The 288,358-nt window shown below is 40.6% G+C and overlaps 2 protein-coding genes across 3 annotated transcripts; one reads left to right on the forward strand and one right to left on the reverse strand.

The window, feature by feature from the left end:
- Positions 1 to 4,435: 4,435 nt before the first annotated feature.
- Positions 4,436 to 213,506, forward strand: CREB5 (cAMP responsive element binding protein 5; the record flags this gene model as incomplete). Of its 2 annotated transcripts, XM_082277867.1 has the most annotated exons (10): positions 4,436 to 4,501; positions 7,689 to 7,782; positions 16,312 to 16,433; positions 44,988 to 45,160; positions 145,200 to 145,326; positions 147,440 to 147,550; positions 205,136 to 205,459; positions 210,593 to 210,820; positions 211,802 to 211,910; positions 213,053 to 213,506. In XM_082277867.1, 10 exons carry the CDS (start codon positions 4,448 to 4,450, stop codon positions 213,214 to 213,216), a joined length of 1,506 nt encoding a protein of 501 aa, XP_082133993.1. In that variant the 3' UTR covers positions 213,217 to 213,506. The 2 variants fall into 2 exon arrangements, with proteins under 2 accessions (XP_082133993.1, XP_082133992.1); XM_082277866.1 differs by lacking the exons at positions 4,436 to 4,501; positions 7,689 to 7,782; positions 16,312 to 16,433; positions 44,988 to 45,160 and adding an exon at positions 116,617 to 116,663.
- Positions 213,507 to 269,688: 56,182 nt separating this feature from the next.
- On the reverse strand, positions 269,689 to 271,938 carry TRIL (TLR4 interactor with leucine rich repeats; the record flags this gene model as incomplete). The annotated part of the gene is made up of 1 exon (XM_082280929.1): positions 269,689 to 271,938. The coding sequence occupies exon 1, from the start codon at positions 271,879 to 271,881 to the stop codon at positions 269,689 to 269,691; it is 2,193 nt and encodes a 730-aa protein (XP_082137055.1). The 5' UTR covers positions 271,882 to 271,938.
- Between the last annotated feature and the right edge of the window lie 16,420 nt (positions 271,939 to 288,358).

A 288,358-nucleotide genomic window follows, 5' to 3' on the forward strand; every position in this document is an offset into this window, starting at 1 on the left:
GCTTATAAGAGTGTAATTACTCATTTGTGCAAATGGCGGGATGGGTGCACTGACCTGTATTAGACACATTGTAGTATACACCTCCCCGTCGGTTCTTTTCCTCTGTTAATCAGAGGCCTGAAAACCCTGCAACATTTAGACAGCTTGAGGTTGAAGGCTGAAATGTCACTTTTAAAAGAGGGTTAAAAAGGTCACACAGCTGCAAATAATAATAGCCCAATGAAAATCAGATTCTTACTGCAGCCCACTTCAAGAATAACATTGAAACAGGAAACAAGCCTGCTTGATGTTTTTACCAGTGTGGCAGTAAGATTACTGCTGAGTTTAAAAAGAGGGAGAGAGAGACAGAAAGGAGCATGATTTCTTGGTGTTATATGTAAGAACTGTTTTTCTGGTTCAGAAAAGATGATCCTGGGCTCTGCAAAATCTCCTTGAGGAGCCTGAGGACATGGGGTACTTCCCTCTGGATGCTGCTGAGAGGAGATGTAGTTTGTTGCTGTGTTCTGAGGGTGGTTTTGTTTCTTCTGTTTGCTTTTATTTCTTTGTTGTGTTCTTGCATTCCTCACTGTGGGCTTCAGTTTTATTAATTATAATAAAAACTTTTTAGAAGTATCTTATACAAAAATCAAGGAGGAGAAGAAAATCATGGCTTGCTGCAGAACTTACTTGTTTCTCTTCCACATGACGTGCCTTGGAGAAGTCTTTCTCTTGTATTTTTATTTATTTCTTTTTATAATTAGAATACCTTAACTTCTCCTGAGCAGAGTGATATTTCAGGAGAATGGCAGGCTACAACAGCATAGCAGATTTCCTCACTTAGATATTCTGCCAATAAGGCTCTTTACATGGTCACAATAGGCCAATAAATGCTGACAGATGTTGTTAACATGTCTATTAAAATTCAGCCCCCTTTTCTGCTGGATTATACATGCATGGCTATTGTTAATAATATCAGAACTAATGCTGACGTATCAATAATAATGTTCGCTTTTATTTATAATCCTTGATTGTTTCTTCAAAAAGGTCACAAAGTTGCAATTAATTCAGCTATTGATAACAGAAGCAAAAAATTCAGACTGGAGTAATTTTTTAGCTTTACAATCATAATAGATTTGTCTGATATTCTTCATGTGCATTAATTGCAGCACTTATAGGTAGTACTACAAGAGTTGCACGAGTGTAACTTGGATTTTTAAGATCCCAAAGGCTAATAAGCTCCCTAATTTAGATGGAAAGGCTGCTGTGATTTATTTTTATTAGGTGAAGTCAAAATGTTGCCATTGGTTGTGTTATTTCCTTCCTTCACCTGCACACAGTGTGGAAAAAGAAGACGTGGATTGTGTGGCCCAGCAACACACGAGACATGTGAAGGGAAGTGTGTGCCAGAGGCTGTGTGCAGCTGTCTGAGCTGAAGGATGGGAGATGCGTGCCCCCATCCTAAGAAGGATGCTGTGCAAGCTGTGCTATACACAACCAGAACACCTCTGTGCTGAGAGCCCCCATCCTGCTGCAAACCTGGGGTGAGGCCCTGTGTTGCTGGTGCATCTGCAGCTCTTGCAGAGTTCAGTGGGATTGAGGCATGCTGAGGTTCACACTCACAGCCCAGACTTTCAGCTGCTTGTTTCTGGTCAACATTCAAGAATAAAGCATATGGAATTACTGCCATATGATAACCAAGCACCAGACACTCTCAAAAAGTGTAGGCAGCAGGCAACTTCTTTCACTCATTTACTGTTGCAAGAGAGTCAATAGCACCATAGCCTCAACTGCAGCAATTGCATCACATATAAACACCAATTCTGCATGGTGCAATTTGTCTTGAGGGCACCTTACTACCTGGTGACACGTTATATGGGTCAAGTTCTGCTAGACAGCACCTTGGAGTGCAGGTGATATAGCCATTCTGGATTATTACTTGTTTTATGTTTAGTGTCTGCAAAGAATGATTCTCATGGAAACAAGCAATTGCTTGTACATTTGTGGAAAACAATTTGATGGTGAATCTGACTCCTTTTCCAGGTACTGAAAGTAAACACCAAATCCATGTTTTCTTAGAGCTGATTTCCTGGAGCTGATCCCCAAGCTCAAGATTCTAGTCCTCATCTAGTATGTTATTTTGGTACTTAGTCCATGCTTATCCACCTAGATAACCCTAAGAATCATTTAATCGTTATCAGAGCATGCGCTGTTGGATTCAGGGACTAAAGGTCAAGCTCAGGGTGGGGAGGGAAGACTTAGACTTGCAATACTCAATAAGAAATCAAACCCCAAATAATTCCTGGTATTGTTTTGAAATTCACTTGGACACTTGGGACCAGAATTGTAACTATCTTGTTTTCTTTAACTGAGTCTCATCTGTTGTTTTGCTATTGAAAATGCTGTTGTCACTGTCCCCTGAGGAGGGGAAAAAGGGGTAACAGAAACCTTTGGCAGTGCTTCAGTTGCAATTGAGATATTAAATAAAGCCTTTCATTATCCATGCATAGCTTCTTTTTTTTTCTTTCCTTGAAAAGGAAAAAGTTATCTGTAGGAAAGACAACATCCCTGGGGTCACATCCCATAAATAGAGGTGGATTTAAAAATCTAACTTAGCTGGAGGTTTTGATTTTGTTTTTTGCGGGGGTTTGTTTTTCTAGTCAGTTATCTCTCTGCTGCTTGTTTCTTTCAGACAGGCTAGTGTAATTCAGAGTATTTTTATGGCTTCATTTCTGAAGAGCTTGTCTATGCACAGTCTGGAACTGAAATAACTGAAATTAGAAGTAATTTAACACCTTTAGTTATTTTAGTATGCGAATATACTCTTTCATTTCTGATTATGAGTATCCTATTTCAGTTTAACATAGCTGTAAGTTAAATCAAAACAGGATGTGAATAATCTTAAAGGAGTAAATTAGGTACAATTTTAGTTATTTCAGTTCTAGCCTTGTGTGGATACATAGGTTATGCCTGAGTTAGGGTTTTTCTTGACACCTGATTTTATTTGGTGCCATTAATCACTTGTCTCAGGCCAGATATTGGTAGAGATGCCCTCGTCAGGAAGACCAGTTGATGTTTATTATCACCTTTTGGGAGTAGTGCCCTTCTGGAGGTTGAAGGGGAAATAAAAGTAGAATCACTTCTGAATTCTGCTTCTAGGAGTCAGTGGAGTCAGATAGAGTGGAGATTTTTATGTCACAATTAGGAAAATATACTGTCAGGCTAATGTTGTCCACCAGAATGAATTTTAATTAAAAAGAAAATGTTATCATCCAGTGAAAATAATTGCTGCAAGTACGGGTCTGGCTGATGTACAGGTTAATGGTGTATTATACTACCAACTGTAAGCATGGTAAAGACGCTCCTGATGATAGGAAGCAATGAACTGTAGTTTGAAAAGAATTCAGTGGGTTTGAGCAACTTTACCACCTGTCCTTCGGCAGATTTTCATAGTTTTAAAATCAAATTCTGCTCCTCCACCAAGATATTTCTCTTTGGTTCATGAAAAAATTACACAAATACAACACAGGTATTTTTCTAAGAGGGGCTGTGGTGAGGTTGAGTTTTAAGGGATTTCAGGGAATCTCTAAACATAAGTCATCTGCTTTAAGACGGGTCAGCCACTAAATTCTAGCTGGTAAAAACAGTTGTACCAACAGGCTGAAAACATTTCCAAAATAAATGAATTATTTATTTTACTCCCTAGAATTCTACTTTTTTTTTTTTTTTTCCTGTTCAGGGACACTGCCCTAATATTGACTCAAATTCAGCTGCATAACTGCATTCTGAGGGGGCATGTTTCACCCTTTGCTTTTATTCAAGACTCCGGAGCTTTCCCCCAGGGTTTAGTTCAAGGTTACAGGACTGGAACTGCTATGGGGAAGTGCAGTTTTAGACAAAACTTCACTTCTCAAGCTCCTGAGGCTCCTTTTAAAGGATGGGGCTGCACAGTTACCTTGCGTGTATAGAGAGCATGTATGTAATGTATTTAAGTTATTAATATCAGACAGTATGGATGCAGAACTTCAAAAAGTGGGCTCTTTCTCAGAAGTAACCTAGATGTCTGGTTTTAATGTTGTTCAGCAGGAACTAAAGGAGGAAAGGTGAAAACCTTTAATTCAAGATATTTCTGAGAAGACACGGTCTTATCTAATAACAACACTGAACATATGCTATTTTCTGAGGCAGATTTATGCTGTGAAAGCTGAACTTTTTTTCTTTCTTAAAAGTAAATTGGTGCTCAGGAAGGAGCAGTAAGAACTTAGACTGTGGGGACCCTGCTGAATATTAGCAAAATTAGTACTCTGAGTATGACAGCTTTGTTCTGATCTGTTTGCGGAGTTTGAAATAAAAGCACAAACTACGATTTCTGTATGTTGCATGCACGTGTGAAGTTTAGAACGTATATATTCATAGGTTCCCTTTCTTTCCCCCTCCCCCTTTTAACATGTAGATTTATGAGGAATCAAAGATGAACTTGGAGCAGGAGAGGCCTTTTGTCTGCAGTGCCCCAGGCTGCTCACAGGTGAGTGGAGTCAGCGGTGATATTAATTGAGTCCTCAGCACTAGCTCTGGCTTGTATAATGCCTCCTGATATATTAACACATGTCTAATAATAATATGTGTGTCAGGGGTTTTTTGTTGTTTTTTTTTTAAGACCTGCTCCCTCTCAGTTCTCTCCTTTCCCACAAGACATTATTATAAAATATTTCAAGAAAATACAGCATCCAGTCAGAAGTGAGTTGGTACAAATGCTTCTCAAGCTGCTTCTGTGCCTTCTCTCATCCCAAAGCCTAATGTTTCAAGCCATGTATTGCAGATTTCTTTAGGGACTAACAAAAGACAACACACTAGGCAGGACACATTTATCTGTCTTCTGCTGAGATGTGTGGTGGAATATGTTATGTTGCTATTGGATGCGGTAACCCTCCTGTTTTGGTTTTTTTTTTCTGTTTTAAATACTTAAATACAATGATATCTTATTAGCTGATATTTATTTATTTATTTATTTTTTATCTTTAAGACATCTTCCTACTAAATATTTTCCATGGAAAATGCAGCCTGTAGATAAATTTTGCCCCAGGATGTACATTTCGGATTCCTGTCCTTTTGACTGGTGCTCTGCCATATGTTTCTATGGGCAAAACCTGAACAGTAATATTAGATGTTTAATGGGCTTAAAAAACCCTGAAGTGACAAGGATTTTACCTGCTGAGATTTGAACTGGGTTTTGTGTGGTTTTTTTCAGTGATTTTGCAGTGGTGAGGGAAGTTCCCCTACATGCATTGATGAGGGAAGTTCCATGTGTGGCACTTCTGACCCTAATTTGTTTTAGTGACAAAAGTTTGTGAGTAAAATCTTCAGGCAAGGGCGTCTTTTGGGCTTTTGCCACAGGCTTCCGGTATGCATCTGTGTCAAGTTATTTAGCTTACCCATTTCCCAGTCCTCCTCTCTTAATTAGTGAATCTTTCCCTGTTTCAGCTGTATGTTGGGAGTTTTCAGCTGGCTAATATATTTACAACTCTTTAGGTTCTTCTGGCAGAAGGATGGGTGACTGTTAATGAAGTGTAAGTGTTGATTTTGCCAAGAGCTGAAATAAGGAGAGGGAGAAGCCTTTGGTCCAATTTACAACTGGCTGAGTGGCTTTGCTGTTTCACTAAGTGGGAGTTTTTCTATGGGAAGCAGAGTGCATCTTTTGGATTCCCCCTCAGGCTGAGAATATGTCCCTTTAGATCTCCACATGCAGAGTTAAACTTTCACCAGTCTGTCACAGAGGTAGAATGGAAGTATTTGAGTTTAATTGTCACGATATATTTACCTTTTTGATGAAACTAAATTCCTCTGAAATCAGTGGACTTGAGTGTTTTCATGTCAACTCCTAATTAATTTCCTCAGTGAAGGAGAAGCTGATCCAAACAAGCTTTTTTAGGTGTTCAGAGAGCAAGTTTGGTTGCATGCTGTTACAATTTGGAAAGATGAACAATGTAAGTGTGACTTCCATCTTAAAAAACTTTTAACCTCCCATTTCCCAACATGACCTCTGTTTGTTATAAATGAGGACTTGACATAAGTCAAGCCATAATGCAGAGCTGCTATCCAGCTAAGCTGGCTGGGGACAGGCTTCTCTCTTGGCCCGTGCAGATGTGTGCTGAGGGCTGACGGAGTCAACCTTCTGCACGAGGAAGAAAGTAGACTTAGAAAAAAAGACAGAGAAGTCTGGGCTGGAGGAACAGTTTCTCCTCTGTTGCCCCATGCCTTGTTTAAGCTGGCTGATTTAATCCCAAAGATAGAGCATGGCATCCATGAAGGAAAATCCATTTCCAAGAGAAATAAATGTGGGGGTTTTTTTTTCCCTCTCACGATTTCATTGAGCAAAGTCTTTCTCAGATATTCCCTTTGTTCTTAACATAAATTCCTAGTGCTGCATTTCTTCCAGATGAGTAAGCAGAGAACCAGGATTTCACAGTGAGGAAATGGTCTTTGGGATTTCTTTATTTTTCAGGGTGTTTTTTTTTTTTTCCCCAGAGAAGTCAATTTCATTATTTATGCTGTATTGTCTATGGGCTTAGAGAGATTCTCAGAAGGTGTAACATATGGCAGTTATTTATACTGTAGCCACAAGCAAAGTCACTTAGCCAAGAGTATACTGTGTTGAAAGCATTAGGTCCCTTTAACACTGTTGTTGCCATTTATTTCATCTCTTATGTACCTGTTGCTTTAAAAAGCTGCTTTAATTTTTTTTTTTTTCTCAAGCCTTGGTGATACAACTTTTGGCTTTTGCTAGTCCTGAAATAACCCAGTGGAAACCATTTCAGTAGCAAAGGTCTGTGTATGCACATTCTGGTGAGGGAAACTTCACAGAACCAGTCTGCTCTTTGAGCCCAAATGTGCAAGTGCTTGAACATTTATTCGAGCTTGTCTCTTCTTTGTTTTGTTCAAAAGAAGCTGTTTCTTGTAGAAGTTTGCTATCAGACTCTAAAACAAACGTGGCACACTGATTAGTTTCTTAAAAAAACATCTCTCCTCCTTCTCTGCTTGACAAATGGAAAGAATTTGATTTAGTATCATAAAGGGTCGTTACTAGTTGCTATAAAACTGTGCACCGTTGCATTGCCACTTCAAATTAAGTCACAGTATCAGATATTTCCAAAATTAAAGACGTGTTTTGCCTGAATACTTTTGGGTAGAGAAAAGCTGGCTTATTTAATTATTTTTATAGCTGTTCATCAGATATATGTTGCAGAAAGACACAAAAGCAGAAAAACCCAGTAAAGTGATTTAAGATTTGCCTCATTACTTAGCATTTGCCGTGGGCTAAGAGCACACAGAAGAGCAGTTATCGCAGATCCTCAGGCACGTGGTGACTTGTGAGGCTGTGGTAGCTGGAGTGGGTGTCTGAGACCCTTAGAATCTAAAACTTGGACTGTAACTTTTTTCAAGCAATTGCACAACACCTTAAGGTTTGTCAGCCCAGAGTGCACGGCAGCATATCTGTTTCTAAATCGAGTACAGCTATTTGTTACTCATACTCACTTGTATTTTCAAATATTCTGTTTCCTGTGCCATTTGGACACATTTCTAGCTGGATAAATTTCTTTCTCTCTCTCATTTTTGAAATTCTGTCCAATGCCAAAAGTTTATTAGAGAATTAAATTCTTCTTTTTTTCTTTTTTTTCTCTCTTCCTCTCTCTCTTTCTGTGTTTGCCTGACAGCGTTTTCCAACAGAGGATCATCTGATGATTCACAGGCACAAACATGAAATGACTTTGAAGTTTCCTTCAATAAAAACAGATAATATGTTATCAGGTAAGAAGACATGAATTCAAGAGTTAAGATAACTATTCAGATGATGTTGAAAGCATGACTCCTATTGGAAAGCCACTGGCAAAATGCCTCCCAGATTGGTTTTTGAAAGCCCCAGCTCCAATTAAATAAATAGCAGAGATGGAATAAGCTAGAAAGCATATCTTTGAACAAGAAGACAATTGCCATTCTTCTGCCTTCATACAAGTTTGCCATGAGAGGGAAAGAAATCACCGAACCTCAGCCACGCTGACAGCTCTATCATTGATTCCCAGTGAAATATAGGCACTTAAGTGCATGTCACTTGGGAGCCCAGCAGTGACAGTGTTAATGAAGTGTGTTTGTGCTGTTGCTGTAAGACTTGCTATTGAAGCTGGACAGACTTGCTTCAGCAGCTGGAAGAGGCCACATTGTATGAGCCACCGGTATGGTGACTCCAGAACTGCCCACTGTAAATAGCCATAACCAGAAAGGTAAACCAGTGGGTAATACCCAGTACCCTTTGCCCATCTCTCTCTGCACTTCCCCCTTCATAAGTAGGGGTTATTTGGTATTAGGTGCAATTGTACCCTTTAGTTTCTTGAGTAGTATTTTTCTTATGCACGCTTTTTTTGTACTCTTTTCTGTGTAACCACATATCAATGGCTTGCTGGCCTTCAGACAGTGCTAAGTAAGATCAAGCTAGCCCTTCATTTTACTTCTTTCCTCTCCTATTCCCTTTCCTGTTGTTTATTCTTTGGGCTACAGTAATGGACTATTTAGAATAGCATCTCTAGAATTTTTCAGGTTTCAAAGTAATGGTAGAAAAGCCCCCCTATAATGCATATGTGTGTGTGGATGTTCAGCAGTGTTTGATATTTGTCTTTTACAATGGCCTTCTTCAAGGTAAATCGTGCCATTTGAGATGAAAATGGGTCATTAAAGGGACTCCAGCAGACTAACTCTTTTATGGTTAAACTGTTTCCATCTTTATGAAAATCATAATTAAGTAAGAATGGCTTACACATCTTTGATTTAGGCCTTTTTTTAGCTTGTTTGGTTTTTGTTGGGACTTTAGTAGCCAATGAGAAATTAGACAGACTTTTTCCCAAATAGAATTTATTTTGCTTTTACATTTTAAAATGCCATAGTGGACTAAGTTTAGAAGGAAACAGTACACAGTTTTGAAGAGTAGGTCTTTAAAGTGCCTGAATGCCAGCTATGCCCACAGAAGCCCATGTTTGCAAGCACAAATGGGAAAAAGCTGCTTTTGCATTTGGCTGTGTCCTTTGGTGAAGACATCTGTGCTGTGGACACATTCACCCTGTGCAAGTGCTGGCTTTTGTTAAAACTTTCTGTTTGGCAAGATTTTTGTTGGAGTGCAGTTTCTAAGGAATCTGTTCTGTCATCAGGAGTCCCCTGAGCAGAGTAGCTCCATTTATGTTTGTTAACTTCTAAGATTTAGCTGTCCTGCTCCTTGCAACGGGTTGCTTTCCCAAGCAAAAAGAATGATTTTTCATTCAGCTCTACCACTGGTACTGGGCCCCCTAAACCTGCAGTTAGCCAACTGTACATACTAATGCAGAATTTTCTGGCCAGAAAGACTCCGAGATTGCTTCTAAGGGATGTATTCTTTGAGGTTTGTGTATGAAGATCTTCCATAGTAGTGAAAGAGTAAAAAGCTGCACGTGTTCTTGAAGACTGTGGTCAGTGTGCCTGACTGTAATGGCCTGGCAACTTGGTTCTGTTGTGTATTGATTCCTCTTTTTGTGTTTGTTTGCTGGATTTATTTGGCATTTTGCAGTCCTTACTCTGGAAGCATCATAGATCATCTACTCTCTGCAGGAGACATTGAAAAATAGTTGTTTCATTACCCACCAAAACCCTGGGGAAATCTAAATACCTTAAAGTTTAAGATGTTTTATTCTTAGATTTCATAATGAAAAATTAATGATATATGGGGAAAAGAGATAGACTTTTCTCTTAAACATTTGTCTTCATGTCTTCCTTGTTTTTTGCATTTTTGCTTATTTCACTTTTTTAAAAAAATTGTTCCTGTCATCAGTAGGTTCAAAAAATTGCAGCAGCAATTGCCCTGTAATAAGCCAGGTGCAGTGCTAGCTGTTTTTTTCCCTCTTTCTCCTAAGCTGCCTAGAAGTCAGACTTTCTAATTTTTTTTCCAGTTGTTGTATACTATCTTTTAATTTGTTGTGTATGATCCATTTATTATTAGCAATTAGTCATGAAAAATAACACACTGTATGCTTTCAGGCAGACATTAGAAATATCTACTCTGTTTACAGAAGTAGCTTAATCCCCAGTCTGGGTACACTGTAATATCAGTAATATTTAACATACATTAAACACGTTTTCTGTAAACTGTTCCTGGAACCAGGCCCTGAAACTGTTAGTCTTGTACAAGACATCTTGGAAACGAAGCAAAATATGGCTTGGGAGGAAGGAACTTGCTTTTAGTGTGAAATCTGTGTTGGGGTCTGAAATGTCAGCTTCTAAGAGAGAAGTAAATTTATGCTATATGTGAAGTTATATGTTGTTATGTAGGTGGGGTCAGTGTCTAATAAGCAATGGCTCATGACCTGATTGCAACTCGTGGTGCTGTGCTGGTTTATCAATCAACTCCTCTCCAGGAGTTTCCATGTTATCAGCTAGCTCCACTATGGTTTCTACCATTTTTTTCGTTCTGGCTTAAGAGGAACAAGTTATATTAAATCGGGTGAACCAATCTCTTGAACCAATTTGGAAACTCCAGATACCTACGTACACTAAACAGCTTTCTGTTCTCTGACTGTATAAACGGAAGGAAAATCCACTAGAGGCATTGTATTAAAATGCAAGTGATACTTTTGTTGCGCAACTTTACAATACAATTTTGTCTTTTAAAATGAATGTTATTTGTTCCTCTTAGTTGTAGGTTTGTTAAGTATGGATAAAGAGTCATTGATGTTTTCCATTTCCATCTTTCCAGCCAAAAAAGAGCTATTTGAGATAACACAGAATATTTTATGTAAGTTTTGCATGCTAGTCATTGTTGCAGGCAACTTTGTAGTTAAATTGACTGAAATAGACGTCAATCCTTTGCTGTTGTGCTATGTGAACAGTGCTTGCATTGCTTTGAAACTCTGTAGTTGGTTGTGTGACAAAGCTTTTGCATTTAAACACCAAAATATTAATGTCTGTGGAATAGATTGTTTCCTCTGGAGAAATACTAAAAGCCCTGTGGAACTGAACTATGGGAGCTGAGGATTATCTACATAGAAACCTTTTTTCCTTCCTCATTCTGTTTACTTAAACCAAATTCTCTAGTTTTGGTGATAAAGCCCACTGTGGAGGTAGAGACAGTTTTTTGTAGACAAAAAAAGTGCCTGTAATAAAGGTAGTGGAAATGTATTCCTTTTTCCAGGTAATGCCTGTATCAGTGAGGTAATTTACATCACCCATGGTTGCCTTAATTTTTTCTTCCTTGTAGTTTACACAGAGTGGTTTATCTAGGCATGAATTTTGAGGAGTGCAAAATGATTTGATATAAGGACTAATACTGTGGTTTGTTTTCTTGCTTGCTTCTGTGTCCTTCACTTTATCAAAAATGAAATGAAACATCTTCTAACATTTACTGGTCAGGTTCAGAGTGACCAAAAGACTTAAAAAATTAGTTGTACCCAATATGTGTATCACCTCAGGAAAGTCCAACCAGTGCTTTAAACACTACATATTTAAGCAGTAAAGTTCTTGGTAGCCCTCATCTGGGTGGGAGCAGTTTCACCCCGTATGTCTGGGTGCACTTCTTCCTCTCCTCTTTCTCCACCTGTTTGATGTGTTACGATGTTGAGCTCCTCAGTGCACTTGGGTAGAAACCTGTGAAATCAATGAAGAAACCCTTCTGAATTTCTCAGGACATTCCTCTGTCTTTGTGGCTGCTTGATGGGCAGCCCTTCAAACTTCTGTGCTAGCTCCTTTATTCTGACTATGTTATCATTGTATGAAAGTACAACATGGCTAACTGTATAACTTCAACGGAGCCCACAGCTGAACAAGCCAAATGTCTATTATTGTTGCACATCAGACTAAACAAAAATTTTTTTGAAAGAGAAATGAAGAATCAAGTTACACACTTTGGAGCTGTGCTGTTAGGTATCTTTTACCAAATCAGAATTTGAATTTTTTTTTTTTTTTCTCAAAATGCAAGCTTGTTTCACATAAGTGTCCTTTGGTTCTCCAGGGCTTTTTTTAAACTGGTCACAAGCTTTAAAGTTTTCTCTTTTGTTTTGAGGGATGAAACTCAGGAATTCAAGGTAGTTTAACAAAATACATTCTGGATGAATCAAGTAAGTTTCTGTATAGCAAGCTAATGTTGTGTTTCCTTAGCTGTTTTGAAAACAATATATTGAAACTGAGTGTCCTTTCTGAGACTATTATTTCAATCCCCACACCTCCAAACAAACAAATAACCACAAAGAAACCCCCATGCATTTCCAAACATAGTGAGTACATAATGGAATCTTTTGACTTTGCTGAAGACTTCAAGTTCTCCATTGCTTTACAGAGCATATTTTTTTTAATGAATCTGAAAAATCAGGGATCACTTCAGACACTGAGGACAGAATTTCAAAAGTCAGCAACCAAAACACACACAGTATATGAGATTCTGGTCAGAATATGATCGCTGAGTGCATCTGAAATATTTTCCTGTAAGATACAGAAGGTTAACTTGGGATCTGCACAGGTGAGATCATTTGGACTTGCTCTGGGGCTTACATATTGTCTATTTACATATTTGAGGCTTATTTAAACTTAATGTTTCTTGCAGCCTATCTGTTGATGACTGTGTCTTCAGAGAGGCTGATTATTCCCCTGAGTGATAGGCTGAACAATATTTTTATTGCCTAGTCTGAAGCTTGACAAAATCTGTGTTCAAGCTGGTGATAAAGTTGAGATAGAAATAACTTCCTAAGTAATTATCAGATGACAGGTTTACCTATGAAGTGATAGTTGGCTACAGGTAGATGCCTCAAAGGACAGTAAACTAGTTCTTGAGGATGGAACTAGCTGAGGATGGAAAGATTTTTACATGTTGAGCAATGGGACTGGGTTGGGATAGCTGATCAGTATAACAGGCAGGTATCTAGGGTTAACCTAGATAAACCTGTATCCCAAGCTGCCAATTCAAAATAACAGCTTGTGACATTAAAGTCCTGGGTTATGTGAGTAGCAGTGTGCCTGCAGAACAGCTTCCTACGTAACGTGTGTCCTCAGCAGGAATGCTGAGAGTGGTGCTAGCTCTGTCTGAGTTCTGGTCCAGATGGGTCTGGCTCATCCAGTTGCTCAAGTGCAACAAATCAGAGCCCTGTTCTCAATGAGTCTGCAATAGTTGTGGGCGCTGGTGATAGCAACAAAAGCTTTGTTTGTACCAACAGGGAACAGTGAGGTCAGGCACAAGCTGTTGGAACTATTAATGCATTTTTAAGTGCTGAGAATTAGGAATATTTTATTAATTCTGGGAGACCTGATTTTGTAGCTTATATTAGGGTCTCTTTGTGATACTGTTCCCAATTAAAACACAAAAGCTTGCCTAATCTAGGTAAAAGAATTCCTGTGGTGTTGAGAGTAATTTCTCCTACTAATTTGCCCTCATCCTAAAGGAGAACTGGTTTCCAGAGGCAAAAGACTTGGTTGCTCAGGAGCAAAGCAAGCTCACTAGACTTGGTAGCCTTGAAATCCTGAAACCAATGAGCGCAGTGTATGTGCAGAGTAACTACTTTACCACACAGGGTCTCAACATTTTAAAGTCTGGCTCTTCTGGACTTCTGGTTTCTTTGAATGTAGAAGGCTGAAGTATTAGAGCTAGAAAGGCAGGTCTTGTTTTACATCTGACTGAGCTGACTTCCGGCAGGTCTGTGGATGGAGTTTAGGCTGGCTGGTTGGTGGTGTTCCTTCCTCAGTTGGAAGAAACAAGGGGCTGTCTATTTTAACAAAATCTTGGTGTGAATTCCTGCCAGTCCCCTTTCTGGAACATAGGAACTACAGTAGCCATATGGGGAGCCTGAGGTAATAAATAAAGATCACCATCTCAAGATGTAGGGGGTGTAAACAGTGTCATTATCAGTTTTGATCTTTTGAGATATTAAAATAGTTACTTGGAAAGTTCAACTGTTGGCAACACCACTGGTTATCTTGTGGTGCAGAAGATAGACTTTCAGCATGAGCAGAGAAAAGCTATTGAAGACCTTGTGCAATTGAAGTTTCATTCTTGCTCTGGCTTGCTTTTCTTCACTGTTAAAATGGATTTACTTCAGTGAGAAAACTTTTTTTTTCTTTTTCTTTTTTTGGTCAGTTCTGGGCTCAAGCAACTCTGAAGAAACCCAGGATTTTTCATTCTAGTGCAAGTGGTGGCATGAATTTCTTAGTGAAACCATAGTTTCTCGTCTTGGCCATGAAATTGATACCTTGCTTATGGATATGGATATACCCCTTTTAACAATAAAACATTTCCTGTATTTACCTCACATTCAGATGCTAATGTGCCTTTTGTGTCCAGAAAGGCTTAGCAGCAATTGTCTTTGATTTTCTACAAAGCAGTGATGTTGTTCACTAAAGTAGCACTTAATCCTTTTTGGAAATTAGATCTATTTCTCCTGCATTTTAGTGCACTTCATTTCCAGTACGAACTCCAGTCCAAGGGCCAAAGACAACCCTGGTGTAAATCTACTGAGTTTACTGAGGTTACCCTAGAGATTTTTTTGGCACTGCTTATGTAGGATATGGACCTGTAAAGCGCTGAGTATCCTCAGTTCCCATCAATGCCAGCACCTTGTCAGCTCATCTCCTTTTGTTGAGTTCCTGCAGGATTCTTGGAAAGTTACATTTCTAACTCTGGTAATACTGTAGTTAGCTGTGAAAACTAATAGATAAATAAGTGTGCATTCCCAAATGCTTGAGGTTTGTTTCCATTAAGCTCATAAGTAGGATGCTCAAGCCAAAAGAAATGAAAAAGAATTTTAACATTAAGGACTTGCATTTTATGTTCCTTCAAGATGTTCTATCAGAAATATAAATGAAAATGAGTGTGTTTGCCCTTGGATTACCTGAGAAGGTCAAACCTGGAGGATCATGCTTGATATAGGTTGAAATTGGCTTCACCTTGCTTTATAATGGAGGAGGCTGATCCTCTTCCTTAGTTTCCAAGTGAAAACTGCGTTTTCTTTTGATTGCCTTGCTTTTGTACTGCTTATTTAAGGGTTGATGCGTATTTCTCTCCTGATCATGTAAAGTGCATTGTGTCAGGTAACTCTTTGCTGTAAGGGGTAATCTTAGAACTTGACCCAACTTAGCTAGGTGCAAGAAACCAGTTTTTTCTTCCAGAACTCGCTGAAGTGGGAAGCTTTTTTCTGAGGTCAGAATTGACCCAATATGGGCAATGGGGTTTAGTATGACAGAGTTTTCATTCTTTAAAAAATGAAATACAAACAATAGGTAGTTGTGAAGGACTATGCTGAAGATTATTTTTTAACAAGGTGAGTCCAGTCTTTCTGTAAAATCAGGAACAAAGCATCTTGAGCTGGAACAGAGCCTTGGGAAGAAGGAGCCAAGGTGGAATAGTTAAGAACTAGCCTCGGAATGAATGGAGGTGCCTCAGAGCTGTGCTTTGGGGAGTCTTTGGTTCCCAAATTTGGGCTTGATTTTTCATTTCCTGAAGAAAGACCAGCCAAGGTCATCACTGAAACTACAGTCTACATGGCAATTCAGCTTGTCTGTCTTGCAGGTTTTTGAAAAGGTATAAGAAAACCGTGTAATTGCTTCAGTCCCTCCTGCCTGTGGCATTAAAGTGAATCGTGTCCTTGTATTAATTCTGAGAGGGCAGAAAAGTCCTAGAGATAAAGGCATTAAATTTTTTTTTACTCTAAATTCCATGGTTTTGCATGTATTGCCAACACTTTCAGGTATAAAATGCAAAAGGATGCTTCTTCGTGGCCAAAATTTAACCTTTTATAGCTTTTCTAAATGTCATTTAAGTCTTCCTTCAAAAATTGTCTCGGAACCAGAGCTTCTTGCTGTGGCTACCTTTTCTGCTTAATATGTGTATGTTTGAGGTGGTTTTTGAGCATCTGAAGGTGTTAACTAGTGTGTATCCACAGCAGTTAACATGGGTGCTGTGGTGTAAATGTGCCTTATGATATGTACTGTGCATTGTTCTGCACGCACCTGTTTTTGGAGGTTTATAGACAGTTTGAATGACCGTTCGTACACGTTAAGGATATGCACTTGTGTTACGTGCCCTGGGAAAACCCATGCTGTTGTCTTTCTGCCTGAATGATGACTGCTGCCTGGTTTTGGACATTGATGGCAAGCACGGGCTGCCCGCAGTGTTTAGTGTCAAAATTTAGCACTGTGTGGGTTTTTTAATGATGGTGTGGTAGGTAGGGGTGGGAAGGCAAAGAGAAGTTTAGTCAGAACCTCTCTTTTCTTTGAAGACTATTTAATTGACTCCCTCTCCTTTTAATATTAAGCACCTATGATCATTTCTTGTCATATTCTCAGATCAAACTCCTACACCAACACGCTTTCTGAAGAACTGTGAGGAAGTCGGCCTCTTCAACGACATCGACTGCTCCCTAGAGCACGAGTTTAGGAAGGCACAAGAAGAAGAGAACAACAAAAGGGTGAGTGTGAGCACACCATGCCCTTCCTCCCCTTTGGATTCCTTGAAATGTTAAAGGAAGTGTCCTTTAATCTGTGAGAAAGCAGATTGAGCTCTACTACCTGGTAGTAACCTTTTGGTTAGAAACTAGGTGTCACTATAAATTGTGACATGCTTTTTAAAACTATTGAAGCAGTTGACAGAAATAAAAATCTCAAACCAACAAAAAACCAGTATTAAATAATAAAAAAAAAAAGTGTAACTGTGTTTGCCAGGGTTTGATTCCAAGTCTCTGCTTTTAAGTAAACTATAACACAAACCACACACCTCTTGAGGGAGAGGCTTGGGAAAATTATATCATCTTTGAAGTGAGGATTGCAAACTGGCTCAAATACATTGCAGGGAAATTTGTCTTATGAAGGGGCATTTACTTAAGAGCAAAACTTTTTATTTTTTTAATTCTTCACAACACAGTGGGCCCTTGGATTTATTTGTAATCAATACCAGATTTATTGTGTTTCTGTATTTCTCATAAAGCATTCAAGTTGAGCTGGGAAGCTTTGACTTGAAATGCCTAGTAGATAGCATATCCCATTTTCAATTAGTATTATTTTCATTTATTCTGAAGTTGTTCTGTCAGTATTCTGAAGTTTAGGTTGAATTATATAGGCCACCTTGTATGTAAGTGTACTCCTGTACCCAAAGATAGTTAAGAGTGTTTTCAGAGATTCTAAAGTGCTGTTAAAATTTTCAAAGAATTGTAAAAGAGCATAATGCACCAGAGAGGCCAGCAAGAAAAGAGGTAAAGCTGCTTGCTGAGGTGCAGAACAGGAGAGGTGTCTTGTAAAAATAAGAGGAGAAGGGAGTCTAGGAGTAGCTTGGTTTTGGCTTATAAGGAAGGGTGTCTAGATGTGGTTTATTTGTGGCTCATAAGGAAAGAGCCTGGGACAGGTAGAGGAGCAGAGAGGCTGTGTCATGGTATACTGAGCAAGGAGTAAGAGTGTCCAAATGTGAGAGAGTTCAAGTTTTGGTCAGGTACTGGGAAAATAGGACAGACTGACCTTCATAGCTTTGTGTGTTGGACAAATGTTAGGAAACAGCCTTGTATTGAGATAAATGCGTCTGATTTTAGACTTCTTAAAAACTTTGTGGTTTAGGTGCTGCAGAGGGGAGTCTTAGCTAGAATCAGGCAGAACATTTTTGTATGCTCCTACTTCTTTGTGCATTAGAGGATTCCTAAGTTTTTCTCTGTGCCTGGTGGTGTTTATTTTGCAGGAGTAGGAGATGAGGAGAAATCTACTGAGGTGGACCTGAGTGCGGTTAGCTACAGATTGCAGCGCTTGATGTTCCAGAAAGATTTCAGCTTGCAAGGGATAGTTGTAAAATCTGATTAAAACCTAGACAAGGGCATCAAGTTACCTGATAATTCCAGCTGTTTAGCAGTCTCTGGGAGTCTTATTCTGCCCTCCTACCAACCCCTGCAGCTGCCATTGGTGATCTCCAGGGAGCAAATAAGTGATCATGGGGGTGGGAAATTAAAAGGAAAAAAAAAAAAAAACACGGGGATGAAAAAGGAAAGAAAAAGGAATTAATAAAAAGAGCATAAGTCCCACTAGCTGGCTAACCTGTAACATTTGCTCTGTGTTTCCAATTAGTCTGCTGAATGTCCATTCTTACATTACTGACTGACTGTCAGATAGGAATCTGAAGCGGGCCCCAGTAGAGCCTTACACAAATGCAAGAGACAAAGGCCAAGACAGAAGGAGACTCCTTGGGTTGCAGCTATCCCTAAGGAAATGCTTCTAACAGCCTGTCCCTGGAATATGAGTGTGATGTAGTGTTGGCCTAATGGACCCACCAACACAGGGAGACTAAGGTTAACTGCATAGAAATCTTACTCACTGCTCAGAAAAGTCTTCCAAAAATATTTTTGGTCATATTAATTTCTCTGGACTCTGAAAGAAACAGTTTTGTTTATTTTAGTATATCACTGTGGCTTAGCACACAGCTTGACACTAAATCTTGTAACAGAAAAACACTTTCATTTCTCATTGGCTTTTTTTGCTCCTTGAGAGTTATAATTTGAAAATTCAGAGGATAAAGTTCAAGTAGCTGCATTTTTTTCTTTCTTCATTTTTATTTTTTTAGTCTTCTGGGTGGGAGCCCATGGATAATCCATGAGAATTTGTTGTGGTGCAGACTGGTGACTTTCCAAATTAGCTGTGAAGCTCTGAGTGCATGGGTGGCAGAACATCATATGTACCTTTTTTTGTAAAGGTACTATAGAGTAGAAAGCACTTACATTAATATCCTAACTTCTTATCCAGGAATAAATCATTTGACATCCTTCTGACATAGTTGCTCATGTGTAAAGTGGAAGTAGTGTCTCTTTATGCCTCCCATACTTGATATGCCTTATGATTATAAGCTCATCTGTCAAGGACCCCCTCTGAAAATGTATGTGGATCAGCCTTTGCTCGGGGACTGAGGGGACTCAAGGAACAATAATGATTATGATGTCCTCCAGGACCTGAATTGAGAAAAGTAAAGCTATAAATGGAAGTGACTTTGTCACATGGCTTTGGCTCCCCTGCTGTTTAAACCATCCAGTATTATTTGGAAGTCTCTCCTTGAGAAAGGCCTGCTCCCTAAATGCAAGGGGTGCTATAGATCAGCAATAAGCATATGGATAAGCATATGAGAAAGAGGCTTTTTCCATCCTCTTGTCCCTGGCACAAGTGTCCTGCCACCCAAATTCACCACCAAAATTAGCACAGGTAAAAGCATACCTATACTATATTTCTACTTGCAAAATTGTAAATGTTAAAGTTCTTGGGAGCTTGAGGCAAACAGCAACAGACAGCTTGGACCCAGACAAAACTTGCAACCCGACTCAACAAGGCAGGTCGTGCTGGCGGATCACATGACCATCTTAGCCCACTAGCTGCATATTTTAGGCTTATACTGCTTGGAACATTAGGTATCCAAAGCATTTGTAGTGGGTTGTAATTGCAAACATGTAATTGCTGCTACTGGATAGGCCCAGTTGTCACATCTTGTTTTGGGCATTGAGTTGGGGCTGAGACGATAATGTCAAAAATGGGAAGAGTCAGGGTCTGTTTCTGAATAACTTAGTGGACCCAATCAATTAAATGCATCTCACCTGACCTCCCTGTGTGAAATGAGAAAAAGTGGAAATATGCTGAGTGTAGCAAGTAGAGTATTGCATCAAATAGTATTTACGAATAGTGAGCTAAATATTTTCAGCATGAGGGCATGTTTAAAGTCACATTCTGCTTACGCTAGAATTTGGATGCATCACTTCCTGAGACTTATCCTGAAACTTTGAAATCTTCTAACCATTGTTCAGTGCTGCATGATAATATGTAAGTTATGAAAATGAGGCAGGGAAATGGCTGTTCTCAGTTACAGCTTGGTTTTAGTGTGGTTGTTCAGTGTTGGTTCAGGAAGCTCATGGCTAGCAAGTCCTCTATGTGGCCTAATATTCCTATTCTAAATATACTATCCCAAGGCAGGCACCTCACTGCTAGAAAAGCATCAGCAAATTGAAGTAGTCCAGTGAAGAAAAAGAACAAAACCAAGAACAGAGCCTTTGGTGGTTAAATAATTTCAGTCTGCAGAAGGATTAAAAAGCCTGAGTATCCAGTTTAGTTATTTGAAACAAGGGATGGTGCTACAGTCCGATGTGTGTTTGAAAGACATGTATTTGGTTTGTACCTTTTAGGTTCTCCTTCTACCTTGTATATATTTCTGTGTATCAGCATAAGAAAGTAGATAAAATGCACTTGTCTAGCTTATACCACCTCACTATTTCATGCTGAATTCAGTGACTCTCTGACCTCCAGAAGAAATTTCTTGCAAATGTTTTCTGAATGTCATAGTTTGGTATTGTAGCCTATGGGTATAGGGAAGATGATATAATTCAAAGCAAGATGGAAATGATAGAATCTGTCTCTTGAGTAGTATAGTTTGGTGAAAAAATTAACTTAATTTCCACACCTTGCTTAAATTTCATGCAATGTATATCTAGCCCATAGGTTTTCCCCTCTTCTGAAAAGTAATATAGAAAAATCATGAGGGATTTTGCCTGTACTTAATAGTTGACATTACAGCAGCTGAAAGGAGCAGTGCAGTAAATGGGGCCCTTAGCCAGGAAAGGGTGATATTGTACCCTTATATGAGAAGAAAAAAATATTTATATGTTGATAAAACACATTGTGTAAGTGTTTGGGTTTTAGAGGCCTGTATTGTAATACTAATAGTCTATGTGGTAATGTTGGCAGTGCACTCTCTTGGTGAAAGAGAAGAACAGGGATTAAGGGTTCATTCTAGTGGTTGGCTTGGCTGATGGGTGACAAATTAGCCCCAGTTTTCCCTTGTGAGTACTCTGAAACCCCAGTAGGGTCCTGGAGAAGAGCAGTGTGCTGGTAGATGTTTCAGAGGCAAGTGCTCTGAAAGGGCTGAATTTCACTTGTGAAGTAATACAAACCAACAAACTCATAAGCCTGTTCCTGGAGCACTTTTGACTCATTGTCAGACAGTCTGTACAACAGAAGAAAGGAAAGACTTATGTTTAAATGCTTACTATTTTGATTTTTTTAAAAAATTATGCAATCATAAATGCACATATGTCCATTCTCCCTGCATTTACCTAAACATCCATAAGACCATCCATATTTTTTAAGTCAAAGGGCCCTCTGACTTCCTATTTTCCTACTGAGATTAAGTATCTTATATACTCAGTATGTCATAGTAGACACAAAGTAAGACTAGGAATTGTTTATGTTAATGCAGTGCTTAAGGGCCAGGGTACCATTGTTGTAGGTATTGTAATAATTTCAAGCTGTTACTTTATCAATCAGTTAAGCTATTGTCAAGGTGATAGCTCAAAACTCTAAAACTCAAAGTCCACAATATCACCCCACATTTAAAGGTTTCAGTATAATAGTTCCTATACTCTAAATATAACATCTATGTCTGTGAAGACGTAAGCATCCTCACACCACAGCATTCTTTCTGGGTGATGGATTGAAGTACTGGAAAGATACACTGTAACTCTGTATCAGAGTTTTTCTGAGGGTTATTCTGGGTTTTCATTTACATTAATTGCATCAGATTATTGATCTGCTTTTTGGGTTCATTTTTTGGCTTGCAACAGCCCATTTTTCTTAATTAATTTAACTCTTGCAGTATTCCTATGGAGAAGGTAAATGCTCTGTCTGTTATTTTCTAAGGGAAAAACAGATTCCAGAGGACACTGATTTCCAAAGCTCCTTTGTAGTGTGACACCAAGATCTCGAAGCAATCACACACGTGGAGTGAGAATTGCAGGGTATCTGGGTCGTCTCCACCATTCTGGCAAGAGAGCGGCTTTTTGCCTGTTTTGGTTCCTAAACCTCTTTAACAGCGTGGCCCCAAAAGATTGATAGACACCTTCAAAGACGTTTTGGTGCCTTGCTCTCACTGAAACAAAGCAGGACTAAATCAGAGAGCTACCATAAAGGATCTGGCCTCAAGTGACATGCTGAAAATTGCACAGGAAGTCTGTGGCAGAGCCTCGGATTGATTCCATGTCTCCTTGGTCTCAGAATAGGGCATCCCACAGACCATGTGTGTTAAAGATTTATCAGCTGTTGTTCAGTGTTGCTAAAGACAGGAAGAATGCTCTCCTCCCCTCTCCAGATGGGTAGGCTTGCTGAATTTTAACTTCTTAACCTTCGTAGATTTCATGGTAGACATATGGTGGTTCTTTGTATTTTGTATGATGGCAGCTCCACAGTTGGTGCTTCAGTCCCCGGCTTTATGAGTCCTGTTTTGAGCATGTATCTATCATCTCCAGGCACTCAGTTGCCACATTGAACTGTGTTACAAAAGGGACATTTTCTGCATAATGGCGCAGGAAATCTGTCAAGACAAAACTGTTCATAACATGACCTTGCAGAAATACTCACAAGAATAGGTTTTAATTTAGGCTTGTTGCTGATGGTACAGCATCTTATCTTCTCCTGGCAGGCAGGTCTATCTTATCTTGAATGGACTTTTGAATAGTTTTATGGGTTTAGATCCTCATACTCAAAGAGAAGACCTCAATGTTTTTCCAGCAATAAGTGCATATATCATGCAGAAAGGCAATTCTTGAGGGCATACGTTTTTGATTCAGCTAAACTTCTGTAACCATCATCCTTCCATGTTCTTCTGAATTCCAGCTGATGAATCATCCTGCAGAGCTCAATCAGGACAGTCCACTTTCTTTCTTCTTATTATTATGTCTGTCCCAAAGAAGCTGAGTCATCCTCTTGTAATGTTTGGAGGTTTGTTATGTTTTGTGTGTTTTGGCTACCCCCGGAAAAGGAGGCCCATCTGATTTCATTCTAACATTTCTTTCACAGCAACACAGTGAAGTTGTGCCTTTTGCCTTGGTCTTCCTTGGAATGTTTTTAATGGCACAGCTTCCTTGTTACCAGTTCAGATTTCAGCAGCATGGACTGGATGGCACATGAAAAAGGGATAAACCTTTCCTGTAGTGGCATTTTTATAAGTCTATCTGTTAGGCAAAGCCCCTAAATCTTGTCAGTCTCTTTAGAGCATACACTCTGCTATTAAACACAAGCTCTTTGCTCCCCAGAGTGGGCTGCAGCCTCTGTGGTTGGGTGGGTAATAAGATACTGCTGATACACTTCAGAGCAAGGTGCACTTTTTCCTTTATTTATGAAGATAGACATGCTGGTCGAGGGCTTAATCACAGCTGATAAATCATTTTAAGAAAGCCTATTAGAACCATATGCTGATCCTTCGTATTAACATGGTGTGTCTGTTTCGAGTCTAATAAGGCAGGGTCTCTTTTCCCTCTCCCTTCCCCCTGCCTGGTGTGCAAATTATTTACCTGTTTAAGTGATATTGCTTGCTTGGGGGCATTTCTCTCTACAAGAGATACTGTTAATAAAGCAAGGCAAACAGAGGAAAGAAGGATTCTTGCTCTCCAGACAGCGAAGCTGCGTGTTTTTGGTCTCCTTTGTTGAGAGGGGATTGCAGAGCAATTGTCCGAAAGCTGGGGCAAGGAAACCTACTGGTCAAAGACTGGGACACTGTGGCATGGCCTTCACGGCAGCATAAGGTTGTCATTTTGGCCCAGGTGGTTACAATCCTGGAGCCCAAGAACCGTGAGGGTTGGGTGTGCTGACATTTTGGTTACCTCACCTTTCCCTCACTCGGAGAGGGCTGCTGCAGGAACAGGTTCCACAGCCATCTAATGAGATCCACATTGGTGAAGTTATCCCAAGCCAAGTCCTATTTATCATTAATTGGTGGGTTTTCTTGCAGATCTTTCCTATTATTTGCTGATTATACCCCTACACATTTTATTATCTTGCCAAAATTCAAATGCTAATAATTTCTTGATTTATAGTTTGTTTATAACACTGTCTGCTGCCTAAATGGACGTAGTTAGAAGATTTCAAAACAGCAACAGCTCTTTTGCTGACTGGGTTTCTTTCACATTTTGCACATGGCAGTCAGCTATTTATAAACCTCCGTAGGGACTCCTAAACCATTACAGTTGGGTTCCTCCCACAACTTCAGCCTCTTTTCTCCCTTGCTCCCCCAAGGCAAGTCTTGTTTTTTTGGCATAAAGACAATGATGGTGATTGTTAGGTGGAGAAAATGTCCACAAGCTATGAACTGTGGGTAAGGATTTTTAATTTGTACGTCAAGCAGGATAAATTGGAAGTTGGAGACATCCAGGAGAGTAAGGGTATCTTCACCATAAAGTGGGAGATCCGGATCTGAGTTTCTGGTGTTCTTTAGGCTTACAAAATACGAAACTGAAAAACTGAAAACTCACTTTACAGTGTGCATGTTGTAGCACGTCCCATTTCCAGTACTGCACAAATTTAACTTTTAAATCTGATCTACTTCAGAGTAAAGAAAGGAATAGTGGAGAGAAGAAATAAGCTAGAACAACTGGTCACATGTGATGGCAGTTAATGAACACCAGAGTGGGAGGTATAGCCTCATACATCTCTGGGGCAGTTTTGTTGACTTTAACAGAATTTAAATTTTTAACCTATTACAACTAGGCAAAGATCTGAAGGGAGAAAAGCCTTTACTCAGAGACCAGAAAAAAACAACTGTGGTCATGAAGTGATGTGAAGTACCTGGGTAGTTGTTGATATCCTGCTAATATGTAAAAACAGGGCCTTTTAATAATCATACTAGGGAGGTAAAAAATGTACCTACTAACTGTTTCCTTATTCTGGTTTCTCTCTCACATGCTTCTCTACAAAAGTTGCCGAGTCCACTATTATCAAATAAATATTGGCTTTTTTTCTTCCCTGAAATGTGAGTAAACTGTGTGTGGCGGGGTCTGGTCCCTGGGAAGGGAACAGACATCGGGTTGCCATGTGAATGTACATGTCAAAGTGCAGCTCTGCCAGCCAGTCTGGGGCTGGGTGGGGAGAGACACGGGGAGAATGAACTCAGTGTTACAAACTGTCTCTTTTGAATTTCTACAACCTATTAGTCACAGCAAGCTGCCCTTATTGATTTTGGTAAGAGAGGTCACTTTTAATCCTCTAAAGTGGAGAGAGCTACATGCACCCTCCATAGCATGACATTAAAATTGACACAGCTCTGCATCAGTTCTATGAAAAAGCCCTAAACCTAGATGGATTATTGCCTTGCTTTTCAATGGATACAAGCTGCTAACCAGAGCATGCTAACCTAGATTAGGTGTAAAAGCTTTAAAATGTTTCATAAGGATAGCACAACCAAAGGAAGCTAGAAAATATGAGAACATGCTAAAAGAGCTGCCCCTGCAGAATTAGGCCATTAGTCTTCAGATACTTATTTTCTCCTTTTAAAAACATTTAAAAGTCAACACAAAGGAGTGGATATTATCATATAAAAGAACAAACAAAAGCTGACCTTACTCTATGATTATGAAGAAAGCTTTATTCTGGCTGATACCCCTTGCTAGTTTTGTTTATGTTCTTTAGAGAACTAAATCTTTGAATACAATTAGGACTGTCCGACTTGAATCTTAAGTGTGCCTCAAAATAAACAGCAGAGGTGAACTCTCAGCAGTTTTTTTTTCATCTTTGTTATCCTTGCTCTGACCCTTTCTTCCTGCCTAATGATCCTTCATGGCATACTATTATTAAGAGAAATCTTCTTGATGGAAAAATATGCTTAATGTGGATAGGAAAATCATTATGAGCCCGGAAAAGTATTTTTTTTTCTTTCTTTGGAATTCCAGAAAATGACTAGTTCCCCTTTTGGTTTTATGTCTTTTTTTGTTTGGAAATTTATTCTCTGAGGGTTTTGCTGATTTTTTTTTTTCCTGTGAGTCTCAGTAAATATTTACAATGTAGTGTTTAGGGAAATTTATTGCCTTGTCATGCAAGCTTTGTATTCTCCCTTTTCGTTAGTTGTAAGCTTGCACCAGTATTTCTTATTGAAGGTTAGAAATTCCCTTTCTAAATAAAAGACATCTGCAAAAGAAACAGTGGCAAAAAACCATTAAGGTACAGTGTTGATGTCTAATCTGTGGAGTCTGTAAGTGTAACATGTGATGATGGAAGTGCCACAGCACCTTTCAGTGAATCTTAAAAGTCCTCTCTTGGTGGTTTGTTGAGTAGGTCTCTGAGCTCATTCTCAACAGAAAGTACGTGTGTGCTCGTGAGGCCAGGGTGGCTTCCCCTCCTACAGTAAGAGATACTTACTCTTCCTCCCCTTCCTCCCTCACCTGAGATGTGTGTGTGGGGCGGAGGTATTTTCTCCCTCTTTGTGGGCTTAGCAAGGCCTATGGAAATTCAAGCAGGCACAGAAAGGGAGCTGGCTTTTGGCTTCGTCACTGACACTGAGACATGACACCTAGAAGAAAAGGTGAAAGATGCCCAATCTGCAGATTGTCTGGGCTTCTATCTGGCAGCTTATTTTTGTCCTAGCCCTACCTTTTATTCTCCTATCAAGGAAGAAATAAAAATAAGATACCTTCCCAGTCTTTACTCCTTTTTGTTGGAAGAGTCCTCCCTGATGTCCTAGAAGGGAGGGAAAGAAGGAAGACAAGAAAGTAGGAGTTGCTAAAGGGGGCAAGAAATGAAAGGAAGAAAAGTACCTTTTTTACTTATATAAAGGCTGTATTCCTACCCCAGATCAGACTTAGTGGGGAAAATGGAAAGGAAAACTAACACAGAAGAAGAGGGAAAATAATATTACTCAGATGTGAACAAAGCTGAGGGAACCTATCATGAGGCTGTTCAAGTGAGAGAGAAAGAGTGAAAAATCAGCACTCCCATGAAGCAGACATTAAAAAGACAGTTCTTTGTTTTCTGAGAAGTGGAATATCAAAATATTCCTGTGATGTACTTCTCAGCAGAACTGGGGGAGCAGAGATCGAAGAGTGTGAAAAGTGAAATTTACTTTTCTCCCCACCATGCCCATCCTGTTCCTCCCACCCCCAAACCCAAGGAAACAGAATTAGTTTCTCTGCTTAATGTTGAAATGAGATGTCAGGGGATGTGGCTGTACAAGAGAAGAGGAGGCATGAAGGTGCTCAGTTGATATTGGGTATTACAATAGTTTACCCATGAAAAAGTGGAAAGGAAAGTCAGTCTGGACACTCATGGCTCTGCTTTCTTTATAGTCTTTTCTAAAATATTCTTTCTCATGTCACACTCCTGTCTTACCTCTGAGATCTCTGTGTGTGTCCCTTGGGAAGTATACATCTGTGTAAGGTTTGTTCCTCTAATGACAAAGTTACCATAGTTCTTTCCCATTTACGCTATTTTTCTCCAGTACAGTAAACTCATGCAATTGTAAATGCCAACATATATGTTTCAGGAAAACCAGGAAAACTATTACGAGTGTTACACCTCTGCACATAAGTTCTTATTTTGTGGATTATTGTGTGGCTGGAATCTTTTTCAGGTGCGCCTCTTATATCCAAATTTCTTTTCTTTGCTTCATCTATCTCAGCCAGTTAAATGTGTATATAACTGATTTTCTGAAATGGGGCCAAAGTCCACGTACTTCAATAGCTCTTAAACATATGGTTAACTTCAAGCATGTGTGCAGGAGTTTGCTGAAGAGAGATAGTTTGCTGAATCAGGACTTCCCAACACCAAGGTTTTAAATTGCAAACAATCCTCTATTTTAATGTATTTTAACTACTGCCTCCCATGGACTAACAGAAGGTAACTATTGTTAGTTGAGTCCTGCAGAAGAAGAAAGTTGTACTTGGATAAACAGAAATTTAGGGGTAAACCAAATCTTTCTGACACCCTTCTGTGAGAACTATTTTTTTACTTCTTCCTAATAAATAATTATGTAACATGAAAGGGAATAATGATCATAATTTCAAATTATGATTAAAAACTTATCTTTCTGGGGGAGGTAGAAAAGGTCCGCTACTTAAAAAAAAAAAAAAAAAGACTTTTGTTACAGATTTTTCTTTTCTTTTTTTTTTTTTTTTGGTAGATTTCTGTGTTTTCTAACTAAATGCAGTAATGAGATGCTAATATATGTATGCCATAATTGACCAAATAAATATCAGGCAGCTATGCAGTGTTCTGGATACATAATTTTATGTGATTTGTGGAGAAAATACTTTAAAGAACAATAAAGGTATGTGTATATGTAAAAAATCCAAACAAACTACAAAAGCCCAAACCAAATAAAAACAAACAACCCGAAACCCATCCCAACCCAAACTAACCAAATCCCACTCCCCCAAAAAACTCCCAAAGAAAAAGGAAAAAATGCAACAAGAAGTACTGTTGCCTTTCTCATTCACATCCCTCCATGGGCAGGGATAAATGAGATAGGGCTTCCTGCCCTGTGTTGTTTTGGTTTTCTCCATCCTGGATCACAGGTAGGGTGGAGTGGAAAGCAGATTCCACAAAGCAAATGCATCTGTTGGAAGGTGCAGGCAAGGGGAAAGAGTCACTGAGGGAAGTGTTCCTTTCAGAATTGTTCTTAATATGCTGCTAGTGATGGAGTGCTCAAATTGCCTTCTCGTTGACAGTTGGGTAAGAAAAAAAAGCATATTTTGCTATTGCAATTGATACACTTAATACATTGTTTTAAAACAAAGTGCTCTTCCCTTGTTTTTATGTAAGCTGCTAAGACTTAAAAGAAATTGGTCTTTCTTCTGTTCTTCCTACTCTTTAATATTCGTTTCCTCACATTCCATCTTCAAACCAGCTAATCTGTATCCCTTTCTTGAATAGCATTTTCTTGACAACAGAGCAGTGAAAAAAGCCGAGACTGCAGGACTTCTAACAATGCCAGAGGGCCCCAGGAATAGGAATGCCCTGAAAAAAATGTGCTACCATCCAGCTGCCCTTCATATTGTTGTCTCCCTATCCAATTTACTAGAGAATTTCCCACTGGCTCTTGGCTCATTCCCAAATGAGAATGTAATCTTTTAAAGATTACACTGCATAATGGAGGGACAAGGAGCTCTTTATTAACTGGGATGGGGAGTCACTTGCTATTAGGCAAGAGAAGGGGATGGGATGTAGTAGTGTTTTGTGAGCTCTGTTTTCTGCCCCTTCTTGTCTTGTCAGCAACAGGACGGCAGGTTGGGAGTGGGAAACCACTGCAGCTGCAATGTAGAAAAAGAAATAATTGAATGTGGCTTATGATTATGGCAATTACTTTTATAACATGAGGGATTATGCCATAACTATTATATTGCCAACAAGATTAAATTACTAACCTAATACCACAGCATGTTTTCCAGGAAAATAAAAAAATAATTCTGCTTGTTCCAGAGTTGATGCATTCAAAGGTTATTAATACAGTGTGAAAGAGCTGAGCAACCAAGGAACCTGCAGTGCTGTCTGTACAGACATTGTCTGGATTGGATCCCTGTCACTTCCATGAGCTCTGCCAGCTAGACACCCTCACCCTTTCTGGGACGTAAAGCAATGTGGTACTCTGGTAATTTAAAATGCTCCTTCTCCTGTCAAGCAGATAAGCTTCTGCCAGTAATTATTAGTAAAGAAATAATCAGAAGCTACACCTGCAATGGAGAAATTCTTGAAACTTCATGAAGAGACCAGTTTTGCTGGTCTAAACCAGTCTAACCACTAAACTAAATGGAAAGCTTAAGCTTCAACATACTTTCATACTGTGCTCTTCTTTTACTACGTCTTTAGAAAATATTGCTAATACGATAGATTTCTGTATGTAAAATAAGGTAATTTTAGATCACCTCTAGTGTGAGGTCATTTTTGCTGAAGTTTCTGGAATATGCAGTGTGATTTTTAATGGTCTTTTAAAAATATTTTTTTCTTCTACATGCATAACAAGGTCATAGATGAGACTTTGTCATATAGCTGGTACAGATATAGCCTCGTATAGACTGTTCATGATAGGAGTATAAGCTAAGTTAATTATGCAGGAAGAGCAGTTTCCTTTTGTTCATCAGCTGGAAAATGAGTAGAAAATTTAATTTTGGAGACTTCAGAGATACATCATGTGTTGATCATTATGAGCAAATTAACTGTCTTCATGGAAAAGCCAGTTCTGACTCCAAAGAGCAACGCAGGTGAACAATATAATTCTGTAAATATTTTTATGAATTTTTATATGGTGTGTGCTGAATATACCTCCAGCAGTTGATTTCATTTTTCTTGTACGTACATTTAAGTCTTTTCACACCACTGTGCTTTATGAAAATACCTGCTATTGCACCAAGTTATTGGATACCTTTTGGAAAACTGGACATGCATTTGTAAATCAACCTCTTCTTTTTCTGGTGAAGAACTGGAGTTATGGATGTCAAATTGAGGTCCAACAGGATCACGTTATTGTACTCTTTTGGTAGGATTAGAAACCTCTGAATAGCAGCCTATACCTGATTTTATTCTTTTTTTTCCTCTTCCTTCCTTCTGAATATGTGAACAGAAAAAGAAGCAAATATGATTTCATGGTGGATATTTTTGTTTTGTTGCAGATATGACCAGTGCAACATACAAACTGTTTTTCTCAATGACACAAACTCTTGGATTTTTGATCTTCCTATTCATTTGAGCTTTTAAGAGTCACCTTAGGTAAAAGATGTTCTCAGTTACCTTCTAGGACTGACAGCTCTGGGCACTACTAAGGAGGTATTATGGAAAGTTGGTTTCATCATTTCCTTGTAGTGTCTAACCAGATAAACAAGGTTGTACCTCTGTTTGATAACTGCAAAACATCTTTTAGTCAGGTAAGGGTTTATTTCTATTCCCTTGGCTTGTATCATTTTAAGACCATTGTGTTCCCAGTGAGACATCCTGTATTTGTTTCCTCTGAGGGCTTTATATTTTTGTCCCTGGTGCATTAGTTCCTAGCTGGTAGAAACAGTTGCACAAGCAATCAACCTGTTTTCTTAAATCTCCTATGCCCAGGGCATCTTAATAAGTCTTTGGCTGCTGCTCGCTTTTAGAAAGAAGGTCAGCGTGGGTTTATTGCACATCTGCCAGTAGTTTGCAAAATACTAGATCCTCCTAGTGACCTGTGTGCCCACCAGGCAAGTGTTACCTTTCACAGACTGCAAGGAGGGAATCATAACCCATGGAAAGGGGCCCACCAGATGCCTGAGGGCCATACCTCAAGCTGTCACAGGAGTTTCACCAGTTCTTGCTGTTCATTTGCTCTCCTGACCTCTTTGCATCGTGTGCTTAAGCACCTTCTTAAAAGCCAGCCTGTGGCTCAGGGCATTAACTGCAGGCGGCAGTGCAACATGATCTGCTGGAAATTGTAAAGTCAGTCCTACAGATTTGTGTGGACTTCTGTGTGCCCCCTCACTGTTAATAGGTAATAAAACATTAACATTTCAGTGTGACGGGGGACTTTTTGGCGTGACCCTGTGTTTAACCACCATCAAGACACAGGTGTAAAATTTTTTAAGTTACATGAGATGTACTGGAACACCACCTAGAGATACTGGTGTGTTCAGAAGGTCTTGCAGTAGTGTTGGATGGTTTTCTACATTTTGTTGGTATTACAGCATAAACTAGTTGGAATATAATTTTTTTCTTTTTTTTTTTCTACAAATATTCCAGTGGAATTATTTTTAGTGCCAAAGGGAAATTTCTGTAAGACCTTGTCGTAAGGCATGTTTTTGCATTTTTCTTGTTTTCCTGCCAATCTGTAACTTCCCTGCCTTTATAGCACTTTGAAAACTTTCTTCATATTTATGTCAGTTTCTGTGTCAGCTGATGTTGAAATCGGTTTCAAAACCACAGCCAGAACTTTTATTTACCCAAATATTTAGCTTTCAGTTTAACCTGACCCTACACTGAGTACATCTGAGTTAAAGTAGCCCAACAAATCAGCTACTTTCTACCTCCTCTGACATGCAACTGGCTGTGTGGATACTCTTAGCTTGCCCTAAATATTGTGAAGGAAGGGAAAGAAGCATGTAAAGGTCAATACTGTGGTTTACTTGAAGGACGGTAGTTTATTATGAATTGCTGTGACTCAATTGTTTTTGATACTCTATTTATCCTATCTCAGCTAAAAGATGCTAGGGAAACTTCTGATCTTTCCAGCAGTTAGAAGAGGCAGGTCTCACTAGCTTTTGTTTTCATGAAGGAACATGGGCTATAAACTGCTTGCATGGAGCTTGCTATTTGCTATATGTCTGCAGAAGACCAGTGTTTTGATCCCATGTTCAAGTAATACTGTAGTGCACATAACTTCTAAATTATGAGCCTTATTTTTACTTTAAATCTTTTCAGCTGGCTGATTTTTTTTTTTTTTTTTTTTTTTGCTTTAAAACAACAGGTATTTTTCCAATACATGAGTATAACATAGAAAGTATTCAGTTCCTTTCAATGATTTTGTTGCTGGATGTAGAGACACGGCACTAGCATCTAGCAAGCAAATACATTCCTGTGGTGTTTTCAAAAGCATATGAGAAACCATATGTTTTCATATGAAAACAGCTGTTACCATGCATATGCTTTCTGAGATAGAGTAACACTTATTAAAAGGGCAAAGCAGGACCACAGCTTGTCTTCTAAGTTGAATAAAGCTGGCAATAACTGTCTCTTTCAATGTGCAGTGGCACTGAATGCAGATATTGCCATGTGGAGTTGTAACTGGAAGGAGGGAGAGAGATTAGCGTCTACAGTCTGCAGCTTGGAAGAGACAATATAAATCTGTGTCCTGCTTTGAGCTGTGAATGCCTCTGTAGGAGTTATAGTAACAGACAAATTAGCATAATGTAATTGGCTGGCAAGGTCAGCCCCTCTCCAGGAGCATTAGCAATGTTTACTGTAAGAAGAGACAGACCAAGTATTGTAGGGTAGTACATTGTCTGTCCTTTTTGAAGGAAGAATAATCATTTTGGACTCCCTGCATCACAGACTTTACCATATCTTATTAAAATTCAGACTATCATATTTCTGCCTTAAAGCAAATAATCTAATAGAACAACAAGGTATATTCTCCTATCACACAAATCTTTATTCTTTTTTTTTTTTTTTTTGCTTTGAACCTCATTGAGTTTACTTTTTATTTCTTTCTTTCTCTGTTGAATAGCTTTTTCTCTGGATGCTAAACTTCCATATGCATCCCTGCCAATACCTAATAAATCTTGTTGAAAGAATTAAAATTTCAGGTCTTATTACATCGGACACAATTAGTAAATCCAGATAAACGTATCAGCTTTCTTGTTTGGCTCTTTGAAAACGTGAAACTCTGAGCAAAATTCTGGGCCAGCTCTAGAAATCCAGACTCACTGAATTCAGGTTTGCAAACATTTTCAGAGCTGTAGGTGAGAAATGTGAGATGATGTGTTTTGAAGGAGACCTTCCATTGAGTCACAAACAGCTCTGGCTTTTCAGCCTTTGTTCTCGAATATGAAAATTTGTAGCAAGCATTTGAAATGAGTTCAAGCATTCAGTTATGAAATGTTTGGGAAATGGCTTTTAGAATGTCATACAGGGGTCACATTGCCTTTTCTTATATAATCCACAGGAATGGTGAAGATTGTGATATTTAGCAGCTATCTTCAGCTTAAGTCTTTAAAATACTGTCTGTGTCAGGGAGTTATCACTGTAATTTTCCTAGACAACTGGCAAAAAGGCTAAAACATACACAGAATCACCTTCTGAGCACTATCTTACTGGAAAACCTATTTCCTTTTGCTTAGACAGTGTGATCCAATGGATTTCCAGAGCACAGTCCATTCCATTGTCTTCTAGTGATGAAGAAAAAGCAAACAGCAGTTCCTGGACTCCTCAGTAGCTATTTTTTTGAGTCTTGTATATTAAAACTGTAAGTTAGATGAGTTGAAAATGAGCACTGTTCAAGGGTTGAAGGGTAATACTGCTCTTCTTTAATGCTGACACCCAGGAGCTAGCTGTTCTTGAGAACAGGATCGGGGTGCTACTTGTTCAGTCTGGGTCCTGACCCTCTGCTCTGTCCTTCAACTCAACATTGCTTAGGTTATAAACATCCCACTGACAGCCACTTTGTAGGCAAAAGCTGCTGTGTGGAGGACAGTGCTCAGAATTAGCAGTTCTCCATGTGCAGCTAGGTTGTTGCTCAAGGATGCCTGCCCGCCCTGTTTCATTCAGTGCCTAGCTGAAACTCCTGCCTGAAGTATGTTTTGCCTCCTTGAGTGAAGTTATCTATTTGGCTGGGTCACACCATTATACAGGAGGATCAATTATTTATTACTTAGTAAAAGGAGCATTGTGGCTCCTCAGATGGAGAGAGAACTTTGCCAAGGCATTTCAGAAGCATGTGGTACTCTAAAGGAATGGTATGTAATTTCCCCAGGATGGCTCCACACCACATTTAATTAGTGTGACTGGAAGCGTGTACATCTGGATGATTGTCTGGTAGCATTATCAAATATAGTGCAGCTTGTTTGTTTTTCTCTCCATTTCCTCCAGTCAGAAAAGAAGCCGAGCCAAACATATCCCGCTTTTACAACTGAGAATTCACCCCCTTCACCACCACCACTACCATATAACCTCAGTAAGATTTTTAGCCTGACTCTTCTGAAATGGCTTGCAATTTTTAGTACCCATATTTGGACGTACAGCCAGGAATCCTTTAATTGGATACAATTTTCTGCAGATGCTGAGCTTCCCTCTTCTGAAGAACAGATCCTGCAACGCTATCTGGACTTTCTGGACTTGAGTATGCAGTCATTGTTCTCTCTTACTGATACACATCTTTCTCTCCTGTTTCCAGCTACCAAAGAATTGTTCTTTGGTCTTGCAATTCTTCTAATGGTACTCATCATGTAACTATTTTCTGCATTGGTTAAAGTGTCTTGATTATGATTTCTTGTCATTTTTGTGAGTTTGAAATGCATGCTACTCTAAAGTCCTGTGGAGTTCTTTTACAGAAAACCCCTCTTCTGCTCTGTCACTGCTGTGTTACATTGCCTTCGTAAGCAAACTCTGTTGTCTCTCTGAAAGCTATTCCCCTCTTGTCACTTCTAAGCACTGTGTAGTTGTTGAAGGTCTTTGTCCTGTTTTACACGTAAGGCAGAAGAATGTGAAGTAATTTGATCAAAGTCATGCAGTAAATGTGTAGAAGAGTGAGGAAAAGGATGGCTGTGCAGTTTGCTGTGTACCTGACCTGTAAAACACCTTTGCAGTCCAAGGAGTTATGTTTCTGATCTTTTCTGCTGTCCCTGTCCTGGGAAGTTGTATGTCCAAGCTCCATACCAGCTTGCTTACTTGTTCTTTTTCCCCTTAACAATAGCTCTTCTTCCAGAGATCTCCATCTGTGTTTAAGACCAAGTCACATGCCTTTATCAGTGGATGGTCAACTCTGTTTCTTGCAAAAGAACCACTATTGATTTATCTTTCTTCTAAGCTTGTTTATCCTCCCAGACTTAATTTTTTTTTTCCTGCCTGTCTGCCACTTGCTGAAGCTAAGGCAGAGGTGGACAAGGGCAGCTTCTCCTCAACCAGACTGCTTACCAGCTTTGAGGATTGAGAGGACACGTTCTTGTAATGTCTCTTTGTCTGTAGCCCTTGCTGTACTCAGTAGAAGTGAACTTCCTTTAGCTAGAAGCGTATTTAAGTTTTTTACCTTCTGTGTAGACAGCCTGTTGGCCTTTCTAAAGCTTAACTTTTTAAACTCTTATGGCTACAAAGATTATTAATTTTTGCCTGAATGCTTCCAAATTACACGCCTAATTCTATTTAAGTTCTTTCAGTCTAAGATCTAAACTAGCTCTCCTCTCCCGAAGCATCAACCTAAAATTGGTTGAAGCAATTGTGGATCCTGAAAAACTGCATGATTGCCTTTGTGATATACTCCCCAGGAGACCTGGTGAATTAACTTGATATCTTGGTGTTTCTTTTATGATTTTCACCAATCAAAATGATTTTCCTACCAGCTCACTGGAAAACCCACTTCACTGGTTAAACCTATGATCTCTCGTATGTCGCAAATGGTTTGTCTGGGTGCTTTTTGAGACCACCATTAGCCTTCACTCCTGGACCCTTCCTAGCCTTTTGTTTGAGTGCCCATGTAGTCTGCCTGGCCCAACACAGCTGGCACAGTGGGTTGGGGGTAAAAGAATATTTAGGAGATGCATTTTATTACCAGGGTAGCAGCATTTCCACTTGACTTCTTAGCAGAAAAGTTAAGCCTGCTGGTTTTCTGCCTGAAACTGCCTGAATGGAAAATTGCTGGCCGTTTTGTTGCTACCATCCTTGCTCTCTTTACCAACTGCTCTGTCTAAAAAATGTTCTGGTCATTGAATGAAGTCAACAGCTAGTGCTGTAACTCATGCATGATGCCAATAACTTATGCCAGTGAAATCAATGATGAGAATTTCAAAGAAGCTTTAAATAAAATATAACAAATTTAAATGCCGAAGCGCTGTCTCTGTGTATTTGCTATTAACAGATTATAAATGGTTTGCATAGAGTTGAAAAGCCTAGTGCCTTCAGTTAGCCATATCAAAGGCTTGTTTAAAGCAATTCCTGGAGGATTGCCGCCCTCCCCCCTCCCAGCTTTCTGTTTCATGATGGATAAAAACAAAACTCCTTACAATAAAGAAAGGAAAACCAGGTTTTCAGCTACCCTCTGACTGGCCTCCAGATCTGGCAGCTGCTTTTGGACGTCTAATTGCTTGTCCTGCAAAAGTTGACATGCACCTACTTTGAGAAGGTTCTTTGAGTACCCACTTAGTATGTGCACTCTGATTTACAGAAATGAAATTATAGTGCTAGAAAAACTCAAGTAGAGCTTATAATTTTGTTTCTTTGAATTTTTTACCTATTTTTTAAAACTTTTCTGGTCTTCTGAATTCGTAGATAAGTACTAGATGCAGGGAAACAGTGCAAAATAATGGACAAGGAACTGGACTGGGAGAAAAGAGCCATTGCATTGAGTCCTGATATTTGGCTGAACAAATCACTTTCTCTCTTTCTTCTTTCCACTTTCCTTGTTTTGTCTCTGGACTCTGAAGCTTGTGGGCAAGTGTTGTCCATCAATGTGTCTATACAGGTTTTAGCACAATAAAGCCTTGATTACAACTAAGGCCTTTAGGAATTACACCTAGTAAGTATCCTGGCAAATTTCTTTTCTTCTTTTCATGTTTCTTACCAGCCCTTCTCCATTTGAAATGCATGGCGAGCTCCCTTGTTTACAGCAATCTAATGGGACCATAATTCTGTCCCCAAGATAACATTGCAGATATAAGCCAGTTTTGCCTTAGACAAAGTTCTATGGAGAATGTATTTTCTTATAAACATGCTTTTTATAAAAGGGTTTGTTGTTTTGTGTTTATTGGTGTTCCATCTGCTCTAGAGAATACATTTGAGAAAAACTAGCTCCAGCATGGCATATAATGTTTCATTAAGCAGGCATAACCTTGTTTATTTGCTTTTTAAAATTGTATTTAGAAAAGGAAATCAGTTTGCACCATTGACATGCTGCCAGGTTCCTGTTTATAAATGTCACAATAGGCAACTTAGAAGAAATGAAATAGTCAGTTTATGGCTTTTGCATGAAGAATGAGAGAACTGGGTAGAGCCAGGGAGCCAGTTGTACTCCCCCTGTTTTTTAGCCTCCCAATTAGCAGGACTTAATGTGGTGTTAGCACTCAGGGTTAGCAGTGCAAAACACCCTGAGTGACCCAAACTGGGCTTTGCACACTTAGTGTTACTGATGTTTAGTTGAACAGAAGAAGCTCTTTGTTCTATGTTGCTTTAGTGGCTATCTTGGACAAGTAATTGTGCATGAAACAAGCAACCCTGAGGAAAAATGGGAAATATCTGTAGGAAACTTCAAGACATAAGCATGCAATCTGATGTCATCTTTTCCCATAGAGAAGCTATTTCCTTTCAAACTCTGGTGAGACCAATCTCCCAAAGTTTCCTTCTTTAAAATATGTTCCTTTATATCACTTTTTTCCTTAGCTCTAGTAAGTGGTTTATCATGGGTACCTCTGCATATATATATACAGCATGTATTGCTTACTCTCTGTGTAAAGAAGGCTTTGGGTGTTACAAGCATAGTCTGGACAGACATGCTGTAAAGGGCATGAGAAGGGTAGTGGGGGAAGAGGGGAGGGAATTGTGGAAGACAAGGGTCATCTTTCAGTATTCATTTCTACTGATAATTAGAGGGCACCACTGAATGACTGTAATTAGATCATGTCAAAAAAATTAAGATAAAAGACCAAAAATTCTAAATATCCTGCATTTTGTTCATAGTATCAGAGGAGTCAGAGCATTTGCTTAAACCAGTAGCCAAAGTGGAGGGCAGGCAGGGAGGCTTCTCCTGCCAGTGGAAGAAGTTCATGGGCATTTGCCCGTGAAGGTGCGAGGAAGGGACCGGGGGAGGTGGCAGTGCTCCCTGGGTGCCCGAGGGGCAGAGGCCCGGCGGGGGCAGCCAGAGGTTGGCCTGCAGCACGAGCAGCATTGCAGAGATTTTGTGCAGGGCTGTCATCCTTCAGGCAGCGGCCTTAAGAGGATTAGTAGTGCTTAAATTGGCCCTTTGGACTTTGTGTTATAGTGGTGACTGCTAGAGCCTTGAGATGGCTTATACCTGGCTTAGCACTTCATATGTCTGTCCTGTGTCTTGTGCCATGCTGCTTAGCAGCGCCATGTAGTTTGCTGGAGATTAGCAGATGAGGTTTGCATCACTCAGTGTATCTCAGAAAGTCTTTCTGATAACATTGGAACAACTATTGAAAGAAAACAGGACAAAAAATTATTTATGAGGGTTTTTTTTTTTTTTTTTGGTTTGTACCTCTTGAGGAGCAGCCAGCAAGTCTACGTTTAAGAATAATCCCTCCTAAATTAAAACAACAAGGAAATTTCCCTGCATGTTCCAACACAGATATTTAGGATAAAAGTTTTCAAAGCTCCTGCCAGCCCCAGTACACAAGTCTGATCCATTAATTAACAGTAATTGTCTAAGGCTCCAAAAACTGAAGACATTTTGAAAAAAAGACAAGGATTACTGAAGTTCATAGATACCTTTAGAAATGTTATCTTTTTTGTCAATAAATTCTAGTCACGGTGCTCCAAAGCCGTATTTGGGTGGCAGTTAAACTCTGGTCTGTGAACTGCTGGTGGTCGCAAAGCTGTTGTAAGTCATCTGCATCTGGTCTGTGGAACCATCTTGCCTTAATTACACAATTTATGATAAGAGCACAGAGTGCTCTGTGTGAAATTCAGAGGGTTGACAGAGGTCTGTGATCCAAAAAATTGGAAGCCAGTGGCTGAGACTGATAAGTACAGATTCAAAGCTTTATGATTTCAGTGAGAGCAATGTTTCCCTTCTTTCCCCATCTGCCTATCATTACTTGTCATTCTTGAGTAAGGAGTTTAATTTTTCTTTACATTTTTACCCCTTTGGAGATCAGGTTGATAACATTTGACTGAGCAGTCGTGCCTGGGGTTCAAGAAGTCAGATATACCCATACTGCTCCTGGCCTTTCAGTCTCCAGTGTGGTGTGGATAGCTAGCTGGGTCCAGTTTGGGGGGAGACTTTGGATGGGGGGCTTGGGGGCAGGGAAGGGTCTTTCTCCATTCTGGGATATATCATGCCTGCTGTTTCTTGTAATGTGCCATTTTTATCAGGTAGCTGTTAAGTGAGCATTTGCCTTTCTTTGAAATATTTTGAGGAATAGATCCTTTGGCATCGGTTCTGTATTTTTGTGTCAGCCTCATTCAGTGACTTCATACCTCTTGCTAAGTAGGGGAGTTAAATGGATTTTAGCGGTCTGCAATAAGATCTTCATAGTGCTTTGTCCTTACGCTTAATGTTACTACACAGCATTTTCCAGAAGTTCCTTTTTGTGTCCTCTTTTTTTCTGCTTTAATGCTTTTCCTCATTCAAGCTCTACAGATGTTACAGTTTAAAAAGAAGAGGAAAAGGTATTGCATTTCATTCTCCACCAAGTTTACACTCACCCATCTCTTGCATAATGGAACTTTGTCCTTTTTTTTAAAAAATTTAAATCTTGATAATAGACTTTCTTTTTCCTGTAAGCCTTCAATTACATTAGTAACATAATTCATTTTTTATCTCCGTTTTCTTCCCTAATTCCTCATCTGTGTTTACTGGCCTTGAGTGGGCAGCAAGCTTAGTTCTGTGCTTATGGCAGTTTAGATTTTGCATGCCAGTTACAGATGAAACTGTTGTGATGGGCTGGTGTGAGGGTGTTTTCCTTCCACATTGATCTGAACAATGACAAAAAAAAATGAATTGGTGCTGTTTCTGGGGAGACGTGCTAAATTTTGTTTTGGGACTATCTTTTTCTTCTGTCAGAAGAGAATTCATAGAGCCTCAGTAATTTTGATGGAGATGATATATGATTAAAATAATTTTGAAGCCTGCCATTATTTGCCACATTTAATGTATAAGTTTCTTTACAATGATGTCTTCCAAGTTTTTAAGCTGGCAGGTTCTTTGGTTGTGTAAGCAGTATATGCAGTGTGTCACTGGAGGCTTCCACTCATGTTTTTTATATATTGTGAAGTTAGGATCTCAGTAATCAGTCAAGATATTACTGTACACTTCTTAAAAGCATATATGAAACTGCCATTTAAATGTGTTTTGTCTTAGAATATTTGTCCTTGTTAAAATATATTGATATATATTATGTTAATATATGTTAATATATGTTATTATATATCGAATAGACATTCTGTATAAATTCTAAAGTACTATTGTATATTTGATTTCTCTCTATAATTTTTTTAAGTTGATGCTTTTTTCTTGAACTATGTGAAAATATTTTAAGTTGCTATGCAGCAAAATATAGATGCATGATTTTTTGCATTAAAAAAAGATGTGCAAAACCTGTTTTTTAGTGTTTAAATTACCTACATTTTTATTTCATTTTTTTTAATGGAAAATACCTTCTGACTTGGGAATTTATGTTATAGTTTGCAGAATACCTTTATGTACAATTGGTTGTAGGTTACAGCTCTATTGATCTGAAAGCTTACATGGAACAATCCTGAATGGTCTGCAGTTTGTGTAAAACTGGTGTTTGCAATTTTTAGTAAGCCTCACAGTTAAAAAATAATAGTAGGAAAATAAAAACAGACTTTGGTCCAGAAACTAGATCTTATAGTTTAAAAGCACAAAGAAACTCTTTGAAATTCAGAACGTTACCGTAGATCATAAAGGATGGATCAGTTGTCTCCATCCTTTGAGTTCAGTAGATGGTGGTTAACTTCAGGTGGTGCTGTGTGAAATGCATGGGTGTTACTCTGGAAGAACCAGGGTTCAGGGGAAACGGTGACTGCCTGGGCGTATTTTGCCTGTGTCTGTGTAGCTGTCATTTCTCTGCTGAGCTTGCCAACAGGGTGTGTGTTCTTGTGGAGTGATGTGTAATCCTCTCCACCAGAACATGGAAGCATGACTACAAGAGGTTTTTAGCCTTTAGAAAAAATAAGTGTGTTGCCTATCCAAACTTAAATGGTTGCACGTGGGAGAAAAATGCTCAAATGTTTTCTTCTAAGTCTGAAGCTAAAATGGGTCATGAAGTATAACTGGGGAGAAGTTAAGACGATGATGATCTGTATGCTTTCCTCCTGCAGCCAGAAAGGTTGAGAATGAGCATGTTGATTTAAAAGCAGTTTGAGGATATGATTTGTTGCTTTTTGGTTTATTTGTTTGAATGTTAATACTGTTGGAGAGTACTGCATGAGCAAATGGGCAAGGCAAGCATTTCTATAAAAGCTCTTCAGTGTTATAATCCTAGTTTCTGCTTCAGTGGGAGTGACTGGAAACTTTAGTGAGGATGAAATTTAGTCCTAAAGGACATAAATTCCTCTTCATATATTGGATTTTAATTAAGATTCACTAAATAAATCTTAAGGCATGTCTTTTGTGTCTCTGCAGCTCCTGACATATGGGTGGCCTGTTCCCTGTGCGAACACTTAGGTTCAGTTTAATAAAATAGATAATAATGATGAGCTCATATGCCCTCTTCTAATGCTGAAGCACAGTTGAGAAGATGCCTGAGAACACTCTGAGTGTGTGTGGCTGTCATACTCTCAGAGTATGGATGGATCTTGGGAATATTAAAAGCAGAGGCAGAGCTCAGTCATTGCTGTGTCATTGCTCCCGTAGACTTCTCTGAGCTGGAATGCTGGGAGCTCTACACCTAGTATCAAATAATCTTTACCATCTGCTTAAGAGATGGAGAATAACGAAAAGGGGAGTCAAAGGAGATGTTATTCACGGATGGTAGAAGAGCATGAAGAGCTCCTTAAAAGTAGAGCTAGAAGCAACCTAACCAAACAACAATTCAACTAGAAAGTGGAGGTCTCAGTTTCAACCAATATTGCTGAATTTTTCCTCTTTCTATAAGGGCCCAAAGTCAAGTCTGCAAGGAGCTTGTTAATATTCTATTCAGATCCATTCAGAATCAGATGCAGAGCTCAACACATCAAAACCATTTTGGGAGTTCTGAAGACTGCCTGCATCACACGTGCAACGAGCCTAGTCTTGCTGTGCTGGTGATACAGAGTCATTCTGCATGTCATGATGCATACGGCGAGATCAGATAGGCTTAGTGTCAGATCTACTGTGCATTACCTTCCTGCTGTCTTTCAAAGCATACTTATTGTCCTTAAAGTATGAACTTGCTTGAACTTCTCTGTAGATTCACAAGCATCTCAGTGATGTAAATTATTCTGAGATTGCCTAATCCTTTTCTTATGAATGTCAGAGTCATGCTGAGTTTGACATTTTGTTGGGAAACCTTAGGCTTTCACTTGGCGACGTAGTATACGCTTGCCCAACAACAGTGCTTGCATTACTGAGAAGAATGGACATCTGAAAGCATTGACAGGTTTTCACTCTGCTTTTACTTTCCATGCATCACATAGCCTACTTTTTGAAAAGATGCAGTTTATTGGAAATTGTTAAAACTTTGAAACAGTGCTGGAAGTTAATGCATGTAAGGTAACAATTACACTTTCTTATGGGCAAACAAAATTTTCCATATCCATCATAATTCATCTGTTTGTACCTTAGAGAGCTCTGTAATTATAGGAGAAAATGGAAAGAGAAGGAAAAGAGAAAGGAAATACTTAATCTAGCAGCACAGGAATCTGATATAAAATCTTTAAGTTCTGCCCTGCCATGGTACAACAAAGTCCAGTAAAACTCTGGGCAAGTGCCAGGGTACCACTTGTCTAAGGCTTGTGATGGATTTCCATCCTGTCCATTCCCCAGCCTTGCAGACTCATAGCACCATACATACTTCCTTTAGAGATCACTTTAGGAAGTGATAGTGTTAAAATATTTGCTGCACATGGATCGGTATTAGATCTGTTTTTGCAAAATCTGGCCATGATCAAAAAAGTCATTGCAGGCTTGAATCCTGAGCTAGATTTGGCTGTATATATATTTTTTTTTTAACTGAACAGGTTTTCCATCAGAAACCAGTAATCTGTTGAAGAAGTGACATTTTAATAGGAAAGTGGTAGATGAGGGAGAACTTCTTTGGAGAGGTTTTCATATATCTAAGGTTATTGCCATGCTACTGTGCTATGAAATATTACAGTTGAGGTCCTTGGTCTGGCTTCCTCTTGTAATTCATGCTCCTTAAGTGAATACTTAAGTGAATAAGGAGCTTCTAGACCAGATTCATAATGGGTAAATTATTTACTGGAAGAGGAACTCAAAGGTGGGTCCTCTTCATTCCAGGTGAGGTGGTCTAACCATGCAGCTGTAGGCAGCACCTCTGCCTCTTTATGTGTTAATAAAGACCAGAACAACTCCTGTAAAAGAAACAGAGATCCCAGTGTCCACACTGTCCTGGGAAATCACATGAAATATATAAAATTGGGAGATGAGGGGATAATAGCTAATGCCTTCAATTGGGGTCCCCTAATTATTTGCTCTCCTTTTCCATGAAAGGTTATTATTTGTTTGGCTTATAATACAATCTTTCTTTTAGATCTGGGATTCAGTGTCTTGTCTGCTTCTTCTGTTTTCCACATTTGATCAGAGCTCTGAGTTTCCTTTCTCACCAGCTTTATCTGCAAATACTTTGTGGTGGTTGTGTGTGCTTCCTAGACAAATTGACTCATAAATTGGAATTTTGAATGAAATATAACTTTTCTTTTAAATCCTGAGTATTGCAGTGGTTAGGAAGGTGCTTTGTGTGAGTCTTAGTGGCTGTGTACATACAAGGGTTATTTTTCTCGTTTTCCTCAGCCTAGCATAAGGTGACAATGGAAAGTTTCTTTTCCTCTTGCTGCTAACAATTCACACATTGATGCCTGATAGGAAAAATAATGCTCTCAAGGTTACCATATTTTTCATATGCATGCACTGTGGCTTATCTCTGGCTTGAGAGTTTTGTTTGTTTTTAAACGCAGGCCAAGTCAAATCCTGCGGTTTAGCAGCAGTGTGTTTTGTGTACAGGCCTAACAGGAGAGCAGTCCTATTCCATGATTTCTTCCTTAGCGGTATCCCAGTCTCTTGGGTTGTTTGCTCAGTGGATATGAGTTGTCTGTGAACTTCTTTTTTTTTGTTTTTAAGAAATTTTTAAGATCTCTGAGTTACCTGAAGCAAAGGTTATATATGGGCAAATACAGTGTTATTCTAAGCCTCTGGGATATTATTGCTCTACCAAATCTATGGAGGCTAATAGAAATGGCTGTTTCATGATGTGCTGTGTACTGTTTGTTACTTTGGGACTGTAAAACTTGATTTGCTTGTCATTCCAAACAGACACAGTACACAGTAAACAGCTCATGCAGTAAATCCAGGTGTCCTGCACTCATATCGTATTAATGAAGGAGAAATATGTGCTAAATATCCCCATTATAAATCACAAGACACAATCACAGAAGAATGATTAGTCAACTTGTGGGTATTTTTCCATTTATATTGCCCTGTGAAAGTAAATATTTATTTTTCATTTCTTTATTGTTGGTTATAACAAGATCTATTGGCTTGGGATTTACCAGGAGCCAGTAACTTTTCATGTTGTTGATACTTTCAGATTTCTAATAGTATTCCTGTAGAACAGAAAACCAAGATAAGACATTTATTTCTTGTACTTTTCTTCCACCATCTCCCATTTCCCTTCTTTTTGCAGAATATCTCCATGCATAACACGGTTGGAGGAGCAATGGCAGGACCTGGATCCCACCAGCTGACAAACACAAGGATGCCAAACCATGACACCAGCGTTGTGATTCAACAAGCCATGCCATCTCCACAGTCCAGTTCTGTCATTACACAAGCACCTTCCACAAATCGGCAGATTGGGTGAGTCCATTTCCATTTTCTCATTTCTCTGGTTCTGTCTCCTGCAGCTGCCCGGTTGACCAGATGTTGTCCTCATGGTTCTTAAGGTCCAGCTACATGCAGGACCAGATGTTGTTCTCGTGGTTTTTGAGGTTACAGAGTTTGCACTTGACCCTGCCAACATAAGCAAGGATGCCTGCAGCACACGTTGCAGACTATGGGGAATGGCCAGGTTACTCCAAATATGGCACCCCGCTTCAAAAAGGATGGAATGCTCTACTTACTGGGAAATCCTGCTTTCTCCATCCACTTTTTTGTTTTTATCTTATGATCATACTTCATGGTTTTTTTTATAACTGCTCTGGGAAGAAAGACAAAGTGTTTGTGGAGCTGATCCTTTAACTTCCTTCAGTGGGAATTCTGGGTGTTCTATGGGATTGAGCTATTTCCTATGTCCTCTGGTTAATTGAGGAATGCTGGAAGACAAAAGGGCCATCGAGATAAATAGAGTTTGTCACAGTGTGAACAGTTGGTCAGTTTGTGATGATAGATCCATATTTATTACCATAAATTGACAGTATGGATGCTTATTGTATTGGCTTGAATGCCAATTGAGTGCTAATGTTTGGAGAACTGTGTGAACAAAACCATCCATGTTCAGCATACCTGGTTACTACCAGCAAGTATGAGATCCTCATAAGTCACAAGAACATGTTTTTAATTGTACAGTAACTGCCTTGATGGCTTGGGGGTACAGTTTTTCAACACACAGCTCTGAGAATTTTGCATGAAAATGTATGGATAAAAAGATATGTATTAGTGGACTAAGAAAGAAGCAGCAGTCTAGATTTGTTGTCTGTCATTGTAATTTGGGCACATCCATTATTTGATAAGTGTGAAAGCAGTCTCTGTCCCCAGTCATTGTCTAAATAATTGATGATCAACTTACAGTCTTTTCAAAATAAAACCAAAAGGTGAAATCGTGGCATTGACAATTGAAAATCCAGTTATTCTTGAGTTTTCTTTCAAGATTCTTGGTGTAGACCACAGGCTCTGTATCTCCTGTGGTAGCTGGGATGGCCCATGGCACTGAGCTCTGTGTTATCCAGCCATGCACAGAACACAGATTCCATCTGCTGCCCTAGTTTTGTGCTCCTGGCCAAGCTCCTCTATTTTCCTTTTTACTACTATTTCAGGATTTGGTTCTTAATATATAAATCTGGTAAGATGGGTCAGGTAAACGCATTTGATGGATGTGCCCTTTGTATATGTTACATGTTGACAAAACACAGTGTTCACTGAGATTTCACATGCAAATGCCTGTGAATCCAGCAAAGTTGTTGTCTTCTATGTGTCCCATTCTGCTCAAAGACAGGGGGCTGGGAGAGAGGGAGGGAGGAAGAAACAGTTTCTTTTTCAGTTTTAGAAAGAAAAACATTAACTAATGCCATTATTTGCGTTAAGGATGATTAAGCTCCTGTTCAAATTGTGACTTAATAGGTCTAGTGGTAATTATGATCCTAATTAAAAGCATAAAAAAACCCCAAACAACTTTTAATACTCAGTGGTGAGGTGTTTTATGTAAGACTGTACTTGGCTTCCAAACAATTGTTTCTATATAATGAGAAAAAAACTGCATGTGGTTTTGCAAGACCCTGTCAGTCAGGTTTTAGGTTTGTGTTGGTTCGGGGCCATGGTGATTAGAATCTCCAAAGTTGGAGAGGTTGAGGATAAAAAGGCCTTTTCCTAGTCAGCGGTGTGTCTCATTTGGGAAATTTTGTCATGACATATCTTAATTCTTCCCTGTGACTGAATCACACAAATGTTTCCTAAGTCTGAGTCTAAAGCTGCTTTATTGGGAGGCATTTGTCAGCATTTTAGTCTCTGTGCGAGTTGGTGTGTGAATGAGACTTAGGGTGTTACCTCCAGCATACTCTGTTCCCCATTCTTCCCTCTTCCTAGGAGGTTTTGTTTCTTGTTCATGGTGTGTCCTAGGAGATAATTGCCGTATTTTCAACTTCCTCTACTTGCCAAAGTATCGAGCATCTTTGTTTGTCTTCTTTTCCTTCAGTCTGTGGTGTCTGTTTTACTTACTCAAAGAACACATCTTGTCATTTCCATTTATCTTCATCTTATCCTTCTAAATATGCTAAGAATTATATTCACGACTCATACTTGAGGAATACAGCCTGGACAATGGTCTTAGTATTAAATAACTGAAAAAAAATCCAGATGAATTCAGAAAATATTTGAGTTCCTCAAAGTTTGGTGGTTTTGATTTGGCCTTGCAAAGTTGAGATTGTTCAGCTATTTAACTAGCCCAAATTCTGAGGTGCTCAAATAGTAGGTTTTGGTTGAGTTCCCCTTTTTAAAAAAATCATCTGAAGCTGCCTCAAAGGGTAGATGAGTCCTTACCATGAAGAATTGTGCCAGGGAAAACGCCTTTTAATGAGCAGTAAAACCAGCAGAAAGAAACTGGGCAAAACTCTCACTGAGTTCTGTAAGAGTAGGATCAAGCCCTGAAGGTTATATAGAACCATCTTGTAGCAATATTCTGATTTTTATCACAACCACAAATATTTTAGTGTCAGACTATGGCCAAGCCACCTGCAAATGTTTATGATGGCCTTGCTCCAATGAAAACAGGGAACAGCAATGAAAGTCTTCATTTAGCCCCTGTTTGTAGGCTGTGCTCTAGTAACAGAGAATGGGACCCACCTGTGCCCGCACACAGCTCGTTTCATGGTGAGGAGTGGGCGAGTTTGTAGCTGCTGACATTCCCAAGGGGTGTAATTTTTCCCTACTTTTGTTTCTCCTTTTTCTTTTCCCTCTCCCTCTAACCTTTTTCCCTTCCTCCCTCCCTCTCTCCCTCCATGCCTCTCTTTTTCCCTATCCCCTACTCTGGGGGCTTACATATAAAATGAGATATTGACACAAGGCATGGGAAAACATGAGAGAATGTGCATTGTTGGGCAAGCCTTACTGGCACAGTGTATATCCACACATTGTTTCAGGTATTAAGCTTCAACTACTACTGAACAGGCACCCAGCCAGATTAATCAGATAAAGAGAAGAGCATGAAGGTTATTAACTTAAAAAATAAGACAGGGTGCAGTCCCACTTTCCTCCCACTGTGTTCCTTTTGTTGAGAACAAACAGCAACATTACCATTCCAGCAAGCTGGCAGGTTGGTGTAAAGGTCCCAGATAGTATTTATGTGGTGAGGCAGTCTCTAACCTCCTTGCCATCCCTCCTCCCTCCCTGCCAAGCCTTCAGCATGTGGGAGGAATGCTGGAACTAGTAACTACTTGTGCTGATGAAAAATCAGTTGAGGAACATTTAGCAGTGAAGGGTGTCTTTGGTTGATTAATAGCACATCATTTCAAGATAAGATACACGGAGGAAAAGCAGTATGGCATATGGAGGAAGGCAAGAAAAAATGATATAAGACATACATTTGTCAAAGGTATAGAAAAGCTGATAAGCTGAATCGGCTCAAGATATGGGACTCTGAACTAGGCTGTACGATAGCAGTGATTGTCTTCTTTTTAAAATAACTCCATTTTTTTTCTGTGACTGAGTATACAGTAGTGTGTGAGAAAATTCTGGTCAGACAAATTGGTGACAACACAGCGTGCTGCTTGCTCTATCTGGACACATCTTGTGCTAGGAAAGATGTGTTTTTCAGACTATCAAATACAGTTGGTAGCTGCAACCTAGTAGCTCAGTGTTCACAGAGAAGGTAACCTGCTTTCAAGCTAGTTTTTCAAGCTATTAGTGGATATAACTAGTAATTATTCCAGTTTGAAACTCACTGGTACGGCTCTGCAGCTGATAAAGAACATGGGTGGATGGAGGATTGTCACAGATGCAGCAAGCTGTTAACATTGTACTAAATGGAGAGTGAGAGTGCATCCAGTTTCAGCGAACTCAGGCTCCAAAGTGGACATAGAGCACTAACCATGTGATGTAGATTATCTGTTTTTAAAGTGTTGTAGAGCATTTTAATTGAGATAAGATGGTCTTCTGGCACAGCACCAAAAGGGAGAAATTGCAACCACATTTGGTGAAATGCAAGCAGGTAGGAGAAAGCAACAAAAGGGGTTTGGAAGATGCCTCTGGTGCCTTGATGTACTGAAGAATTATGGTACCAGTGAGAGAACAGATTTTCAGTCCCCACATGCAGCATTCATTTTAACATCTATACATCGCCTTACTGTTCCTCTCTCTTTCCTCTCATGATGCCACATGTGTCTCTCTGGTTCCAGTTTATCATCTTTTCAGGGGTTTGAATGCTTTTCAAACAGAGGGGCATGGGAAATGGAGGAGTCAGAAAAACTGACTACTCCATGCATGTAGTGGGACTAACAGAGGTTTGGCGGCCTTGGCTGTTGGGAAAATGAAAGAAAACTTCTCGGTCTTAATTGGAGGGCCTCAGATGGCAGAAGGACAGATCTGTCCTGTGTCCTGGCAAACATGGGAGTTTCACCATAGCACAAGCTATCTGAGACTGCAACTGCTGTTGAGTTCTCAGAGTATCCTGCTATCATCCTTTATATCTTAAGGAAACAGAGAAGACTCCTGTAAGAGGCAATCACAGGCAGAAACACTTCCCTAATGCGGCTAGTTCTGGAAGGCACTTGGAATAGGTGGGTGACTGAGAAGGGTCTTTGTACATCCACGAGAAAGTCTCTCTTTAAGCTCTTAGTAAGGTGGTGGAGTGTGTGGCATCAAAGAGGCCATGGAATGATGTGCTTTTATTAAATTCAAAGACTAGTTCCCTTTCCAGGAAGTCTGTGATGAAAGCCTCTGTTCCAACTCATGTATTTGAACTGAAGTACCACAGTATGTTGTGAGATGAGAAGAAACGTGCAGTGAGAGATGAAGTATCTAATGACCAGTCAGTCCCTTGACGAAGTCCATTCCATAGCCTTGGTTGTGTAGGATGTAAGAACATCAGTTAGATCACTGGAAAGGGGAGGAAAAGGAAGACGTGGGAAGAGAAAGCATCTGACAGTGTCATTTTATTTTTTCTTGTCTTTGTACTAAAGGTTTGGCTTTAATTCCTGTTTAATGGTCCTGCTTGTTTTTCTTCTGTTTATGCTAAGACATGTTTTTTGTAGTCCCTTCTACCACACTGACCTTGGCCAACCTTGACATGGAATCCCATCAAGCTACACGTGAGCAGCAGCCACAAGTCTCTGGGAAGCTCAGGTGAAGTACTTGGGAAATTATTACAAGTGCACCATTCCCAGAAACAAGTTGTCTCATAGCTTAGCTTAATAGAGAGGGTGATGTGGGAGGAAATGAGCTGGACTCTCTCAAGCTGTTCATCTCTTTTAGCAAGCTGCTGCCCAGATCCACACACTGACCTGCAGGCCAAACTGTGCTGCTCTGTCTGTGATGTTTAGAAGCTCTGTCTGCTCTCCAACCTCTGTCGTTGTTTGCATTGCATGTTCAGGACTTGCTGACTCAATTTTTCCCCATAATGCTGAGTCAGGAAGAAAAAAAGCAAACAGCACCAGCCTGTGTGTCAGGCGCAGCACAAACAGGTGGTTGTTCACAACATCTCTCTTCTGTCCTCAAGAACATACTCCTCTGCCTTACCAAAAACGCTTTCTTGCTGTAAGGTCAGGTCTAGGAAGGGGCTGGAAAGTTCTGACATATATCAAGGTGACTTTTGAGGGACTGAAAGGAGGATCATTAGCCAGGTAATAAACAGCCTGTCAACCTGAAATGAAGAGAGTTTAGTGTGTTTCTTACCTGACTTGATGTCAACTATTGTCCTGAAAGTTATGCACTTGTTATACGTGTTGGTTAAATTTATTAATGAACATAATATTTCACACCTCATACTTTCTACTTGACAGAAGTCCTAAGTTTTTTAGAAATGTTGTTTCTACAACACCAAAACCAAAAAGTGTAAGGGATATTGTGTGACTGGCTGTCCACTGACTCTTACTAGGATTGTTGTCTTGTGTTATGAGAAGAAACAAGCCCTCTCTCTCCTGATGGTGGGTTGAGATAGGCAGTGAAACCATGCTTGAGCCAATTCTCATGCAAGTGATTTCTAAGAAATGAATCATGATGGTTTTGTCCTGAAAAGCTTGTCCCATGCAAGAACTATAGGAAAACAAGGTCAGAATAGTGTACTACACCCATAATTGTATCTGAACAGAAATACTGAGCTTTCATAGGCATTGGTTGGCTCTCACATCAGAGAAAGTCAAAATAGGACTTATATATGATATACAGAACTTGGAGAATCTATCATTGATTCCTTAATTTTAATGGTTGGTATCTCTTACATACCTCCTGTATATATATAATACACACCATATAAATCTTCTTTAAAGGTGTCATCAAAATTTATGGGCAGAGCTTCTGATTTATATGACTCTTTGAACTAAAACAGATGTAAAATCATTTTCGGATGGAAGAGGATCTCAGAATTGCAGTGGGTTTGATATGACGGATCAAGCTTCCCTTAGAACAGAAAAAGATCATTAGGGCTCTGCATAGCCGAATCACATAGCTCTGCTCTTCATCGCAGGTTTGTGCTTAACATGCCCCAATGCATGATTCCAGTATGTGTTTTATCCAAGTGTCAGCCTGTTTGACAGGTAACTAAGCCTCAGTAAAACACTACCTCAAACAATACAGACTTTGTTTGGTGTAAGGCTTTTCTAAAAATTTCATTTAAGAGAATAATTTGCAGGTTCCAGAGAAGTAGCAAGATTTGGGATGCTGTCTTACACCATGTCAGTTCAGAAAATGGCTTAAAGCTTTGTTGGGGGTAGCACAATGGCTGTAATGAGTAAAAAGTGAAGACCTTCATATGAGAAGAACTCTGATAAAAGATTAGTTGCCCACTGAGAAATTATGTTTGTATCTGTTTCAATAAGATAATCGGCGCTGATGTGCTGAACAGGGAACACGTCGATTTTACATGGTTTGCATTGCTAGTGTCTTTTTTGAACACTTTCAAAGGAATATAGAAGCATACTATAAGTTAGTAAAGTGTTAATGCTTTGGGTTGTTCTTTTTCTTTTTCTTTTTCTTTTTCTTTTTCTTTTTCTTTTTCTTTTTCTTTTTCTTTTTCTTTTTCTTTTTCTTTTTCTTTTTCTTTTTCTTTTTTTTTAAGCTGGTACCTGGCTGCAAACCAATTACAATCGTTCAGAGGAAAGCGCCTGAGGGAAAACACAGGAATTACAGACTTTGTGTAAAGTGTATGGATCTTATTTTACCGCCTGTAAAAGTAGGCCTGCTTATTAATTGATGAGTTGAGTTTTCAAAATCATTGGTACAGTATAGTCCCATTTAGGCCATATATATGGTTCTATTTATACTTATGGACAGGCCAAATACGCATTTGAAAAAGAAAAACAACCAAACCAAAAAAAAACCCCAAACCACCAACCATTTGAATCAAAAGCATGGACAAATCTAAGATGACAACATCACCAAAAATAATTCTTTACAAAAATGAAATTATGCTTGATTTAGAAGGAAAAAAATAATTTAAATAAATCTGTCGTTTTGGAGACCTTCTAACAAAGTTCCATGTAGTAAACCATAAATTTGAATTCTCTTAGCAACATTTAGTAAAAAATTGCTGAGTTGAACAAGGAACTGATGGCTAGACAGAACCTGCAGGTAGATTGGGAGTGCAGAAAAACTGTTCCTTGGAAGAAGGAACAAATTAGAGAGTGTGTTTTAGAAACATTTGCTGCTATGAGCATCTGTGTTCTGCCAACAGAGACGTTTATTCTGAGCTCACATAAATGAAGTGGAATTTTGCCAGTAAAAGAAGGGGTTGTGTTACTCTAGTTGTAGGATCCAGGTCCTAATTGGTTTATGAAATGAAGGGGGCAATCTTTGAGCTATTACCAGTTTCCTCTGCTGCAAGTGAAGTGAATCGCAGCTGTTCTGATAGGGTCCATAAAACTTGGTGAGGTAATAAAATGTTTGCAGTGAACAATTCTCAAAATGAGTGAAATCCAAATCCCTAGCTTATTTGACAGTATTAAGAGAATTGATTGTACTTCCTGGGGAATTCTGAATATTATGTTACTTTTATCTAGTTCTTTAACTATAAGATCCAGGCTCATTGGTGCTGTAAATGTAAGGGCTCAAAGTAACATTCTTCTTTTTTAACCCTACAGATAGAAATGCAGTATGTACATACATACATATGTGATACAAGAAAAAGCTGTGCTTGTTGTTAATTTTCTAATGTTTCTTGCTCGTACTTTTTACTTCTTTATACTTTTCTGTCCCCCCATCTCTTGCTCTGTTTTGGTGAGATTTAAAAAAAGAAAAAAGAAAGCATGGTTAGCATCAAATTATCCTATACAGAAATACTTGTAGTGCTCCTTCCTAGTCACATTATTTCTTTAACGGAAACAATAACTTTTGATCTTTTAAGTTTTCTTCAAGCAACTTAAAATTTTCTAAACCTGGTTAGAAGTCAGATATGTTAATTCTAACTTCTTAGCAGAGCAGTTGTTCTGAACCATTTGTTCAGTTCATAGTGGTTTTGACCTAAAGATCTTTGATGTGGATTCAAGTCCAAACTGACATTTTTGCTATCGTTGTATACACTGAGGAATTCACAGTTTTCCTTGAAAGCCATTCAGTGTTTTTATAGAGTTCTGTTGTTCTTCTCAGCATTCTCAGAATTAAGTATTTTTATGTGGGGCTTGGATGTCTTTAAACTTCTTTTGTTTTTCCTCTTTTTTCTCCCCATTATAGAAATGTCTGTGATTTCCCAGACAAAGACAGGATGATTGGACCTTTGATAGTAAAATGATCTAAAAAGAATACAAATAGAGAACATAATGAGAAATTTCTTGGAGTAATGAATTGGGTTTCCAGGTTGATTAAGTCTCAGCTGGCTGGGCTTGCTGCTCACACTGCTGTGAGTATCCCCTTTCACACCTGAAGCTGGACACTTAGCACAACATCAAAGCTCCCCCCTTTGTATCAGTCCTTGTGTAACACATGTTGCTCATCATATCTCAGACAGGCTGTTGCCTTAGGTGTCTGGAGAGTGACCAGCCAGCACTTCAGCCACAAGGTGCTGCTTGATGGGCCTCTGATCCTTTAAGCACTTTGGAAGGAAGTGCTGGCAACAGTGGAATATCTGGCTTCCTTTTCTGACAGGTGGTTGCTCATGCCATATGTCCCTGGCTTGTAACATTCAGTAGGGTTGTCCCAGGTATGCCATAGGAAGATGTGCAAGAGATGCACAGATCTGAATGGTGATGGTCTCCTGGAGCTTTTGGGCGGAGCTGCATGCAGAAAGCTTTTCTGACATACTCAGGGCTAAAGCTTGTATTGTCAGCAAGTGGTTTTGAGCTGTTATTAGCAACTGTCCTGGGAGAGATGAACTGCTGACTTAATGTGCCTGAAGGAATCTCTCTTTGGGCATGCTGGACTTCATTAATTCATCATTGTTGTTGTGAGTTGTCGATGTAGCTTTTTTGGGCAGCAGATGTAAATTAACATAATGAAAGTGGGCAAAAGGCAGCAGTAGTTTTAAAATACTCAAACAAGAAGGTCTGTTAAGCTCAACAGTCTGTTGTGGACGACTGAGTCTGGTTGAAATACAACTACAACATTTGAAGATGTGAACTGTAGCTGATAACCAAAGGAGACCAAATTTGAACTGATTTCATATTATTTTACTCAATTTGTGCTTGTTTCAAGTGTTTTGTCTGTGATTATATGGCACAGGTTATACCAAATCCAGACTGACGATATATAATCTGTAGATGCCAACTGGAGCCTATCAATACATACACCAAATGGAAGAGTTGTGTGGAAAACTTAACCTCTTTACAATTAATTTCCTTCTTATTCTGTTTTAGTCTCTTCTTTCTCTGCAGTCTGTTCCAGGCTCACAGAGGAAAGCGACGTAGAGTGTTGTTGAATTTTTCTGATCTGTAAGGAATTAAAATAGGAAGCAGAATAATATTTCTACTGTGAAGTAGCAAAGGAAGTTGAAAGAAAACAGTCAGTGAGTTTCCGTTGTGCCATACTAAATGGATGTGGAGAAAGATATGGATTCTGGGCTCCATGACAGGAAAGAAAATCCATACTTTCTTCCAAATTTTCCTCTGGCCTCTATATTGTTCTATTGTTCCAATAAGAAATCTGTGACTCAGAGGATTTATTCAAAATCTATATAAAACATAATAGGCAAAGTTCATTCCAGAAGCCATCAAGTGAAACTGTATTTCTCTGTGGGGAAAGCTGGGGTCCCTTCCAGTCTGGTCTTTTTCTGTACACAGCCTGGTAGCATGGAACTTTTTTGTTGCACATTAATGCAACATCAAGGCTTGTGGGACCCTAAGTCCTATAAAGCAAATGCTAGAAACAATACTGGACACAAGCAGAACCCATAAATGCAGAGAGAAGCAAAAACCCGTATGTGAAAGAAAAGAGGGGTTGAGAAGAAAAGAGAACAAAAGCACAATCCGCAATCAAAAGGTGTCAGGTCTGCATTATCAAATATTGCTTTTAGCAACCGTTTAAAATTCAGTGAGCCTATCCCATATTTCAAACCTCAAGGGAAAAAAAATCAGTTTTTGTTTTGGAAGAAGCATCCTTGGAAATGTTCAATTTTCCTTATGACCAACTTGGGAAGCTGTAAGCTGTGTCCTTGAAGACAGTGTAAATGACTCCAAGCCAAAAAAACCGATTCTATGTTGACAATAAAACCCCACTACTGAGGTATACATTTCCTTCTTACTCCTCCTGCTTGCCCATTAGACGAACAGGAAAGTAGAGACGCCCCTGCCATGTTTACAGGCCTTGCCTTGTTATTTGTATGATGGACAGAGAGCTAAGAGCTGCATTGCCAACACTTCTTATTGGAAAAACCTGGAAATAATTAAGGGACCTCATTTGTTATTGCTTGTACATTCACTGGTGGAAATTACTTGGGAGAACAGTTCTACTGGTACAGAACAGTGCTCAGTAACAGAACTGTAGAAAAATGACAAAGACAAAAACAGCTTTGGGGAATGGGATGTAAAATATTATCCTAAAAAAATTTGCTACATTGGTTTTGAAAGGTTTTTTGTATGTGCGTGTGTGTTTTCTAGTAGAGAAAATAGAATGTAATTTGCCTGAACTAGAGGATGACTTGTAATGTTTTTACTTGTTACTGATTTATTTACTTGAATGAAACTTATGAACTACAGTGGAAGTTTCAGTTGAGTAACATTCAATATTGTGTTATGTTATTTTATTACTGGGTCTGCTGAGTGTTCCTTTATTTGGTGTCTTCTTCCAAGAGCTATGAGCACTGTGAATCTTTTTCATGTTACTTTTTCAAAATCAAGGCTGTGCATTGCAAAACCAAGAAAACCAGCTACCCAGGCAAAGGGACTTTTAATATTTCAGCACACTGATCCTTTTCTACCTACATTTCTCCTGAGCTGTCTGCTTAATTCCAGATCTGCTCCCACAGGCCGATACAGGTCTTTGTTTACAAGTCAGGCCACAGGATATGAGGCAAGTGTACCTATTTTACAGTGCCTTTCTTCTTGTTGTTGGGATATGATGTGCTTTTCTGGGTGGGAAGTGGCAGTGCTGTTGTTTCACTCGAGCAAGGCATATGGCAGAACACAGTGCAACAGAGAGCAGTGTCGATGAGTGAATGAGGAGTCATTAAGGCAAAGCAGTCTATTGTCAAAAGAAAAAAATCAACAATTCCAAATCAGCTTAAGACCATTATCTGAAGATTTCAGGCTTTGTTGGAATTTCTGTTTGCAGTTGCTTCTCTTCTATGAAGTGTGTGTTGGATGCATTCTTTGTTGTGACATTTGCTGTGACAGTGTGAGGCATACATATGTTTGCATGCTCATGCAGTTTTCCAGGAGATGTGATCGCTTAGAGTTGCACCTACATGCTCTTGTTCCCTCCGCTCCTCTTGTTTTGCAGAGTTGCAAGGGGACACAATCTTTTACTGTAAGTTGTGACACTTCTACTCCCAGTTCAGTGGTGGCTCCAGGGTTCAAACTTGCAGCCTAATAATGAACCAGGCTGAAGGGCTGTTACTGTCAAGTATAAAGCCATGTACTGTAACTGAGGGTAATCAGTTTGGATCGCGTTTGCAGATTCTTTGTATTAGCTTTATCAGGTCGGGCCATCAGAGAGCAGATAGACAGGTAAGACCAAAAGACCTCTGAACCCAATTAAAGTTGTACCACAAAGAAATCAAATTCATGTGGTTTACATTTCAGAAAGTTACATTTGGTGGGCTGTACTTACTTTTATTCTGTAACCTAATGCAGACCATGTGAACATTTGAAACGCTTTTAACAGTTAACCAGCTCAAATAACACAGAACCAGAGCAGCAATAAAGAATGAATTAAGAATGATTGCAACTAAAGCCAAATTTTTTTCCCTCATAAAGAAATATAAATGGCTGATATATTTAAAAACTACCATATATATAGTAATTTTGTCTTCAGATTTTAGCATGACAATAGCTATTGTCTTATCTTTTAAAATAAATGTTTGGTTTAAAAAGCAATCCTAAACCCACAGACTTTTTTTTATTTGCAGAGTTTTGGGATGAGTTTGGATGTGGTGTGGAACCACTGATAGTCCCATTGATGCACACAGTTTGGGAATTGGTCATACAGCTCTGAGATAATCTCGAGGAGCTGACATTTAAAATACTTGGCACAATAAGAGCATGAGCACGAGAGGATTAAAAAACCAGGTATTTTATTTGCTGTCCACTTTCTTAAAAACCCATAGATGTCTGTGCAGCTTTTCATTTGCAAATACTTCTTGCTTGCTGACTTTAGAAAGGCCTTATATGTGGAGCAAATAGAGGTTCAGCTGGTGCAGACTATGTGTTCAGTTTTCCTATTTGCTAAACAAAGAGTCTGAATGAAAGTCCTGAAGCCTCCAGGAGACTAAGCTAGAGGTGGACAGTGCTAAATGTGCCTGTGTCCTGCATCTAACTTCAGGAAAGTGATGTGGTTTACATACAAATGGAAGAAAAGTGACTGGCTTTCCTAGCAGCAGAATCATTCAGTGGCATCAGTTTCCTCATTTTTGCTCTGTAACAATGAGTTTTCTGGACTTCAAGAGATCTTCTTGGTGTTTGGGAAAGAGATCAGGCCTACACTTCTTGCCTATGTGTTACATTCTGTCCTCAAGAAAGAAGTTCCTACAGCCCCAGCTCTTTCCTAGGGTCTCCAAGACACTGAAGTGCAAATCTCGTGCCATTCTGCTTTCTGGCACAGAGCCACCTGGCTATCAGCAACCAAGCTCAGCTTCCTGGCTCTGGAGCATGATTGCTATCCAGGGTGGATATAGTTCCTTTCCTTCAGCAGCTGTCCTGATGTGCCTGTGTACAACAGCTTTCCTCACTGCTCCTTGTGTGGAGCAGGCTGCTCTCCTGTCTATGCCCCCCCTCTTCCCATAAGCTTTTGGGGCTGATCCGGCAGAGAGGACATTCAGGTATGGGGCTCTCAATTTGGCCGGATTGAAAGCTAAGGTTATGTATCATCCAGACTCTTGTGGCTGCTGTTCTTCCCATGGGCCACAGAAGTTGTCCTTCTCTCCCTGAGCTGAGCACCTTGAAGATCTGTTGTCTTGCTTACTTTTCAGAAGCAGACAAGTAGAGAGGAAAGACCTGTGTGGATTTTTTATCTTCCTTTTTTTTCCCCCTTTTTCTTTAAAATCTTAGTTAAATAGGTAGCAAACTACTTGTTTTCTGTGAAGAAATCTTCCTTGTATCACCATTTCCAAGCAGTGGGTGATGTATTGCTCGTGGAATGCAAGCTGTTTCAAGGTGTATGTGTAGGAAACCGGGGCTGCCATTGCCAATTCACAGAAGTGCTGGGACGGGAAGAAAATCTGCACCTCCACCAATGCACAGAGACTATCCTACTATGCATGGACCAGAATGGGTGGAGTGGGAGGGAGCACACTCAGTTTTGTTATGTACTGGGTTTGGCAGGGTAAACCAAGATGCTTGCATGGAACTAGTAAAAGAGGGATATGTTCTGGGAAGGTTAAATGGCTGCTGCTTCTACTGCTGCCCTGTCACTCAAAAATGAAAATAACCCAGAAGACTTTGTGAAGATCTTTACAGAACAGAAACTGTAAATGGGGAAAACATTTGAGTTTCGATTATAATAACAACAGAAGATTCATCAAAGAATAGATCCCGTCAAGTGGATGTTGGACAGAAAGCAGTGGCAGAAGTTATTAAAGTGCTAGTCTGGACCTAGCGAAGTTCACTTTGGTTTCTTGTTCACCGCTGATTTCTTTTGGCAAATTTCTTGGTCTCTCTCAGATTCAGTTCACCAACTATAAAATATGAAAAGGAATACTCTCTGACTTTACAGGAATGTTAAAATGAATTTAGGTATTACAGGAGCAGAAGGTAAATAGGTTCCTCTGATAGGTCTTGAACATTTGATGTAATTAAACATCAGGAATTTTACTCAGTGTATAGTTCTTTGCCACAGAAATAGAGAAGAATTAGGGTATTATGTAATCATGTCTAAAATAATGTGCTATTAATTTCCTGGAAGCTAAAATAAACTGCTGAAGATTCTTTAAACAGAGTGAGAAAAATGAGAATGCTTATACTAGACTTTCTCCAGGCATCATATTAATCTAGTCCCCACCTATGGCAGAGGGGTTGGACAAGATAATCTTTAAAGAACCCTTTCAGTGCAAATTATTCTATGATTCTGTGTTTTGCAGAAAATAAATTGAAATGGAAGTTAATTATCAGACATATTTATTAAAAGCAACAAGTGCTAATACACACAAAAAGTATAACTAAAAGTAATTTCCTTTAACTTTTCAAAATCAAGATAAGGCAAAACTAATAAACATTAAGATCTGCTTCAAAGGTGTTCAACATATTGAAGTGTAGGAAGGCTTTTGTTTTCTTTCTCTTTCTTCTTTTTCAATTAAAATTTGAACTTTTTCATTAATTCAGTGAAAAAAACATCCTCTTAAATCTGACATTCAAAAATCCTGTAAGGACTGATTTTTCTTCTGAAAAAGTATTGTGCTTTGGTTATTTTTCCTTTTCTCATTCCAATTAATTAATTCTATTATAGTAGCCCTCAAAGACTCTAAACCAGACTCCATTATTTGCAAAATACTCAAAACAGAGTGTTATTTCAAGAGAAGTACAAGCCTGAAATCCTCTCTCTTGTCTTCCATCTCTCTATTACAGGCTTTCTTCTATCTCTTTAGAAGGTATCCATTCATTCATCATCCTTTGTGTGTGTGTTTTCCATGTTTTCCCTAGACTGGGCTATGCAAACAGTCTTAGTGGCAGAGAGACTCTGAGGAAGCTTTCCATCCTATTTTCTTTCCATTAATGAAAGTTATGAAGCACTGCCAATGTGAATACTGCCTGTAAACAAGAAGTGCGTGAATTCAATGCACTTCCCTAACCCCTCTCTTCCATGGGGCGAGTTGGACACGCAACAGATAAAAGTGACGCTATGACAACAAACGTCGGAGGCATATCCATGCAGACTCTTTAAATGAGACAAAGCATTTTAAAAAAGAGGAGAATTAAGGTTTCCCATACATGCAAAAGAACTCCTTCTGCTTCCTCCCAATGGGAAGAGCCTGCTGAATTCCAGGGGTTTCTGCATTGCCTTCAATGGACAGGGTAACTGGAAAGGTGATTAGAGACCATAGAAAAGCATGGCATGTGCTCTCATGCCAGCAAATGTGAGCTTCTCATTTGGGTATGAGAGCAGCAAGCTAAAAGAGTAGGAGAGGAAATCCAGTATGCTGTACCCTGAAAATATACAGCTTCTGTGAGCTGGGACACACCAAACACAAACACTGGACTATCCACCAGCCCTTCAAAGTAAAAAGCTTTCTAAAATGACTTCCACCTGGTGCGCTCCTAGGCTCTTAGAACAGATTTTTCCAAGAACGACCAAGTATTTTGTTTTTTTTCTAGCAAGATATTAGCAGCAGATGAAGAATAACACCTTCCAAACAATGCAGCCTACGGCCTAGCCAGAAAAATCATTATTTCCAAAAAGTCCTATTGACAGAATGCTGCAGCAACCTTTCAAAGCTGCTCCCACATCCGATGACAACAACAATAAAGCACTGTGCTATTTTTCTTACCTCATAAAGTTGTCATCTCAGCACAGCTAAACATCTTAGTTGCCACCCAGCCTGTAAACATCCTTATGTGAGGAAGGTTATCAAATAGGTCATGGAGAAGCAGCTCTCACATTATCTAGAGTATTATCTAGAGCCCTCAGGTTTCCTGGAGCCCTTTCTGTCTGGTTTAAGACATGGTAATGTTACAAAGACACAGCTATTTCTAAATCAGCTAGTCTCTGATTTACTAGCTTCTACTAATGGATAAAGACTAAGTGCTCAATCTAATCTGACCTTTCAGGCGTGCTGGCTGTCAGAGTGCGTTTGCAGTCACCTCTTCTATTTTAACAGTGTCCCTCTACTAAAGTGCAGCAATCTCAGAAGGAGAATACATTCCCTTTGGGTTACCAGCTTTAATTCTGTGCCCTTCACAACTTCTACTGTTAAATGTGGTAGATTCGGCGGCTGCTTCTGGGAATAGGAGCAAGCACTCCACTGTCCTAATCCTCTTCTAGCAAGCCCCCTTTCAAAATGTCCAGCAATGGATAGGTAGCATTCTATGCAGCATTTACACCAGTTTTATAACCTTCTTTAGTATCTATTTGCCATGCCAGCCTCTAGACTGCTGGCTGCCAGGCGCTCCCTCCCCTGCTTTCGTCAGTGTTACTAAAACAAGGAGACTGCACTGTCCTCTTCTGCAGATTCACTTTTAGAGGTTCTGTAATCAAGTTTTCTGACATTAAAATTGAGATTACATGAAATATGGATGCCTTGAAGTATTAAAAAATAAAGTGGGCAGGAACACTATCTTTAAAGATCAGCTTTAGCCATTTAGAAGCAATGTATTCCCAGATTCTGGGTCCCCTTAAAGCCTTCTCTCGGTACACAGCCAAGTGCCTGCACCTCATCAGCAAACAATGGAAAAGATTCAAGTAGCAGGATCCTGCCCAGTTCACATTCATTTAACCCTTTGTTGCCACTATATTCTTTTCGCCAGCCTTCCTCTTTATGTCTAAAACAGATGCTGAGATTGTTGGTACCAGAGAGTTAATCTTATTAATAGTTTCTGTGTTTATTGTCAGAGGGACTTGGTTACACTCTCTTCTCCAGGTCAGTAGGTCAGAGGATTCAAGTTCCCCACTGAGGCTTGGAGCAAATCTCGGTGCTGACTGTGCACCTTAGACTGGAAGAGGGGGAATATGCTGCACTGGTACAGACTTTGAATTTCCAATAAGACATTAAAGCAAGGCCTGTCCTATCTTTTTCAAATACATTCCAGGTAGAAATTACTGAACCACTTCTGCAGCAGGGAATCTGATTGCACTTCACTCCCTTTACATGATGGGAAGATGTGAGTTTGTCTACCCCACACCAAGAACCAGATCTGGCTAATTTACTTCATTGCCACCCAGCAGGGAAGTGTCTCTTTATATCCCTTAGGAAAGATGGTGGGGAGGCAGAGTTTTAAGTGCCTGGGAGCAGAGCCTGTGCGCATGAGGTACAGGGGTCTGACACACTCACTTCAGACCAGCAGTAAGTAACAGATATGTATTGGAAAGAGGAAAAAACTATGAGTCCAGACTCTTTCATGATATGGACTGATGACTGAGTTAAGAAAGGTGAAAGGAAAGGAAGGGAAAAAAGCTGAGGAAGATGTTTTCTTTGGGCTTTCCTTGGAACTGTCCCTTTGTCTTCACTAAATGGGAACTTCAGGAGTTATCTCTGCCTTTCACCCACCACTCCTCTGTGCTGGGAGAAAGCAGCAAAGGGGGTAAGAATGGAAAAGTGCTTGTGCTCAAGCATTTCCAAATGTTTCACAGCCATAAGCATTTACTGGTTCTCACCCTCCACCCTATCACCACTCCCTCCATATAAAATCAGAGACTGAGCTCCAGCATCCAGGAAAGAAGGAAGCCTTCTTCTCCTTTTTAAAAACTTGCATGTCGCTATGCAAAGCTTATAATGCACTAGCACTCAGCTAGGACAACTTGCCAAAAGGCAATGTCAGAAAGCTGCTGAAAGAAATGTCACTCAAAGATATCCCAGAGAGTCAGGTCATTTGGTGTGGAAAGCAGGCAATAGTTCTTTCTGGGCTCACGGATATAGGGAACTTCAGCTTGACTGAAATGAAGGATTAGCAGAATTATTCTCCCACCATACCCCCTGCCTTTTATACAAACCCAGCAGTTACTTTCCACTCCATTCTGTGTGTAAAACAAGGCTGAAATATGATATTTAAATTATTCCCAAGGATGCATTTGCTGAAAAGGAAGGCATGAGCCAGATCCTCCCATGTGCTTGTTCTCTGTCAGAGTCTTGAATTTTGGATCATTATAAGGAGGGAGAGAACACACTAATTCCTAACATTGCTAGTGTTTTAATGAGCACTGCTATCAAACATTTAGGTTCTCACTCTCTCTTAATATTTGGATAAGTAAAATTGCCAATAGTGCAACAAAACCAACCTAAGTCAGCCCACAGAAAAAAAAAAACCCACCAGAAAACAATAGGATTGAATGTAGTCCATTGTCTATTTCTGTACACAACAGAAATAGTAAACCAGCATGAGTGTGTGAGAGGAGCTTGTGCTTAGACGGAGCTGTGGCACAGGGGATGAGGAGCTTATAAATACAGGCTGCCATACTGCAGTTCCCCTTCACTCCTGGCAGCTTGAGTGGCTGGGTGTGTTGCCTGGTCATTTAAACACTCTGGGTCCGAACCCAGCTTCACTGCAGATATTCTGTCTGCTTTACAGGGACGCTGTGAAGGGATGTTTGTTGATATATCCAAGAATCAAACAGACTTTAGAAACTTTCACCCATGCCATTATTTTCAGGAAGAAAAATAGCTGCTGCAAACTGCATTACAAAACATGCATTTTCTTCTTTACAATTAAGCCTGTTGCTGTTGCTTGATTTACCAATAAAGAGAGCAATATTGGAATAGCTAGTACATTTTCATATGCAAGATCTCAAAAAAAAAAAAGAAAGAGAATATAGGGGCTCTAGAAAGACACCAGAGCTATGTGCCCAAAGTAGGGTACTCCTGGTCACGGCATTGCCCACGAGTGATTTCCTCACACATCTTGCAATTTGGGGTTCGGTTCATTTAATGAAGCACCAGCTTCTACATTTCTGCAACTCTAGGAGATGTTTATCGCCCATTTTCAAGACACTTCAAATTCTTACAGCTGGAGATAAATCTTGAAAACATGAGCCAACAAGTCTATAAGAAGAGCAAAAAAAAATGTTTACTTCTTTTTAATCTTTTTGGCTCTAATCAAGAGTAAGGCACAGACATTAATAAAATTGATAATAAAGTAGGTGTTCCTTTTGCTTGACATCTGGTTTTTCATCCTGTGGCGGTATGTTGAGACATGCTTTCAAGTCATGTTTTTAAGGTTTTCTCTGTGTCCATGAGGGCTAGTAATGCAAGTTTTCTTTCTAAATGGAGCATCAAAGCCTTCCAGAGCCAGTATTTGAAGAAAAAAATACAGTGATGCTCTCAGTAATAATACTAACATTCGAACTGAAGTGATAATAATGGAAGGCCAGAAAGGGTCTCTTATAGTCTTGGCAGAACTCAATTACCTATTTTCTCAACATCTGTCTTGGTACTGTGGTTACTTTCCAGCTCTACATGTGTAGTTTTTCACATCTTTTTCTCAAGTGGAAGAACCAAGTGAACTATTATATATGAATGATAGAGAAAAATATATTGAGCTGTTTGACCTAACTCTGAGATTTCATGATGTCACTCTACAGGTTTGGTGTGGACCTTCCAGTGAAGTTTCTGGGTTCACTTTCCTGATGGTAGCAGCCACCTCCACTACATGAGCTGTGCCCAGGAAAAGGGCTGCTGCCTGCATGTCTCTTTTCACCAGAAATTACTTATACATTAAGAAAATAATGGCGATTTTTGCTTGTGTTACAAATGTGTGTATGTATTTGCTTTGCATTTTATAGTGGTAAGATGCAATTGTGGGGAGAGGGAAGTGTAGATGACGTTAGCTACTGTCAAAGCCTTTGGCTCATTCCTGGCATCCTGGCTAATGCCTTGATGGTTGTGAGAGGTAGATAGCATTGGAATGGTGTGCTTGCTTTTTTGTTCTTGCTGCTGCCTATCCCAATTAAGAAGCTTTCCACCCACAGGAGATGGCTGACTAGAAGGGATGGGGACCCTGCTTTAACATCTGCTCTTTTAAATAAAAAGGAAAAAAAAAAAAAAAGCTGGTAAATAGTCCTTGCCCCGCTGCAGGGATGGCTGGATCACAGCTGCAGCTGAGCACAGCCTGGCCCTCTGGGCAGGGAGGGATGGGTCTGGCTGACACGCTGGCACTGGCAGACTGCTGAGGGACCCATGTCCAACCTCCTTGGCTGGAGGGGAGTTGACTGGGAGAATCATTAGGCCTTTGGGGAGCGAGGGAGAGAGGAATAACTTGCTAGCTAACACATGGTAAAAGGCTTCCACCTCTCAGCTTTGGAAGTCTTAAAGAACAAAGTCCCATATTCGTGGCATTCACATAGTAATGCACTAATAAATTAAAAAAAAAAAAAAAAAAAAAAATTAGCCAGGACAGAAGTTAAAACTTCCTTTAAAATGAATGTATATGTCAAAACTCATATGGAGAGTTTGGAGAATAACTAATGTAGATCTAATAAATGCCTCACTGTTTTGATGTGATTTAGAAGTCACCTTCTTCAACTGGTACTTAATCCCAGTGAAGCTACTGGCAAAATTTTAATTGGTTTCAGCGTAGCTAAAACTTCTCTGTTACATACTACATCCTTTTTGGGGAGCAATCCACCATCAAATCTACCAAGACTGTTTGTTTTTATGAGAACCAAGCACTGGCATCTACATTTAAAAGGAAGTGACCTTGGAAGATGATTTTGTGCTGAAAAAATTAATTTTTTCTTTCTCATGTTGGTTTAGTGGAAAAACCACAATATTTCTTTTTCAAACCTGTCTCTTTCTGGTCTATTCTACAGATATTGCTCTGTGAAACACAAAATAGCATGGGATACAGGATTTTCTGGGCTATGTCACTGGTCAAGAGAATTGTTTATCAGTTCTGACACAGGGGCATAGATATTTTCTTATATTTCTTCATCTTGTCCTAGACAGATTTCCCCAAACCACCTCTGCTTTTCTTCTCCATTCATGTTTGTCTTTTCTCTCTATCTGAAATCAGGATGTGGATTTCTTTCAAGTGCCTTTAATATTCTTTTTTTCTTTTGTTTTGTTCTTGTTGCTTGTTAAATGGTTGATAAGTCTGAAAGTTAGAAGAGGTAAAATATGGGAATTAAGCCATGTTATCTCAAGCAGAATGAAACTCAATTTATTGGTTTAAATTTTGGAAAATGGAAGATGAAGTCTAGAAAATTTATTAAATAGAGACTCTGATAAATGCTGATAGATTTGGGAAAAAAAAACCCAACACATTTTAAAGAACCATATTTCTGCTAAAGAACTGCTTTTTAACTGTGGTTGAGTTTGCCACAGCTGACTTCTTCCTCTCAAATCATATTTCAGATGTACTTACTCTTTCCCTTCCATGAAGCCTGAGCCAAGGAGTGACACATGTGGTGCCTGCTGTAGTATCAGGTCCTATGTCTGAAGATTGAGACAAAGCCAGTATAGCACTTCATTCTCCCATGTTCACCACCACTGCTCATTTAACATCTTTTCTCTAACCATGGCCGTGACCACTATTTCGCCTTGAAATCCCTAAATGGACACATTGGTTTTGTTTTGTGTCTGGCTTGTCAAAATCTTGGTGAAAAAATTTTGTCGTGGGCTGAAATATGTTAGGATAAACAGGAACAAAAATAAATTGGTGTAAGATTTCAGTCAAAAACTATTTTGAGGCTATTGCAAATTTGTTTCACAGGGCTTTTTTCTCTTCAGGCATTCCCAGAGCTAGGTGCATGTCCAAATCTGGTGCAGCTGAAAATGGCTGTTTTCAGCTTCAGGACATCCAGCCAGGACACTGTAAATACTTAGGGATGTGAAAACTTCACACATTCTGCTGATTTTGCAGCACTACTTACCTGCTTGCAGTGAAGCCCAAGCTAAAATAACTTACTGACTCAAAGCTGTATGGTACTGTTTTGCAAGAACTTACACTGTACAAACTTACTTGTCAGTAGTCTCACCACCTTAGGTCATTCAAAACACTGAACTGGAGGATATTCTTGAGGTGTTTGACAGTGTTTTAAAGAAGTTTTTTAATTTCACTGAAAATTAATTGACTATATTCCTAAATAAGTTCTGAAAATGAGTTTACTTATGTTTACTGAGCCATAGCACTAATCCTGCATTTACCTAATTTGATGTTCGTGTAGTCACATCTACTTCCACATGAACAAACTTAATGCAGTTGAAATCACTGTGACTACAGAAATGAATTTAAATCAGTCAGACGCTTACCTGCTGTGCTTAAGCAGTGTGTCCTGCAGTAAAGATAAAGAAAGAAAAATCTTCTGCCTCCTTTGCAAGGGATGTCCCCTTGACATGTCAGTGGGACTGGTACCAAAGTGCCCACGATGACAGCCAGCTGCTGCAGAGCATGCTGTCTTGTGCTGGCAGTGCTCTCCTCCCTCTGTACTGCACTTGCTTTTGTGATAGCTCAGGCAGGCTATCAATGTGCAGCATACCTTATCTCGCTCTATCAGTGCCAGCTCCATGGTGCTCTCTGACCTTTTCAAGTCCTGATGTGTGTGAGCTGATAGCAGCTTAGGACTAGCTTGTGCCAAGATTTTTTTTTTGTTCTGTGATGATGGATGAAACATGATGTAGCTCAGCCTTGTGCTGTGCTCTTCTGATCTGCACAGTGAATGACACTGAACTTGTCAGAGTTCTAAGAGTGTTGAATTGACTTGTAAATAATGGGAACAGTTATTAATAGCCATTAAATACCTTCTTTTCCACAGTTCTGTCCCCTTTGTTTATTTTCTTTTTTTCTCTGCTCAAAGGCAGAAACTGGTAAACAAGTAAAACTGCAGGTTTCTGCATCATCACTTTAGTAAATTTAAAATCCAATACTTGAATTTAACTATCTGTAAGGGCTTGGTTGCCATATTTCAGTTTATGGTGTCAACTGAATGTCTTTTAAACCTAATCTGTCTTAAAATGAGACTTTTCTCTGCTTGCCTTGCCTCTGTCAGGAGCCCAACTGTGGAGCATCAGCAGTGGTTTGGTCTTCCACACCAGCTACTTCTGTTGTGCTGTACCCGACCATACCCATCAGCCCCAAGCCACATTCACTGTGTGCCCCAGCCTGCTCTTAGGGAGTTCAAGCTCTTGGGGTGGAACAGGGGTGCCAGGGTGGGTGTCAGTGAGTGGTGGTCACAGGCAGAGGGAGCAGACTGTTGGGAGCACGCTGCTGCCAGTAGTAGAAGAGCTCCGTCATACAGTAGGAATCTCTGCCCTGGGTGACGGACAACGCTGATTAGAAAAGGGCTAAATGTCAACATTGTTCCGAACTGGTAATTGGCAATTTTCCAAAAGCATTTTAGACACGAGACTTTGGAGATTTTCTCCTCCCAAGCTGCTGTCCCTTCTACTCCTCCTCCTCCTCCTCCTCCTTCCCCCTCTAACCACTGTAACTCATTCTGTCAAGAACTGAGTGCTGTCCCTTCAGATCTTCAGATAAATCCTTTACAGCAACAATTTAAAATGCTGCCATAGTGTCTCTTTCTGTCTGTCTTTCCTTCTTGCCTTCCTCCTTACTAATTTATTTTGTGGTGAGGGGAAGGTGGCCCTGTGAGCAAGGTGGGGGTGGTGCAGAGCAGAAGGGTGACAGCCATGTTTTGACACGTGGCTTTCCATTTTTGCAGGGGTCATTAGCACTCTGCTTAGTGACCAGAAGTTGATTACAAACACCGTGCAGCAGTGATGCTTTGCCAAAACACTTGGAGAGGAGATCTGCTCTTATGCTCCCCTTGTCCAATTTGTTTTTAACATATATTATTACCAAAAAGATTTAAAGAAAAATTTATTGCTTGCAAAGAGGGACCCAAATCCCCAGGGCAGAATAAATAAAATAAAAACATGAGAAGTGCATTTATAGTCCTCCTGAAAACAAGAGTGCAGTCTTAAAAAGGTTTCCTTAAAATGAAAAATGAATGACTGAGTCGCCAACTGCTACTAATCTAAAAGTTAGTGCTTTTGATAGTGATGACTGTGCTGCTAACTCTTCGTTAGCAAGGGTATTTAGTTGTAGAATAAGAGTGCTTTATAGAACATTTGCTCCCCTGTGGTTTAGAAATTAGCCTGTATATGGAATAAGTGAGCAAAGATGGAATGTATTTTCCATTGCCCTAGTTATTCCTATGCATGTGTGTGTGTGTGTGTTGATGTGCTTTTGCATGTGTGTGTCTGTGCACTAATAGTTTTGTGGTGATGATGGAGATGATCAAGATGATACAGAATGGAAATACTGTGTGATTTTCTGGAGTCAGCCTTTTCCCTTTAGATGGGAAAGGCAGTGATTTCTGGAAAGTAGGTTTGCCAGCAGGCTGCACTTAAGATCGTTAGATGGTATTTACTGCAGAAATGCACATTACTGTGATGTGTTTGAATCTGGAAATAATTTTTCTCACAAGGGAGAAAACACCTTGTCATAAAATATAGTGTATTTTACTTGTTTATTCAGTGTTATGTTTTTCTAATAAATTGTGGACTTAGCCTTGTTTTCATTTATGTTAGTGGAAGATTTTCACCTGCATTCAATCTAGTAATATCGACTGTATCTAGCTCTGATGTTCAGTGTGAGATTTGCTTTCCAAAGCTTGTACTGGCATTTCTGAGGGTCAGAAGCTGCAGCTGTTCCTCGAGCCATCAACAGCAATGTGAGCCCCAGCAGAAAACCTGTAAAACCTTTTTCTCCTACACATAGTTCATGTGTTTTCAGCCCCTATCATACTTTGGCTGAGCACCCTATCCTTCACCCTCCAGTGGTCTCTGGGCAGAAGGAGCAGAGACATTGAGGAAGATGTACACTGGTATTTTCCTCCAAGTGTGGCAGAAAAACAGCGTGTGCTGCTGGGGTAAGAGCCAGGGAACTACATGGGCAGAACTTTCAGTTCCACTGCCAGATCTGTTTTTTAAGAGCAGCTGGTAATGGGGAAAAGAGTCGCTCAAACTGACTCGGGTCTTGCTCGTACTCTAGAAAATGAGTCTATTTTCTTCTGTCTACGGTCTACTGAAGGCAGTACTGTTCTCTGCTCTTTCCTGGAAATGACCTAGGAGAAATCCCATTTTTCTGTATTGTTTGTTGAGCTGCCCTCTCTGCAGGTGAAGTCAAGCCTTTCCCTGAGCCACTGTACACTTAACATCATCACCTTTTTGTCAATTGGTTACAGTGTTGAACTGATAAATGGCTTGTGCCATGGAGCAATGTCTTAATGCAATTAATAACAATCCTTTAAGCAGAATTTATATTTCTTTAAATTGAAAGTGCTGATAGCAATAAGGAAACCTTCCCCTTAGGACCCATGGTGGTGAAAAACCTTGGAGGCAAGAGGAGGAGGTCTCTTGGAGAGACTGTACATACAGTATCACGTCGGCAGCCTGAGCTGATTCCAGTTACTCCATCTCAGGGCAGCACTGGACGTTGTTGGCAGAGTGACAGCCAGGCCTTATTCATTGAAACCCTTCCTGGCGCTGTGGCCACAAGAACACCCCAAGTATTTTAAGTTAGCTACGTAGGTCCTATTCTTAACTTTCCATCTCATCAGATACTTTTCTTATTAGAACTTGAGAGCTTTCCCTCTAAGGTAATGATGATGTACATTAAACATCCGTGATCAAGTCCTAGCTTGTGTGTTTCTAATGTGTTATGACTGTGATCTGTGCAATAGCTGTGCTCCAGCCTTGTTGGGCCATGTGACATAATGGCGTTCTTAATTTCCTCCTTCCAGTACGATTGTCTGTTCGCATGTAGGAAATTACTTTGTTTTTCGTGTTAATTGGTAGCATGACCTGTTTCAGCAATTCACTATCTCAAAGGTATGTCTGAGATCTCCAAATGACTCACTGACATAAACGCAGATGAGCTAAAGCCACTTGTGTTACAGAAGGGCCGAAAGCCAAAGCAGAGTATCTTGATATCCGAGATAGCCTTTTAGCCTGCAGGACCGTGAGCCCGTGGCCCACTTTGTTAATGACTGCATTGAAGTCTAGTGGCAAATGGTAGGTTGTAAGAGGCAGCCTGCAGAAGTAGTCGTGTTAAATTCATGGCCTCTAGCTCACTTGATCAATTGCAAGCTGGTAGACATTTATTTAAAATTTATACCACATGAATGTCTGAGGTAATAGGTGAATACTGTAAAGGGTTTATTTAAAAGAATATTTGACCAGTAGGGTCTTTGGAGATCAAATATTTCATTTTCAAGGGTGTCCTGCATATTTGTAGAGGAGGAGGGGGAAGTAAAGAGGGATTTGGATAATGCGAAATACCACAGAAAGCAAGATTTTCCAAGGAAAACACCAGGAAGCTTGGTATGAGCATTTAATGTATGCTGAAGTTTTTAAAAGGAAACATTAATGGTGAAACATGCCCTCAAAGGACAAGCCAGCAATAAATTTTGTGTCACAAAATTACCTGTCAGTGAGATTATGTTTAAATAACGTAGAATTGTTCCTGCTTCTTGAGGGGTTGGGAGAAACTTCACGGGAGACTGTTCAAAGTATTCAGAATTATGTGCACAAATCCCATTAACAATAATGGGATTTGTGTGTTCAACCCTGCTCAAATGGCATTGAAAAATGTGGCTGTTGGTTGTTCTTCCCCAAAGCACAGACATAGCAAGGGAGCAATGAAATCCAAAATATTTTCTCTCAAGATTTCTCTTTTTTTTATTACCTTCCAGACGCAGAGTATCTGAGTAGCAGCCCGTGTGTACTTCATTATGATTAAAGCTTACAGGCAATTCTCCTTTTTCTTGGGTCAGGGGTGGGGTGGGAAATAACAGCAACAGCAAAAAATCCCACCAAACAGATTTGACATGTCAGCATTCCCATTATCTGTGTCGATGGGGAGCATTATTACATAAAAGATCAGCAGGACCATGAGCATTTTGAATGAGTGGACTCCAGTAAAAGGGGTTTAGTGTGGCTTTTTTTCTCTAATGTCCTTATTTAAAAAAATCAGTCTTTGTTTTGATGTATTGTAGATGAGACCGAGTTCTTATAAATTATAGTATAAGGCAGAGAATGCTCCAAAGGTGGAAGGCAGAGGAAGAAAGGGGAAAATATACTATTAAGTCAACTATGACTGAACATGTTGCCATGGGATTTGATCTTATCCTATTTACAAGAGAAAACTTATGACTCATGGGTTCTAAATGATCGAGTCATTACTCATTTATGGAGTAAAAAAAATGGATACCTTTTATGGGATTTTTATAAATAATGATTACTTCCCCATATTTTTGAATACTGAGCAAAGACATGCTGCAGTCATAAATCTCTCTGCATGCATGGCTTCTGTGCAGAGTTTTTGAGAAGTATTTAGTGTTAAGGGATTGTTTCTGTTTTCAAGCTTTATTCTCCATGGGGTTCTGCTCACTGCCAGTGCTGAGTTGTAATCCTTATTTCACAAAATCACAAAGGGAAAGCAGGATAGGTTTTGCCAAAATCCAGACAGATACCTAAACACCCTGTAGTGCAGTTCAGGATGGACATGTAAAAGATATCTTTTTTGAAACTATTTTCTTTCCACCTAAGCCTGGAAGGGCTCTGCAGTATTCCAGCTGTGCTGGTTGCCAGTGGTCTGTTGTGATGGTCACGATGCTGCTTACCATGTACTTTTGCCTAGTCAAGATTTTTCAGCTGTTCCTGAGGAGCTTAAAAGACTTTAGCCTGGCCCTGCACCCTTTCTGGACACTGTTGACTTGTGGCTTATTGCCCTGTGGCTCTCTGTTCCAGCTTCAGTGCTGTTTTCTTCTGCTGGTCTTTGTTAGGTACAGTTAATGCCTTCTTTTATCTCTACCACTGCCCTCACTCACAGGGTTGTTCAAGGGTAACCATTATGATCTGGTTTTGAACTCCGTCGTTTTGCCCCAGGAGGGATCCATGCTGTTATCATTTTGCGTGTGAATTGTTGGCCTCTTGTGCTGCTAACCTTACTATATAGGTTTGGGGAAGTAAACATAACCATTAATAGGAAAGAGATCTCTGCATATTAGATTACAATCTGATTTGGTGTGAGAGAAGTCTGTTTAAGAGCTTGTGCAATATAGACAGTCACAGAAAAACCCATCTTCTTTTGAAATTTTGATGTATGATAGCTGGGTAGATACATTAGGAAAACGGATTTTTCAAGAGGAGCAATTGTAGTTTTAAATTTTATTGTTTGATGCACAGCCTTTGCAGTAATGTTTCTCCTTGGGTGGGCAGTAATTTTATGAGGGCCACAACTGGCTTCTGACTGAGTTCAACTCTGGAGTGTTCCGGATCCTAGAGATCAAGCCCAGTTATAAATTTTGCATTTGAAGTTATGCATATTTTCCTGAGGGAGACTATGTGAAGAGGAGAGGATGTGGGAGCAGTGAATGCTACATTCAAATCTTGGATTACAGTCTACCTATAATATCTTTCCAGTTGTGTATGTGTATCCATTTTTTTCATATCCATGAAAGTATCTCTCTCTGAAAATCAGACAGACTTCTACAGAGAATTCATAGATGTGGATTCTTGAAGCAGCTGGCCATGGTATTGAGATAAGCTTCCAAGGTTTTACTTTATTCTCTGGAGAAAATAAACAATTGGAAGAGAAGCATAAAATGAGTATGCTCGTGCAACAAAGACATCCCATGGATGTAGAGATTGGAAAACCTTTGTTCACATTAATTCCTACCACCTGTCTAGTAGTGTATCTTTCTTGTTAATTCTGTTTCTGTGCTAAACTCTGTGTTTGCGGGAGATTATGGCTATTAATGTACTGTTTGGTAAAATCTAGTATTTGACTTACTGTGATTCTAGCTGGCCTATGACTTCCTAAGTGTTACAATACATTCACACATTTTAGTGGTTGCTCCAACTCCTACAACCAGTCAAAGAGTTGCCCTTGACATGGTAACACTGTCCCAGAAAAAATGAGAATTAGAATTTATGTTTTCTCCTGTTTTCTATATATATACTGGTACAATTGAATTGCAATCTGTAGGGAATCCTTTGAAGAAAATGGAAATTCCTACTTATAGGAAACAATGTACAAAAGACAATACATTTATAGAGAAAAAGAGAGAGGGTACTTGAAGCCTCTCTGGAATAGCAAAAGCTTTTCAGTTCTGGTAATCTTTTATTTGCATTACCCAGTGCTCAGAGACCCTTTTTGTAAGTTATAAGAAGCATTAAAACTTCACACATGCTTTAACTTGAGGATGTGGAGGGAATTCTGGATGGCCCTGTTGTTCCTGTGAGCAAAGCCAGTAAACTATTATCCAAATCCTTTTCTGCTTTGGTGTCAGCCAAAGACATCAGCCAAAATGGTGGACTTATCTGGCGTGTATTGCGTGTCAGTTATGAACAAAATCTTGGTTCCAGCTACCAGAGTCATATCTCAGAGCTGCTCTCAACAAGTTAGATCAGGAAAGCTGTTGGGTTTTTAAAAAAACATTCTGCTCTGTGCAAGTGAACTAATGTCAGTTGTGTTCTGGACGGCTGTTGGACGTCACAGCTGTAACAACAAAAAGTAAGATTTTCTTTTTAACATCATACTTCAAAAGTTAAATTAAAAATCCTCTTGCAAAAATAACTCTGTAATAAATAGAGTATGCATCAATAAATGTACCAAGGAAGGGGCAATCTGCACCTGATATAATAAAAATATTTCTCATGAAACTTCTGTTCAAAGAAGTGGAGCATTTAGTTGTGATGGGTGACTTCTCTACAGAATTTTAGAATTCACTTATGGGATGGAATTTCTGTTGTATTAATGTCCCATTTACACCATTTTGGCTTCATAAAAGGTACTTAAATATATATGAATATCTGGTCTATAGAACATTTTGTGCTCCAAGAAGAATCCTTTATTAAATTTTACAGGTTGCCACAGTTTTCAGGTCCTTTTCTGTGGAACTTAGACATTTTAATAATTGTTAGTGTAAATATGGTAGGCATGTATGACTTTAATTTGAAGCAAAGAATTCAACACTTAAGCTCAGGCTAAATTTGTGCTTAGAACAGCACAGAAAGATGCTGAATTATCCTGAAAACAGTTGGCAGCATTCAAACTATATAAAACCTAAATCATCCTCTGGCCTGTTGGACAGAGGTGATTCTTCTGGCAAACTTTTTTTGGCTTGCAAATACTTAGCATGTGGCAAAATCACTGCCTGATTGAGAACTGTACTTGAGAGGAAGGTGTCTGACCTTGCACCAAGTTGGTGTTTTAAGCTGGTTTTTATTTTCTCTCTCTCTTTTGGTCACCCATTGTGGTTTTCTAAATGCTTGTATATAGCTCTTCAACTACAGACAATAAAATTATAATAAAATTCCAGTATTTGAAAATCACCCTAGATTTATCCTACAGGTCATATATGTGAACAACTGGCAGTGTTGCATGAAGCTTCCAAGAACCTTATTTATTGAGAAATTAGATTTTTTCCTATAAGTGAATACACCCATATTATTTTTAGGATAATAGTATATTAACTACTGTGACACAGTCTGCTGTGAACTAACTTCAGATGTTCATGTTCTGTGATCTGAAAAATGCCTGTGTGGAGATTGATTTTGAAAGTACACATGATTCTGCAAACTGAACCCAATGATCTAGCATACTTTAATCAGGAGCCATTTCACCACCCTTTTGTGGTGTACCATAGTGTCTCCTGTTACAGAAATAAATATCATATCATGATAAACAGAGATTGGTTTTTCATTTGTTATAGAAAGAAGATGTGCCTTGATAACAGAAATGACTTGCCAAGTGCCACAAGATTTAGTTTCCCTACATTAAACCAAAAACCTGAAGAGCTATGGCCTCTTAATACTGGTACAAGTGGCAAAATGGAAGTGCCTGATTTCTGCTCCTTTTACTGGAATGATGCCCCAGAAAAGGTGTAAAAAGGCGTGAGGTTCTGCAAGCATAAACCAGGTTATACACACGCTGCTAATCTCTTCATGTGATTGAAATCCTGCTTACACACATTGGTACCCACTTTGAACAGGGCTCATTTAAGGAGAGGGAAGTCTTTCACAGCCTAACACCAAGAAATAAAAGGTGATGAGGAGCTGTAGGTTGGTGTCACAATTGGAGAGAATGCCCCTGCTGTCTCCCATGGCTCCTGCCTCATACATGCACCTCTATGGCTGTTATATCACAGCTCCTGACACTGCATCACTTCTGTTCATCACTTTCTCTTCAGCTCTAAATAAATTTAAAGAGCTTTTGATTTATTAGCTATTATTCTTATTTATCATTATTGTTATATTTTTGTATTATTGTTGCATTTTCATCATAGAAGAGCAAGATATTGCACAGAGGTGCTGGTTTTTCCCCTTTCACTTAAGGATTTCTCTGTCCTTTTTCCCTCTCCTTCATGTTCCCAGATTATTACACTGAGAAAACTTGTCTCTTCTGTCTACTAGTGATAGCCTTTAGATCAGGGTATTGTTTACTTCATAGCCTAGAAATGGCTCTTACTCCTTGATCTGACTCACTGTTTTACAATACAGTCACTTACAGATCAGTTTGGTTTCATATTCTCAAAGAAACAGATTCTGTGGGGATCATTTGTTTTGGATCAAGAGATGGTACCAAACTAAAGTACACTGCTGGAAAGAATATCCTTTCAACTTGGCATTTAATATACGGACCCTCTGACAATTGTTCAATTGTTTCATGACATTCAAATATCTGTTTCACCCTTCTGAAAACTTTTTGGGGTGAGTTTAAGGAAAAAAATGGAGAAATGTCCTGTGAGGCATTGTTTACTGCTTTTTTTTCCAAGATACATAGGTAATTTCTTTGTGGATGGAAGATTTTGCTCCTATCTGCTCTATGAATTTTCTTTTTCTATGAGTGGTGTGGGGGGAAAGAATCTGAATCAAACCCCACATTGTCATACAATTGTCCTGTGGTGTTTGAAGTAACTGTTTAGCAGTTTTGAAGATGGTTTCCTTCATGTTTTTTAGCTCAAATGTGGAAGGGTTGGGAGCACTCTGGTACGCTCTGTGCTCACTCAGTCATACCTGATGGAGTGGTTAATTAATGGTTCTTTATTTATTACCTGACATATCTTGTTTTTTGGAAGAATGCTAAATACTGCAGAGAGTTTATATTGGTGTATCATCATTACTACCTGACATATTCCTCTTAATATTAGTTTGGTTTTTAAATTTTTTTTTGTCTTTTGCAATTTTAAAGAAATGATTAATGAAAAGATATTAGCCTGCATGGCAAAGTAACAATATACTGTCTGTAAGAAAGGAGAAAGTCCCTGGATCTACATACTGCAGACCTCTAACATTCAGCCAAGCCCCATCCAGATGCTGATACGTGACTGAATGTTTCTGTCTGCTGAATCCCAGACAAGCAATGAAAAGATCATGCTGTGCAGTAGATCCACAAGGGAGAAAACACATGTACACATCTAATTAAAAAAAGAAATCCACCCCAACCCTGAGTACAGCCCTGTGATGTCCTCTCTATTTTAGCTGAGGGTGTCCTAATATTGAGGGGTGTGAGGAATGCTCTAACAGTATTTAGTAGTACTGTTCTTCTGTAAGGTACCTGCTTGCTTCAGATGAAGTCGTTGCTATCCTAGGCTGTGTTACTTACGAGTAAAATGTAAGGATAGCTTCTTGTATCCCTGCAGTGTTCTAACGATTATTCTTACAAGTTAATGTTAGATTCAGAATGTTGTCCTCAGTATGTTAAGAGGGTAACAGCAAAATAATCTAATTTGATCTCTTCTTGTGGAAACCAGTGCTTCAGCCTTAACCTGTGAACTCTTTTTAATACCAGGGACACACTCAAGGATAAACAGCCTGAACTTGCTGTAACTGCTAAATAATTTTTTTACAGGAATGGCAGAAGGCAACAGTTTGCCTTTTCTTTTTTGAAGAAAGAAAGGGAAGGAAAATAAGGAAACAAAACCAGCCATGCCTTTTCCTCATGAAAAGAAGTGCAAAACACAGTCTGATAAAGATGACTTTCTAAAGCAATTTTTTTCCTTATAAGAGAAAGGGAATAAAACATCTACAACAAGTTTGCTTTACAGATTTTCCTTTAAGTATGTGAAGTAGAGAACATACGGATTTGCATTCTTTTGGAATCCCTCTGGCTCTTGCAGAGACTATTCCCTTCTATTTGACTTGGTATTAAGCACCTGAATGTCTGGATTGAGGACCATGCTGGGGTTTGCCACATGCTGACAAGCAGTCAGCGAGGTGAGTGTGAAGCACTTGGGCATCACGCAACATGTATTCCACAGATAACCTAGAAGGAATTTTCACTGAGTTAGGGTTGTCCTCAGGCCATCCCAACAGCTTACTCCCTATGCTCTTTTCAGCTAATTATAAGACATAATGCTATCTCCAGGCTTTTTGGATTTTTGTGTACCCCACAAGAGAATCCGATTAATGCCTATTATGGCATTGACTCTGTGAGAAGTCATTTAAACGAGGCTATCAATCTGCTGTCCAGCTGTTACAGATCCAAGTGGAGTTTGAATTGACAGCAGAGCCTCAGAAGAGCTGTTTTATCTCTTTACCGTTTTTGGATGCATCACTTTAAAAGTGCATGGCAATAGATAGGGTTCCCAAATCTGTATTTTGGGACTTGACTTCCAAAGGAGGTGAACACCTGCATTTTTCATTGAGTTGTGCTGAAATTGCAGGCGATGCCCCTGCAGATCAGGCTCACTGGAATTCTTGAAACAGAATTTCAGATGTGTGCCCTGTGGGCAACTACATCCAGGGATCCTTCTTGATCACCATTGCTTCTAACACATACCAGCAGGGCTACCACAACCACCTCTTTCCCTCCACATGAGTGAAAATGGGAACTGAGATCCCTCAACAAGCAATTCAGCTTCCTCTTCAGATGACTAAAGCTTCCTTGATGCAATGGTTGCCACTCATAGAGGAGAGTGACCACCTTCCTTCCGGCCCACATTTCATCAAGCCCTCCTGTTGCATACTATGCTAATTTTTGAGTTACAGGGAAAATCACAGAGGTTTAATGGAGGTCAAGGCAATAAGCCAGCAACTTCAGTAAATTTAACTCTAAACAAGGGCAGCAGAAAGGAGATGCACTAGGATGTGGGAAGTAACCAAGCAAAGGAAAGCCCTTTAAAGTTTGAAAGAAGTTAATGCATTTACAATGTTGCCTGTATTTTGGGCTCTAGGCAGCAGGAGATGGGAGTGGAGGAAAGGGAAGGGAGGAAATTCATGAATTCTTTAAAGATTTTGTTCTTTCCTAGAATGTGGTATTTTTCAAAGGCCAAAGTTCAGTTACCACCCATGTGCTATCACTTCAAGCATATAATATTTGTCTTTGTCTTGCACAGGGATCCATTTGATAAAATTTGTGATCCTTTTCTATCAGTGATGCACTTCTAGAGTACTGCTAAAAGCTTTGGGACTTGCTTAGGAAAAAAGACCTTTAATGTCTTTAAACTGTGGACAGCTTTTGAGGTGGTGGTGGTGGTGGTGGTAACATCCTGTTACTTTGGCTGTGATCTAAAGCCTGTTGAAGTGAATGGGAGTCCACTTACTTCAACAAGCTTTAGATCCATATCCCTCCCTGTAAGCAGAGCTAAGTCTAAACCATTTAATATTTGGAAGAAGACAGCAACACAGATTACATTTCCTGGCTCTGGAGTTTCCTTTGTGTTGTCCTCAGGTCAAAACTTGTCTTCAAATTCTCTCTCTGCAATGTTTATTCTCACAAAAGGAGATAAAGGTCTTTGTTCCTCTAGAAGTCCCTAGATGACTAGATTGAACAAACAGAGCAGCAGTGTTCTCACTGTTTTCCATCACCTACTAAAGAGCAGAACCTTCTCCCTCCCCCAGCATTTCCATTTCCTCTACTTCCTGTCTTTGCAGATTGGGTAACAACTGCTGAATATTTCCTGAAGTTGACTAATGACAGGACGTTGGTGTCTGCAGCTGAGCAGTCTGGTTAGTGCTGGGTTGAATTCTTGACTGAAAGGAGGTGCTACAGCTGTGTTTATGGAGTCGTCGTGTCACCCCTCTGCCTCAGTATGCTTCTGTCTTTTTAATACCTTTAGGGTATGGTATCAGCCTAATCTAAGCACCCTGTGGGAAACAGACTTCAAATTACTTTAAATTTTATTGCACTATTATTATTCCCTTGACAAAAAGATTATTATAGGCCAAACTGAGATACAGTGTTTACATGGGTTTTTTCCACATTTTGCTCAACAAAGTCCATTAATGATTGGGGAAATCCATTAGCTGGAATGAATGGTTGTATCTGGTTTGTGCAGGTTTTGGTAGCAGGGCTGGCTACAGTGGTGGCTTCTGTGAGAAGTTACTAGAAGCCTCCCCTGTATCAGAGCCAATGCCAGCTGGCTCCAAGATGGACAGCCAAGTCTGAGACCACCAGTGATGGTGATAGTGCCTCTGGAATGACAGCTATAAGATGGAAAAAAAAGTTATTGTTCAGAAATTATTACATCCAGAGAAGGTAGGAGTCAGAATGTATGAAAGGAACAACTCTGCAGACACCAAGGTCAGTGCAGTAGGAAGGTGAGGAGATGTTCCAGGTGCTGGAGCTGAGATTCCTCTGCATGGTGAAGACCCTAGTGAGACAGGCTATCCCCTGGCAGCCCATGGAGGTCCATGGTGGGAGTAGAGATTCACCTGCAGCCCATGGAGGAGACCCATGTGGAGCAGGTGGATGCCGGAAGAAGGCTGTGACCCTGTGAGAAGGCCATGCTGGAGATGGCTTCTGGCAGGAGGTGTGGACCCATTGAGAAGGGAGCCCACACTGTGCAGGTTTGCTAGCAAGACTTGTGACCCCATGGGGGACCCACACAGGACAGTCTGTTCCTGAGGACAGCACCCCATGGATGGGATCCTACACTGGAGCAGTTTGTGAAGATCTGCAGCCTGTGGGAAGGACTCATGTTGGAGAAGTCCATGGAAGAAGGTTTCCCATGGGAGGGACTCCACACTGGAGCACAGAAAGAGTGTGAGGAATCTTTCCGATGAGGAAGAAGAGGCAGCAGAGACAATGTGTGATGAACTGACCACAGCCCCCATTCCCCAACCCCCTGTGCTGCTAAAGGAGGGGAGATAGAGAAATCAGGAGTAAAGTTGAGCCCAGGAAGAAGAGAGTGGTAAGGAGGAAGTGTTTTAAGATTTGATTTTATTTCTCATTATCCTAGTCTGATTTTATTGGCAATAAATCAAATTATTTTTACCTCGAGCCTGTTTTGCCCGTGATGACAACTGATGAACAATCTCTCCCTGTCCTTATTTTGACCCATGAGCCTTTTGTTATATTTTCTCTCCCCTGTCCAGCTGAGGAGGTGAGGGATGGAGTGGCTTTGGTGGGCACTTGGCATTCAGCCAGGGCCAATGCAGCACAATGGCCTTTAAAATTAAGAGGAAGAGAAGATAAAATCTTCCACAGGTGGAAATCACATTGGATTTGGTTTACACAAAGTTTGGTTACACGCTCCCGAAACTGAGAATGTTTAGAAATGGGTTTCTTAGGTCTCCCAGCTATCCTTTATACTGAGAGTACAACTACTGAGAGGGAAAGGAATTTTACTTTATAGCTTAGGCTTTTCCTCTGAAATGGCTAGACTGTCTCTCTTTTTGTCTGGGGGATTTCTTTCTCATTATGTCATTAAAACTTCACTTGCTCCATTTCTTTTGTGCTGACTGAAATGCATAGATCTGTGTTTCTGTATGTATCAAATTATATGATCTTCTATGAGAAAAAAATCAAATATCCATGTGTCCCTTGGCCTGATTAGTAATGGCATTGATGTGAGCAGAGAGTGTCCAGTGGCAAAGAAAAACAGATTATTTCCTTAGCTGACATGCAGTGGCTGTTGATTCCAGTGTGATACCATAAATACCAGTGTGATACTAAAGTGATACCATATATGCTTGCTTTGGAACTGGAAGCACCTCTTCAAAGACAGAGATCAGCAACCAAAACAATGGGCAACACAAAAATTTAAGCTCCTAAACAAGGAAGGTGGAAAGATGGGATAGAAATGGGTTGTGCAGTGACAGGAGGGTTAGGATAAACAAGGAATTACAAGGAATCTCTCCTCTGTGGCAGCACTGTTCATGTATCTTTGATCTCGAATCAGATTGTTCCTTTGTATGTGAATCTAATGGATGGAATTCACACCCTGATATCTGCTGGCAAATATAGCTGTGAAAAAATCTTAAAATAAGTGGGCTCAACTCCTGGCATATTACAAGAAACTATTTCTTTAACAGATATGCTTACTTTGGTGACACTGGCTTATTCTTGACTTAAATAGGATTTCAGCCTTGTTTAGTAAATGAGAGTAGAAGACATAGTTGGGTTTTTAAATATGTTGAGAAAGATTAAAGTAATCTAAATTTAGGATACACATAGAAGACTTGTGACTACTTCTGGGGCATGTTTTTATTTGCTATAACCATTTGTCCTTTTTCACATTCAATAATATCTTTTCTTTTCTATAAATGTTTGTCTGTTGGCTATAACAAATGTAGGAAAAATGTGTGGTTCAGTAAAAAGCCCACACACCATCAAGTCCACAACCCTTTTCTTCCTTTTCTCCATCTTCTCCATCACTGTTATTAGCTTTTTCCTCTGCTATGTTCTGATTCTCCAGTGTAGAGACTTTCAAATGAAAGTTAACAGATGCTCTTCCACACAATCTGACTGCTCCTGAGGGGAGCTTGTTCCCAGCAGACGTTTTACAACATCTGTTTGAAGCTAAGTTCACGTTCCTTCTGTTCCATCTCAAACTGGAAGCCCTGACGAGAAGAGATGAGAAGGTACAAGTACACAGGCAGGGCTTTGATCCGTGATGCCACACACTGACTGACATTTCCACTTACATTGAAACATGCTGCTCTCAGATACGTGGTAATAAACAGGACTGTTCAGCTGGCTAACAGAGATGGTGTTGAGACAGCAGGGAAAAAATTTCACCTTTGTTAGCAGAAGAGTTTTTTTACATCTAAACCTTGGAAATACATTACATCGTTTATACAGTCTGGTAATTCTTAAATTTTTAAAATTTTTTTTTGTTTTATTCACCTACAGCATGAAACTTTGTGAATTTATTTATAAGCTAGCACACTTTCTCTGCTGGGTTTACTGGAGTTTGTAGGCAGAACTTCAGGAATTTTTTTTCCCTATACCAAATTTTATCACTTCAAATTTATGCTGCTGTAGTGTGTAAATACAATTTTTTTCTCCATTAGAGCAATGCAAACTTCTTTGTTCATACTAAACTTGTCTCATTCCAACTATTTTTTTTTTCTGTTCTTAATTAAAAAGAGTTGCCTTTGATATTATAGCATTCAATGATGTCTCTTTAAGAATATAGGGAAACAAAGATACACATTTTTCAGAGGGGGAAGGATATTGCAAAATTGTTTTCACAATTCTTCAACGCATCTAAAAATATAACACTGCTGAAACAAAGAAATTATTTCATTTCAGTGCCATAATGCAAACAGTTCTGAAGTCAACTGAAAAGTTTTCTTTTGAAACTGGAACAGAGTTTTCTAGGGCTCTTTCTTTTCTAACATGTTATCTTTTGAATGCTGGCCTGTGAGAATAAAGAACTTTTATGCAGCATTTAAAAAACTTTGATAAGATATAACTTATTTTCCTGTTTTGAAAACGGCATGTTTTGTTATTTCAATCTATAGCCTGAATGCCATTGAAAAATGGTGAAAATCTTAATTTATTCTGGGCATTTTACATAAAGGTTCTGGAGCAACCTAAAAGCTTATATATTTTGAAAATAAATAGTAATTTTACCAAAAATTGTCCCTGCCCAGTGATCTCTCATTCTGTTCTGGCTCCTGGAGTTTTCATGAACTGTTTAATTCCTAGTCCTCTGAGACAGGAATTTAGGAATGAATTGGGTCATCTTTCAAAATAGTTGTATTGACTGAGTAATAATTTTAATAATATTTAATTCATCCTTCATGTATTGCTATGGTCTGTTCCAGTCCTTCTTCTAATAAGTCATCTTCCTGACTTCCCTACTTCGTTGTGTTGTATCAGTGGCTGCTGGAAACGCAGATGGCCAATGATGCAGCAACCCTGCCATGCCCATGAGTGTCACAGTTCTTTCCAGACCCAGTATTTGAACTGCTTTTAAATTGTCTCCGCAAAGTTCTGAGCATATCTTCAAGAGTTCCCAGTTGCTTATATAGTATATTGCATGTGTCACATAACAGAGATGGACTGAGTGTCTGCTTGAAGATCATCACTTGGTCTCACTATGGTGGACTCTGAGAGACAAAGGAAATCCAGGGAATTCTCTTACTTTGTTCTTCTGCAAACTAATTAGCTTGGACCAGTGGTATGTCCCAAGATCAGTAGTGCCAAGTCAGTAAGCCAGGTGGGGAAAGTTGCTCCAAGATGTGAGAACCCAGTACAAGAATTTCTAATATTTTAAGCTATTTGGATTTGATTGAAGCAGGTTTTTGAAAGTACTGAGAACCTTAGCTGAAGTATCTGGTGGGATTGAGGCCCAAGTGAATTTCCTGATCTTCTTCCAGCGTGTTTGTGAATTACCATGTCATGGCAGAGAGAAAGTGTGGTACTATCTTGAGATTCAACCTCCAAATCCACAGCTCCTTCCCTTCCTAGATCGTTGACTCCAAGAAAGATTGAAGGTTTAGACAGTCTGTTCACGTCACTTCAGATTCATGCTGGTAGATCTAGCAGCAGTGACATGGATGAATGACTTCAATAAAATACAGTGGAATAGCATCTTCAACTAACCTGTTTGTACCATATGTCACGCTCCCAAATGCTGCTTGAGTAGAACCCACAACCTTGGGGCCTTCTACTTGTAATTAGTAACATTTGCTTTGAGTTGCTTGCCATTTTTGGTGGTGGTGGTGGTGATAGTGTGGTGTGGTGTGGGGGTGGAACATGGAATATTTGAAAACAGTAACTCTTACTCTGTTCATTGACATAAACCGGCTGTCAATTCCTTATGGGACCCAGGCTGATAAAAAGCAGGGAAAAACTATTTTATTTGCAATGTAAGGAATTTTAGCCTGTGGAGATTTTTTAGTTCAACAGCAGTAAAGGTGGGGACAGCAACCAGTGAGGCAGTTAAAAGTTACATTCTCTCCCACCCTCTCTTTTTTCCCAGTCCCTTGAGTCATAATTAAAACTCCAGAAAGTGAGAAGCTGTTACTAATGCTAACATACAGTTTGGCACAACAGAATCATGCATTTACTGACTTGTGGTTTTTATTTAATTTCATTTTTTATAGGTCAGGCTGAAATTTTACTTTACCGTTTGGTTTAAAAAGGGCTTTTTTCTGAATCTGAAACTTTTAATTTGATTTGAGAGTTTCCCAGGTATAACAATTATGGAAACAAACGCCTTGTTCAGCAGCCTGACAAATAATTATCTCTTAATGGAACAATTAGGCACTTTAATCAGATGTGACTTTAGTGCTCTCAAGTTGGAAGTGCTGGAGATGGTCTCTTGTGCTTTTTACTTCTTAGGATTTCTTCCAAGAAATTGGCTGGACACAGAGATGAATTAGTTACTCTTTGAACCTTGTTCAGATTTGAAAGAGCAGTTTCATAACAATGATATGCATAGACTATCTTTCCCAGGACTGAAATAGTATACAGGGTTACTTAGAAGACCCCTACTCAGACAAGACTTTATGAATTTGGTGGGTAAAGTCTGAGAAAAAATTTAGGATTTTGTAATGCTGCTTTCACCATTTCCTTGATGCTCCAAAAGGTTTTGTGACTCATTTATAAGAAAGGCTCTCTGTCAACACAGGATTCCTTTGAATACCTGTTGGAGAGGTTTATTTACAAGCCTTTATGACTATTCATGTCTGAAGTTAACTACTGACAGGTCTCAGAAAGCCATGCCTCAGTAGAAGGTGATTATTTTTCTAAGACCTGCTGAGGTGGCAGCGTGTAGCTCAAACCTGAGACTCATATATGAGCTTATACTTCCCGTGTGCAAATATCACTGAGGCAATTTAAACTGGTCAGTGAGATTCTTGGAAAATCTCACAGGGAAGGAGAAAGAATTATTGGCACCTGTTGGATCACCATTGCCATTTCTTAAAATACATAGCCCCTTCTAAGGTCATCTGTTGAACTACTGACCACCCCTGACCTTGCAGTCTGGTGTGAATTCACCCCAAGGTAATATGAACTACTAGATTAAAAAAAACCTCTCCCTCTTTCTGCAGATACATTTCAGTTCTTAATAGCAATTTGTGTTTGCTTTTTTCCCTTTCTTGTCTATGGGACAAGATACCTTTGGTCTTAGAAAGCCTGGAAAGCCTTGGACTGCAGATCTCCTGATGGCATACTGTTCACAATAGATCCCAATTTTTCTTGTGTACTGAGACCACAAAGTTTAGATCAGCCTTTCCCTGTTTCCTGATTTGGCATTGCTGTGCAGGATATGGCAAACTGTGGGGCACAAGTTTTCATGGATTTACTGCAACACTGCAGACATGCAGGTACAAAACCCAACAGTATCTCTTGAAATGCCGCTATAATCCCTGAAGAGTACTCCAGCTGCCATCCTCATTCTCACATTATTTCTTGATGCTGCCATCCCTCCATTATGACATGAGAAATGTGAATTGTGGGGACAGTTTGCCTTTTGTTCAAAGGATAGTGGACACAAGGATTAGGTCTTCTCCATAGATTGGCAGTAACCAGTCTATTAGATCAAGCTGCTTGCAGAGAACAAGATGTTGCAAACTGTGAAATCAGAGTACTTCCCCTCTAATTGTTTAGATAGCATATCAAAGTGTATCTGTTGCCATATTTAATACGGCAGAATTGAAATTCTGCGTTCAGTTATGAGATTGAAGCCTAAATATAAGTGGTTTTTACTTACTAAGATAGGAAAAGAGAATAGAATTTCTTGATAGACTTACCTGTGCTGCTGCTGCTTGGAGTACTATTCCGTAGTGCTTATTTTCTACAAATAGCCATTAATCCATTTTTAATAAGAGTGAATCTCAGACCAGGATACCAATTTCCAGATGCATATTTGCTATCCTGGGGAGTGTTTATTTTCAGTTTGAAACAAAGTGAACTTTACTATCATAGAATATTTTAAATTAAACCAAAAAATCTCAAATTATGTATTGACACAGTGCACTTGTTTCTAAAACCTCAGAAGAAGCCAAATAAGTATCCATACTGAGTAAAGAGATTATTTGCTTTTTAAGTATTTTTAGCTTCTGGTACTGCTCCTAGTTTGACCTCTGGCTTCTTGATTATTGAATCCTGAGGGTAGGGTCAAAGAGCCAGATGTTCTCTCTCTTGGTTTAGGTCAGGAGTTGGGAATACTTCTTTCATGTCTTCATGGTTTGTGACCTGTAGACACCACCATAATATAAGTAATAATAAACACACTGATGTGTGCCTGGTGGAACTCCTCTGAAGCCAGGGGGGTCATGTTAGTATAAGGTAAAAATTAGGCTGATTATTTGCCTTAGAGACATCCTACACTTTATGTATCTGTAAAAAATATTAACAATTCCTCTCTGGGTAGCATTTACAGCTATGGTGCAGCTGTATGAAGTTTTTCTGAAGGTTTTCATCTTTGTCTGTGTCAACAGTGCTTAAATACATGTTGTCGTGGAGGATTATTAGTGCATCCCTAATATTGCTGATCACCTTCATATTCCGTAATGGAGCAGCGTTATAAGTGGCAGTCTGTAGTGCCCTTCACAGTAGTGTAGCCCAAGCTCCCAGGACTGTTTGTCTACGTGCCATGACAGGAGATGGCACTTGGGTTGACATTCCAACACCTTTCTTGCCCACACAGCGAAGCTCCAGCATTGCCAGCTGACACTTTCTTTTCACACTGGAATTCAGTAGTTAAAATTCAGTCTGTTTGCATGTCTCAACTTCTATTTTTAAGCACCACTAATCCTCAGCTAAGGGCCAGCCTTCATCTGGCCTTACAAGGGTGTGCAGTGGCGAGGGAGGTGGCGAGGAGGAACTTTCCCAGACCTTGTGAGGTTGTCCTTGAGAGCCAGGCACAACTGCTACCTTAAAAGCACGGACAGACAAGATGCTCTTGCCTTGTCTGCCCATTGAACACAGAAATGGCAGCACCTGGAGGAGCTGTGCCACACCACATCCCATTATGTCCCAAAGAAAAAATGTTCCCTCTCTGAAGGACACTCCGCATATGGCATATAGTGCTCTCTTCTATTGTGAGTGTTGTCTGCAGAATGCAGCTGGGCTTTGAAGTGGTTGGATATGTATTTTTTTTAAACTGTGAAGGCCCTTATTTTGTGTGCTTTCCCTCAGGTCCACAGAACTGTAGAGTGGTTTGAGTTGGAAGGGACCTTAAAGATCATTGCATTCCAATCCCCCTGCCATGGGCCAGGGACATCTTCTGCTAGACCAGGTTGCTCAAAGCCTCATCCAATCTGGCCTTGAACACTTCCAGGGATGGGGAACACAAGCAGAGCTTCTCTGGGCAACATGTTCCAGTGCCTCATCACCCTTACAGTAAAGAATTTCTTCCCAATAGCTAATCTAAACCTACTTTCAGTTTAAGCAACCACCACTTGTCTTATCAAAGTTAACAGCTGTCAGTTCACTCAAGGGAAGTTAGGTCTGTAGTCTGTGCAGATCTATCCTTGCATTTGTTGCATGTTTTCCTAAACAACAGGAAAGTAGAGATAATAGAGTGGAAGTCATGTTGCGAACTGAGCAAGGAGCCTGTGTGCTGCTAAAATGGGTAAGGAAACTCTTCTGTCTGTCGGGGAGATACTGTTTCTGCTGGAAAACTCTGTGGGGAAGGAGTAGGGCACCAAAAGGGCATCACTTAAACAAACAAATAATTGTTTGCTTGAGAGAACCCTACTCTTGCTTTTTTCTATGTGGTTTTGGAATCCATCTCCTCCAGCAGCCCAGTGAGGATGATGTAGAAGGTGACTTTCCTGCCACAGACTTCGACTACCCAGCTGCTGTTGCATCCAAATAGACCGTGGAGACTGGAGAGCAGATTTTATAGTCTTTTGAAATAGCTGGCTTATTGAAGCAAGGAAGGATCAAGCCTGTTCTCTTTTGTCTTCTGGGAATGTTGAAGACCCTACAGATAGGGAATAATGTTACGCTTTCCAAAGAAAAGAGGGTTAATACATGCTATTGCTTCCTGGCAAAGGCTCTTGTTTTTTAAGTGGCCAGCAGGAATTTAACTGCTAAAGCTTGAAGAAGATATGGTTTCAGCGTGCCTTTGCAATCAAAGTAGCTGAGAATGATGCCGTCTCCTGGAACTTTTATTCGTGTTCTGTTTACTTGATATCCTTTTTGTCAGATGTTGAAATTAGTTTCCTGCAAGGTCTTGAGTAGCCCATCTAAGTCTGGAGCAGTTTTTTTTTAGCAGGGCAAGGCCTTGGCTCATCATTTGGAAGAAAGATGGCAATTTGGAGGACATAAAGATCTCATCAGTAGTGATATCAAAGGGTGTCAGCCAAGCCATTGTTTGCAGGAGGCATAGAGAGAACCTCGATGCCTCTAGGTTGAAAAGCATCTATCCATTAACATTAACCTTTTGTGACAAAGTAAAACACATTCAATTAACTTTCTCCTTCAAGTCAGAGTTTGCAGTTAAAGGTTTGTTCATCCAGGTACAAGATGGACCTTTCCATTTTGTGCCTGGATCCCTGATATTAAGGGCCAGCTGGGGAGGTCTGTCACAATACAAACTCATCTGCTGTGTGTTAAATTCAAAGCCTAAGAAAGAGGGGCCATACATCCTGTGCAAATTAAGTAAGTTTAATTTCCAATAGGTAGGCTTTCTGCTTGTGGCAAGCAAGTATCTTGCAACTCACCAATTTTCCATTACTCACTTGCACTGATGTTTAGCAGGATGCTAAAGGTTGTGGAATTTGTTGTGCACTTTTATTGGTACTGTTCTGCTTTATTTACTAGCTTCAGTTATGATATTTCCTTGCCATATTTCCATGGTAAACTAGTATGAAATTGTCCAAGTCTGGACCTGAATGAAACTCATTGGTATCTGCCTCAAATCTGATTCAGTGGTGAGTAGCACACAGTGTTCTGAAAGCACCAACTATTGAAACTTCATCTTTTAATTTTTAACAGTAGAAATAAGAAAAGGAAATAATTGACACTCTGTGTATGATGAAGCTATTAATAATACTTTTCTGTTTATTATTTTACTTTTTTATTAGGGAAATAAAATATACTATACATTTTGTTTTGCCTGAAATTATATAGGCAGTAAAAGTTTGTGAACGAAGAAACACATTTTGCACTAATACCACAGCAGTTCTATTTCATTTTATGATTTTTTTTATTTCATTTCTGAGAGTACTTCTACTGAATTCAGGGAACAGTAGGAAACCCACCCACTGGCTAATTTAACCTTTAAAATCTATCTGTCTTCAAGTGAAAAAACCCCCACAGCCTGATGACTATTTTATATATCTAGTTTCTGTTTCCAAGATTGTTTATTCATATCCTGCTGCACTTTTGATTTTGGTTTTTTGGTTTGTTGTTTTTCTTGTGTTTTGTTTGGTTGGTTTATTTTTGGTTTGGTTTGGTTTGTTGTTGATATTTTTTGGATGGGTTTTTCCTCCATTCATTCCATAATGTATTTCTGCTATTAATCTAAACTAGGAAAAAAGAGCCAAATTATGTGCTTAGAAATTCAATCAAAAATGTACAAAAAAGGTGAACTATATCTATAGATGCAGAATGTATTAAAAAAAAGAAGGAAAAAAGGCCAGCTTTTTTCCTGGTCAAATAAAACAAGACAAAACCAGACTGCAGGTGGGATTCTATGAAGCAAAGCATTCTAAAAGGAAGACATGCAAAAATTTAACCCTATGTTTGTATGGATAGTCTCAATATAGTTTATATAGTGAGTCTTTATGGACATGCCTGCTTATCTAGGTAAGACAACTTTATATAGCTTATTTGCCCTATTACCAGTTGTCTTTTAAAGTCCCATGTGGAATATTTTTGATCATCTGTTATGATCCTGTTTGATGCTTATCTGAAAGCATTTCTTCTCATTTAAAAATCTAACTGGAATGTGTCTGCAATCTTTTATTTTACTTCACAATTATTTTACTGAAATGTTTGGGTTACTTTTTCAGAGCAGAGTTTTCTTTTAGCTATTTTCTTCATACAGTCACTGTATATTCTGCTAACAGCTATGGAGTTATAGAGTGAACTTTGAATACAGAAGAGAATAAGGATTTGCGTTTTACTTTAATAGACATCTTTACACATCCCTTTTCTATTACTGTGCTTTAGTCCGTGATTCCAGCTCATTTAATTTATCATAAGAAAAAAAATGTTTCCTTGTTCTGCTCCTCTTACAGACACATGCATTCAAAAGACTTTGAGCCATCATGTTCCTTCCCATTATTTATGACCCGCAGAAAACATGCTTATTTAGAAAGTTATGTGACTTAGCCAACAAATGCTGTTCAGTGTCCAAAAAAATAAGCTGTGGAAACAAAAGAACTTTTATTTAAGAAAGAACTTATTCGATGGGATATTGTACTGAATTCCTGGAAAATTCTTCTTTTTGGGTTAAATTAAAAGTTTGAAAAAGTTTGTGACTTCATGTAGAATAAGTGTATGTGAAAATGCACAAGTAAGCTGCATATGCAGTCACCGCAATCCTGCCTACTGGGCTCCATCTGTGCTTGAAATGAAATGAGGAATCAGTGAGCCTGTGTGTAGCACTGCATGTGCAGCAGGTGGGGGTTTGACCCAGTGATGTTAATACAAGTTGGGCTGTGTATCTTACAGGAATAGGAGGTTTATACTTCTGATAAAGATGCATTTTAGGGTGAATTATGGCATGGTTCCTGCTGAGGTTTTACTTTTTGCTGACTTTTGCACTCCAGGACAGCCTGGAGTTTGTAGCTTGTGCTGCTGCTTTTTCCTACCACACGGGTAAAAGCTGATGTTTTGTTGTTGGTTGAGCATCTGGCCTGGATCATGAGGCTGAAAAGAATGGTATTATCTAATTTTTCCCAGCTCTCTGCCCTCGGTTTGGGTCAAGCTAAGCTTAGTTGAATAGCAAAGGAGCCTTGCAGGAGAGCAATCTGAAGGCTGCTGTGGAAAGCAAAGAAAGACACTGTGCTATTCAAACACCATAGAGCAATGGGTGGTTTCATGTGTAAATTTTTGCTGTCCACTCCATCTGATGTGCAGAACTTCTCTTTTTCCCCACACTTCCTTTTCAGTCCTTTCAATTCTTTAGTATTTATCAAGTGAGCCTTATGTGACTACTCCATGGTGCAGCAGATGGTAGGCCCACCAGCATTAACAGTTCAAAATCTGTGGTTAATGGGAGTACTCTACCTAACTTACCTACACAGAGGCTCTGTGAAGAGAAAAAATTATTTGAACTGGTACTTAAGATTGAGAATAAAGTGCTAAGCATAAGTCTTACAAAAAATGATGGAGGATGAGCATAATTGCTTCTCTAAGTGGTATGGACTTCAAATGTAATTGTGCATAGTCCTGCCAAAAAGCTCCTAATGCCAGTACAAGGATTTGACTTGTAGTCAATTGACATTCAGCCAGTTTTGACTCAGAGGGTAGAGTGCTACTGACTGAATTGTTAACAGTCCTAAGAGGCCACTGAGCCAAAAATGTAATCTTGCACAGCAATGCAGTACCTAACAAAACATGATTAAATCATAATTTCATATGCTATGATCTCCTTGAGGCTGATACCTGTTAAGAGTTAGGTGGCCATCAGATCTGGGCTAATGAGCTAGACTTTCTGGCTATGTGATGTGATGACTGCAAGGTTTGCTTTTCCACTATTCGCAGCTGTTGTCCAGCTATGACTGTTACCTGTGAGCTGGGAACATCCATTCTGCAGTTTGTGTAACTTTAAATGTGCTGGCTGAGCTCCTGTCATCCCTGCAGGCTGTGCCACATGGAGGGTGAGGGAGTTGTCCATATTGACCTCTTTACTGTGGACCTCAGGCCTGTGCTGCTTACAGAGCCTGACCTATACAGCATCAAACTGACTCCACATATTCTGTGAGTTACAGTCAGCACAGTAGAGACTTAATCCAAGACTGTGGTGAGAACTACTTGGATCAATCCCAAACCCAAAGAATACAAGTTTGGCATCAGTGTAGCTTTTTACCTTAAGATACTTAGTTTTAAACCCAAGTTCTTTGTCACAACTGAGGTATTCCCTTACTGTCATTTTATGACATGGCTTTTCAGACAGCAGTGCAGGTGAAGTTCATGTTTGTGTTTTCTGTACCGACACATATTCAATATCTCTTTCTTTATAATGATTCCCTGTCATTGCCATGAAATCTGTTTGGCAGCCCAGGCATTTTTCCATAGAATAAATGACTTGTATGATCAGTGAAACACCAATCCTTAAATAACAGTTCACCAAATTATTATGTGGAGCCTCAGTTCATACCTCCTACTATTTGACCCTCTGCATCTGGAGGCATTGTTCAGACTGTGTGTCTGTCTCAAGTTACCCTGATGGTGGGATAGTTTGTTGTTGTTTGAGGCTCTGAGTTTTTCCTTGAATAATTAATTTTGCAAAATTCTAGCTGATCAGTTTCTTGTGTAATATAGTGGAACCTATCAGCCGACTTAAACTGTCTGGTTAGATATACGGTATAGCTGTTAGTGCAGTCACATCCTCATTCACTGAAAAATTCTGAGAGATGTTTTCAGTGCTTTATTATGTTTGTAAATCTCTTTATGCACAATGAACACTGATTGAGCAGAACGATCAACTGCTAGTTATAATTTCCAGGCCGTTTACTGAGCAGCTATAATAGCCCAGCTTATGACTGTCTCAAGCTTTTCAGTCAGCTGCTGCTGACATTGTTCACTCTGCACCTATCACCTTTTAACGAATAGGCGCAAAATAATATATGTGCACAAAACCATGTCTTATGCCGCTTGAGCACTGCTGGTAGTTACTGCTAGTGAAATAATAGAATGTGATGCCAATCTTCTGACTTGCCTCCATCCATCCATCCATCCATCCATCCATCTATCCATCCATCCAGTTGTCCAACTGCATGCTTCCCTTTACTGAACTATACTGATTATCTCATGTTCGAGGAGTCCAAAAGTAAGCCCCATTTCAGACTTCGCCAGAGCATTTTATGGCCATTGATAACAGTGGCTGATAATTTATATACTTTTGGAAACACTTTCAAATGTGCCCCCTTGAAATGCCTGGTCCTGATCACTTTTTGCTCTGCACCTAGCCCATTGTGTGTCTTTAATGTAACTTTTAGTTTTCACTCCTCTGTATCTTCTTTCTGAAAGATCACTCAGATCTCACAGCTGTGCTGGAGGGCTCTGGCATGCACCAAAAAGAGCACATCTGCACTGGTTCACACAGAAATGGAGAAGACAGTATCAGATAGACAGCTAGATGAGGTCTAGCCCACTGGCCCACAGGCAGCTCATAGTGCTCCCATGGGGACTTAGGCGGGGTTTCTCAGGCTCCAAGCTGATTAAAACAAGAGGTAATGTGAAGGCCATATCAAGTCTCGATTCTGGGGCTGGGGAAGAAGCTGACAGCTGTCTTGCAACTGGAGGTAAAAGGGGCACAGATAGCAGCCACAAGTATGGGAAAATCAACTGTAGGGACTGATAGTCAAGAGCAAATTAAATTCTGGTATGCATGTGTTTTTCTTCAGGGCATACATATATTCACAAAAGAGTCGTTACTTTTCTGTGTAGACTTTGAGGGTCAAAATTATGCACCAAGTTCTGTGTTTACTGTCTCTTAAAGCAGAGCAGTTCTGGTTAACAAATTTTAAATGTAAACATTGCTAATTTACTAAACACCATGAGTGTGTAGTGTTGTAGAAAACACATGATGTAGACAGCCCCTATCCTAAAGACCCCATAACATATGCTGTGTGTGACACAAAACCAACAGAACTCACTGGGAATAATTAGCATACATTCTTAGCATGTGGTGGTGTTTATGTATCTTATAGCTGTGATGAGCATTGTCACAGGAGATGCTTTTGAAAAAAGTAATCTGCATAGTTTGTCCTCGGGCATCATGTGAAATGATATCACTTCTTTCTGAGTCACAGGGGTAAAAAGAGGTAATGTGTTAGGAAGGCAAAACCAGGTACTGGTTTGAGGAGCTACAGAGATGCTTGTAGGGAAAGCGGCATATCGGTGCTGTTGGCATATCATAAAACTAGAGATAATTACCACTGTAGAAACTCAGGCATATTGTTAAAATAAATATGTTTGGGTCTTTTTGCCTTATAAACATACAAGTTGTAGGAAACTCAAATCTGAAAATTTACTGAGTATGGCATGGAGGGTTTGTAATTGCGTTTCTTCCCTACAGCTTTTCTCCTGAAGTATCATTGCTACATTGCAAAGTGTCTGAGAACATTTACCAAAGCTCTGGTCAGATTTTTAAAGCAGGTACCAAGGCCCATTGAAAATGTATCAATGAGATTTTATGCTCAGTTTAGCTCATATTATGTCCTGTAAGGTGAGAAACTTTTTGAGAATTTATAATGCTGAATCTGAGAAATGTATGAAGTTCAGAGGACTTGCAGAAAGGATTTTGATTCTATAATGCCTGGGGTGTGAGGGTATCAAATCTTATTGTCAAACTTGTGATTCTGTCTAGACATCTCATGAGTGACTTCAGTCAATTGCTCTTACACAGAAAGTTAAACATCTCTAAATTTGATCTCTTAGATTTTTTTGTTTCTGAAAAAGCTGCTGCCTAACTTACATTCTTATGACTCCTCCAAAAATTACAATTAATTAAGTGTAGTGATAAATAGACAAAGACTTACCCATTTTCCCAAAGCATTCTTTCCTAACTGACTTGCCACTGTCCTTTAAATTTTCTGCCGTGAAGACTGTTTTTACAGGTAAATTCAAGATCGTGTGGCTTCAGTGAGATTATTGTACAGTTTGCAGTTAAGGGTGGGCTGAAGTCACTTCTGCTGTAGTCCTCACCCACACAGTCTGGGCTTAGCTGCCAGAATATTGAGCAAGGCACTGCATACCATGTCATCTCCTTAACTATTTTACCTGGTCCTTTAGCTGACTAAATCATGAAAAAGAGGAAGAATATTGACTGCCACCTCTTTCCACTAACCTCTTGCTCCCTGGCTATTTATTCTTTATAATATGAAGTGTCTCAAGCAGCTGAAAATGACCACCACAGCTTGAATGTCTTTTGAGGCAGGCAGATAAATAGCTGCTCTGAGAGGTTGCAGGGACTCAGAAAGGTCTATAAAACACTTCTTTTTCCATTCTGTAGTTCACTGAAATCATAGTGAACTCTAGAATCATTCCACCAGTAATTAAGCAAGCTTTATGTCAGCCCTTTTAAAAATAAGTGCATTTAAAAAAAAACCCACCATAATCAAACCATCAGATGTAAAGATTACTTGCTAGTGTAATGGATGGCAGATATTAAAAGAAAAAAAATTATTTTGGCTGATTTGAGTGCAAATTTCTACTCTACTTTTCATGTACTTGTACTATATACTTTGGGTATCTACATACTTTTTAAAATGCAGCTTAGCTTTGCATGGTTACTGTAAGATCTCTTTGACATTGAAATATGAACAATTTTTTGCTGCAAGCCCTGTGATAGTATCACTATTAACATCACAAATGCTCCAAAGTAGCATGCATGACAGGTAATAGTGTATCCAAGTAATAGCTAATAGAAATTTTAGAAGAACTTATTCCAGAGAGCCTAGTTTCCTGAGCTGGATCTGAGCTGTGGTATCAGCCAGGCTGTCTCAGGAGGGTGGTGTAACCATGTGGTTTATTTCTAATAAAAAAGTATATTTTGCTCAGGAATAAAATCAAGCCAAAAATTTCAGTGGGGAATATCTGACTTCTCATTCAATACCCAACAGTTTTGCAGTGTCAGTTTCCTGTGGGTTGGGGAAATAAATCAGGATGTTCTTGCGGAAAGCAAACTTTTTATTTGAAAATGGGAAAGTACAAAAGTTCTAGTTTTTCAAAGGTTCTTTCCTCTCCCCAAATTTAGTAAAATGTTTTTAACCATCCCTTACCCATGCAGTTATAAATATTGGCATGGGTTCTTTAGAGATCAGGGACAGACTCCATGGTGTCTAGTGGACAGTGAGGATGAAATGCTTATTTTTCTAGCTTAATATCTTTTTCTGATAACTCAGTATCTTTCCTGATAAAATGCTCAGTAAGCACAACAAATGGTTTTGCCTAGTCTATGCATGTATGAGGCTGATTGATGTGGCTGGGATTTCTTTCAGGAGCAGATGTGAGGAATGGGAAACACTGCTGATGAGAAATGTTGCCTGAAGGGATGGGATGTACATATTATGAGGATAAAAGGAGTGGCTAAGATGCTTCCTTAAAAGGGAAATTTACCCTAAAGTGATTTCTACAAGCTGTCATCCTGAGTCATACCTTATTTAGGAAATAGAACTTTAGGAGCAAGGAATGTGTGAAGTATACACCTTGGACTTTACGGAGTATTAAAGAAGCTGAAACAGAGCTGAGAGATTGAATGTTGCTTTGAAGAGCCTGGGAGTTGTCGCTGGTGGAGCTTTTGTAGAGGCTGAAATAAATCTTTCTTCTGTGAAAATGTGGTGCTACAAATGTGTTACTACAAACGTGGTGTTACAAATGTTAGTTATTTAGTTAGCCAGACTCTGAGTATAAGGAAGACCTTTCTCTCTTCCAAGTTGCACATTGACATGGCATATGTTTGGGAGTAAGTTATTGCAGTCACGTCATGCTCTGGGTGTAACTTCACTGCAGAGTGCAGTGGGAAAGGGTGGTACCTATTTCTTGAAAAACCAGCCAGTGCAAGAATATTAGAGTTGAAAAAAAAAAAGGTGGTGTTTTTTTTTTTTTCTTTAACAGAGACATCATATATTGAAGTATGGAAACATAGTCATGGATTTGTCAATATACAGTTGGTCCTGTACATCTGTCTTAGGCTTTTCATCCATGTGCAAGCAATTTAGGCTTGTGCCCCATTCGCATTTTGGAGAAGGAGCAGGCAGTGTTGTTCCTGTGCACGGACTCCATCAGTGCTTGCACAAGTGACTGATCTCACAACCACAGGAGCACCAGGGGCATGCCTGCCTGCCTGGCTGCTTTGGTGTCTCTAAAACCACTTCCACAGATTTAGTCTGACTTTCTACAAGGCAGTTCAAAAAGTGCATGTTCTGGTGCTCTTTCGGCTTATTTTGAGGATTTCTTTCCCCCCATCACTGGAAGGCTAAAGATATTCTGCAGGACAAATTGCATACATTTTGAGAGGGAGGAAATTAGTTCAAGGGTGCATAAACAACAGAATATTACTGCAGCGAGTTTGGGTTTATAAAAATAGCAAGAATTTGCCTTGCACCCTTCTGATTATTTTGTTATATTAAAAACCAACTAATCGATTTATTTTTCTGGTCACAGAAAACTGACTGGACTTTATTCTTTTCTCTAACATGGCAGCACAGGTCATATATTTCTGTTTTTATTTTGGAATTGCTACCCATTTTTTGTTAAGAGCTTTCAAAAACGTGTTATAAGATAAGCCATTTATATTAAAATCCCAGCAAGAATCCCACATGCCGATACATGCATATAAAATACAGTGAAAAAAAGGAAAGTTATAAGCAAATGATAGTTGTCCCTGAAACAACAGGCAAACCAGCCAGCTGTGAAGGAAACTAACATGATGTACTAAAGCAGAAACACAATATAATGGGGAAATGCGGTTCTTTGTTCAGATCCGTTTCCTATTAACACTTATAATGTTATGCTTGTGCATGCCATCCCCTGAGGACCACTTGGTCAGCCTTAAATGAATAACAGTGGAATATGTAAAAACTGCTAGATGCATAAAACTTCTGTGCACCCCTAGTCTGTTGTGTGTATGTGTTCCTTTTAAAGGAAACCTGAGCTATTTATTGCATGGAAGTTTGAGTTAAAATGCTGTTGTGTTGCCAGGGGCCAACCACTAGCAGTAATTTTAAAGGGTGAGAGCAGAGGAGATTAGGGCAATTTGAGCATGACACTTAAGGTCTCTCTGGCTATTAGTGAAGGAGAAAATGTTTTAGCATTGAAGCAGGGGAAGTGGACTTTGTAATGCCACTCAGCAGGGCTGAGAGCGGTAAGAGAGGCTTTGTGAGGAGCTGTAAGTCTGATGCCCTATCGAAGTCATTTGTTTCTTTGCTCTGTAGGCTACTGAAGCAGATGCTAGTCAGGTGTGTGATGGAGGTTTGTGGGGAGGGCTGCTGTGAAACACTCCTTCCTGCTGATTTGAAGCTGTAGAGGAAGATTTAAAATAATGGTCCATATGTCTGATCTTACATCCGCTTCCTAATTTGGGGATAAATGTTGAAGTCAAAGGAGTAAACATTTCTCATTTACAAAAATGCATTCTTTTGAGGGAGAGTGGGCATGCACACAAAAAGAAGACAATGTGGAAAAATGTAGGAATACTTGTTTTATTCACTGCTTTAGTTGTAGAACTTCCCCCTGGTATTAAGAGCTCACCATTTCAGGTATTTAAGCATCTAGCATCCATTAGAAGTTTAACACTGTATACAGTCTCACTGAAAATAATTCTGAAAGAAGCTGAATGTAACTACCTAAATTACCATTGACACAGGAGCTGACATTTATATTATGAAAAATAAGTGAGTTTGTTGATCCATACATGTTTTGCCAACCTGAGACGATGTTCCTCTGGACGTGGGCTATCTCCTAAGGCTGTTTTTAAGGACTGTCCCACTCAGAGCTTCACCAATTCTGCTTGATCCAGACCTGTGGTCTTCCCTGAAGAGATCTCTGATCAGCACAAGAGGATATGATACCCATGGTTTGAATGTAAACTGTTATTAAAAGGAGAGTATTTTTCTGTGTTAGCTGTCCGACTTACTCAGAAGAATCATTGCTGGACTTTCTTCTAGGGAAAAAATGAATTTATAATATATTCAAATAATAGAATAACATTTTTCTATTTAGTCCTATTCTAATGAGGAGAAAAATGTTGTTAAAAATAGAACAACCCCTTTTAAGTGTAGCAAATTTGGGATCTCAGAGTCTACAAGGGCAAAAGAAGTGCATTTTGTGTCTCAGCTTGTTAACTACCTTGTTTATATCACTCCCAAAAGCACAGCTTCAATATGTCTGTAATTACGCAGAATTACTCCCCTAAAACTCTCTTACCACAAGACATTCTCTCAGTGTCTCCCTGTGCAATACTTCTGAACAGTCATCATGTCCATTTCTCCACCCTGAGGTCTGACTAGTTGAGACTGATGAAGTCTGGACAGAAGACTTTGAGGGATTTCTAATGGTATAATGAGGAGGTGGCTGTTGAGCTTCAGAATATGTAATTTTAAGGCTTTGGTGTTTGTTTTGAATCCTAAAGGGCACCTTAGGATTCCTAAAAGATCAGTGAACACAGCCTCCCAAATCTGTGCTAATGCTCTTGTTGGTTGTGTTTGGGTTTTTTTTGGTTGGGTTTTTTTTTTTTTTTTTTATATTGTCAGCATAGTGAAGAACCTGTTAGGTAGAGGAGATAAATATAATGGAAGAGCAAACAGTGGGAAAAGAGAGGATGTGTGTGATAACATATTCTTCCTGGATGTCATAGACCATGTGCAAATAATGAGTGCACTGAAAGGAAGGCAGAACCTGGTTAAGTACTGTGTCAGGAGAGCCTGTGATCTCAGGCTATTAAATACTACAGCGCTCCTTCAGAGCATCATAATTCACAAAGAAGGTGACAGTGTGGTACCCGTGAGCTGCTGCCTAGCATCGGGCTGGAAGGGAGGGGCGAGATCAGAGCGGGCTTTGGGATGAAGGAAGGTTATCTCATTTTCATAAGGAAGATTGCTCGAATACCTGCTTTGACCTCTTGTGTTAGAGCATGAATTTCAATGAAGGGATAAATGGTGACATCTCACCCCTTTGCCAGTTTTTGAGGATTGAGCTGTGTTATATTAAATCGTGCTTGGAAATCTCTGGTTAATACATTTAGAGAAACAGCTCTCAGGAACATCTACCTCCCTTCCTTCCTCCTTAAAACAGTAATGAATCCAAATTGCTAATAAAATATAGGAGCTCAAAGATGTTGTACACAGACCATGTTTCTGGTCTGAGTGTTTTTTTAATGTCAGTTTTCCCACAGCTGTTAAAATGTTACAATCATTAAGGTATCAAAACTGTCTAGCCAAGAAGAGAGACTTTTCTTTCTTTACGCTCTTGAGTTGTTTGAATATTTTGTTTAGAAGAGCTCCGTTCTTTGTTTCATTCTGTGGAGAAAGTAAACTTGTAATCTGTCTACTGTAAATCTTAGTTAAGAGCCATTCATTGAAGAATATACTATGCTTTCTCCTGTGAGGCTATTTCTCTAACAAATAAGACTGCATGCCTACAAACTAACAAAGGAGATTAGCAGATACATGTTGTCCTATACGCATTTTGAAACTGTTTTCCTAAATTTTAGAAAATACTTATTTTAAGGTTATGTTTATAAAAAAAAGAAAAAAAAATACTGACATTCAGGATTTATTTCTGCTTTGCCATGGGTTGCCAAGCAAAACCAGGAAGGCTGTGCTGTAGTTGGGAATTAGAAAAGGACTTGTTGAAGGGATCAGGAATATTCTGAAGTGTATGTATTTATTGCAGGAAATTAGGTCCTTTTCGCATGAGCACGGGGAGCAATCAAAGGACCAAGGATGTCTTCCCTTCTGCAGCCCCAGACCCCTGTACTCAACATCCCAACCCAAGAGCATGTTTTTTCTCAGGGCCACATGCCAGTACTGCTCAGGCTGTGTTAAACCTTTCTTCTTATTACATTTACATGCTGCCTCTTCATCTCTCTCTAACATGACAGCAATCAAACCACACGGCTTTCCCTACAAAATAACTTGGCAAAAACTTTTTCCCCAGATCATCCTTATTACTGAGTAGCTTTTTACTCTTTTTGTCTTTGTTCAAAAGAGAACAAAAAAAGCATCAACAGAGAAAGGAAGGATAGTTTCAAGGTAGTTTAACCTGGACTTTAGCAATGCGTTTTCCAGGACTATGTTCATCCTTAGCTTTTTTAATGCAGGGTGCAAGAGGCCCCGTCAGCAGAAAGGGTTATCAGCTAACACCGGCACTGTAATTTACGCTCCAGGGGGGAGATCCAAACTGCCCTGAACTCAGCAGCTAAACAGGTACCAGCTGATGAGAAAACCTCCAGGAAAAGTTGGTGTGTTTCTTGAGGTCATACATAAACATTGGGAAATGTCTTCCTTTTCCTCTTTCCCCCTACTTTTCCCTTTTTCTTCTTTAAATAAAAAAGGATCTGACACTTCCACAAGCATTAATAAGGTTTTCATAGTTTGCAGCATTGTTTATTGATGTAAATGTGAAACTCAGATCTTCTCTGTGACTTCTTGAGGAAAGAATGGTGGGAAACTCTGTTTACATCTATGTAAAAAAGGAGCCAAGTGAGCAAGATCACAAAACTAATTTTGCTAAGAAATCTTAAGAATGGGTAATTTTTGCAGTCATCCCCCTAAAACTGTGGCACTGTTTTTTAAGCCTATTTAATGTCATGTGTTTTAGGCTTTTTGTTGGTGGGGTGGAATTATTGTTTTAAAGTTAATATAAATAGGAAGAAGTCTGTAATCCCCAAGCTATAAATCTTTTGCTTTCATAAAAATTATGGAATTATTGAGCTATATGGCTGGAGGGAACTTCAAGTGTTCATCCAGTGCTCTGCCCAAAGTAGGATTAAGTAACATCTACATCATTTCTGACAGAAATATCTTTAATGTGTTTTTGACAACCTCCAGAAATGCAGAGCACACATCCTATTGCTGTGCTTAACTCTGTTCACTTTGAGACAAGTTTTTCTTTCAGGCCCATCCCAAGCCCTCCCTGATGCAAAAGCAAAAGATCCTTTTATTTTTGATTCTACCTAATATAGAAATGGAGAGAGATATTATTTCTTCTTTCTGTCTCCAGCAGCCTGCTGTGTATTTAAAAATGTATTATGTCCACCTTCTGCCTTGTCTTCAATAGAACAACCAGGTTGCTCAGTCCATCCTTCATCATCTTCTAGACTTCAAAGTATTTCTCCAGCTGTCCAAAGGCTTCTCCTCTCCCTGATCCCCCTGTAGCTAGGAACAGTACCTAAAAGTGGATGTGGTACTTTCAATTGAACATACTGAAGCAAAGGAAAGGATTCATACACCCATATTCAAAAATTTGGGTAGGAAATAAAAAATTCACTTGCTGTTGGTGAAGACCAAAATGTCCTGCAACACTTAGAGATTGTTCCCATCTGAAACACGTTTGCCACTGAAAAAGCTAGAAATAAATTCTTTCAGCTTATCCAAACTAAGGGAACTCTGCAGAGGGGATTGCTCAGCAGCAGCGACTTCTTTGTTTTTAATTGCAGAATCCATAGCATCACTAGTAAATCATGACAGTGTGACAAATGACCTGTCTCAGCTGAGGATCCTGCCTGAAATCCCATTTGGTTAATGGTGTTGCACCTACCAAGGTTTCCGCTGGAGTGGTTGGTTCAGAGCTGACTCCAGGGGAAGTGTGCCACCTACTGAATCACCAGCTCTGCTTCCTGAAGCACCCTGGGATTTCCTTGGAGGGCTCCCAAATGCATTTGGCCAAGACCAACCCTGTTTAGCTTATGAGAGCAGACCAGATCACAGCCTGAGGCTGTTATGGCTGCTGGCCATATTACTCATTGGGGATGTTTAGTCATGTATCTCTATGAAGGGAGACCATATTGCATTAAATGTCTCAAGTTAGTTCTGCATATATTGTTTGTAAATTGCTTTGTGAGCCTTTCTGAGTGGAAAGAGCTGCATATGTATAAAATATTAAGACTTAATGGAGTGTATATAACATGTATGTATACTTTGAGGTAATTTTTATAATAACCATTCACATATAGCTGTGACATTGAAAATGTAATAAAACAGAGCAGGAAGGCAGCCTCTCTTAAGTTCTGCTGTTTCAGTTCTGAATTACTCTGATTTAACTGTTGAAAGTCTGGCTTTGATACTTAAATGTTGCTAAATTTCATCAACATGGTTGTTTAATAGAAGTGAGTACTAGGGTAAACACTGTACAGCTAACATTAATTGGAATGCAATTCCACTTGACTGCAGTAAGTCCTTATTGATATTTTATTATTCATAAATTCACAAATGGTAGATGTCTTTGCATTAACACACCTCATTTTCTCATTCTAGGCAACATGCCCCCCCTCTGGTAGGTAGCTTACAGCAGTACTGTACAAGTCTCCCAATATTAGGAAGAGTTATAATCTTAAGAGAGTGGATGCTGCTACATTGTAGGAGGTATTTGCTCCCTCTCTCTAACTTTTGCAGGGGATAAGAGTCAGGCAAAACAGACACTGGTAGCTGAGTATCCTCACTATAGGGTGGACTATTACAGTCGGTTTGGTTTCAAAAGTACAGATAAACCCCAAGCAACTACAAACTAGCATACTTTAAACCTCTGTCCAAATTACTAAACTTGACATTAATTTTTTTTGTGTTCTTTGAAAGGTACTAGTATAGGTACTAGCCCTAATACATGTCTTGTTTTCTACGAAGAGTCTCTGATCCTGGCATTAATACCTCTTATGACTTCCCTGTCTGCAGTCTTTGCCTCATTGTACCCCTGCTCTGAGTGTATACAGCAGGAATTGAAAATAAAAAAGTATTAAAGAACTGCTGGCACCTTGTGGTAAATGTTTGAAAAACATTTTTAGTAACAGTTTAGACTGTAAAACATATTAATTTTATCAGTCATTAAAACTATTCTGATGAAAAAGGGATCCATGTATTTTTTTTCTATTTACCTGCCTTCTGTGACCCTTCAGTCCATTTTCTGCCTGCTGCCTACAATGCTACCTGGCACATGCTAAAAGTAAGCTTTTTTAAAAAGCAGTCTGTGAAATTACAGTGGACCTGGCTGCTTCCAAATGTTATAATTTTGTTTGCAAGACTACTTAGTGAGAGGCAAGACTATTGAGGCAGAGCAGATTTTTATACAGGAAAGAAAGCTTAGCTCAATGGAAATATGTTTAAGCAGAGAAGATAACTCAGATGTTTCCTTGTGCTGGTTTTACTTCTTATTAACTCAATGCAGAGAGGCAATATGAAAGATGTGACTTGGGTGGGATTTGTAAAAAGCAGAGCAGTGGTTTGGTGAACTAAGTTGGGAGGTTTTGCTCAGGAAAAAGAAGAATGAGACTTCAAGGAGCCTTATCTCAAGGGAAGAGATGGGGTGGAAGGGAGCAGAAGGACTACAAAGGTCACAAATGTAGACTAGAGTAGGCCGAGTAAGTGAGAACAGGAAGAATAAAATTGGCATCATAGACCAGGAGAGCCAACAGATTAGATCAAATATATGTGTGAAGAAGACAAACCAGAAAGCTCTTATATGAAAACATTTCTTGGGAACAGGCTGAGCTGTGTTTCAGACAGTATATCAACCTGTCTCTCAACCATGCTTGTTTCTAAATTCACTAGCACTCTGCACTTTACAGACCTTTCTCTTTCTATAATTTTTTATAGAAGCCAGGTTAGCTGAAATGAAAAATGGAGTTGTTTTCCTTAGGTGCATGATTTCAAGCTTAGCAAGAAAACTTGGGGAAAATATAATTGGCCTGAACAAAACAAAACTTCCAAGGGCTTCACCAAATAAAATCTAATTTTTATCAATGCCCTTTTAAGCATTTTTTTTAGTGGATTGCTTTCATGGCAAAGTTCAACTTTGTTCCCAGGATTTCTGACTGTACAACTTTTTACACATTTTGCTATCCTTATAAAAGACAGACAAAATGGTTTAAGGAAATATTTTTTAAGATATTCATTATCTGGCAAAGACCAGGCCTGCAGTATTTCAGCCTAAAAAGGGAAAGTTTTGGAAGTTTTTAAAAGTAACTAAAAAAGGGAGAGAGAATGAAAATGAAGATACAACTGTCAACATAAGTTTTCATGTCATTCATCCTGCATCTTTTAAAAAAGTCAGCTTTATCTTTTTACATAATCACATTTATTATATATGCATAATGCTTTCTGTATGATAATTTATGTTATCTAGGTATGTGTTTGTGAGAGGTAAGCCCCTACATATGGGTATTATGAGCACAGCAGTGAGGCAGGTGAAATCAAAACAGTCACAACCTAGAATTAATCCTGGTTTTCCTTTGTGTTTACCTGATTGGCTCTCGATTGACTAAATCCTTGGAGCTGCTTTTTGGTAGCTGCAGCTTGCATTTCTTTTACAGTACTTGCAAGTATTTAATATGTTTTTGTTTGAGCACTATGGAAATGCTGACCAGCTAAGGAATGAGATGCAACTGAATAGAGATTTTCTGACTTGACTCCAAAATATAGAGGACCAAGAATCTTATAAGCTGTCCCAGGTAAAAGTTATGTGATGGCTGCAAGGGCTGCCCATCTTTATGTGTCCTTAGGCTGGAGACACAGAATAGCCAACACGGGTAAATCAAAGCAAAATAAAAATACGAGAAAGTGAAGACATATTAACTGACCAATAAAAATAATAACATTCATGATAATCAAGCAACCAGACTGTAGCTTGTGCTCTGAACCTTGCCAAATTTGAGGCTGCTGGCAAGCCACCAAGAATAGCACATCCAACAGACAAGGGCCCCTCATCTGAGAGAGCCTCGCTGCAGTCTCCAGAGAGCTTTGCCCTACGAACCGACAGCAAGAGCATCCCAGCCGCTCTGAGCAAACGGCATGAGATCGCTGGGAAGGGAGACTCAGCTAAACTTGTGTTCTGTGTGAATTGAGATTTAATGAAGGGACTCAGTTGTTATTTAGTAAAAACAGTTTCCTAGGTTACCTTGGAGTAATTTTTACTGTGTTGGTATGATGTAATCAGCTGGTTTAACATTTAAAGCTAGTAAAATATGTGCATATAATTTTTTTTAAAAAAAGATGTGCCTAATCACTTTCATTTTGCACCCACTTAGCTCAATATTAATTGTTTGCGTTGGCTGAAGATTTACAAACAGGCTTAGAAGTGCAATAACCTAGATTTCTACATCTGATGGCCTGAAAGTTAGAGGGAGTGAGGAGTTTTGTCAGACTCCTAGATCTTTCCTCCCACACATGCTGGCCACCAGATAAATCATGTGTATGAGTTTATAGTGGAGTCAGTGCTGGATGTTAAGCAACACCCAGAAGTGAAGTTCTTGAAATAATTTCCTGTGAAAGCAACAGTAGACAGATTTGTAATCACAGATCACGACATTAATCAAGTAAACAAACCATCCATTTTTTCCTGTGACATTATTGAAATCCCTTTTAGGAGCACTGAAAATTGTACATAATGATACTGCCTAATAACAAGCATAACTGGAGCAAAATGGTACACAGTGCAAGCAGCTTCTCAGGACTGTGGAGCACAGATGTAAAATTCCTCTCTAAAACGTGCTGAGTGCCAGCAGACATCTGAAATACTGCTTAAATATTCTGGTAGTATTAATGCAACTACTTATCTCCGTTGTAATTAAAACATTTTTCCTCTTTAAAACTTTACAATAAGTTGCTTATCACACTCTGTCAGCCAAGAGAAATTTTAGGCAGGGCTGAGAGCAAACCTGTAAATAAGGGTAAACTTTGTCCTCTTATTCACTCTAATGAATTCCCACTCAGTAAAAGCTGCTGACAGCTGCAGACTGCTTGACAGCTACAGCTAATGTGGAGGAGTCTGTCCTAGGAAATAGGACAGGTGGGTTTCACTCGATGTGCTTGAAAATGGGGTTTGCTGGAGGGGAGAGAACTGGGTGGTGTTGAAAGGGAAAGTGCCAGACAGGGGGAGGCTGCTTGTGGGGCCACACAGCATCCAGAATAGTCCTGATTTGGTTTAGTGTTATCATTAATGATGGTAGTGGAAGTATAACAAGTAGGGCAGGTGACACAGGGTTTGGAGACATTGGCAATACCGAGATGGATCTGGATATCATACAAAAGGAACAAAAAAGAAAAACCAACCCAAAAAACATAGATGAGCTTTGTGTACTGAAATAATGGCAATGGAATGAAATTCAGTATTAAAAAATGCAAGGTTGTGCCTGGGGGGACTAATAAAAATTTCTAGAAGCAGAAGAAGAAGCTGGGAGATCATCCTCTGGAAATGTCTGTGTAGGAGGAGGGCTCATGGATTGTGGTTAAGTGGTCATGGAGTGGCAGCAAGCTTCTGTGATGATCTGCTCATTTCCTAGGAACTAGTACTTGTAAATAACACTGCATCAGGAACATGGCTTTCCAGAGGGGATGGGAGGTATTAGACTGGCATGGTGGATTCATCTGGAGCTGACTTTTAATACTGATGAAAATATTCTAGGGAAGGTGGTGGAAGGTTGCAGGAGGAAAACTTAGCTGATTAAAGGATACACACACAGGGTTGGCATGTTCAGCAGAAAGGGCTGGGAAAAAGCAGAAGCCTGGGCAGATATGAAAGAGGTACAATTACACTGGTAAAAGCCAGAGAAAATGATGTTGCAACTATTGACGTGCAGGGTGGTGAGACATATGTTCTGGTTATGAAGCAATTGCAAGAATATATAAGCCCTGAAGTGTTTCCATGCTAAATTCAGGTTAGCATTCCATGCAGAATAATTAACACACAGAATCTTGAACATAAAGAATGAAGACAGTAGGAAGGAGGAAAGAAAGGGAAAGTTTTGGGCAGACAAGAGAGAAAGAATAAAGGCTAAGGGTTTGGAAGGTTAAAAACTGAAGGGACAGATCCCAGCTAAGAGGAGAAACTGACTGAAGGGCTGCTTCTCTTGCATCAAAACTATTCAGTTAAATCACAGAAATGTTCACTTACGTTCTATCTTGGGCTGTGAGTGAACTCTGCAGGTTCTCGGATGAGTTAGTCATCATTGTTTTAATCTGTTTATCCTGTTTCCATAATAAATATATTTTTTCTCTTTGAACAACTTTAAAACCTAGTTTGTTTGTTTTTCTTTAAATTGAAGTGTGGATTATTATTCAACAAGGTGCACTTTTTCCAATACAGAATTTATGGAAGTGCCTTATTGACATGGGCTGCAGCCACTAAGGACAAGCATGACCACTTGGGTTTGTACAGCAGCAGGAACAAGCTAGTGTTGAGGGTATCCAAGCAGAAGACTGTGTAAATCTAGTAGAAACAGTTTGTGTGGAATGTGTGCATGCTCCCTGTGTACTTCAGAGTACATGCGTGTTGGTATAGATACTTTCTCATTCTGGAGTTTGTTTGGGGTTTTTTATACAAGAATGGAAAAGCTTTGTTTTGATTCGTAGAAACTGATGCTGAAACTAAAGCAGCATCCTGCACCACAGAATGTGAAAGTAAAGTTAAGAAATTATTTCTCTTTCATTTATCATCACAGTAAAACCAGTGGTGTAACTCTGATGTCAGTAAAATGCAGATGCTTTCCAGTCAGTCCTGCAAGGATGTATTTGAGTGCCTGCAATACATCTGTTTGGTTTTAATATGTTTGGAGTTAATAGATAGCCACGTTTTGAAAAGAAAAGCATTGGAAGACTAAACAACTATGTAAATACTAAAACCATAAGTGGGTACAGATGGACCTCACTTGATTTCAGAAAGGATCTATCAGATAATGAATCTATGGCTGGAGAAGTTCCTATGAAGGAAACTGAAATGGGATTTCCTGGTTAACTCCTATTAAAAAAGAAAAAGGAAAATACATTAATTATTCCCTTTAAAAACATCTAGTCATGTAATAGCTTTATGTTACCAACTACAGAGTTTTAATTTTTATGACTGACTTGTGACACTGGAAACTTTGCATGACATTATGTTTCAGCAAGAGTCACTGCAAACAGGGAATTGCAGGCTGGCCCTTGGTTGTGGCTGCATCTCAGTTTCTGTGCTGCAGACCCATGTGATTTTTAAGAAACATTAAAAAATTCTAATTCACACAAAAAGAGGCAGGCATTTAGGTGTCGAGATTCTGGATGTAAATTAAATTCAGATTCTTGGATAAAGCCAAGTTAAAAATGGTACCTCTTGGATCATGAATTTTCATCATCCTGATAGTGATTGAATGCTGTAAAGCCTGTGTGTGAGGATGAGCCAGGATCAACAGAATTACTGGGCTACTTGTAATTCATGGAACTCCAAAGCTTAAGTCAGTTTGTTCAGCAAGAGCCCAGAAAAGATTTCCTTGTGGACGGTTATAGCTGTTCATTTTCAAGGAGGAAATAGTGTACTTTCAGCTGGATTACTAACAAAAGAGGGCGTATCTTTAAAAACAAGTTATCTTGTGTATGTTTTTATCAGATAGCACTATGAATTTGTCCTGCTGTAATGAGGTTGACCTGAGTCTGAGCACTCTCCTCTTCCAGTTGGAACTGAGTTCCAGATACTTGCCTATTTTTAAAAAAAGTTTCATTAGAATATTAGTTATTGCTATCAGGCTGAAAAATAAAGATGAGAGCTAACAAAAATGCATGTAGATGACAGTTTAGGGGCAGAATAAAATTTGGTTCAGTGCTAAAATTTGTTTTAGAGCTGTACTATTTATTTTTCAATGCTTACTGTACTGCACTTCAGAGCACATATTTTTAATTACAGCATTATAAGTTTGCTCTTTTAATCCAAATGTTGCTATTTCAGCTTACTTTTCTGTCTGCTAGAAGTAAAATGAGGAAAGAGCATCAAAATCAGATCCTTTTACCTGTTAAAATCTTTGAGATGCAAGCTATATGTTATAAACTTTTCACTGTGTCCAAGACAAAGCCTGTAGAGTTTTGACTAAAGATTAAGGCACTTGAGATCTAGAGTCAAAATAGTTAGTGTAGATGTATGGCAAAGCTTCCTCAAGCAAGTCTAAAAAGAGCAGTGGCTCCACAATTTAACTAGCACATACTAATTATCTGTTAGAGTAATTAGAATCACAGTGGGGCAAGGGAACCTCATATTCACTGTGCATGAATAGTAAACATTACACGATGGTTTTTACCTAATTGCAGCTGTTTGCTTCTGTCCTTAGTCAACATCTCCCCTCTGCACTCCTGTGCCATTGGCTGGCTGGCTGCGATCTCTCATGTTGGGGGTAATTGTACCACATGACTTTCAGTGGCTGGCCTGCAAGATGCTTTGGGATCTTTCAGGGTAAAAGGTTCTACAGAAATCTAAAACATTATTAATTATTTGGCATAAATTGCTACATTGTTGTCTTAGGTATTTGTGGTTTACAGCTCCAATAAAGAGGAGGCTGCTCACACTGCACAATTCAGTGATATGTAACTGGATACAAGGCTCTTCACTTCCAGGTCAGCCACTTGCCACTGGCTGATGGCTATTTGTAGGCAGTTCTATTCCTAGTAGTTGAGTGTTCCCAGCACAAAATCCCCATGATCCCCAGTGCCTTTAACGTGCTTAGAACTGTTAATGGGAAAGCATTTCTTATCTTGAGACCATTCTTGAAGATTCATTGCCAAAATGTTTTGGGGAAGTCTACTGGCCATCATGCCCATTGCACATTTCTGTCTCCAGAGAAGTTGGACCCAAATTTTGGCAGTTCTTCATCCTTAAATATTTTCAGTGAGGTGTTTCTAGTGTAGCTGCACATTTGAGCATGTGTGTGAAAGTGGGAGATCTTTGTTCCAGGTTTCATTTAGGCTTTGTCCATTCTAGTGTCTTATAGTGCTTATGTTCAAGAAATCTGGGGCAGTTCTCACAAAAGATATTTCCAGATATTTTATTTCATTACAACTTGGAGAGTTCACAGGAAAACCTTTGATACAGCTCAATGCTGAGTGCTTTGATCTGAGTCTTCTTAAACAAAGAATGTCTTTTTCTAGAGCACCAAAGTGACTTGGGAACATGTGCCCCATTTTCTTATGAGTAACTTGAAGAATCCACTCTTAACACTGCTTTCTTTTAGTTTCTTCTGAAATTGTGGATATTTTCTTTCTTGTGTCCCTGCTAGTGACAGCTAGCCTTCTCCAACAGCCTCGCTGTGCAGACACTTGTGCAGACAGTCCTTCTGTCCACTACAAAAACATGGGACACCCAAGTTGAACTAAATGCTGAATACCACCACATGGGTTTGCAGTGGTCTGTAACTGAAAAGGTTCACTGGAAGCAATTTGCAAAGAAATCCTTAGGAAACCACCTGGATGGTTATTTTAAATTAAAAAAGGAAGAGATGCCACTTTAAAAAAATAATTTTTAATACTGGGTTTAAGGTTCCATACATGTGATAGTCATTAAAGCTTATTTAACCCTGAAATTATCTGGCCTCTTTAATTCCACAGGGACTGTAAGGCTCTTGGGTTAGAAATGAAAACTAATGTCAGAATGAAAATGAGACTTTCCTGAGTGCAGGACCACTATTACAGAATATTTTCTTAATCAAGCCTCTTTAAGAGCCAAGCAGTGGAGGAAAAAAATAATCAGGTTATACTGCTTTCATCCACATGGTCTTTGCTGATGCTTTGGGCCACTGATTGACATAGGCAAAAGTCAGCCCCAAGGGCTGGATGAGGCACACTCACCTAAAATGCATGTAGGACCTGTGATTTGTCCATCCACAATCTCAACTGCAGTACACCCAGTTCTTTGTCACAATACGCATTTGGGATAATCCCAGTGCACTCTGACGTTTGGGCTCTTAAAAGTCAGAGTTTTCTGGTTGTTGAGACTGGAAACTTTCAGCAGAAGCAGTGATTTTTGTCAAGTTTCAGTTACACCAAACATCTGTGGTGTGCCCCACCACCCTTTCCCCAAGGATGAAACATTCTGCAGGGAGGGTGTTGCAAGAATTCCTGAACTAGACAGCTAAGCTGGAGTCATAACTGTCCTGGCCAGGGCCCTAGTTTGAAGAAGACTCCCATTAGAATTAAAACATCCCATAACTCTCATAACAACAGCCCTATTCTTGTTGAACATGGAAATTTAAGGCTGGGGTTGGAATGGGGGCAGAATGAAAAGACAGACAAGTAAACAGATAAAGAGTGAGCTCTTGCATACAAGTGGAATTTCCTCTGAGCACAGGATATTCTTTATCATTAACTGGTCTGTCACAGGAAGGAAAAGGGGAAAACAGTGTTTCCTGTTAGGGGGAAGAAAAAATCAATAGGCTTTGGAGATACCTGCCTGGAAAGAACTTTCTGTTTTCCCATCAGCAAGAACAAACAAGTTTTTAATTCCTTTGGATCATGATGTCTGTTTTAAAACAGTTTATTTCTTGAAATAGGACTTCAGTATAAATAAGTAATTTAGAAATGATTAGCAGCTCAGACTGCTCTGATCTTTCTTGTTCATTTCAGAAAATGCTCTTACTCCTGAAAATACCTTCAGTAAAACATTGTTTTGAAAGCAGTTACATTCTTCTGAGTTTATGTCTATGAAAGTAGTAATAACTAAAAGAGCCATTTGCCATACACATGCAGTCACTCCTGTGATATTATGGTTAAGATGCTCACAGATGGGCAGTGGATCTGCTATTGCTTCTGGTGAACAAAATTTTCTTTTGGAAAGAGCACAGCAGCCAAGCAAGTGTTCAAAGCCTCAGGATGACAACTACCCTGCAGCTCCTGCATCATCTCTTTGGTTGCATTTTGCTTTGAATATCTACGGTGGTAGAAATGTGGGTTTTTCAGAAGAGTGAGAAGAGGCCCAAAGACTGTAGGAATGGATATATATGCACAAGCAGACCCATGGTAACCCGAGTTGCTCAGGGTAATCCTTTTTCTCTTTAGCTGGCAGCTTCCTTCTTTGCAAAACTGGACCTGCAGATTTAAAGTCGTGGCTTGGTTGTAGCCACATTCCTGTGTTCTGAGCCAGGGATCTGTCCTGGGCCCATGACAAAGTTTATAGCAATGTCAGTGGCATAACTGAATGAGCAGAAGCTGTGTAATCCAGCAGTGTAAATGTAAGAAGACAAAATAAAAAGAAGGAAGGAGGGAAGATGACCTCTTAGACATGCACAGAAAAAGGGGTGGAAGTTGCATTTTTTTAAATTGAGAGGGAGAAGGGGGGGGGGGGGGGTAAGCTTAAAATGAAACTATCAGCCAGGCTGGAATTAAAAGAGGGCTTTAGGAATGATCTAACTTTTATTTTATTACATGACAGAAGACAAAAAATCAATAGCTGGTCATTCAGACATAAATGAGTTATACAGGCCATTGACACAATGGACCAAACTTTATAACTACCACATCTGATGCTGTCAAGCCACAGGCTTCAGTGGCGCCAGTAATAATTATGGCTGATCACCTCTAATTCAGAGCTGCCTTGCTTGATAAAGGTGTCACTCTGAGTGGCTGCAGCATCAATATCAATTGAGGATGTCATCCAGCAGGTCAGGCTGCTGTGGAGAACTGTTTTTTTTTAATTGAATTGGACAAACCCTTAGTTTTCTCCTCCTCTCATTCTGTCTGTAAAAATCATACATATCTTGAACAAAACATCATTTGAATTCATGACTGAATCTACGTGAATTCAAGACCAAACCATGACAGACGCTAATAGTTTTGATCTGTAGAAATATATTCTAAGCATAATTTAAAACCATAGGAGTATCCTCAGGAGGAGACTTTGGTACTTCACAATAATCTCTCTTGCATTGCTGCTGTGATCAATTAAAGAACTCACCCCCAAAAAAACCCAGTGTGGTAAAATGCTGCTAGGCAATAGAAATTGATTCTCCATAGACTCACATCATCATAAAGAAGAAAAGAAAGCACAGTGACTTTGCTGTTTTCTTACTGTTTTCTAAATTTGGGGGGCATAAGTGCATCCACTGAGTGTTGGAAGACTGAGTTTCACTCTGAGATGTGAGGCGAAGTGGCTTTGTGAAATAGTTCTCAATCTATAAAGAAAGGAGACACTTTTAAATACTTCTACAGTGTTTCACGTGCCATTAATACTTAACATCTGCAGTTTGATGTTGAAACTATTAGTCTTTGGATTGCTCAGGGATGCTATAAGTGCTTAGACATTTTAATTTATTATTATTATTGTTGTTATTATTATTATTACTTAGGCTTTGCCTTCTGTTGTGGACCAACTGCTTGGTACTGCATTGACTACAATCAGTTGGAAGTGATGAACAGTGAGAAAGCCCTCTGTGAGGGAGGACACGAGAGGTTTTTCAGCCACGACCACTGTAGCATTTAACATCAGGAGGACTTTGATGAGGCAGAGGACTTTGCACCACAATAGCTTATCCCTGCGTGCGTAAAAGTTGATTATAAGTTCCACTTAGAAACAATCTCTATGCTTAAAAAACCCCCCAGACTTGGGAGAGAAACACTGGAAAGGCAATAAGAGCAGCACCGCAGTGAGTTAGTTATAAGCTTGCTGTGCCGTATGGCTTTCCTGGTACTTTTTTCTGTTGAGGGGAAAGAAGCCGCCTTGCACCTGTGTGTTTGCGTATGGAGGAATACGGTGCAAGAAACAGCTCCGTCGTTTTCCTTCAAAAAGCTGGGGCTCAATTCCAGCTGTGCTCTGCTGAGGCAGAGAAATCCCATTTTAAGGGATAACCTGCAAAGCAGCGCTCTCCATCCTCCCAGACCCCTCGTCCCCCATACACGCTGCTCCCCTGCTTCTCTGCTGCCCTCCGCAACTCGGGCTCGGTCTTCCTCCTTTTCCAATAGCCGCATCTTCCCGTGCGGGCGTTCTGGAGGGACGCAGGATCTTCTGGTGATCCCCGGTCAATCGTGTCAGCCCCGTCCCTGGTCCCAGGGTTTTCCTACGCTCCGGCAGGCAGCTGCGCAGGCCCTTCACAGGCAGCACTGTTTCTTTCTCTGTTTACTCGTTTCCAATGGCAATTGCACCACCGAGTCTCAGTACGTCTGGAACTTGGCCTGGGGCTGTTTTGGTTACATTGAAGTTTTTGCTTCAGCGCTGCCAGATTTAAATGGTGACTTCACCAGCACTGAGCTAAAAAGGAGAAAAGGGGAGGAGGGAGGTAGTGCAGCGAGCGGGAGCGAGGGAGAGGGCCAGGGCATTACATCATCGCTTGGACGGGAATCAAATGGGAAGGATATGACTCACTCGGGCTAGTTAAGCTTTGGCTCAAGTTCTACATACACTCATTCCAGGGCTCTCATGTTCTGCACCTCAGCAGGGAATTCAGGCTCAGTGATGTCCATGAGGTTTGTTTTTAATTTTCTTTTCCTTTTCTGATTTCTATATAGTTTCCCTCCCTCCTCGCCTTCCTCCTCCTCCTCTCCTCCTCCCTTCCCGAGTCCCCCTTTCCCACTCTTTTCCACTTCTACAGAGTTTGTTTTCTGGTGCGTGTAACCTCAGCTCTTAGGAGCAGAAACTGTTTTTAAGACCAGACCAAACCCAAACAAGGAGCACAGCAAACTTGAGAGAAGTTTGGTAGTTTGTTGTCGTTTGGTGTCCCCCCCCCCCCCCCATCATTATGTTGTTCCTAATCGGAGGAGACAGGGAGAGAGTTAAAATGCAGGAACCAATCGCTTGGACGGTGATGTAATGCTGGAACTGCAGGGTTGTTAAGTAATGTGAGAGGAAGGGGGTCAGGGTTGCAAAGCATTTACCTGCTGTCAAGGGGCTTTAAGTTTATTATCAATTGCAGTGACTGTAACTGGCTTCAGACTGCACTCTCTAATTATTCACAGACTCCCCTTTTTTATCTTTTATTATTAAAAGTAAAACTATATGATGGTATTTTAAAAAATGTGATATTATCACAGCTGCGAATTATTTTCCACCGGGGTTTTTTGATATTTTTTAAATAGCTTGAAACTGGATGTCGCTTTCACAAGAAGCCCGGAGAGAGCGAAAAGAAAAGAGAAAGGCAAAAAGGGGTGGTTCTTCGAGCGTGGCTGGCGAATTTGAAACTGTTTGAAGAAAGCAGTTCAGCCTCTGCCTAGCAGAGCGAGTAAAAGCTTCTACTGTTGGAAATCCGCTGTAGAAAATAAAGCGTTTAAGGGAGGCAGATTGCAGAGCTCATCCCAACGAGGCTCAGCGTTTCATCCCTGACACTTGTCAGCAGTATTCTGATCCTTAGCTCACCCCGGGCTCGTGGCTGTCTTGCCTTAGCTGGAACCGCGGAGGTCCCGACCCTGCACAGCAGATCCCCTCCTGCCACGGTTCTGCTCTCTAGAGCTGCCAGGGTCCTGGGGCACCTGCCTACATGGATTTCCTTTGCAGGACAGAGCACTGTGCTTGTCTTATTAAGTCTGTCACTCTCCCTACAGACCTTTCAGTCTTTTTCCACATAGCTAACAGTCTCGAGGTCTGGTGTGGAGAGAGAAAAGGTAGCTCTTCCCGGAGTTCACTGGGAGTACCTTGCCCTTAGGGTGGGCCACAGAGTTTAGCACTAAGCCCGTGCTCGGGCATTGGTTGTGTTTAGATGTGGGATGAATGTGAGCTATCAGGTGTGTGTTGGTGTCCTGAGGATACCCGTTCTGCTCGGACGAGCTCTGCATCAGGTTTCTGTGTCAAGAGCTGTCTGCTCTTAAGGTATGACTCTCACAGACGCCTCTTTCGAAGGGAATTTCTGTCTCTGGGGAAGCACTGAAGTCCACTGGAGTTGCAGTGGACTACAGATTTGCTTGGTTAATTAAAGATAGCCTTAAACATGCTTTTGGGGTTTTGGTGATTTTTTTTTTTTTTTTTAATTTCTTTACAACCTGTATTGGGGGCCAACTGAGCCAAATAACAGTGTTGTTCTGTGGTTGGTGGCAAAACCTCCTGCTCTCTTCCTGAACAAGACAAGAGCCTGTGGCCAGCTCCTGCCTTCCCTTCCCTCTGGTAGCCCTCTGCAAAGCTGTCTTATGTCTACCTGTTATGTTCCTGCACTTTATTCGCAGGTTTTCCCTAAGTGCCCTGATTTTCAAGCTCCTCAGTCAACTGCTCAAGCACAAACAATCGCTCACGGGCCAAACTTTTATCATTTGAGAGCCCAACGTAAGGCCGCACCCAGCCCTGGCCCACGTTGCAGTGCAGATACACCATATGGATTGGATTGCGCAGTGCTCTGTTGAGGAGGTGTGGGTTGAGGAGGGAGCTGTGCTGCTGCAGGAGTTCCCGTAGGATTTCTGACTCATACTTTCTCCTAGAAATGTTGGGAAGTGCAGCTTCACGGCCCATCAAAATAAAGCCTAGTAGATTCTTTCCTTTGCCTGCCTGCTTTAGATGCTGGGATGGACTTGTCTTCACTCTTTCCCTTCCTGCCTTTTGTGGCTGGAGACTTTGTTCAGTAAAAGTCCATCAGTGTTTTCCTAGGATAGTGTCTAGCCATGCTGGCAAGATGCTGGGCAGAGGATAACAGGCTGTCACACTCCATCTTTCCTCTGCAGAAATGCATCCCTGCTTTTTCTTTTATAAAACCATGTAAAATACGCTGTGCAGCGTGTCCTGAGAGTCTTTGGGTATCGGATTGCATTCCACAAGGGATCAGAGTCTCACTTGTCTGGTACCAGCTATTAACATGTCACCTGTCTGGAAGGGCAGCAAAAGAGAACATCTTGGTGCTCTAGATGGTGTGGACTGACTGATGACCCTGCTGTGTACCTAAACTTTCACAAATTATCCACCCTGCTGATTCATGCTCACTGAAGTCAGGTAAAGGGTGTAAAGAAGTAAATCCTTCTTGTCTTTCAGAAGTGCACTGCATCTCTAAGTTACAATTTACTGCTGCTACTTCACTGATTTCAACACAGCACCACAGGAAAAACAGTTGTGAAAGCTTCTTTCAGAAAGCTGCAGTTGTGAATTCTGTATGCATACACACACAGGTGTGTGTATGTATGTATGTATGTATGTATGTATATTGGTTGTTGAAGCAACAAAACACATAATTATCGAAGTAGAACTGTCCAGATTAGAGTCAGACAGCTCTGGTTGTGCTGGACAGGTGCTTTTTAAATGCATGTTCTTTTTGGACAACAAAAAAAGGAAAGTAGCTGCCCATTTGGATTCCTCTGCTGCTAGCTGCTGGGACCCAATGTGTGGGACTTGCAGCTTCATGGTCAGAGGTCAACAGCCCTGACAGTCAAGTTCCACATTTGAAGCTGGGTCTTTTGGCAAGAGGATTTTCTTATTGAAGGATTATATCTTTAGGGACCTAATTTTTAAACAGCAGCCAAGAGAAATGTTAACAGTGCTCTGAAAATGAGCATCAGAAGATATATTCAGAAGCACATGTAACCTGTCAAACAAGCCAGAGGCCAAACACACCAGAGCTTGGGAGTGATGTTTGCACTGGAGAGCCAACTGTGCGTGGTCGGCCTGTGAAGAAAGGCAATCTGCTCCGAGCAGAGCCCGGCTGGACGAGTCCCAGTAAATTTTCCCCACCGAGATCCCAAGTAACATTTCTGCCTGCATTGCTGAATGTGTGCATTGGCAGAATATCTGCTCTATAAGCTGTGTGATTTTAAGCCATAATTTGGTGCTCTTTAGCTGGTCTCTGCATGCACAAAAGAATGCCAATTCTGTAGTTGCAGTACAAAAGGAAGAGGTAAATATCAGACAGCTTGTTTTTATTTCACTGAATGTGATCCCTCTGCTCCTGAATTCCTCAGTTTTCCTAGCTCTAACTTGAGACTTTTCCCTTAGCCTTTTTTGGAAGACTTGGTTGATGTTTGTGAAGTCCAGAGAAGCTTCCAGAGCTGGTGTCATGAGTGCTGGTATCAGAGCAGGTCAGGTGTTGGACAGAGGTGGTGGCAGGGCTGGCAGCTCATCAAGTTTTGGACACAGCAGGCAGGAAGACCAAGTTGTTTCCTGCACCTGGGTGGGGTTGCTGGGGCAAAGTGGCCTCCTGTGCCCTTCCCCATCTCTCTCTCTCCTCTCACCTTCCCACCCTTCTTTTGTTCATCCTGCACATGCCTGGGCCGTGTTCAGCCCAAACTGTTGAGATCAGCTTTGCTGAAAATTACACTTCAGATCAAAATGTGAGTTAGGTTCCACCAGTGTGAAGTGAATGCTGGGTCTTTCTCTGCAGCTACAGATAAACCAGATAGGAAGGTAATTACATCTCATTCCTATCTGACTCCCTTATTTACCATAATCTCTTTTAATCCCTTTGATACTCATCATAATAATGTTAATCTTAATGAACTCATTTAGTATTAATGCGGATGTGATTTGTAAGTTCAGAGCAGGCTTGCCATCCTTGTTTAGCGTTCATTAATATCCACTTAACTCAGTTTATGCTCTCTTTCTCCTGCAAATGGACTTGCATATCTTTGTCTTCCACCTAGATGATGTGGCAATTCCCACAGTGGAACTCTCTTTCCACACTCAGGTTTGTATTTCCTTCCTATTCTTCTTCCTACTTACAAGATCCCAGAGCAAAGAGCTGTTGGAAACACTGCATCCGTCTACTAGTGGCTTTCTGTACTCAGTTGCTTAGTCATTTCTTCCACTTTCAACATCAAAATTGAAGGAACCCTTATCCTCTTATTTCTCATTCATCTGGCATTCCTTCTTAGATTGCTTCAGAGATATTACCTTACTATAGCCCTTGTTTTATTGTCTCAGAGGGTGAAAAAGTAAGAGACACAACCCCTAGTCTTGGCAAAGAGTCAAATTATTTGTTGCTTACTACCGTACTCTCCCCAAACGCTCTGTTTATGGGTGGGGTACCTCGCCCAAACAGTTTCCAGTGTGACCAGCCAATTTTAGTGAGTGAGGACTACATTTGGATGTTGAGCCTGATCCAAATCTTATTGCAGTGAATGGGAGAGCTGAGTTGATGGGCTTGGGATAAAATCTGTGGCGCTATCCTCTTTTCAGTCCTTTGAGCACCCACATATTTTTCAACATCTCTAGCTTTGGAATGTGCCCTCTTGGAAAACTACTTGTTCAGCCACAGTCATCCCAGAGACTGATGAACCTTGGATCTCTATTAATGTGTGATTTCCTCTCTACGTGGGTGCTTGTGTTTGTTTTTAAATGTGGCATGGAATTTCTGTGTTGTGGTGCTTGCTCCCTCTCGACTTCCTCCAAATACGTTTTTAAAGCCTTGATTGTAAAATAGCATGATTTATTTTTCAGTCCCAGTGACACACATTTTGCTTTTTAGGTCTTTTGAATCCTGACAGAGCCAGGAAAGTATAATTTACTTAACAGAACACTGTTGATTCCATCCTCTCTTCCATTCTTTATTTTATGGCCTGATGTTTCTTTGTAGCATCAACTTCCAGTGTTAAAATGAGTATCTCCATTGAAAACATACAACATTTAATTTACTGGAAGATTTCTGAACATCGTAATAAAACTAGCCATTCTCTTGGTAAAAACTACTAAGTGAGAGTGAGAATTGTAGTCTCTGAGATCAGTACAAGCTGTTTTTCTGTGGTGGTCTTCATTTTAACATCATATCTTTCGTTCAAGAGCATTGCAGGATGTTTGGAAAATTGCAACCATTAGTCAAGCATATTAAAGCTCTTTATTAGTATGAGTACAAGACATATTCATGTAAAGAACAAGATGGAGAATTTTATTGCAGATATCTGCAACTCTTGTGCTGCTCCATGACCATAAAGAATATGGGCAATGTGCTTCAGATGGGCACTGTTTTCTAAAGATAATAAATCTGTGCCCATTAGCAGCAGCAAAATAATAACTAAAATAATAGGAGTTCATTATCACAAGCCCTGTCAAAAGTAATGTCAGTTGAATGTTTTACCACACTGGCAAAGCCCATCAACACCAGTAATTTTATATGTCAGATTTAACACGAGCTAGTTTTTTCCAAATGAAGTCTTACAAACCAGAAGAGAAAAACATGTACTAGACCAGATTCTTCCTTGACCTCAGTTTAAGGCAACTGAATATCATGTCAGAAAAGTTCCAGTACTGTGTTCTTTGTTATCATTTGGTTTCCAGGTCAAAATGAACTTTTCTTTCACTGCAGCTGAGGATATGAGCTCTAATTTCTCTTGTATCACAGGACTGCAGGAATTCTCATTGCTCTGAATACTTTTCAGTTTTCTGATATACTTTGAATTAGTGAGTTTCTTTAGAAAACTCATGTAGAAATAAGATTGGCTGAAAAATCAAAATAAACACTAAATTAAGGTTCAGTTTACAGTTTGCCTCAACCACCAGATTCCTTGCCATCGGAATCCAGTGTTGACAAGTATCTCCTGTGGCCATTCATATGAAAGAGGGATGTGTTGCACAAAGTGCAGACTGGTACACAGATCTCTGTATGTGTGGATCTGTTTGTGTATGTAGGGGGGGTGTATGTGTGTGAGTGTGTCTGTCTGCCCCCATTTATGAGACTGCAATGAAAATTAACTTCTGCTATTCCTAAGCAACCATACCAGAAAGAATTTATCACCTGAATAAGATTTCAAGTTGCATGACTTAAGGTGGTGATATTGGTATATAAACTTGAATGATGGTTTCTTTCTTTTTGAAATTGACACTCTATTAGCACTCGTCAGCTCTCCCTCACATTTCAAGTTTTTCTTTAAGAATGAGAAATCAAATTTAGGGCAAAAATTTAAGCAACAGTTAAAGGGGGACATTGCTGTGCATCCCTAAGTCTTCAGTTTGGCTTTTTACTTACTAATCTTGTGCAGTATAGAACTTTTCCCAGCTACTGCAATTCTAGTATATTCAGTAGATATTCTAATCTTTAGTAATTAATTAAGCCATTTTTTCATTTAAACTATTTTGATAAGACTTTGTAGAACCCTATAAAAAAACTGCATCACGTACTTCAGGAAAAGTACAAATCCTTACAGCAACCTTAGTAAAAATATGCAAAAATAAGTGAATGTTATAGGAAAAAAATGAGTATAGAGATAGTTGGAAAAGCATGAATTTATAAAGGTTGTCTTAGAAGAGCAAAGTGTGGCTGATGGAAAACTTTGCAATGAGACTCAGTAATTGTTAAAATTTGGGCTTTTGACAACAATTTTTTCACGAGAAATTGGGAATTGTTTTTGCTGAGAAATACCTTTTTTGTTATTAAAGAAAGGTCTTGAAAAAGAATATGTTTCTCACTTGCTATACACTGAAAGATGATTAAGCTTTGTACATTTTATTTTCTGTTTGATATTCAGTGTCTCTTCTAAATGGTTCTGTTACTTCTGACTTGTTTCTGTGGGCAAATGCCCAGAAAGTGTGAAGAGCAGCAAATGATAAAACAGGCAATAATACTCTGGCATCTGCACGTGTTACATTTCAGAGTTTTAAACTTTGGTCTCACCTGGTCTTGCCCAGGACAAGTTCTTGACTGAAAGCACAGGCAGCTGCAGCTCTAATACCTCCTTATTTTTTCCCCTTAAAAGACAGTTCTTTATCTCAGGGAGACTTGTTTTAAAAGCGCAGTGCTCCAATAACAGGATGTTTCGGAGTGTAGATTGGATTGAGCTGGATGTGGGCAGGGTCTGTTGCTTCCCCACGTAGCACTGAGCACAGGAGCACTGAATTTCAGCGGCACATCTGCACTGCCATGTGTCTCTTGTGCAGAGGAATTATCAAATTGGACAAACATTAGATATAGTAATTAACTGATTGGCTCAGGGTCAGGTATTTGGGTTTGCCCAAACAGTCCCTAGAGGACTTAGAAAGATCTCTATTGTGAGAGGAATACAAAATCTCTGCACCCAGCCAAAGTCTGGGGCAGTTTTGGGTGAAATCTGCTTGGACTGTTGAATAACTCCAAGCAAATGGGCACCCCAAAACTGCACACATATTCTTGTGTGAGTCTGGAGTGACTCACTGTAAGGTGGGTCAGTTGCACGGAGGACAGATGGCCTTATGGACATCTTCCCTAGGCTGAAGGGAGAGAGTAGCCAGAGGAGCAGAGAGCAGGGGAACTTGGTTGATTTAGCCTGAAGAGATGGCTACCAGGGGATCTGATTGCAGCCTTTAGCTACTTACAGGGTAGTTACAGAGGAGACAGGGTCTGCCCCACTTTGCAGCATGAAGTCGGAAGACAACAGGCGCAAGTTTCAGTGAGAGAACGTTCCATGAGACCTAAAGAAAGAAAGGTTCCAGCAGGTGAACTCTGGCAAGGCACAGCAACTGGCTGGAGTCAGTCTCTGCTACTGTAGATTTTCACACTTTGTCTAAAAAGAGGACCCCAGCAGCCTGCTCTGATACTGCATTTAGTCCTGGTTGGAGCAGGAGGTTGGACAAGGTGACCCTCTGAGGGTCAGACCTTCTGACTGAAACTATTCTCTAGACCTGCACTGGGAAATGATGGCAGCACGGGCTGTCTGTACAGGGGGTGGAAGCAGGGAGAATTTTGATGAGCAAAAAGCAATACAAAAAGCAAAAGCTGAGAAAAGAACATAATGTCATCTAAAGCATATCCTGTGCCTGCTTGTGTCCACCTTGACTTGAGAAATAAAGAATGTATGCACTTCACGTAACACTAAATGCGGACTCTGAATTGCTCTGTGCTTCAAGGTGCTTCATTCCCTAGCTTTCCCATCACGCTGTAAGTGATGGGCACTCAAGTTTTAGTAGATGCCTGATAAACATGCAAAGATAGAAATGATGAAAACCAGCCATTTTTTGGCTGAAATGTGAACCAAAATACGGCCAAATATTTTTTCAGTTTATAAACAGCTAAACAGTTCTTGTCCCTCCTCGACTAAGCATCTGAAGTTTTTGCTTATAGTGAAGAGTTGCAAGAGAATTCTAAAAACTTGTGAGAAAATCCATGTCTGATGTATTCCCAAACTAGTCAGCTCTTTAAAAGTACCCTCCCCTCCCCCCTTTTTTTTTATTTTTACAAAAGTAAGGGAATTAAGCCATAACAAATAAAACTTTGGAGCCCCCCATGGTTATTTTCAGCATGTTTTGCAGAACTAGGAGACAAGCTTTGTCCATAACCATGCGAGGGATCCATTTGCTAATATCCCTGTAAGCTCAAATGTATGTTTTACAGGAACTTAGCTAGCGAAAGCTGTTCCCACTATAAAAGTAATGGCACATTAATGCCTTTTTGCAGTGAACTCCCTGTATACCTTATCCAGCGTTCATGTTTGTCCATTAACTAATGACTATCCAATATGCTGTCACTGCTATCACATGTAAAATCATGCATGCTCAGTTATTTTTTTATCGCAAAATTAATAATTTATTATTGAATAGAACATAAAAACTGAGGATCAGTCCCTGTATATGACTCTTCACTGACAAAAGCTTCTGGAGTGACACTGACTCAGTCTTATATTTTTCTTGAGGTAAAAGGCTCAGAGGAGGATGTTGTTCATATTTATGAATTTCTAAAAGTGCAGTCTTAGAGTGTACAGCCGTGTTCTCACTATGCCACTGGGACCTTCTTTACTGTCATGCATTCACCTTGTTTGCAAACTCCTTTCTTGTGATCAAGACAAGCTCTGTCCTTTTAAAGTGCTGCGCCTGACGCTTTGGTAAATGTCAAAGATGATTTTGCACCGTTGTTGGATGCAGAGCAAATCACGGAATCTGGACGCGTGGTGAAAACTTCCTGGCTGGAAGAGCTAATCCCCTTGGAAAACAAAACAAAAAGTCCCATACTTTCCTGTAGAATATTGTCTTTTCCCTTGAAAACAGCATTCCTACCCAGTTAATTTATTACTGAATCTAATCTGTCTGTAAGATAGCTTTGAAATACCAGTGTTAGTTCTGTTTTTCATTAATACACTGATATTGATGTTCAGGTTTCTAACTAGCTGTTAAAATCAATTAGGAAAAATCTAGGAAAGAAGACATAAAAGAGAGGAATGAGTTGGAATATTGGGTTGTTTTTAATAGAGCAGGAAATGAAGAAAAACTGACAGATTTAAGGTTTCTTTTGTGTCATTGGTGTGCTTCAGGCAGGTGAGCTGTAACGGTAACCAGTTTTATGTGAATAACAAACTTGTTGACTTAGTGGCTGAACTTAAAAATAGTAATTCAGGTTAAGTCAATATGATTTAATTTCTTAATTATTCTGTGCAAATAAGGAACAAAGACATTCTCAGGTTTTCAGGACAATTGAATTTTTAAAAATAACTAGGTAAATTTCCAGATTAATATGGCATTTCAAACTGGAATATTTAGAAATGCTAAAAATTTCTGCTTTTCCAAATATTCTATTCTTCTCCACTTCCAAGATTTATAAATACAATTTGTTAGTGAATTTAATAAATTTGGTCAACCTGAAAGTGCTGCTCTAGCTTTTGCACTTGGCTGCAATTTTCTGCATAAATCACAGCAGTTACAGTGCAAGTGAATTCACTGTGATAGAGTATATTTAATTTGCACATACTCTATAGATAATCGAAGTCTCTATCCTCATATAACTTTAGCAGTTTGAGTTGATATCAAGAGCCTCTAGAAGAAGCTTTCTGTCATTTCTAACACAAGCACTGCACCGGTCTCATGATGAAAAATAAGGGGGTTGGTGCAGAAAAGGCTTTTGCAACTTAATTTTTTCCAGTATATCTTTGTCCTCGCCCAGTGTGGGTTTCAGGGCCAGCAATGCATTGTGCTATACTTTCGTCATCTCTTCCCTCGGTAAAACTAGCTACAAGTTAGTGTGGCTGAAGAAATCTTGCAAGGTTTGTAAAACTGAGGAATATTAAAGGAGGGCAAGTAAATTCATGTAGCTAGATGATTGCAGGATTGGAGACTAGATGTCCATAAAAGACGATTGAAAAAAACTTGTTTTTTCACCAGGGACAGATTAAAAATAACTCTTCATTTTTAACAGCATTTCCAATCTTTCAATCTTTCTCTGTGAAAGAGCTTCTTTTTGTGGAAACCTATTGACCTAGAGAGTTAAATAGAGAGTTAAATCTCTTTGGTGCCTTTTTTCTCTGGAGTTTCAGTGACTTGTTTCAGTTTTGTCTGTCTGGGGTTCTGATGATTTGAAATACCAAAGGGGCCTGGAAGGCTTTTCACTTTCACATAGTCCTAAGGACTGGTGGTCAGTAGGGCAGGTGTGACTTGATGCCCACAATGATCATTGCATTTGAAAATCATGGTTGTTTTTGTTCCAATGGGGTGTTCCTCAATTAGTTTTCCTTCTTCAGGTACGAGTCGGAAGTTAATGAAGAAGCCCATAAAACTCCATTTTAAGATTGCATTCTTTAAGTCATAAAATGAAGGTCCTTTGGGTGAGACAAAATGTACTAAATATTAAACACATCATTCAGAATGACTATTTTTATTTAATGGCCTTTTTTTCTCAGAAAAGAGCACAAATGAAAAATATGTAATCCTACGTCTAAGAGAAAATCTATCAAAACTTGCCAATTTTTTAGGGTTTTTGTTTTCAGTGAATAGCAAGGTTTGGCTATGATGTGCTTTCAGTAGGTATACTTTTAATCCCATAATGCGGAGCTCTCATTTTGTTATTTCTCTTTGCACTGATCCTTGATATATTGCTCACAAAAAAAGTCCGAGCAGTTAAACCATATGTTCATAGCTCCTAATGTCAAAATTTTAATTGATTTTCCCATATTCAGGGTTAGGAGGGGGCTGTATCATGTTCCACTACGTCATAAAAACAAAAATATTTAAAATATGTTTCAAATAAAATGAAGGGGGAGAAGAAAAAATACTTAACTTAGAAAAGATATGGGATTCATTAACAAAGGAAAATACTGGCCACGGACCAACGGCAAGCCAAATGTTTTGCCAGCAGTTTGCAGTTCACAGTCATCACTGCATGTCACTCTGCCTGCTGCACCAGCCCCTCCAACCATATAGGCCTTCCTTTTAAAGAGAAACCTGTCTGGTTTGAGTTGAATAAATTAATTTGGGTTTACTTAGTTTAAAAACAAAAATATAGAGGGCCCAATTTTATTTCATTATGCCCGTGGGTAAAGCAGTGCAAGGTAATTACAACCACAGTGCTGGTTGCTCTATCTTAATTAAAGAGGGTTATTTTGCACAGAGGTTTTTGCACAACATAATAAAATAGTTTGTGGTCTGGCTAGCCTCAGTATCACAAGAGTGTACTCACTTGAGAAATTGTCCAGCTTTTCCAAAAGCTGAGGCCCTTCCATTGGAGAGAAGCATGGAGCTGCTCAGCAGAGCACAGGTAGTTTACAGTAAGGGCACCATCATAAATCATGCAGCAAACTACCTTTCATACGGTCTTGTACACTAAGTGGCAGGCTTGTCAGCAGCAATGAATCTGGACTTCAGTAGGTCTTCAAGCAATAAAGTTCTCTGCAATGTGCAACACTGGTTACATACCTGTGACCAAACCTCTTACTTTTCCAAGCTTTCCTGGTCATGTTTTGGGTTGGGTTTTGATTTTTTTGTTGTTGTTGTTGTGGTTTTTTGTTTGTTTTTTTGGTTTTTTGTGGTTTTTTTTTTGTTGTTTTTCTGGTTTGTTTTTTTTTTTTTTTTTGTGAGGGGGGAAGGGGGGCATCCTATGCAAATAAATATGACTTATTGCTTAGCAAATAATTTTAAAGAAAAGGCATCAAAGACATTTAAATAATATACTTGGCATGCTAATTAAAAAATCTCTGAACTCAAATCCCAACAAGCACGGCTGAGATGGCCTGTTATTAGAAAAGTCAAAGGAGGCATGTTTGCTGGTTGAATAAATCAAGTAGTGTTGTAAAAACACTGTCTCAGGGATGATTAAGGGTAAGTGATTTTCATTACTATGTTAAGTTCTGCTTTCTGTTGTGGTGCTCTTTATATCACATCAAGCTTAGCTATTTACTTATGCTGCTTTAAAAAGCCCCAGCCCCTCACTTACTTAAATCATGACCCAGTGCATCGATTCAGAAAGACAGCAACCCAAGACAGCTTGACTTAATGCTCAGGAACCTGACACAGGTCCTTCCTTTGTGTGCTCTCCCTCACACCGTTGGTAAAACTGACTTAAGTTTTGCAAATAGCAGTGAACCAGACCCCAGGGTGACTCAAGTCAGTAAAATTTCACTGCTTTCAACAAGTTCTCCTCTGTTCCTGATGCTATTTTCCCTTTTCTTAGATCCGAATACTCCAGTATTTAGGGGCACCAATTGTCCTGAGCCAGATCACAGCTGTGCTCCCTTGCACATTGGCAAGGGCATGGTTAACAAATATTTATGAAACTAGCAGGAAAGGTCTCAAGGTTGGCATAAGGAACATGAAAAGGGCCCTGGATGCCTTGCTCAATGAGTGACCGTCAGTGGATTTTGCTTCTTTCTCTTGGGGACATGGATTCTCCTACAGAGGGACAAGTGAGTGTAGCTTCAACTGCTTGAACTGGCACAGTTTCACCTGAGCTTGCATTTATGGAGAAGGAAATGCCAACGGGATGTGCATTGTACCCCAAGGCAAGACTCCAGCCAAGGGGAGGGCAGCTCTCAGCTGCATTTGGGCTGCTCTGAAGCACTGCTAGCAGCGGCTGCCTGCAGGACAAGGAGAGTTGGAACATGTGATGTTTGACAAAACTGAAGTATCTTCCAGCCTCCTTAGGGATGGCTCAGGTCCTTGGCAGCACTGGCTACATAGGTCTGGGAGTGTGATTATAGACAGCTGGGCTTCATAGAGGTCTTCAAGCCTAGAATTAGGCATGTGTAAATGGGGAGAATTAGCCTAGAGGTGGACCAGAAAGACTTCCATTCCCCGCTCTTAAGTTCAGAACATGAAAATACTGGCTGACTTTCCACTCTGTGTGGCAAGGCTGAAGCAACAACATCCAAATATGCTTCTGGGATGCAGCTGCCAAAGAAACGTTTCACAATGAACACAGAGGGGCATCCCTGTGGCAGCCTCAGCTGAGGTGCTAATGATTTCATAACCTGTTCCTTCATTATGCAAGCTATAACACCTGCTGAGACTTTTCAGCACAGGAGTGCCTTGCTGCCAGGCCAGGAGCCAGGGTGCCGTGGTGGATTGATAATGGGTTTGCATGTGGAACAGATCTGTACTGTGTGTTTTACATACATGGCTTTGAAACTACAAGAAAACAGCCACTTTCTGTTTCCATTTGCATTAGAGGCTTCTTATGAATATTTGAAGCAGACATTTATTGTGACCATAACCTTACTACAAATTAAAATCAGATCCTGAGTCCCTTGTGAAAAAGAAGCTCATGATAATGTGTGGAGATGTCAAAAATGATACTAAATGACACAACTTTAAATCCCAAGCACTGTGTTTATCCATAACTATGGGTTAAATCTACACTGGAAATAAGACCAGGAGCTAAGCAAGGTTTACAGGGGTGGGGGATGTCCCAGTAGATGTATAGCCACAAGCTGAAGAATAAACAGCTGGTTGTATGTGTCTGCCAAATACAAACTGTCTTGAATATATACTGCTGCATTTTCTTTTCTCGAGTCACGGATTACCTTTGCTACATATCCTACATCGACTGGGTCAGATTTATACGAGGTGCAATGTTGATTCAGATGGTTTGTTGCTATAGAGAGAGATAAAGGCAGATTTCTGGTCTAAACGTACACATATTCCTAAATTATCGGTTTCTCATCAAATTTTATGTACGAGCCATTTTAAGGACTTGTTATCTGGTAGGCTAATACAAGGTCTAAATTCATTCTTCTCAAAATATAGAGATCAGGGGAAAATAAAATACAGACATGCTGACCTGCAATCTGACTTTGCCACTATTCTTAATGCTCATCATATTTGCCTTTCCCATTAAAAAAAAGAAATAGAACAACAGCAGAAAATGTGGAGCGGAGTGAGTAAGCCATGGCTTCCGACCCCTGGAAATCGGCCATACTCACTGCTGTGCAAATTCCTGCTGCTCTCTGAGCTGAGATCATACTGTTGGAGATGGCAAGTGTATAGAGCACAGATCTGTATCTTTCTTCCATTGCTAAATATTAACAGTAAAAAATAAATGCAGGTGATGCAACAGCCTTTGACTGGGTCTATTTATGTGACTCTTGAGATATTTTAACCGGATCAGTAAAATGTCTGGCTCCCTGTGACCAAATCAAATAGATCTGATGTTAGTGTAAACTAACTGCTGCTTTGCTGTTTAGGTAAAGTTAAGATTTTTTAACATGTTCACCTGCAGTGTATTGACATGACTCAGGATACATGGGACAAACACTTATTTTATAGGAGACATCTGGAAAAGGACACATCTCCTTTCCATTATTCATCTTCTGCTTTGTCCCCTCCCTAAGTTAAATGTCCTTTTCCTCTGTCTGCCCAACAGCTCGAAGCAGTTAAAAAAAAGAAAAAGCCTTACAAAACCAACTAATGTTTCTTGACTGTCAGCATGCACTGACTGTCAGGCCAGCAGGACAAACAAATTACATTGTCAGAGGCCTTCCACTGGCAGCTCCAGCCTACCCATTCCCACAGTTTAAATCTGGAAACTCTTGATGCAAATGCTGCAGTTGATTCTGATGGCTGTAGTGGCACTTCACTGAAAAGTGGTGCTTTGGAGTTGGGTTTTGCAGCATTGGGAGTTGATGGGAGTTGAAACAATGATTGTGTTTCTGGGAGGGCTGTTTTCAGTCCTGCGTGTCTACAGAAGACTCAGGCCGTGTCTAGATCAGTGGCATTACTTCAACTGTGCAAATGAAGCAAGAGAGGTCCTTCTAGCCTGGTCAGCCTGACCTTTTTGAACTATTTATGGAAAGATTATTTTCTCCTTGCTGAATTGTTATGTTGAAAAACATGGGGCACAATATCTTAAGTTATCCAGTACCCTCAGAGTTTCAAAATTCAGCTGATCCAATTTTTGTCTCTGCTGATCATAATGCTGCTCTTCTGCTTGCCCTGGCATAGCAGCTTTGTAGTTAAAGCCCTGTTTCAGTGGCAGTTCTCGATGGGAAATAAGTGGAGGCAAAAAGAAACAGTTTAAACCATGACTATTCATGGAGTATGCATGAACACTTACGGTTCACGTAAAGACATTAAATTAATAATTAGTAGTTTGTTAGTTCATGCTGCAGACTCTTGGAAGCTGGCAGGATGACCTGAACTTTTTTTACATAACTCTCTACTGACCAATAAGCCCTTTACTCTAAACTGGTGCAGAGGATGTTATTTTAATTGTCAACACAAAGTTCTGGTTTGGGAGAATGTTTGCTCTTTATGACAGCATGTCTTTCAAGACAAAGATAAGATAAAATAGAAAAACTTCCAAACAACAAACAAACAAACAAAAAACCTATCTGTGAAACAGTAAAACAAACACATCAGTACAAATTGGAAGGTAAAGATGTAAAATAACCTTTTTTTTCTTAGTATGATGTAGCATATCATTAGCAGGCATTAAGTCAGTATTCAGGGTATGATTTAGGAAATGTCTTCATAGGGGTCATACATTTTTATGGGTCTCATTCTGTCCTAAATGACTGTATTAGCAGCACTTCCGTGAACTTCAACGGCAAGAGCATCATGTCCAAAAGAACATCTGCCACCTCTCCTTGTCTTTCTCAACTCAACAGTACGTGCTGCACAAGGCAAATAGGATGAACAGAATAGTGGAAAGGTGATTTGCAGATCATCATGGGCTTCAGTGATGGTATCAAGAAGAGCAAGGGTAGACTTTGGCCAGTGTTTTCAGGAGGAATTTTGTGAATATTATAGCGATCCCTCTGCTTCACTTCATAAGATAATCACCACCAGGGGTCAGGAGAATTTACTTGGTAGCATGTATCTAGTAGATGTCAAGGTGGAAGATGGGGATTTTTGTTTCCTTTTGAAGCATGAGACACAGATCAGTGCCAAAGCTTGTTTTACAGCTAGATGTAGTGTGTTATACACTGTCTGTTTATGGAGTGTGTGTGCGTGTGTGTATGTATGAGTGAGATTCCCAGTTGGTTTAAATCCATTGTCTTTGGCAAAGCTGTGTGCTGTACACCATCGAGAATTGGCTCTCTTGCTGTTGATATATTCGTTCTATTCTTATTTGTTTTCTCAAATGATTGTGTTAACTGGGCTACAGCTCATGAGGTTGCTTTTTTTTTAGGTTTATATTTCCTCAGCAATAATTTGGTCATAAATAAGCACATTTTTAAGATCACCAGATAGACTAATGTGGAAAGCTTTTGAGGAGAAAAATTTTGAATATGATTTTTGAATATTGATTGTCTCATTTTAAAGAACAGTTCAAAAGAGAACATCAAATTCTTGGTAAAAAAAATGACATAGAGATACTTACCTTTTCATATTTTATTCGGTTTCCACTTGCTTCTATTTAGAATATTTTATAACAGTAAATATCCTTTCTGCTCTTAGCTAGAGAATAAAAAAAAAGTGTGCTTGGATGTTTGACATTACTGGTCAGTTAGACTTGCTGCTTTTTATCATGTGCATTGGCTGGTTTGTATGCATATTTTTTAAACCAAGATTTAAGATTTACATGTTATCTGGAATTTGATCTGTAACTTGAAAGGCTACTGTAGCCACAATAAGAATGAAAATAACCCTGAACTGTTGAAAATTCAGCTCAGAGCACCCAAAGTGGTAATGACTGCAATAGTAGTTTTGTCGATATTTATAAATCAATGCAAACCAGAAACTGGATGTTTTAATTTACTACAGTTTCACTGTAACTGATACCCTCAAGTTTAGAGCTTTAAGCTTTGTGAAGTGCAATGTTATTGCAGGGCATGCATCCAATTTTTAAAACATTATATAGATTGGAGACAGATGAGTTTTCAGAATTATTTTAGGCCTATTTTGATTGAATGCCTGAGATGCATTTTCCAGTGGAAATTAATTGCATTGATGTGAAAACAAATGAACCCCAACCTCAAAATTAGCTGCAGGTTCCTGCACGAACCAGTACTTAAAAGAGAGGGAGTGGGCAGAGATAGTGACTGGGAATTACAGTTACAATGTACACTTTGTTGGTAGAATAAAATAACCTTTCTTCAATGCCTGCTCTTTTTTGCTGTCTCTCTTAGCATGCATGCATGTGTAGAGAGAGAAATTTTCCCATGTGTCTGTGGTTGCACGAGTGGACAATGGCTTTTACCAGCTGTCACTGCTTCCCCTTGTGTGCTGCCGGAAACCTTTGCTGGCCTGCGTCAGCAGCTAAAGTCTCAGCAAAATCTCCCACAGCCACTACCTGTAGTGCTTCTGTTGTTGTCATGGGGTGTTTCTGGAGCACACATTTCTTGGGGATTGTGCTAGGTGAATTTATTAGTGAATAGCAGCTAACATGTTTTCCACCCTTCAGTGAAATTTGCCTTTGCTATGTAAAAACTGTGCCTGGGATTCCTGTTTTTTTGACTGATGCTCTCAATCAGTGGATATCTCCCAGTGAGAGGTAAGCAGAGATGGCAATGTGAACCTTTTAAATAACAAGAGCAAACAACAATGGCTCAGAGCTGATCTCTGTTGAAGTACAGCTGCAGCAGTTCCCCATGACTTTGTTCTATCTGCCTTGAGATTCACCTCTTCCCTGTGCTTCTCATCATTTGTACTAATATAGCTGTCAGCTGGGATTTTTAGCATGTTTAAGAGATGAAGCGTGTGCAAAGGTTCCTCCCAAGAAATGGCATATATTCATTTTGATCTTCATGAAAGTTGGAAGGGAATCAGTGAAGTGGGTTGAGGGTGGGAAGAAGGTCACTGAAGACACATAGCTATTTGGCAGCATTAAAATATTTTTACACCTGGAGATGACTTGCTGAACAGATAATTGAGAGTACACCTTCATGTATGTGCTCCTCTCCCTCAACCCACTGAAACAACCAGCAGCTTTGAGACACTGAGCATATTTGGGGCTGTGACCATGGTAGGCTGTGCTAACTTTCCTCTGGGCTGTAGAGAGAGGCTGGCACCACAGGAACAATGTGCTGATGGCAGAAGTGCTTGGGAAGCAATGAGCGTTAAAAAGCACAGAGTTTCTCTATGGTATTCTTGTTAAAGGATAGGATTAAGAGCTGGATTTTGGTCTACTGCTGATGTCATATATCATCTGAGAGTTTTTCAAGCTTCTAATTTTCAATTTTGCTTATTTCCTATTTTGTTTAGGATATCATGTAGGATTATATAAAGCCTTTCTTAAAGATTTCTACAGTGTGTGTTACTTTAATAGTATTTTTAGTGTTGTGTGTAGAATCTAAATCTCAGTAAATAAACAATCTCACGTGTATGTACACCTACATATTGTCTTCATTAGCGACTGTGCTCTGCTAGCCAGACCAAACTCTGCTTTCCACAGTGCATACAGAAGACTTGTGTCTTGTCAGCATGAGACAGACTGAATCTGCCAGTGGCAGATGCTGGAGTGGTTTCCACTCATTTAGGCTGTTTTCTTTAGTCAAACTATTTTCTAGCAGAATTGTGATCAAATCTCTGCTCCATGCCCAACCATAGCACTGCGGCTCTGTGTGCTGTGAGTTGTATTGCCACGTGGTCTTGAGACTCAGCAACAGTTGGAGCCACTGTCTTTGTACAAGCTCTAGGCTGATGAAAATGAACGAGAAACTGATGGTTACAGTTTTAGTAATTTAATCATATGGAGCTGAAGAAATGCAAAGATTCAGATTAATTGCCTTTTAATTAATATTATCCTATATTTAAATTGCTAGGAGCTTCTTTTGGGGTCTACTATGTCTTTTTGTTGACTACCCACAGCAGCTGTTTTTTTGTGAGGACCTATGTTAGGTACCTGAACTGAATTAGCAATGATCACAAACTGGCTTGCAATTTAAAGCCTTCCCTTAAGTAGCAATCTTAATTTGATTAACTAATGCAGGACCCTTTTCCCAACCTCTTTGTGCATAGCAACCTTTCCACTCTAACTTTTACGATGTTGGATGTGGGGGTCCACGGGGGCAATGCTGAGGAAGAAAAAGTCAGGAGAAGTAAAGCCACCCAAAGTATAAGTATAGCAGTCCTGTCTGCCTGCAGGCACATGAAGACAGCAGCAAGCACATCTTTCTTAGACACCCAGGCAGGCAAACATCTCTGAAACACGGGGGCATGAATCTGCTGCCGCAGCATCCATCATCCTGTGAGGGACAGTGAAAACATGTGCTGTCATCTTTGACATTTTAATTGAAAAGAAAGCTTACACAGATTTCGACCTTAAGCAGTATGTTTATACAAGTGTATACAGAGAAATAATCTGTCAGTTCAGTGCAGGCTCATTGCTATAGGAGTTGGTTTAGTAACTGAACAATCCAGCATTAGCTCACACACCTTGCCTTGTTCCATGCCTCAATAATTTTTAGTAGAAATACTTTGCCTAGAGGCATGCAGTTATTAAAAAAGAGGCTCAGCTTGCTTAAAGTCTGGAATTATTAGCTCATGGTAACAAGCCTGCACTGGAGAAACTGTTGGTTCTTTGTTTTCATAACTTTGCTGTAATTCACCATCTTATTTTCAGAGACAAACTTCTGCATTGTTTGGGAAGTTAAAAAAAATAAAAAAAAAGAAAAAAGAAAAAGAAAAATAAATCTTCAAAAAGATTTTTTTTTCATTTTTATTATAAAGAGGGTTTAAAAAGCTCTTTGATCTTAGTATTTCTGTTAAATTGCACTGGTCCAAATATAAGGGTAAATAGAAAGACAATTTTGGGAAATTTGTTGTTGCCTAATTTCCACTATAGGAATCAGTTGGTAGTGAGTATTCAGTGAGAGCTCTCTGAAGACCCTCTCAGCCCTTTAAGAGTAAAATATGCTTTTTCTCCATCATTTTTGCAACCTACTATCCCTTTCAGATGCAAAGTTGTGAAGGTCAAATTTGCACTGCTGTAACATGTGTGTGAAAGGAGTCACTTGAGCAAATGAGGGCTCCAGCACCTTTAGATAGCCCAAACCTGGCAGAAGAGTTACTTGGTGTTCAGTTGTCACTTTCTCTGGATGCTGGGGGTAGGTTTCTTTCCAGCTGTTTAACCTGTTAATATTTTTCCTCTATGAGCCTCAGATTTTCAAATTTTCTTAATTTTGCTTGCCAGGCTGGAATCTTAAGCCCAGATTTTAAAAAGAATGGTCATATTAAAAAGTGTTTGTGTAAGCTTTATTGCTGTTATTATTCCTAGGTTTAGTCAGCTGCATTTGCATATTACAGCTACCTATTTTTTCAATGAAAAATGATACACCTTTATTTGTGGGGCTGCAAAATAATTTGTTTTCCTGAAGAACTAAGTTTGTTTCTGTTTGAGCTGAGAGACTGCGATGGCAGTAGAATCAGTCTGACATCATTGCTTGCTTTTATGATCAAATCATATTTATGCTGCAGTTTTTTGGGTTTATCCCACTTCTTTTTTTCTTATTTTAATACAAGAACGTGTTTTTATATGGGCTAGTTCTTTATAATCCCTCAAACCTGCCTTTTGCAGTGTTTCCCTGTTTTGCTTTAACTATGCCATTATCCTTCACATATCATTTGTGAGTTCCAGCTGTGTGCATAACACTGTGCAGAACATAAACTTCTCTGAGGAGGTTATAGTCTAAGAAACGATTCTAGCTTTTCTTATTTTTCTTGTAATGGGTCAGGCAATAAGACCCAGTGAAATATTTAGAGGGAAAGAAAGATTGAAACCAGCAGTTTCTAAGACCTGTAAGAGCCAAAAGGCAAATGTTAATGGGTTTTGTGAGGCTTCCAAGGACCTGCTGGTCCTTGTACTTGTGCTGAATTTGCAGAGGTTCCTTAAACATGTGTTCAGGAAATATAGGTGGCATTAGCACAACTGGAGTTTCTAAAGGCAAGATTTATCATTGACTAAACCTTTAAATAGAGTTTGGACCACTAAATACCTGATGGGGCCGCTGATTTGTGGGGCTTTTCTCCTACAAGCTCAGGTAAAAAGTACAGAAATCTTAACAAATTTTGAAGGCATTTTTCCACAGGATGATAGTATTTTACTGTGTGTGTATATGTATATATACCCATTCTCTGTCTGGGTTTGTTGTTGTTGTTGTTTTTATAGTTCTTCTTTCCCTTCATTTGGGTCTTCTCTTCCTGTGTATTACAAGTGATCAAGAATGCATTTCTGACGGAGTTGCTTTGTTTCCAAATGAACAGCTTCTCCTCAAGTGGCATCAAGGGATATGTGAATCTCTTTAGTTGCTTTTGACTTTGTTCCGTATCATTTCATACCTGTATGTTGCATTTCTCCTTTTGTGATGCTTGTTGCTGAATTCATTCTTCCTCTGTGCCAATGTATAGCTTGTTATCTTAATTGTGCCAGCTCTTCTGAGACACATACATGGGCTTTCCCTTCACTTCTGAATCAAGCATCTTGTCTTTAAGACTTTTCACAGCTTAGCCTTATCTTATCTCAGTCCTCCAGTTTCTCATTACAGTGTCAAGCATCACTTTCACTTTGCCAGTGCCTTTACCATCAGCTGGTTTCTCTTTCCCAGGCAGAAATCTCTTCTTCCAGCACTGGGAAAATACCTAAAGGTAACACATATATGAAGATACATGCACACTCCATTTAAAAATCTCTAGAGAAAGCATAGCTTTTTCTGGATGCTTCCCAAATCCTCTAAGTTATGAGCCACAATTTTCCCTCTCTGGAGTGTTGCCCTTCCTGTATCTCAATCTTAGTTACTCCCTTCCTCTTGCAAACTTCCTCAGCCCTGTCATTTCTGAGCATACCAATTAAATAAAAAGCATACAAAGAAACAAAAAAGCAACCAGAGTAGTAGTGCCTCTAAATTGTCTCCAATTCTTTAGCATATTTATTTGCTTGTGTGTTCTATCTCCATCTTCTACTTTTCATCTGGTTTGTGTCTCTAGAATGTAAACACACTCTGTATGAATTGTCTCTTATCTGTGTTTGTACAGTGCCAGGCTCAATGGGGTCCCGGTCCCGACTGGGACCTTTGGGCACCACCACAGTATAAATGTCTGCTACTGATAATAATAATCTACCTACATCATGCAGATGTCTGAATTATCTGAGAAATACAAACAAGGATCTTTACTAGGTTGGCAGGGAGCCATGAATTCTAGGTGCCAGTTTTCTTTTCCCCTGAATATGGTTTGGCTCCCTGAAAAACCTGGTGACACAAACCTCCCACTTCTTGGAAAGCTTGGCTCTCTGGTGGTGATGTGATTAAAACATCATTAAACATGGGATACAGCAGGTCAGGTGAGGTCCCTTGCAACTATGCAAGGTATTCCAAGTACTGCTCTGATGCTTTGTTGTTGCTTTCCCTAGTATTTATTTTTTCTTTCCTCCTCTGAATGACAAATGGATAAATTGAGACTAGACAAAACTGCCCTGCTTTGAGGGTGGGAAATAATGGATCACAAATGAGGAAAGCTGTAGTTAGTTTGATAGGCTTAAATAATGGCAGTGTGGATCAAAAACCAGCAGACCAGCAGTAAATGAGGCAGCCCCTCCAGTCAGAACACATTTTTCAGATTAAAACATCCCCTCCATGTCTTTGCCTCTGACTGAATTATTCAAATATTGAAGGCCCAGAACAGCACTCGGGCCAGGTACTCTGGCTGCAGTAGCTGCTGTAAAAGCAGCTTGCAGCCGGTCTGTGCAACCACATGCTACAGGGAACTTAGTTTATGCAATGAAAAGTTTAATTGTGACAGTACCTGGCTGTCAGTGAGACTTTCAGAGGGTAGACTGCAGCCAGCTGTGCTTACTCTCAGTATGGTAGACTGCCTGGGGGCTTCAGTCTGAAAGCCACCCTAACCACATGCACATACTGACATCCCTTGAAAATATCCAGGCTGCTGGCATGCAGTGATTGCTCCTCTTTACATTGATGATAACGGTATCATTGCTGCCTTATTCACCTCTGTCTCCCTATTGCTTCCACTCACCCTCTCTTGTTTTTAACTTGATCTCCAAGCTTTTTGGGGCAGGACTTCACCTCACCCACAAATTTTAAACCAAGGCTTCTAGGCATTGCTGTAATAAATATGTAGATACATACATATTACACATATATATATAAATGATCGAAGTCTGATCAAGTGTGTTGTGAACTGCAGTGTGGTACAGAAATCCCTCAGCCAATGCTGACCCGACATGCCAAATCGCCACAGCACAACCAGCCACCTGTGGGCTGCTCTGGTGTGAGCTGGCCAGGTCAGAAGGCTATGGAAAGTGAAGAGATGAGTTCCTTTATTCCAGTGCAACTTGGTGTACTTCTGGCTAATCTTTTTCCACACCAGCGCTAACTGAAGTGGAACAAACAGGGTCATGATGTAGGTGTTCTCAATGGCCTTGCATGAATGCTACGTGCAGCAGAGTAAGGAGCAGGAGAGAGGTCATGGTAAGACCCACTGACCCGGAGTGTTTTACCATAATAGAAAACATTCTGCAGTGATACTTTAAATAGCATCAGTCCTTTTGCACATAGCCCCACATGGTCTCGGTCAGTAGGAACCTACTCTCATGAGACCTCAGCAGCAAATTGTCATCTGCCCAAATTATCCTTGAAGACTTCAAGTTAAGGGAAGCCTAGTCTTTTAATAGACAAATACAGTGTTTAGTCATCAGACAGTCAGTTGCATCATATCAGACGGAGTATTCGGTATTAATCTGGGAGGCACATACTGAAGTATATATCATAGATATTTGACTGCCTTAGAGGAGTTGTCTTTAATCATTGGGTAGAGTCATATGATGGAACATGATCGAGTCACCATGGCTTAGCAAGATACCACCCATCTCTTCAAATGTTAATAAGGGTGACTCATGGTGTCAGCATGACCATGCAGAGGAAGAAGAGCCAACGTGGTCAGCTACAGCAGCTTGGCTAACATGTGGTATTTTACTAAGCCACCATAACGCTGACTATCCAGGCCACACATGCCCAAAGAGATAGTGTGCAAATGCTGCCCAAGACCCCGTCATGTCCAACAGCAGGCTTCCGCTGGAACACAATGAAAATTCTTAAATTTTGGAAATACCCCACGGATAGCCAGATTTTTAGTGAGGTTGAGCACCTGCCAGTTCTCTATCTTATCTGTACTTTTTTTGTGGACTATTTGCCCAACAGCCCTATTTATTTAGCAACACAGGTGCCAAGGAATGAAAATCTCAGTCAAAAATATTGACTGACAGGCTGCAGGCAGTACCTCCTCAGCATTTACAAAGAGAGGAGCAGATTCAATATGTCCAACATTAAAAATAACAATTATAAACTCTCACTGACTTTCTTTGCTGCCAGATAGAAAGCAACAATAAAAGAGATTGTGTTGTCCTTGGAAGAAATGTCTCAGACAAATCGAGTATCTCAGCCTGTACGGTTCTGTGCTATACACATTCCCTGAGCTTTGTGAGAGTGTGCAGGAGCACGTGCTAAATCCATGACCTGTGTTCAGTGTAGGAGCAATGGAAGTGTCCACAAGTACTGGCCAATGTCAGTTTCCCTGATACGGGAGGGGGAATCCAGTGTGCGTTGTGTAGCACTTATATCAATGGCAGGAGCACTGCAGACTTTTCAACAAAGAGGTTCAACCTTGAAGTGCAAGGCTTCTCTGACTGCTCTGCACCTCTTTTAAAAAGCAAACTTGGGAACAGACTAGCAGGAGTGTAGCAAGAAAACCCACCTGAAGTACTGAAGAGTTTTTCCCTCTAACTAAGTGTAAAGCATGTACTCTGTCCTAAAATGAAGCAGCATTAAAGGTAAAGCTGGGGACAGCAAGGAAGATTCTTTGCCATTTTAATAAATACCTGTAATTCCCCTTTGCCCAAGCCCCATCTTCCCAAGCTCATTAAAGCAATTTTGGAATTTTTTTTGGCTCTGGAACATGTAAGCAAAATCCAAACCATGCAGTCCCTTGAGAATCACTTGCACAAATTGTATAGGTCAGGCCAAAATAAGTTTCTGTCAAACAGCCTAACACCTAAGCTTATTATGAAACTGGTGAATCATACAAAGGGTCTGTATGTGGGGCACTCTCAGAATGAATAAAGGTGTGGGGGGGGCTCTTGTCATGGTACCTGTTTTACTTTGACCCCACTGAAAACTCAAGCAGTATTTTTATTGAACGTGTGGCTCTGGCCAGCACTGCTCCCATAGATTCTTTCTAAGCTGGTGGACTCAAGAGAGCTGCGGAGTGGGCAGGTGGGTGCACACCTTGGTCTCATTCCAGGCCAGGCAGGAGAGTGCACCAGTGCTTTCTCCTTTCCTGCCCACTCCTCCCGCCTGCTGTCCGGGAGGAAACCTTAAGTGCATCCCCAGCAGGGGTTGCAGCACACTCTGTTCTGCCCCTCAAATGCCCCAGCATCGGGGTCCCAGCCCTGCCATCTAGCACATGGACTTTAAAGCGTGAGGTAGAGAAGACCTGCTTGAATTTGCTGTCTGCTGCTTTGCAGGGCAGTAGTTCTGGCGTGGATGGGCCTGGGAAGTGGATGCTGCTTGTGGGAGTCACCACAGCCTCTAAAAATCAAACTAAGATCTCCTCCTCACACTCAACTTGATATCTCCTCACTTTTTTCTTTTCAAAAGAGCACTGAATCTGCTTTTCATGCTATTTTGATCCTGTCCTATTGATTTGTCAGTCCTCATGTGTGAATGAGTGCTGATACATGGAGCAGCACTGAGTTTAAGTGGACAGTAGAATAGGTCAAGGTCTGTGTACTTTGAGTACATTTTCTGAGCTCATTTTTCCTGCACTGCATCCATTCCACTTACACCACCTCCACAGCTCCTGAGGCTTATCCACGTACTGAGCTGACTGTAGAGTTGCATATCCCAGAAATTCATTCATGCTCCCTCACATAACTTACTGCACTCTTTCACAGGATCACACCACACATTTGGAAAATGTTGTCTTGATTTTTTTAAGGTGTTATGAAGATGTAAGTGCATCATATTCCTCCATCAGCAGATACCCAGGGAGGCATAGGAAGAACTCCTTGTCTGTATCTGAGATACATTTGTTGTTATTTTTGGGTTTCTTTCTTCCCCTTCTGAATAAGTACTGTATGTGTCTGGGAGGATTTTTAAAACATCCTTCAAAACACAGGCTTTTTCTCTCCATGGAGAGCCAAGACAAAAGGATGGGTTCAGTTGTGTGCAGCTGCTAAAAGAGGGCAACTGAGGGCAGAAGGGTGGGAGGAGCAGAGTGTCTGAGTATGAGGCAATTGTCAGGGCAAGGATTTTGAGGTGGCATTTGTTGGGATATAAATGTTTCTGGGGGAACAGTGTTGAAGAGATGAGTGTTGAAGGACTGCAGGTCCAAGGATGGGAAATACTGGGGAGTTTTAAGGAAGAGGGGATTAGGTGGTTTGAGGTCTTGGCAAAAGAGAAGGAGACTTGTACGTCAGAAGAAGGTGGTTTTGCCGTCAGACAGGCACATACATTTTGGGAGTCTGGATGTGGTGCCCTCCATACTGGCTGTCTGTGAATCCCATTGCTCACAGACTTTGGGCTTTCTGCATGTTGTTAGATAACTGGAAGTGACAGGCAAAGTTAGAGGAGAGGTGTATGTATCCATGGTTGCCGGTGCCATTTGCAATTCGAGGGGCAAAATGTATCACCCATCATTTGGTGTGACACAGTTCAGGTCAAGTGGGATAGTCTTCCCCTTGCTCCTCCAGGGTTATGACTCTGCTTCCCTGACCTGATCAGCCTAGTTTTGAGGTGTGGATTCATCACTGAAGCAAAGGATGCTTCTGCCAAGGCTGAAAATCAACCATGATATTTAGAGGCTCTAAACATCTTCGACTCCTTCCATGCTCCCCCTTGCAGGGGCTCTTCAAACTCACAGATTATGCACCCTCTTCTCCAGTCCTTCTCATACCTTTTGGGGGCAACTCTCCTTCCCAATAAACAGTCTAAACCATGTGCTATACAGAAGAGCATCCTGTTCTCTGAGAATTTAACATACCTACTTGTACTGTCAGTATTGTTGAAGTGCTGTATGTGAAAACTTTATTTTCTAGCTTTTTGAAGAGGTAACAAGTTACACTCACCCCTAACTTCAAGCAACTCATACTTTCTTCAAAACTAAAAGAAACCCCAAAACAACAACAAACTGATAATATAACTCCCAAGCCCACGTTCTTAAAGGCTTTTTTCAAAGTGTAATCCCAGCATTTTTTAATCCATTAATTTTATAATTCTTCTTTGTGAGTGGGCCTGCTTTCTCACATGCACGGTTTTCCCTGTGCTGTACTTAAAAACATCCTTCTAAGTCTTTTGAACCCCTTTTGCCAAAATAATTCACTCTTCTTGTCTATAGTCCATATGTTTTCTTCCATAAACTGCTTAATCTGAATGTAATTTTTCTAATTTAATTTCTATTTTTTTTTCCCCTGTTTTTTGTGTCCTGATGGTGTGCTAAGCAGTAAAATTAGTAATCTTGCTTTAGAACAAAGGCTTGGTAGAGTTTCACAGGAGAGATTATCAAGGGTGATTTGAAATACTCGTTTTAGAGTAGCTTTTTTACAGGTGATAAAATTTAAAAGTTAACTTGAGAGGTAATTTTCTGTCATAGGCTGCAAAACTATCATCCAGATATTTTTGTTCCTGAGGGCTAAATTTACAGCAGTGCACTAATGCCAGAAAATTTCCTGCTTTGTTTGTAGAAATCTTTTGCTAGCCACTGAACGATGCAGAGGTGCTCAGACTGAGACCTGCTGATACGTTTACATTCATGTTGTATCAGATGAACTATACTGGTGCTTTAACTGATAAAGACAAGAAGGAAGGTGATACACCTTCTTCTTGAAGACTTTATGTTCCACTGATTTATGCAGGAAAGGACAAATCCTGGATTGGTTTATCTGCACCTGCTTGTCTGGAGCTGCCTGTGCCTACCAATGGCTGGCAGGGTAAGGCTTGTTTTGGTCTCCACAGCCCATGACAGCTTTCTTTTCTTTTCTCTTCTTCTAGGCCTGTCCCAGGTTCTCTGTCTTCACTACTGCACCTACACAACCGACAAAGACAGCCTATGCCTGCCTCTATGCCTGGCACCCTGCCCAACCCTACCATGCCAGGATCTTCTGCTGTACTCATGCCTGTAAGTTTTCTGGTTGGCTTTTTTTGCAGGGAGGAAAGCTGTGTTGTGTTTGATTCAATCTAAGCAGAGGTGAAAGTCTGCTGGATTTTCTAAAAACCCAGCATATTAAGTTAAGGAAGCTGGACCTTCTATAGTGCTTCATCTTAGACAAGAGTATTTTTGATGAAGTTAATGGCATGCTAATTAGTGTAAGAGTGATTAGAAGCAGTTTACATGAGACTACAATTTGTGATTCTCATACTTGGTCATGTAGGTGAGATCAGTATGTCTGTGCTGAAACAAAAAGATTTTTCTGAATTGTGAAAAAAACTGGAAAAGTAATGTACATAAGTTATGTCTGTGAACTCTAAGTGATCCTCTTGTGTGGGAGATAACCAGTTAAAAAGAAGGAAATGTAACTTACTTTTCTGGTCTGTTAACTTGCACTTACTTAGAACTAGACAACAATTGCTGCTCATCTCGCCTCATTTCTGAAGGGATGGGAGTATTTCCCATTTTATGGAAGCCAGAGGGCTGCTTTACAATTGTAACTTAAAATCTTAAATGATTTTAACCTTTTAACCTTTTCAGTAGAAGACATTTGGGCAGGTTAGGGGTGGAGAAAAGTAAGTATGACATGGGGAAGAGGTGATGGAGAAAGAAGTTTTTGCTTCATTTCACTGTGTTCAGTTAGCGAGACAAACCTGAGAGCAATTGACCATGGGAGGGAGAAAAGCACTGTATGTTCTGGCTTTGCTGGATCAAGGGGAGCACTCCACAAGGATACAAAGATTCAGGTTTGGCTACTATTTGAGCAGTCATGAATAAGTTATTAATTATTAACTTGTCAATAAGGCTCTCCTGGAAAATCGATCAGGAAGTCTAACAACAAAATGTAGGGCATCATTGTGGGAAGTTTTTTCTGGCATGATTCCCAAGGAACCCGAAATGGAGCAAGCATCCAGCAACCGTGTAAGTTCAGTGGCTTCAGTCTGCTGCTGGGGAGCCCTTTGGGCAGCTTTACTTGCAGACGAGCAGGTGTGCTCCGGCTGCGAGCCCTGGAGATACGAGCATGGAGGCGAGACAGACCCTGTCAGTGCTGGCTGCTCCTCCTGCCCCACAGCACTTCTGAAAGGGCTGCAGGGGAAATGGCAGTGGGAGGTGCTCCTACCCCATGGAGAGAGGGTAAAGGGGCCTTGGCAGCTTTTCCCTGCCAGTGGGCAGTGGGATATGCACATTTCCCCAAAGCCCAGCACCCATTTTTGCAGGCATCATGGAGGGTGGGAGACAACGCCTCACCGCAGGGCACAAAATATAGCTCCCCTGCTTGGATTGCTCAGAGGGACCCGGAAGTGTCTTTTTTGTAGGAGTCAAAGATTTGGGGGACTGGCTCAAAGCAAGGTGGGATGCTCAGCTCTGGCTGGAAACAGCACCATAACCCTGCTTACCACCCCTGACAAGGCCGAGCAGTGTATAGGGCTTGTCTCTTTTTGGGGAATACCCTCCAGGAAATGATTTTATAGAGGACTTACTGCCATTAGGTTTTGTTTGTATTGCTCCCTCCCAGCCTAGTGAGATTAGCTTGCAGAAAGGGCTCTGAACAGCCAGGAGAAGCTTTGCTTTGTTTTTTGCTATCTCAGCAGTGCATGAAAGCTTCCCTTACAAGACATATGGAAAACTCTTCCCAGCTGAGCAGTCCGAGTGAGGGAAAAACAGCCAGCTTGTTTTCCATATGCTTGAGATTGTAGATTTTTATTTATGCTTTTAACAAGCTAAGTTGGGCTGCACTGGACGGGGAATCTACAATTTTATACAGTGATGCTTTTAAAACCACTTAACTCTGAGTGTTGTTATACTGAAAGGGAGAAAATCATTACAAAAAAGCACAAACCTGGGTGGCTGCTACATCTGTTTATTAAAGAACCCCTTTCTTTATAATTGGCTGTGAGTTTTCAGGGCCGATTCTGATGAAACACACACCTACATGCATACACACATGCAATTCATGACACAGATTGTTATTTTCCCAGTCATGACTTGAAGAAATAAAGCTGAGTCCATTTAAATAGAAACTGAGAGTAAATTATTGCAAATGTCTCCAGATGTTTTCAAACCTTTTTTTTTCTTTTAAAAGATGGAGCGACAAATGTCAATGAACTCCAACATCATGGGGATGCAGGGGCCGAACCTCAATAATCCATGTGCTTCACCTCAAGTTCCCCCAATGCATTCAGAAGCCAAAATGGTAAAAAGAGAATTTTTCTAAATTACTGTATTTTCTAATATTGCTGTTGCATACCAGTCACCCAGACAGTGGGGGGGATGTAGCCAGACACTGCTTACTTCATTCTTAGTCATACGTTATACTCTTTTTTAATATGCTGCAGTAAATTGCCTTTGTGTCTATGAACTTTCAAGATGTTCCTAGTCCTAACTGATCTCTCGGTGAGAGGGAACTGAAGGGTGAGCTATATGATCCATACTGTGCTAAACAGGATTTTTGGTGCAGATTAGTAGAATTTAAGCAAATGGTTTGGCTGTTTCTATAATGGTGTCTGTGCTCCACAACTTGACCTAAATAAAATTGTCAGTTAATAAAGAATGCGGTAAAAAGTGTGTGCTGTGGAGGGAGTGTACGTAGTCCTTGCTTTTTCCAGATAGGAGCATGGTGTGTCAGAGGAGCAACCAAACAATATATGTATATAGAACTGGGGTATTTTCTTATACTGGAATGTAACAAAGGTGTTCTCATCAAAAAGAAGTGTCAGAATTTGGACAAATGTAATTTATTTATACAAGTCAAATGTCATAACAAAAAACCAAAATTGTTTTTTTAAGTTGTTCTACATCTTAAAAGGTCAAGGCTTCTCAGGCATATGTACTGATATAGGATTGATGTAGGTAAACTAAACTATAGGTGGACATGAGTTAGTTTTCCCCAGTTTTATATGCACTCTTGTGGAGGTATTTGGCACTAATATCCTTGGAATCAAGTTATCAGTGTAGAAATGCTTTGGCTTTTTAAGTTTCAGAGCTGCCATTTGCTGCTGTCTAGTGGAAATATGAGGACAGAAGTTTTTAGTTTTAACTCTGTAGGGTTTTATGCTCTCAAGATACCTCATCATAGTGGAAAACAGGAGCAACTTCATTGAACTTCTTTCAGTGGCATTTTGCCAAGGTAAAATTGTCATAAGTGAGAGAATGAAATCAAGCCGACAAAGATTAAGCAACCACATATTTTTTATATATTTCTACTTTGCATGACTGGTACAGCTTTTAAAGTTGTTGTCATCTATCCTGAGGCAAAGAAAAATACCTACTTGTCTATTGGTATGGTGCATGCAGCAGACTCTGGGTTAGGAGAAACAACATATATGAGCTTATTCTACCTCTGTTTTCTTAGGTTGGGTAGGTCATGCCTCTGCCTCACTGTTGGTCTGGGTTAGGCTGTTAACCCAACCTCTGTTAACACTCTGTCTAAAACCACACTCCGTAAACATGCAGCCAGTTGGTCAGAAGAAGAACGATAGCCAAAAATGCTGCCTCCCCCAGCCAAGGAAAACCTGTGGTCGAGAGTTCTCTCTGCTGTACCACACAGTGACGGTGACATGCCAAATGGCAACAGCATCTGCAGCAGAGCTTGTTAAAAACTTTTTGGAATAGGCAAGTGTTTTTTCAATGCAAGTGTAGCTGAGCCAAGCTAAATACTCCTTGGCTGAATAAATCCAAAACTGGCATCTGTTTTGGGGACTAAAGGTTCTGTAGTTTACTCTCTCCCCACACCCCCTGCCTCTTTTTCACTGGTAGTGTGAGGCTACTTAAGAACAAGATTAAATTACTGGTGCCTATGGTGAGAATTCTGTGCTTTAATAACTGAAACTGTACATTAATACAAATTACCCTTTAATATGGGTAAGCAGGTTTAGTCCCTAAATCTAATGTATGAATGCATTTTTATATATGAAGAAATTGCTATCAGTTCCAAAAAATGGTGTAGTGAACAAGCAGAGCCTTTGCTTCTCAGGGCCTTTCTGCCACCCTTCCAAGGGTAGCAAAAATCTGCACACATTAACTCTTAAGAGCTATAATTCAGAGCTCCAGGATTTTTCCTCTTTTCAAATGCAGGTTTGGTGCTTTTTAAAATATTTTATGTTTCTATGTTCTAATTTTTTACTTTGTTTCTGTATGAGCACACATGTAATGTAAAAAGCCTCTTCATTTAGCCACTGCTTTGAGGAATATGAATGTATTAACAATACTCTGCATGAATACAAAGTAGAAAAAATGTAGGAAATATTCAGAGCAAAATTCTTTCTTTCATCTAAGTTCCTGGATTTAAAATCAGAATCATCTGTATTACAGGGATGTTTGTTCTTTTTCACTTTTCTTCATGCTTAAAGCATGAGACTTCACAGACTGGTGACTTTTTAAAAAAAGTTAAAAGTGGAGGTGCTTAGTACCTTATCAGACTGTGTCCTGCATTAGGAAGGAATTTCAGATTTCCCTGGATTCTGCTGATGTTATTACTGTTGGTGCATTCAGCATTGCTTACGTTCTTTTTGGCTGGCCCCACCACCCTGAGAAGAATGTATGTGTTAAACACCAGACAGAGTCATCTAAGATGCTTGTAGCTAGTGCCTGAAGTAGCTGGAGAAGTCCAGGGGACTTTGGGCCTGATTCATCAGGTGCCCAAGTCCATGGGAGTATCAGCACTTTTGGGAGGCCTATGTGAGAGAATGCGGGACAGGCTCCTGTAAATGTGACACCCAGATGTGAGACCAAATTCTTCTGGCCTCATGGCAGTATGTACCTGAGCAAGGCAAGCACAATTTGGTATGCAGCAGTCATAACACTATTTGGTGACACATGTGACTTAATTTGCCTCTGTAAAATGCATATGAATAAATAATATCCTTAGGGATGCTGTGTGATGCCAGGTTTTTTAAAGAAAGCAGATAGACGGCAAGATTCATACCCTTGATTGGTTCAAATTTGTGTATAGTGGGAAATGGAAGCCAGTCTGATAAATATATACATTGTCTGATATACAAGTACATCTACACACACATATAGAATATATGTGGCATTAATGTAATGTTTCTGTAATAAGAAATACGTATTTTGGTCACCTTGTATCACCTGGCATTTATGGAGAGCCACACTCTGCCACCCAAGATGCTCGCTTCATGGTTTAATTTTTTTTTCAGGAGAATGTTCCATCAAGTATTAAGGTATTGTAGATGACATCCCAGAACTGATTTAATTTATCTCCACAATCTCAGTTTCCCTCATAGTATGCCTCTCAATTAGGTTATCACCTAATGCTTTAAAACTGTCCCAGTAAATGAATGAGTGAACATCTAAATCAATACTGCTTTCTTCTTAGATTCACAGCTGAGTGGATAAAACTCTTATGCTGCCCACCAAAAACACACATTGATTTTATTTTAAAATATATTGCATTGAAAAGGAGAGGATACATATAGCTCTTAAGTGTACATGGTAAAAATATGCAGAGTAGCACGTGTAGCATATTAACATGTGGTTCAGTAGGCTGAAAGTATTATGAAGTTGGAACTGTTGGCAATACCTTTGCCTTAATATACTGCCTACATACAGTTTGGTTTTGCAGTTTCAGAGTATTGGAGGTTTCAGAACTCGGAAGTGCAATACCGTGTGGATTACTGGAGTGAAAGATAAATAGTGTGCACTGAACCGCTGCAAGCCTGTGTGACAGCAGGTCTTTTCAATGGAGCTGATGCCTTTCTATCTGAATTTTGCAAAGCATTGATCTTTACCTGTAGAAATTTATAGCCTCTGAAAGGAGGTATAAAAAGCATGCTGGCAATGAAAGAATTGAACTTAAAAATACAGTTCTCAATTTAATCTATTATTTTTTCTTATACATCTGTCTGCCACTTGCTGGATATGTAGTTATATAAAATTTAAATAAAATATTATATATGTAGCTTGGCTGTGCCTGTAATTCTGACTGAACGTGTATGGTTCTTTAGAAAATAAAAGAAATTATTTCTGTATCAGAAGTGCATAGGACTGTGGGCTGTTATTTTTGCCTTGTAAGCATTACTAGGTTAAACAGCAAAAAATAAAAAAAAAATTTTGAAAGTGTCTGTCAGATGAAAGACTGAAAACATAACCAGAAAAGTAATAAATTGGTAGAGTGCATGTTCCTAATTATAATAGTAAAATAACTGAACCTCCTAATTTACTTAAGAATGCTGGACAGCTTTGGCAGAGGAGAAGGAGAGAAGTGAAAGAAATTACAGTGAGCCAGTTGTCATCAGCACTAATTTTTATTCAACTTAAGTAGAGGTAAGGGGCCAGATCCTACTGGTGGCTGTGTAAATCCCAGTTGAAGCATCACGCCATCCCAGAGGAAAGGCCAGGCCATCTGCAGAAACCTGGGTGCATTTCGTATGGCTCTGAGACAAGCACATCTTGCTATCTCCAGGAGCACAACACGTCAGCCAAACGGGAAAGGCTCGCCCACAGAGGTGGAGGGCTTCCATTGGATGCAGGTTGTGGTCTGAGTTTGGATGGAGTCTTCTGCTGCTCCTTGTTTTACAAATAATGTGTGTTCCTGTGCCCTGAGCTGTGAAGATGCAAAGTGAGAAGCAGCTGGAGTAAGCTCTTACCTTGGCCCCGCTTTGGTGCTCAGCTCAGCCATTGCAGCAGCCCTCGGATGTGGATGCAAAGAGTGCTGCCCAAACAGCAGTGGCTGGGACAGCTGGTGGCCTAGGGAAGGACATCCCTCTGCATTCCAGCTCTGGGCCCAGGTTTCCAAGGTTTCCATACTGATTTCAGGCAAGGGGCTGACATAGGCAGTCCAGGCAGGATCAGAGCCACTGAAGCTCCAGGTTTAGATACTTCACACTTTGTGACTGAGGATACTTTGTTGAACAAAATAAATGGTTTGAAGTCTATGTTTTCCTATCAAGCTGGCTGGGAATGGAATCACTTCAGTAGAACAACACATATTACTTTAGGGCCAGAAGGCTTTTCTTTGCATGGATTCTGGACTACTGAGCAGAAAGAAAAATGTTGCATCTCTGCAGAGCTTTCAACAGCAATTGCTCATCTTGTACTTTACAATAAAGTAATGAAAGCAGCATAAGAGAGAAAAAAAGTGCAAAACAAAGTCTTCCAAATAAAAATAGAGTTGTGACAAAATTTCCTGTATCAGTAACTGAGAAGTGTTTTCACAGGAGGGACTGTTATATAGTTAAAACCCACAGTGCTTCTGCAACTGTTGACAAAACTCGCTATTCTGAAATTGTATCTCCTGTTACATTTGTGCTTATGTTTTAAAGTCCCCAAAGCCAAACTTTCAGTGTGCTCCTGATCTGTGTTTTAAAACCTTTCCTGGGCAGTAGCTTTGCCTGCAGACAATGTGCCTTGCTGTGGATTAAGGTATTGTCGTGATAGTGAAGATAATCATATTCTGGTTTGTTTACTGAAACAGGACCTTGTACCCGTCGTGCCTAAATTCTGGATTATGTACTAGACTGGGTAGGAACTAATTCTTCTTAAGCTGTCAGTGGCTCAGTAAGTTCATTAGGGAAGAAGGCAGTTCAGTTACTCATCCCTGCTGCGAATGTGTGCCGAATATCTGATTTTGCTCTCCCAAGTGCATATGAATTGTGTTGCTTCTTGCAGGCACAAGTTGTAACAATTCCTTGCATTTTTCTTTCTTTGTGTCACTTTAGACTTTGGTGATCTTATCAGCACTATTTCCCTAGAAGAATTTGGATTTTTATTATTTTGTTTGCCTTGATTCAGCTGGGTGTTAAAGTGACCTTGCTTTCTCCCCCACCCACCAGCCCTCACCCTTTCTTCCTGTTTCTCCACCACCCTCCTTCCTTAGAGGATTTACCGTCTCTGTAGATTTGTTTCTCTTTCTCCTTTTCTCCCCAGTGTCCACCCTGATTTTGTAACCATAGCAATAACTGAAATACAATCCTAATATTTGCTTGCTGTAGCTATCATCTAGCCCAACAGATGAACTGTTGGATTTTGTGTGTCATAAGGTTTTGAAACTTAAGTCTGATACATCTGTATATGTGAGGGTCATTTGTTTGGTGCCCAACTGTCCCTTACAGAAAAGGTTTTGTTTGTGTGAAGTTGTGTGTCAGTGGGTGCTGGTGCAAGTAAAAGCAAGCCCTTGTGGTAGTGAAGCCAGGGAAGGAAACTGTAAAAATGAAAACATGGTTCTGTTACAGGGAAGTTCTGCTTCATGTAGATATATTTCAGTCTCTTGCTTAGAATATGTACAGCTTTCATCTTCCAAGATTTTTGCAAGATCCACGAATAATGGAAATTGTTTTGCATTTCAGGCTGTTGCACATTAAGTCCAGCATTTGACTGGGATTTGCTAGTGCATCTCATGACAAGTGATGTGCTTTTGGGTGGAGGAGATGGTTTTACACACTTTACCATCCCCATATTTTAACCAGCGAGGACACAAGAGCTGGAAGAAAAATTCTCATGGCAATAAATCTCTTCTTTATGGACAGGCTTAAAAAGCATTTTCTAAAAACTATGCAGTAGCTAATGAAGCAATTTATTAATTATGATAGTCTTCCTGTGAGATAAATAATTTCAGACTGTTGAACTGAGACAGAAAATTGAAGTGACTCACTAGAGGCCACACAATTTGTCAGTGGAAGAGCTGAAACAAGCACTGAAGAATTTCTGGCTGCCAGTTCCAGAAAACACAATTTCTGTCTGAGAAAAAATTATGTATATATATTTTTTAAGTTAATATTAATATTGGTAATATCAGTATAATTGTTGAAATACACTGCATTTTCATGACTACTGAAAGAATGGGAAGACTGAACTCCTCAAGCTTATAGAGGGTGCAGGATCAAATTTAGGATTCAAATATGAACGAAGGTAGCACTTTGTGCTTGGATTTAATGCCCCTGAAATTTCCTGAACTTTACTGATGAGATTTTGGCTCAGAATGACAAAAATTAGCTGATCTTCTGAGACTTCTGTCATCTGAGATGATGGAAGCCTTGTGAGATCAGCTTCCCTGGCATCGTGGCTTTCACTGAAATCTCAGGAGAGCACTTACTTTCACATAATGTCAACCATATCCAAACCAGGACTAACGAATACCCCTGTAGAGCTCCTTCGAAGATCACAGACATATTTGAAACACTGCTACAAGCTGTGTGCAGTCTGAGGGAGTGTTCACTGCATTTGTTTTTTCTTCTGTCAGATATGGCTGGTGACACTTCTCAGTGTGGGAAGGCTATATCCTGTCTTCCAGATGTTCATTAGTGCAACTTCTCATTTATGTTCAGAGGAGGTGATTTAAAAGCTGGGACAGGCTGGGTCTCCCTCCCTGGAAACACTTACGCAGCAAACTGTGCTCAGCTCTGGTTTTTGCTAGCAAATTGCTGGCCAGTAAAGTTTATCTGAGATTTTAGTGTATAAAATGCTATGAATGATCTTCCCAAATGTGCTCTGTAGTCAGACTGCATAGGATGTAGCATAGTTAGTTGTGTCCTCTGCACTCTGTATCCCCTTTATTCTACGACTGCTGCACAGCCCACATCATAGGATGCCCCCCCAGGGGGCCCAAACTGCCTTTACTCCATTTGCTGCTCCTGTGTTGAGGACTGACTCTGGAAACGTGGGCACATCCAAGTTACTCTGCTTTAGATCGTTTCCTTTGTTTTAAAGAACTTACGTTACGAAGAAGACAGTGAATTACTGGACGTAGCTGGAATATTGCAGAGGCAGGGGGACTTTCACCAGCTGAAGGTGAACTAGCTTGAAGAATTGACTAGAAAACTGTCAGGTTTTTTAGGAATATAATTTTTTATGCTTGTAGTCATGGATGTGCTTTTTTTCCTCCCATTTTTATATTAAAGTCAGACTGAAACCAACTCATTTTCATACTGAAATATGTTCCACAAATCTGACTTTAAGATACTATCATATTCTTCTTTTAGTAACAATATCAGTGGGGAAGTATTTTAATTTAGGATTGTTACCTTCATTATATACATTCTCATTCATGAAAGCTTTGTTTTAAAATTATGTTCTTAAAAAAAAAAAAAAAAAAAAGAAACCTTTTGTAAAATAGAAAACGGCAGACAGGATTCCTGGAGTTTTGTTGTTCAATCTAGTGGAAATTATTTAAAACCAAACATCCACCTTTTCACTGCAACTCCTCTCTCTCCATTTCAGTTTTCCAAAATGAGTGTTCAGAAAGGAGACAAGCACCATAAGCAACTTAAATAGAATTTCATAATCCTCTAGCTTTAAAATAGCAGAGTCAAGATTTTAGGTATAGTCAAAGATTACTTTTCAAATTTAGCCCTGATCCTCAGCTGTAAACCTATATAAGTTGACTTCAAATGAATTCTGTGATTTTGCATCAGCTGAGGACCTAGCTTATACTTCTGAATCTCAAAATTTCCTTTAGGCGAGATTTGGCCCTTCCAGAATTTGACACTGCCAGGTAAGCAATTTGTTTATTTTGGATTTAACATTATTTTATTTAGAATCCATATTCTGTATTTTATAGAATATTCTACAGACTACATACAGTCTGACTACAGAGCATATTTGGGAAGATTATTCATAACATTTTATATACTAAATGTTTAGTACATATTTGCCTCTTATACTTGCATGCTGGTGTTTTGACAAGTGCTCCAGAATCTTATATGAACTTTATCTGACTTCATTTTTCAACCCTGCTTCCTGTAGGTGTTTATTGCATAATATTTAAAGATACGTTATTTTCTCTAATCCCTGAAATACTATCAGAAGATTTTTATAATTGATCCATCATACCAAACAATCACCAGCAGTTTTGTGACAGGTATTGGTATCTGTCCCTAGTGATTCATAATGAAAAAATTGCCAGATATTTCTTTGAAAGTGATGGATGATTCATGTTGTTTTATTTAGGTCACATTATTCTGGAATGTTTAAATTAGACTAAAAGCCACCTCTGAATATACATGTGCAAACATAGAGTACATTTTTAGTTCCCCATCTGGAAATACATATAAAGTCCAGGACTGTTTGCAAGTCGCGAGAAATAATTGTTGTATTTTTATTTTGGTATTTCAGCTCACACTCATACTAATATGAAAAGTTTAGTAATGGCATATCCTCAATACTGCCCTCAAATGCCAAGGTTACACATGAAGTCCAATGGGATCTAGTGAATGTTTAAACTTTTATTAAAGCCCAAAGCCCAAAATAGACTTTACTAGACCTGTACAAATTATTTTAAATTATGTAAATATTTTTAATATGTCTGGCTTCTGACAGAACACCACTATACACTGAAGTATGACATTCTCCTTACTGTGCCAACTTTTTGCTTTTTTTTTTTTCTTCCCAAAATACCTAGCATCATTACTGGATTTGACTAGAGTCTGCTTTATGTGCTGCTTGTGGTTCAGGAGAAATATATGTAAAGAGGATGGACTGTGTTCCCCGACTGTTAACAGAGGCTCTTTAGCATGAGGTTAAGCGTGAACTTTGTTTTGGCTGCCAACAAAGCAGCCAGGAGATACCCAGGATAAGGGTGGGGGAAGTCCCGATCTGCTTTCCATCTCATGGACGTGTGCAGCTGCTCTGCAGGCTGGTCTTGGTGTGCAGTGTGTGACTGTGTCAGAAAGAAAACTATTTATTTGGAGGTTTGTAACAGATACTGCTCTAACTTCATCTTCTAGGAATTTTATTAAATTAAAAAATCCTGCCAAAACATTAATATATAGATGTGTACGAAATCTGGGTTTTTGAGTACTTCATTTAAACTAGAGCCAGTGGTAGGCGATAGTAAGAACTAACAGTCTGAGGAGCCCTAGGTTTATTGGTCAGATGTTTGAATGTGTGCATGTTTGTGCACACGTCCATTCTTCTTTCCTGTGGTTACGGTGGGTCTTTTTTCCTCCTCCATTCCGTGCAATTTTACTGTGCAAGCATAATCTTATCTAGGCCTATTTGGCTAACTTTGTCCATCTATTTATTTGCATATTACCTTATCTTCTGTTTAGAAACCACTTTTCCTGAAATACTTTAGATTGCCGAAGAAAAATAAATGCCTGAAAATCCATGTGTGTTATCCAAAGAGCACTTGCTAACACCTAGGGTGACTACCATTTGCACAAAGAAAAAGCAATTTGTTTGGCTACATGAATTTGCAGAGGCTTGTCAGTCTTCTAAATCATGTTAGTGGTGGATTAGTTTGATTGGAAACTTGATTCAAGCAATGTTTGAATTAGTTGCATACTGAGTTCCCAGAGGTAATCTAGAGTTTATGTGAAAAAAGGTATATAACCGCATCAGTACTGAGAATTAAAAAAGGAATGAATTGCCCTTGGTGAAATTTGTGGTTACTGGGATTGTTCAAGGATACCAAAATCCTTAATTTAAGTAAGAAATAAGAAAATAAGGTAGCTTAATCTTATTTTAAAGATTTTAGAAAGTAAAACTTCCTTTTCTACTACACTTAAAATTCAAGATGTGTTTATGCTAGTCTTAGTAAAACTGGTATATGTGACTCATGATGCTAGTTTAACACTGCCCACAAAAATCCAAATAACATAGCTATGACTTGTAGTACCCATCCAGTATGTGCTTTCCTCCCATAGGAGTGAGGGAGGAAAGCTATCCCTAGGGCTCCTGGTCACTGCAGCCTGGGTGATGACCAGCTGGATCAAGTAGCTCTAAACTTCCTCCCATCTTTGGTTTGTTCGCTCCATAGTGAAAAGATCACAAACATTCTCTGGAGCATGTAAGAACTCTCTGCAGGGACTTTTCAGGTCTGAAGCAAAAGTGAAGCTCTCTTGAGTTGCAGGTGTGAAGGAGGTGATAAGCAACCAGGAATAAGTCCTGGATGTCTTTAAACAGATTCTAAACTCTGTTTAAAAAAATCTGCTGTAGATTCTTTTGAGCCTCCTGCCAGTTACAGGACAAGAGAAATCATAATGCACAAGCAGTTGGGAAATGGCATTTGCCTGAAGTTGTGAGGTGCCTCCTGTCACTCTCCATCCTTTGTTTCTCAGTGGGATGTTACCATCACTAGTGATGGACCATATCCACACTGATGGTGACAGCACTGTGCCAAGAGCCTCCCTCAGAGGCCAAGAAAAAAGGGGAGAGGACCCCAACAGGCTCTATCCAGGCTCCAGGTGCTTCCAGTGCTGATACTGAGCCACCGTACCCAGTAAGGAGAGACAGACCACAGTCCTGGTGCTCCCGAGGTGGAGGAGCATATGTGTCATCTCTGCAGGGAGTAAAGCAGGACCCCTTCCCCCAGAGTGTTTGTAAAAGACCGTGAGACCCCAGTTCCCACCAGCAGACATCTCCTGACCCTTCCCAAGCCTTGGTGTAGGGTAGGCAGGGGCTGGTGTGGGGCTTTGCTTTGCAGGACAGCCAGCAGTGCATCAGTGTCTCTCTGGCTGCTCCTGTTCTTTGGTGGAGAAAGCCACCTGGGACACACCACCAAGCCCCTCCTCTAGTTTTACACACCCAGTAGGTAATGTTAGCATGGTATCAGTGAACACTCTACCTGTCCACTTGAATCTCCATGTAGCATTTGATGTATCTCCCATAATAAATTATGTACTTTGAGGAGCAATAACAATAGCTGAGATTCTTGAGACAGGAAGAGTCACGTTACCAGAAGTACCAAAAAGGCTGATTGAAATTAAATCGTAGCAGACAACAGTTGTGTTACAAAAGAAGGCTCGATTACAGCCAAATCACTTTCTTTGCTAACCTCTGACTTATTTATTTCTCCTGCATGCTGCAGTCTGCATACTCTTTCTGATTGTAATGAGCATTAATTGATTAGCTGGATCTATGAAGAGCTTGAGCACTCTTAAGTACTATCCCAGTGGGTACACAACTAAATAGTTTATGAGGTAATTAGTATTTTAATGCCTTTTCTAATGAGCCTTTTCAGTAATGAAATCTCATGAGAACATTATTGGTTCATATATATTTTTTCAGACAAAACAAAAGGTAAGCTAATGCTATTAAGAGATTTTAAAGCTAGTTTATAAAATGGTTTTCAGTAACTTATTTTTGAATGCTTGCCTTGGTTCATTTTGCTTTATTAGAAAAAAAAAGCCATCTTAGTTTTTCCCACTGCTCTGCCTCTTGCACTCCTCTCTTTTGACAGAATTCTTACACTATACCGCAATTTCAAATAATTGGGATAATTTCTGAGGCTGCTACCCGATCTCCTAAGCTCAGCTGTAAGTAAATAATACCATACTGTCTGAGTGTGTTGTTTCAGATGTGTTCTCATCCTGGAAAAAAAAACAACTCTGTGCCTGGCTGCACAGTGCCTTGGATTTATGACTCTGTCAAGTTTGAGAGAACGACCAACCTCTACACAGATTTTCAATGTCAAGCTGAGCTCTATTCTGGAGTCTTGAAAGTAGCACAAAACTTGCAACCATACGGGCAGTCTTCAGCTTTGTTGCATATACTCCATTTTACCTATGTTTAATCCATAGTGGAAAGGACAAGGCCTTAGCCTTGAATTTTATTTTTCTGGTACCTAAAAGAAGGTAGCTGAAGATGGCTTTTCTGGGAAGAGTTTTTTGCAGTGTGTGAATGGCTCGTTTTATCATTGGCCACTGAGATTTTTGTTCTCTGTAGATCACAAGGTCTCAGTAGTTTTTATGTTCTCGTCTCTTAGGGCTCACTTTTTCTAGCTAGGAAGTGCACTCTTATTCTGACTGGGACTTCAACTGCAGTTTAATAGCAGATAGAAATGTGGGGAAACAGCCTGAGCCAAACGGTGAAGCATCTATGTTTTGGAAACCTGTTTCATAAATTAGTTTTACATAATCTAGGTGATGTATGCCTTGAAATGCTTTAGAAACTTCATTTAAAGTTAGGAGTGTACAAATCCATTTTTAATACTAGAAGCTGTAGGAGTCAAACTGTAAGAAATTCCCCTATACGGATCTCATTATGTAATGCAGGATGTAATGAGTCTAATTCATCCTTAGGGTGTCTTTAATGGTGTCAGCGCAGTTTTTGCAAAGGATGGGTTTGGCCTAGGGACATCACCACCATAAAACCTGTCTTCCACTGGCATTTCTCTCTCTGTCTCCAAAGCTTTACTGGGACATGTCACTGTGATAGTAGCCTAGTACTTTTTGATGACTCTAAGTTATTAGTAATGTGGGTGTTGTTTTCTTCAAATGAATATGAAAAGCCCCATTTCACGTAGGGCAACCCTCAAAGCCCCCTGCAGAACAAAGAGAAATGGTGTCCTTCGGCTTCGTGTGTGTGGCCTTACTTGCAGTACCATGCATTAGCAACATTTGTGAGATGAAGAGCGCCCAACACTGACCACTTCTTTCCACATTGCCTGCCATCTCCACACCCTTTTGCAACTCAAGGCACAACAGCCCAGGCGAGGTTGATGCCTCCTGTGTCAGCTCCTAACAGCGCCTGCAAAATGTCAGGCTCTCAGTGCTCACCCATGGTGTGGTGAAACCGTATTGTCAAGGCACAGCCCAGCATACTTTTAGGATGGAAGCTGAGCAGCCTAATCTGTTCCCTTGGCTAAGAGGAGCTTCTTGTGTCCTTGTTAAAGGTTTGTTTGAAATGCAGAGGAAATCAGATTTGCCTGCCTTGCCTTCTGAGGTGAGCCAGCCCCCTGGCTGCTCTGGGACCCTCTGCATGGTCTGCAACCCAGCAGGCTGTGACCACACCAGTGCCCGGAGAAACAAGTTCAAGAGAGAAGGTGCACATCAGGTTACCAGTCCAAGAGCAGAGGAAAAGTATTCTCAGAGAAATATTTTGGTTTCCATTCTGGAAACTTCACAGAGGGTGTTTCTGCTCTATATTCAGAAGCTTCCTTAGGGGACAAATGATCCCTCATCTGTCTGAGGATAGGAGCTCCTAACTGCCTGTCTTTCATGGCCTTTGGACTTTGCTGAACACTAATGGAGCACTGTAGGAATTAAATTGGAGTGGTGGGGGGACCAGTTGCCAGATGTTGCTTTTGATTTGGTAATATTTCTTTTAAACTTGAAACGGGCTACGGTTGTTTTCCTTACTTTTTCAGAGACTCTCTCTATTTGTTTGTGCTTCCTGAGTCATCACCTGTCTTTGCCAAGACTTTATTATATCTAACAAAAGGTATATTATTGATGCACTGTGGCATGCACAAAGCCTTTCTATGAACTTCACTAGACATGTGTTCCTTCCAGATTCATTTTGCTTCCTGTCTCTGCTCCTGAACAAGTCCCTGCTCCAGGCTCTGCTCTGACAGTGTGTAAATGCTCAGCAGGCTTTGACACCTCATCTGCTTGAAAGCACAGCTTTCTCAGCTTTTGATGCATTTAGATCAGTCCTCTTACCTTTCTATAATAACACCTATGTATATACTTGTAGGCACTGAAGAAATGTCTCTGTTAGAAATACTTGGAAAGAGCAAAAGGCACTTAAAAGAGAAGTTTGCCACTCTCTTTCTTTCTCCTCCTAGTGTATACCATGAGATCATGATTAATGGCTTTGCTGATGTTTGGAGGGTAGAAATCACTTGTGTATTCAATTCAGGAAGACCTCTGAATTGGCAAGGCCAGGGGAACTGGCAGCTCTGGGGCTGGAGGGACCCATGATGTCATCTCATGTGGCCACAAGGGACATGGCTATTACTTCTTTAGGCATTACTCTTGGATAGTATTAAGGTGTGTGGGTTTTTTTGGCCTTGCAAACACAGTAATTCTGCCCTGAGCAATGGAAAGATTCCCCACCCTCAGGGGAGGCTGTTTAGGATGGAATGAGCCTTAATGTGCAGGGACAGGGGACTGTTGGGGGTGTGCATGCAGGACAATCAGAGGACTCTGGACTTTGCAGATACACTTCTAGCGATGCAAACTGAGTTCAAAGGAATGGGAACTTCTAAATGAAGTGTACTTGAAGCAAAGCTACTAGGAGATGGAGAAATATACACAGCAGAGAAATAGGATATCTTGACACTTATTCATGGCTTTCCTGGGATGTCTTGGACTGTACAAACTCACTGCTATTGTGTTAGTGAAACCGTAGATTCCCTGAGGCCATAGTTGTTACTGAAATTTTAATTTCTCTGCTTTGAAGAAAAAAGAGAAAAAGTGAATTTATTACTGTAGTGTGACTCCTGTCAATCCCACACATAATGGAATTATGAAAAACATATAATTTAAGATATTATGGACAAACTCATAATTTCTTGACAATTTCCTTCCAAATAACATGCATTTTGAGAATATATATTTTCTATATAGAAGGAGGAGTGAAGTTGAATGCCTTCTTTTTTTCCGCCTTTTGTTTCAGTAAAAGAAGATGCTATTGAAGACACGTTGGGTAGTCTCTCTGGTGTCCTTGAGGAGTTCTGCAAGAGATATGCTATCTCTGTTTTGCTTTTAAGATAAATGAATACATTCAGAAGGCATGGATAGTGCAAGCATCGTATTCTCAGGATATCTTATTTCCTTACAATCTACTAAACTTGAATTCAGAATAATTGTGTGTTGTATTTACAGTTCAATTTAGATAATGTTTACTAGTGTTTATATATTGTGCCTGGCTAATAGATGGCAGATACAGAATGAAATTAAAATACAGAGAACCCAGACAATAAACATCCCAGTTCACAGTAAGACTGTGAGTCTTTGTGCTTCTTCATAGTGTGATTTCAGAATCTAATTAAGCAGATGCTCAAGTAGCTTGGGGATCCAAGCCTTAAATTGCTCTATTAAATTACTTTCTCCTATCAGTGCGAGCTTAAGTATCAAGGATAAATTTACAATAAGGAACAAATATTTAGGATGAAAAGAATGACATCAATTAAACCACCTCAAAAAGCCACAAATAAACTGTTAGCTAACAACATGAAATGCAAACTGGAAATGTGGGAAAGTACAGTACATTATACAACAGGATTTCTTATTGTGAAGAAGATAGAGCAAAAGATATGCCTAAATGCCTGAATTGTTTTCTGGGAATATGGTACTATTTTGCATGCAGGTGTTATTTACATTACTAAATAGGTTCATTTCCTTTCTCACCTGTCAGTCACATCTGAGTCAAAAAATTGTCCCAGTGCATTTGGTAGGACAAGAAACAGCTACTGGCATATAATTTGGAGTAGGTAGGAGGAATAATCTAGTTTATGTGTAAATAAAGTAATAATCGGGGATGTCTTACATTGTTACATTTCTTTATGAATACCACTGCTTTATTTCATTAACAGTGTTATTCCTCAGCAAAGAAAAAAAGATTTCTGGATTTTTAAATGAAGGTGAAACCATGGGGTTCACAGTATGAGGGCCACCCTGAGTACAATGTCTGCATTAATCTTTGCTCCTTGCACAGAAGGCTGGAGCTGCCTGCCAGAGCTAATGAATGGATTCTGACTCTGCCACGTTAGGCTATTACCAAATACAAAGGCTGGTCACAAATTATGGTTTGTCTGATGGCTTCAGATATAAGCATTAGAAAAACATTTGTTCAACTGTAATAATTAGTCAGCGATAGAGGCAAGTTTTACCGATTGCTTTGGAGCACTGAGGGAAATGCAGCTTTCTGTGGGAAAAAGCCTGTTGCCTGTCTAGTGATTCATAAAAAGCATAAAAAGGCACTTTAGTTGCATCTCTTCTAAAGGTGAGACCAAACCACAGCATTCTGCAAAACCCTAATAACCTCAGTCTTTACTGCAAACACTACAGTGTTTTAAGAGCACTACTTTTCCCCAGCTAAACAACAAAAAAAATCTTATTGGAGAGTTGTTTCTGGCTTGGATTAGGGTCATGCTTGCACAGATACAGTGCTTCATTGAGTGGATTCTTTTTAGCTTAAACCTTAACAGTTAAATTAGAAGAAAACTCGCAACTGGCTCAGAGGAGCTCAGCAAATCACCAGGCAGCCTGGGCTGCTGAGATGCTTTCGTTCTTTAGCAATGAACTCATACCTTGGGCTTTTGTATTCTCGGAGAGAAGAAGCCGTAGTTCAGAGAACTGCTAGAAACAGGATGGTTAAATGAAGCCCAACAGTAAGCACTTCGTGTTACTGAAGCATGTCATTGAAACTTGGCACAAGCGCTAGGTCGGAGCTTGTGCTGTGGAATGGCTTTAAGAGCTTGTCATCCCACAGATACCGCTGCAAATGTTCTGTATTGTCTCTCCTTTCCTGCGCTGTCTGGGAGAGTGAGTACAAGAATAAGTCTATGTGTTTTCATTTGTTTGACTTTGAGTTTTCTGTGCTTTGGTTTCAGTAGCATGGCTATCAGATGAATGAGGTTGAATCCGTGCCAGGAGAGATGCAAAAGAGCCCATTACTTCATTGTGTGGTTGATTTGCTTGTTTGTTTTAAAAGTTTGCATGTACTGGTGAATGCAAGGGGATGATAGCATCTAATAAGTGTAGTGCTGGCAGGAGCGATGCAAGTTTACCCACACAGCCTGCCAAGGTACCTCTAGTCTGGCTTGCAGCACCTTTTTTTTTCCCGATGGTTGTCCTGCTGCCGTAGCACAGACCCAGAGAGCAGCTTTAAAGTACTTACAACTGGCGTATGCAGGGAGATCACCAAATTAATTTTCCTTTTTTGTGTGATTAGTTTTTGACTGCTATGTTGCCATATCTTGTGCCAAGGTATTTAACAGGGGGCTCCTGCTGTGAGAGTCCTCATTTCCACTTGTCCGCTGATGCAACTAAAGGGAAATTATTCCCTTCCCAAGATGATCATTCTGCAAAAGATTTTGAGAGGGATCTGCCAAGAGCAGAAAGTATGAATAGATTAACAAATGCTGGTAATCCCTGCATTGCAGAAAGATGGACTTGATCTCTGTATATTTGCAGGCTCGTGTCAACAGTCCAGAGAAATCTAAGATTGTCCTAAAGAGCTGGTAATAATTTCAGTGCATATAGTTTGCTTCAGTTGTCATTCTAGAGTTCTGAGTATGAATTACAGGTGTCACAACGAGGGCTTCCTCCAGTGCCCATATCCTCTTGACATGGACTCGGGCATGGTAAGGACTTCACTGTAACAATGACTTCTGTGATTTAGAGCAATAGAGCATGGCTGGTCATTAAATAATCAATTTATTTTAAGCATGTCTTTACCAATGCTAATTTCAAAAATATTTGTAATTTATAATTATTTCATTAGTTAAGATAAATCTCCAGATTATTTTCTGTTTACTGGGTTGCTAGGGGTACCTAATACATCAATATGTGTAGAAGTGTTCAATGACACTGCCAGCTTTTTTGAAAGATAGTTTGACATGCTTCAGAAGTAGACTCCAACTGGCTAAGGAATTGGCCAAAGACTAAAAATGTGACATCATTCTTGGCAAGTCATAGAGATATTTTTGTTAACAGACACTATATAAAAAAGTGCAGTATACTACTTCTGAGGAAAAATCTGTGTGTAAGAAAAATGAAATATCTTCTAGTCAAGAATCATTTTTCAAAGAAATGCAATTTATTGACTAGTCCTGTGTACGAGTCTGTTAATGCAATGTATTTGTTCTTCTATATCCTTTTTCTCTTTAAATACAATTAATGTGTATGACCTGAATACTTTAAAATCAATACCATTATTTAGCAGATAAATGTAATTATTCCCTATTAATTCCTCCATCAATTCCATGTTTGTGTAATAGACATACTGCAATTGTCTTCTTGAGTCCAATCACATATTTCAACTTCCAACCATTATGTTTTAACTTAATTCCAATGACTGATTAAAACCATGTGTATTCAGGTTTAGATAGATGTGCTTACTACGGGATTGTTAGACCTGCAGAAAATATGTTTTTAATAATCCATTACTATTTAATTAGCATGCAATAACTGTCTTATTAAATCTAAATTAAAACCTTATTTGAAGCATGTAATTGAAAGTGCCACTGGGTAAAATCTAATCTGTCAGGGATGAATTTACATTGAATAACAATGCTAAAATTTTCTTTCCTGCAGTTTTTAGGGTCTTCCAAACACTTGCTTAGTCATCACAGTGGAATCTTGCAACTAGCAGTTTTCTGCAAGTGTAGCATTTAAAATGTGTTTTGGGTCAGAGTTGTCATCTTTTGAGAGTTCATCTCGATTTGAAAGATGATTCTCTGGGTGGAAGATGAGGACTTCTTAAACCTTTACCAGATGCCAAAATGTGTGTGAATGTTTCCCACTAGCCAGTGAAGAAGGAGAGGTGGTTTGCGACACACACCACATGAGGTGTCCCTCAGCATACCCTGCAAATATGAAAGGAAAAGAGGGTTTTGTGACTCTACCTCTTTTTAATAGAAAAGTTACTGTCATGTGTTGCTGTGCATGAGGGGTCATACAACACAGCTGGTGAGAGCAAATTACAGAAAAACTGGAGTATTGCTACACTTTTCACTGTTCTAAGAGGGATCCATAATCCATCCAGAAATGTGAATTCATAAATGCTACTGGTGGATTTGCTTCAGCAGGACAGCTGAAGGAGTCTGTGTAAACTATCGACCCAAATTGCTTGTAAAATTCTAAACATCATCAGTTTGAGATTAATAGCTATTAGAGTCCCTGTAAATATGTGTTTAAGTAACTGGCTAACAAATGTATAGCAAAAATCTCCTCTCAGATCTGCTTTGCAGGGTCCAAGTTTGTTGTTTCCTTTTCTCGTGGCAACCCTGTCCCTCCTTGACAGTAAGTGGGAAAACTGCAAATGCAGGAAAGGCAAGACAGAAGAGCAGTGATTTAGCAGGTGAATTTAGCAGGAGATAATTTTCACAGCATACTTTGTATTGGTGCTTACCCTTTGTGAGCCTCAGTCTTCACTGGGTGCTAAGGGATGGACATCATGGTCCCATTTGGGAGCTAACCATTATCTTGTTGTATCTTTATTATTACCTTGATCCGGATAATGTCCTCATGAACCTGGGACCATTCACCAGACTGGGATTTGGCAGTAAATGATGGGGTAATTCCAGATGTTGATGGGGCTGTCTAAGGATCCAAGACTCTGGTTAGGGAGGGAATAAAAGATTACCGAGGATGGAGAGCATGGAGAAGTAGCAAAATATTTTGCTGATTCCGTAGGCAGTGTTGGCCAGCAACGCCTAGAGTGTTGACAGACCTCAGTTCCTGAGTTGTGGTGGACAGTTCTGTCCCTTCTCAAACTGCTCACAGAACAGAAATTCATCTCTGTTTTTTATTAACAAGCTGGGGAGGATGAAGACCAAAAAAAAAAAAACCGTCAAAGAAGGATGTAAACCAAGGAAACTTTCAAAGGAGAAGGAAGAAACTTGAGAACAATCTCATCTGCAGACAGAAACTTGGCCTTTGAAGGAGGACAGGAATTTGCAAAGACATGTACAGTACAACAAGTGAGGTGAACAGAAAGGCATCAGGCTCTTTTGAAGAGGGCCAAAGAAAATTATGTACCCAGTGATGGGAACAACCCCCAGAATTACCAAGTCAAATTAAATGGTTCCTTTTAGTTGTAATATGTTTATGCTGTTGTGGTGAATGCACTACGTGTGTAAATTGTGACCTGTTTATTTGAGCTTAGACTCCAAGTGTTGCTGGACACCCATGCAAAGCTGGAGTGCTCTTATTCTGGAGCAGTGAAAAGTGTCATAATTTCTATAAATAGCTCTATTTTGCTGCAATTTACTCCCACTATCTGTGTTGTGTGATTGCTAATACAGAGCAGCATGTGATAGAAACTCTTTTGTTATGAAGAGATACAGCCCACGAAAAGCTCATGAAAACCCAAGGGCAGCAGAATTCAGTCAGACCACTTAAGCCCTGGAGTAGTAACCATCCAAGTACATGAAACATAGTCAACATGAGATCAATCAACATGAAGTACCCTATGGAGTTGTTCAGAATCAACACTGAGATGTTGATGTGGCAGGGAGGTAGCTAAGGCTGAGAACCACTGAGCAGAGAAAATAGGGTGCAAAACTATTTAATTGCTCATCTTCATCGGAAATTAGTGGAATGTCAGGTCTGGCTGTGGAAACTATCTGGGGTTTATTTACACAGCCCAATTTGAGGCACCTGTCTAAATCAGAAGCCGAAGTTCCCAATAGGGTTAATAGATCACTTAGGTTAAGAGCTAATTACAGCCTAACGTGAGGTTCTCTGAATGGCTCTCTAGTGGCACCAGTAGAATGGGGGCAGCTGAGGTTCCCCAGCCAGGGGGCTGATTCAGTGGTGTAAGTAAGCACTCACTCAGACCCTGAGCTTCTGAAAGTTCAACAGTGGAGTAATACTAAATTAATTCTAAATTAATTCTATACTTTTAATGACTATCTGCATGGTTAAAAACTGTGCAAGTCACAGAGAGAAAGACATTAACCACTGAGTGAAATGGCATATATGTTGCTTGCATCTTGGGGTTAGGGTTTCAGCAAGGGGTAAGTAGTATCTATAGGGCTGTGCTGACTTCAGAAACACCAGTTTACACCTGCTGAGAATCAGACTCAGGGCTGTTTTTTAAAAATCAGTCTTCTATCTACTCTTCGTGCATGTTCGCATGTTTACAATTTTTGCTATTTCCTTCTCTTGCTAATATTTTTAAGCAAAAGAAGCTGTTGTGCCATCACTTAGGACAAAGATATTAACATAGTTATTAGAAATTATTGCATGTGGTCCATTGTCTTGTTTTTCAACGTTGGCCTGTAAAATCAGGATTACTAAAAAATACAAAAGTCTCTTGCGGATTGCAAAAAGTAGAAGCATTTGACTTTCATTTCTAATCAAACAGGCTAAATATTCATGTTTATGTGCCTAAATGAAACTTTTGTATGCAGCCTTCCACCCCATCTGCATGAATAGTGGCATTGTAACAGGGTGAGGTCACTGCAGAAGGGAAAGTGAGGTAAGAACACAGCTGAATCTACATACAGCCTCTCTGCTGCATGGTGCACCAGCTTGTGCTTAAAGGAATACAGCGCTTTTGCCTGAGCCAGAGTCACTGCGGGCACTGCCTGCAGAGCTGAATGCCTCTCGTAGGGCTCAGGATGCATTCCTGGCTCTGCTGTATGGTCTGATGCACAGTATAAGTTTCCTCTGCTTTTACAAACTGCTCTTCAGAGACCTCTACGCATCTAATATAAGTGAAAATCCATATGGTTTATTTTAAAGCCTTCATTAAAAAAAAAAACCAAACAGTTATCAGGCCTCATTCTGCTCTGACTTATGTGGCGTAAATCCTGAGCAGTCCCTTTGTAATATTCACTAATGTTCAGGAATTATGCCAGCATCAGGGGGAGCAGTGTTTGGCCCATCAGAGGGCCTTTCCCCTCTCATTCTTTTCAAAAGATGTGACTCAACTTTATAAAGACTGATGGCTTCCTATTGGCATCACCTCTGTCCCTAGTGGGAATTTTCATAGAGAGAATGGTATAACCCAGCATGCGCATCTGAGAACTGGGCAGTGGAAGGGTGACATAGTAAAGCAGTGTTTGAAGGAGTGTGAGATTTGCTAAATCTGTGTGTCAGTTCATATTTTACCTATTCCTTGTATTAACTTAAAAGGCCATATAAACAGATTGCCAAGGGTACACTGGCAAATTGCCGTTCCTCGCCCACCATCATAATTAGAATTCTGAGAACTTGGAAAATCCTGCCTAGTGAGCAAGCCCTTCTCGCCCTTTTTCCACAAGGTTCTCCAAGCTCACAAACCTGGGTAGACTTGGAGCAGCTGCTGCTTCAAATTAGACCGTCCATCCTAGTCTCACCACCTAGCACGGGAGCCAAAGGGGCTCTATTTTCATCCCACGCTGCCTCTTGCTGCTTCCCAGTGGAGCTCCATGAATTCCCAACAAATTTGTCTGAAATAGAAATACCCTCTTGATTGCCTTTGCCAATCATGCAGCAATGAACCCACTAGTCTTCCCAACCCAGATTTACTGGAGCAGCCTGTTTCTATCTCACCTATCATACTCTTCCCTCAGTCAGCTGCTTGGGATCAGACTGATGCGCTGTCAGATGTTTCAGAAGCAGGACTATGTTCCTGCTGCAGCAGGCTCAGTTCTGATCAAGCCAACTCCAGGGGTTATTAACCAATTAACCAATTCTGGCTCCATTTTACGTTTTTTTTCCCCCTCATATCATGGGCAGTGGGTTGAGCCATGAGTGTCAACAAGGTAAAAGTGTAAAAGTTTTAGAAAGGTTTTTCAGCTCATTTGGTACCCTCATCTTTGCACAGCACAGGAAAAACAGGTAGGAGCTGGTGAGGCAGTCTGCAAAGCTTGGAGAGTCTTTTTTCTGTGAAAACTAGCCTTTCTTGGTTACCTGAGCCAAGACCTTGTTGACCCTAGGTTGCCAAGCAGGACAGTGTGTGTGTGTGTGTGTGTGTGTGTGTGTGTGTGTGTCCTCTCCACAGAAAAAGTAACTCAGAGGCTCTTTCATCTTTGTTCCATGAATTCCCCAAACGCCAAAATAATTTGTTTTTCCTGCCTCTACAACATCCAACTTACTCATGAGCGCTGGAGCTGAAAATGGCATCTGTCCCTGGTCGGTCCTGGTGTAAAATCTTCTCTTTCCTTCAGCCTCTCTGACCCATTTGGGATGGTGGCATCAGAACAAGAGAGAGGGAGAGAGAGAGAGGTACAAGCCTTGGTGATAAGGGAGAGTGATGGTGGGATGTAAAATGGCACAAAAGTAGGGGAATAAGTGAAACAGAAACTTAAAAAAACATAATTGTAAAAAGACCCTGCAAAAGGAAAAGGGTGTCCAGAGAACTGTGGGCAAAAAACAAGTATCTGTGTAGCATTTCAAATAGCCACATTCAGTCTATGGAAGCTAGACATGCACCACAAGCTGCTTTTAATTAGGAAAGCACAGTAAATGCGACACAAAAGAGTAAATGCTTGTGCTTCTTTCCAGTTCTGTCCTTTGGTGTAACTTGCATCTGACTCTATTATAGCAAAGGAAACATTATGGAGCGGAAGCAAGAGAAACTTGCAGGGCTGCCGGAAGGAGCAGGCTGTCTGCTTCCCTTCCCTCTCCTTCCTCCTCCTCCTGCCTTTGGCCACCTGTTAGCATCCCCTCACCCCCTCCCTCCCCCCATAATCCTCACTCCTGCCAAAATCTCCCTTTATCTTAATGTGCATTTTAAAGCCTGGTCTTGTTATGCTTTAATTATATTTTCTGGTGGCTGTTGCTTCTTTCCCAAGTGTCTGTGGCCTGTTTTTGTCAGGACAGGAAAGGCTGAAAGTCAGAAAGTGGAGGGGGAGGAATTCGGGCTTGTGCAGCCCTAGTATAAATTAGCCTTTTGCTTCCAGGTCAGTAGTTCAAACCCAGCCTGCAGAAGTCAAGTTGGAAAGTGATAGCTGCTTTGGAGCCTGCGTGTAAAGCATTAGTTGGTGGTCTCATTTGGGTTCAGAGCAGACAGGTGTCCAAATCACTTCTGGCCCTAATTGGCATCTTTGCTGGCAGCTTCAGAGGCAGGGCCAAAGACTGTGTGGGCACCGAGCCTGCGATATCCTCGCCTGGGTGGTCCTCCTAAGTCGGCATTCAAGCAAGCTGGCAAGGTAGCCAGGGGGGCTCAGACTGCTGTTGTCTGTGTTGTACCTCCTCTGTAAATAAACAGGGATATTCAGCTCTGAGTGCTGTTCCTGCAGCTTTGATTTCACTTTTAAGAAGGTAATTTTTCTTGCCTTTGCACTAATTTCTTTCTCTTCTTTATTTTACCTTTGAAGTAATTACACTTTGAGGAAACTAATGGATTAGAAATATAGAACTAAATTTACAGAGAGGCAGTTCAGGCAGGGACTCCATTTTGGGGCAGCTGATGGAGATGGATAAACTGAGTTACTGGAACAGCCTCAGTCCAGGACATTTTAAATTATTCTTGTCTACGAAAGTATCCCAGCCATGATACCTTCCTGTTCTTGGTGTAATCACCCATGTGCAAGTCCAGGATCACTGAATGTGATTTGGAGCAGAATTATGTCTTTACTATGGTCCATGATGTTTCTACGCCATCTATCTATTTCTACTTGTAAATAGTAGCTTCCAAAAAGATTAGTCTCTGTAGGGTTTTTACATGCATTTCTGAAAGCCTCAGGGAATCTTACTTTAAATATGTGTACTTGCATCCTTCAGCTTCCCTCTTTTTATTTTCTTTGCATTTATGCAGACCTCTCAAGTCCTGGAAATCAGGTGCATGAGGCTGTGTGATGCTGGTCTATAATGAGGGCAGGCATGTGGGTGCAGATTTGTGTGCCCTCCAAACACACTGATGATGGGGTGGTTAGAGGCCATTAGGCTATTGCTGATGATTATGACGTCTTTTAGTGCTGCCTGATTGCTGCATAACCTTCCTGTTCCTCTCTTGCTCCAATACCCTGCATGGTCAGGTAGCTGCTGCAGGTAAGATTTCAGACCATGAGAGATGTGGTGGTGTCCAGATGAAATTCCCTGAGACCCTGGTGGCCCTAAACAATGGAGCAGGAAATGAGGCGGAAAGTTTTGAGTTACTTGGGAACTAGCAAGTCTCTATGCTCACTGAGCAAAGCAGGGTCAGTTCCCCTGGCCCTGATGTACAGGTCTCTTAGCCCATGTCTAGGCAGTCAGGATAAACTAAATAATCCCTGTGGCCTCCTGGTCCTCTGCTCATCTCAGGGTGCTTGGGGAACTCTCACCTTGTTCTGCCCATGAGCCCTACAGATTTGTCTAGCACAGCTTCTGGGGCCCTGCTAGGGACAGGGTTGAGCAGCCTGTGGGAAGGGTCATGTAGGAGTGTTACAGAAATGGGGAGCACTAGGAAACATCACACATGGTAGACTCAGCTTTGTCTGCTGTTGCAAATTATATTCCCAAAGAGAATGTAAATTGTCACTGTTCGATTGACTTCAGCATTCTTTCATCCACTCACTCCAGGTGTGGTTCTTCCCCATAATCTTTAAAACAATAAAAATAAATTCAAAAAATGTTCCCCACCTTTGCTTTGCTTTTGTGAAGTTCTTAAGCCAACTTCTGCCTGGGCCTCACCGAGGCTGCTGTTTGTAGATTGTTTAACTCTTGCAGTCATGCTGTCATTGCAGGATGCTGTAAAATTTGCTTTTCGTCTTAGTCCAGGTTATTGTTGCTAATTGTACATTTTCATCTACAAGTGCCAAACTCCTGCTTTAAAAAAGAAAAACCCACCCAACCATATGCTGAATTCCTAGCTGTGTAGTAAAGATTGATTACATGTGTTTATGTGTAATTTAAAAATGGTTCATTCAGGAAGTGTATGGTCTTTTAAAGGCAAGTTTAAAATCTTCAATTTTACCTAAATTTATTTATATTAGGGAAATGGGCCTGGAGTACTAAGCAAACCCCCATGATATATAGGGTTCAGCCTGAGAATTCTCTGAACTGTTTTATATATTTTTATTCTATCAATATGCTCTTTCATGGCTGCTAATCAGTTTTGTTAGTTGACTTACAGAAAAGCACATATAAAATAAGGAGTATGTAATTCCATAGCACTAATATATTAATGAAAAGCACAAAGTCTGGAGGCAATTGTAAAAGCACTACTTCAACCAAAAAATAATTCTCATTTGAATTAGCATGATTAATTGCATAGATTTTCCTTGTCACTGCACACTGAAATTGAAATAGTGAGGATGTTCTAAAGCTTTCAGTGTATAATTCTAGTATATGTTAGAAAAAAATGTATATACACATTGTGTACACATGCATAAAATGAAGCTATAAATAAATGAGAAAGACTAAACTTCAGTTCTACTTTTAGCTGATTGTTTTAACTTGAAACAGTGTTATATTTAATTCTAGAGGAAAGTATATGTGACTGTAAGTTGGTATTGGTTGCTCCTGTGTCACGCAGAGGGGTATTTGGATCCCACAGCTTTTGCACTACGTGCCTAATTGGTTTACAGCTGGATGCATTCATGCAGGCTGCAGCTATTTTGCCTGGAGGGGTGAAGAGCAATCACCCTGTTTGTTTCTTCTGCATACTATCTGTGGTATTTGCTTACTAAATATATTGACTCTGTAAATGTGACACTGCTGTTTCTGAATGTGGGCTGATGGAGTGCTGGCTGGGGCACACAGAGGATGGCAGCGGGTGTCATCGCTCCCGTGTGCAGCACCGGAGCGCGAATTGTTCTCTGCAGCACCGCGCATCCTCACAGTGTTCCTGACATGCCCAGCTTTCCCTAGGCCTGAGGTGTGCCTTGGGTGTTTATTATGTGGAAAAAAAGGAAATCCTGCCAATCCACATCACTAATGCAAGTTTGTCAAATGACATCAGCAGCAGAGGAGAATTTAGTTTCTAACCACATGCAAATAGGTCCCAGACTGCTGGTTATGCCATGATGTCAGCTCTGATTTCTCATCCATTATTTGAAGGGCTTCAATGCGTAAATGCCAGATATGTTCCCTCTCCTTTTCCTCTCTTCCCATGCAGAACTTCTGGGTTTGTTTTGACTTTATTTATGCAAAATATGTTTTGAACAACAAACATGCTTCCTCAGGAGAAGTTTATTTCAAGGATGATTTCCTACTCAAGCCTTCCTTGTCTTTGTTATCATTTTGCATTATGGTGAGCTGTTAATTACTAGAACAATTCAGATATTTTCCCAAGGGATTCAACTAAATGTTGGTAATACTTCCAATGTTCTTTGTCATGAATTGGCATTAACTTCTTTAATAAAAGCTACTGTATGATTTTGGCCAGGTGAAGCATGTCAGCCTGCCTGCAGGTATGCCAAGACACAGCAGCAAATCAGGTCATGTCATGCAGGTTAACATCAGGTTAGATTTCACTGCTTGAAATAGCATGGGCCTCCAGACTGTGTAATTTGGGGTATTGGGACATGGAACTTGTCACTGCTGGGTCTAAGGGTTGAAGCCAGCTGAGCTATGAAAGTGTGTCTCTTGTCACCAGGCATTAGCTGTCTTGTTCAGCCTGGATGGAACTCCTCCTGTAAGCAGTAATCACGTCCTGGGGGTAATCAGCCCTGAGACACAGGATGGTTTGTCCTCTGCAGAAATAATCTAGATATGTGCTCTAGACTACTGAGCCCTTGTTGAGCTCTCCCTAAGAGGCAGTTCACTGCCATTTGAAAACCAGTTCTTTTTTTTTTCTGGTATCTTTCCCAGAGACAGAAGGAGGGCATTGGCACCTTTTGGGCATGGGCTGCATCCCTCTGCCTGCCACTCCATAGACCTCTGCCCTAAGAGGACACTGGATTAGTTGCTCTTTCAGTGAAGAAACATGAAAGACTTGGGAATACTTCATGACTTTTAGATTTAGCCTGGATCAGTTATTTTCAGAAGAGAGCTCAAAAAAGGTGTGAAGCAGGGAAACTTAGGCAGATGTCATAAGCAGTTTAATTTGGTTTTCAACCAGAGGTCTTTGGGTCACTTAACTTCACGCAGTTCTGCACACATCAGTTCAAACTGTTCCCTTATAAGGCATTCTGTAAATAGTATTTCCAACACAAGGGAGCCTAAGTCTATTTGCAAAGCTACGGAATAAATACACAATACCAGAATAGAAATCAAATTACAGGGGCTGATGTCTTTCTAACGATGCTTAGCTCAAGTAATGGAGGTAGTACAGGCAAGTGAGAGAGCCCCCCCAATCACAGATGTAATTAATTAATGTCCACATTGCCAAAAAAAGGAAAGTATTTTGACAACAGTTATTTAGAGCAATTATGAATTGTTGTTTCTTACAGCCCCAAAAGGCAAAAGCAGGAATGTAACTACAACACATTGCCCTTTTTTCCCTACTTTTTCTTTTCGATCAAGTCTTAGAGCTCACATATTGAGTAACTGGGAGAGATGCCAGAAACATTCCCTTTACAAGTGATTTTAAACTATGCATGAGGTGTGTTTTTTACTTTTGTTTCATGGAAACATCTCTGGTTTTGGCAAAAGTTTTAAGTTAGGAAAGTTGGTCTGTGGTTCTGCATTGCCAAGGTTTCAAGACCAGGCCTAGATGGTCCATAAAACTATTTCCTCTTAAGCAAGAGTTCCACCTTATTAAAAACAGAAACTGTGGCCATCCCATGCCTTTCCCTGATCACCAACTCTCCCTTCTGGGGATGCACAGATGGTGGGAGGTTCAGCAGCCCTGCATCTGCCCCTTCCTTTTGCTGGAGCTCTGGGATCTCTATGAGGTTAGTGCTGAGCACTGGTTTGAGGGCAATGGTAGGGTGGTGCAGAGGTAGAGAGGGGTGTTCCTGCCCTTGGGACCCCGCTGGTGTTTTTGGGGATACTTAGGGAGGTCTTGAAGCAGTGGGAGTCTCCTGTATCTGCTGTCATGCGGTCATGATGGGGACTGTGCCAAGAGCTGCGTGCTTTTGGGGAGGGAGCTGCTAAAAGAGCTGACGGGAGACAAATCCGTCATGGCCCTTCCCTTCAAATCTGCTCAGGCAGGAGCATTCATACCTCAGGCTTCCCCTAGGGGAGGAGATTCAAGGGAGAATCAAACAAGGGAGGCAAAAGTCAGCAAGTAACGGGGCGTCAACCAAGCGGGACTTGGCCTCTGGCTGCAGTTTGCAGGTCTCTGAAATCATATTCTGAGAACTGACTGCAAGCCCTGGCTGGACCATCGCTTGCTCCTCAGCGCCTGACAGACAGACAGTAGTGCCCTGACTCACAACCAGCTCACAGAGCTCACAGGCAGCCAGCACCCACCTTGCTGCCCCCACACAGCCCACCTCGGTGGAGGTGAGGGTTTATGAAGTGGTAAAGCTGCTTGGGTTGAGCCACCCCTCATCAGGGCACTCAGTGCTGTATGACCCAAGTCTCTGCTGGGGGCTGGATCTCTGCCCTTCTCAATCCCAAATTCCTTCTCTGTTTACATACTCGCTCATCCTTCTTTTCCCTAAACATTTTTGCAAATTTGTAAGTAATTACCAGAGCTGAATAGACCTCTGAAGATTATTGCTTTAACTAATTCAATGTAAACAATATGCATGAGTAAATGAAAAGGGCTTGGCTTATATAAGAGCCAGAATGGTAAATGAGGCATTTGGATGTTTGTTTCACAAACAGCCTATGGTAGAGATACAGATAGAGGCTAATTGGGGAGAATGCAGTTAGCCCAGGAAGAGAATTCAATTTAAGAATTACTCTTGCATTTGTTTCAGAATTACCTGGGAGAGCTTGTTGGGTGCTTTAATTGAAAGCAATCTGCTCGTGGGTATTTATCCTGATCTTGACAGATTTACCCAGTAGCACATGGGATATAGGTCGAGGCTGCTGAGTGCATTTGAACTTCTCAGGGATATGGTAGTCAATTACACCCCCGCTAGCATAGGAAGAGACAAAATTTGGTCTCACCCTGGTTTTGCATGCTTGCAGCCTTACTGCAGTTCTTCTGGGTTTGTTCTACCCTGTATAAAATTCAGATCATATTTGTGATACAGTGAAAATATCACTGCTTATTTTGAGGAGGAGGAGAGAGGCTGATGCATATTGGACTTAGTATGGACTGAAACCTAGTGATGTTTTTCCTCTCTCATTTATATGAAAGAAATTTTAACAAAAAAGCCTGTTATCTTTTTTTTTTTTTTTAAGTGACATTTCCCTTATCTTTTAATTTGTCAACTGCTGGGCAAATGTTGATATTTCCAAGAGTAGACAAAATGAATCAGACTAGACAAGGATGCAGGAGGATTGTACAGATCTATGTGCTTGTGAATGCAGGCAAGTTACAGCTGACCAAAGTAGTTTCCAGGTCCTCCTCCTTAGACCGCTCACTGCAGTAGACCTGGACATACCTTATAACTTGCTGCTTTTCAAGTGCTGATGTCCCAAGGGTGATGGGATGAAAGAAATGTTAGAAATTCAGTGGGATTAGTCACTGTCCAGAAGTGCTTGTCCCTTGCATTGTCTATAAAGGATGTTTAGGTGACAAGGTTGAGCAAATTTTCTTGTTGTAGAAGTAAAGTAAGATAAATAATTTTTTTAATGGGTTTACTACTGGATAGAAAGGGCCAAACTGGTACATATTAGGTCTGTGCAACCTCATTGGTAATACTGAAGATGTCTGTGTAGGTGATGCTTCCTGCTGGAGTCTATTTTACACTGCACATTCATTTCCATTGAGGTTCCAGGTATTTCATCTGTCTCTGAGTTCAGAGAGAGAGAGAGGATGCTGTATGTTCATATAAAAAGTTGTTATACCAGATTTTTGTTTGTCTATATATGCACGTGAATGCAGGCGAGTATACGTCCTTAAGAGTCACTGTCACTGTTGAAAGTCTTAGCAGTACTTCTGTTATTACATCTCAGCACCTAAGAAGGGCTATGTAAAAAAATAAGGCAAATATATTTTTAAAGTAATATGTTTCACGTGTTATTTCACGTCATCCATTCCCATGAAGGTTGGAAGCAAAATTGAAGCTGATGTCAGTGGGAACAAAGTTAAGTTTATTATGTAGAGTCCAGACCCAGATTTCACTTCCTGTTAATATGAAAAGCAGTTTGAAGTAGTAGATTATAAAGTCTTTACCTACCATATTACATGCCATTTTCTCTGATACTTTTGTCGTTCATAAAAAAAATCTTTCATACTTTACCTTAGAATAATTGGAGACTGGAGATCTATAATGCTTCTGCTATTTCCACATTTTAGTTGTCACCTAGGAATTTATATCTATACTCAGGATAATAAGATTTAGTAGGGTCATTTACACTCTGTGAGCATTCTGTAAATCACCATTACGCACTTGTGTATCATGTGGCTTTTACCTTTTCTATCAAAGATAAATATTTTATACGGTCGGTTACTATTCATATTCTCTTCATAAAATTCAGCATATACTATTCATTTATGCCATGACAGCAATAAGAGATAATGTGAGGTCCAGTATTAGTCATTGGAGTGCTGTTTGGGTTTGTTAAATCAAAAAAGAACTGAAAGCATAGGTTGCCTTTCAGTGCTCTATTTACTGTTTTCAGATGTTAAAAAGGCTCTTTCTGTACAAGCAGTGGTTGTAATCACTTGCTATCACTAGAGACAGTTAAAGCAACTGTGTTGTCAAATTACATTTTAAAAATCAAAACAACATAGTAAATTGCAGTTTATGTGATCATTCCCCGAATAGCTTTGATAAATATCCATTGCAGCATACTTCATTTTGTTATTCCTTTGAAATTCTTCTTTCTTCCTTTAAATATAAATAATGAAAATCTCTCTTTTCCTGCCTAAATGAATTCAGAAAGTTCTTTTTAGGCTCTTTACTGTGTCTTCTATAGCTCTGATCTTAGTAAAGCAAGTCAACACACCAATTTCATTTTACATTTTTGTCCTTCTTGGCCTGGGCTCTAATTTCTAGCTGAGCTGCACTTTACTACCCTTTTCCCAGACATAGTGGCACAAAGGAGTGCTAACTTTTACTGGGGCAATGTAGACTCACACAGGCAAACACATTTACTAGCAGTGGAGGTGAGAAAGCACTGCCTCTCCAGTCCTGTTCTGCAGTCTTCCCTGATTTGAACAAACTTTATCATTTCCTCCATGTTCCCAACTCTAGACAAAAGAATGGACTTAGGAGAACCTCTGGACTGCACCAGAGGCAGTGGGGGCAGCACAACTCACCAGAGCAACTGACCACAGCAACTAGGTCTGTGTCCTGGACCTGCATTCCCCTTACCCACCCCCAGAATCTGCAAAACCCAGCTTGGGCTGAGGAAGGAGCACCAGCCTTCACTCTACGTGTTTAGTCATTTGCTGGTGATCAGTGCTGGTTTGAGCCAGCTCTTTGCCATCTAGTTTGCAAAGAAATAAAGAGAGAGAATTGGGAGAAAAGGCATGCACTGACAGACATTCCAGGGATCCGAAACTCCTGATTGCATTGCATTTTGACAATAGTCCTATTAAATGTGAATCATTCTGTGTATTATTCTTATTACTCATTCACCTCATATAACAGGCTTGATCCAAGCACTGCTGAAGTCTTTCCATTGCCTTTACTGGGAGTGGGATCAGGTCCTCATTGCCACGTTAGCTGGGTGCTTTCATGTCCAGTTGTAAAGCTTTTGTTTCACACAAAAATACAGAAAACACATCCTTAATATTAGCTGAGTCCTTTTTGCCTTCTTTAGCTTCTCTCTTTTGACCAATGCAGTAGATTGGCATTACTGATAACAAAGAAATGTATCCACATAATGATCCAATTGTTTAAGTACAAGTTGTGGCAGGGGAAGTTTAGATTAGACATTGTGAAAATTTTATCACAGAAAGGATTGTAAAGCTTTGGAACAGACTGGTGGAGTCACCATCCCTGGAAGTGTTCAAAAAGACATGTGGATATGGCCCTTGAGGGCATGGTTTAATGGTGAACACAGTGGTGCTGCTATGCTCATGGTTGAACTTAATGATATTAAAGATCTTTTCCAACTTTGAGGCTTCTAGGATTCTATTATAAAGTACAGAAATGACTCCAATGGCATTCAGAAAGGAAATGGGTACTTGGGGTCTTTACCATGTCCTGCTTGCTTTGACCTCTGTAGTCAAAAGTCAAAAAAGGCTCTGGGTGAACTCTCTCTGACTTGGAAACTGGCATATTGGAATAAGTCTACTGAACTTAACTATTTCGAAATTCTCAAAAATACTTGTTAGGTTGAAATGGTGCAAGTCTTTACACAATAAAATCATCACGCTCGGAAATTAAGCTGTATAAATGAAAATTGATGTACACTTTAGCAATATCTCTCTGAGACATCTCTGCATGTAATATATTTCCCTGGATATGTCTCTTTCTTTTTACAAAATTGGGCCAATGAATTGTGCCCATTAAATGCTAAATTTACTAGCTGGTGTTTGCTGAATCTGGCCCTTATTAAATGTCCAGACGAGCTTGTTGTAGTTTATTTTGTAGGACGTCTGGTTAGAACATTAAATACAACAAGGAAAAATAAACTTAAAAGTAAAATGGTTCAACCCCTGCCCTACTGAGGGTTTTTTTCCTTGATTGGATAGAAGCAGAAACAGGTCACTATTTCCAAGTGAATTATCCCAAATTGGATCAAATAATTCTTGCAAGGATAAATCTTACCAAGAAATGCTCATTTTTTAAAAGTTTTTTTCTTTGTGGTTCTGGTTCATATGATTAGATTAGTTTCTACTAAAATGGGAAGATTTTGCTAGAACGAACAACATTTGCCAGTAAAAGATTTTTTAAATAACCTTGCAGCATCATTCAGTAAAAGTTCTGTTTCTATTCATTTTTTGCTCATTATGATTAAAGTTTTCCTTCTAACTGAGATTCTAGCTGTGATTCTTTTTAAAAGATAAATGAAAACTGTAGCCTCTAAAAAATGATGTTGCATGTGAGAGTGTGCCAGCCCATGACAGGCTGTGCATCTGCTTCTGGAAAAAAAAAAAGCTGTTTCTTTAAATTTTGTTTTGCTTTTTCTCATGGTCTGATGTCCTCAGCAAATTTTCAACTTATCATCAGAGTAAGAAGTGTTAGCAATGAACTTCTTTATTTCTTAAGCAGTCTAGCAGAAATTTCCACATTAATTTTAATTACTCAAAGATTTTTAACAATCTGAGATCTGTAAAAGTCAGTATTTTCCCGTTACTATACACCAACAGTAATAATATAATTATAATTCCCAAATTTAGCATTTCTCTGTATTAGAGTGAAGGGGAATGGATTGTCTAAGGCATATTAAATAGGAAGTTTATTGACAGTAGATCTGTAACCCCTGTAGTCAAATTTTTTGAGAATTCCTCAGGAATGTGCAGTTACTATAAACATAATATGCACTAGTACACTCAGCAAACTGTGATGTTTTCAATAATGAGGCTTTGGTACCTTGTGTGTTAAGATTTGCTATATCCCAACACAAAAGCTGTCAGAGCAGTTGCAGGGAAGGGTTGCCTGCTCTGTCACCCTCTTTCCTTCCCATTTTGGATTCTGATCCCTGGGACACGTTTTCTTTTGGTTGGTTTGAAGTGGTAGGTTTTGTTAATTTACTTCTTCATCCAGTCCTGATTAAACGTCATCTGTCAGGCCACCATCCTGCCAGGCTGTTCACGTCGTCCCCTTCCTAATCTTCTTGATATTTTTAGTGCTTTTTAGTGCATTACAAACACTTTCACATCATGTTGAGCAAATTGGGTGAACCGTAGCTGTTCCATGGTTTTGATTAGGAAAACCCCCCAAAATTACAGACTCCTTTCTATCCAAAAGTGGGCTCCTGAATCATGCTTTGCTGCAAATGAAATGTTTCCCACTTTGATGGAAATGAAAATCGGTGCAGTGGTGACAGCGCTGGGCTTTTCCATGTATCCCCTCTGTGCCACCAGGACCAAAGTAGCATCCTTAGTTGGTCACCATGTGACTCTTTTGGTAAAGCTCGTATTTGTTCGTGCCGCAGCTCAGAAGTTGCTGGAGAAGGTAGGATGGGTATGCAAATGTATAGTAATGTAATTATTATGTATCAGTATTGTCATAGTGCCTGAAGAGCCCAATATATTGTTCGGAGAATCTGTGGGCGGATGCTGAAGTAATAGGAAATTACAGTGACTGTGGGTGGTAGAACAGAAACCCAGAGGTAAAAATACCATAAAATGGGAGATATTAATACTGAAAGTATGAACCAGGAACACAAACCTTTCCTAAAGCAATCCCAGAATGTTTCTGTAAAGTAGTGCTCCTTCACATCTTTAAAACTGGGAGGGCATCTCGCTGTTTCGAACAAACTCCGCAGATAATTTTGCATCCCACTGTTGTTTAGACATTGGGCAGGAAAGGCAGGGGTGGCACTGGTGTGATAGATGAGCTATGCAGCACTTATTGTAAACTGAATATTACTTTTTGAAATCATAATTTTGCTGCTCTAATTACAATCATGTTAATTAGACATTAACACAAATAGGGCACTGACTCCCAGCTAGAACCCTGCCTTTAGACAGTGACCTCCCAGCTGCACAGCAACACGTGCATGAGTTTCCACACATGTCACAGACCACCTTCCGATGTCTTGTAGACAGCACTGCTCCAGGACATGCTGGGTTTTACCCTACAGGCATTTGGCATTTACTTTTTATACTTAGGTAAAATGCAGTCTTCATTGCTCAGGTGGTGGGATGTTGCACATGACCACATGAGATGCAAAGAGAGTTAGATATGTTGTATTTCATGTCAAAGCCTTTAGTAAGCTTTAATAACTTCTTATACTAATATGCTTTGAGGTACAAAGTTGTAGCTTCTCAGAGAGAGAATCAAATCCTCTCAATAACTTCAAACAGAAAAGGGGGAGGCATGTTTTAGATTTGCAGTTATAATTTTAAGGAGGTAGAATATGAACCAGATTAGATTTTCACATGGGTATCTCTTTCCATGTGACCATTCTAGGTAAATTCTTACAGCCTTTCAGTTACTATAAGTGACCCAGGCTTCTGTTTGAAAGAAGATAGGAAAAAATGCTTTCCACCAGTGAATTTCTGCCATCCCTCAGCTACCATGCAATGCTGGGTGACTGTTTTTTGCTAAAAGAGAAAGCAGCGTGCCAGCTGGATATCTTCCTGCAGTAGCTAGGTTTTCCTTGGAGGTTTCCCATCTCTATACTAACTGGGCTTGACTATGCTTGGCTTATTAGCTTTTGCAAACATCCTTGCCAAGGTGGGATGACTGTAGGCAAAATGAGTGCAGCAGGGAGACAGAGGCAAATAAGTAGGAGTGATCAAAGTCTAGAGATTTGCTGGCAGACGCGCCTCCTTCCTACGCGCTGCAGCCAGTGGGTCCAGTGCTTTCCCCTTCTCCTAGGGATGAATCAACACATCCAAGCAAGCTGTGCCAAAGCAGGGGGTGGGTGGGAGACAGCCTTAGCACTGTACGACAGCTGTTGTTTTGCCAATATATTCAGTAGGAAATTCAGAACAAAACTTGCCTTTTGGACCATGAATCTCATTAAAGCTCACCAATGAATGGGGAAGAGCCGACTTAAAAGGTTTGCTTGGTTTTTTTTTTTGGTTTAGTGCTGTTACAATAGAAGACACTATGTAGATGTTATAAAAGGCTGTCTTTAAAGTCTGGTGAAGGTGTCTGCTGCCAGTTGTAGTGCGACGCTAGAGGTGGTAAAAAAGTTAATTTGCCAGCAACAAACATTTATTACTGCGTGGCAGAAAGTGCTTTCTGTTGAAATGACAGATTTGGCAGAGATGTTGAAGACAATTCCCTTTAGTTTCTTTATCAGGGTTTTACAAGAAATCAGTGGTGGGTCCCAATAGATGTAGAGTAGCGTTGATACTTTCTTACAGTTTCTTTATTCTTGTTCTCCGCTTCTAAATTCCGTAAAAATATGTACACGTATTCTTACATAAAAGTATGTAACATGTATTTTACATGTACGTAAAAATGCATACATGTATTTTTAAGTCTTTTCTTTTGTAGCAAAGACCTTAAAAACCAAAGTTATCCCAAAACATAGAAGGAAGCCTTTAGCTGGCACTGCATGTAATGTTATAGTGCCAGCTGCCAGTTTGCTGGGCAGTTAGTGTTTGATTTATACTTTCACATATGGTTTTGAGTGGGTGGGTCACAGCTTTTTGCTGCCTTATTTTCCATATTTTGTAACTTTGGTTAATGATTTCATTCACTGCAGTCCCTGTGTCCAACAGCAGAGTCCTATCCTTGATGGGCGGCATGCTTGTAACTCTTCAAGCACTGAGCTCCTCCACAGTGTTAGATCCCCGCCTTCTCCCCCCGGTTCCAGTAATGTATTTTCCTTGCTAGGCTGGAGGAGGAGGAGATCCTGTGCCAACTCTTTGAGCTCTCACTCAGCTGCTGCCTTCACAACTATAAACGTTACCAAGCGCCCCCGTTGTTTTCATTCTCCATCCGTATACTCTATACTCACTTGGAAGGGAACCTTATGGAAATTCTGGGTTTGTGAAGAACCTCGCAGATATTTCCACTTGAAATGCCATGGTAGCAATAACACACTGTGCTTGCAGTTCGCTGTCCACCTAGTGACCTTGAACTGCTTTGCAGCAGCTGCAGAGTGAGATGCTGAGGTGGTGGCAGCTGTGCCCAGGACCTGTGAGGGCCTGAATAGGGGTGCCCAGGAGGGTTTTACAAGGGGAAAAATGAGAGTTAGTACAATGAAAAAGACACACACAACGTGCACAAATGTGGTCCAGCATGAAGGGAAAGACCCACTTCAACTACTGTCAGACACATATGCAGGAATTCACCTCTGCAATCTGTGTGCGATCACTGACGACACAAATTCAACAAAGCATTCTCCTTCACCATTCTAAATGCCACTATCATCATTTGCAATCTCATATCCTAGCTCACTGTCCTTCTAATGCTAATGCAAAACCACATCAGAACAATGTGCAAGGTGACCTGCAAAACTGTGTCACACCACTAGTATGAACAGTGGAATTTCTGGGATGCTTGCTGGCACTTTGTACTGGGCTTGTGTCGATCATCTGTATTGAGGAACCATAACCTAGCTGGAAAAGTTGGTTTTGGTGGCAGTGATACACCAGGGGGCATGCATAATTCTGTTCAGTTTGCCACACCTCTTGCATATAGTCTATAGAATTCAGAGTAAGGCACACAGGCATAGCTTTTGTGAAGTAAGCACAATCATGCTCAAACTCTGTGTACTTTGTAAAGCCTCTTACCCAGATTGCTCATGTTATCTGGGGGGGGGGTTGTTAGGTTTTTTTCAGGATACTGCTTTAGCACAGTATTTTGAGGAAGAAATTGAAATAGAGGAAGATAAAAGGTGTTCTGTGGTTTCTTTTTAATTGGAGACTGGAGGCAAAGTGCCTCCAGATAATTTCTCAGAGAAAAGTCATTGTCTTCTCCCACTCTGCCATTAATCTCTAAAATTATTGCACAATTTCTGTTTAATGGGCTAAGATTTCTTAATATGTTAAGACAATGTGGAAAGAAAAATTTGAACAGGAGGGAGCATGTTTCTTTGAATGCATAATTTTTAAATCTTTGTCTGAAGTCTTCATCTGTCTTGCCAGGCCTTTTGCAGTTAAAAACTTCATCAAACTCAGTATGATTAAAAATACGTATTTTTATAATGGCAATTCATCAAAAGAACTGGAAATTGCTACAAATATTGAGAGTAATGGTCACTTGGATTTTGCTGAGGCGTAGATTGCTTGTGCTATTACTGTGTTCACCATTACTGGAAACGGGGATTCCCAACATATGGCTAGTGTGATATTTCCAGTTCCAGAGTTTTTTATGTGTTATGAAGGACAGTAGTGAATGTCAATGTATTCTAATGCAACATGGGCTTAAATGTAATAATGTGCCTAAAAGTATTGCAGTACATGTATGATTTGCTGTGTTGCACAATAGCCATCATATTATTTCCACAAACAAAAATTTGGGTTCCCTCAGCCTAAATTTGTATTTCTATAATTTAGTGTGATATTGCATTAGTGAAGCGTATTTTAGTCAAACAGAATCAACAGGCCTAAGTTTGAAGTATGCTGTGAATCCATGGAGTCCTCATACAAGCTTTTTTGAATGGCTTGACTCTCATGTTAGTGTGCAATAACTCACTTGCATAGTCTCAGTGAGGACTGCCAGATTTCCAGAAGGAGGGCCACCAGCAAGCTGTTATTTTCCATTCTAATTCTGCTGTCACAGCACAAGCAGTCTTACGTTTTTTGTCAGCACATCACTTTGAAGTTTAGTTAAGTCAGTGCAGGTGTCTTTGTTGACGATGTGATGTTGAGCATCAATCAGAAACACCAGCTATTTGAACATGACCATGGCATTATTTGCAAAAACAGTTTCTCCGGATTTTCCCCCTCCCCAGATCACTCTCACTCCCTGGATTGTTCTACATCCAGCTCAGAAGGACATATTTACAAGACTTGTTATTCTGACTCACTGAGTTGAACAGTATTACACAACTATTTTTCTGTCAGGCGTGGGACAATATTGCCAAAACCTCTCTGTGGCTTTTCCTATGCATTTGCTGGTTTTGGTGCATATTCTGCTACTCAGCAAGGTGGGAAGCATTGAATGGGTATCAAAACACAGCCCCTGCTGCTGCAGAGGGTTACTCAAGCAACACTGTATAATTTAGATGCTCAGTAATCAACTTGGGGCATTGCGACAGTTTGAGTTGTTTTTGTTAATAGAGATCAAATTATGGGTGTAACTAGCTGGCAGTCTTCAAACAGACTTTTGCAAGCTGTTTACTCAGCTGTCCCACGGCAACAACTGCATACGTGAAGTGAATTCTTCCAGTATCTCTGCTGTGGTATATTTAATTTATCCTATTTTGCCACAGTGTGAGAGAAACAAATCCTGAAGAAAGTAGGAGTCATGTCAGATGTTGCACTGCAGACAGGCTGTGAAAGTGGCTGCGCAGTTTGACATTGTGGGTGAAGGTTTTGTTACTTCAGAGTATACTCTTACTTATTTTCTAGTCATTTAAACCCCCAGAATCAAAAGGAGGAAGAGACCAAAGAAAAATAAATCACAATATGTCTAGTATAGATAAGCTTTATTTTTAAATCAACATGAATGATGATAATAATAATAATAATAATAATAATAATAATAATAATAATTTCTGGAAGTAGCTGCTGAGATTTGTCTAATCCTAGTTTAAATTAGTATATATCTAGTTTAAGCGGACATTATTTGGTCCACCCAAGCATTTACCAGTTTATGAAATACTTGCAAAATAAATCATCATTTCCTTTTGTGGGGAAATCCTGTTAGAGGCATGCTGCTCTCAATCGCATCACTTACTTAAAATATAGTGATTTTAAGGTCAGAAAAACACATTCATCTGTGCCTCCATGGCTTTCAGGCAGAAGAAGATAGTGGAAAAAATATCCTTTTCAAAGTATGGACTTTGAAGACTGGTGAAATTATGTAGGACCCTCCTTCAAAAAAATGGAAGTGCTAGGTGGGTGAGGTTGTCCCTTAATCTTACTAAAATATTTCAGAATGCTTTTTTAGTGGGAAAAATTGCTGATAAAATTGATGGGAAAGAATTGGGAAAAATCTGAAACAACTTGTGGGCAGTTATAACTGCTACTATATCCCATTACATTTTCCCTTCCACCTCAAATGTAATGAGAAATAAAACAGCAATAGTTCTTCAAGCAGCAGCAACAGAAAAGGGCTTGTGATAAGAAATAACACTATGGTCTGATTCAGAACTGTGCAGAGCCAAATTGTCTGTAATACTGAAATGCAGGGCAAACATGAAGCCCTGCTTGCTATCCTGTGAAGCTCTTCGCAAAACAGTGTATGTGACTTGATTGATGTTATGGTCATAGGCATTGCTGGAAGCAGGGAGGGAGGAGAGCAGAGGGAGAAGAGAGAAAGTGAGGCATTTGTAAGGAGTAAAGCAAATCAATCACTTCTGTCAGCTGCACAGAAAATTAACTACTTTACAATTCACTGGTGTGTATAATATGTCATATTCCTCAGCTCCAGATTAAAACGGGGTAGCAGTGCCACAGTTAGGGACAAGACGAGCTCACTGTCTTGGGCTGGTCATCAAGTTCATTTGAGCATGTGGAGATGGTTTTGAATTTTTTTTAAAATAATTCAGAAAAATTTTAGTGGGCTGCTTTCAACATTGTTTTTTAAAACTTGGTAATGTCTAGACTGATTTCGTACATTGCAAAACACACTGAGTGTCCTTTTTGCTGAAAAATGTTCCTTATGATTCATAGGTCCTGGGCACCCAGGTCCCTTTGGACCTGGAGTACTCCAGCTATATTTTTTCATTGTCATAAAGGTGATAAAATGTATAAACCTAAATAAAAATATCTCTGGCTGCCTTCGGAGAACTCAAACACAACCAGATGAGAAGTTAGCTGGCAGTGCTGGCATGGACTCGGATGGACTGACGTGTCCAGGTTCTCAGATGACATGGAACAGTGTAACTGCCCTGCAGCCACCATCCAGCTGGCAGGGGAGAGCAGGGGAAGGGGGCTGCCCGCCTGCCCACCTGCCTGCCTGTCTGCTGCATTTGGTCTGCCAGCACTGGCCATGCAGAAAAAAATCAAATAAACAGTGAAAGATATGGCCTCCTTGCTTAGCTTTGGTTTTTGTGACAATTTATGAATTGCTTTTTGACCACTGAATAATTATTTATAAACCAGGAATAGATGAGCGACAAACAAAATGAGATAAAAAAAAAATCAGATAGCCAGCCACCCAAATTTAGAGTAAGTGTCCTGCCAGGTGGTGACAGAATTGCTTCAGACTTTCTCTTTGAAGGTGTATTGCTTTGCTGTACTGGCCAGTGAAGGAGTGAATTTATGAGCTGCTGAGTGAGCAGGGATACCTCATGTAGAAGAGATAAGCTGTGAATCAGAGGGAAAAGCTGTAAGAGAGAACTTTTCTGTCCCATATACAAAGCTCCTTATTGAGTCCATCTTGGTCAGAGCTTTGGGGAAGCACAACTGCTGAGCTAAGAAGGAAAGGATGTCAGAGAAGAGGAATTAGTTATTAAACTGTAGAGCAAAGTACATCCCTACATACACCCCTGTGTTCCTACCTACAACCCTAGGTATGTGATCTATTTATCTGTATAATTATCTTTGACACATTACATGAGAAGTATTATACATTCACAGATTTGTTAGATGAGTTGTATCATCGGATTTTTGTTTGCATGGTATTAACTGCCCAAAGCAGCCACCTAGTTAAAGCTAAAATAAATAAATAAACAAATAAATAAATAAATATATACACAGTTTTTCTATTGTCTGTTCCTAGATGTAAGTTACTGCCTCCAGTAAGGCACAAGAAGATTGACCCTTTTTGCATCCTGGAGCCTTGCAATACCATTGGCAGGAAAGAGAAAAAAGGAGCAGTACTGTTGCCTGTTTGTAAGAAAGTCTGCTCTTGGACTGTGATTCTGTCTCTGCCACTAAGGGTTTCTCTGATATTGTGGCAATCTCAGAGTTTTAGTTCAGTGATCTGTAAAGTGGGTGTCCCACCACATCTAGTGACACTGCCTTCATCTTCAAAGCAGTGTGAGGTGCAGCAGCATGGACCTGTGCAGAGCGGCCTGGTAACTTCCACAGTTGGGTCCAATGTTTACAAAACGCTTTGGGATTCCTGGAAAGCATGAAGGCTTGTTGTTCACTCACAGCAGATTGTGTCACCAATTCCCAGGCCAGTTGCCTCATAGACCTGAATTAACCAACCCAGCCCTAGGATATATAAAATATTTTAAGTAGTGTGAAATTGTGCCTGCTATCAGGCAGGGGAACACTGGTACAGCTTCCAGCAGAGCCAGACTCCATAAGTGCTAGCAGGTTCCCTTCTGCCTGCTCCTGTCTGAAGATGGCCATTACCTAAACTAGGTCTTTGCTAGATGGGTCTTTATTTTCCTTTGGTGTCTGCCTGATATTTGAATGAGCAATATGATTACATGTGAGTTTATTGAAAACCCATGCTGCTGCTGTACTAAATAAAACCAATGAAGGCTCAGAATTATATAGGACAGCTTTGTATTTAAATTTAATATTATGCTGCTACACATACCAGATTTTCATCAACATGACAGCAAATGCTTGTTTCTCTTCTTTTTCTGCTGTTGGCAATGCATTACCTATAAGCTTCTGTTTTTTTCTTTGGGGTAGTTGCTTATATTTATGATGGCAAGGAGTAAAACATACTGAAACAGTCATGGTTACAGTATTTATAGATTCTGAATGCATATTAAATTAGAAGCAAAGGAGAAGCAGAATTACATTTGTTTTGTAACACTGTACAGTTAAAGGCCAGAGCCACTCCTGCCAACGCATCTGCAAATGCTTTAGCTCATAGCTGAGAATCAGAGCTACATTGCTAAACATGGGTGGATAGTACAGCACAGCACAAGTGTCACCCATTGAATGAGGAACCCCTCAGAGAATCTGGCGAGAGTAATTAATGAATCCATTTGGAAAAGTCAGTGCCCTTCAATTAGCCTGAATGCAGCAAAGCAGATGGGATCCCATTCTCCAGGGAGAAAATCGAGAAAGTTCCTAAGAAATACTGCTTTGGACTGATTTATCTGGGTAATTATAAGCCTCATTTGCACGAAACTGTTCAATATGGCTGCAGTGAGAAAATTAAGAATTTATAAAATGTTGATAGGTGGTCTAAACTATCAGTGGTAGTGGAATCATCTGTCAAGCAGGATCTTGGTTCAGAATATTAAACTAATCATCAGCCAGGAGAAGTAAAAGGCAAACTTGGCTGTGAAACTGAGGGGTGGAGGAGATGTATTTATAGAGAACCTTTATTTATAGAGAACCTTTGAGCTCATGTGCAGTAGAAACATTCACTGCCACCCTAATTAGATATGGTGTCCTGCCTTGAAATATCCTGCAAAAGTTCAGAAGGCAGAAGAAAAAGTCTAAAGAAACTTAAGGAAAAAAAATTTAAAAGCCAGTTTTCCTGAAACATCTGGTAGTGCAGGAACAAAATGAGAAGAGTAATGAAAGAGCATTTGAGAGCACGTGTGTCCTAGCCTTATCTCAAGGAGACATCTCTGTCCTTGTCAGCAGTCTCATTTTTAAGTCAAAGCATTGCAGGACTTACTTGTATGAACTTGTACAAATGGGAAGCTGTATGTGCCCTCTGTGAAGACACATACAAGCTGGAAGCCAGCACATCTCCATTGCAACTGTGTTTATATGTGACAGAAAAAGAAGTGGGATGGCTTAGAAAAGTGAGAGAAAAATAAACTGTTTATGACAGCACTGGGATCGCATAGAAATGATGGTCTGTGGGTTCTAGGGCTGGGGGGTTCTTTGGCTATAGGGAAATCGCACTCCAGCACTGTGGACTTTCCACATATCTTGTGTTTTTAGAAACACCTCAGCTCAGATAGATCTAAGCAATATTTTGCACAACATTTTCTGAATTTGGAGCTTCAAGAGTCAGAAGTCTGAGACTTTTTAACAGGTGGCAAAGAAAACTCATAGTCCTAGATAGGCAGAACAAAGAAGTGGCCTCACCACTGTTCCAGCCCTCCTAGCTCAGGGCATTTCTCTGCCATCCCAAAGCCAGCCTTTCCCCCCTCCAACCCTGTTTTCTTCCTCTTCCACAAATGTTCCTTTCTCAAAGATGTCAAGCGTTGGTGGGTACCTGGGCAGCACACTCCTTGCCCTCTCCTACCCCTTCCAGCAGCTGTGTGCTGTATTAATATGTTGGTTTGAGCACTATCCCCATTGAACTCAAAATTCAAAGTGTATTCAACTGTTTTAATTAAGTAAAGAATTCTGTTCCAGGCAGAATGTCAGACATAACCAGTACTTTTAGAGCATGGAACTGGTGCCATCAAAGCTCTGAGGCTTTGGTTGTAAGCCTGCCTGGGACATTCACTGGTGTGCTTAATGCATGCCGTTAGATTTTTTATTTTATTTTTTCTTTTCTTACCTCAGAAGGCCTGAGATAATGCGGTGATGAGTACACCGGCCGGAGTGGTGGGGGCAGGATGTTCCCACTCCGAGTCATCCTCTCAGCCCGACAGCAGGCGGTCTGAGACTGGCACAGTTTGGCCTGTGACTGCACCTTCTCGCCCTCCGCTGATAAATAAGCAGGCTAATTGAATTAATAAACAGATAGCTCTTTTCCCTGCCAGCTGGAGCACCATCAAAATGTGTGATAAATTATCTGTCAATGCTTTAACTGCAGGGAAAAAAATGAAAAAAATAGCTGCCTCAACATTTCCTCTCCAATTCTTCTCCCCCCGTTTCCCCTTCCCCTGTCCACTCAAGCACCTGATTTGGTTTGCCTCAATGTTCCTTGCCCCTGGTCTTTTGTCCTTTGGCAGAACTCCAAAGAGAAGTTGCAGTGAGAGATTCACTCATTTGGCCAGGCTGCTAATGGGTTATTAAGGCTGTAGGCAGATCAGACGTTCCTGTGGCTCACTGGGAAAGAGGAAGAGAGGCACATTTTTGGGGCAAGACTGCCTGTGTCTCAGCTGCCAGCACACAGCCATCTCTTAATTGTGACCTCCTGTGGCTGAGGCAGAAGCTGCACATGAGGGGCAATGAGGGTTGCAATCAACCAGGAAGGGATGTTGTTTAATAACTTCATCAGTGACACAGACAGAGGAGTCAAGTGCACCTTCAAGTTTGCAGATGGCACCAGGCTGAGTAGCGTGGTTGAAGTACCTGAGGGATGGGATGCCACGCAGAGGGACTGGACTCACTTGAGAAGGGGGCCCATGGGAACCTCATGAGGTTCAACAAGGCCAAGTGCAAGGCCAAGTGCAAGGCTGGGGCAACTCTCAGTATCAGTACAGGCTGGGGGGTGAAAGCATTGACAGCAGAGCTGCCAAGAAGGACTTGGGGGTACTGGTGAATGAAAAACTGAACATGACCTGGCAATGCACGCTTGCCACAACTGTATCCTGGGCTGCATCCAAAGCAGCATGGCCAGCAAGTCAAGGGATGGGATTCTGTCCCTCTATCTACTCTCATGAGATCCCACTTGGAGCACTGCATGGACCTCTGAGTTCCTCAGCACAAGGAAAGACATGGACCTGTTGGAGTCAGTCCAGACAAAGGCCACAAAGATGATGAGGGGGCTGGAGCACCTCTCCTATGAAGACAGGCTGAGAGAGATGGGGCTGTTCAGCCTGGAGAAGAGAAGGCTCTGGGCAGACTTTATTGTGGCCTTCCTGTACTTAAAGCAGGCCTACAAGAAAGATCAGGACAAACTTTATTGCAGAGCCTGTTGTGACAGGATAACTAGTTATGGTTTTAAACTAAAAAAGGGTAGATTTAGACTAGATAGAAGGAAGAAGATTTGAAGAAGACTCTTTATGATGAGAATGGTGAAACAACCAGAGAAGTGGTAGATGTCCCTGCTTATTGCAGGGGGCTGGACTAGACAATCTTTGAAGGTCCCTTCCAACACACAGAGTTCTACGGTTCTATGGTTCTATGAGACAAGGCATCAGGAAGCCTTACATTGACTTGCTGGCATGCCAGAAAAAAGAGGGAACTTCATCATAACCTTTAATGTCACTGACATGAGTAATACCTGAGAATTTTTTGTTTTGAAAGAGAGGATAATGATTAGACAGAAGGGGTCAGTGATTTTCATCATACAGTCAGAATGTCCCTGCCATCACCTCTCAAAGTGGTGTTGCCTTTTGGAAATATCTCTGTTCCTCAATATTCCTAAGTAACAGGAGATGAGAAAGATTTTGATGCTTCAGGCTCTAAAGTAGGATGTAGATAGCTGAACTTTCTATGGCATTACCTTGATTTCCAACATGCTTGTGTAAGTGCTTGTGTGCCTTTGCTGATCTGGTTTCCCATTATCATATCTCCTCTGTAAGTTTCCCAGTAAGCAAGCTGGAAAAGCTTCCCACCTCTTCTTTTTCTAAAACAGCAAGAAATGGGAAGTGCTGGGGAGTCTGAGATGGGAATGAGATCACAGTGTTATGTTCTTGTTCAGAACATGACTTTTTTTTTTTTCTGGTGCATATGTCAAATGAATCAGACAATGGTGGTGTCAGGAAGATGTATAATGCTGTCTGCAAGGCAGGGAGAGGAGACAGGAAGATGTGTTAAACAAGATGGTATTTATGCCTTTCTCTCTCACTCAGTAGAAGTACACAAGAAATATTTTAAAAAGGAAGGTAGGGTAATAGCAGGAGCAACTGGATCCCTGTCAAGCTTTTCGGAAGACTCATCCATGCTGTGTAGGACAGCGAGCACAGACAGATAACTGGTGTGCAGGAACTGTCTCTTCCCAGGATGCTGGAAACTGCTTCAGGTGGGTGAGAAGGTGTCTGGTCCTAGCATCCCCCCATTCCCAGGGTGGTGCTCACCCAACATATGGTGTTCTACCTCCTTCAGGGTGAGGGTTGCTGCATGGACCCTCCGCCTATCTGTCCCCAGGCAGGCCACCTCTTCCACGAATTTGGCCTTAGACGGTTATTTATGCCCTCTTTCCACTGGCAGGAGGAACAGGGAAGGGTCCACAATGAAGCAAGGCAGGATATGGTGTACCTGTCACTTGGCTGGAAAGGAAATCCTGCTCGTGTGACAGCCACTGCAACTGTGGGTCTAGCCAGGCCCCTGACCTGTGTAAATTTGTTCTGCATCCTGTGGCACATGCCATAGGAAAGCCAAATCCAGCTGAGCAGAAATGACAGGTTGAGTCAATGGCTTACCAAGCAGGCAGCATCCTTCCCTTCCCTGGGGAAGGTGGTTGTTTTGGTTTGCTCTGCCACATTGCTCTGAAAAGCAGTACTGCCACAGAGTAAACATGCCACGTGCAAGAGAGTGAGCTGCTAATATACTGCATTTTACTAAGTCATTGCTTGTCAACTGAACTATGGGGAGTGTGTGGGGATGCATTCCTTGCCGTTTCAAACACAAAGTAAAGCCCATTAGTGTAAATGACCAACTCCAATAAAAAAAAGAATAGTTGAAGGCTTCATTCTTTTTCTCTCTTGTTTCACACTGTAGCTATCCTAAAGTGTATTAAAAAAACCTTGTGGCATTGGTAGGGTAGCTAGCTGGTATCTGGTAGAGGGTTGAGAGGTTGCTGTTCCTGAAGCCTCAAGTGGCTTTGAAATTCAATGCCTCTGACCCAAGACACCAATGTTTGAAAGCAGTTGATACGTGCAAGGTGGTGAAAAACAAGGCAGCAACTTGAGCTGTCTACGAGCGAAGGGGGATGGAGTTGCAGGTGAAGAACAAAGGGAGCACGGTGTAGGGCAGCAGCGTGAGGGATGGAGTCAGCGGGACAACATGGGGGAAGCTGGAGGGGCATAAGAGACCTTATATGGGGGTGTAATAGGACAGTACCTATCAACACTGATGTGTTCAATGCTGAATATTCATGATATCCATTCATATAACTCTTGACATAAATTATATTTATTTAATAACAGTGAAAATTGACACTAAATGAACCTGTCCACACTCTTTGTGGTTTGTATCTGCATACCACATGCTATACCTGAGTGCATGTATATAAAAAGCCACTAGGCATTATGTTTTCATAGCTAGGTAATTGAAAGCTCTCTGCCGAATTAAAACGCTATTCATTCTTTGGAGTTAGATGAAGAAATAAAGCTTTAAAAAAAAGTGAAATAGCCCATAAAAGCATTCTCATTTTATATGTCCCTGTACTGTACTTTATCTTCTAGTCATTTCTTCAGGAAAAAAAAAAATCCATGAATGCTTTAAAAATGTTTCAGGAATTGCTTACCTTTAGAAACGAAGAAGAAAAATAACTTCACCTGAAATTATGTGGTAATGAGACAATGTCTAATTACCTGCAGTGAATTCTGCAGTCAGGCCAAGGGGCTAATGAACATCAATACTCTTTCACAGAGAGCCCTGGGATCTCTAATGGCTGTAAGTGGTCAGGGCTTCAGTTTTACATTTCAGAGTCTGGTTGGTATAATCTTGAAACAAAATCTACAGACCAGATTGTGTCCTCTGTGCTCTGTGTGTGTGCACTGCACATCTGGGATGAAATCAAAGGACTTTTAAGCGCACATGTATCCTATTTCTGGCTTGCTAGTAGCCCTTTAAATGTGCTGGGTTTAATCCAGGAAAAATGAGTATTCAAAAATCACACCAGTGAAGGAAAAAAATAAAACCCCAGGTTTTATGTACTTGGATGGCATTTTTCTTTGAATATGAATGACTTAATCATAATCAGCCTTAGTGAGAGGTGGGTGATGAAAGTTCAGAAATCTTCTGATGGTAAAGACTTTAAACCTGCCCTTCTTCTGTTCTTGGTGTGTGTTTTATGCTCATGAGAGGGAAAAGCCAAGTAAGCAATTTGCATTGTCATCAAAAAGCTGAAGTACACATTAAGGGGTCTCATGGCTTCAGAGCAGTATTCTGTAGGGAGAAATTTTTGCAGTGCTAATCCCATCTGATCTCTGAGTACAGATTAAAATATGCAAACCCAGTGTTCCTTGCATTGTTAGAATGCTCTGATTTGAGGATTTGCTCTTTATCTGGCTGGTATAGGAAATTCCCCAACTTCCTCTGAAATCAATTCCCACTTTTCTCATTTAGTACAATCATAAATGTGCCTGTGTTCTCAGGCAAGATATATATAGATATAGCAATGCAAGCGCTGTACAAGCTTCTGTACTTCCCACTTGCATTGTACTGGAACATGGAACATGATTTTAGAAACTTAGTTAAAGCATTTGCTTGCAGGAGTGAAGAAGACCTGAGCTTCAACCCCTCTGCCAGGTACTTCTCTAAAAGTGCTTTATGTCCAATGTGAAAAAAGAATCTGTGGTCCCTCAGCTAGGGAATGAGCTTTAAAATGGATCTAAGAGAAAAGATTTGGAAAATGGGCAGTACACACTCAGGTTCCCTTAAGCCCAAGTTTTCATAGGGTCTTACAGAGTGTGATTAACACTGAGTGATTTTATTGCTACCTGTTTTTTCTGTGTTTTCCTCAGCTCACAGCGTAGCATGCATGGGAATAGCCCATAGATTAACCTGGCAGACTAAGTAAGCAAAAGACTGACTGTATGGAGAACTAGAGTTGGTATGTGCCTGCATACTGACAGCTTGCAACTCAGCCCCACAAAGCTGCTAGCTCCCTTTCCCTTGGTGGAATGGGGGATTGATTCAGAAGGATAGAGGTGAGAAAATTAATGAACTGGCATTCAGACAGTTTAACAGGTGAAGCAAAAGTCACACAGAAGCAAAGCAAAACAAGGAATGAATTGACTTCCACGCGCAGGCAGGTGTTCAGCCATCTCCAGGAGAGCAGGGCCACATCACACATAATGGTGACTTGGGAAGACAAATGTCATCACTCTGAGCATATCCCTCTTCCTTTTACTCCCCCTCACTTTATATACTGAGCGGACATCAGATGGTATGGAACATCCCTTTGGTCAGTTGGGATCAGCTGTCCCAGCTGTGTGCCCTCCCAACTTCCTGTGCACTCCCATCCTGCCAGCTGGTGGGGCAGTGAAAGAAGCAGAAAAGGCCTTGATGCTGTGCAAGCCCTGCTCAGAAATAACAAAAATGTTGCAGTGTGTTATAACACTGTGTTCAGCACATATCTAAAACACAGCCCCATACCGGCTACTATGAAGAAAATTAAGTCTGTCCCAGACAAAACCATCACACAGGCCAGGTAATTAATCCCCAAGTGTCAGGCGTTTTGCTGTCAGAAACTGGCCTCTCCAGGGGTAGGTAGCAGCTAAGTAGCAGCTTGTCTTTTGGACTCTGGCACACAGTGGGGAAATCAGTCAGAAGTTGGTTGTATTTTTTGGATCCTTCCATTGGTATTGTATGTTGAAATTACATGACACCATTTGCCAGTAATAAATCACTTTGCTGCCTTTTGTGTGATTACATAATTAAATATCCCTTGCCATGGATACACATGGAGGGATTGACTTAGACTTGGTGGGAATTAAGGGTTTGATTTTTTGAACTTTACATTTCCTGATTCCTGTGCAAATCAAATCCAGTTGTTTAACACTGATGTGAGAAATGATTCATGCAAGAAATAGTATATAGTGAGAAATATAAACCATCCTTCCAGTGTATTTTCTGTCTTTATTATAATGTACTTGTTCATTAAAAATGCATGTAGAATAGGAACAGAGAATTTAGTCTTCTTCAAATCCTTAAAAAGGTGGTGCACTGCACAAGGATATTGGTACTTATCTCTTTTGCAAGGTGTTTTGAGATGAGCAGCAGGAAATTGCTGGGTGGAGCTGGGATGTAAACTCACTTATGTTTTCTGCTGTCCCTGGAGCCGTGGCTGTTCTCAATGAAATGCCATCACCAGAAGATGCAGTTCCGACAGAATACCCTTGGGCCACCCTGGCTTCGACCTGCATTGGATTGCTTAAAACTGGCAGTCGTGTGGAGAGTCATCCGTCACTGGGACTGATGTCAGCGGCCAGTGTGGCTGCTCAGAGCTCCTCTGTGCCCCGAGCTCAGGGACACTGAAGCAGCTCTTGCAGCTGACCTGTCCTTGAGCAGCATGACGTCTATTAGTTTTGTCGCTGCTTTGATTGTTTCCACTTGATTCTTGCTGCTTTCTGCTGAAGTTTAATTCAGTTTGCATTTGGAAACACAAGGGAGAAAATTTGTTGTTTTTATTAGAGGCTGAGCTGCATTGAAGGCTGGATGACGATCCATTGTTCATGTTGTTACAAAAGCTGACTAAGTAGGGAAGAAAGCACAAAAGGAGGGAAAAGTATAATTCAGATTTGCCAAACAGCCTGAGAATAATTAGAAGATTAGCAATTTGGCACTCGTTACTGGCAAGTTGGGAATTAAATGTATCCCACTTTTCTCTTTACATTAGTGTAATGTGTCACTTCAGTTCTGGATTTGATGTCCTTCGCACACATCTTACTCCTCCTTCCGCCAATAGGCAGAACTGTATTTTACTGCACAAGAAATGTAGGAGAAAGCATTTAATGTGGCAGCAGAGACTTTCTAATTGCCAGTCTCTGGAATGTGCTCGTAAGTATCTGCAGTTCTTGAGTGGAGCACAAGTGAGCACTTATTGAGTGGAGATGAATCGCTTCCAATTTACTTTTATGAATGTGAGTGGAACATTTACGAAGAGTGGTTTCTGTTATTTACACTGTGAAATGCTTGTCAGCAGCCAGCTGTAAAAGACCTGGGTGACATTTATGCTAAGTTCTCTTGTCGCAGTCATAGTTAAAGGAAAGGATAAAATTCCATGTGATGCTCTGAAATACACTGGGTGAAGTTCTGTTCACAGCTTTAGCTGTCACTGGCTTAACTCTGTACATTTGGGTATGATGCTTAGAGTAAAAAGGAAAGCTTGACTATTGCAGATGAGAAAACAGTATTACTGACACCGAAGTCAATGCTATGCTTGCCATGAAGTTTGGCTAAACAAGCTCATTACCCTGAGGTTGCTACCGAATTGCAGATGTGTGGCAGGGCTTGATGTCTGTAATTCTTTCTGATTTCCCACCCTTCTCTAGAGTCTTCTGTACCCTGTGGGGAACTTTTATTAAACCCTTGTATAATAGGGACTAGAATTACAGTCACTAGTGCAAAAAAATATCTTTGAGATCATATTTCATGTGCCTACAGGGGTCTGATATAATCTCCTGATAAGAATATACCAGACATTAACTAGATACTGCAGCTGGTCTTGTCTCTTTCTAGTTTAGTGGGATTTGGGCATGCCGACCAGAAGGGAAGAGAGCTTTTTTCTGAGTGCAGCAATGCATACGTATTTGGAACAATTCAATCCTATTCATCATTCCATGTCTATCCCAACCTAAAATTCAACTGGGTGTTATAATAGCTTGTTGTTTGATGCAAGCACAGAGCACCTGTAAAACTGAAGATTGTTGTCTCTTGTCCATTGAGAGATGAAGGGGAGAAAGTTGTATTTTATAGTCATACAAAGATTTTGGCATATAAGATGTATATCCTGTTTTAAATACAGCATTATATAAATATTAAAAATATTTATTAAGTATTATAAGTATTAATATGCATATGAAATCCACAAAATTATTATTTGCATTTTTAAATGTGGGAAAAGCAACCTCCAAATTACAGGTTTGGTTTGTTTGTTTGTTTGTTTGTTTTCTTGTTTTAACAAACTGAAAAAAGTTCTGTCTGTTTTTCACTAACAATTTTTGAGAAAGAAAGGGCAAAAATGAAGGCAACTTTGAAATACACATAGGAAAATTAGGAAGCAATAGAGGAAAATTAGAAAGCAGCAAGATCCAGAATAGCAGAAGTGTTAGGGAAGCTGATATTGTTTTCCATTCAGGATCTCAAATGCTTGAAGGCCATTTTTGGCAGACTTGGGATTTGTCCAAAGATGTTCAGTGTATAAGTTATGATCTATGTTGATAAAAGCATCAAGCAATTCACTGCACCATGATGCCAGTCTTTAGATGGGGGAAGCACTGTGAAAACTCTCTTGTTTCCAAAAACCCCCAGTACTCCAGGTACAATGATAACTTCTTTGAGGTGTTACCTTCATATGGCATTCAATGGGGTAGCTTCAGAGTAAATGAGACAGTTAGGGGCATTGCCACAAGGAATAGTTCCCTGTTCTGTACAGGGAACACAATGCTCATACTGTGAAGCACCAATATCCTCTATTTCCTCCTCAGCATCAAAGATGACAGTATATGTGCTTCTGACTTCCTGTAGGATCAAAAGGGAATTTTATTTATTCACTTGATCAGAGGCAAAGCAGGCTGTTCTCCGTGAAAGATTTCTCTTGCTGTCTGTGTCACTCACAGTCATTTATTGAGATGTCATGACTGCATGGAAATCGGCTATAACTGATGTTGGTCACTGTGTTACTTTGATAAAATAGTAAAAATAATCAGTAAGGGCCAAAAGTCAGGAAAGGTGAGCACCTGCACTTCCTCTTGGCTTGAGGTTGGTGGGGATTTTTTATTAAAATTGACTTATAAAAGGGAGAAAAAAGGGATTGTGCCCTAAAAGTCACTGGTATGAGGCTAGCAGATATTTCAGGTTTAGGTGAAGACAGGTCTGAGTAGCAAGTCTTCTGTTTCAGTCCCAATTTGCAAACTCCCAGGTCCCAGCGGGCTCTGGTGGAGTCAGCCACACAGTTCCTGAAAAAACTGAACGGCCGCAGAATTGGATCCTGGGTTACCACTTCATTCTAGAGGGGATTTGGTAGTGTCGTCAGTCCAGCAAGCTCAACTTTTATGCCATCGGATTTTATTTGACACTAAACTGAAACAGCTGCTTGCAATTAGCACACATAAAAGAAACAATAACAAAACTGCAGCTTGCCCTTCGAGTGCTACACATACCCAGTGCAAAGAGTTTACCAAGTTCTGGTGATTTTCCCTCCTTCTGCTCTAACTAAAACATCAAAACCAATTGATCTCACTGAAGACCAAATGAAAAAAAGTTTGTAATTCCCCGAATGTTTCTGATGGGCAGCAGTGACTGGTTATTGGAAGATTTAGCCTGCTCCAGATGTGGACATGGACAGGACTCTCGCTGCTGTGGAGCTGATCTAAGCATGAAGTTAAAGGGAGGCAATGGCTGTTGCTGCCCTGGGACAGGATGATGTAGAGAGCTGGTTTCTTACCAGGACTGGGATCCAGGGCAGCTGGCCCACCCTCCCATTGGGAACAGTGAAAAAGGAGCTTGTAAAATACACAGACCAAATGGAAATGACCCCTATTGACTGAAACCAGCTGCATGTCAGACCTCTCACTGTCTCTCTTGATTTGCTATCTCAAATAAATGGATGTGGTAGAAGGGCTATGGAAAGAAAACAAAATAATTTATTCTCCTTGAAGTTGTGCCACACTAGTAAGCCTCAGTTTTTACAGCTGAAAAAAAATGTTTATTCGCAGATTAAGTTTTTCCCTCCTTTTTTTTTTGCTTTGAAAGTCTGCAGTTTAGAAGACATACTGTAGTTCGGTTTCAGAGGTCTTTGACAAATACAGACATGGTAGATTTTGTAAGGTATTCATCACACAAAACTGCTGGCTAATGAGAGCTTGGTTATTTTGCATTTAGATTCAGAAAACAAAGTGACAACAGCTTTTGTTGGTGCTTTGTCTTAGACGTGCATGGTGGCTCAGCTCCATGAAAAAGGTCTTAGTGAGTTTTGAAGAAACATGACACAGAGAAAGACTTGGCTTATTAATGTGTTTCTGCCCGTATTTTTCCTAATACACTCCTAGGTAACACCAATTATTCTGAGCATTGTGAGGAGCTGCTTGCAGTAACCATGGTAGCACTTGAATTCAGAAACATTAAGGACAGCAGCTGTTCCAGTCCTCCATTTGATGGCCAGGATGGGTTACTGCTATTGATATTAGATTGACCTCTGTTTTAACTTTAGAGGTAGGGAAGGAGGTACTTAACCTCACTGGCACAGTCACCTTGATCTCTATTTTTGAGAAGATCGTCAGGATGGGACACATGCCACTTAGTTATGATTTGATAGACTTTCTTAAGGAACTTCTTAAAAGTCATCAGTTCAGACTTCGTTCTTGCACGTGTTTTGCAAATATATATATATATATATATTTTATTAAGTCTTGGTCAGACAATTGATCATTAGTGAAAGAAGCCACCAAATTTAGATTAATCGATCTATTAGAGTGTCTCAGTAGAATGACCTTCATGAAGTCTGAAAAAGCTCGTGGATACAAAAACTTGAGGATGACACTTTTAATTGAATGTTACTTCTTTTTGCTTTCCACAATGTTCTTTTCTTTCCTCTATTTTTTTTTTTTTCCATTAAGAATTTGTTTCTTTCTCACTCACAGTTGTACAAACACAGTACAGTAATGTCTTGGAACATAGAAACCTTTACCTGTGGCCTTGCAGTGTTGCAACAGACAGATGTTATTTCAATATAAAATAGACTGAAATCCCCATCTATAGGTTCTGAGTGTCCTGGCAGTCACTCTTTTTGCTTTAAAGACTGAACCAAATGCAGTTCAGCCTGGTCATTTTTCCTCTGCTGGCAGTTTTTAGTCATATTGGCTTATAGGATCTTCTGACAATCATCTGTGACCCACAGATAGATATTGCTATGGGGAAAGGCTCAACTCTGTGCCTCCTACCACTGCATTTTTCTACTGACTGTCCTACGGTGACATCTCTTACTGATGAGCTCTCTGCTATTCGTTCTATCCTCTGGCTGAATAATGAATTATGAGGTAGTTGATGGGTTATTCAAATCGTGCTGGTCTGGCATCAAGTGATACCATGCTACTCCTTCCTTTCTTTTTTATCTTACCATATTCTGCTAATTACTTGCATTAGTGAGAGTAGATCAATTGACTTCCTTGAAAATACAACGAGTTAAAGAGGTCTTGGGTGGCTGCTGTAGATAATGTTCCATGTTGAGCAAGATGCAGAACCATGGATATGAAGGAGGTTTCTATGGGTTTGGAAGAAACCCTTCTCCTAGGTGGCATCTGTGAGGCTCTGCCTTTGGCACACTCTTGTAGGATGCCAGTGATTTCAGTAGTCCAAGGGTCAGATGACACCAACAAGGTGTCTGTATGCCAGTACAGCTCATGGCTCTGGGATGACCCTGTAACTGTGCTGCAACGGAACTTTTTTACTCTGTATTTCCACAATATCCTTTGTACACAAAGGCCCTATGCTGCAGTCCAGAATGTTTCAACCTTTCCCACTGGCCTTTAGTTGTTTGTGTTCAGGTAAAAGCGAACAAATCCCATTGATACTAAGGAAAGTTTTGCCCTGGTCAGATTCCAGAGCTCAATCCAGTGACATGTGGAGTACAAAACAGAGAGAGGTTAGCATGTGATAACAGGACAACACATGCTTGAACTTTTCAGCAAAAAAGGAGGATCAGGTTGAGGCCACCCTCATTATTTTTCCGTCTTTCTAACGAAAGAACAGGTTGGGTACTAGTATACCTGAATTTGAAAAACACATCAATGCAATATATTTTCCAATGAGTCTTTCAAATAATATCTGAAGTAAAAACAAGACGGGCACTTTGTTGCATTTTTATTTTAATCAGACTTCCATTTTTAAAAGTTGCAAGACTACAAGCTTGATGAAGCTAATCCTACTGAGCTGGCCAAAGAGAGAGAGTTATTTTTCCTCAGAAGCACAGTAGGAAATGTGTAACTGTTAGATTTCAATTCAGATGTATATATCTTTAAATATTTGCAGTGGAAAACTAGATAACAGCCCAAGAATATGTTCTTTCTCAAACTGAAATAAGATGCCTCTTATCAAGGGAGCAGCAAGAGAAAAACTAGATAAATCTCAAAACACAAGACAAGGCACCATTTCTGCAACAGCATTTCTGACTGGTCAGATCACCATGTATGAATGTTGAATTTTCTGCCCTGTTCTGTTCCAGAGATTGAAGGCAGCACTGACTCATCATCCTGCCGCCATGTCGAATGGGAATATGAACACCATGGGCCACATGATGGAAATGATGAGCTCGCGACAGGACCAGACGCCACACCATCATATGCACTCACATCCTCATCAGCACCAGACACTGCCACCTCATCATTCATACCCGCATCAGCACCAGCATCCGGCACACCATCCTCATCCTCAGCCTCATCACCAGCAGAACCATCCCCACCACCACTCCCACTCGCACCTTCACGCACACCCGGCACACCACCAGACCTCACCGCACCCCCCGCTGCACTCGGGCGGACAAGCACAGGTAGACCTTCATGTCCTGCTGCATCGCTGGGTTTTGCTGTTTGGTGGAGTTAAAGCCTGATCTCTGTATTGTTTCTTCTTGCATGCATGTCTTGTTAGATACAAGCCCCTCAGGCTGCTTGTAAATGTCTGCTAATGGTGACGGGGGTGCTCAAATTTTATTTAGAAAATGGAGTGAAGCAACAACTTGTTTTGCTGCCTAATTTACTAGACATTTGTAATTTCTTACTTTATAAGGAGCTCCAAGGCTTTTCAGTGCTCTGAGCTCTGCAGATTGCCACATATCCTTTTATGGATGAGGTTTATTACAGAGATTGGGATATTACATATGTTGCTTAATGTGCTTGAACCTGAACTTCTCAGGCCAAGATTTAACAAGCTGTATGAGTTCTACCTGCAGAAATACATAACAAACTGGTGTGTGTGTGTGGCCGGGGGAGGGTGTTCAAGACTGGAGATATTAGAGGTAGTTTAAAGGTAAGATACACCAGCTTAGAGGAAAAGATTAAATGATCCCGACCCTATGAACAGGATAGACATCTACATAGCATGAGAGAAAGCCAAGATTAGCCGTGAGTGCAGGCAGCAGTTGGTGCATGTTGTGACAGGAGAAAAAAGAGGGTGAAGCCAGCCCAAGGAGAGAGACTTAAACAAAGAAGGCAATTTAGACTTGTATTCATGTGACAAGTCAGTGAAGGTCTCCACTGAAGGAGGTGGACTCAATTTCTGGAGCACGTATATTGGCTTCAGCAATTTGGATAATTCGATATTTGAACTGAATGTTTCTTGAACTAATGAGCTAGCAAGCACAAACTTTAGCAGAGTCATTTTTAAGAGGAATTCTATTAATGTCTTAAGATGACAGGCTTCTGCATCAGGATCATACCAGAAAAATAAAGCTCTGAGGGCAGTTACTGTAACATGGCAGGTCTGGAGAGCAAAGTTAAGGAAGGCAGTGCATAGAAGCACAGGCAGTGCATAGAATGTGAGGACAAAAAGGAATGCCGGCCATAAGAAGTTGAATCTGTGAAATAATGTGTTGCTTGCAAATACCTTTCAGACAAGCTCTTAGAAAACATTAAAGAAAATAGATTTGGCTGACATCCCAGTGTCCCACAGCATTAACTATTTACTAACATCTAGCTTTATTACAGCAGAGTCTGCAAGCACATGGGATTTCCCTAAAGTATTTGCTAATGTAAAATGAATTGTCAGCTTTAGAGAAACAGTCTAAGTAAGAGAGCACCAGACTCCCCGGTGAGAAGATGTCCAGAGCTTTCCTAAGTTTACTTCAGTTTTTACTTTGTGAATTCAATTATTTTCCCATCTGTTAATGAGTTATTTTCCTTGGAGTTGTTTAAAAACTCCAATAAAAAGACATTATCTCATATCAGAGAAACCAAAAGTAACCTGATTGCTGTACTGGAGATCCCTGAGAGAGTGAGGATAAAGTTGTGCTTAGCCAACTGAGGACTCCATGGATGAGATGGGGGAAATCACTTAACCTTCACTGAGGGGTTGGGAGGATAAACACGTTAATGCAGTTGAGGGCATCAGATCCCATGGTATGGAGCACTGCTGCAAAACATCCACAGCATCACTTTAAATGGGTGAGGAGAAAACTACCAGGGAAAACAGCTGTTGGGAAAAAAAACCTCACAGTTTTAAGGATAAGATCAGTGAGCCAGTAGCCCTCCTCTAGACTGACTTGAACAGGGACCTTGGTTTTTTCACACAGTTAGGACAGCTTCAATTTCTTGTGCTTCATATTCCCTGCTAGCTAGGCACCACTAAAGACTCAGGCAGGCAAGAAGAGATACAGGCACCAGGGCAGGTGGGCTGACTGGCAGCCACAAAGCTGTGTCAGGGTCACTGTGTGCCCCTGCACCACACAGGGTCTGGAGCTGGGTCTGTGCAGTCAGATAAGCTTTGCCATGCCACTGGAGGCAACAGACCTCATGAGGGATCAAGGAGGTCTTCACCTTGTCCATGGTGTAAGTGTCACCAAGGGGATTGTACAGAGGGTGGTGGAGTAGGAATCCTAGGGTCAGTGTCTTCCCCAGGCAGCAGAGCTCTTGCTGTGCATCTGCTCCTCTGGTGCAAAGGCAGTAGGGATTTCTGAACAGATGCATCCGAGGGGAGAAAAGAAGGGCTTGCTGAGTAATAACCACATAGTTATTACTTTCAAAGCTCATCCATAGTCCCCACGGTAATGGCCTCTTTGGGGATCAGATTGCTCCAGCAGAAGTTAATTTTATGGTGCGATTTACTAATTATTAACCTCCTTATTCTTCTGAGCCAGATTCTTCCATTCCAAACCACCTGCCAAATGACAGCACAGTCCATGCTGCTGTAAGCTGCATACTCCCATGCCGAGATTGTTGTTATTCTACACCGTGCCCTTCTGTAATGTTAGAATTCATTTCATGCTTTTCAGCTACCATTTTGATACACAGGAGCCCAAGGAATTATGCTTTCACAGAATGAGTGAATGGGTATTAGTTTTGTGGTAAGTTGCAGAGAACAGAAAGAAATATTGGATCAGGCATAAAAGTAGAAATCACCTTCTGATAGGTATCTTTCTGAGAAAGTGAGATATTTTACCAAGTTCTAGCTATGTTGCCTCAACTACTACAAAAATTATACTATTATTCTGCATTGGTCCTCTAAAGATTTCTTTATATCAAACTTGCCAGAGTGATAGCTCAAGCAGAATAGGGGTTTGAATGCCATTTCAGTCTCTTAGCTGTCCTGTGTTTGTCTTCGTTATGGATATGTGATTAGCATCCTCTAACAAAACCAAAATTAGCCTAAATTTTATATTTAGTTCATTTTCTTATGTCCTAGGCAGGGCAGTGAAATCCTGCTAGAGAATGATGCTTAGATGGTTACTAAGATATAATTTAACAGGGTTAAGAGCTATTGAGTAAGAGTCAGTTAATTATCCCACATGACATTATTAGTGGAATAATGGCAGCCCTTATAATTAATATCTGCCTGAAATGGAGAGAAGATTTTGTTGTTCTGAAAATGCACTCTGACTACCTAGAGACTGCCTGGCACATTCTGAAAACAAAATTACTCACTAGTTATTCAGGAGAAAATGACCATAAGAGAGGAATTTAAAAAATAATTAAAATTTTATAGTTACCTTTTTCTGCCTTTGTACCAGACTCCACTGAGAGAGTTAAGAAACAAGAAATTTTAAAGCTGAACGGAAAAGGAGCAAAAAGCAATAAGGAAACATAAATAACAGATCTCTGAAGTCTGGAAAGGTGTTATATGTGAAAAATGAAAGGTCTTTGATGAGATGTCAACATTAAAAGGTACTTCTGAGACCTCTGCACTCAGACATACTGCTAAAGAGGCAGCACGCCCAGCCCTGGTGGACAGGGAGCAGCTGGAATCCCTTGGCAGTGATCTCCCAGCAGAAGCCAGGGGATGCTGGTGAGAATGGGGGCTGTGCCCACTGCAGCTGCCATGGATCTGGCACTCCAACCCTCAGTGTGGACAGAAGGTTGAAGATTTTATCAGCAAACAGATGGAGTTCATGCAAGCTGAAATTTTAAACATCAGTCAGAAAATGTGGGGTGGCTTATTTATTTTTAGAAGGTTATTCTTCAAAACTTTTTTTCTGCTCCCGTGAGAGAGATATTCCCTGACAGTGCAACATAAAGCTGGGAATAAATTTGACTTTACGCAAAAAGCGTTATCAGATGCAGAGAATAATTACACATAAAATTGCCATTGTAATTGCCACAAGTCAGCTGGGAGAGGGAGCAAACAATATTATAGACAGAAAAGCCACCTCAACTTCGCAAGACTCAAGACGATAGTATCATTTTAATTGAGACAGACAGAGGTGTTAGGCGAACACGTTAATTGCGGCAATTGAAATTCAGGGCTCAGTCTGACAAAGCTCTGAGTACGTCCACTCCCTGGAGTCAAAAGGAAGCACCTTGGAGGTTTGGGCCTTTGCCAGAACAAGAGGATTAATTTTGAGTCAACAATTCAAGTTTCCAGACTGTTCCAGATTATGCAGGAGTGGCAGCAGCAATGTGAGCTTAGTGTAAGCAATAGGATCCATGGATTGGGTTCCCAGACCCCAAGCAGAGGGAGACACAGGGTGTCTCCAGAGCCCCATAGCCTGAGTGCCACAGAGAGGCAGGAAAGCAGTCCAAAAACCTATTCCCAGGCAGTCAAACATTAAATCTGGTGCTGGTTCCTGACAGGGACGTGGACATGTTCCGTCTGCCCAGGAGGCAGTCAGAGCATAGTTTACATGGGACTGCCCCTACCATGCACCTTTTCTGTAATATTGTGGGCCAGTTACTCTCAGGAGCAGGATCAATACTCCCCTGCTTGAAAAAGCATAAACACATTTTTTTTCCATAGTTTTGTAGCAGTGGGCTGTATGTGGTGCGCTTCTACTCTCAAAGCTAGGGATAAATTGAATAAAAAGGAGTATAGCATCCACAGAGGTCAAATGGAAACTTCTGATAAAAGGAATATCCCTTCTCCACACAGTGCTGGGATATCAAAACACAGGTTCAAGCTCAGGTACCTAAATTATTTTTTTGCCCCTGAGGGGCAGTGAAGTCTGCTGGCCTTGTGCAATCCCAGCCCACAGTTTCCCAGCTCCATGCAGGTGCAAAGAGCTCTGCAGCTCCTGCCTCCAGAGATGGCAAACACTGAGGTGAAGATGGTGAAGCTTGGGAAATAGAAATGGCCTAAAATTTTGGAGGCGATTGGGGGTGGGGAAGAGAAAGAGAGAGACAGAAATTAGGCCACTACAGTCCTGTGCTTTGATGAAAACAGATTCTGAGAGAAACTGGACATTTCAGGTTTGAAACAGGTGGTGGCAGAGAATGCATCTAAGTCAATGTTTTTAAGAACTACTCAAGGGGAAAAAAAATGTTCAGAGGATTGTTTCAAAAAAATCTCTACTTTGACCATGGTAAGGATTTGCCACCAGCTGCTTTCAGTGGCATCTGGTGCAACTTTTGACTTCAGCCTGTTGCAGACCTTGCTGGGGAGCAGGCCGAGTGTATGAGATCTCCCTTCCCATTTCAGCATCCCCCTCTGTAACTTTCCCCCCTCACCACCCCCTGCAAAACCTCTTCTTGCCCTGCAGGTTTCGCCGGCAGCGCAGCAGATGCAGCCCACACAGACGATACAGCCACCGCAGCCGACTGGAGGTCGCCGGAGGAGGGTGGTGGACGAAGACCCAGATGAGAGGAGGCGGAAATTTCTGGAAAGGAACCGAGCCGCTGCCACGCGCTGCAGACAGAAGAGGAAGGTCTGGGTGATGTCACTGGAAAAGAAAGCAGAAGAGCTCACCCAGACAAACATGCAGCTTCAGGTGCGAGCCACTGTCTGCACCCCTGAAGACACAGAGGGGCTCTTTGTGCTTGACTGACGGTGCCTTTGGGGCTACCCCCGCACAGTCAGTTCCTAGTGGGAGCTCAGGCATAATCAGTCTGTTAATCAAGACGTGTGTGCTTCAATTAAAGAAATAATTACATTTTAGCAGGATAAGCCAGGAAAAAGCTGTCTTGGGATTTAGAAGCCTTCACTAGATGGAGTTGTATTTATTTTCTTTCCTTGTCACTGCTTTTTGTGGGGATTTTTTTTGAAATGCCATTAACACAACTGTAAAAAATTTCTTCAGAGCAGGGCATGTAGTTAAACCCTCATTCAAAACCAGTGAGATAGAAGCACTATCACCGTCTATCAGTGAGGAAAATCAACTGGATAGATGAAAATACCATGAATACGATAACAAAAGCCCTTCTTACAGTGCTGTCCTTCTTATGGTGGGCACAGTACTTCTGCTTCATGCAGAAGTGTGCCTGTGTGCTGCCAAAGGCAGAAAACCATTTGTAGCATGGCACTCCTCCAAAACATTCTCCCACAAAACCCAGAGGTGTGAGCAGCACCCAGGCACTGGCTGCAGCCGAGCTGTAGGTGACAGCAGTCCTGCCACCATACCCCTGAGCACAGCAATATGGCCTTTGACCCCACGGGTGTGCCACCTGGCCTCATGCAGAGAGTCCAAGTATTTCCCGAGTAGATTGAAACACTGCCTTAAGTATCTCTGGTATTGGGAAGTTAGTTCATCTGTCAGTTTATGTCACCAAATCTGGAAGCCAGACTGCCTTCAGAGGTTACAAAATAATGTCACTGACAAATGTTAACATAAATCCAGCACACAAGCACCTGAATACCTTTTATCGTAGTTCCTTCAGAGTTACGGAGCACGTTTTGTGTTCTTGAGTTTAAGCTTTGTGGAACAGCCTGGTTTAAACTTCATTGCTAACCAAAGTCTCTCCTTCTTTTCTAGAACGAGGTTTCCATGCTGAAAAATGAGGTAGCACAGCTGAAACAGTTATTGTTAACACATAAAGACTGTCCGATAACAGCTATGCAGAAAGAATCACAAGGATATCTAAGTAAGTAGCTGGTATGTTTGCGCTGTCTCCACACTCCTCACAGGAAAGCAAACCTTCCAGTTCTTCCCTCCAGAACCCCTTCTTTGTCATATTATCACTTGAACCTGTCTTCTCAAACATCATCCGAGCCATCCAATCTCCTGCCCTTACTTATCCAGCCCCGCTCAAAACCAAAAAAGCCCCGGTTTGCATCCCACTCAGCAGAGCTAGTCTTCCCCACCCCTCCTTTCGGCAAGGAGATGCACACGGATGGACGCTCACTCCCCTGTGGAGGATCCTGCTTGAACTCACAGCTCCAAACCTGCAAGAGTCCTCCTGGGCACGGCGCTGCCAGAACCTTAAAATAACTCTCAAAAGGAAAGTTAAAAAGGAAAATATTACAGTCCCCTCCAGCGAAAATGGTACTGTGCTCTGACAGTGGCACAGACCAGGCCTGGCGCAGGTTTTCAAGGTTTGTTAACTCTTTTTTAACTCTCATCTTTCCTTTTATTTTTTCCAAAAATTCTCAGCTAACGGAGACGTTGAATCAATCCTTTCTAGTCGATGCATTTTGTGAGTGTAGTAATTTAGGGACAAATTCTCTGTTTCTCTCTAGAACAGTTTAGAAGAGCCTCAGGGCTTGCCAGATTGTGACATTGTCTTAAAATAGAGCCCATTTCTCTCCTCCGCATCACTATGCATCTGTCTCTTTAACAGTACTCAGAGAAAAAAATACATAATTGCATTACATGCCTATCAGCTGTTGCTTGAATTAGATTTTCTGTGCTGCAGTGCACTGCACTCTAATTTTGATTCCTGCTGGAACAAATAAAGCATTTAAGCATCCCAACTGATTCTAAAGACCTTAAGATATCAGACTTTTTATCCCAACATTGGTTTCAGTCATTAAGGTCTTGGACTTTTTTCAAGGTCTCAGCTCCTGAAGTCAGGTGGATATAAGAGAAGTCGGCTTGAAAAGAATTGTGAAAACTAAAACAATCTTAAGACAGAGAGTGTTGGATAACTGTAATTGTATTTTGAAATCCTGGGACTTGTGCATGCTTCAGGTCATCAGTATTTCCAAGAGTATCACCCAGCCTAGCCTTTTTACTAGGATGGAAAAATGAACGTGTGTTGTCTCTGTGCCCTCAATCCCTTCCCAGGTCCCGAGAGCAGTCCTCCTGCAAGCCCAGTCCCAGCTTGCTCCCAGCAGCAAGTCATCCAGCACAACACCATAACGACCTCCTCCTCCGTCAGCGACGTCGTGGGAAGCTCCACTCTCACCCAGCTCGCCAGCCACAGAACAGACATCAACCCCATCCTTTAAAAGTGGTTGATCAGAAACTGCTGGGGGAGTGTGGTAGCGTATCAAAGCGTCCTCTCTGCTAAGGACATTTGCAACCGTAACTCAAGCCTGGAAGATTCCTCAGTTCTTGAAAGACTCTGGCTATTCATTTTTATAGTTATTAAAATGTCTTTTATACTTAGTTACATAAAAGGGAGTTAACGCAATTAATATGCTATCAGCTTGAGAAATGCTTTGGTGCTTTCTCCATTTTTTTGGTACCAGTTACTTGTTTATAAACCTAACTGTTTCTGTACATAGTCACGTTTCCTTCTCACCAATCTCTAGCCTGCAGCCTCAGAAATACAAAGTTGTGTTAAACTGCAGCTTGTTAGCCAATGTGAGGCATGAAAAGTATTAAACAGAGTCAAACATAGGTAACTAGGAGTAATTAGGCTATAAATATAGAGTGAGGGCATCTGCTGACAGCATAATAAAAAAGAGTTAGCGTTGTGCTATCAGCAGACTGCGTCTTGCATTCAGAGCCTCTTTCAGAGCAGTTATATAGGATGTGGCTTCAGGACAAAATCAAGCCCAAATAGCGTGCTCTTTAGTCTAGCCCTCCCCCTTCTCCTCTCTCCCCTACCCTGGCCTTTTTCTCCTACAGTTATTCTCACACCTTCCTTTTCCCTTCACTTTTCATTTCCCAGATTTTTTTTTCTTGGTTTTTTTTTTTCATTCCAAGGCTTTCTCGCTTCCCTCTTTTTCTCGAAGAATGGTAATGAACAAGCAAAGACTTCAAGCCCACCTAAAAACTGTTGGCACGGCTGCTGCTTTCACTAGCTCTTCACCCGCAGTTGGGCTGCGCCAAGCATTTGGCTTTTAAAAAATACAAATGCTCCTGATTTAGTGTTTTTAATAAATAGGGAAAGGTGAAAACAGCGCAGCCGCAGGTGAAGCAGGATGGTGAGCCAGCTGTGTTGATGCTATGCAGCCCTGTAAGCTTCTGTGGTGCAGTAGAGGCATAGCAAGCAACACCTGAGAGTCACAGAAAGTTTTTGCACTGCCAGTCATTAATGTAGGAAAATCCATGTAGCATATAATAATTCGGAAAAGTTCTTTTCCCTAACGTGGTTGCGTTGTTCTAGCAATGAAAGCTAACAGCCTCAGGCTTCATGGGCTATAAATGAGAAATAAATCAGTGTAATGGTTCTGACCAGTTGGAAAAATGCCATTTTTAATTCCCAGGGAAAGACCTGCTCTCTGCAGGCATTCCTTTAAACGTTCACGGACTGATCCCAAGCTGGCAGACAGCAGCGTAGCTTCACGGACTTTAATGGCACTTAACACTCGTTTACCACGGGTAAGGAATTGTTCTTTAGGATGCTAAATAATTTTTAGAAGGCATGCAGCGGCTAGAAAATGCTGCAAGAATGCCAAGTCCCACACTTGGGATAAAATACAGTCCTGCAAAGAGGGTCTGGAAAAGAGCCTTATGCCACAATTAAGGTTTTTGTTTGGACTCTGAGCCTGCCCCTCAGCACAACTGATTTGCATCCCTGAGTGGTCCCAGTGATTGATGGGAAAATCAGACAGAGATGATGCCAGTTAATTATGCTTCCTTGCTGTATATGGGGACCTGATTTTGCTCTCAAATCTGTCAGCGGCAAAACCTCCCGCTGCTCGCCCAGGGAGCAGGCTCCGAGCCGGTGAAAAACATTCAAACATTCTGAGCTGCATCTTTAATAGCAAAATTCACATTATTCCCAGAAAATGCTCTAGCCCCAAACACACTTTGTTCTGCAGCAAAGCTCTCTTCCTCAAAGACTGTGTCTTTGGTCTTTAGAGGAGTTGTGGGTTATAAAAGGATGGGTCTTCTCCATGTAGGAGGAAGAGTGAAAAAACTGAAGAGTGAGGGGGCACTGAAAGGCGCAGGGCCTGTCTGGAAGGGAAAGCAAATTTCTGAGCATCATTCATTGCCGAATTAGTTCTTATCTCAGTGACTAACTTTTTATCAGTATTCTTTTCTCTAACAGCTCGCTTTCCATTTATGCAAATACATTCAAAAGAAGATTTTTAATGTACAGTGTAAATCTTGACTTGATTATATAGTCTAAGAACCAAAAAAAAATTACGAAAAAATACAAATGTAAAGGATTTTCTATTATATTTTAGACAAACATATACTTTTAAAGTGTTTTAAATACTGAATCTATAATTTTTTTTAATCTCCAGTTGTAATAGCTAAATGGTTTTGCTTCATCACACCTCCCAAGGGAATTTTTTTCAAATACGCTGTCGAGAAAAATGTTCCAGCTGAGTATCCACTATGTAAAAAACCCAAATAAGCATTTCCCCTACATCTGAATTTCATAGTTCACCATCAGAAAGGAAATGCCATTGCAGGGTTAATTTTAAAAAGTTTCCCTCTATATGGGTAGCACTTAAATACATTAAAAAATAAAAATCAAAGTTGTTGGTAATATTAGAATACCCAGTTGAGCTACACTGCACTAGAATTACGGTTTAGCTTCATTTTATTCAGTCTCCTCAATTAAAATATTTAGCTGTTAAAATGAAAGCCTCTACATTAAAAAGAAAAAAAAAAGGAAAAAATACAAAAACCTTGCCTAAGTTTTGTTAAATTCAGCAACTTGACAGTTTGACTGATGTGTATTATATATAGCTCAATTATTTCTTTTTTTAATGCTAACTAGGCAAGCCAACCACACATGTTGGCCTAAATGTGTAATTACAATGAAATGTCTCCTCTCTATACTATTGGCCTTTAGGTATAATCCTTGCTAGTGATGTGGAAATAAGTAAAGGATGAAAAGCTATTTGCTATTGCTTCTTGTAACTCTGTCGCAGGTTCACAGGCCAAGACAACATGCAGCATATTTATATCGGCTGTATCATCGGGAAAAGGACCAACCGTACCAGGCACCTTATATGATTCATCAGATTTGCTTCCACATTAAAATGCTCTTGTTTTCCAGGGGAGTGATCCTGCAGCCTTTCCTCAAGCTGCCGGTCCAACCGGGCACTGGAGGCTGCCTGAGCAAGGGCTATGGGAGAAGCCCCAGCCCTCTGTCTCCCGGATGTCCCTCTGCCCTGTGGTCAGTGGCAGCAGCCTCTTCTTAAGCACGTCACTCTAAATGCACTTCCCAGGCTCTTTCCATCAAGGAGGAATCCTGCTACGAGCTACTTCTGGAGACTGCTCCACTTTTCTCTTGCCCTGCCAATCCAGCCTGTTGCCAGGCTCACCAGGCTCTGTGCCCTATCCCACTGCCAGCGAAGGACAACTCAGAGCAGTTCCGTCATCCACTCTCCAGGGCGCTCGCAGGGTGGTGAGCCTTGGCCAGTGCCTTGCTCAGGAGGAGGTGTTACCGTAGGGAGCATCTCTTGCGCGTGACGTTGGAAGCAGGTTGGAAATCTCAGCCACGGACAACTGCAATACTTTGATCAGAAAGAAACGATGCTGCGATCCAGCTCCGACACCCCCAGCCCCCCTTCCCCAAGTCAATTTATGCAAGCCATATTCATAACGCTGCCTGTGGGAGACAAGTAGTTTGTGTGCTATCATGGTGTGTTTTATAAGGACAACGACGATGATGATGATGATTTATGGAGAATTTCACGCTGTTGGGAGTTAATTCCTGCTACGAAGCTAAAAGTCTGCTGCCCATATTCTGAATAGTGGAAAGTCAATGGTTCAGTGCCTCAGTGCGTGTGGATTTAGTGTTAATGACTCAGTCCTGTTAACTAACAAGCCAGCTATAACTGTTGTTAAATGCCCAACTTTTGAGGATTCATATTTTTTTAAGCAACAATATTTAGTGTTGAAAACTAGCCTTTTAGTTTAGGCAAAATGTGCTTTTTAGCAGCTAATACCTTTTTTAAAAAAAAAGCATATAGAGTGAATTTATGAAAATTCATGAGGACCAAAGCAATTTTAAAACAGGAATCTATTAATTTAGTATTCACATAGAATTTTATAAAGTATTTATTAATAAATGTTATTTTAACACATTCCATTTGAACAGTATTCTTGTACAGAATCTGTTTGGGTTTTTTTTTAAGTTACAATATTAGTTTTGCAATAAACTGCTCTAGGTGTGTGTGCATGTTAATCTTTCAGGGTCTCAAGCAGAAGTCATCCATCTAAGATGGAAAAGCTTGCTGAGGTCAGTTGTACAGAAATTCCTAGAATTAAATGTTTTCCTTAAAGCAGCATCTGCTTTTTTTTCCTTCTTTTTTTTTTTTTTTGTAACAATGAAACAAATTATAAACCTTCAGTTGTTTGCTATGTATTGGAAAATGTGCTTTCTTATTTTAGAAAGCATGAGTCAACGTATAACTGGAAAGCCTGTCTTTCTTTTTTTTTTCTGCTTTTTTTTCTTTAAGGCTGATTTTATACATCACCACAGAAGATCTAACCCCATCCTCATTTCTTGTCTAATATCACATAGTGAGTTGCACTATACTGCCTTATCATTGCCTCTTCAGTCCTCTTACTAAGCAGTGTTCCTTAGATTTAGACCATTGAAGCTCCATTATACATCAGAGAAAATTACTGGAGGGGGAAGAAGAAAAAATTGATCTGTAGACATAAAACCTAAACTGTGCCTATAAAACAAAACCAGTTACAACTAATTAGTATCTTATTTCTACATTTCAATTATTTATATTCTTTTAAAATTGCACTTTAGCTCTTGCTCTCTTTCTTGCTCTCCCTTGTTGAATCATTTATAAATACTCTTGTAAAAGTTTTGCACCAGATACATTTATATGCTTTCACTGGTGGCATATCTACAACTTGTCTCTCACACCTGCCCGAGCAGAGAAGCTGAGACCAGCCAGTCTGCAGTGTGACTTAGACTTTACACCCTCTTCATGACAGCATATAAATGTTTTATTATGCAATGTGTATGATGTGAGGCGGCATCTAAGCTACATTTATAATCTCTCATCCCAAGAACCAAAGTGTCCTGTATATCGTAAGGTCAGGAGACTGGCTCTGTTGTGCATTGTGATGCACTTTGACTGTTGTCCAACTCACAGTAGCTACAAAGCTGCAGTGATAACAGTGGCCATACTATGTATTAGAGTTCTGAATCAATAAAATATGTTGCCTTATAACTTGACTAGGGACAGCACCTTTAAAAAAAAAAAAAGAAGAGACAAAAAACTTCTGAAGGCAAACAAAAGCAATAAAATCTCAAGCAATCTGAACACCAAAAAACAAAAAAGGTTCAATTTTTCAACATCTGAAATGATCATCTTACTGCAAAGACAAAAGAGACTGTTTACATCCATAACCCCTTTTTGGTTTTTTCTTTCCAGAGCTTACAGCTATCTCAGTTTTATCAGTGGCTTTACACTTAAGAGCTAAATTGCTCACCATTATTGGTTTTCCATAGCTTTCAAAACAAGTCCTAAACTGCACGAGGCCAAAAATGTCAGTGTTCACACACACTCAGAGACAAGATTGATTCTCCAAGTGGAAATCTGATCCTTTCCCAGGCTCTCCTTGGACTGGAATCAATAACTGCGACTCGTTATATTTAGATGAATGTGTAATACCTGGGATTCAGGATCTCCAGTTCTACATTTATGCAAGTTAAATGTTAGTATTGCTGTTTGACCTGGTGGAACTGTTCACAAAGCCCATGGTCAGAGCCTGCCATCTGATGCCATGAGGGTCTTAGACCCAAATATCTTTCTTGACTAAAAATCTGTGTGACAGCCTTCTGAATGAAGACTGAAAGCTCCTTCCGGCTTTGCAGAAACTGCAGCAGTGTCCTGGAGCAAGGGAGATGGGAGGATTAATTAGGCATTTCAAGGGAAATGTCTTCCCTTCTGGAATCTAGGAAATGTCAGAGAAATATTTTCCCCACCCCACAGAGCTGAGATTGCAAGGAGTTCCCTGACAGACATCACCTTTAGCATGCTTCCACAAGACAAACTACTTTGCACGAAAGGTATATTCGCTCTTCTGAGTAAGAACAATTGCCACTGAGAGTTTTGCCAAGGACTTTATCATAGGGACCCAAGTGTTTCCCAGCCCATGGCCGTGAGCTCTGTATCCCTCTCTCTGTAGCAGCTTTCTTCAAACACTGGGTAGCACTCATCAGTGAACATTGCTTCTTCGGACTATTGCCATTCTCCTGGTTTTAAGGAACTTTTAGCACTGCTTGGAGTAAGCCTAAACTATCGAAGTTTATATATAAATAAATATATATATATTATATTAAAAAAGGTGCTGTCACAGTAAGTTTTGGGCTTGAGGTTGTTTGTATTGTATGCAAAGGTTTTGTGTTTGTATGTCTGTTTGTTTTATTATGTAAAGCAACCACCTTCCTTACTGGAGGGAGATACATTTTTTTTGGTACATAAATGTAAATACTTGCTGCAGCATTTAATATGTTTAATTTTATGTTAAGCTTTTTGTTGCATTGTGAACCCATTATTGTTACAAATGGACAATGAGTTCATTGAGACTGTTCAACTAGGTCAGATTTTTACATCTCTTTCTAGCTAGAAGAGAAAGGAATTTTGTGCATTTGTACAAATGTTAATAATATCACTGCAATTCCAATATAATAAAGCACTCAAATACAAATAAATCCAGTAGTTTGTCTGTACCTATACTCCAGACATTTTACCATACGGATAACTCCTGCAGTTAAACCAAGCTACTTTTCACTGATTTCTGTTATGACCTACGACCCCTCATCTCCCTCCAAACTGGAGGAGGAGCACGGTGCAGGGTATGCTCCTGCCTGGTGGCAGGAGCAAGGCATTGTGCAGACCTTATGGCTCACCATTGTCCTCTGGCAGCTGAGGTGACTTGGTAAGAACAAGTTCTCTGAACTTCTTCCAAGCACGGAGGCTGCAAAGCCTCAAACAAAAAGACTTACGTGGTGGAGCCTGACATGAGGCCTCCACATAAGGATGAGACAAGCTGTTACTTTACTTCTCCTTGCAGCTGGAGTGTGCTTGTATCAAAATACACTCCATGCTTGTTATCCCGCCAACCTCTCCTCTTGCCAAAAGCTGCCTGGAAATGGATTTCCTGCTGGGCTAATTAGCTGTAATTGTGATGCCCCTGCTATCTTGCCAACCTCATTTCTCACTATAAATTGGTCCAATACAGACCTTGGCACAATAATGCATAAACTGTAATCTAAAGTTAGTTGGGATGAACCCATCTCTCCAGTGGGAATTGGATTAGCTGTAGATTAATGCAACTTGATGTCTTGCTGGCAGTCCCAGAGCAAGGGCCTGACCCAAGTGGTGCAGCCTCAGTGACAAGGACCAGCCTGCCTGCAAGCGCTCCGTGTCAGTGTCACGCTGCAGGATATCGGCCCCATGCAGTGTGACTGTGCTGCTCCCTTGGGGGCCCTGGCACAGGCACAGCTTCTGCTGCTCTCCCCCCTGGTTTTTAAAAGGCTAAATCTGGACAAGAGCATTTGCCCTCCTAAAATGGGTAGGAAAAAGGCAGAGCCATGCCCCTGTTCCCATTTACCCCTTGTAAAAGCTGGAAGATGGGGCAGTGGATGCACATGGCTCCCTCTTTAAGGGGGTACAGCAGACGTTTTCCCCAAATATCAAGGCATGGTATTAGCTGGATCCTTTTCTGAGGTCATATACTCCTGCACTGCCTTCAAAGCAGGGATGTCATGCCACTGCTTAACATGTATTTATACAGCAGGGCTCTTGCTCTGGGGCCAAATACTGAGACAGTATCATCATATCTGTAAAAATAGGTGCCTCTCATGAAGATATATCACAGGATAACTTTATTGTCCACACAGTTATATTTACACCTGACAGTATGAGCTAAGCAAGATGTATTCAGGCAGAGGTAACACTGCCCTTTACAGCTGATTCATGGTTTCCCAAACCTGATCGTAGTATTTGTTCCTCTTCCAAGCAGCCCACTGATACTATTGCTCTCTCTGGGCTGCTTTGGACATCATAACAAAGTTATTATTAGCAAGAAAATGAATCAGTGTGAGCACACACTCTTTTCCTTTTCCTTTGCAGGGATGCAGCCAGAACTAGACTAAGCTGAGGACACTCTGCATCAGCAAGACGGTTGCCCCACCTTATACTAGTCAGAGCAGTGGTACAGAGAGACTCCTTCCCTCTGCAACACCAGCCTCTTGTGCTTTGCTGGACCCGCTTTGCTCCTCAACGTGTCCCAGCTTTTTCCTGAACACAGGCTGCAGCCTCAGCTACTTGCTGTAAGGGCACTCAAAACTAAAGGCAATGTAGCACAGCCTTCAAGTAGGGATGATAAGCAAGCACAGAGGACACCTTGGGTACCCAAGGGCACTGGCAAAAATCAGGCAGCATAACAGAGCAACACCAGCAATTTGGAGAAAGCGAACACCTCCCTAAAAAAGGTGTGTGGAGCTAAGGGAGGGTAGTGAACCCCCATGTGCCCAGATGTAAACAGACACAAGAGCTAAGACATTGGAATTGAACTAGTGCTAGAGAAACCCTTCAGCAGGAGGATGGAAAAACAAGGAAATATGAGTGCTTTTTTGTTAGTTTTGAGGTGATTTTTAAAAACTACTGGGATAGAGGGAAAACTGGACTTGCAAGAATGCAAAGCTCTTCACTCTCACACTATCACTATCTCAGCATAAAAGAGACAGAGCATGTCTGACCTCCTCTTGGGGAATCTCCCCACATGCAGCCTTTGGGGACAGGCTCAGAAATATGTGGTTGGTTAGGTCCCCTCATTAGCAACACTTTCTACCCACGGCTCTAGCAAAGACTTGCAGGACAGACCTACCTCTCAGCTTTCCCTGCCCACCTAGAATCAGCACTGTCTAGATGGAGGCAGGCAATGGATGGTTTAGAGGGAAAACCAGTTTTCTTCTCCACAATAGCTACTGGCTGCTGAGGCCCCACTACAGGAGACTTCAGCTCTGAGACTACCCCCAGAATTAACCTGTTACACCCACTTTCTTCACACTTTACTCGCAGGCATTTTTGAGCTTGCCCATAGGGAATAGGCACAAGATAAATCACAAAAATTATTGAGAACTTTTTCTAGGGAGTCAAAAAATTAATCAAGCATCAGAAAGGAGGGATCAAAGTTAAACCAGGACCACCACTACCGTTTAGGTCAGAGCCAACAACTGAGGGTCTGGGACTATTTGCTCAATTCCTTGGTCTGCTTTGCTATTGCAATTGCCCTAACTTTTTTTTTTTTGCCTTCGATCTGCTATGCTGCAACAGGGACATTTGTTTTAGTGGCTCTAAGAAGGGCATTAGTGCTGCCATGGGCTTAAAACTCTTTTTCTGTAGCATTCTTGAGCACTATTTTTCCTCCAGCCTGCTCTATTCTCCAGCAATACAATGCCACAGTATGAGAATGACCTAGCGAAGCTGATAAAATATTTAAGACGCATGTTCTGATTGTGTTAGGTAAGCAAATACCACAAGAGCCTGACCATTAGTGAACCTGATCCGTCCATTCCCCCAGGACCTGCCAGCAGAGCAAGCCAGAGCAGTCTGAGCTAGAAGCAATGAGGCAGCTGCCTTTCCCAAAAGAGAGGGAACCTTGAAGGTGTATTTTGCAGAGTTGAGGAATTTTCAACCTGTGGGTCCTGCTCTAAAAGCAAGTAATACAGACATATAGGTATATGGATAGGCAGGCATAGGTTCTATAGATACATATAGATGATACAGATATATAGATGCAGACAGTAGAGATATGTGCCTGTGTTATGTGTGTATACAGCAGGTCAGCAGGTGTTTTCACAGGGCATTGCATTCAGCTGACAGCAAGTCAACTTAAAAGAAAGAAAAATATTTGACATAACTGGCCAGTTCATGTAGGAAATTGAGTCGAGAAAAAATAAATAAAGGCAGAAACCGATTAGTTTAAATTTGGGGCCCTCTGGATTATAATGGATCCCATAGGAAGACAGGAGGCTTTGTATGGAAGGACTCTATATCCTCCTTGCACTTTCCCTTTTGTTTCACTAATCGTTTTCATTCTGTGTTATATGCTGGTTGAGCCAATTCCAGCTTAGTAGAAGTTTTTCTTAGCTTCAAGAAGCTGTGCTACAAAGGCAACACGTAGCCATGGATAAGAAAAAGGAACTGTCTGCAGTGGGACACGGCTGTGGACTCCGGTTACGCAGGGTTGTGTAGGGTATCACACCACCAGCTGTTGTTTTGGCTTGGGTTTTTTGTTGTTGGTGTTTTGCTGTAGCTGCTCTCTGTACTTTGATCTATATGTTAAATTGCCAGAATTAAAGTTAAAGCCAGGCAGTTTTCACAAGCTGGATGGGGAGGATGAGGAAGTGGTAGTTTTGCTACCTGTGTCCTGCTGCAGTGGTGGCTGCCTTTAGAGGCAAGGTTTTATCATTCAGATGGAGTAAGTGCAACCTGCACTGACTGACACCCCCTTGGTGCCTAATTCCTGCAATCCTAACCTCATCCCCTAGAATAGCTGAGGGATTATCAGCCCTTTGTGAGGGTGTTTCTGCTACTTCTTTGTGGTAGTACTGTGTGGGATGAGGTGAAGGGCCTGGGGGGATACCCAGAGCCCCACATTTCCACAGCAATACAATGTGGTAACATCCTGGCCATGCTGGCAGCGAGGTTTGCAGGGCTCCCACTGCATTGACCCACTTGCCACTGGCACTCCTCCCACCACACTGCAAACGCTGAGCTAAACCAATGTCCTGCCATTAGCCTGACTGTGCCTCAAGCCAATCTGACTGACTAAAACTAGGGGGAAATGCAGTGGAAAATATTTATCATGTTGCCAGTGTAGCTAACTGGTGTGGCAAACCATGCAGCTCACTTTGTGCAGAGCCTGGCGAGGACAGGCAGGACAGTGGGCAGGTGTGTGGGCAGGGAGTGAGCAGAGAACAGGGAAGGTGGTAGGAAGATGGCCAAAATGTTTGTGAGATGCTGCGTGGCGAAGCTGTACTCCTAAGCTGTGCCCAGGGCACCAGACAGAAACTCAAGTGAGATGGTGTCTGCATCTTGTGCCATTAGTGGCAGTGGTTCTGCCCTGTCGCCCCTGTGTGGTTTACCCACCTGAGTGCACTTCTAGTGCTGACCCACCACCAAGGCTTTACCCAGAGCTGTCCTTGCCCTCCAAAGCCCGTGAAGCCAAAAGTAGCATTAAAACATGACCTGCTCTCTGCCTTCAAAGAGTTAGCAATCCTCACTCTGCAGGGACAGGGAAACCCAAGCTACTGATTACTATGTGCTTTTAAATTCTTTTTACAGTGGATTTCCAGAGCAGAACTCGCATTTTTAATTGCTTAGAAAGACCTTCACGCATATATCCATGAGGGCAATTTCTTCTGACATGTTATGCTGCACGTACAGGAGAATTGTACAAAGATCCTTTTTTGCAGCAGCAAAATAGGTACCATCTTGATCTGCTCACAAAAACATTTCTGCTTTCCTTGAAAGTCCGTGCTGAGCAAGGGGAGCATGCAGGGCTGAGCCCTGTTGAGGGACAGTGCCACAGAAGGAAGCATGACATCCACACCCCTGGCACTCACAACTTGTTTCTGGGACAGGATGAGAAAGGCCTGTTTTTCCCAATCCGAAATTAAGACCCTTTTGCTTGCTGAGGCCATGGAAGAAGTCAGGAACAAGGCAGTCCCTTTTTCCAGGAAAACTCTACTTCTAACATGGTATGAGAACAGTAGGAACCCATCAGAGCCGCAAAGCAGAGCTCCATCACTGCTGCCGGGCTAATCAGAGCCAGCAGCTGGGAGGGAAAGCCAAGGACAGCTTTTAAATGCACACGGCAGAGAGAGGAATGAAAAATATTAATTTTAAATGGATCAACACTGGCCTTGGAACTAGGCAGGCAAACATCCAAACCTGTCAGGAGGGAGTAATGAGGGCTTTTAAATTAGATGTGATCACCTATCTGCGGCTGTACAGAGTGTTTGCTGTGTATTCCCCATACCTTAGGGAGAACCCCAGACATGTGAGGTTACAAGTGGGCTGTCTGTCTATGGGCTCTTTCATCTGAAAGTTTCAAGTGCTTCTCAGGCTTTAATTTAGTGCCTTAATTACCCAGGGATTTAGGTAAATATAATTGTCTTCATTTTTCCCAGCAGTACACATAGAGGAGTAGATTGACAGAGAAACCAGAAAGCATGAGCACACCCCCCACTTTCCTACCCCCCCTTTCCTGCTCTTGCCAACAGCCCGTACATCAGGGCCCTGCCAGGAGACTGCAGGCAGGCAAAGCTTGACCTGCGGAAGGCATATCCATGCAGTCCTCCCTAGGAACTGTAATCCTTGCCCTCAAGGAGAAAGGAGCTGTTTTGCTTTCCATTTGTCTTCTTCAAAGCTCTGGCCAAGCTCATCCTCATTAGGAGGCCATTAAAACACTGATGTTCTTCACATTACGATTTCCTCTTGGATTAGATGGGAAGATTTTTATATGCTGTAAAAAGATTCTCTGGTTCTGACATCTCCTTTTTTATTTGCCCAGACCAAAAGCTTGCAAGGAACAGGAATGGGAAACCATACCAGCATTCAAATAAAATGCCACAATCATCCACAGAGGCGAGGGAAAAGCCCTACAGTCTCATTAGCCAAACTTGCACATGGTTCTAATCAAATGGGTGGGAGGGAGACATTCCCTTGGCCACGGATACCAACGATTTTTTCCTTAGGTTCCAATTCTGTAACTCTTATTCATCCGAAGATAAACGGGCTTTTCAGGCAGGGAAAGAGGGCTTTGGGACCGGGCTCTAAGGCTTTTCATGTATTCATGAAGTTGTCACTTGCCTTTTACATTCAAATTCTGATGGGTCAGACTTCCTAGACGGTGTCTTTCAACACCTAATAACTCACCCAGCAAGCTCCAGTGCTAATACAGACGTCTTCTTATCAAGCTTGAGACTGAGGGGTTTGAGGATTATTTTAAAGACACTTTTTGGATTTATACTGAATCCTTCACAAGGATTATTTATGTGGCATTTCTTTCCCATTACACAGTTGAAAACATCACCTGTTTTAGCAGGAGATTTCTGGGGTGAGTGCAGAAATATTTTGAGGAATTTGGTCATCGCCATTTGCTAATGGAAAATCTAGTAACCAAAGCAATTTTTTAAAATCCCAATAAATTTTATATTTGTTACTGCTGGATTCCCATTAAATGCATTAATTACAGGAACTTTTAATGAAGCAAGTAAAAAAAACCAACCTCCATTATGTATAGAGCACTGTGAAAAACAAGGTATTCAGCAGCGTGTGCTCTTATATACTCTTAATAAAAGACCTTACCTTAAGGTAAAAACCCAATAAAATATGCTATAATGTGCTATGGGACCCACCATTGATTTACAATACATTTACTCCTTTAGCAAGTTTTGCACAATACACAGCCAGCTGTTATATATTTATATGTACGACCCGTTTTCTTCTCACAAAGATTTATTGAATTTCCCCAGAGCATACTCATTTTCTAAAAAGTTCTTTGTTTTGCTTTATATTCATTGTAATAAAAGCAACAATCTTCTTCCTGATTGACACCCGAGATATTAAAATTACAAAAAAATGAGAGCTGATATCGTAATACTTTATATGGAAATATTACTCTGTAGGCTCTGTGAGACTAAATGCAAACCGAGTTTTGCTAATATCTGGCTTTTTGCAAAACTGCAGCACGTTGGGCGAGGTCTAGAAATACATGGCAAAATTATCATGAAGTCCCTTTTTCTAATTCCTCCAAGGAACTATAAATGAGTAATTTAAAAAATAAGTTCATATACCTTCTGTTCCCCCAAATTTAAATGACGAACATGTAAGACTCATAGCAGCAAGTTCAATATAACTGCTGAGAAAGTTAAATTATGCATAACATAATGAACATGGGTTGAAATCCTTGAAGAAATTACGGAGCATTCTCTGAAATGCACTTGCCAATCCTTTGCATGTCATCAAAGATTATTTTTTCAAACAAGATGTAATGTCTCATGATATAATGGAAAAGCTCTCGGTGTTCCCTAATAGTCACACTGATTGTTATGGTTGGCAGAGGGTCCTCTCTGCATTCCTTCCTTAGAGGTGTATTTGCTCTCTGATGCCCATTCAGTCCACTATAAAATTCAGTTCCCTGGTTTTAAAAGGGCCCCTTTCTGCCTCACCTGTAATAATGGGAGGGGAACGTCCAAGACGCTCGTCCTGCAAACGCGCGCAGACCCGCCGGGGGCCCGTCCTGCCGCGTTCCGCAGGTTTTGCCCCGTGGGCACCTACACGTTCAGAGTTGTGGCCTACAGCAGACGCAAGTGCAAGAGGCTTTGAGGGGAAAATGCCTCTCTGCTTGCCTTGCCCAGCTGAGGAAGGTCAGCTTTGCTGAGAGCAAGCGTCGCCCTGTTTACCAACACTTGTGGGGCAGCCGAGCTGGGCCGAGATGCTTCTCTGCCTTCCACAAATCTTCCAGTTCCCGCACGGACACTGCTGAGGACGTTGCCCCCCGTTCCCAAGCACCGGGGCTGGCGGTGACTGTGAGCACTCACTGCACAGCCCCGCTGGCTCTCCGTTCCCTGCGGCCACCCCAGCCCGGCGGGCACCAGCCCCGCTCCCACCCGCGCCAGGCGGGCCGGTGGCCGAGGGCGAACTCGGAGAGGCCCCAAGTTCTGCACCATCTCCGGAAGGTGCGCTTGCCCGGCCAGGTGGCCCGGGCCCCGCCGCACGGGCCCTGCACAGACGGGGCATCTCCACGGGCCCAAACCCGAGCTACCCGGGACGGGCCGCGGGCAGCTGCGGCACGGCCGGGCGGGGGACGCTGGGCGCACCGGGACACAGACGTGATGGGGCTCGGCCCGGCTGGGCTCGGCACGGCACGGCACGGCACGGCACAGCACGACTCGGCTCATTTCGCTCAGCTCGTGTCGGCGCGTTCCCGGTGCGGCCGTGCCCCCCTGTGGCGCGGCCGGGAAGCTCAGGCGGCCGCCGCGCTGGTCCCCGGCACCGCGGCGAGGGCCAGGCCGGACCGGCTGCGAGGCGCGGGCCGCTGTCTGCACTGCTGGTGCTGCTGCTTTTCTCTCCTGTCCTGACACCGGTGGCTACGGGGCAAACTGTCCCCGTGAACTGATCCGATGAACAACGAATTCATCAAACCCCAGCAAAGGCAAGTGTTACTACTAAAAGGTCTGGAATTGTTTCCTCCCCGCGTCGGCCAGCGCCGTGGCTGCGTGGTCGCTGGGTTTCATGAGAGAAAGACAGTGCAAGGCGCTTTTTACCGGAACAAGGAACCGTTCATCACTTCGGTGGCAGACCCACAGGACACCAGGGTAACAACAACGGGGAAATGCTGCCCTGACCCACGGAATGGCTCTTCTTTCTCACTGTTGCTCCTCCGTCTGAGGCAGGGCACTGAGGAGCTCCATGGGTTCGAGGGGCTGGCTTCTCACTCTTCCTGCAAAGCGCTCCAAAGAGAAAGGAACGGGGATTGCTCTGGTGGTTTCTTCTTTTTCCTTTTTCAGCGCTGACAATTTTCAGCAAGAAACCAAGTATGAGGCTGCAACTGTAGGAATGTGAATGAAGGCTTCCAGTCAAAGAGTGAAAGCAAGGGAATTAGGAGTTATTTTAAGTAGCATCCTTACCCTTTAGGTGATCTTCAAGGTCCTTTCCAACCCTAACCACTGTATGATTCTATGAAATGTGTATCTCAACGGCTTTCTCTGTGGACTGTACAGGCTATTTCTGTTCTTGGATTCAACCATTTTAGAAATGATGAATTTAAAATTTGACAAGAAAATGCTTGGTTGGAGTAAAGCTATGGAGCTTATTAAAAGAGCACACGCAGCCACATGCTGTGAATAATTCATCTCTCTAATCAGCACAGCAAGGACAGTCTTCAACTTTCTGAAGCTTTTCCTGTTAAAATGCTGACCCTGGAAGAACTTAAATGAACAGCACTGAGTGAGGTCTCTATGCAGGGGGGGACAGCACAGCCTGCAGAGGGACCCTGTGCATTGGGGATAAATGGCAGGGGTTTGGTCACAGGCAATGACCAGTGTGGAAGGAGGGCACGAATCGCAGAATCATCAAGGTTGGAAAAGACCTCCAAGATCATCAAGTCCAACCATTAACCCAGCACTGCAATGTGATTACAAAACCATGTCCCAAAGTGCACCATCTACAATTCTTTTAAATACCTCCAGGTATTTAAGTGGTGATTCCCTAGGCAGCTTGTTCCAGTGCTTGACCACTCTTTCCATAAAGAACTTTTTCCTAATATCCAATCTAAACCTCCCCTGGTGCAACTGTCACATGTTACTTGGGAGAAAAGATGAACCCCCACCTTGCTGCTATCTCTTTTCAGGTAGTTGTAGAGGGCAATAAAGTTCTCTCTGACCTTCCTTTTCTCCAGCCTAAACAGCACCAGCTCGCTCAGACACTCCTCATGAGACTTGCGCTCCAAAGCATTCACCAGCTTTGCTGCCCTTCTCTGGACTTGCTCCAGCACTTCCATATCTTTCTTGTAGTGAAGGGCCCAAAACTGAACACAGGATTTGAGGTGTGGCCTAACCAGTGCCCAGTACAGAGGGACAATTGCATCCCTAGTCCTGCTGGCCACATTTTCTGATACAGGCCAGGATGCCGTTGACCTTCTGGCTGGCCCATGTTCAGCTGCTGTGGACCAGCACCCCCAGATCCTTTTCCTCTGGGCAGATTTCCAGGCACTCTGCCCCAGCCTGTAGCACTGCCTGGGGTTGATGTGACTGAAGGGCAGGACTCAGCACATGGCCTTGTTGAACCTCAGACCATTGGCCTTAACCCACCAATACAACCTGTCCAGATTCCCCCTGCAGAGCCTTCCTACCCACCTGCAGATAAACACTCCTGCCCAACTTCTCTCAGTACTCTCTAACTAGTAATCAGAGATTTATGTTAATTGGCAATAAGTAATAAAGTAAAAATCCCACAAATGGAGCCTAGTTTGCCCATAGCACCCTGAGCACATTATGCTGGCTGACATGAATAAGGAGGCCATAACCCCTTGTAACCCATTTGCACTGTAAATCTACCCTAGTACAACATACCCTGCACTCACCATCTTGGAAACTACATTATTCATCACAAAAGTTTCTCATGCATTTCCAGTGATTTAATTTGTCTTTGGACCTATATCTTATGGGAATCTGGTAAATTGCCATTTAGGTGATTAAGGCTTGAGGCATCATTGGGAAGAGCAGGAACTGAGAAGAAACCCTAATCTTTTGGTCACGTGGGACTTTTCAAAGAAGCCAGATAGATTTTGCAGGAAAGTATTTGAAAAGTTTTCAGGTCATGTGTGAAGGTTTCAGTCCAAAGGAGTGCTCATGCATTTTATGTAAAACCACTAAAACAAGGGGGTTTAGAAAGAATCTCAAATACCTGAATAAAATTCTGAGTTGCACACATCTTACAGTTAAATTATTGTACAGTAAATGGGAAAGAATAATGTTGTTACTATTGACCAGGAACTTTTTTTCCCCATTTTGCTATGTTTCAGCAACTCCTTTTTATTGAAGGGATCCTTAACAATAGAGCACAGCTTCTTCCTTCTTAATTCTGTTGTTTAGAATGAAAACCTGAAGCGGAAAACTCAAATGAATAAAGCAACCCTTTGAATCATGCTACTGAGAGTGAGTTTTTCTGGAAACTACTTCTGAAAAACAGTCATTAGGTTAAAATCAAAACTGAAACTCTCCTCCTTCATATTGATACTCCAAAACAGTACAAAAGCTACCTGTGCAAGTGCTGATTTTTATGCCTGTGTTGAACTTTTAGTACCATGGGACTATTTGTGGTAGCACAGATAAGCACACATGTGAGTGTTTGCAGAAACTGAGCTTATCTCCAGCCCTTATTAGCTGGATTCAGGGTGCTCAAGCAGACATACACTGCTTTCTCTCAGGAGCCACAGGGTGAATACCCTCCAAGTTTCAGATCTCCTTTTCCACTCTAAAGTTAAAACTTCAAAAGTCTGCAGTAAGAACCTTTGGGGATTAATGTAATTCATTCTTTCCTGTCCAAGTTTTACATTGTGGGGTTATTACGCTGCTCACCACAACTGCAAGCTGTGGGCCAGAGACAACTGTTTCAGTTTATTTTAACAGGGTGTTTACCTTACTGAAGTAATAACAAAGAGAGATGATTGCATTAATTACTACATCAAACTAGCTGCCATGGCACCCCCCTGCCAACCCTCAAATCAATTAGTCACATCTGTAAGTTAAGTGACTGAAGGTTTTTTATTATTATTCCTTTTCTCCCCTGTTTTTGTTTTAATCCATTTTGCCGCTTAATAATGTCTCTTCAAGTGAAAGCTATTGTTCTTCACTAAGAGGATGAGAAGATTTAGATGGACTCCTAACATGTGGTAAGAGGTTCAAAGCTTGATTCATGGTTACTCAGACCCATCTGAAGTGATACATACCCCACAAAGTGATTTTAAAATGCTACTTTTGTACTGATTGCAATTTAGAAGTGCCGTGCCCTGGTGTAATTGGTTACAGGGGTGAAAAAAAGCAGTAAACCTTTGGGGCTGTCATATCTCTATGAATGAGTGACATTAGTGGTGTCACACTAGTATAAATCCAGCATTAAGAATATGACCAAGTTAGCTACCTTTCTTGTTTTTATGTTAAACCTAGTTTGTTAATGAAACAGTGCATACGTACTGCATGCCAGGGAGTGAGTGTATATCTTTATCTCCCTCCTAGTAACTTTTGAAACCATCACACAATTTCAAAAAAGCAGATGGGCAGCAATCACAAAGCTCCAACCAGTTTCATGAAAGTAAAGAGCTGGATAAAAAAGAGAGAGAATGCTTGTCCCATTGTTGAGGGAGAAGTGAGCAGAGACCTCCCTGTCCACGCATGAGGCACAAAGCCACAGTTCCACCACTGGTCTGGTGGGTTAGGAGACATCCACTTTGGTTCCCCAAACAGCAACCATTGCAGAGGAGCACACAGGGGGTTTCTTTGCCCCCAAGACTTTGAAGGGACTTGTGCAATCAGCATTTCTTAGAAGCGGACGTAATTTTTACATCAGAGAGAGAGGGAGTGCCTCTTTATAGGAAGCTGCCTGCCAAGACAGCAGCAGGCACAGCACAGCCTCCTGAATCTCTGATGGGGAGAAGCAGCAAGTCTCTCAGCATTTTTAGCAGTACCCTGCAGCTGCCAGTTGCAGATATAAGGTAGAAGGATGACAATGGAGCTGGCTCCTTCTTCCCAGTTCTAATTTGATCTAAATCAGATCATGAACAGTTAAAAAAAAAGGCTTGGGGCTGCTTTAAGCTAAACCATCTGTTTATCAACAGCTTGTAAGGACAGGGAACAGCAATACTAGTCCTGTCATCTCCTGTCTTCAACGTTCTGCCTGCCACCAGCTGCAGAAGCCACTGGGGCTACAGATTTCCTAACAATGGAATAAACTGCACTGTGGGAAGATCCATCTCCTTTTGGTCCTATTGTTCTAACAACACAAAATGTCTCAGTGCAGCTGAGAATCTGGCTCTTCACATCTCTCCTAGCTTCTAATAGGTTTCAGCAAGAAAATGTGTTGCTTGTCTCATTTTACTGAGAGTAAATCCCTGTCAGACATCCAAATGGATGGGTTTTATGTGAAAAATTGTTGCCCATTAGACATGTCACCTTAAGTTGCTTGAGATGGGATTAGGGGATATATAGGAGAGGCTTCTGCCTGTGTCATGTGGGGGATCTTCACAGCAAATTTATTACGGTGGGGAACATCACTTTTTAGTGTTATTAAGCTCAGTGTCACCATTGCAGTCAATTAACAGGACTAGGAATTCCCCTGGTATCTCTGGGCCAAATTCTGCTAGTTGATGCTCCATTTGGCTTCCATTTTCCTCAGCTGGGTCTCATATATGCATATAAGAGTAGCATTTGGCCCAAAAAGAGGAATTGCCACTTCTGTTATAAGCAGAAGCATTTGGTATGCCTCATGTTGATTTTCATTCCTGGGCAGAAAAGTCTGGGGAGATCAACAGGGTTCATTTGTTGCCCAGTGATTTAAGGTGTGTTGATTTGCATGACTTCATCTTCTACCTTCCAACACTCATGAGGCTTTACTGAATTAACTGAAAGGAAAGAGAGGGAGCAGAGGCATGGGAGAACGGGACCATCCTACATGGATCATTCCTGTGTACTTAAAACATTAGAGAATTCCTGTGTTTAGGAATAAAAAGAAGAGAGCCCACCCACCATCTCTGCACCCTGGTGCTTACGGTATTACGCCATGCAAGCAATAGAGGGTATGTTTGTGTTTAAAAGAGTGTGTCAAAGCCAAGTGTGGTAAAGAAAATACCTGGTGCGATAATAAATCACTTAAAATGTTTGCAATCTCACAAAACAGGGATTGTTGAGAATTTTCGTGTTTCACTCTACATTTTCTTTCAAAGGAGTGGGAGGAGAAAAAGTTTTCAATTTGTCTTGCAGACATGTAATTTTCATGTTCATGTTACGTCTTTAATTATGTCATTGAGAAGCACTCAGCAGAATTTGCCTCTTTTGCAATACCTTCCAAAATGAAAAATTAAATTCTGTTCTAGTTGTAATAATAGGAGTATTTTCAGCTTCAAAAGAAAAAAAAAACGTGTTCAGGCCAAGGCATTTAACCAGGACTCAGGGCATATAAAGAACAATCCAAGTGCCAAAGCACAGGCACTTAATGCAATAGATGCAAAGTAGCCTTTGATGCCCTGCGGCTCCAAGACACCTGCTTGAGGTTGGCAAATGTGACACAACACATCTGCAGCCTCGGGAAAGGGAGGTAGAGGGAAGGCAGGGTGTCTAAAATGGCGCTGGTTACCACTGCTTAGGCACTAGAATTTCTACACTCTATTGTAATTTATTCCTGCATAGGTTTGACATTAATCTGATTATACATTTGATGGGAAGCATGTGTTAAATCGTAGTGACTCTAGAGTAGACATACATGAGCAAAAGATGCACAAAAATGGTGCCATAGTGTCTTTCTATGTTACTGACAAGATAAAGATTCATCGGAAATTAACTGCAGGTGGGAAATCCAGAGAAAAGCCAGGAATGTACAGTATACTCAAAGGCATAAAGATAAATTCAGGAGTATTGTCTTCACCTAAGTTACCTTATGAAACCAGTATATTCTAACTGACAACAGTCATTCAGCTTCTGGTCTGAGGAAAAAAAGCCTCTCTGGACTTTTCTACAGTTGAGCATTTAGTGAAATAGTGACTCTAGAATAAGCATCCTTAGCAGCAGTTACCCAAAGCAAACAGAGTTGAAACCAGAATTGTATAGAATAACACTGTCTGTGCATGGGCTTATAACAAAATAACAATTATGAAATTGTTATCCTGGAGAAACTCAAGATTAATTAAACCCATGGCCTTGCAAAGAAGATAAAAATAACTTTAAACAAAATCTATTGGCGTAGTGCTTTAAAAGTCTCCCTCACCTTTTTGGTTTTAGTCTAGGAATTAGATTTCAGCTAGAGCTTTACTGCTTTTGGAAGGTAGCAAATAGAGTACTCAGTTATACAAAAACATGGAAATTAGAACTCCTTTGGCTGCCCAGTGTGGTACTGCTCCCCATGGGCTCATTTGAAGGAGAGATGCCCAAAGGCCAAACTGTACGCGTGACTGGGAGCACACACAGTTCTCACTCATGCTGAAAGAAATTCCATGCACAGACCAAGGCAGTAAATTGTGCTGCATACTTACTGTATAAACTGGTGATAAGGAGAAACATAGGAGATTTTAAAGGAGCTTGTGCTTTGTAAGAATGATTGATATCATCAGGCATAAAGTATTGAATATTTAAATGGGCTGGGGAATCTCATCTGCTGATTACTTGATGTTAAAATATGTCATTTCAGAACTCAGAATACCCTTTCAAAAATGTTGTAACTTTCTCACTCTCTCTGGAGTCATTAATTATACGGTTTTGAGAATCAGTCAAGGGACGTACTCGGTTTTTTTCTCCACTAGGCAGAGAAATATAGTTCAAAGTACTCTACCTAGTCTCTCAGCAAATTAATAGACTGGCATATGTGCTTCCTTGGCTAACACTTTTCACCTGTGACAACTGCAGGTAATTATTTTGCCCAAGTGAAACTGATTCTGGGCATTCTCAATGAGAAAACCTTTCTTTCCAGGTTCAATAAAATTTGGTATGCGTTTCACCCTTGGAACTTAGATCTTTCATTATAAAGTTGTATGGCAGAAAGAACTGACTCTTTGCATTTGAATATTGGTCTCCAAAGAGACAGCGATAGTGGGAGCAAGAGTGCCAATGTTATTCTTTAAAGATGAGGCAAATTACATCCTATCCAAACTTAGGAGGTAAGTGAGTTTGTGACAGTTATATTTTTTATGACAGGGCTGCCTGCAATGGTTAGAAAAAAGCTGCTGCACCAAGATATTTTGTTTCTTAGGATAAAGCTTGGCAAAAAGTTGAGTAATTCTCTTATTTCAGGTAAAACTGCGTACAAATTTACCCTAAAATCTGAAGGCCAACAGAGCTCTGGCAAAGCCCACAACCCACTATTTTAAAACTACTGATTGTTGCCCAAATATTTACAGAAATCCCATCAGAGCAACATTGGATGAAATATTATGTTTTTCAGGTAGACCTTTGTAAAAGTGTGTTCTCCTTTGCAAACATAAAAAACCTCTGACAACAAGAACACAATCCTAAACCAAACAAAACAACTCCAACAAACAAACAGACAAAACAAACCCAAAAAACAAAGAGAAAAACACAGGTTCAAAACTGGAAGCAAAGTAAGGGTTCTCTGGCCATTGCAGACTGCTTTGGTAATGCCTGCCTTCCAGTGTCACTGTTTTCAGCCTGACATGGCCCTGTGGTGCCATTCCTGATGATGATGCCACACCTTGTGTCCCAGTGGGTTTCCCTGTCTGGTTTCTGTCCTGCTTCCTGAGCTGTATGGGCATTTCAGCATCCTGCTGCAGAGCAGTTCATGTACATGCCTAGAAATGTTAGGGCTGATGCGAGGAAGGAAGGAAACAATGGCTCTGCTCAACTTCTTTTATGTCTTACACCATTAACCTTGCATACTTATCTGAATGATCTGAGAAGAAGTAAACATCATACTAAGGAGACAGTGTAGAAAAATCATGGTGTTCTGAGACTTGTTTATAAAGCATTTTCAAATACTCAAATGAAATACAGTGGGTGTTGTGTTATTGCTAATAAAATCTGAGTAAGTTATTGAAGTATTCATGAGGTGGATGCAAGACATATCATTAGTCTTCTTAAAGCTTTTCACAATTGAATTGTACAAATCAGCAAACAATTAAATTGGTTATTGGGTGTGGTAATATCTACTTCACCACTACAAGTTTCTTTTATTGGGCATTATTATGTCAGCTAATCATTAGCAGGTCTGCCCTTAGGAAATTTTGTTTAGCAAACCAAAATTATATCTCTTTTTAATGTGAAACAGTTGACATGAAGGATTATGGATATTAGATGAGGGTTTGTATTTCGAAAGGGGGAGCTGGAATGTGAGAGGCCTCAAAGCACATATATTCCTGAGCCATCTGTTGTGCCAGCTACACAAAAGCCAAAGGGGGACAGGAGCTGCTTGAGCTTGGGAGTGCTGCCATGAATAGCAAGGGAAGAAGGACGCAGAGACAGTACCCTAACAACCACAGACTTTAGAAGTGGGAGGAAAGAGGAACATGTTAAGCAAACTAAGGATCCAAACTGCATCCGCTTTGGCTTTTGGACTCCAGTACTCCCCCACCCACTTGCTAGGTACAATTGTAATCTTAAGAGCAATGAGTACTTCAGAAACCTTTCGGAGCAGTACTGGAATTTGGATGCTGAGGAGTGCTCAAAAAATTAATTTGCCCCATCTCATGTTGAGAGTCTCTGCTATTTTTTTTTGAATGGCCAGCCTCTCTCTCCCCCCCGGAAAAAAAGTCTAATACTGATGAAGACTGAGAAGCAATTTGAAAAAACCTAAGAAGTAGAAAAAAGCTTTTGTCTTTCATCCCAGGTAAAGAGGGATCCCAACCCACTTTCCATAACTGTCAGAAACACCAGAGCTGTTTGTTTTCTTTTGGCAATAACCTCTGGAGTTTTTGCTCAGTTATTTCACAATTCTTTAAAAGATGTATTCTATTATAAACTTTCGGAAAGCAAGTAAAAAGTACTATAGGATCCATAATAGAGCATTAAAATGTAGTGAATAGATATGCAAAATAAATTTAAAATCATAGATGCGCTTGATGAAAACTTCTGCTGCAGCAGAAATATACAGTACTCATACCCCAATGAGTGGAAACTTAGGAACTGTTTTTTTCAAACCCCACATTTTCCTTCACAAGACAAACACTTCTGAATGCAGTTTTCAATAAGTGTTTAACTGAGATTTAGTCTTGAATCCTATTTGTGGGAAAAACACATATCTTTCTCAGCCATTCTGTGACTGACTTGTATCTTCTTGATTTCTAGACTGGCAGGTAAAGCTTTGATTAGGAACTTTTCACTGTTCCTGTCATCTTTGACTGACCCAAAAGCAAAGAAAACTAAATGCATACAGTGTTGGGGATCCACAGTTTAGCAGCCTCAAACACTCTGCCCCTATCCACATTCTCTCCATTTGGTAAGGACAGGGTTCTCACTGTCATGGGTGATGAAGAGCTTACTCCTCATTTGTGTGAAGAGTCATAATTTATTTACCAAAAAACCCCACTTGTTTATTTTGGTGTATATTTGCTGTGATGTAACTGGTTCCTTGCTTCCTTCTACACAAATGCCATTGTAGCTCCCCTCTCTTCCCAGCACTTTATACCCACTTTACTACCCAGAACAACATGTGAATGCAGCTCAGCTGGGCACCCAGACTTTCTGGGGCTGATACCTTGATACAAATGGCTTACAGCAGCCAACACTTGGAGATGCACATGGAAGATTCAAAAGGTTGTATTTTTCTCTTCTTTGTACAGTTAAGGAGGCAGCAGTTTTCTGCTGCTGCTGCCAGAGGGGTTATAGCTCCTCTACTCACATGGAGATCAGTAGAAAAAATCACAAAAGAGAGACAGCTTGGCTCTCATGGTGTCTACTGCAGCATTGTCACTGACTTCAGGGTGGCTGTGAGGTCACCTCATACCTTTTACGTGAGCTAAGTACATTGCATGATACCTCTGCTCCTTATATTCAATTTGTTGTGTATTCTTCAAACTGTTGAAAAAGGGCTTGATTTTCTTTAATTTGGCAAGCAAAGGAGATGGGATTTTCAAAATAAATTCCCCATTGCACTTAAAAAATAAAAGTCAAAAGAAGAAATAAAAAAACTAGAACAGACTTCTGTTAGGAGAGTATGAAAAGTAAGATCTAATAGGTTTCCACAATTTTATTTGTAGTTAATTTAGTGTTTAGCAAAGTTAGATAGGGTGTCTCCATATGGCATCACAGAGATTGTACTAGAGATGTCGTCAGTTTTCACTGAACCACACTTTATTTAACCTCATTTATATAAATAACACAACTGATTTATTTGCTTTTCATCAAGAGAAAGTTAGATAAATATTACTGAAACTCAACAGACCTTTTGAGCTTTTATTTACACTGCTTTCACAGCAATGCACTCTTATAAACAAATGTTCTTCAGCACAGAGGCTTGATGTCTGAAGAAGTATTTGATCATGAAACTTCAAAGCAAGACAGGGAACAGAAATTCAGAAACATCTTTCACATTTAAAGAAACCATTGACTAGGCTCTAATAATTGAGATAATTCAGATAAAGCTTGACCAGTTGCTGACCAGATCTCACCTGCGTTTCGGGATTAAGAGATTGGCTGCAATTTCACTGTAAGAAATGCCCAAGGATTATCAAGACAAGACACCTATTATCCCAGTGATATGGCTATCAAACAACATAGAAACATTGTAAAACTTTAGTACTGTAAGAGTGTTGTGTATCTGAAGAGAAGTTTTTGAATATATCAAATGGATACAGGATGTGTGGATGAGAAGTGTTCCACTGAGCTTTCTGAAAGGATGTATACCACATCAATCCTAATGTTCAGCAAAATTCTCATTGTAGCAATTACTTACTATTTATCTGAAGAGTAACAATGGGATTCAACTAAAAATAACTGCAAATGATAACACATCCCCTCAGGGTCCATCCAAACCATCTCACAGTTCCTGCCTATGACTGCTATCACAGGATTCATGAAATTTTCTATATTTCAAAGAGCAATCCCAAATAATAATAATTCTAATAATAATTAGAATTACCTTAATCCTGGTGAACTCCATTCATGAAAGTCACATGTTGTGAAATCAGATTTCCAAAACTGAAAGTGTCACACTTGTAGAAAGTGAAAACCAAAAACTTTATTTGGTGTCCCAAGCATTAGTGTGGCTCCTGCGAAAAGAAGCAATACCTTCCCAAGCACACACATATCATGTGCACCTGACACTTTGGAGACTCTGCTGAAGAATGTAAATTCATTTATCACAAAGGGCAAAATTACATTTTTATGATGTAGGAGATAATAGCATAGGAGATACCTATGCTATTCCTTACCTCACTGTCCCTCAGTAGGGGTTCAGTTTATAAGAATCTTTTATTGGCCTCACTGAGATTTTAGGGAAAGCCAAAGGATAAATTTATTGAGACACCATTATTAAAATAAAAGCTTTGTTTACTAAATAGAAGCAGACATTTCACAGAGGCTTCTGATTCTGGGTGCACCATGCTGGCCTTCTTTTCAAAAATGCTCAGCACCTGCAGTTCCCCCTGCAAAGGAGGTTGGAGAATGAGACATTCAACACTTCAATTAGTGTACTGAAAGCACAAAAGCTATAATTAACATAAGATCCAATGCAGTGATTTATGCAGATTAACCGTATTTGCAAAGTTGAGCTCTAACAGGTGTTTTGCTGTCCTCCCTCCAAATATAACAGTGTTTTAATTTTTCACTTAGGCAATCAAACTCAAAGAGAAACTCAGTTGAATAAACACATGGATCGGTCTTTGCCATTCTCACATCACAAAGATCACTAAATCACAGAAGACTGGACATCATCATAACAAGAAAGAATGCCTTACAAAAAAGGAGAAAAGAATTATGAACAATCCTGCATGTGTAAGAATGCCTTTCCAGGAAGACTGAATACTGAACGAACCCTTGCAGTCCTTGCAGTAAAGCTTCATGTATTGTACCTCCACTCTTGGATTGTCAGCATTATGCCTTGCCAATTCATAATTAACATCTGCTGTAGCCAAATAACCCAATGCCAGATGCGAACTGCTAAGATCCGTTTCAATTGTGGCACCACAAGTACAGAAAATGATTTTCCACTGAGAGGGAGAAAGTTTCAGAACATGCTCTACAGAATGATTCACTTAGAAGTCATGCATGGCATTATTTAGCTGGTTTTTTTCTGTAGTTATCTGAAAAGTAGGGATACGGAGTCAGCTGGTGAGAAGACTCCAGACTCTCATCCTTGTGTCACCATCACGTCAGTGGCCTGCCTTTGCGTCCTCACCTTCACCTGACACCTTAAATCAGAGGGGTTGTTTTGCCAATGTCTTACCCAGAGGAAAGACTTCATCTCCACTTGGCCTATTTGGCTGCTCAGGGAGAATTTTGTTAGGATCACCTGCAAAGCTTTTTAGATGGTGATGTGTAAACCCAAGAAACTGATGTAAGAAAATAACCTGGAGATCTCTGGTCAAAAACATCCTTACATCCAGTAAATTAGGAGGTGAATTTAAGGGTGACAAGAACCAGAACCTCCTCCAAAATTGAAATTCACTGTGGTATCCGCAAGCAAAGCTCTGTGTGTGCATACAAAATTAACACTGTCTGTGAAAATAAATAGCCTTGGCAGCAACACTCCAGAGCTAGAGCATAATTGGCCTGCATTTTAGTTCCCTTTTTTCCCTTGTAATTTCTTTGTGCTGTGCTTCTTTGTGTAAAGAAACCCTCATTCGTGGGATTTATAGCCTTTCAGGGAGGAAATTAAAGATTCAGTGTCTTTCCATCACTCACAAAGAGCAAGATTTGATTTTTAAAATAAATTATTGTTATTTGTGACTGCAGTTTATCTGCGTATCTTCAGACAACATTAGCTGTTCTTGCATGAGAGCTTGAAATACAGCAACTAGTGAGTGTGATGGGATGGAGTTAAAATAGGAAGCCTTTTCTTTTCCCTCCAAGGCACATTAGAGCATGGTGTTCACTGAACATCATGGAGACAGCCCATATTTGTATCTTCCTCCTCTCACTTGTGTGGATCAGCCTGATGAAAGATCCAGATTTAGGTTCATAGCATTCCTTGCCCTACTCCTCCTAACACTTGATAAAAATAAAACTCCGGCAACTGATTATGGATAATCCAAACCCCCCGCCCCCAGACATTACATTGAAACTTCAAAAAAACGTATTCTAAAGGGGCCTTAAAGAGCAGGATGAGAGGTTATTCATTACCTCCTGTGAACTGAACTGCATTAAGTGCCTGGTCCTCAAATAGATCTGATCCTGCAAGAGGGGGAAGGCCTGGGTCCCACAATGGGCTCAGTGTGGCAGCCCCCCTTGCCTACACAGCATCCCATTGACAGCATTCAAACAATCTCACCCACTGATGGGTGTTTAAAGGTCTACACTGGCCATGAGGTTTTTTCCAAGAATAGCTACGGTTATTCATCCTAAATGGCCCCAAAAGCCTGGAGAAAGCTCACATATTTTTGTTGAACATGATGCGCACAAACATGAGCTCACAAGGGTTAGCTGCAGACTTGAGGAGGGAAAGACCCTAAGTTTAGGTTTGTTCTACATGTTTAGAGCCATTTTCTCGGAAAAGTTTGAAAATTAGTCCTGTCTCTGAAGATTGCAGCAAATGGAAACAATGAGAAGTGCTAAAGCTAAATCGACCCCTGGGTAAATGACATAATCCTCCCCAGTGCCAAAACATTGTCTGAGGAATTCCTCAGTTTTATACTAACCTGCTGTAATTTTTTAGGTGTCCCTTAGCTCTCATACCACTCCCCCATGCACATGAAACCTGGCTATTTTACTGGACTCAAGTGTTGGGATTGCACAGAGAGCAAAAAAGAATTTCATAGGGAAAAGGAGCAGGTATGTTATGAAAACAAACCAAGACAATTTTTCCAATATAAATAGCTTACAGATTGGCACGGTCTCTTTGCAGTAAAAGCTTCATGCAAAAAGATAGCTGCTCTCCTGACCTTGTTCACCATGGCTAAATTTCCCTCCCTAGTTCATTTTGCCTCATCATTCTGGGACAGCCATCCAGTATTTCACCAATGGGCCTTTCACTTTTCATTTGAAAAATCTAATTAGCAGAAGAAACTTTCTTTGGTTTAAATTCAACTATAAACTTATCTGCTTGATACAGACTTATACTTTCAAAATAATATACCTTTTTGGGCCTCTATATTTGCTTCACACAGCAATATCCCAAAGTTCTTCAGTAATAATGATTTCTAGTAGTAGTACTCTTACAAGCTGAATCCAAAAGCAGTTTTCCTGGAGACACTCTGAAGACGACCTAAGAAAGACCCTGAAGTACAGAAAAACACCCTAGCCAAGAGACACAGGGGAATCATTGCTTCTCCTAAAGAAGCCATACAGAGTGCATTCAAAAAATCTTCCATAAAGTGTAAGTTTTGTGGCTTGAAGAAGTATGCAAAAGGCTTCAGTGGTACATGTAATGAAGTTATGTTTAAGGAATATGAATGATCACCTGAAAAATTTCACAGAGAATAGGGAAGAAAAGTCTCTGATACCACATGAATATATTCGGGTTCATTAAATAAACCAGTTAACCCATGGGAAACTACACTTGATTGTTGAATTTCTGAAAGACATTAGACAAGGTCTCTCACCACAGTATGGAAAAGAAGCTAAACTGCCACAGAGCAAGAGGAAAGGTCTTTCCAGAGAGTAGGAAGAAATACTCAGGTTTCTCTGCTGGAGAATATCAAATACTCTGCTAGAGTCCGGTTCAGGGAGCCACACTATTCAACAAATTCCTAAAACTGTAGAAAGACAGGTGGGTAGTGAAGCAACAAAATAGCTTCACAATTGTAAGAGTATTGTAAGAGTGTTGTAAGAGTAAAGGACAGCTGGGAAGAACTGCACAAACATCAGAAGATAGTAACCGGGTAAAGAAAATGGCAAGATGAAATCTACAAGGAATAGAGACAGGTCAACCAGCCATCAGTTGTATATTGTATACATGATGGAGGCCTCTGAACAATTCACAGCTACTCAGGAAAGAGATTTTGAAGTTCAAACTATGTATGAATATGTATCAGCTAAGAAAGGCAGATCATATTACATAAAAGAGGAGGAAAAGGGGAAAGAATAAAAAGGAGAAGGCTCCACTGCTGCAGATGTGAAATGGATATTGCTGTGCAGTTCTGATTCTGCCCCACTTGAGAAGTTACAGAGGACCTAGAAAAGGTGTGGAAAAGGCAACAAAAGTGATTGATGCTAAGGCATAGCTCTCACCTCAGGGACGATTAGGGAGGCAGATTCTCCAGATCTGACTGCAGGGTGGTATGCTACAGGCTAATGAAATCATTCGTGACAAAAATAAGGTAAATGGGGAAAGAAAGATTGTTTATTGCCTTCTAACCCAAAACTAAAAAGCCATCTAAAGATAAAAGCAAGGACCAGTTTCAGATAATCAAGGGGAAATACTTTTTCATTTATCATGTTCTTAAGTCATAGGACTATGCTATGACCAAAGTAACCTATGTCATTTTGGAGTTCAAATTTCTGGAGATAAGTCTACAGCACCATCTTGGGTCCAGGCAATCCCTGAGCATGAGCAGCTGCAGCTGCAAGAGCCTGCCAGGGAAACATCACTACAAGATTTCCTCTACTAAAACTCTGCCCCCAGCATTTGTTGTTGACCAGTGTCAGACACTAATAGATTCGGCTTCTCTATGTGAATTAAAACAAAAAAGTACCTCATGAACTAGAGCTACAGGAGAGCTGGGACTTAAAGCTATGAGGCAGCATTTTGGAACACGAGGGAAAAAAGCAGACATTTGAACAGTAAATAAAATAATGCATTAGTCATGGAACAGAGGCCAAAGAGAAGTTCCTAATCTCTTTTGAAACATGAGCTTGAGGAGGCATTCAATCAAAGTTAAGTGTTGACAAAACTCTGAGCTGGCTGAGCAAAACACCCTTCTGCATGATGTGCAAACAGGCTTCAGCACTCAGCTGTCAAGGCCATGAACTTATCAAGAGTCAAAAATGAACCAAATATTCATGTGGATAAATCACTGTTAATGATGATAACTTTGGATGGGACATGGAAATTCACACTTCTGAGGTTAAGCCTATCCTTAGGCTTTAATTAACTCTAATGAGGGAGGCAAGTCATCCAAAGCCTGCTGATGCAGGATTCTTACACCTTCCCTTCTCATCAGGCAGGACACAGACATACCTAGCTCCTTGGATCAAATCACAAGCTCTACAATGGGAACAATTTTGAAGCTTTTAAAATAATTTTCCACCAGTTGTAGTTTCCAAGCTCTTTTATTATGTGCTTCTTCCTGTTTTTAACAAGAATTAATAAGAACAGTTATGATGTCTTTATGTCTTTTCTGTTCTTTGGGGAATTTAAAAATGGGAGAACTGCAGAGGCTCCAAATGTATTGTCTGTGACCATTTGCCTGGGCAGGAACTTGATTTATTGGCTACATCACCACATACTTGATAATAATCATAATAACCAACCTGTGAGATATCAGCCACATCAAAAAGGAAAACACAGGAAAAAAACAGGTCAAACTGATAAAGCATGGAGCTATTATCCAGTGGCTACAGAGCAAGTACAGCTATGGTACTCATAGAAGGAACTTTAATGGTAACTGAAAACAGCATCAAATGAATCCATCCAATTAATAAAGATCACACTTAAAATAATACCTAAAAAAGACTAAATAGCCTATTGAGTCTGCACTAGCCTGGATTATGATTCCTGGGCAGTCAATAAACCCCCCAACAAAGTTTCATCAGGCTGGGAATGATGCAAATTATTTTCAAGCACAGCTAACAGGTTAATTTAACCACAAACAATTTTTTTTCATAAAGTTGAAGTCAGTCTAAATCCAGAAATGTTTTCAGGTTAGAAATTAAAACAAAATCGATCTCTTCAGAAAGCAGTGCATGAAAAGACTTTTCTGTCTCAGCAACACTGCATCATTCTGTGACATGAACTGAAAAAGGAGGCAAAATAGATCCTATTAATATATTTGCATGTATAAACAATGGAAAAACTGAATACAGTAAACCTAAGCAATAAAAAATGTTTTCATATTTTAAGGTGTTTCAACAACCACAGTTACTGGTAAGAACAGACATAATTCACACTTCTTTTTTTCCCCACACATGTGAAACACTTAAAGCTACTAATTTAGTGAGTGGTGTGACCTGTTGACCCAAAGCTATCATATTTCATTACCCTCAAACTGGAGACAGTTTGACTCTGTGGCAGGAGACACCTGCATCACCCTCCCCCCCCCCCCACCACCACCATCCAGCCAAGGATTGGGCTGTGAACATGAATAAGCAGGTGTGGGTAAGGAAAGGAGGACATGGAGAACTCAGGCAGGACACAGCAAAAGCAGGGAGGTGGAGATTTCCCAGGAAGGACTATGGAAAGACACTTAAGGAGTACTAAACTTCAGTTCTGGTCCTTGTTCCCCACCCTTTCCCAAGTTATCACACTTGTTAACTCCATAAAGGTGGCAGGAGGCTTCAATAACATCTGTGAAGTACTTTAAAATTACGTAATGTTATTAAATGTGCATTGTACATGCCAAAAGTAAATCCTGCTACTCTGGCTTGCCCAAATGGTTCAGATAAAGCCAATGGGAACAATAATATCTGGGTGAGCAGGAAAAAAATTCTCTTAAGGAATAACATGGAGCAAACTCCAAGGCATTTATTGTGAGAAGAAGGGAAAATGCGTATTTTATTCATTTTATGACAACTATTGCACAAAGCTGCCCTCACTTGCTTACCCCCAAGGGGTTATACCCTTTCCAGCAATAATGGTCTTTGCCACTTGCATCAGCCATTTTAGTCTCAAGCTCTGCTCTTGTCAAAATTAAAAGAAATTTCACAGGGTCCTCCCAGGGCAGGCTCCCCAGCCTGGCTGTCATTGACATTTTGTGCAATCAATCTTATTTCCATCACTGAAGTGAGGAACTGGGTAACCTTCTGTGCACATAGTTATCAAAATAAGCATTTATAAATGAATATACAAAGAACTTATTTAAAAGCAACACAAAGAGGACTTGAGAGGGTGCTGGACTTTATGACCCCAGTACACAGCTAAAGCGGATGGACAAAAGAGTGGGAGGAGACGTGAAAGAGTTAAAGAGTTGTAAGGATAGAATTTTAAGAAGTTATTTGGCATGGGAATTAACATGAAAGGGAAACCCAAAAGATCCCTTTTTTTTGGATGAAAACCTGTCCTGTGTATGTTTAAGGAAGGCTCGTGATTCAGTATTTGCCTTAGCCCATCCTGCTGCAGTCGGAGGTGTTTTTCTCCCTCACCCCTCTTCATGCAGCTGGTCCTCACCACCTCTCTCATGCCAAGGTGGCTCAGTGGAATTGATCCAGCTGAAAGTCCCCCATTTTTTCTGGTTTATTCATCAGCCAGCTCAGTTTTCAGACCTGTCTTTCTTCACAGATATTGGTGGCGCAAGGTGGTGCAGGCAAGGAAGGAGCTAAGCCACAAACAAGGAAGGGATGGAAAGGGCAAAAGACTTATCTACAGTACCAGGTGAACTGATTCACTAGGAACTGCAAGAGAGATCCCTTCCCACTCAAAGAAATGCAACAAACCAAGAGTAAAATGATGAAATTTCACAACCTTGCTAACTTGCTGGCCTCAATAGCAATTTACAACACAGCTTGCAGAGAGTATATATTGCTCCCGAAAGAGCAGCGTACAAAATATGTAGAGACTCCCATGTTCCCACATTCCTAACTCCCACTGTTTTAGAAGCTGAACAGGATAACTCCACGTGGATTTATGCTGTGGTAGTAGAACCAAAAACCCTACAAGAGTAACAAGAAAATAGGTTTTAAGCAAGTGTCTTACTAAGTGTCTGTTTAACCTAGTTCTGGTGGGAATGCGCTGCACGAAGCCTTTGTGAACACTCTGTTCAGCACTGGTGAGAGTCCTCTGTAAAGATTCAATCTCCCCTGTGGTCAGCTGCTGAAATATCAGTGTAAGCTCTGAAATGAGCATCTCTTAACCATAGCACAAAAGCAGAAATACATCAGCAAAACCAAAGCAGATTATTGCCAATCTTAGTGGACTCAATAGATTTTGGTACACTGGAAGAACAAGGTAAAGTTAATCGCATACTTAAAATAAAACTATAATATTATCTCCAACATAAAAGTTTATTTATAATGCCCTGTATTAAAAAAAAAAAAAAAAAAAGTTGTTTACAAATATCTTCTGTTCTGGTGTAGTAGATTAATCTCTCTTTCTCCTTAGTTCTATTTTTTTGTTGTTGTTTTGATTTGTTTGTTTTTAATTTGCCAAACTAGAAAGTTGAAGTATAGTACCAGGAATCATGTTAAAATATTGCAGGACCAGACCTACTATTAAAATTTGGACTAAAGCCTAATGAAAACCACAAGGTCTTCGGAACCCTACGTGTCTGCACACATCCCTAGTGACATGTTGGAGGCATACATAAATTCTGAAATTAAAAGAAAAAAGAATTAGAAAGTTATTGAGAGTTATAGATTGAAAAAACTTTATCTTCTAAATAATCACCCACCCTGCTCCCACACAAAGATTTCAAATACATTCTCTGGCACTCTCCAGGCTCTACAACTTTAGTCCGAGTCTAAAATGGTTTAGATTGCAATGGAGGCCTTGCTGAAATAAAATAATTTTAATTGACTGGTTTTGTACGTGACTAGGAAGACTTTAGACTCTTCCCAATGAAGATACAAAAGGGGGAAAAAATCACTTTGTTAAGTATTTTTCACTGTCAATGGTACATCTTTTTACTTTAGCTTTGTTTCTGATTTCATTTGCACAGTTCACACACACCAACTAATCACACAATGAATACACTAGGTTGAAAGTGGGGTTTTTTTATACTTCTGCTGCCAGGTTTTTAGTTTTATGAAAACCACCTGTTGCATTCAAGATTTTATTTTCACAGTCTATATAGAAACGAAATAGTTACACTTTAAAACACTTTTGCTCTGGCAGAGGTAAAACAAGTTTAGACTTGAAGGATTTCTGTAAACATAATATAGGATCGAGCTTTGTAAACGTGAAATAAACAGAATAATGCAGTTAATGATAATATGGCAACTACAACATCTGATCGGTTATATCCATTTTCATTCTTACACCATTTAACAATAATTTTCTCCATTCTTTGTAACTCCATGGAAAAAATATTAAGAGGGTTTTACAGCACTTGAACAGTGTTTGAAAACTTGTTAAAGCCTTCCACACATTAAACCATATTTTCATTTCCCTTATACAAAGCAGCCATGATCACTGACATTACAAAATTTTTTGAAGATATACAGAACTTGTGGGTAACCAAACAACTGAAGTTTTGCAGAAGAATTTGACAAAACCAGAGTAGGACATCTTGAAACACAAGCAATTCAGTTGCATCTGAAGGAGGTAATGCCACATACCTTTATGACCCTCTACTGCTTTTTTGTTTCCAACCCCAGGAAGGACAGGGGAATCTCATGAGGTTAAAAAAGGCCCAGTGTAAAGTCCTGAACTTGGATCAGGACAATTCCCAGTATCAATACAGGCCGGGGGACAAAAGGATTGAGATCAGCTCCACTGAGAAGGACCTGGGGGCACAGGTGGATGAAAAACTGCCCATGAGCTGGCATCTGCACTCACCACAGCAGTATCCTGGGTTACATCCACAGCAGTGTGGCCAGGAGGTCAAAGGAGGTGATCCTGTCCCTCTACTCCACTCTCATGAGACCCCACCTGGAGTGCTGCATCCAGCTCTGGGGTCCTCAGCACGAGAAAGACATGGACCTGTTCGAATGGGTCCAGAGGAGGGCGATTAGAGGGTGAGTAGAGGAATGCTTCATGTCTCCCGTGAAGACAGTCTGAGAGAATTGGGGTTGTTCAGCCTGGAGAAGAAAATGGGAAATTACTGCAGCCTTTCAGTCCTTAAAGGGGGCTTGTAAGTAAGAGGGGGACAATCTTTGTAGTAGGTCCTGTTGCAATAGGACAAAGAGTAAGGGCTTTAAACTAAAAACCGGTTGATTTGGTTTAGATATAAGGAAGAAGATTTTGACAATGAGGGCAGTACAGTACTGGAACACGTTGCCCGGAGAGGTGGTAGATGTGCCATCCCTCGATATATTTAAGGTCAGGTTGAACAGGGCTCTGAGCTCCTGGATGTAGTTAAAGATCTCCTTGCAGGGCAATTGGGTTAGATGACCTTCAAACCCACCCTATCCTATGATTCTATGATTTCACAGCAACGAACTTAGAGATACTGCCTTCGTTTCTCGGCTGCCAAGCAAACCACGGCATTTTTGGGAACAGATGTGCCATCCCCCGTGACGCTGCAGTCGCCGCCGGGGCCGCTGGGTGGCACTGGGTGCCCGCAGGAGCGCTCCGCAGCCTGCGCATCCCACACCATCCGCACGGCTTCCACGGGAGCCGCAGGTCACTGCGGTCTCATCTCCTTCGAAGGGCCGTGGGTAGCCTGCGAACGCTCTCTTCCCGTCCGTGTAAGCTCTGGTTCGTTCGCTCGAGAGGGCAGAGTGTGGCAAGGCACAGGTACCGCTGCTTTCATGCATTTGGTGGTTCCAGCGCGGCTGAGACAATCCTCTTCCAGGTTAAAACAGAAAGTTTCTCTAGACACAAATACCGCCTGGAATACCATGAGCAAATGTATTATATGGCAATCACTGTGAAATATATCATAATGTAGACACATATGCTTTCGTTTATACTTTTTGCAACCTCAATTTCTTCACAGATATAATCGGCATTGCTCCTTAATCCCAGAGAAACTCTTCTGTTTTAGTAAGTACCACTCTTAACAAGACAAATACCTTCAGTTATTTTAACCACTTCTGAGTCTGGAAAGACAGCTCACTTGTAAGCAGACAGTGTCAGAGTTACAATCACAAGCAGAAACACTGAATAAGCTATGCCGAGCCCCAGTGGGGTCAATACGGCTCCACAGGTATTTCCAGCTTGCAGAAACCTTATAACTAGTGATAGATGAGCTGAAAAAACACAGCTTCTATCTCAAACACAGCTGAAGCCTGGGACCAGAAGTTACCAAAAAGCATCTTTCTACTTCTAAACTGAAGAAATACCTTATGAAATTATTGGAGAAAGCTAAACTCAAAAGCAATATACCTCCTTTCAAGCCTTCTAAAACAGGCCAATGAGTCTTATTACAGCTTGTTTGGTTTTACCAAAATTACTTTAAAATCTTAACACACTGAGGATACTTTTCTCAAAATCACATAATATTTTCTCACACTTCTGGAGCAGTAAGCAATTTCTGTAAGCTTGGCCACACTGTGGCTCAAGTGAGAGCTGCTGTTTTTTCTGCCAGAAGCAACACACTGGGGGGGGGAAAAAGTGAACTATATATGGGAGATGCTGGATTAGCAGCCAGTGAACTATTGTAATGATCCATTGCAGCAGCTCTGTGGCCTTGCTGTCCTGAGCCATTAATCACCCAAGTTTCAGCATCTTCTCTAGCACAGGTCAGTCAGCTGATGCTTAAAACACCATATAATCATGCTGTGCAGACTTATGCTTCAGGGCTGAAATTCGGGATTATGGTTGAAGATAATCCATTCAGTCTTTGGAAGTCTTTGTGCTTTTTTTTTTTTAATACTGCAGAATGCATTTATTTTACTGCAAACTGAGGCAGAAGAAGCACAGAAACACTGTGACCATCTCACTGATTTTGGCTTCCTTTCCGTCTCTGGACATTGAGACTGTGAGCTGCACTTCAGTGAAGCACACTATTTGAAAGTCAAATTGTCTCACACAGCCCGTCTGCAATTCAAGAATGGTCCTAAGACTTATTTTCAGTTTTCCACTCCAAAGTTAGCATCAGGACTTTTCCTCTTGAGATCCTATTAGAGCTGGAGTTGCTGGAGTTACAGCACATGTACTTCAAATGCATTTATGTGATTTAGTTTCTGTGCGATTGCCCCCCTACCATGCACTCCTTGCAAAAAGGGCTGTAATTAGTGCTACTCAATGCACTGTGGATATCTTTATTTAATTAGCAATGTAAATTACGTGGCAAAAAAGCAACTCCTTCTCTCCTTTCATGTCCGTGAAGGGTCCCACAGACAGTAGAACCAGTATCTTCCTGGGAAGCAAAGTTTTATGACATCAGGCAGGAATTGCATATTCCTTACCATACTACAGACAGGCTCTACAGGCTCTGTGTATGACTGGAGGCAGGAGCAAGGCCCTGAGAAGAGCAAACTGCAGTTCTTAGGGCTCATATGCTGTTGATTTCTTTCAGCCCTGTTGCTGGATCACTACTGTCTTGAACAGGGATTACTTTTTGCCCTATTTCTGTCCTTGCTACATTTATTTCCAAATACTTAAAGTTTCAACAAGGTACGGAGGAGTCATTGTTGAGTCCAATTAGCACAACAACAGGAGACCTACTATTCAAAATTATGAGTAGGAAGTAACTTTTGGGCACATTTTAAGATTCCATGATCTTAAAACATGATCTGCCACTAATGCATCCCACTTTCAGAAAGATGGAAGTTACAGTACTCCATCAATGTTACCAGCTTGCTGGGTACCCAAATAAAATAACTTTCTTGGAAGCATTCCACTACTGAAGCTGAATTTTTTTGTCACTGTTGTTTCCTTTACATCAAACCGACCTTCTCTAAGAACTGTATATCTTTACCTGGTTTAGAAGTACTGGTTCCAATCCAGCACATACGTGTAGTTTGATTCTGCAACAAAATTATACAGTGCAAGGAAATGAGAGGGGGGTCTTCTCCATCTGGCAAATGATCCTTAGAAGTGGAAAAGAAGATGTGCAGGCTTATGCTATTAAACTTTTTGAGGTCAAATGGAATCCAGCTGTCTGGGATCCACAGCATTCTTGCAGTTTAACTGTTCACAGTATGTATACTTTCAATCCCTTTATTTTTGCGTTCTTTAATTGTTGGGGCCTGAGACCATAAACGCCTCAGTCTTTCAAACGTGAAGTGCAGCTCTTAGTAATTTGTTCAAATCAACTGCAGTAAGAAATGTCTGCTCCATAACCTTGAATGCTTTTTCTCTCCCTTGACAACAGAATAGACTTCTTACAAAAAAATAAACATCTGGTTTGAATTGAACATCAAATTGCAGTTGCTTTAAGTGCCAACTATTAAATTACCTCAAATGTTTTATGTTTGAACATGATTTTTCAAGACAGCTAGATTTTTTAACTGTAGCACTAATGTGCATTTAAAATTGCTTTAGAAGGTTAAATCCCTTGAACATAGGGGTTTTTTTTAAAAAAATCGTGTAGTTTGGTCACTCTTCTTGCTTTCCATTTACAGATATTATTATTGAGACAGGTTTTTACACAACCAAATATGCCTCATCAGATGGTAACAGGAAGAAAAGCTTTATCTAGAACTCAGGGACTTGATTCTGAACTCTGGAACATAGGAAGGGACTGTCAAGATTCTCCAGAACTTACTAAGTCAAGCCAAAAAATCATATGGACCAAGATTACACCTGCATTTTCATCAGGAATCTAAGCATTAAAACCCATACGTAAGACTTCCCTCATCTGAAAAAAGCCAGCCCTCTTTCCTCATCCAGCATTATTTTCTGGAGATGAGTTCTACAGTCTGATTTGCATGACAACATTTCAAATTTACAGCTTTACATAAATGTTGCTATTTTCCTGAAACTACCCAGTCTTGATCCACCACATTTTTGCAAGAGAGATTTTTTTCTTTTAATTTTTTCTTTTTTTCTCTAAGTAGGTTTCCAGTTCTCTCGGAGGGATTTTTAAAGATAGAGAACAGTACAATTTGAACTATTGAAAGCAAATTAAAATGAACAGCAAATTTGCTGTTTTGCTAATGCTTGCAATTTCTGTATGACTGGAATTGACAGTGTTGCTGAGGCTTTTTTATGATGTTTCAGGGAGAGGAAAAAAAAATGTTTTATTCATTGTGAGAGGGCTCTAAAAGGTCACCAGGGAAGTGTAAATGAAAACCATTTTCATATTCCCTTCAGTATTTCTGCAAAACCTTTCTCCAAGCCAAAACAGAGTAACTACAAGTGCCGACCAATAATAGCATTGTTTACTTCTTCCCTGATCAAAGTGAAACCACAAGGAGAATTAACAGAAAAAAAAAAAATTTAAACTGATGACTGCAGCTGAGAAAATTACTGGCAATTATTCTGGTGACTTCTAAATTGGATGTGAGCCAGTGTCAGTGGCTGTCTATGCTTGTGTTTTCGCCAAAGGTGATTGTAATTGTTGTGATGATAAAGTTACTCCAAGGAGAAATTAGTAATTATGAAGGTGGGGCCACCTGATTGAAGTTTCCATATTATTTAGATGGCTATTCATAATACTGACTAGAATATTTGGATTCTATAACACAGCTCAGCTCTCAGATTCACTGAGGAACACACTGAAAGCTTGACCACAATAAAAATCTGCTGATTGTTTCAGGTACTGCATGAGAAAAACAGAGACTTTTTGTGGACTGTAGATAGAAAGAACGACTTAATTTACCATGTTTTTTGCTGAAAGTGATCTGAACAGGTTCAAGGGACACAGGCCTAAGTGATCTGACAGGTTCTTTGAAATCCATCATAGACAACAAAGGGCACATTTTCATTCCAGAAAACACCTAGACCAACCTGACTAACCAATTCTCCTATTGCTAGACATTCAGAGTGTCTGGACAATGGATGTACTTAACCTTCACTTACTGAACTTCATCAGCACATATATTCTGGTGTATGTGACTAGGGAAGAAAACCCTGTATGTCTTCAACTAGCAGTTCTTCTTGTAGCTTGATGAAAATGGCTTCAATTAATACTGAAATAATGCAAATGGATAAGGATGAAAGTTAAGTCACAAAATTACAAGAGGTGAAGAGGTGAAATTGGAAGAGACCTCTGAGGTTATGTGGTCCAACACCCTTCTCAAGCAGGGACATATAGAGCCAGTTGCCCAGGACGGTGTCTAGATGGCTTTGAAGTCAATGTCTCACTAATTCTTTTCTCTAAATTCTCTAGTCTGACAAAGTTATTTCAGTTTATGTTACTTATTAACAAAACTTGCTAATAGAAATTTTCTGATAGAAAACATGATGAAAACTCTTTGGTTTCCTTCAGTACATTGAAAGAGGTGACACTGTTATTAGGTTCTAGAGGAAACCTGGATCAGGAAGTAACATGAAAATTATTGCCACAGAAACTACAAAACTTGCAAGAAAAATATTAAATGAGGAGATAAGTCCTGGAGGCAATGCCCTTTCTCATCAGGTGCTATAGGGCTTTTAGGTGAAGAAGAAGCTGAGAGAGCTGAAGAAGCATTCTGGGATCAGGTGTAGTGACTAGCATGGCGTACTTGCACAGGGATGCAGTCAATACTGTTTGCACCTACATATCCTATCAAGTAGATTTATTCCCAAATACCTACTCAATTACCTAAGACAGTTTTTTAGAAAAGGTGTTCATTACTTTCCTTCCACTTTTTCCCCAAAATTCACCTGCCTGGTTAATGTTAACATTAAAAAACTAGAAGAACCAACAACCTTAAGCTAGTTTTCAGCTGTGTCACTGTTTTTGAAAACTGCGCTGAAGAAAGCCCCACCTTCCTCGAGCAGCTTCCTTTCAACCTAATACATAAGGCTAGATAGGCCCTAAGGATCTGAGGTAACCTGTTAAAATGTTCTCCTGTTGAAATAATTTGTGGAAATCTATTCCAGTTGAACTTATGACATAATAATGGAATAGCAATCAATATCAAAGCAGGATTATTTCATTACTTTACCACCCAGGAGTCTACAGTCAGTCTTGAAACCAAACATCATCTACTGAATTTCATATGCCTCCAGCAACAGGGAGGGTGAAACCTAAGGAAGCAGTCTTTTCCTATGTCTGTGAAAGTGGTTAGAGACTGAAAATTACTTATTTCAGAATAAATATACTTCCAAATTTTATGAAGGAGATTTATAAACTCATTCACCAAGTCAAATAAGGATATTTGAACAAGGAAGAGAAAGAAATAAGTGTGCTTTTGTATTGGGGAAGGGAATCAAAGTAAAACAGGAAGAAAAGGGTCAAAGAAAACTAGCTGCCTTAGAAATGTTCCACTGTTTTCAGGGGAAACCAGTGATAAAAGGCCTGGAGGCATGGAAGTTGCAGACTACTAGGGCAACTCAAGCAGAGAATACATGTGCCCAGGTTTTTTGTGTCATTCAGTTTTGTATATACATTATCAAATTAATTACTGGGTTGTTTATTATCTTAATATATCAACTCTGTAATTATGTGCAACAACATCAAAATTCTGAGGAGGTAAATTGTGCATCCCTAAGGATGAACTTGTGAGGAAACATGCTTGAACTAAGACTTTCAAAGGGGTTTAAATGAGTTGATTTTTAAGCTTCACATCCCTTTTGAAGGAAGGAGAAGAGAAGCTGTGCTTAGGAGAGGGGTCAAAGTTACCATGAGAAAATCTGTCAAGAGAGATGCTGGGAATCTTCACAACATAATTAATCCACTTTTCTCTGCAATACAACATAAAAGGTTAATGAGCACTCAGCCAGAAAGAACTCTGTAAGGGCTCTAACAGATGTGTGGGAACAATGTCAGTGAGAAGGAGTTAAGAGAAAAAATAGAAGGAAAAAAAGGTGAACATAAAAAGAGAAGGAAAGAGAGAGAAGCAGAAAAAGCAAAAGCTATACAAAGCCAAAAGAGCATAGGGGTTGCATTTTAAGAAATGTGTGTGTATGTTTGTGCTCCCTTCTCTCTATCCCTAGTTCCAAACATTCAGCTACTGTTTTGGACATGTTCTCTTTCAGTCAGCATCTCTGGCCTTACAGAATCTGTAAGGGTGTTGGCCCTTACCAAGCTCTGATTCTGAGTAGAAAAGAAGGGAGATTCGAGGAGGACAGGTACATGCAGAAAATCTGCACAGTGATGGCAGTGAGTAGCCTGACTGTTTAAATGGATGATTAAACAACTGTGTGCCTTGCGGTCTTCTCAGGGCTGAGCCCACCACATCCTCCAGGGGTATGCACCACTGCTAGTCAAACTCTCCATCTAGGAAACTCCTTCTCCTGAGGCCAAATCTTCCCCCAAGAGCTTTTCTACCAATCTGGGCAAGTCAGCTGCAGCAGGGAATTTCTCCATACCCTGCACACTGCAGTGAGATCTCGTGTGAGAGCAGAGGAAGAAGATCACATTCATATTAGAACACCACCTACAGGACTCAATTACCTTCTTGGTTTGTGGCTGAAATAATAATTGAGTTTAATTCTATGTATCTGCCCACATATCACCATCTCTCTTATCAGTAGAAGAGAGCTCCATGACAGTACACCTCCATTTGTTAAAAATTATCCTACAGCATCCCGCCAACAGCAGCATCACCCTGATGGGACTTTACACATAGACCTCATGCAGCAATGCAAGTTTCCCATGACCTTCAGCAGCTTGTAAAGAAATTGCTTTTATTTCCAAGAAATGTGATATTTGCCATTACTTGTAATTTGACAGCATCAACCCACAGCTGCAATCTCATGCCAAAAGCCTGGGAAAGCGAATGCAATGCATGGCAACCTGTTCAGGGAGAAAGAGAGAAGCAGAAATGCTGTATGGCAAAGGTGGAACTTGGCTGTGGAACCTCTCCTTCCAGCGGCCCCAGAGCCAGGAAGAGTCTGTGATCCTATTTAAACTGCCTTTAGACCTGCTTACTGCTAAACAATGATACTTTGCTGCTGGAGGCAGCAGCATACAGTGTGGATGGACCCTATTTTTTCAAGAAAATTCTGTCCTCAGTGGACTCTGACTACTCAGTGCACAGATGGGCAAGGGGAGTTACGGGGTGGTGAGAGAGTTGAAACACTCATATTCCTTTCTTCTAAAAAGCCCAAGCAAACAGGAAGATGTGTCTCCTGACTGTTAGACTGAGATGGAAGAACAAAACAATTCAGCTGGCCAAAACAACCCTATGAGCACTTTTGGCCTTGAATTTTCATAACCCGGTCAAAGGTTCTGCATGCTGCAACCCTTTCTTCCTCACCAAGCCCTTGTTTGGCTAGCATCTTTGTCGTCACTGGAGCTTTGTCTCCAGGCAAAATCTCCCTTTTCTTGTTTTCCCATCCCTGCCTAATGGCTGCACAACTGGTCTGGAAGATACAGTTTGTCTTCTGGGCTTCTTGCCCACATACGGCTGGAGTGGAAATCTCAATGTCCTCATGCCTTCCCACTCTTCTTGCAGCTGCTCCCCTCTGGAAGGAAGAGGAAGGGTGTCCATGGCATCCCATCCATTTAGGAGAAGTCTGCAGATGTTAAGCCCTTGCACACAGGGAAGGACTCTGAGATCAGAATGTGCTTGGACAGAAAGCAGCAGTGTGGAGCAAGGCACCATGGAGGCAGACTGCGAGAGGCACAGAATCACCGGTGGTATTGAACAACCAGTTTGAGCAAGCCAAACTACTGCACAGCAGGTCTAAAATTTAACCTCCTTCAGTGAGTCCTTGGAGTATAGACCTACTGCATAATAATGCAAATCATTATAACAGGTAAACATTTGCATTCATCCTCCCTTCCCTGAAGACTGCTTCATCTGTTCACCTTTTAGAATGGGATGTCCTTTGATCATAGATCTATAATTTGCTTGGTAGACCTGACTATTCTTATTATTTGTGTGTTGTCAGATGCAAATAAACAACCCAGTTACTTTGCCAACAAGCAGCAAGGAGCAGCAACCTATACTATCAGTTGAGTTATTACCCAGCATGTTCTGGATGCACAGATGGAGGGGATGAGCATCCACCAGCAAACAGGACTGTCATTTTAACAGCATTTTGGTGTGTGCCAGCTTAACCTTTCTGGGAAACTACAGTTTGTTTCCCTCCCCCAGCTTTGCTTAGCACACCAACAAACAAGGGAGTCACAGAATAACTGAAGCACAGGGAACTTTGAAATCCACACAATGTTTTAAAGAAATATGTGAAAAAAATATTCAAACCCAGTATGTGTTAACATGCAGCAAGAACACTGATACCAAAACTGCAGTCCACTGGGACATTCACCCCCTAAGAAGTAGGTTTTAAAAGAAAACCATTTCTCACATAATGTTTTCTAGTCCTTTGTTTTTCTCCATCCCCTCACGTATTACTGCTGCCTGACATAGCCCCTGTCAGGACAATCTGGACAGTCTTCAAGAGGTGCCAAATTACAGAGACCTCAGGTTTTTCACAGTTAGTTGTTCTTTTCACTGCTGGACTCTTCTAAAGCAAACTAGATTGAATTAATATGTTTTTACTGTATCTGTTCCTCTGCTCTGCTGTTTCCCATGGCCTTGCAGAGGAAGTGTGATTGCCAAGTGTTTTCTCATTTTGTTTAATCTGATACAAAAGGTCACCTCAAGTATCCTTTTGGTATTTGCTGTAGAGCTGAATATAATAGGTGGCAGCCCCAAGAAGAATTCATGTTGCTAAACTTCAGAAATATTTGGGTTTTTAGATACAAACAGATGTTTCCTTTTGGTAGCTTCATTTTCCATGTGATATTCCAAGAAGAGTAACGGGTGTAGCTGCATCACAGATGAATATTTTCTGGAAATCAGTTTCACACACTGCTTCACCAATTATGAGAGTATAACTTCACAGCTACATGAAAGAGATAAACAATTGATTTGTTTAATCAGACTCCTATTTAAATAGGCCATCAATTCTTCTTAATACCCACAGCTAAATTTTGCAGCAGAAGCAGGAAAATAGAAAAATTGGCTCAAGTTCAGGTCTGATGTAGATCCATTGAAATTAGCAAAAACTGGGTTGCCTTAGGGTCAATTGTGCTACACCAGTTTGGCATAATGCATTTGCACCAATAAAACAAATAATTCTAGGAATAACTATTTAATCTGGAGGATTCGTAAACAACTGTGGGTTTATGCTCTAATCCTGTCCTTTAAATTTGTTATTAATATATAATAAACATAGTTTTAGTTATATCCAATGCTGTTCTCCAAAACAATCCCTTTTGCAAAATGATATTTAACATCACATAATTTTAAATGGGTGGTTAATAACATCTTCCTGGATATACTGAGAGAGCTTCTGTCCCCTCAGGAAAATACATGCCATTCTGACCTTTTCAGATGCAAAGTATGTGCTCTTTGGAAGTTTATATTTATGGGTCAGACATAATGACTTTACATGGAAAAGATGAGTCAGGAAAACTTCACTTACTTTTTCAGAAGAGTAAATTGACCATTTGAGGACATATAAAGGGCAGAAGAATTATGAAACAAAGGTTGTTTAAAATGTTTCAGCATTGCAGTTAAGCAGATAAAGCATCAACTCTAACCCCTGACTTCAAAACACACAGGTCATGACACCAGTTTTGGCAGCTCTGCTGTAATGACCCAGTTGCCATAATCCTGATGTTTAAAAACCTAAAAAGGCAAAGAAGGAGGGGACATGGACAAGGCCTATTTTACAGCAGAAAAAAACCCAAAACAAAACCCAAGAAGCAAATCCACTTCCAAAGGCTTCTGAGAAATGCCGGCTGATGCCAGCAGTGCACAGAGGGGTGGCATGGGAGAGAGGGAGAGATCTGAAGGGAAACCAGCAAGAGAAGCTGCCTAAAATGAAATTAGTGCCTTAGAGAATTATGCTAGATCCAGAATTTCTCTTTATAATGTATTAATTACTCTTGGTTTGAATATTCAGATTCCTGAACAAAAATTCATTTCTGACTCTTCCTGTTTGATTTTGATCACTTTTGGTCCAAAGGGCACTGTCTGTAAAACAGGCAGCTACACAAGCTCTTAGAAGTGAAAATATACACAGGTGATAAAAGCCCTACCACTGGCCTGTATGTCAGGATTTTACCTCTTTCTGTCAAGAAACTTAAGAAACTAGTTTCAACCAAAAGGAAAAGATCACAAACATAGAACAGGAGAAGCCCATCAGCTTTTTCCTCTCAGGAGGTGCAGCAGTTGTTCTGAAGAATCAGACCAAAGAGATAACATAGATCACTGGGGCTGTCTACCTGCACTATCATCAGCTGAATGATAAAGCTTTAGGCAAGAAACACATTTTCTAAATCCATAATTCTTCTTCTCTTATATTTTATTGGTACTGCATAAAAGCAATACCCAATATATGTACTGGCCATGCTGGAGAAAAATGCAACCTGAGTGGCTACAGTAGTACCAGGTCGAAATACAATGTACGAGGTACAAAACTTGACACCTCATTACAGACCACAAAGAGAAACAAAAGGGAGCTAATAGTGATATACAGGGAGGATAACAGGAGATACACAGGGGGATATACAGGAAATATAATGCATGAATTTGGACAGCTATCCGTGTAATGTCTATAATGTTGAACTTGGATGCCTCTCGAAATCTATATTTTGCATATTTTGTAAGGCATCATATTTTGTAAGCACCTCCAGCTTCTCAGACACACTGGATGCTCAGCATCCTTAAACACATATTCCAATCACTCCTACTGCATTAATACAAAAGCCAGGTGGAGAAGCAAAATAAAATAGGAAAGAGGACAAAGAACATTTCTGGGGAAAAAACCCACGATATAATAACTGATAAGTCCTGAAGTATAAAATCAGTTCTAGTGATGTTCTTCACATGCTCAAATTTTGTAGAGTTCCAAATCTGAACAGCCAAATGATTATTCCAGTGCATACACATTTAAGTCCTGTCACTATTGTCACTACTGGTAGACTTTGGCAAAGCTCTAATCCATCATGGTTTTTACCATGGGGTAGTGGGTGTGCGTGTGGGAAACATAAACCAAAACAAACCTGTTCTGATTGCTAGAGTTTGACTGTGTTTGGAAGGCTGGAAAAATTGTCAATTCTCCTGTTTCATAAGCAACTGCATATCTCAAGGCCTAGGAGGTTGTAAATTAAGATGATTTTCTACCATGGTATAAGTGAAAAGGCTAAAAGTAAAAACTTGTGAGAATGGCAGAGATTTAGAGGTACAGCTGTGCTAATTGGAATGGTAGGTGATTTTAGCAGGTTGGATAAAAGCATATAAGCAGACTGAAATTCAGGTATGCCTCAGGTGCACTTGCAAGTGCAAATAAAACCAAATGAATCCAACATCTGAGTAGGTCACTATCAGGGTAGGCTAATGGTTTGGAATTCATTAGTATTTTCTGCCTGGGACTTACTCTAAATACTTCTAAATAAAATATATGAGAGACTATTTGAAAGCGCACCCAATTATATACTACAGACATCTCAAAGAGCTGTTAGCACCTTCAGCAAACTGCCAGTTACTTCAGTCTGTGCCGACTTCAGTTTCACAGAGGAAAATTAAGGAGGCTTTGTCTTCAAAAATGTCTGGTTTTTGATGCTCCCTTTAGTGTGAATACTACTTATAACTCCAGTTACAAAATCAGCTTAGGTCCACATATATGTTATAGAATAAATAAAGTTCTTAGCCATTCTGGCAAAGATGCTGAGCCTGAATCTCTTTTCCATCTAAGCCACATAAATGGAAGGAAGGGATGTCTTTATTTTCTGCTGGACCTCTACAGTCTCAGGTTCTTAGGGATATATCATGGCAGGAAAACCAAAAGGCTCTGCACTTTGTGCAGCAGAATAGTATCAGTGGGATCTCAGTGAACCATTCCAGTCACAAATCATTGCTGAACAAAATAACTTCCATTTAAGCAGGATTTATTTAAAATTCATTATTCCTTCCTTTTCTTTCTAAAAAGACTGTATTTTGGCTGTAATCTGTAAACTGTAAATGGCTGTTATCTCTTATTTCAAAATAGATAAAACAAACCAAAACAAACTCCCATTATACAGAATTTAAGATGAGATAGGAAAAAAATAAACGTCTGCTGGCCTGAATGCCCCAAATCTCTTTAAAAAGCCCTCTGTGCCAAGGAATAACTTGCTAGTAGAAGGTAGTGCTACACCAGGAAGAGCACTCAAGTGGAAGGCACAAATACAACTGTACAGCAAGGATCCCAGAACCTTCACCAGGCTTACAGGAATTACTGGGAGGTTCCAGATTTTTGGCTCATTTACTACTCCATTCATTTGCATATTGAACTCAGTGAGTACAGATAGCTCTGAGTTATTTCTGCCCCACTTGCATTTAAAAGTCGCAACAGAGATTTATACTGCAAACACCTAATACAGGAGTGGTGCTGGGAGAAAGAAAAACGGAAGGTGTTGACAAACTATTTTAAATAATACGTAGATGTTTTTAGGCAACAAGAGGACGAGAAGAAATTTGGTTCAGGGGAAAATTAATTAATTGGGTCCTTATGGTAAATGTCTTTAAATTTCAGAGTGTACCAAATTTCAGAGAATACCAAAGATTCCCCCTCTTTGGTAATTATCAGCTGAGACAGACATTTCCATGTCAGTTAACACTAAAGTTCATCTCTCTAAGTTGATCAGATCTGAGAAGTAATTTTTTTTTTTTTTAAGATGAACATCTTAGAGCACAGTCCTCCAATACAATTAATTCCATCAGCATAGAGCTATTACTGATGGGTACCTACATAAAGAGTCTTGAAGTCTTTTCACTCTCGTGGAGTGAAAACAGAAGAAGGATTAAGCTGTTGCTGAAAAAAATGGCATGCTAGAACATCTGCTGTATGTACTGAGCAACACTCCAAACTGTCTCGTAAGTCTAACATATGCTCCTTGTCTTGCAGCATGCTTGCTCAAGATTTAGATCGAGACATAGTAACAGCAAATAAACCATGTTATCCTTCAGCTATAAACAACATTTTTTTTCCTAAAAGCATGCTTTTCCTGAGCATGTTCCTCTGTAGTAATTTTTTTTTGACCTTCCATCCGATTGGTATCACTACTGGGCATCCTCCCCTACTTCAAATCGTTTTACAACAGTCAGATAGAAGCCACTACAGTGCTGAGCAACTTTAAAATTTTAACTTCAATATTTAAATATTTAGTAAGATGAGGAAAATAAATGGTACAATCATAGATACATCAATAGTACAATGACAGATGAGAGGCTAAAGATTGTACTAAAATATGGATTTGGACATATCAAAAGAGGTCTTTCTCACTGTCAGGATGAAGTACAGCAGTGCAACAATGAATCACAGATACAATTTCAGCAAACTTTTCTGGATCCAGATAGGATACACGTGTTTCTCCATGTAATAAAATTTGTTAACATAATGCTGATCTTTGCTCTTGTTGGCAAGGAACTAATGTAACTATTTGCAACCTTCCTACCTTCTTCATGTTCCAGACAGAATATTCCTTTCTTGACTCAAAATTGGCATTCAGGTTTATTTTAAAGACAACAACCCTGAACTATTTGTCCCTTAGGAGATAAATCAATCTCTCAATGAGAAAACTTGTCTCATTATCTTCCTGTATGTGATTTTTATCTATTATATGTATCCAGGCCTTCTTCAGCTATTCAAATTCATTCTAAATATTTACTACAAATAAACAAACATACACTGAACTAATGACAATTAAACAAATTTCACCCATGAGAAGTTAAGTGAACCAGGAAAACGCTGGCTAACAGGATTTTTGCCAAGGACTTCACAAAAAGCTTATCTGCTCTATTTCCTTGAATTCTCGTCTTATAATCAAGTATTTTTTCTAGTCTCACATGGCAAACCAAAATAAACTAGACTAGCCCAGACTGATGTATAAGGTGCTACACTACAGTAATATATTTGCCATCACTAGAAGGCACAGCTGTGACTCTGCATGAATGTTTTGTTGGGCATTCATTCTCACAATATTCTAAAAATTAAACCACTCACTTCACAACCTCTGAGCACTTGCTACATTACAAAGTGCTATACATATGTTGACTGACAGATTGCTTTAATGTTTGTTCAGATCCTCTCTTGGTACAGGTTCCCCATGGATGGATCTCGGAAGTGCAATTAAGTATTTTGAAATACTGAATATACAAAAAATTGAAATATTTGGGGGGAAAAAAAAGCGACTAGAGATTATGTTTGTCTGGACATTAAAAAAACCACCTTGGTAAAGTAAAGAACAGGATTACACCTATCTCTGAAGTCAAGAAACACCACTTAATTTATTAGCTAAGGACTGCTTTACTTGGCAACAACTTCAAATGCACTTTGCAATGAAAAATCAGGCAATATTTTGGTGAGAATAAACGCTTTTAACAGTACCCCGATTTTCTTTTTAATACTCAATAGCTTTTGAGATTTATATATGCGGGGGTCTTCCCATTTCTGGACAACAAACATTTTATTTCTACAACATAAAATTATTACACATAGATTATCAAACTATAAATAAATGTACTTTTAAAAATCCAACAACAAAGGAGATGAGTGTCACAGCATAAAAACCCATAAAATCTCTTTAAAGTGTCAGATTCCTCTTTGTTAATAAATATCTCTATTATGTTTGAAGCAGTTTTCTTCCAACTATTTATCCATACTGTATTATTCATTCTAATTCTTATGGTCTTGTTTGTAAAAACAAATGAGATATCAATTTATTTTAAAAGACTTATCAAGGAGCATCTCTATAAATAAAGTCATGTACAATGATACTAAGATAAATATTTGTGTTTAAAGACAATTGACTATTTTTCTACAGGAATTTAATTTCTATGGGAATTAAAGTATGCACTTGAGAAAACTCAACTTTTTATGGAGAAAAACACAACAGCAGTATTTGGACAGGCTGCCAAAACTATGCTATATTTAGCATGGAGCAAAAAGAACAAATCCAATATCCAGCATGCAGTGTTTTCTAATACTTATTCCTTGTTTCTACTTAGCAAATACCAGATTATAGATTCAGCATTTATAAAACAATTTAAATTCTCTCAATCTCAAAGGAATTGCCCATATGAAAAATCAAGTACATCCCTATGTACGCATAATTTGTCCGATTTAATTTTTAAAATAATTTTTTTAACCAAAGCTTCACTTGTGGACCTCACACAACATATGTACACACTTGGTGGGCAGAGAAGCATGAATTAGTGGGAGCAGCCAGGTTTTTGGCAATCAAGTAGTATTTCTCTTGTTCACTGGTGGAGTTTTCTACAAATACCAATAGATACTGTCATGGAAACAAATGATTTTTGTAGACTCATCCCCTACAATCAAAATGTTAGTTTACTAGTTAAATAAATATCCTGATGAGTAGACAAACAAATATCCTGGAGCAGACTTTTTTTTCCTCCCAATTCCTCATTTTTCAAATCTCTTCCAGGAAAGAGACATGCATAATTTACCCAGTCCCTACTTCTAAGGGTTCAAATGTTGATGGTATTTTAAAATCTGGGACTTGCAGTGCATTGTGAAAAGTAAACAGCGCAGCATGAAGAAATCAGTGTTTTTATAAATTTAACTGTGCTAACTCAGGCTCTGACAGTCAAGTGGTGCTTTTTAACAAGGGGTGTTCATCCACATGTAGACATTCACTGACACCATTGTACCTCTGTTCTCCTCAGATTGTTTCTCTCTAGCTCCATGCTGTAACGTCAATATTTCTAGGACCTTAAAGAGAAGTTCTAAGCACTCAATTCTGCAGATCATTAATGATTTCCAGTAAAGTTGTATCACCTGCATAGGATTTTTCTGTAATGTGAACAGCCTAGATTTTCTTAGACTGTGGACAAACTGAATGTCAAGACTGAGATTGTTTAAGCAGCTTCCCATCTTTGACTGTTTTTTCCTGCCTCTGAACTCCATACCCACATTTTGTTACTTCCACTACTTGTGTGAGTTAAAGAGAATCCAAGAAACTGAGCTGGATGAAAAATAGGGGAGAGGGGAGCTACTAGGAAAGAGTATTTTTCAGGGTGATCAGTTTCACAGTTCACCTTCCAGCTGCACAACCAACCATGCCAGCTGGATGGAGGCAGGAACTGAAGAGGGGAAGCAGGAGGTGGCAGAGGCTGCCAAATCAGGCAGTGCTGACACTAAGGAAGCCCTGGTACCTCTTGCAGACCCCCAGCAGCAGCCCACTTAATTTGATGGGGCAATATTTTGATGATTTTCAATCTTTAATATATATCATGTTCAGTAATTACTCAGCAGGAGATCAGCACTGAGCTCACTCTTCCCCGAGCTGCATGGATTCCATAAGAGGACAGGGCAGTAAAACTCTATTTCTGCTAGAAAGATAAACATTTTGAGCCCAAATTGAGGGCAGATTAATCCATTTAGAAAGGGCTGTTTTTACAGTCATTCTTTAGAAAGGAGCTTACTTTAAAAAAAGACCCAAATACATATAAATACTACTGGTAAAAATAGAGCCATGTTATATTTACATTTTTCCGTCATTCAAGGTCACTGACATTTCTTTCCTCAGCCACCTGCTAGTACAATTCCCTCCCTGCAAAGATGCTGCAAGTAATATCTGGAGACAAAGCCTGCAAGTATTCCTAGAGGTGCAGAAGTTGTGGCTTTTTAAAAAGTCAACAGCTTTGTTCTGTTAACTTTTTGTTGTTGCTGTTGTGCAGATCTATGTATCTACTTCTCCCAGGCTAGAACGAAAAGCCAGTTCCATTTCATTCTAGCGTTTCTCCAGATGTTTGCAAAAATTCAGATAGAAGCAGTGAATTCTTAATTAGAACAACATGCACATGCTGAACAAGACACGCTGATATCATCAGCCTGGTAATACTGAAAAACCCTCAGAACTGTAACTTCCAATGAGCATAAACTATGGATATGATCCCAAACACTCATTATTTCTTCATTTTCCTCCTAAAGGATCAATTAGTTCACTGATGTAACAGCACCTTATTAGTCTATCTTGAGACAGTGTTTCAGAAATGCCACCTGTTTCAGAACTGCCCGACTGCCCATTTTAGTTATTTTACTGTTTGCACTATCCAAACATACTAAAAACAAAATAGGAAACATTATGTATGATGAAAAGATATGAAAGAATGATGAGACACTGTCCAAGTCCTCGTGCTCATCAAATGAAGAAGCTATAGCCAATCCATGATTGAAGAGGGATGCATTATGAGATACAATGTAAGACACAAATTTTCTTTCAGCAAATGGATTTATTGACATAATTGATTATAACCATGTACAGCATCTATGCATCTCCCATTGGAAGAATATCCAGTGATAGAGCTAACGTTAGTGTGATACACAGCTTTACTCAATAATCCCACTGCATTTCTAACAACAAACAGTGGTGTATTCCACAATCATAAATGGCCAAAAGCACCCAGGTCTCCAAAAGAACAGAAATTTAAAATTCTTAACAAAAAATGAAACCTGATACTGCATTCCCTCAATTTTAATTCCATTCAACATTGCGTCTATCGCAGTGAATTTTAACCTATAAACTGACAACCGAGTTTGGCCCCTGATATTCATGAAAACGACAGCCTGTCAAAATGAAATCCCAAAGGACTTCTTGCTACTGACCCAAGAAACAAGATGTCAATTTTTTCTTTCTCCATTTAAAAGACAAAGATTAAGGCAAATGATCTCTACACTCTCTCCCTCAGAACATAAAGTCTTTTCTCTCTATTTAGTCACTGAACTCCAACTGAAGGGTACCAGTTACTGTGGTATCTTTTGTAAACACTTGTTCATCTGAAAAAAATGAAAAGGGGAAAAAAAAAAACCCAAAACAGAAACCCCCCAAATTGCTTACTTGCAATAAGAGTAATAAACAACTTGTAGTCACGAACACCTCGGGTCAGCAGTGAATGCATGATATTGAGACAAATGTCTCCATAGTACACTAACACTTCCTTCAAGCCATTCAGTTCCACAAGAGTTCATCTGAGGTTGCACACTAAATTCAAAGGAGCAGAAGTTGTATCAATGGTCTCAACAATTTACCAAACTCCATCTAAAACAGTTGCACTTAAAGTGCAATCCTGGTTTGGACCTCTTCAACTAGCTCATTTGTAGACCACACAGAGAGAATTATTAATGTAAACTATACCACCATATTTTGTAACAACAGAACCACATTCTGTAAATATTTAGGAAGAAGTCTGAGAAGTAGAGAGCAACTGACCATAAAATGATTAGCATTGCTCTGAAACCAAAAGCAAAATCCTAATTTAAAAAAAACCCACAACACCCAAGAAACCAAAACAACTCAAACATTATATACTACTGCATAAGGGTTTAAACTCTAGCATTACTCACTCAGCTACACAAAACACATAATCTAGATTAATACACAAAATGTTTTATTTCACAGTGAGGTACATAAAGCTTCTAACTTTAGTAGGCTAAGGCTAAGAGAGAATTGCCTGTTAGGATAAAGATTGTTTCACATTCCTGAAATATTCTCACCTATTATTGTTTCTGAAGTAAGGCACCAATGATTATTTATCCATCAATATTTCACCTCTGCATCTACCCATTTAGAAATGAAGACGGATTATGTGAGGTCAGCAATCTGCTGACCATCATGGACCCAGACAACTACAGCACACATTAGTGTGTACAAGTACCAAGCAGTATTTATTCAAAAACAATTTTAAAATAGCTCATTTGTAAACATTCTACAAAAATCTGTTAGTTTTTCTTAGTGGTGTCAGCAATATATTCCTGTAGAACTAACCAGCTGCATTACTGTTTCTCGTTTACAGAAAAGTATGAAAGCACACTTGTGCACATTGAATTGCCTCACATTCGGTTTGAGTTGAAACGGCACAGCCTTCAAACTATTCAGCAAAACCCCCTACATTTCCAGACAACTCCCTGGCTGCACACAGGTCAATTACAAGATGACCCTCGATCCAGATTTTTGATTAGGAAGGGCTGGTGCCCTGGAAAGACCTCTTCAAAGCTCCTTACACAGGGCCAGGCTGCTCACTGTAACTTGTTCCCAACTTGCAGTCGGAGGAAACCACCTGTAAAATAGCACACTTAAATTAATAGCTCCGAGTTTCCTTAAGGGAGGCACTGGCTGCTGCTGGCAGTAGCTCCTGCGATTTGCTCCTCATGGCAAGGCACAGTTACCGCCTGTCAGGGCTTTTCCTTGGGTTAGTGATGATTTCTGACAAAACGGTGAGGTCCCAGCAGAGGTAACCCCGTCTCACATGCAGCCTCGGCCCCGGCCCGCAGTAAGGGCGGCTGAACGCCGCAGCTCTGCCCCTCGGAGGCCGCGACCCCTGGCCCGCACCATCCCCTCACAGACTGACGTCCGCCTTCCCCCGCCGCGCTGGCCGCGGTCCCGGGGCCTCGGCGGGCTCAGTCGGTGAAGCGCTGCAGCAGGTGCTCATCTCCGTGCCGGCCGCTGCCGCTGTCCGTGAAGCGCTCGCAGGGGAACTCGATGAGGTCGGCCTCGCTCAGGGCGCAGGCGGCGCCGCGGGGTGGCCGGTGGGACTGGAAGCCCGAGAAGTCGGCGGAGACACCCGTGCCCATGGAGCGGAGCGGGCGGCGTGTGGAGTAGAGCTGCCGCACGTGGACCGGGGCCGCCTTCCGACGCCGACGCCCCAGCACCTTCTTGCGCAGCAGGCGGGCGGCCCAGGCGGCCAGAGCCGCCAGCAGCAGCAGCGCATTCACCGCCAGCAGCACCAGCGTGAGCAGCTGCTGGTCGGGGCCGCGGGGCCCGCCCGCCGCCGCCGCGGTGCCGCCCTCGGGCAGGGTGACCAGCCCGGCGCAGTGGTCCCGGGGCGCCACCGGGCACACGCGGCCGCCCAGGACGACCTCGACGCAGACGAGGTAGGGGGTGTCCGGGCGGAGCTCCCGCAGCGTGGCCGCCGGCTCCCCGCGCTCCGGCAGGTACACGAAGCGCTGGAACTTGACGGCGGCGCCGAAGCGGTCGAAGAGGAGGCGGAATCGCGCCGGCCCCAGCAGGCGGGGGCTGCGGTGCGGCCGCACGGCCCAGCGCACCGTCACCCAGCTGGAGCCCACCTCCTCCACCGACAGGTTGTGCAGGAACAGCTTGTTGAAGTCACACGGGTCGGACACCAGCGGCGGGACCCCGGCGGCACTGGCCCGTCGAGGCCACGCCGCTGCGCTGGGCAGCGGTGCCGGCGTGGGGCTGGCGGCTATGGGCACCCCCATCATCAGGCGGGCGGTGGAGGCGGCCGGCGGTGGGCCTGGGGGCAGCCCCGCTGCACTGTTGTTGCCGCCAAGCCCCTCGGGGGACGGCGGGGAGGGAGAGGCACCATCGGGGCAGGGGCCGCCGTCCTGCGGCAGCGGCAGCTGGGCGTCCTGCAGGTAGTCGAGGTACTTGCCGGCCAGGGCGGGTGGCAGGCGGCACTGCACGAAGACGGTGAGCAGGCGGCCCTGGGAGTGCCAGGCCGCCAGCCAGCGCTTGAGGCCGCGAAGGCGGCAGTCGCAGCTCCAGGCATTCCCCTCCAGCTCCAGGCGGTAGAGGGCCAGGCTGGAGGCGAAGAGCTCGCCAGGGAGCGTGGCCAGTGCGTTGTCCCGCAGGCTGAGCTCCCGCAAGCGGCCGAGGCGGCCGAAGGCGGCCGGGTGCAGGGCGGTCAGTGCATTGCGGCTCAGATCCAGTGCCTCCAGGCTGTCCAGCGGCTCCAGTAGGGTGGCAGGTAGGTGGCTCAGCAGGTTCCCCTCCAGGCGCAGCTCCTTCAGCGAGCCCAGCCCCCTGAAAGCATCCGGGGCCAGGTGAGACAGTCGATTGCCACTGAGTGAGAGCTTTGCCAAGCCGGGCAGGTGCTGGAAGAGCCCCCCTGTCAGCTGCCGCAGGCTGTTGCTGGCCAGCAGCAGGGTGTGAAGGGAGCGCAGCGGCCCAAAGATGTCGGGGTGGCGAAGGGAGGTCTGCTGGTTCCCTGAGAGGTCGAGGAAGCGCAACTTGGCCAGGCCAGTGAAGGCACCGCGACTCAGCCAGCGGATGCGGTTGGACTCCAGGTGCAGATAGAGTAAGTTTGGAAGCCCTGAGAAAGTGGAATCGCCCAGCGAGCCCAGCTCATTGCCATCCAGTCGCAGCTTCACAAGGCTGCCGAGGCCAGAGAAGGAGGCAGCGCTGAGACGGCCGATCTCGTTGGCGTTCACATAGAGGATGCGCAGCTTGGCCAGGGTGCTGAGCGTGCCAGGGACCAGCGCTGGCAGCAGGTTGTTGCCCAAGTAAAGCTCCTCCAGCCGCTCCAGGCGCTCAAAGGCCTTGGGGTGCAGCGAGCGGATCCGGTTGTACTGCAGGTCCAGGCGCTGGAGCCCTGCCAGGCGGTGGAAGTCGAAGGCGGAGATGTTGGCGATGAAGTTGCCCCCGAGGCTGTAGGTGAGGATATCCTGCGGCTCGGCAGTCTTGGGCACGGTGCGCAGGCCCCGGTTGGTGCAGAGGAGGTGCTGGTGCTGCTGGCAGTCGCATGGCTCAGGGCAGATGGGCTCGGCCGCGGGCAGCAGCAGGAGGATGAGGGCGACGGAGCCCCAGAGCACCCGCGGCAGCACCATCAGGCGGACCCGGCGCGGCGCCCCCATCCCGGGACGAGCCGTGGGCTGCTTCCCCCGCCGGCTTTGTGTCTCTCCGGCATCCCCTCCGCCTCCTCCGCGGCTGCTAATGGGCCCCTCCTCTGCTCCGCGCCGGGCTGAGCTCCGCACCGGGCAGGCAGGCGCGGCGGCGGCGGCTGCTGCTGCTGCTGCTGCTGCTGCTGCTGCTGCTGCTGCTGCAGGTCGCGGTGCCCGGCACCATGGGCTCGCCCGAGCCGGCCGGAGCGCTGCCGGGGCCGCCGCCCGGGCTCTGCCGCCCCTCGCGGCCCGCGAGCTGCGGGGCGGCGGTGGCGGGGCCGGCGCTGCCGCGGGGGGCGGGCGGGCTGCGGAGCGGAGCGGCTGCTCCGCCGGCTCTCCCAGGGGCGGAGGGAGCGGGCGGGGAGGGGACGGGAGGGGGGCGGCGGGAGGAGTGGGAGAAAGACGAGCTCCGAAAGTTGCCGAGAAAATTCAGCGGAAATTCGTACTTCCCACACTGTGCCCTGGGGGACCGGAGGATCGGATGGAGCGGGGGAGAGGGAGGACGGCGCGGCGGGGGGCGGGGGGAGGAAGCCCGCGGCCGGTCCTGGCTCGGCTCAGCCCCGGCAGCGAGCAGGGGCGCAGAGTGGGAAAGTAGGAATTGGAACCGGCTGTGGCTGCCTCCCAGCCACATGGGTTGCAGATAGAGCTGCGCGTCGGGGAGGGGGAAGGGAGCAGAAGTAAGCTAGACGTCGTCTGCCCACCCCATCTCCTTTTTTCTTCCCTCGTATTTAGAAACCTGCCAAAAGCAATAGTTACGGTTTACCACGGATTGAGGACTTTTGTGTTGAGCGAACGGCAATCAGAGGACTAAGCCTCCTCTAGGACGTAAGGGAATTAATTTTCATTCTGCGCACTGTCCTGCCTAGTAGGTTCCCGACAAAGCTGCCGGTGAGGATGCAATTGAACGTGGCTCCAGCTCCATGAGGGGCCCGTCAGAATGATCCAGATGCTTTTCAGAAATAATTCCCATTTTAAAGATTACTCTTTCTCAACAACACACAAATTCAGATCGAAAGGAAGGTGTTGGAAAGCATACTGAAAAAGAAACATAATGGGTACCCATCCTTTCAATGACTTGCCTTTCCCGTTGGCATTTTTTGTTTTTCTAAGATGTCACCAGTCAAGTAAATAAGTGTCTAAGGGCACGAGGAAGTGCCTAAATATGTAGGTATATAAGACATCTAAGAATGATGAAGGAAAGAAGGTAATGACCGGAATACCGTGTTGCAAATTTAATGAATATGTTGGGAAAGTATTAGCACATGAAGTTGTATGCAACTGCACACACTTTGCATGCATTTCTGGACTAAAGCTGTGTACAAGCCCTGCTTCTTTCTCTTACCGAAAGGCAGAATTTAGATCGCTTTTGTGGGAGCTTTGTTTTAGTGGCCATGTCAACATGAGCAGGTAGTGTGAGTGCTAGTTTGTGGTGAGGCCCTGTTGTCTGTTTTCATGTTACTTTGATCTAACTCTGATTTGGTCCTGAAAAAACCTCAGAGAGAAGGGGAATAAGGCTTGGTTTGGTCAATGGAACATCACTTTGAGCCTCTCAGTTCCTAGCTCTGGTAGTTATCCGAGGATGGGCCTTGTGCAGGATAACCTTTTTGTAGTGGTAACTGCATTGTGCCGGTGTAGGAAGTAATGTTTGGGGCCAGAGAATGATATTAGATAATCTGGATGAATTTTGCAAGTATCTTCAAAAATCAAGCAAGCAGCTCTGAATTATAACTTGCTTATTGAGAAAACCCAGTGTAAACAATAATGCGCTGGAATATGATTATGGCGAGGAAAGCTGGTTAGTTGTCTGGTTTGGGGTTTGTTGTCAGATTTTTTTTTTGTGAAAAATGGCTGTTGCATATGCAGTCTTTATAAGCTGGAAGAGTAACAGAATGATTAGGTACTTACGCCTAAAAATCTACTTGTAGAGGAAGGCATTATTGTATATTACATTAAAAATTAAAATTTTTGAAGCAAAAATGGTGGAAATCAGAGTTTTCAGATTCCAGAACTTGATGACTTCTTCAGGTATTCACTCTCTTGCCATCAAACAGGCCTGTTATTGGCTTATCTTGTTTTAAATTTGTATCCTAAATTGTTGATGCATTGCTTTCTGAATGTAATCAAGAGGCTTGTCTATTTCTTGAATGAATTAAAAAGTTTCTGTTTTAATTATTTGTAACTGCTCTATTTTGAACTTGCTTGATTAATAAGATGTTTTTCCTGAAATAAATCTGAGTAAGTTTTACAAAAAGAACTTTTTACTAGCCTTTTTAATTAATTTTCCAGGTTGCTCAAGAAAACCATCCAGCATTTATTCATGATTCAAATGACCATGGGTTAAGAATCCCGTCCTTTTAGCTCAGTCTCTTCCTTATTGACTATTTTTTCACTTTCCAGCTTTTTCTTTTCAGTACATCACGTCATGTCTAATATTCAGGAAAAAGTAGAGATACTATTTTCTCCTGCAAAGATTGCATGTTTCTTTCCTCATTATCAAAGCCCCCCTGGTTCACTGAAAGGCATCCTGGCTCTGCAAGTTTCTTTAATTCTGAGGAAAGACTAACTGCCTAGTGATACATTTACTTAACTGGGATGTACTTTAAATAGTGGAATTTTAGAAAACCATTCTGTATAATGGTATGCTTATTTTCCTTTGGGTTATTCTTTTGAAACACAGTTAAGCTTTTAAGGGCAATTTATTAACTGTCCTTCCTGTAGAAGCACCATAGATCTTTTTCTATATGTCATTGCAAATACTAAAAGTTTAAGTCAGATTTTTTTCTTATGTATTGGTTTTGATTTATGCCTTCTGAAACTTAGCCAGTATGAGTATTTTCACTGGGTTTGGGGAATTATAAGTGGCAGGAATTTAAAAAAAATTAACTAGTGATTCTTAAGAAGACAATTCATCACACACTTGTTCTCACACTGAAAATATTTTATACCAGAAATGAAATAAACAATTGCAATGAAATTTTTTCTGAGTCTTTTAATTAATTCAAAATTAACTGTTATTCAAACTTAATTAGTTATTATTCAAAATACGTTAGAAACACAGCTGTTGAGATGAAAGATGCCGCATTTGTTTTCCTACTTTGGAAGAGGAACTTTCCCATTGCTGTAGTTCTTGTTTCCTTATCCAAGCACACAATAAAATTTCTAATGCATGATTGAGAAGTAGTAATCTTTTTTTACCCCAACCTGAAAAAGCATAAATCCACCTATGAAAAAACTGGGTGGAGGTAGAAGCAACTTATTCTTAAAAGTTTTAGAGGTTATCTTAAAAAATGTGGAGTATGAGGACTTCGAAGGGCCAAGAAAAACTGGTGAGATCAGAAATTCCGTCTTTTCACTGAGACTTACCTATTCCTATGATAATTATGAGGGAACTGACCTTAAATAAGGTATTGTTTCATGGCTAAATACTATTCATGTGTTTGTTATACCTAATACCTCTGATTTTCTCTTTTTGGTTTGCTTTTTTTTTCAGGAGATGTTTTTGAGGCACTGGTGAGAGAATTGGTGATTGCAAGTGAACATATATTTGTAGGCAGAATGCAAAATGGAGTGAAAGAAGCAGCATGCTCAAAGTAGCCTATCCCGGCATATACTGTGACTGTGGCACTGCCCACATGAGGAACTTCCATTAAAAATTAATCTTTCTTGACTCCAGAATAAGAGAACTGGTGCTGAACTGGTAAGTTTAAGGCCTGGTATCTCACAGATTTATGTAGTTGCTAGGAATGGTGGCAGGAATGGCTCCAGGAGCTGGAGCTGAATCTCAAAAGAGGAATATTTTGATTGATCCATTCAATTTTTCTGCCCACTGCACATCACAAATGTTTTCATCTGAACTTGTAAAAAATGTTTTAAGAAGTGTCAGCTTTGAACTTTCTCACCAAACTAACTGGCTTCATAGAAACTTTATTCAATGTTAGTGTCAGAATTCCCATTTAAAAAAAAAAAAAGTTTCTCTAAGTTGATATATCAACAAGTTTAGTTGGTTTCAATATAAGAACGTAATTTGAAGTTGTTTGACTTACACTGTCACAGGAAGTTGTTGTATAAAACATTTCTCCATGAGTCAGACCAAGTTCTCCTGAAGTAAGAACAAAGAAAAAACACTATTCCTGTTTTTTAGCTGATGAAGTGTCACTGTATGAATTTATACTTTTATAGTTATTTTTGCTTTTCAAAGAGATAAAAATATTGAGGAGCATTTTAAAGTATTAACAAAACCCGTTCTTACACCATCTTCATTAGTGGCTCCTACAGCCCAGGGATTAAAGCATCTTCTAAGTGGTCACCAGTTTTTTGTATTCCATATGTCAGTGCTAGTAATGCAAATACCATAGTGTGTGAAAAATAGAAGCATTCTAGTGCCAAAAGTGCTATTTTTTTCCTTCAGAATTGCACAAACAGTTCACCAATATTGTGTAATATAGGTTGGTTGTGCTTACTGTAGGTAATCAAAATTTTAAATAAACCTTTTCCTGATACCATGGTTTGTGTGTAATGAAGTGTCACTTGCTACATCCAGTTCTTCAGGAGCAGAGCATGACTCCCAGGCCAGCAGTTAATATTACATGCCTGTTCAGCTCCACAGGATGAAATCTACCAGATGTTTTATAGATATCTGTTCCTATCATCCACAGAAGTCTGTGGCCTACAAAACTCTGCTGCAAATATCTTCAATCTTTTCAGAATAAACATCTGAGTAACATATTTGTGGTTTTTTGGCATATGATACCAGTCTAGACATGCATTTACCATTGTGTGCATGCTTTGTCAAGCAATCAAACCCCAGTGAATTTTGTGTAGTGTAGCATGTGCCTCTTTGACTTCCTCTGGGCAGGCGGTTCCAGGACTTTGTGTTGATTACAGCAGTTGGTTCCTTTGTGCATATCAGTTTACCTACCAAATAATTTCAGATCTGTTTTTTGGAGTTTCCCTGCCTAAACTGTGTGAAACCAATTGTAACTGTATCCACAGGTACACTGTATTCACATGTTCTCTCTGCAAGTGAAAACCAGCTAGCTCAAGCTATACACTTAAATGCAAATCAAGTAGTGGATGATGTTGCTGTATTATCAGTATTTCATAACAATAAATGGAGAGTTAGGTGTCTATGTTCTTCTGTATGGTGATGTCTGCTGGTATGTATCACTTATGGAGGTATCACTGGATCATACTGGCCAAAGCCTAAATGATTATTTAGCTGACATATTTGGTTTTATCCAACACTTCTTTCCTGAGGGAGAAACTCATTAATGGAAGTACACACTTTGTGCATGGTTCAGCATCTGTGACAGTAAGAGAGAACCCTACTTGTGTCACGATAAGAGTGGTGTAATTTATGTAAAACAAATGCATATGTAGCTTATGCAGGGCCAAGTAGCTGTTGCAGTGTCTGCAATTCTTTCACATGGTTATCTGTTTATACACCCAATCTTTGCAGTATTGTTAGACCAGTTTTTCCATAATGGGGTAACAAATCAGGCAAGTGTTCTTGCAAACATTTTCTTCTTCTCTATCTCCATAAAAGGGTACATGTGCTTGAGTCAGTCTCTTTTATAAGGGGTAATAATACCCTTGACATGTTTTTAGTGTGAGATGCTCTGTTCTGTTCCTATCATCCCGTAATTTGGAGAGTCTGTAGCAGAAAAAACCTAAACAAAATGCCACTTAGACCAGGACTTCTATTACTAATTGGTTAAACATGTTCTGATAGATATGCAGAAAAATAAGAAACACTCACTGTTTGATGCAATTTTCCTGTATCAGGTTAGAAGGGGTTGCTCAGTGCCACTTAGTCCAGCCTTCCAACTAGATCTGACTGCTCAGGGCTCTGACAGCTCTGCGAGAGTGGAGGATCCTGGTGTCTCCCATTAGCTAGCTGAAGACAGCAGAGCTCTCTTACAACCTAACAAATCCTTTTCTTTCAGTCACTCCTCATCCACTTGGGAGCTTCAGCCTCATGATTATCTGTCGACCTTCACTATACTTTCTTCCATAGATCAATGCTGTGGTTCTTGTATTGTGGCAACTAAAAATCCCAGGGCCACTAAGATGATTAAGGAACTGGAATGACTGGAACATCCATTGCAAGAGGACAGGCTCAGAATGCTGGAACAATTTAGCCTAGAGAAGAGAAGGCTCAGGGGCTCTCATCAAGGTATGGTAATATTCGAAGGCAGGGTGCAGAGAGTAGGGAGCTAGCTGCTCTTCAGTGGTGCCCACTGACAGGACCAGAGGCAGTGGGCTTAAACTGGAGGCTCTGTATGAACATCAAGAACCACTGTGAGAGTGGTGGAGCGCTGGCACAGGTTGCTTCAGGGAGCTGGGGAGCCTCTATCCTTGAAGATATTCAAAAGCTAAATACACTGTCCAGTGACTTTGCATTTGCCTTTGTTCAGTTTCAAGAGCATTCAATTGTCTCTTTCCTCCAGTCACTTGAGGTCCCTCTGAATATCACCCTTGCCCTCCAGCATTTCAGGTGCTTCCTCATGTGTTATCATCCATGATGCTGCAGAATGTGCACTCTGTCCCATTCTGCTGCTTGCTAGTAAGGATGTGAAAGAGAATTCAGTGATGTTAAGGAGTGGATAAAGACGCACTTTTGATATCTGAGGCGTTGACAATAGTAACTGGCTGCCAGTTGGACTTAGTATTACTGATCAGAACACAATGTGTCTGAGAATCCAACTGATTTTCCATCCATTTCATCCACTTACTTAGCCTGTATCTCACCAGTGTTGCTATAGTGATACTATACTACTGATGGCTTTGCTAAAATCAGTGGAAACATCCTATATTACTTATCCTTTGTCCACTCACCCTTAGTCACATTATCACCAAAGGCATTTAGGTTGGTTAGACCCAGTTTATCCTCTATGAATCCACACTGGGTGTTTTCAGTCACATTTTTGTCCTTTATGTGCTCAGAAATGACACCTAAGAAGACTTAATTCAGAACCTCCCTAGGACCAGAGGCAAGGCTGAGTGGCATGTGGTGGCCTGGTTCCTCATTGTTCTCCTGGAGGGTGGCCTTTTTCCAGTCACTGGGACCTCCCACAATTCCCATAACATTTTGAAGGCAGTGGAGAGCAGCCTTGCAATGAAATCAGCCAACCAAGATGCAGCCTGTCTGGGCCCATGGACTTGTATATACACAATTAGCTTCAGTGGTTTCTGATTTGATTATTGTTCATTGTGGGCGACACTTTAGTCCTACAGACTCTGCTACTAACATGAAGGAGCTGGGACACCTGCAAAAAAGACCTTGCCAATAAAAACAGAAGGACGAAGGCATTCAATATGTCAGGCTTTTCCATTTCATTTATCACTAGATCCACTGCCCTGTTAAGCTGTGGTCTCACCTCTTCTTTAGTCTTTTTTTTTTTTTTTCTGCTGGTACCAAAGCATTCCTGATTTTTCATTTTCATATCTCTAGGTAGTCTTGGCTTCTGCTGAGCTTCAGCTCTCATGTCTACATGCCTCCCTGCTCAGACAGTGACTCTCCAAGTATTGTGTTGCATTGTCCATCTCCTGTGGTCTTCTGCCATACTTGCTTGTTTTCCTGAGTATCAGGAAGGACCATTCTTGTGCTTTGATAAGGTTATCCTTGAAAATCAGCCAGCTCTTCTGGGCCCTGTTGTCCTTCATGGCAGTATCCCACATGTCCTGCCAAGCAAGTCCCTGAACAAGGCAAGATCTGCCTTCTTGAAGGCCAGGTTAGTAATTTTTAAATTTATCTTGCTCACTTGACTCAGGATTTTAAACTCCACAATGCTGGAGTCATCGCAGCTAAGGTTGCCCTCAACTTTCACAACCCCAGCTGGTTCTCACTTGATCATGGAAGCAGGTGAAACCGAGCACCTCCTTAGCTTGTCAGTCATCTGTATCAAAAAATTGTCATCAGTATGTGCTCCCAGCTTAAATAGTTTTAAATAATTGAAAACCATGTACTAGACCCTGAACTGGAGTGACTCAGCCTACCTTTGACTTTAAGAGACATGTGCTTATATGTTTTCATAAATAAAGGTCTGGCCTCAAGTCCTATATGGTTTTTAAGAAACCATTTAAGCACAACCAAGATTTGATTAGAAAGACTGACTGGATCATCAGTTTTCGTCATGTGCTATCAAAGTGTGTGATATGAGTTCATTCTTTTGAGAAATTATTTCAGGAGTTTCTGCTCCTTTTGCTTATACTGGAAGAATGAGAACATTCTGAGTCTAGTAGGCAACCTTCCAATTTCTGATATAATTTCTTCCTATTTAGTATGCATTTCTTCCTGAGGGTCTAAATTACCCTTTAATTTAAAAAAAATTTGCTTATCTTTGGCTCAGTGTTCTGATATTTATGGAGAGCCCAGTCCTGTCTCTTCAGGCCATTTTGCTGTGATAAACAGTCAAAGCTGGTTTAAGCTGCCATAGAGAGATAGGCTCTTGATTCCCTTGATTCCCTGATGCCAATCTGTCTCATCTCTGTTTTAATTACTCTTTATTGGATATGAGTGATAGAAATCTACACCAACTCCAGGTGAAATCTGTTTAGTGCCTGAAGAGAGTTTCATATGCTTAAAATTATTCTCTTTGAAATCACTTAAGGCCATTTCATTCAACTCCCTGTAGCGGGTTGAGTTCGAAACCGGGCGGAAACACCAATTAAATGTAGTGGTTTTGGTTCAAAATATTCATTACTTACTTGTTTTCCTTCTGTGAGATAAGAATTAGGAGAAAAGCAAAGCAGGCACAAACCTTAAACAGTTGCAGTACAATGAAAGAGTTTTATTACTAATAGAATTAAAAGTAAAGAGACAATAACAAAACAAAATTAAAGCAAATCCCCCCCCCCCCCCTCCAGCCAGCACTTCTCTCCTTTTACCTAGCTCACACAAGGGATAACAGAACATGGGATGTTAGTCAGTGTTCCAGTTCTTGAAAAGTCTCTCTCTTATGCTTAAGGGAAAAAAGGGTTTTTCCTTCAGTTGCACGTGGTTCCCAAACTGCCACTAACAGCAGATCCGCCCGGAAACAAACAATCTGCTGTGTGTAGAACATCTCTCCCATGAAAAATCTCACAGTTCTTTCACACTGCAAAACATGGGCCATCACATGGGGTTATTCATCTTTTTAAGGATAAGTTCTTTTGGCCTGCACACAAAGGCTCTTCTTTGCCACAAGTCTCTAACAGCCTCTTGCTACTATAAAGCCTGGCATCGGCATTCTTCACAATCTTCACAGGCACACGAAGATACTCCATCCCCCCATGTTCTTCAAATGGATTAAAGAGACAAACAGTTTGTGGTATTACAATTTCTTACCACGGCATGCAAGAAGGTTTCTTTTAAGCTGCCCGCCAGAATCGTGGCACCGCCCTCTTTTCTCCCATCGCCATGCTCAGCTCTGTCCCATGTGACTCACTTCTCTTTCTCTCTGACTGACGCCGCCATGCTGAAGAGTGTTCTTGTTCGGGCTTTACGGTGGGGAAAGCCTCGCTCCCTTTGTGCTGCTGGCTGCGTGGTGTCTTCTTCAGTTCAGCACGAAGTGTGCTGGCTGCAGACAGGAGGCTCTGCCGGCTCCCGTTGACTCCGCCGGCTCCACGTGGAGAGGAGAGGGACCCGCCGGTCCCCAGAAGCCGCGCTGGATGGGTTTAGCTGTGAACAGTCCATGGCTGGTTTTAGCTGCCTGCGGCTCTGGGGCAGCCCCCCCCAGCCACCCAGGGTCCGTGCCGCAGCATTGGGAAAGGGGGAAAAGGGGCAGTGGCCCCGGCCCGGCCCGGCGGGGCCGGGAGGCTCCGGAGCCCCCACCTCCCAGCAGGCGAGCTCCGACCAAAAGGGAAAGTCCCGCCTTTCTGTGCGGTTTAAATATGTAAATTGTGAGAAGCGCAATTGGTCTTAAAGACTGTCCATCAACTCAGGGTCAACCCAATACACTCCCTTCACTGACTTGTACATTTTTGTCATATATAAACAGTGAAAACTCTAGATTTAATTGAAAAATCTGTAAGATTTTGTCACTTTTTCTTAATGCCACATTTTTGCTATATATGGTGTTGTATGGTACCAAGAATCATTGTTTTTAGTCAATATAGGCAGAAGACAGTGCTATATAATCCTTCAACCTTAAGCACTGAGCATTTTATATAAATTGACTTGTGGTTATATGTGTGTTTAGTGGCAGAAACAGAAACATTTTGTCTTAACACTGCAGACAACGAGCTTTTGAGGCAGATACATATTTTTAATCCTGTACTGAGAGTTGTTCTGTGCAGCCACTTAATTTGTGTAAGAACCTTGATAAAGTGTTTGTAGAGTTTTTCAAAACATTTGCTAATTAAAATGGGGGACCTAGAAAAATGAAGTAGAAGCAAAAGCATTGTGGCATTAAAGCATTAAATTCTTTTATTTTTATAAATATTTGCATTTTGATTACACAGTACTTAATGCCACATGATGACGTGATGCTTGATCAAAGCTGTTGCTCACGCTGTAGCTGAGACTTGTTTAAAATGGCTGATTTATTTGTAGTATTCCATTATACTCTGTACTATTGAGTTACATGTTACTTTAGCTGAATATGTTCCAGTTAGCTGCAAATAAGAGTATATGATATTGCCTGGCATTGTGGACAAAAGAGAGGCTTGCTATGATGTGGAGGTTAATGTATAGAGCTGGTGATGAAAGAGCTGTAAGAGCATCTAACATAAATAAGAAGCTACTCTGATATTCTCAGGGTCTGGGAACATATAGGTTAGATGATAATATTCTAAAGTGGGGCTAAATGTGGCTGGAAAACTTACAGATGATCTGTGTTGGTAGTTGTTTTATAACTTGTCTAATTTATCAGCTTAGGTTCTTCAAGGATTTATCCTCTGCTGAGCATTATTTGTCATTAAAAATCTTGATGGTGGAATAGAAAATGCTTATGTGATTTACTGGAAATTCTGCACAGAGGAGGAGCTGAAGATATTGGAGGATAGGGTCAGAGATCACAATTAATTTAACAATTAAATAATCTAAAGAAAAAAAGTAATTCATAATCCTCAAAAAGGATGTGGTGAAGAGAGAATGTAGGCAGGGAGGGCAATAAGGATGATGAGTGTTACAGCAGTTTCAGTACTAGGAGAGGATATGCAAGCTGATTTACTGTGCATGTCTGTAGTTTTCACCACTCTAAGTAAGAAGTCTTATCTTAAAAACATACTGACAAGACAAGAATTACTTTTATTTTTTGGGTGGTTAGCAGAGGAATAGAGCTCAATAATTTTTGAGTGTCTAAATTGAGAGGCTCATCACCTGGTTTATAGCCATCGTTTGTGTAGCATTTAAATATTTAGTTTGTAGCTTCTGCTAACTGAATTTCCACCTTTAATTTAGAGGTTACTCCTTTTGAAAATCAGACTTTCCAGATGGTTCAAGTTACACAGCCATGAAATAAAGGACTCTAAAGTTGTGGGGGTTGTGGGTTGATCCGTGATAGAGACAAAGATAGAAACTGCTATTCCATGGAAGCATTTAAGTATTTGGACTCAAAAAATGCTTTTTCTCCTTAACCCTTCCAGTCTGTGTCTCCTGTACAATTTCACTCTCATGTCCTGCTCATAGCAACCTCTTCAAGTCTTCAAATTTCCATGCCACTAAGCCAAGATCCCTGCTTCCTTCCTGAAGAATTGTGCAATACTTAATATCAGAATGTATGGAAATATACATGTGCATAAATGCTGACAAGGTTTAAAGGCAACCTAAATTCTGAAATTTCTTAATAGCTAGATGTTTAACTTTTAGAATCATAGTATATTTTAATGGGATTTTTTTTTTGCATTGTTAATTGAAGTTCTTAATATTTGAAGTGCTCTGTAGTTCCTGGAGTACTACACTTCTCTTCATACATTATAAAAGAAACTTTTTGTTTTCCATATCAGATTGTGAAGAGCAGTGCTGTCCTTTTTCCAAGTTTCAAATGATAACTCAAGATCCGGTTTGAAATTCACAGTCTTCTGAGAAGTCTGAAGTTACTTGGACAGTGGATTTGGGTTATATTCTAAAGTAAGTGTTTTCTTTGATTAAGAACTTTTACCTATTTCTCATGTAGCACATTGGATCTAGAATATTAATTTCTATAGTCATATATAATATAGTTTTTATCTCTGTAGCCTTGTACAGTATGAATAATGTCGTAGAGTCTTAAGAGGGCTTCTGCCTAGTCTTGTACAATTAGTCATTGTAAAATTGTCCAAAAAAACCCCATTTCAGATTAGTGCTGAATATTTAGATACCTACATCAGCATTGTTCTAGCAGTGTTATTTTACCTCACTCTTATTTTTTTTTCCACCTCCCCACCACCGTTTGTTTTACATCGCGGATAGGGATTTTGCACAAAATTAGGAAAATAAGCCTGTACCAAAATTAACATCCTGAAAGTAATAAAACTTAATAGAAGCCACATTTGTGATGGACTGCTTGTTAACAGCAACCTATAGGATCACTGCAAATGTATCATTTTACAGATATCTCATTCTTAATCATTGCAGGTTCAGAAACTTGGCTTCAGAGGCAGAGGAAGTGAATAAGGGAAGAAAGGAGAACTGCGACTTAAGGGGAGAATCTTGTAGATTTATATTTTTGTGGTATTTTCAGGTTACTTTTAGAGGAATTCCATCATTCTGCTCTGCTGTTTGTTACTGTATATTGATTATTTGATTGTCCTTGGTATTTCGTAAATATTTTTATATTGCAGTGACTTCTTAATAGCTGACCTACTGTTGATTGTACAGGCCGTGTGAAAGAAGAAAGTAAACACTTGTGCCGCCAAGGAACTTGTGTAAGACAACCCAGTGCTGTCCAGTCTAAAATTATGGAGACTGGTCTTTAAAAAAAAAATTTATTTAGCTGGGATCTCAAATGAAACAATAGAACTTGAACCTGTGGTATAGCATACATGTACTTTTCTTAGGGGAAAGTGCAGTGAGCACAGAATATTTGATTTTTAACGATTTTTCTGCCTCAGTGACTTCTCTGTTAACCTGAATAGACACTATATTTTGGGCCAGATCTTCAGCTGGCATTATTTTTTATACCATTACAGGCTTTTCCTTACACCAGTTAAAGTGCTGGTCCATCAGCATGCAACATTTTTACTCAATCCCTCCTGTAAATATTTAAAAATCTTCTATAACCTGATGAGATTGAGTTATGTATGAAGCCAAATTACAATAAAAATGCAATGTGTTCAACAAAATTAGTATTTTTTCTCAATGGTAGTATTAGGTAATATTACCATGTTCAGAAGTTGAAATGTAGTAAGAAAGGTGCAGAAAGGATTGCAACTTTTCAGTTATAATTTCCATTTTGTTCATGCTGCAGAATAAAAGTGTATCTGAAGGAGTAATTAATTTAGAATTCCTGGGGACTTCATCCTCTATAGTAGCCATGATACGAGGGGTTTAACATTCAGCAGGAATTACAGGGAAAGCATGTATTAAATATATACACAGTATATAGTGATAGAATTGTTTAAGCTCATTATTAAACTTGCTAATAAAAGACTAAGCAGCTTTAAACCATTGTGAGGTAAAAAACCTCTTCTGTTTACTCACATAACTTCAAAATTTTAAGGACGGAGGACTTCCTCCTTTCTTCTTCAGTGTTATCTGTGTTAAAAACAGCTTTGTGTTTTGGGGTTCTCCTCTCCACTTTTCCTTCTTGGGACACCTTTACTTGAAAAATCTAGGTTTAGATTAGGTATTAGGAAAAACTTCTTTCCTATGAGGGTTATGAGGCCCTGGAACAAGTTGCCCAGAGAGATTGTGGACTCCCCATCCTTGGAAATATTCAAGGCCGGGTTGGATTATACTCTGAGCAACCTGGTCTAGTGGAAAGTATCCCTGCCTGTGGCATTGGGGCTGGAACTTGATAATCCTCAAGGTCCTTTCCAACCCTAACCATTGTATGATTCCATGAAGTAAATAAAACCTTCCTCCATGGGCTGTTACTTGTTATTTTCATACTTGAAATATCATGTGAAATATGATTTGCGTGTAGAAGTGTTACACCTTTGGGAGATGATTATTCTCTTTTCCAGCTAACAATGAACAATGCAATTTTATATTAGGTCATAATCAATTGGGAATATCACAGATTTAGAAATTTGAAAGTTAAAATTACTAAATTCAAATCAAAAGAATAATCCTATTTATAGCTTAGGAAATAAATGTCTGAAGCAGAAGGAATGTAAGAATTCCCATCATTTGCCACTTGGCTAGTAAGGCTGTAAACTTTTATGTCTTATGAGAGAAGCTTTCAAACTTCCCCATCTCAATGAAAATTCTTTTTCTTTTCCATTTCAGAGTTCCTAAGTCCACACAAAGTGGCATGATTGGCGTCCTTCAGCTTTAGGCAACTCATGTAGGAAAAGTCAGTGGTGGTGAAGTCAGTTTGTCCTCTGACTTAGTAAAAGTGAGAGTCTCTGGTCGTGCTCCTATTTTAAAGGCCTGCTGCTGGCATCAGAAAAATTACTTGCTAGGCTAAAGAATAAAATATTCTACAGCTATGTCTGTATTTAAAATGCAAGTATTTTAAGAAGTAGAATAAAAATATGCAGACTTCAATCAGTGGACAAACATGACAATAACGACCAAGTTTCTGGGGGGAAAGAAAGGTGAGAAACAAGATTGTAACGGTGTGCAAAGAACTTTAGGTCATTATTTCAACTGAAATGGATTATTTAAAAAATGTACTTGGGTAAGAAAATATGCAAAATACGGGACTGAAGACTTCTCCTGTTGGCTAATCTGACTTTAGCTGTCCTCGCACATGACAGTGATGCCACTATATAAGAGGAGAATGGTTTCTGACGCAAATCCAAGGCTATGTGTACAGCATTGTGAAGTATGGTTTTTGCTCTACTATCAACTCACATGTCAGTTGGAGATAGAAGAGAATTTATTCTGTCAAAATACTGTGGTAACAACAACAAACTAAAAACATTTGCAGAGGAAGGTGTAGAATAGTCTATCCTACCATAGTAATGAAGATTTCCTCTTGTTCAGTAATCTTTCTCTTTTAATTTTTTTTCTTCTTTTACTTTTTTCCCCCCTTTTTTTACAAATGTCAGATATTCTTATTTTTTACAGCCTTCTGAATTCTTTCTTTTGATTTAGATAAAAATTTTCTGGAAATTTAACCTGCTCCGACAATAAAGGAAGATTAATAAACTCTTTATGTGTCGCTACTTGCAGTTCACTATGAAGCTGCTCTTGTGCAGCCTGCTCAGCTATTTCTGTTGGCACACAGCAGAGCTGGAGTTTTGCCTAGAGTAGCACAATCTTTTTATGCGCTGGAGAAACAGCTAGTCACCACCTCAGCTATATGATACTCTGCCTACTGCTATGCAGGGACACAGTTGCAATGTTTGTGATAGTGCCCACATCTCTAAAGCTCTGTGATGTCCACACTTTATAATTTTTTTCCTAGCAGTTCTCTGTATTCCTGGTTTTCACAAGTTTCTGGCAGTTTCTTTCAGCTTCTTACTCTCAGTCAGTGCCTGACTTGACTACTTGCTTACAGTTGTCATGCCAACTCCCAAGCTTGAACACTGAAGTAGAGAGAGGATTTATCCTTTTTTTTTTTTTCCTCCTTTTTTTTCTCCCTTTTTTTTTTTTTTTTTTTTGTGTGTGTGTGTGAAGTACTCACTTCACAGTTACCAAGCTGCATGAACTGAATACGTAAGTAAGGTAACCAGCTCTGTGACATTGGTCTGAACACTTAAATTTCTAAATATTTGTTTCTGTTTTGTACAGACTTTGAACATCCCTTCCTTAATTCCTTGTCTCATCTGAAAATCAGGAAAATAAAAAAGATCAGTGAAGTGGAGAAAGAGTTTTGTAGACAAGTTGTTGCATTTTTCTTATTTAAACTGAACTGCAAACATGTATCAAATACCCTACATAGAAGTAATCTTTAAAAAATCCATGAGTCTGTTCAATCTTTTTGAAAGTTAGATATTATTAAATTTGATTCACTTTTCACGCCAAGTCGTTCAATATTTATGTGTATCAGCTTTCCAAATAAACAAGTGAAAAGTACAAGAGAGGTTCAGGAAATCAAAAATGCAAACTCTTAACTCCTTGTACTGAAGTCATGTGCAATCCTTATGCCTGTTAGTAATGTACGTAACAAAGACATAGTTCTGTGAAAAAAAACTTTTCTTCAAAATAAACAGTAGTTTTAGTAGGTTTGCTGTAATTGACAGGTACATTCACAGGTGAATTGCATTGGAGAATATAATGTATTCAAAGGAAATTGCTTTAAAAAGGAAGAAACCTGGAAATTTCATCTCTGATAATACTGCTCTGTGGAGATTCCTGCAGAGGTAAGTTTGCTCTAGGTTTCACAGGAACCACCTGTATGGCTTGTGTATCATTGCATCTAACATGTATCTTGCT

The sequence above is a fragment of the Coloeus monedula genome (assembly GCF_965178545.1).
Source record: "Coloeus monedula genome assembly, chromosome: 1".
Classification (NCBI taxonomy): Eukaryota; Metazoa; Chordata; class Aves; order Passeriformes; family Corvidae; genus Coloeus; species Coloeus monedula.